The sequence below is a fragment of the Eublepharis macularius genome, chromosome 2 (genome assembly GCF_028583425.1).
Source record: "Eublepharis macularius isolate TG4126 chromosome 2, MPM_Emac_v1.0, whole genome shotgun sequence".
In the NCBI taxonomy this organism is placed as follows: Eukaryota; Metazoa; Chordata; class Lepidosauria; order Squamata; family Eublepharidae; genus Eublepharis; species Eublepharis macularius.
Window position 1 is genome coordinate 31,941,007 of NC_072791.1, and position 227,097 is coordinate 32,168,103.

A 227,097-nucleotide genomic window follows, 5' to 3' on the forward strand; every position below is an offset into this window, starting at 1 on the left:
GAGGTGCCATGCAAGAATCTGTCCACAGCATGCAACCTTTAGAAGGAGCAGAAGCTCAAGAGAGCAGCTCACCACTAGTGAAACAGGAATCTGAGCATGGTCATCAACCAAAAGAAGAGGCATCACAACACATTAGTCTGTACACAATTATGTCTCTGTCCCCACAGGACAGGAAGCTTTCCCAAGGGCAGCCCCCAAATGAAGCTACAACGGAGGGGGACATCAGGCTGATCAGCAAAAAAACAGGCAAAGAAATGAAATGCAGTTTTAATCAGACAAGCGTCATCTGGGAAAGAAAACCACTTGCACAGATTCTGCACCCTCCAAGTGCAAAGATCCCAAGCCCTGAAAAAGATACAATTTCTCCTGAGACAGCAGAAATCAAGCAGGGATCAGTAGAAAAAGTCTCCCCCAGCAGCCCACAGCTAGAAGAACAGGAATCACAAGATGGTCCCCAACTGCAAGAAACACAAGAATCCAAACAAGATGGTGAAAAGGAGGCACCAGTAGAGGCACTGGAGGCACAAGCAGAGTTGCCAGGAGCTCCGGAAGACATGCTGGGACCTCCAGAAGAGGCACGAGCAGAGTCGCCAGAAGCTTTGGAAATGGTGCAAACATTGTCGCTGGAAGTTCCAGAAGAGGTGCAAGCAGTGCTTCCAGAAGTTCCAGAAGAGGTGCAAGCAGTGCTTCCAGAAGCTCCAGAAGAGGTGCAAGCAGAGCTTCCAGAAGTTCTGGAAAAGGTGCGAGCAGAGCCACCAGAAGATCCAGTAGATGTACTGGGACCTCCGGAAGAGGAGCGAGCAGAGACGCCAGAAGCTGCAGCAGCTCTGGAAGAGGTTCCAGAAGAGGCCTCAGAATCCTGACATGATCGGCAATGGCTAGAGGGAGGGGAGGTTTGATATAGTCTTATCACAGAGAAAGGAGTTATCGGGGTAAAGCGGTAGTGAAACTCCAGCAAAATAGAAATCTCGATGTAGCAGTCAAACTCAAAAGAACAACTCGCTATGAAGGCAGCCATCAAGGTGCTGCTCTACCTGCTTCTGGAATACTAGAAAGCAGAAGCACCAGTTGATTCTGGAAACAATTTTAAAAAGATAAAATTCCAGCCACATTATTCTTGAAGAAATAACCCAACTCAATAGGAAAAGAACCAGCATATTTGCTACAGACGGTCAAAGGAAACCACACTTCACCCTGTAGGTGGGACACCATTGGAAGAGCACACTTTTGCAAGAGAAGCACTTCTGGATCCAGAAGTGACACAGCAGATACAGAGGTGAAATGGCCAAGGAAACAGAAACCTGATATCTGACCAGCTATCCTGCTTGAAGTCTGCGGAAGCAGAAGCCCAAGCACCTTTAGCGATACAAACATCCTGGTGGAACAGTCAGATACCTTCAGGTTAAGAATCACACAAAGGAAGCCCTCAGTGGGGTTCAGCACCTGCTCAACAGCACAATGTGGAATCTTGAAAACTGGAAGAATTATTGGGTGCCAGAGATGATGAAGCATTACTCAGCCGCTGTGTGAATAGGGATGTTTTGTGGAGGAGAATCTCCTGTAGCACTTGTGTTCTCGTACAATCTTTTTTCAGACACGCTGCTTCAATAGAGGAAGTAAGCTGAATCCAATTAGACTCTTGGCATCTCAGAAGATTTATTGTGTATAGCACTAGCCGCTCACTGGAAGTAGATAGAACTGATCTTCCTTGGCTGAGCTGAGAGGAAGGGTCAGCTGTTAAATAACATACAGCATTCTGGAAGGCAGAAAGATCTGTTTCAATGGACCTGTCGATGAAACTTGAGAATGAAGGTGCACAGCAAGTGGCAAGCCATTTATGGGATTGCAAACATTCAATGGACAACTCACTTCTGCACTTATGAGATTAATGACACCCCACACTGGCCTAGCTAATAACGGAGGAGACGAGTGGTGGAAATAGTGGTTGAAAAAAGCAAAAATAACATGCCAAGAACATGGTAGGCTTTCTTTAATAGAAAAACGTTTTGGTTAAATCTGTCTGATGATGGTCTTTTGTGTCAATTAATTCTTTTCAAAGGAGAAAAAAAAGATTTTGTTCTCATTGGACCAAAAATGTGATAATTCTGAAACAACATAAAAATGAACATTAGAATCATTGCATGGGCGAACCCTTAAAATAATACACAAGGTTACTGCAGATGCAATCCACCCCACCCTGTCCCCGTGCATGTCCCATTTACAGTGATGAGGGTTTGTGCTTGCTGGAATGGGGAAGGCATATAGTTCAATGATGCTTCAGATGTGAAAGGCGCCAAGTTCAGTCCCTGTTAAAGCCTCTCAAGTAGTAGGGCATGGAAAGTATCCTGTTTGCGAGATCTTCAGACTCAGTACAAAGTCTCTTTGCATAAATATATAAAAAAGCTAATGATGCCATAGATGCAAGGACTTTTGCCCATGGAGCAAGCACTGTATTTCCCCATCTTCCCTTTTCTGTGGCAGCCCAAAGTGGCCCCCTGAAATCCTGTTCCTGGGGTCAACAGAAAGCAACCCAGCATATTGATAAACCACAGGCAACCAAAGGAGACCACATTCCTTGCACCTGTAGAAACATCTAGTCTGGATCCAAATCATTGAGTTGAATCCAATGACTCTCTTCCACTAAGAGTCTCTCTACACAAGACACCTCGGCGTGTGTTCATCAAATGTAGGGAGAGGCAATGTTAGCCAGGAAGTGTAGTTTTAAAAGATCCAGTGGAGTGTTTGTTAATTTCATCTTCACCTCCTGGAAGGCTCTATCAATGTCACCTCTCCAATCCAAAACTGTGTGGGATGGCAACCAGAGGGCAGGAAGGAATGGAAATGGGCTGGAGCTGCCTTCCAGAGCCAGGCTTGGACCTGGAGAGGTTATAATGGGCTGAAGTTTCCCTTTTGGCATTTCACAGTCCCTTCGCACAGCTCCAGTGTATAGCAAAGTCTTTGCTCTGCCACTGGCTCTGTCTTTTTAAACTACCCTTCCCAGCTCCCATTGCATCTCCCTGACACATGTTCTTCACGAGTCAGATGTCTTGTGCAGAGAAACTCAGTCTTTTTTCACTAGAGAAGGGCCTTTCTACAATACAGAAAGCCTTCCATTGATGAAGAAAAGTCTTTCTTGAAAGAAGCCTTTCTCTGGTGTAGGAGTCACAGGATCCCAGCTATTGTCAGATTAAGGGATTGTTAGACTCCAGTGTACTTGACAGGAACTGGGCAGCTGGAAAAAAAGAACCTGCCGCGGTTACACAAAGCTAGTAAGAAAATCCAACAATTTAAAGAGAAAAATAAATTGTTGAATTTTCTGACTAGTTTTGTGTAACAGCAGCAGATTTTTTCCAACTCTCTGTATTACTCTGTGGCACCCCTTGTTTTTGTGCTAGAAACTGGGGAGTAGTTGTCCTTCCTGTAGGAGGTATGTGAGGACTTAGAATTAATATGACACAAAGTCAAATTTGTGTTATTTTTAAATGTAGAACTTTTCAACCTTGCTTTATCTCTAGCAACTACAGTAATCCCATGCTTGCTTAGAGTCAAAGTAGACTTTGCTTTCTAAACATCCACCCCCTCCAGGCACCAAGTCATTTTTGGCTGCTGAAAATGACGGGAGGGGTGAGCAGTCGAATCAGAATCAGGCCCATTTGTGCTTTTTACCCAGGAGTTGCCACCAGCACTGGCAGCTGCAGTATGGCTGTGAGTCCCCCTGGCAAACTAGTGTAAAAAGTATTGCCTATTTTGGCTCTGAGGAGTAAATCCCACACTGAGTGTTCAACTTGTGTTTAATAAATAACCACCCAAAACAATAACTATTAGCAACACTAAAAAATTCCAATTTGGAAATTGAAAGAACACCCAAAATCCCAGGTCAAACACCCTCATAAACCAGATGCTGCACCATATGCTGTGTGGAGCCAGTTTGGTGTAGCGGTTAAGAGCGCGGGACTCTAATCTGGAGAGCCGGGTTTGATTCCCCACTCCTCCACTTGAAGCCAGCTGGGTGATCTTGGGCGAGTCTCGGCTCTCTGGAGCTCTCTAAACCCCACCTACCTCACATGTGGTTTTGTTGTGGGGATAATGACATACTTTGTAAACCGCAGAGTGGGTGTTAAGTTATCCTGAAGGGCGGTATATAAATCAAATGTTATTATTATTATACCTCCCTGAGAGCTGTGCCACATGTTGTGACTAGTGTGGGAAGCCCTGGAGTGTTTCCTGCAGGAAGAGTTTAATGGGTGGACATTAAGCATGGGCACAAACATCTTCAAACCTCTGCATGTGCAGCTGGGAATCCTGAGTTATTTTTCCAAGATGTGTGTACAAGGGAGTTTAAAAATATTTTTTATTTATTTGAGATGTATTCCCCTCAATGGGGAGTGAAATTGGTTTACCGAAGTAAACGGGCTGATGTCACCCAAGGGACCCAAGCCTGGGTCTCCCAGAATGGAGTCTATTGCTGAAACCACTGCACCACACTGTCCCTGCTAAATTTTTGCTGTTGAATACACCAGTGTAAAACTGGTCCAACCGCAAGACTGAGAGCCATTTCTGATACTTGTTATATTTAGGAATCCAAATACAAAGCTTATGCCCATGTTGACTGGTGCGTACATGTTTAAAGCACCACCCCCCACCCCTGGAATATTTTGCATTTGCAGGAGCAGTAGCTGAAAAGCTCCCAGTCCCAGCTTCCTTACGTTTTGTCAAGATAAGTGAGAATTTATCATAAGGAGTGGCCCTCAGCATGGTAGTATTCAACATAAGCTCATCTTGCTGTGCAACAATCAGCCACATCAGAAAACCACTTGCAGCCAACGTTTTCCTAAGCTACATTGGTTGATCTCTTTTCCTCTCTATTCACCAAACAGCTAAGAAAGGCTACAGAGGTTGATGAAGAGAAAAGATTACTGCAAGAGTCATATAAAACACTTGAAGATTAAAAATGAACTCCACAAGATGGACACAAAACCATTTTTTGTGCCCTTATTGGAAAGGTTATGCCATGAATGTATGAGGAACTTGTTCTGTGCTGCTATTCCCTTTTCAGTGAAACAATGAACATTAAGCCGAGCTTAGTAGCCAGGGGTGACATTTCTGGAGCAAGCACCAGAGCTGCTACCAAACACCAAATGGCAGGTCAAGGAAGAAAATCCTATTTCCGTGTGAAACCAAACAGCGTCTATGTCTCAGCTACGGGGAGAAAACCATTGGGGATGCCAACAAGGATTCAAGGCCTGCTTATGTTGCAGGTCTGTAGCAGTAAGAGAACGATAAAGCCATTTCTGCAGTTGATGGGTGAGGAGGTTAGCGCTAGGCCATGTGGGAAAGCCAAGTTGGATAGAATGGTATTCTACAGGGTCAGTCCTCAGGAGAAGAAAGCCCAACATGCCCGAGCAGCCCGAATTCAAGGACATATCCACACTACAGGTTTAAACTACTTACCTAGGTTTGGATCCACACTCCGCCATGGAAGCTCACGGGATAACATTGAGCTAGTTACCCTTTCTCAACCTAACCTACCTCACAGGGATGTTGTTGTGAGGATAATGGAGGAAAGGCGTAGGCTGCTTTGGGCTTCCATTAGGAAGAAAAGGGAGTATAAACACAAAGAAATACAGCAATATTAAAAATGAACAAGACTGAGATTACATACTCGTTTTGGATCTTCCTCCGATTTCTACATCAACTTTCCAGTATGGCTATAAATCTCACAGCAAGAAACATTGGGAAGAAAGGAAAAGCCTTACACAATTTCATTTTTAATGAATAACACCCATTCCTACAACCTGGATGTTCTTATCCATATGCCACACTTTGATCCAACAGATTTTAATTCACAGTGATCATAATAATAGCTGGAACATATGGAATGTCATTAAATTGCAATTCATTCTGCTGAAAAGGCAGAATGGGAAACGACTGAACCTCCCCCTGCCTCCCCCAAATCAGCTATAACAGATTCCAGTTCTGGGAACAACGAAAAGCTTTGCTTCCTCACCCAGCCTGGCATCTTCTGGTTTTCAAACAAGGTATGAATGTGCTTATCAAACCTAATGGGCCATGTATGAGGTAGGGCATACGAGGCAAACAGCTCCGATGGGCATCAATAATAATTTTAAAAGGCTTTGAAAATGCCTGGCGGTGTTTTGCAATTAGGTTGCTGCTGATTTTTCATCAGGGAACCTTAAAGCAAACAACTCTGCCATGGAACAACAACAGCTGCTTCAGTTCTACTGATAAGCCACAAAATATTCTTATTTAAACACTGGCCTTTTGTCCATTCACCAAGCCGTCTGTGCAGCAGGACAATTTTTTTTTCCTCTGAAGGCTGGGGGTCAATAGCTATTTAGATAGTCTAGATTATCAGTTTAAAAAGCAAACTGTGTTTTTCAGAACTGTGGGGTTGGATCCCAGCATGGGATAGCAGAACAGACATCTTACTTAAGGCAGTTCCATTTCCAAGAGACATTGCCCAAGAACTATTGTAAAATCAATGTGTTGTCATTACAGTCCAATTTGACTGAAAGAGACCATTAGTGGCAGAGAGGTACTGCTGAAATAGATCCTGTGCTGTGTTGGCACAAATGCAGGCTAGGATACAGTTGACTGAGGGCAAGGACTACTTGCTATAACCTTCTTTCATTTCCTCTTACAAAAGTGCATTTGCATGAGCCAAAACATACCATGGATCCAACCTTGGGGAGGGAGTGAAATCTTGCTCAGATCCAAGATTTCAGAGAGCACAAACCTGCATTATGAAGCGTACACTTGCAACTCTACATGTTAGAGCTTTGCATTGATTGCTAGAGAAAGGCAGAGCCTAAACGTACATCCCTTCTTGAAAAGTGAGAACCGAGTCTTTCCAGATGCTGAGTTCCATGCTCAATATCCATTTCTTTGCTTGCATGGGATGACTGAGCCCTTGAGGCCCACACTCTGTTGCCCAAGTTCTCCTGACTGACTCATTGCTTCATTTCTCAGATACAAATGCCAGGGGCAAAAAAAAAAAAAGCAGCTGTCTTAATGAGAGAATGTGTCAAATGGCCATAGCAGACTCACATCAGCCAATCAGTAGTTCACTGATGAAAGATGCTACACAATTGCATGGAATCCACAGTTTTTTAAAAATAGTCTCCGATCAGTTTGCTGCTTTTGTCATCCTCTGGCAGCCTCTTTCAATAGGGAATTCCTTGACATGAAACCAAGCCTAGTTTGAATTTGCATATATTTCCTTAGATTAAAACGCCCACAATACTATGAATCTCTGAAGACAAGAAAGGTTTAATAAGGCAGCTCACGGGCACTGCAAAGAAGAAAGGCACTCCCAGTCTTTCAGTTCTATATGTACACACTTATACAGGATTATTAAAATATACAGTTAAATATACCACTTTTCTGCATTACTATGGAAGATACATTTCTTGCATGTCTAAGGACCAAAATTAAAGCAATATATATTTTTTTATTTCTCTTTTTAAAGCTATTTACAGAAAAGATAATGCCACCATGCAGCTGCCAGATCTGCTGGAAATGTACGTGTTACAGAAAAGCTAAATTTATATATTTACAGGGTTAAAAGGTGTAGAAACAGTCATAATTACAGAAGGAATAAGAGTTTATTCCGGCTTCTAAGCATAATTAGTTTCCCTGATTACAGCCTGTTTCCTATAGGATCAAGAATATGCCGTGTACATCTGCACCCTGCAGGTGCGTGTTTTGGTGTGCCTGTACCCTTAGGAGAATGGTGAAAAATGGAAAAGAGGCTACTGTTCACTCAAGCAGCCTTTTATCAAGGAAACTGCTTTTGGTTTATGGAAGCGAAAGGAACTCAGAATGTTTGCCAAGTAATTTAAGTCTGCAACAGCAGCAACAGAAGAGACGTGGTGTCTCCTAGTCTTCAAAGTGTTCCCTTCCAGAGGAATCAGTTGCTTTAAATAAACCAGCAGTAAAACTCCTATTAATCATCAGGGAAAGCGCTCATCCAGGATTGTGTTTTAGTTCCCGCTTGGATTGTCATGATGCATCTCTGGAGTATAGGTGAGCAGAACTACCATGACCCACAGGTGAAGCAACACCTAGCAAAAGAGAAAGGAGAGTCAATGAATGGCAAGGAAATCATAAGCTGCGAATACCCCGATTCAAAGCCTCACAGGGCTTCAAGGTTCATAAGGACACCACACAAGCAGGTGCAACTCCACCCCCAGATCACAGTACGGAGCATTGTGGTGAAGCCTCATATGCACAAATGGAGTTTTCCCAGTGATGGCAATAATGGGGAGGGAGGGCCAAAAGATCACATAATCTATCATGTTTGCATTCCATCTTCTCTATAAAAAAACGTCTGCAGAGATAGGATTGATCCATTGTATCCCCACATAGGGTGGAATCCAGTCTAAGTTCTCTGTTCAGGCAAGGCACTTTGGACAGTGGAACAGAACCTTCCTCTCCCACCCCACTGCAGCACTCTTGGTCTCCCTAAAATGATAATAGAGGACAGGGGACCCACAAGAAGAGCATGAGGAGACAATCAGGTATCTGCCGCAGAAAGGGAAAATTGGTAGAAGCTACCCCTCCACTTCCATTAGCAGAAAATTTAGTTTGGATCCATCCTGCAGTGATTGGCCCAAGACTACTCAGTATGTTTTATGGCTGAGTGAGGATACGAACTTTGCTCTCCCCCCTGAAGTCCAGCACTCCATCAACTGCACACCAGCTCTCTACCTACTTGCTGCAGTGGCCAGGGGGAAGTTGTATGCATGCAGGATCACTGCCAAAGGCTAAGAGAAAAACAAAGTTCTGACTTTTTATTTCTATCTAAACCAAGAGTGCGCACACTTAAATTTGTTGCAACAAAGGCTTTGCATGATAGCTCAGAAAAAGCGCTCTTCCTGACGTGCTCGGAAAAGCCTTTAAAAATGCACAGTGACCCTGGTGTGAGGCTCCTGGAAAAAGTGACAATGGCCACTGAAGAGACTGCAGATTATATCGGAGAAAAGCTGATGCCCTGCTGATTCACTCTGTACATGCTAACAGAGCTTGGGTACTAGTCTAAGAACTGTAACTCTTAAAAGCCGTTGATTGAGGGACAGGGGCTGCAAATCATTTTAACAGTAGAGAGAAATTTAAAGGGCTAATTTAACAGTCAGAGCTAACAGGGAGAAAAAGTGTAGGATAAAATGGTTAGCCTGAAGTGTTGTTCTGCCTCATGCAGCTCTTCACAATCCTGTAGCCCAGAAAAATGGCAACCTTAGGTCCTCAGCATGTTTCCTCAAGAAAGGTACTTCTACAGCCTGAGTATGATTTTAGCACTGGGAATATTTCAGCAGAGAAGCAGTGTAAAAGGGGTTTCTTATGTAACTAAAATTTACCTCAGCTAATCACAGACTTCTCTTCCCTCTAGTGGAAAATGGTGGGAATTTGCCATATGCTTTGGAATTTTTTTCTTCTTTCAAACAAAATAAGTACAAGCTTGAATCCTGCTGATGGAAGGACTTCTGTCAGCAGAGCATTATTTTATCACCTTCCCCCCTCCCACTGCAGCCCAAAATGCCTCCTGAAATACTGCTCCTGGGGAGGCGGGAGAACAGCCCCAAGAACAGTCTGAGGGAATAGTCAGTGGGCTGCTGCAGGGGAGGGGAATCAACTAAAATCACTGCACTTCCATCTGTTGAATTTCACCACAAGATCCAACCCACATTCTTTTCAGGCGACTATCTCAGCAAAACTGTGAGCCAAAAACTCTAGCTCTATAGAGAGCCAAAGTGGCTCTAGGAATATCAGATGTATAAAAAGCTACACTAGAGCCTTCCAGTCCTATACAGTTCATCTCCAGGCATTGCTGAAACTTTTAAAATCTTCCCCGTATTATGACAGTACCAAAAACCAGAAATACGAACTGACTTAGAGTGCTGGACTGGATTTTCTGGGACAACAGTGTATATGAAGTGAGACACTGGACAATGTGGCAGCAGCTCTGATCCCACAAGGTAGGAGGGGAGGACATGTGACTGCTTTTCCAACTGGACAGAGAACACTGATGGTAAAAGTCTAACATCTAGCAACACTAATGTCTAAGGAATTGGGGAATGTTTTGTCTAGAGGTGGGCACGAACAGGAAAAAACAAACATGATGTTCGTTGTTCGTTGCCATCCATGAACAGGGAATCACGAACCATGAACATGACCCTGTTCATGTACATGTTCGTGGTTGGCTGTTCGTGGGAGGGAGGAGGGAAACTTGGAAGGGAAGAAAGTTCTCTCCAGCTGGAGGGAGGGGAGACTCTGAAGAGAAGAAAGTTCTCTGCGCCGTTTGCAAATGGCATGGGGAACCTCCTTCCCTTCAAAGTATCCCTCCTTCCAGCTGGCTAGAGGGAGGGGGGGAGACTCTGAAGGGAAGAAGCTTCCCCACGCCATTTGCAAATGGCGTGGGGAACCTCCTTCCCTTAAAAGTCTCCTTCCTTCCAGCCGGCTGGAGGGAGTGTGTGTGTGTGTGTGGGGGGGAGACTCGGAAGGGAAGAAAGTTTCCTGCGCTGTTTGCAAACGGTGTGGGAAACCTCCTTCCCTTCAAAGTCTCCCTCCTTCCAGTGGGACACTTTGTCAGGAACCCCCTGACAAGAGGCTGAGTCAGGGGTGAAGTGCCCCTCTCCCTGCTGCTGTGCAGCAGCAGGGAGAAGGGCATTTCACCCCCGCAGGCTGCACTCAGCAGCTTGTCAGGGGTTTCCCTGACAAGCAGCTGAGTCGGGGATTTAAATGCCCCTCTTCGTGCGCTGCGCAGCAGCAGGGAGAGGGAAATTTAAACCGCGGTAGGCTGCAATCAGCCCTTGTCAGGGTTTCCCCTGACAAGCAGCTGAGTCAGGGGTGAAGTGTCCCTGGGCTTAGATTGGGGTTTCCAGGGCAACAGGAGTTCAGACAGAGTTCAGAAAGTCCGTGCCTACCGTTGCCAAGGGAATTGATTGAAAGGCACCAGACTGTCTGGCTTGACAAATAGCTGATGAACACCATGAACAGGGCTTGGAACGAACACATGTTCGTTGGGAACGGGGCCTCGTGAACAGCTTGCTCACGAACAGCTGATTGGGCTGTTCGTGGCTTTTTTTTTGTTCGTATTGCTGTTTGTGCCCACCTCTAGTTTTGTCCCCAACAGATCTTGTCAGACCAACCTGGTTTCCTTCTTTGATTGAGTGACGATCTTACTGGATCGTGGGAACTCTGTCAACGTGATTTACTTGGATTTCAGTAAAGCTTTTAATAAGGCTCCCCATGACATTCTAATGGGTAAATTGGAAGACTGCAGACTGGACTATAGGACAATTTGGTGGATAGGGAACTGGTTAGAGGACCACACCCAAAGAGTGGTGGTCAATGGCATTTCATCAGATTGGAGGGAGGTGTCCAGTGGGGTGCCACAGGGCTCGGTTTTGGGCCCAGTACTTTTCAGTACTTTTATCAATGATCTGGATGAAGGGGTAAATGGGCTACTCATTAAATTTGCTGATGATACCAAATTAAGAGTGGCAAACATCCAAGAAGATAGTTAAATTCAACAAGAACAGAATACTCTGGAGAAGTGGGCAGCTGTGAACAGGATGCAATTCAACATAGGTAAGTGCACAGTATTACATCTGGACTACAAAAATGTGAAGCACAAATACAGGATGGGGCATACACTTCTGGGTAGTAGAATATGCGAAAGAGATCTTGGAGTTAGAGTGGACTGTAAACTAAATATGAGCAGTCAGTGTGATGCGGTGGCAAAAAAGGAAAACTCAGTCTTGAGTTGTGTCAAAAGGGCCATTGCATCGAAATCGCAGGTCACAGTCCCTCTCTAGATTGCCTTGGTGAGGCCGCAGCTGGAGTACTGTGTGCAGTTCTGGAGGCGTCACTTCAAAAAGGATGTGGAAAAAATTGAGAGGGTACAGAAGAGAGCAACGAGAATGATCAGGGGTCTGGAGACTGAGCCCTATGAGGAAAGGCTGAGGGCCTTGGGAATGTTTAGTGGAGGAGATTGAGGGGGGACATGATTGCTCATGATTGTATAGTTTTAATTCTTGGAATTATTAATAATTTTGATACCTATTTTGTTCTTTGGCATTGGTTTTGGCACTTATATGTAAAAGGGTTTTTCTTTCTTTCAACATTGTCCTCCTTGGTCTTCACAACATTTAACAGCATGCCACTCACCTAACGGGTTTTGGTTGTTGAAGGATTGTACAATGTGAATGCCATTGGGTTTTATTAGCTGAAATTGTTTTTATTTATGATGTGATCTGCTGTGAGCCTGTTCTGCAGGGAGAATGGAATATAAGTGCAATAAAATAAATAAATAAATAAATAAATAAATAAATAAATAAATGTTTTGGCTAGCCATCTTCAGGACTTCCATAGGCAATTTCAACCTCTGACCTGGAAGTGTAATTTCTCACCCTTTGTATAGCAGCTGTAATTGGGATTGCATTTTGAAAACACTACTCTATTAAGAGCCCTGACCTGGGTAGCCCAGGTGAGCCTGATCTTGTCAGATCTCAGAAGCTAAGCAGGCTTAGCCTTGGTTAGTAATTGGATGGGAGACCAACAAAGACAAGGGTTGCAGAGGCAGGCAATGGCAAACCACCTCTGATAGTCTCTTGTCATGAAAACCACACTGGGGACACCATAAGTCAACACTGACTTGAGGGCATTCTCCACCACTGCAACTCTTTTAAAAGCGTTATTCAACAAAAAAACCATTGATGCAATAGCTGCTTGCCCCTCCTACCCTGTAACTTCATAGAAGCCAACGATGAAACTTTTAAATTCTTATGATTAGGAAATATGGTCACAAGTAAAACTGCACTGAGATAGAAAATCTTTTTTACAATAACATAAAATTACACTAACATCAGTCATGAGGCTTGACTCACAGATCAGGGCTTCGTAATCTCCTTAATAAATGTACTGAAATGCTAAACTTAATTATATCCCATTTCATTTTATTAATGCCACTCACAGCTTGTCAGATCAAGATTACATGTAAAAAAGAATCAAAATGTGGGACTTTGTTAGCAATAGCATCCAGAAAGAAAAAAGAAGTTGGGAGTTATGGATAATTTAATCCAAAAACTGAAGATACTGGAATAAGAACACAAAATAACAAGAAATATATGGAAAGAAATCAAGCAGTTAAAGAATCAAATTTACTGAAGGTAGAAGAAACTCATAAAAAATTGTAATATTTAAAACAAAAACATTTCAAAACTGCAAATGAACCTGGAAGATACTTGGCATACTGCTTGAGAAAAAAGAAAGAAAAAAGGATATCTGAAATTAGGAAAGGCAATCAAGTAATCTATAAAGAGCAAGAAATGAAGGATCAAATGAGAACTTTCTTCTATAACCTTTACAAAGAAGTAGCTGTAGAGGAAGAAAAGAAGGAGAAATTTGCTAGAGACACCAAAAGAGTTTACGACAGAGCGTAGAAATATTCTAAATCATGTAATAACAATACAAGAGATTAACTTTATCATTAAAAAATTAAAGGCAGCAAAGGCTCCAGGTCCAGATGGATTGACGGCTGCTTATTATAAATTTTTGAGAATATAATAGCTATACCCCTATGAAAAGTGATGAAGGAGATACAAGACAGGAAAAACCACAGACGTGGCAAGAGGTAAATATAACTTTAATACATAAAGAGGGGAATGATCTGTTATTACCACAATCGTATAGACCCATTTCTTTATTGAATGTGGATTTACAACAACAATGGTGGAAAGATTAAACAGATGTATCTCAGAAGTAATTTATAAAGTCCAAAACAGGATTTGTCCCAAAGAGATCTATGAAAGATAACATTAGATATCTCCTCAATGCAACTGAATATTCAAGAAGGAAGGGGGGGAAACTGCATTTATGTTTCTGGATGCTGAAAAAGCATCTGATAATGTGTCTTAGAAATTCCTTATGAAAGCATTGCAAAGAATGAACTGTGGGACTGAGTTTTTGAATTGGATGCAAAGTATTTATATTAACCAGCAAACCACAATCCTAGTTAATGGTTCATTTATGGAGAAAATTTAAGTAACAAAAGGAACACGACAGGGGTGTCCAATATCACCATTGCTGTTTATTATTGCTTTAGAAATTTTGGCAGTGGGAATCAGGCAAGACAGTAGAATCGATTGAATGAAAGAGGGGAAAGAGATATAAAATGAAAAGCTATGTGGATGATGTGGTTATATCAATTACAAAAACAAAACAATTCTCTGATCTAGGTAATGGAACAAATATTAAAATTTGGACAGGATTCTGGATATAAATTGAATAAAAATAAAACAAAGATAATGTTACTTTTGGCAATGACAGAAGAACAAGAAGAGATTGTAAAAATAATGGACAGTCCTATTACTACAAAGCCTGTAAAATACTTAGGAATAAATGTATCGGCACGAAATGAGAACCTATACAAGGACAATTATCAAAAAATGTGAACAAACATTACTGAAGATTTACAAAGATGGGAAAAACTGAATATTTCATGGTTAGGAAGAATTTCTGCTGCTAAAATGAATATACTACCAAAATTGAACTTTTTGTTTCAAATAGTGCCAATTCACATTGATCAAAAGATTTTAAATAAGTGGCAGAAAGTAATAAATGATTTTATATGGAAAGGGAAGAAACCAAGAATAAGATCTGAAGTATTAGAGGATGAAAAACCCCAAGGCGGATTGCAGTACCGAACATTAAATTGTACTGCATTGGTTTGGATAACCGATTGGCTTCTAAATCTGAATAGAAGACACATCAAATTGGAAACAACTGATGCTAAAGAGGGCATTCAAAACTATTTATGGCTTAAGAAATCAGAATAATCCATTCAAAAGCAAGATTGTGTTCAAGATTGTGTGGAAACCGCATAGGGAGAGAACTAAGCCTTGCACGGGCATAAATGGCACTTACGCCGACGTAAACCCCTTTCCGCTGGTGCCCGCCCGAGGTGCAGTACTGTAGACGGGTCTCTGGCGGCGGGCACATTGGCGGCTAAGCAGAGGTGAAATTCTGGTACAAGTCCCCATGCCGGCGCGGAAGGCGGGGCGTGAGTTAGTCTGCTTCCAAAGCCACTCCAGCCCTGGGAATGCCCCCTCCAGCAGCAGAAAGTTACACCAGGAAAAAAGGAGGCACAGCCCATAGGTGCTCATTGAACGGGAAAACACGAGCCCCTCTCTTGCTGTGCAGCCCTGCCCCCACAGCCCGAAGGAGCATAGGATGGAAACTGCCACGGCGCCAATCCGCGTCTGCTTCCAGGGTGGGCGAGCCCCCCTCCCCACACCCAATCACTTGCTCACGCACCCTACAAAACATCTGGTTGCGCTGCTCATGACCTCAGGTAAGTGAGTACACGGCCGAAAGCTCTGCCTGTCGGCCTTCTGCCATGGGTACTTTGAACACGAGACGGGAGAAAGGGTACTCATGGTGGTGGGCACTGAGTGCACTGGGGGGACTTAGCGAGAAAACTGGGAGAACTTTGCACTCACTCAAGGGAAGAAGGGAAAAGTCCAGAATGTCTGGCTAACAATAACCACTCAAGTTTCCTTGCAGGTTATCTGACTCTGAAGTTCCATCTCAGTAAGGAGCGAGGTAGCACTTACAGGTAAGAAGGAGATGGGGCGGTGCGGCTCGCTGATCTGTGCTGGCTGCCCCATCACCTGAACTCGCCTGACTGCTAGGCTTGGTGGGGGAGAGGACGGTGGCGGCAGCCCCTGCCTGCCCCAGAGGCAGTTGCCCAGAAAACTACTCTTGACCAGGTGTTTGTAACTACCTGTTAACTTTCTCCCTTAAAGGTAAAATCACCCTAAGGCAGGGCGCTTCCTCGCCAGAGGGTCTTGCATCAGCTGGTCGCTAGCTGCACCTGTGGAGCTGCTACTACTGCTCTCTACTATGTGCATCTTCTTAGATGTTTGAGTGTGGGCTTTGGCTTGGCCATGGACTGGGCTGGGTAACTTGCAACATGTGTGTCTTTCCCTTGCAGGCATGTCGTGACTAGTCCAGGAGACAACCGAGCATGTCTGCTTCAGCCCCCCCCCCAGCAGTAATCCTCTGCGAGTGCCATTCAGATCCAGCCCAGGAAGCAATATCTCAAGGCAGTCAGCATCTCAGCCTCGCCCCTGGGAGCACAGAACAAGGGCTGCACAAAATACCTTGGCTCCCTCACTTTTTCCAGTTTAATAAAACGTGTTGAAAAACAACAAACTTCTGTGTTTTCATGCCTGACTGACATTGCCATTAGCCCCTCTCTCAACTCCCTGTCACACATGTCCATTTACACATCCCTGCAAATGTATCAAGTGGCGCCCCATCCAGTCTCCCTGTCCCCTTCCTCCCCTCAATGTAACTTCAGGCAGTGGGGTGAGAATTGAAATGAGGCCCATGAATGTCTGTGGGGGTGGGGGAAGGCGCTGAGGACTTTCATTCTCTGATAGTCTGAGCTGCTGGCACCTGATAAGCCAGGAAGATGGTCGCTGTATGCGGAAAGCTGGTGCCAGGGGGTGGGGGACATGTTTGCAGAAGCAGGAATGGACATGGCCAATCTGGCGTGGGTGTACAAAATGGTATCTCTATATTCCATTCAATAAATGTGTACAATACATGCAATAAATATATATCATCAACAATATGAATTTTCAGTCCATTTATTTCTTCAATCCATTAGTTTATACAGTCTTCTTCCTACACGGTCCAGTAACCTATGAGAACTATATTTTTTAAAGCCCAATGGCTACTGTGGCACTCAGTCAGAAGGCCAATTCGTTGCTTCCTCCTGACTGCAAGTTAATCCAATGCGCAATGATGCCTCCGGCTGAAACTCACCCCGCAATTGGCCAACAAGTTGGCTGGGAGATTGGCAACGAGCCTGCCAGCTTCGTAATGTGCTCGTTTCGGCAATTCTTCTTCACAGTCAGTATCTAGTCCAGCCACGTCCAGCCACAATATTCATTTTACTGATCCAGGTCCGAAATAGCACCTGCCCCTTGCAAGTGCTACTGCTGTTTAGCGTGGGTCCCACGCTAAACAGCAGTAGCACTTGCTGGATTGCTCCAGCAAGTAGCACTTGCTGGATTGAAGAAATAAACGGACTGAAAATTCATATTGTTGATGATATATATTTATTGCATGTATTGTACACATTTATTGAATGGAATATAGAGATACCATTTTGTATACCTTGTAGTGTGTTTTGTTCGGGTTCTGGGATTTTTCTTGTTTAGGTTGGTTTGGACTGAACCCCTCCGCTCTTTTGTTGTTTCAATCTGGCGTGGGGCCTATTAGTCCACGCTGAGGTGGGGGATCTCCCCAGTACTGGGACATGGCTGTCAAGGTCCAGCCCTCATTCCCACATTGTAGAGATGCAATGATGTGTTCAAGTGGTGCCGCAACAAGTTTGTGTGCGCTTTTCATTTCCCTTGCTTCCAAACGGCCTCCCGGCCTCCCACATGGTTCCTAATGGGCGTTCCTGTCACTCACTGAAGACCCCACCTCCCCCCCAACCGCTTCTCTGGAACCTGGGGACTACTTAGGGTTGCCAGTCTCCAGGAGGTAGCTGGAGATCTCCCAGAATTACAACTGATCTCCAGGCAACAGAGATCAGCTCCCTACTATCTGGCCCTACTTTTCAGAGGGGGAACCTATTTCTTGTGGTGGTGCAGCAGCAGGTATTTGCAGGCACACCAAGCTGCAGCCACCGGCCTGGCCCTCATCAGAAATGGGGGCTGGATGGGCGAGAGGGTGGGTGTTCGATCTGGACCTTCACTGTCTCCTCTGCCTCCCTCCCTGGCAGGGATGCCTGCTCTCTGACGGGGGGGGGGGTGCCTATTGGAGGCAGCGGGGATCGCAGCCTCCCCATTGGCTGTGCTGCTGCTTGCTCCTCGCCTGGATGTCAGGGGAGGGGTGTGGCCATTGGCTGGTGTGAGCGGGGTTGTCAGGGTACAGTGGGCAGGTGCTCCTGGCAGCGGCTGCACCTCACTTTTTCACGCTCAGATGCCAGCGGGACTCTCCTGCAAACGCCCATAGGGAGCCATGTAGCGGTGCCCCATTTACGCTGACGCACAAGCGACAACGCTTCCTTGGCAGTTAGGCTTGGGCTGCCCAAGATGGATTACAAACAGAAATCGAATTCCTAATAAGCGGTGACTTGAAGCATTTACTAGGAAAAATTTATAAAATTCTACTGCAACACCACACAGAAATGAAACAAGTTAAAAACTGTATGTTAAAATGGATGAAAAAAATTGGAGAAACCATCTCCATGAATCAATGGGAAGATCTATGGACCAAAGATATTAAATGTACAGACTGCCAATTGTTAAGAGAGAACTGGCAGAAAATATTCTTTAGATGGTATATTACACCCAAAGATATCGCGAGAATCAGTAAGGACTATAGTGGACAGTGCTGGAAATGTAAATGTACGAATGCAACATTTTATCACATATGGTGGACATGCAAGGAAGCACGAAGATATTGGATAAAGATACATGATTCTTAAACTCAGGTTTGAGCTGAACCCGAAAAATATGCTATTAAATATTTTACTGAATAATGTTACAAACGAACAGGGAGATCTTTTCCGGTATATGGCAACAGCCGCAAGAGTACTATATGCAGCAAAATGGAAAACAGATTCGTGCCCTGACATGCCTGAGTGGACAGACAAGATGTATGAATATGCATCAAAGGATGCATCTAAATTAACTTCCTATGTGCACAATAGACCAAAATCAGAATTTGCTTCGATTATTTAGGTTAAGGTTAAAACTAAGAGAAATTAAGGTAATTATATTATAGAGATAAAATACAGAAGAGATAACTCATTAAAAATCATTGATATTAAAGTCTGGGTATAAGCAACTAAGGAGAAGGGAAGAGAGCTTTCATATAATTTAGTTGTGCTCTTATATACTTTGAATGTATTTTTCTGTTAGTTTAAATCTAATTCAAATGTAGTGCTTGTATAAGTTTCTATGCCTTTCTATTGTTATTCATATCTTTTCTTTTTAAATAAAACCGTTACTAAAAAAAAAATAATCAAAATGTAACAAGTAAAAAAATTGTGGCATTCTTAAGTACGAACTTACCATATAAATTATTACAAACACCCTTGCAATGGGATACCGTCGGAGAAAGATTCCTAATCGAATGCTGTAACCAAAATAAATATAGCCATTACAGAAAGAAATATATCTGTTCTTGTATTTTCTTTAATGACAGCAATGAATCTTTTAATCATTTTCTGGGTCCTATTTACATCCTCCAATAAAACCCCAAATTCCATTCTTCTTCTGGTAGCTCATCACGGGACTTTTGTTCAAACTAGAAGCACTGGGGCCTTTCCGATAACTTCAATGAGGCCACATGCTGCAAACTGAATTGATCCATTTCAAAATAAAAATTCAAAAAGTAGGATTCCACACAGTTATTCACAAAGTTAGAAAGCTTCAATATGCCACAATATGGAAGGGAGGGCAGGGGAAGAAGACAAGCACAGTCATGCCAGAAAGGCACAATCGTTTCAGTGCTTCAGTTCTGTGTCATACTGAGCATGGTACAAAACCACAATTTTTTCATAGCATGTGCGTTACGGAAGGCAATGCTTGAAGTTTAGTCCAGTCGCAAAGCTCGCAGAGTTGGTGGGGAAGATCTGGTGGGTGAAGAAAGATCGAGTTGGTGCCATCTGAAAGCTTGCTGCTAAGTCCAACCCAAGCCTTCAAGGATCTTACCTTTATTACCTAAGAAGCAATGTGACACTGCAAAACAAGTTTCTGCATAGTACCATTCATTTAAGTAATGCAAATTTTGGAGATGATTCTTTTTTCAAATTAAATAAAACTGACCCCTCCCCCACTAAACATCAATTGCCATGGTGTGAAAGAACCAGAAGGAGAAGGCAGGTGAAGATAGCTTTGTCACACCTGCTTCTGACAGGAGTAAAACAAAAGAAAATCTATAAAATGAAGTGTACTACTTATACTGAGTCATTCCATGGGTCTACCAAAGTAAGTATCATCTACTTTGACAGTCAGTAGCTCTCTAGCATCTCAGGTCAGGTCTGTCATGTCACCCACTATCTGATTATTTTAATTGGAGATGCTAAGGATTGAAGCTGGGGGTCTTCTGCATGCAAACTAGATGCTCTGCCACTGAGCCAGAGCCCCTCCCCATTTGCTCACAAGAGAAAAAAACTCCCCTCCCCCCCGCAATAGTACCATTTCCTCACCTGAATTGGTCTATACTGCTGGCAGCTTTGCGGACTCTGCCATACATCCCTGCCACATTAATGTCGATATCATTAAAAAGGACTGGAACATTTCGCATGCGAGTACCTAGATGAAATTTTTTTCAAAAACCTTTATTAGTAGCAGGTCTCAGGAGAAGCACCATACAAATCTGCTAAATAAAGAGCAACAGAAAAACCAACCTATCAGCAATCATGAACATTAATTACTTTTATATAGTTTTAAAAGTGGGAAGTCAGTTGGATAACATTACTTAAAACCAGGCCTGCAGCTACTTTCAATGTGGTAATTTTTTTGTGATGTTTTGTAAACAAGCTTGAGGATTATGTGATGCCAGGACAGAAATCACTAAATAAGCAATAACGACATGGCAACAAAGGAAACATGTGTTGAGTTCATGCACAATACTCTTGTTATCTTCTCAACCTCACAATCCATCCCTGTCTGAAAGAGGAGGTAAAATGGCAGGCCAAGAAGATTCTGATACAGTATATGGTATCGAAAGAACCAAACAGCCAAAAGCAATAACCCCAATTTCCGCCAGCTCATCTCAAGACCTTACTGAAATAAAAGTATTTTTTAACTTACTCCAGAAGCTGTGGGGGTGTTGGTCTCACCCTCCTAAGGGAGGGAGTTTCACAGCTTAGGGGCAGCTACTGAAAAGCAGCCACAAAGGCCCTCCTGAAAGTGTCTGGAAACAGAACCACAGGCAATGTGGGGCCCTGCACAAAGCGCCCCCCCCCAATCTCAAAGATCAGGCAGGGTGATATGAGTGGGGGAAGTCCTTCAGAACAGCTGGGGCTAAATACTAAATTTAAAACATGCTGGGAAGGTGGTGGGAGCACATAAGCCTGAGCCTTGCTCCCACTGCTGTTGTGGTTGACTGTACTCCGAGTACAGTAACTTCTTGTCTTTGTGGCACCTGCCGGTCTGGATCCATTTAACATCCAGTACTGTGCTATCTTAACTGTATCAAGACAGGAGAAGTCAGGAGACCAATGATTACAATAGCACAATACCAAGTTATGCATGGATCCCCATCTGGTATTTGACTGGAAAAGTGATCAAGAAAATAAAAGGTGGTTGTGATTGAACTAAATGTGTTTTAGCTAATTACTGTTTTAGCTAAATACTAAGATTAACAATTTGAACATATCTCAAGTCCATACTTGAACAGAGAAGCTATTTTGAAGACACCTCGTGAGCCATTTTGCTTAAGCCATCTTGGCTTGAGATCATGAATGTTCCTAAACTCTGTCTGGTTGTACACCAGCCCAGACGATAGGATCAAATTTTTCAAACTGAATTGTGTTTGGGGCAGACGTCACCTGGTATGTGCAGGTACAAGCCTTACAGAATGTTGGAGCAGATTATCTTGAAGATTCTTCTATAATTCTAAGGACATTAAAATGGCCCTTGGATTTAAAAAGATGATATTTGGAAGATCCTGTTAAACTCATTGTGCATCAAAAGAAGTACAATGGAACGGAATGAGTAACAAAGTGTTTTGCTGGGGACAACTCTTAACTAAAATCCAGTGTTATGTATAATTCAGGTTGTCACTCATTGATCACCCCAATTCAACGATGTATGCTGTCAGCCACACACAAAATAATATTCTGTCATCTTTAGTAGGTCCACACAGTAGAGATGGGATGAGGCTGAAGCAAGTTACTGACTGTACATAATTAAAGAGAGTATTTTTGTTAACATAAAATCAAATTATTAAATGTTTTAAAAGTCCCCCTGCCCAAAAAAATGGGAGCATAAAAACAGTTTAGGAGCTGCAAGCTAAGTAGCGCGAATAATTTCTTGGTTTAATAATTCTAAAGCAGCTGATTGCAATCAAAGTGAAATTTTCAAGATTTCTCAAAGACCGCTATTAAAATCTTCTATGATTAGAAATTAGAAACCTAGAAACAAGTAATCAAAGCTAAGAAGTTGCACTTTCATCCAAAAGTAAATGTTTCAGAAGCAGAGGAAAAGTTTGAGGCCCCAGAAAATCACTTTGGGCATGCTAACAATGTAAGTCACTAGAACAGCAGCAGAAATAAATAGCCCATTGATCTCCATTCTGCAACCAACAATTCCTTTCCTACAATCTTTACAGAAGATCAGATTATACAGCTGCAGTTCTGTACACAGCGTGCAGCATAATTAACTCTATGCAATAACAATTCTGATTTGACTAGTCAAGTTTCTGTAAAACTGGAAGTCCAGACAGGATTCAGAACCACATTGGCCACAGGCAGCAGATGACATGAACTTGGATTCTGCCACGTTTAATGCTTCCTCTTCCATTAAAACTTCCATTTGTACAAGGGCCCACTGAAGTCCAGTGATCTTGCACAAACTGAAGTTTAGGCAAAAGAGAAAGCATTCTCCATGGCAAAGACTATCTAGCACAGGAATCATCCACATAACCCAAGACATGGGCCTGCAGAAATATGTATGTAAATTCAACACAGAGGAGGGATAAACTGAACCCCCCCTTCCTTATTCTATAACATTTCCAGATGCATAAAGGAAGGAGGAGGCAACAATTTCCCCCGATTCCCCCTTCTCATGGTAAACAACCTCTAAAAACCTCCCCCCGTTACTCCTGGGGGGTCCCCTGTATCTCAGAAGCAGTATGTCAGGGGGCATTACAGGCTGCAGGCTGGGAGACACGGATATTGTACTCCAAAGATCCTTCTAGATTCCAAAATGCCTTGGGGGATTTTAGAATTCCAGACAAATGTCCTATGGAGGCTGCTGTAGGAGCTTGGAACATGAAGCACCTTGAACCTATTGACACCATTGCTCTTGTGACAGAAGCCAGCCCCTGTTGTTTACCACAGAGCTGGGTGGCCTAAAAAGGATTAGAAGATGTCTAGAAAGAAGCTGGAGGAAAACTTGCACTGAAACTGATAGAGCATGCTACAGAACCCATTGGAGGACCTATGAAGCAGAAATGAAAGCGGCTAAGAAACGTTATTTCTTGGCAACTATTGCACCAGCTAGTTCACGACCATCCCAATTGCTGAAGGTATCTCGACATCTTCTAACCCCTAAATCTGAACCTTTAGAGTCTCAAGAACAGACAATTAGCTGTGAGGCCTTTGCAAAGATTTTTGCAGATAAAACAGCATGAATACTCTCCGATCTGGACACAAGCTGCAACACAGATGAGATAGAAGAAATGCTTAATACACCATCTGGCTCTCACATGGACTGCTTTGAATCAGTTACAATGAGAGATCTTTACAGGATCCTGACATTTTTGAAAGGCACTACTTGTCCAATGGATCCTTGCCCATCTTGGCTGTTACAATCAAGTAAGGACCACATCAATGAACCACTGAGGTCTATTGTAAATCAATCACTAACTAGAGGACACCATCCCCTGGCTGCTCAAACAGGTGGTTATCCATCTGCTAATTAAAAAACTATCTCTAGACAAAAATGATGTGGCCAATTATCACCCAGTCTCGAACCTGCCCTTTCTGGACAAAGTGATCGAGAGAGCAGTAGCTGACCAACTCCAGATCTTCTTGGGTAACTCTAGTGCTCTGGACCCTTTTCAGTCTGGATTCAGACCAGGTCATAGGACAGAGACAGTTCTAGTAGCTTTAGTGGATGATCTACATCTGAATACAGACAAAGGTCATGCCTCTTTATTGTTCCTCCTGGATCTACTTGAAGCCTTTGACACAGTAGCCTATGCCATCCTATTGAGGCATCTGGAGACATAAGTGGGCATCAAAGGATGTGCCTTGGACTGGTTTAAATCGTTTCTCATGGACCAGACTCAAAGGGTTGCCTTTGGAGATCAGGTGTCTCCAGAATGCAAATTATTTTGCAGGGTTCCACAGGGCACAATCTTATCTCTCATATTACTCAATTTCTATGTCTTTAGAACTCATTCGCAGCTATGCCCAATGGAATGGCCTTCCTGAGGTCAGGAGAGCCCCCACTCACCTGGCTTTCTGCAAACAATGCAAAATTGAATTGTTTAAGAGACCCTCAGATAGAAGGGCTGTACTGTATGGAGACAGTATCAAAGAAATGCTGCACTAAAGAGATAGGGACCATAGACTTCACCACTATGTACTATCTGCTGTTTTAAGTATGATCCTACTGTATACTTCTATGTTGTTTAATGTCAGCTTATGCTCTGTTTCAACTCTGTATTGGTTTTTTTTGCTAATGTTATGTCTTTGTAGCATTTATTTACTCAATGCCATTGTTTACTGAAATGTCCTTGATGCTGACTGTACTAATCTCACACTATGTAATCTGCCTTGAGTCTCAGTGAGAAAGGTGGACAATAAATGTCATAAATCTTCCTCTCAGTAAAAATTTTAGGCAGGATTGCAGCCTATGGCTTCAGGCCATTTAGTTAAAATAATATATATTTATTTCATTTTTATGTAAGATGTTTCTAGCCTTCTTTACTCTGATAAAAGGGCTGCAAGGGGGCTGGCTGTTGTCCTTTCTCTGTCTTTACCTTCACTGCTGTCAATTCCTGCCATATTAATGGAGGGACCATTTGCGGAAGTGCCTTGGACAGTCTTCAACTGTTGTTCCATTCGCTCCAGCTGGTAGACCAAGGAGTTCTTTTCTGTGCTGAGACTCTCCAACATAGTTTGTTTCTGAATTAGTGTTTCTGTCAGCTGATGTAGCCGATTTTCCAGCTCAGACTGACTACTGCTGCTCAGAGTTTTGTTTGTCAGCTGGAACGGAAAAAAAAAGTAGAGATACTTTGACTTCTATACAGGGTGGAGTGATATAAATCAAGATGACTTAAATTTGTACAGCCCAGAACAAGTAGGCTTGAAAGTGATTGCTATAGCAATACATATGTAGATTTGCTTGCAACTAAGTTTGTGCCATCTTAGAGCGTACTTCACGAACTTTGGACAAACCCGGGTGCATCCAACCATCCTTCAAGGTGCCTTCCTTCAGTCTAAGAAGCCTTCCTCTAGCTTAAGTGACTTTTCCTCTAACTGAAATGTTGCTTAGTGGAATGGCGGGATAGCAGTAGAATCCATCCCATAAAGCTGGATGCAACTAGCTTTCCTCCTGTTGAAAAAGGAAGGAGGAATCCCCACTGACTACCAAAAAAGACATGCTAGGGATAATGGAATCTGCATGTTTTGTGTGGGATGGGGGCTGTAGTAAGAGGGGAACTGGGTGTGATTGACTGAAAAATCTAGCGGCATCCAACCCACAGACTGAATGCCTCAAGCGTTACAGAATTATCTGCAGAGATAAGGGATTATATTTTACCAACTGCCAGCACAACAAGCTCAGAGAGACAGCTCCTCCCCACAGCCCCCTTCCCTCGCCAGCCCTCTTCAAGCCCAGCCTATAAGCTGGATCCAAAGGCACCCTTTCCACAAGTGTTCCCTAAGCTCCCAAGGGTTCCCTAAGCTGCTTTTTCAGGGAAAAGGGGAGGAAAAGAAAGATGGGAACAATCTGTTCCGCAAGCTCGTGCCCTGCTTGCAGCAAACCGTTACCTGGTTTCTCAGCTTCTGAATTTCTTCTTCTCTGTCTGATATTCGGCTTTGCAATGTATTCTTTGTCCGGTACAACTCTTCTTCAGTGTAACGGAGCTCCTACAAAATATATATTTATCAGTGATTAAAAGAGAAGGGTCATGATTAAGTACACCACATGGCAATTGCTACTACTGAGTTTTAACACCAGATGGTCATTTCTTTGTCTGTAGTCACAAAGGGGTACCTGAACTTCTGTGGCTTGAGAAATCATGGGTAACTGAAGCAACAGGATGTTCAGATCCACTGCTGATCTCAGAAACTGGACAAAGGGGAGCCACGACATTTGTTTCTTTAAAGGGGGGATGCTCATGTTTTCACACCAAGATCTCTCAGCTATTTCACTACATTCCTTTCAGGTGGATCTGCGTGCAGGGATCTGCATGGCAAGGTAGACATCTATAGGCTCTGGCACTGTTGCTATCCTCTTCAGGGTATGAACATGGAAAGGAATAAATCACCCACTTGATTAGAAGCCTTTTTGGAATACCTCTCTCTTCTTGGAGAGTGGCAACATCACGTGAATAGGAGACCTTTAAAACAGCCCAGGAATCAGCTTCAAATAATTTCCCAACAGCTTTAATAGTAGGAGGTAGCGGGGAGGCGTTTCAGCACTTCTGGTCCCCAAGGCTGAGAGGCACTTCTGTGTGTGTTGGACTTTTCCTCGCCTGGCCCTGGCCTGTTCACTATGCTGTCCAGGAGCAGCACAGCCTATGCAGAACATCTCCCTGACTTTCCAATATTAAGGGAAACAGTGTAACTTTCTCCAGGGCATTTCTATAGTTGGGACAGTACATCATAGCACTGGGATAAATCAATGGAACAACGCTTTACAAAGTTAACATTGGAGCCTTAAACTTGTCTTTTGTGACCTTAGTTTTCCTGCAGCCCAATCTTAGGTATCATCAATGCTGCCTTCAGAAGAAGAAAATGTAAGTGCCAAATGGCACTAAAACCAGGCTGCCAGGCCAAGACTGAGCAACTTGTCCGGCACAGAGGCCAATTAAGAACGCGGATCGTGAATGGGAATGCCAGAGCTAACTGGAATTTTCCCTAGTGTGGGATTTAACAGGACTTAATACCCAACTTTCACAGCTGGGAGGATAATCATGGCTTTATTCTACAGTGGTCTTGCTCTGAAATTATCACATTCAAAGGTGAAAAACACAAATGAATACTTGGAGGGAGGGATCTAGAAATCATGAAAAAAAGATAATTCATCTGGATTTTTACTTGCTCATTAGAGTCTTATCCTTTTGTGGGAGCTTTTATCAGATATCCAAACCACTGTATTGTCGAAGGCTTTCACGGCCGGAGAACGATGGTTGTTGTGGGTTTTCCGGGCTGTATTGCCGTGGTCTTGGCATTGTAGTTCCTGACGTTTCACCAGCAGCTGTGGCTGGCATCTTTGGTGCTACACCTCTGAAGATGCCAACCACAGCTGCTGGTGAAACGTCAGGAACTACAATGCCAAGACCACGGCAATACAGCCCGGAAAACCCACAACAACCATCCAAACCATTCTTTCCATCCATGAGAACCTAAAAATATATTTGCAAAGGAATTGAGTTGAAGGTTCTCAGAATGACAGGTGCCTTGGAGGCTGGGATGTGTGTGCCAATGGACCATGTTCTGCCCACCCTTGCGGCTGGCACAGTGAGCACTTTTTACTGACTAGAGTAGGAATATTTAGTTGCCAGAGCTGCCATCATTTTCAAACCCAAGCAGTTAACTATCATTGCCAGCTAGCAAAAGAGGAGATTCAACGAAACCCGCTGGACAGTCTGTTATGTACATTAAGAGTCAAAATGGACCAGGGTTAGTTAGATTTAACATCATTTTTGGCTCACAAAGAACAGGCTTCAAACGGACTACCCGTCAAGAGGATAACAGTAATAGGACACCACCACATGGTTCACTATAGATATCAAACATTATACCAGCTCTCAAGAACAAATATGGAACTCTTGCCTTTTCATGAGGGCGGTTTTGCTGCCATCTAATTAATATGGAATCTCTGAAAGGAACAGATAATCCTGCGAGATAAATGGTTCCCACAGGGGAAAGGAAACTAAACATTTTCCCTCTCATGAGACCTTTGCCTCACAATAGCCATTCACTGTAAGGTTTTTTAAAATTCCAAATGAGTTAGTGGGAAACCAGTTGGTTTCTGAGTGCATATTGGTGGACCCTGCAAAGGGGGCTGGAGAACATATTGTGTAAGAAGGGATTTTCAGGGCCTTCATCAGGATTGTGTGTGCAAAAAATAACATTGCCCCACAGGCCCACTGCAGACCCGTTACAGTATCATTTAGTAATGTTCATATTTAAAGGACGTGATCCCGGTCCCTTACCACTAATCTGTATCAAAATGCAAAACAATAGCTTCCTCACAGGCTGCAGCTGTGGCGCATGCAGAACTGTTTGGGAAGGGACATGCGGCGCACACGGCAGCTTCCTCTGTACCTAAAAGGGTCTGCCACCATCTCCTTCAGGCTTTGAAGGCAGGAAGCTGAGCTGATCAATCACCAAAGCACAAGAATGAGCCACAGCTGGATTCCAGTTCGCATTAATGCTTTCCATACAACCCGTTTTCCTTCTATGCCTTGGGCTTGATTCCAGCATTTAGGATTGGAAGCTGGAGTCTTTTTCAGCTTAAGGAATTTACTGACCACTTTCTCTTGTGCAGCTCAAATGCTTACATTTCAAGAGTCAGTTTATTGAAAGTTATAATCCCAACCTGTTCCACAGTCCACTTTCTATAAAACCAATGATCACTCTGAATGTTTTCCTCAGCACCCACAGCACATCCTGTAGTGCTTAGTTAAAACAATATTATATACACCAGGGGGTATAAAATTGAATTTCACTTGTATAAATGCAAGGATGGCAAAACAATAGACATACCTGTTTCTGCCTCTCTAGTTCAGCTTCTACTTCCTGCTTGGCTGTTTTGTGAGTTGAGATTTGGTCCTGCAAATCTTGAATCTGGTCTCTGGTGGACTCCGCTTCACTTATCTGCTGTGCTTCCATATCCTGCAAATAATTACTAATTTGAGCAATTTCATTAAATAATCTGGGGCCCCAAGTCCAAGTTATAAGATTGGTCCTGTGGCCGAACAATCACCGAACAAACAGAGTCTGAACATACATCTATAACCTGCACTCACCCGCACACAAATTCTCCTTTGGATATTACAAAGAAGTGTCACCACACTGACTTGGATCCACTGGAGTGTTTCTGTGGATGGATGGGCTTCCTTCTCTCTCCTTCTGCAGTCTGAATCGCTGCCTGAAATGCTGCTCCCAGGCAGCAGCAGGAAGCGGGAGGCAAAAGAGTCCATCCATTGAAATGATTTGGTGGACCCAAGCCACTGACTGTGCATCTATCAGGTGTTACTTTTAAAAAAATCCAAAACGTCTGAATATCTGCCATTACCCCTCTCACTATCAATGCCTCAAACTTCTCTGCTGGTAAGTTGCTGGCAACCAGCATTTCCATTTTCAGTGCTGAGTCGGCTGTGGAAGCACACTCACTGCCTCTGCATACACAATATATCCTCCAAAGAGTTGGAGGGGAGGGGCTTACTTTCCTACTTTAAAAAGAGGCCGCCTGCTTTGCAGGTCTTTCCGCACCCAATCCTGGTGTTATTCATTAAACTGTTGCCTCCCCTACCCCCCTTAAAGCAGGACTGTGCACAGCAGCAATTGGCTGGGCCTCATGGCAGTCATGAAGCCACTCCTCTGCCAGGCTGGAAAGTGTAAAAAAAAAACAACAACCCAGAAAGGAAACTTTAAACATATAATAAAGCTCCAAGCAACCTTTTCGTTAGATAAACGTGCCAACAGTTTGAAATAAAAGAGAAAACCAAGCAGCCATCTTGTCTAAAGAGCTGGGGAGAGGGCAACAACCAAGTTTTACTCAAGTCCCAACAGCAGTGTCATTACAGCAGCAAAAGCAGGGGAAAGGGAAAGCTTGCCCACCAGCAAAAAACTCCACGCCTGTTCCTGTTTTTATGATCGTTGACTGAATCAACAAAGTGTGGGACTCCACAGAAAACCTCTCACTTTTACAACTGCGTTTGTGCCCCAATTTCCTCCAGGCTAGGCTAAGAATGTTCAACTAGTCCACAGCCAGGAGAAGATCTGAACCCGAGTCTGCCAAGTCCCAGTTCTCTGTTACGCCACACTGGTTCGACCTTTACAGGGCTTTTTTTCAGTAGGAACGCAGTGGAACCGAGTTCCAGAACCTCTTGAAAATGGTCACATGGCCGGTGGCCCCACCCCCTGATCTCCAGACAGAGGGGAGTTTAGATTGCCGCTCAGCGGTGCGGAGGGCAATGTAAACTCCCATCTGGAGATCAGGCGGCGGGGCCACCGGCCATGTGACCATTCTCTCCAAGGGCAACCCACTGAGTTCCACCACCTCTTTTCCCAGAAAAAAAGCCCTGGACCTTTCTGTATGGACAAGAGAGGGAGGAAAAACACCAGGATCTGTGCTGGATACTAGTCCAGAGAACTATTTGCTCATTTGTCCTTACCTGGAGCTCTGTCCTCAGCTGCTGCACCTGCCCCCGAAGCTTTTGCATTTCCTCCTTCTGCATGTCTCGCTCGTGCCTCAGTTCCTCCAGTTCCATGATGCTCACTGTTTGGCTGTCCAAGCCTTCAATACCGGAGCCTTCTTTCAAGCTGTTGATCAACTTTTCTTTAGACTGCAATTTAAGACATAAAGACCATTTATGTATATATGTATGCATGTATGTATGTCATTTATAGTCCGCCTTTCTCACTGAGACTCAAGGCGGATTACAGTGTGAGATTAGTACAATCAGTATCAAGGACATTTCCATACAATGTCAAGGACATTTCCATAAACAATGACATAGGGTAAATAAATACAAGTTTACAAAGAAATCGCATTAGCAAGGATCCAATATAGAGTTGAAGAAATGCTGAAACAGAACATAGACACTAGACAACATGAAGCACAGGTAGTACACAGGAGTACATATTTAAAGCAACAGATAATATGTAAGGCAACACAGTGCTGAAGTCTAAAGTTCTTATCTCATTAGCAAAGCATCTGAGATCCCCTACAATACAGCCCTCCTATCTGAGTAAAAAGCCTTTTTGAATAATTCAGTTAGTGCTCCTGCATAATTGTCCCAACAGACTACGCTTGATTACGTATGCTACCAAGGCAGAAAGGCTCTTTGAATCTGGGAACATCATCATGAACCCAAACATGGGCTTAAAGGTGATGGCTCTTCCCTGTGGTTTCTCTTTAGCATACTGGACTAAGGCATATTACTTTCATACATGGAGGTTCTACTGAGCTACCATGGCTAACAAGGGAGAGTGCTCCGGCATACATCTGATAAGGCCTAGATTATTCCACATGGAGTTACAGTAAATGGCTTAACCTGGAGAATACGTGTAGCTTTTTGTTTGTAGTCAACCAGTTCTTGTTTAGCGGACTCCAGGCTGGCTTTGGCTACTTTGACCTGCTGCTGAAATTCATCAGTTCTCCGCTTTTCTTCCACGCTCTTTCTCTCAGTTGCAGTCACGGCTTCCGCCAAGCTCTGACGTTCAACTTCCATTTTGCTGAGGCGAGCTGCAAACTCATTCTGTGAGGAGCAGGGTTTTAAACCATTTTTAACATCAAATTAGCAGGGAGAGAAGCTCTAAATATTGTCAATAATAATATATAATAACATCATTCGATTTATATTCCACCCTTCAGGGCAACTTAACGCCCACTCAGAGTGGTTTACAAAGTATGTTATTATTATCCCCACAACAAAACACCCTGTGAGGTGGGTGGGGCTGAGAGAGCTCCAGAGAGCTGTGACTAGCCCAGGGTCACCCAGCTGGCTTCAAGCGGAGGAGTGGGGAATCAAACCTGGCTCTCCAGATTAGAATCTTGCCACTCTTAATCACTACACCAAATTGGCTCTCCAGTAGTAAAGACAGAAGCCAGACACTGGAGGCTAACGAGAGGGGCATGTAATTTCTTTACTAGTCCACTGTACATCCTGCTATTCTGGTACATTACTCTAGAAGAGCTTTGTACATTGAGCTAAAGCTTTCATGTTAAACATAGTACTAGCAGGACAAAAATCCTATCTGTGCAACAGTGCACATGCTCAGAATCTTGTTTAAATCGGGTCCTAAACCACTGCACACGCAATCTTCATGTGCCAGAGATCTGTACCCTGATGGTGATAAGAAAACACAATGTTGCAGATGTACTGAACTTGTTGCACAAGTTATTTTGTTGTGCAATTCAGTTCTAGCTTACCTCACTTATTCCTTTAGTAATGGAAGTCAACCCAATCTCCCCAAACCTACTTTACATATTCTGAATCTCAGATGGGATGTGTAAGAGAAGCCACTGAAGCTGAAGGATACAGAAGACCCTCCCCACCTCCCGAAAGGGTCATTAGAGTACAGAATGGACAACCGTATTTGAAGGTGCCCTTCCACACTGAACAAGAGCATGCCCTCAAGCAGTGAAGCAAGCCAGCAATTCTGCTGATCTAACCTGCATCTGTTTGTAGCTGTCTTGCTCCCGTCTGAGGGCGGACTCTGCATCGTGCAACCTCTCCTGAAGAGTCTGAAGAGCTTGATTGTGCAAGCTGTTTCCTTCACAGTTATCCTGTATTATTCTGGACAGACACACAGACCTGGAATCAGTAAGCCTGACACAGGAGGGAGGGGACATCGCTTGCTTTCAGGATAAACCCACACTTTAGGGATAGCACCAGCAGCTGATCCCGTACAGCACATGCCGAAGGTCCCAGGCTCAACCCCCACCCATGTCCCACCAAAGGAGGGCAGGAGCTGAGCAAGATCTTTCTCCGCCTGAGACCCTGGAGAGCTTCTGCCAGTCAGAACAGACAGCTCTAGGCGCGACTAACAGTCAGACTCGGCATACAGTGGCTTTATATGCTCAGGACTTTTAAAAAAGCCATAAACATTAGGATTAATTCTATGCAGTTATTATTTAGCTCCTTTTCTCACAGTGCTTTCCCTCTTGATGGAAAAAAATTCCTAAACAATCGAGTTTGGCTCCAAGGGTGCCTTCCAACTAACAATGCAGTCTTCCGGGAACACAAGCAGCCCCTCATTGGTGCAAGGAGTTTCCGTAGGAGGCCCACTCCTGGCAACCAAAGAAGGTCTTTTGCCTTGGAAGAAGGATGCATGTGAAACGGAACCTTCGAATCCAATTCCAATGCTACCCTAAAACTAGATCAATATAGACACAAACACTGCAATTCTAATGCCATTAAAAAACGTAAGTGACTCTGCTTAAGGTTGCACTGTTGATCCACTAATCACATATTCTTTTTTTCTAAAGCTGTGAAGAGAAAGCAGATCTCCAAGGGAAAATAAGTATATGTCAGTCTGAACATTCAAAGCATAAACTGGAAACATTTAAAAAATTAAATTAGTTCTTCAACAAGGACGGTTTTTGTATTTAGGACCTTTTTTTCTTTTCCCTTTATCGAGAAGGAAAGGTAAAAGAAAAGGGCAAGAAAATGAGATGTTTGAAGATGAAAGACTTTGTGCTTTTGTAGGAGGCTTTTAAAAAACAGGATTTCTCCATGGCTCTGGCCCTTGGCCTCCTGGTGCTTATCGTGTTATTTACTTATGAGATTTTTATCTCTTGCCTCTCCCAAGTGCTGTTCTGGGCTGCTGCCTTTCCTGTACTGCTGCCTATGATCCAGGCCTTAAGTCCAACCAAATCCTAACTCTGGCTCCCCCTCTTCCTGTCACTTGTGGCCACAAATGACTCTGATGCCCTGTGACTGCCCAGGACATGCTTGTAGTTCAGTGGCTCCTGTGCTTAATGGGACTTGGTTCGTGAATGGTCGGAGACACTGCTTTAGAAACAGCAAGCATACTCAACCGTGAATCCTTCATTAATAAAGTGGCAAGGAGGCTTTTGCATACCGAGATTTTTCTGTCTTCAGGGCTTCCAGCGCTTCAGTCCGTGAATTCAAAAGCTGATCAGCTTCCTGTAACCTCACTTTCAGGACAGCCAGCTGGGAATCTTTGGCAGAGGCAGCTTCTGTCAGATCATCCACTTGAGCCTGAAGTTCGCGAACAAGCCTGTCGTTCTTGGAATTGTCGACATTCCACTTTTCAACCCTTGCTCGGGCATTGTTCAGTTCTGCATAATTCAAGCAAGCAAATGTTAGCATGATTGACAAGCATATTTATTTCTGGCACATTTACAGTCAACATTTCTCGCGCGCACAGCATGGATTCTCTCAGGGACTAGAAATAAGGCAACAACAAGTAATAAGCTTAGTGGGGAGTTTAATATTCCTGCACAGAAATAATGCTCCCAATTACCTAATCACAGTTAGGAATGACAGCCGGGGTGGAGGGGAGATGTGCCCCTTTTTAATGCACTCCCTTCTGACTCCCTTTCCCTTCCTCTTCCCCATTCAACTCCCCTCTCTTTCACAGTTTACTCTGATCATTGCACCAACCACAGCCAGTGTTACCACCAAAGAGAGCTTGCAAAACCCACTTTCAATATGCCTTGAAAGTGAATTAATTGCACAAGCTGAATTAATTGCGCAAGAGCAAGAGAGGGGGAAAAAAACCACAGGAAAAGTTTAAAGAACAAACAAGAAGTTATCCCAGTCAAGGCTAGATCAGGGATCTAGAATGCTGAGGTGGCCCACCTAAATTCTGTGCCCAGAATACTACAATGAAAATCAATTACAGGAGCAGAATATGGCAAGATTTGGTCAGGAAAGAAAATTATGAAACACAACATGTACCAGGATTAAACAGGTAAGACAGGTCAAAGACAAAGAGATCTTTGTGGTCTAAGGATGTATGTCCAAGCAACCCAAATTCTGCACCAAGGAAAAATAAATTCTGTGACCTTTATATAGCATGACAGTCAGGAACATTTGCATATTTTCTATTTTTTGCATAATTTATTCTACAATTTTTGCTGCTTCATGTTGGGGAGAACTTCAATTACCTCTGTTTGCCCGTTATGAGGTCCCCCTTTTCTCCTTGTCTGATTAATAAATCAAGGCTTTAAACTTGGTGATCTTAGAAGCAGAAAAGGTTTATTATGAGAAGTTCTCAAATAAGCCTGACGCATGCGCTATTACAGTAGGGTGCATGCCAACAAACAGGCGGCACCTACGTTTATACCATCACACAGGCTTGATGCAAGTTAACCACAATTGCTTATAGTACAGAGGATTATTACAAGAATATATAAATCAAGTGAATGTCTCATGATGTTTGGAACATGATAGATTGACAGATCAAGTTTATGTTTCCTGTCAGGTCATATAACATAAACTATCAGAAAGACTCTGTCGTTATCTCTGCTGCGGAAGTACAGGGCAGGAAGAAAACATATGTAGCCTTCATTTGCTCTCAAGAGTGCAAACTGAATGTACACAGCAAGGCCTTCATGTTATTACAACCAAAATACAGGATGGAATGAGGCGGTGATGAGCACACAGGGAGAAGAGTTTTATTCATAAGTTTTTTAGTTAATTTAGACAGCAAAAAGGTCACATATAGAAAACAATAGAGCACTCCAAAAATTCCCTAACAATTTGGTTCTTCTGGACATGGGAGAGACAAAGGCAGCAAGCCCCATCCCCAATCAACAGAAAACCTGTTCAGACAAGACATTTCCACAGCCACTGCCCAGGTACCTTAAAACATGGCCTTTACATACATAAGGAAACAACAATTCCTTTTTTCAAAATGAAAACCGAGATTCTCAGAACGCTGAATTCTGCATCCACTACTAGAGGCTACATTTCTTTTGAGCTCTAGCAAAGTAAAAGCAAATGCTGCCTATGGCAGTCAAGGAGCCAGAGAATTTTAGGACTGTAATTTGAAAGCTATCTTGTGTTTTTGTTTCAAAAAGATGCAAATAATACATCTGACTAATCAAACAAACAAAACACCCACTTATGTATAATACATAATCAACCCTTAGCATTTTTACTGTGCATTTCAGGTAATCAAAGTGATTCAAAGACATACCTGATATAAGTAATACACAAAACAGCTGTGTTAAAACACGCCAGTGTTACCATCTCAGTAATGCAAGAGAAAGGAGAGCAAGAAAACAGTGGCTCCCAAGGACAACTTAGTGAGTTCATGGCTGAGGTGAGACTTGAACAGGAAACTTTGCCTCCCTGAGCTTATATTCTTAAGCACTATGTTTGACTGAGTTATATCCAACAGCAGTTTACTTCCAGCATGAGGTTACTTTCATCAGCAAAGAGCTTCAAAGTGAACCCATCTGTCCTTACATCTTGGAGAGTGGAGTGATTACAGAAACTGAATGACAACAATGATTGAAAGAGTGGAGTATGCAGAGGGGGACACGCTTGCTACTGTCATTCACCGGCTGTTGTCATTTGGCTTCTGCAATCACTCCACTCTCCAAGATGTAAGGACAGATAGATTCATATTCCAGCTGTATCTGCAGAAGAGAGCTGTGACTCATGAAAGCTCATACCCTACCACAAATGTTGTTAGTCTTATAGATGCTACTGGACTCTTGCTCTCTTCTACTGCCACAGACAGACTAACACAGCTACCCATCTTGATCTATCAGCAAAGAGCTGATTTCCATCAAATTCCTCCTCTAATGGAAATCCCACCTTGCTGTTTGTGAGGATCTCCAATGCCCTCCCTCTCCAGAATTTTAGGGACAGGTGGTAGGGGAAGGCAGGAAAATCCTACATCACAAGCATTGCTCTGTTTGTGGTTCACTGGGAACAGTTCATTAACTTTATGTTGTTAACACCACGACATCTCAACATTTTCAGAAGTTTCCTTACCTTTTTGAGTTTCTGTGGATCGCTGAATTAGCAATGCCATTTCTTGGTTTAAAGACTGCACTTCATTCCGCAGGAGCTGATTCTCCAGTCGGAGATTGGAAAGCTCATGTGATTTGCTGTCACTTGGTGCTGGGCTTGGATTCGCTTCTGTGCTTGGTGGCAACTCTTTTTTGACATCCGCATCTGTTTCTAGGCTAGAACTGGAGCCATCTGGAGTATCTATGGAAAAAGATGTGCATTAAACTCAGTTGCATCGTGAGTATCTATGGAAAAATAGGTGCATTAAACTCAACTGAGAGCCAGTTTGGTGTAGTGGTTAGGAGCACGGGACTCTAATCTGGAGAGCTGGGTTTGATTCCCCACTCCTCTGCTTTAAGCCAGCTGGGTGACCTTGGGCGAGTCACGGTTCTCTGGAGCTCTCTCAGCCCCACCCACCTCACACAGGGTGTTTTGTTGTGGGGATAATAATGACATACTTTGTAAACCGCTCTGAGTGGGCATTAAGTTGTCCTGAAGGGTGATATATAAATCATATATTATTGTGTTATATATTATAGTGTATTCACTTGGTGCAGTAAACAGGATTACTAAACAACACTTTAAAAAATGCCCTTACTCCAGATGTCCCCAGTACTACACAAAAATTAGCTCCTCTGAATCCTTACCATACCATGAACAGACCTAAAAGCTTTGAGTTTATGCAATCCTGTGAAGAGTTTCTCCAGGCTATGACCATCAACATGTATGGGCTCATATTGGAGTAAACCTCTAAAGAATTGCAGCTAGTAGTCAGATGTAAGTCAAGGTTACACAAACTGCGAAACATCCCCTTCCTCTAAGCCAAAGGAAGCCAATCAAAAACGTAATAAACTTCTGATTTTTCCCATTTCCCTGCATGCAGGGATGTACACGAAAAATAAAATGCAGCACTTAGTAGGCCACAATACAAAATTGGTGGGTTTATTTCCTTACTTTATTTATACTTCACCTTCCTCCTCAACAGGGACCCAAAGCGGCTTACATCATTCTCCTCTCCTCCACTGTATCCTCACAAACATCCTGTAGAGTAGGTTATAGTAATAATAAAAATAATAACATTTGATTTATATACCTCCCTTCAGGACAACTTAATGCCCACTCAGAGCGGTCTACAAAGTATGTCATTATTATCCCCACAACAAAACACCCTGTGAGGTGGGAGGGGCTAAGAGAGCCCTGAGAGAGCTGTGACTGACCCAAGGTCACCCAGCTGGCTTCAAGTGGAGGAGTGGGGAATCAAACCCGGTTCTCCAGATTAGAGTCCCGCACTCTTAACCACTACACCAAACTGGCTGAGAGTGTGTGGCTAGCTCAAGGTCATCCAAGAAGTCTCTGTGGTAGAAATCCTCATCTGACAGACTAACCATTACACCACACTAGCATGCTAGACCGACAGTGTGGGGCAGTAGTCAGAATGCCAGACTATGGGGAACCCTGAGTTCCAAAGCCCACTTGGCCATGAAACTTACTGGGCGACCTTAGGCCTAACACTCTCTTCTAGCCTGACGAACCACACAGAGTTGTTGCAAGGCTAAAATGAAAGGCAGGAGAATCATGCGTGCCAGACTGAACTCCGACAGGAAAGGGCAGGATAAAAACATAACAGGCAGATAAACAGGTTAATAGGTGTGCCGACCAGGCGTAGGATGAGCAACACCAGGCAGGACAAGACTGGAATGTTTTAATGTAGCCAGAGGAGCAGTCCAGGCAGCTCCATTCTGCTCTGCTGCTTTTTTCCAGAGTGATGCTCCCCAGCATGCACAGAGACACTTGTGTCAAATGGGCTGTAATTAGAGATGGGCATGAACTGAAATACGAACCAAAGTTTGGAACGAACCGGGCTGTTTCCTGGTTTACGAACCGGTGGTTTGTCAGAGCCCATTTCACAAACTTTAGGCTGGTTCGTCACTGCAGACAGCCTAGCGCCAATTAGTTTCCTAGGCAACAGGGGATGGACTTCCTGCAAAACTTCTGACGACCTGGAATTGGCCTTCTGCTGGCCCGGAAGTGACGATTTGCTGACCCGGATGTGATGTTTTCATGAATCAAATGAACCGACTCGTGAACCAGGGCAGGTTTGTGAAAGTTCATGAAATGCGACGCGCCACGAACTGCGTGGTTCGTTTTTTCCCCAGTTTGTGCCCATCTCTAGTTATGATTGATATGGAAATACCAACAAAAGGAAGTCCCAAAGTTAGTTTTTTTCTGGATGTGATGGATATTATTAAAAAAAGTTATTTCTATTCAATGGTTAGAATGTGAGAGAAAACAGAGAGAAAATAAGCCCCCAAGCTGAATATGCAAAACTATTTATGCACAAGCGCAAAACGGGGTAGCCCCACCACGAGACAAAAGGCGGTGGATACCTCTAGGGTCTCATTTTGGCCACCATTAAAGGCTGCAAAATGGGAGCAACACAGAGGTGGCTCGCAGGGAAGTTTGGAGGGCATTCAAATAAAAGGAACAGGGATGTGGTAACATGGAATTGTTCAGGAGGGCAAAAAACTGTGTTTGCCACAGTTTTTTTGAACACATGAAGCTGCCCATCACAGCAAGTATTGTGTATTCAGGCAGAGGACTTTCACATCACCTACTATTTAATCCTTTTTTAAACAGGAGATGCCAGGGATTGAACCTGGGGCTTTCTACATGTCAAGCAGATGTTCTACCACTGAGCTATGGCCTCTCCCCTTTATCTTTACGAAAAAAGCAGCATTTCATCAGTTCAGCTTTAAAAAATTGGAAGTAATCAGAAGGGTGTATATAGATAGCTCTAAATTTTGAGAACAGATAATGGACACCACTGTGAAAGGGCTGCCATGGAGAAAAGGAATCAGTCATGAAACGGCCGTTCTGAGGGTTGAGTCCAATCACAGAACACTGGGAAGTTCCAAGTCAAGCAGGTGCCTACGATGGAGGCAGCTGTTTCCAAATGGGTGCTCCCTGCAAAGGTGATGTCTCTTGGGCTGTTCTGAACCATCATCTAATCCAATGAAGTGGAAGAAAGCCAGGAAAGGCTCCCTGCTTTGCAGAAAAATCAAGCAGACACCATGAAACACATCAACGGGCATCCTGGTGCCAGCAGGTACCCTGTTGGGGTACCCCTGATTTAAGCCTATCGATTCCCTAAATTATACATGGGCAAAATGCCTCAGCCCATACTCAGTTCTTACCAACCCGTACTATGCTAGGCTGTGCAAGAATCACGGCAGGCCTCCTGCAATAAACTGAGCGAATGTAGGTAGTTGGTATGTCTAGGGCAAAATGTACCTGCCTTTTTATTCCCAGTGACTCTTTCCCATGTTCAGTTGTACAGTACGGTGTTAGAACTAGATGCCCACAGGATACATAAAGAGGTGTACTGTAGCAGAGAGTGTTAAATCAGGGGAACAACGCAGGTTCAAATCCTCCACTCAGCCATGACCCTCACAGGGTATCCTTGGCCCGGACTGCCCCTCTCAACCCAATTACTTAACAGTGTTGTTATGAGGATAAAATGGGAAAGGAAAAACTAGGAGACAGAGAGGCTACAAAGCCAGCTCTATGATGTGATGCCACTGTCACTACTGAGGAACTGAAATCTCAAAGATACGACTCGTCAGTCAACAGGAAGCAATCCATCTGGGACCAGGTAGCAGCACTCAAGACATACTGTTTTAGATGCTACACACTTTAAACATCACAATGAGAATTTACTCAGATGCTAACCGTCGTCATCAGTATTAGGCTCTGAACCTCACCCCCACCCCAGTGTTCCTTAACATCTCTAGTTACACTTAGCTACCATTTTGACTCCGGAGGGAAACATCTTCCCCAGTTCTGACGCTCTGTGAACTTGCTGACACGGAGCTAATGCTCGAAGTCCGAGAGTGATTTTGAGCAGGGGCTGCTCTGCTTTTCTCCCTTTTGAGGTCCATTCTTCCATTCGGTTCCTTTTCAGAGCTATTGAGAAAGTCAAAGAGGAGTTCGTCATTCGGTTCAGATTTTTTCCTTCTCACAAACTGGGAAGATGCTCTGGGTGTGGAAACCATTTCTACGGAAGGTGATGGTTCTACAGATGTCCTGGACATCACTTTCACGTTTGCGGTCCCTGCGAGGATGGTTGCTTTCTGGTGTTTAATATTATCTGCTGCCGAAGAGATAAAGCTCGATTTGGATGAAGTCTGAAGCTGCTGCTGCTGCTGCAGGTTGGGGTACTCATTGACAGCATCTAAGTGGCTCTTGCTGTAGGATCCACCATCTGCAGCCTCTTTCTTGCTTAAAGCTGAAGCAGCTCCCTGATCTACTCTGTTGAGAAGATCCTCTGCCTTCCCAGCGAGCTCAGCAAACCAAGACATAATGGAAGTCAAAGACCAGGACTATATGGAATAAGATCATCAAATGTTCACCCTAGAGGAAAAAAGATACAACAGTAGAAACTTTAGATTATGCAAAACAAAAATGTCAAGGGACTAAAGAAAGTGGCAGCTCTTTCCTGTACGTTACTACCTTAAGTCTATTTATGATCGCTGTGTTGATGAGACTGTCCTATTGCTGCATATATTAGAGCATGTGCAATAATATTTCTTCTATTCACTATAAAATATACAGAATCAATGACAGCAGAATAAAATAGAATAATGCCATGTAATGTTGCACATTTATGAATCATTTCTCTTTATAAAATTATTTAGTCAAGGCAGCCCCTGCCAAGACATAAGGTGCATCATCGAAGCCAAATTAAATGTCTGTAGGTGGAAACCTTCACAGTGCTCAAAAGAAAACAGGTGGTATGTGGGAGGATCCAAATTGTGCAGCAAAAAGGACATGGAGAGGGAGGGAAGGGCCCACAGCAAACACCTGCTTTGCAGGCAGAAGGCCCCAGGTTTCATACCTGGATCAAGCAGTAGCTAGCGTGAAAGATTTCTACCTGAGCCCATGGAGAGAGCAGCCCAGAGAGCTGCTGTAGCATAGTGGTTAAGTGGCTAGGCTATGAATCAGCACTCTGCTGGTTAGAATTCCACTACTGCCATAAACTCTGCAGGTGGTCTTGGGTAAGCCACTCCACTGAGCCCCAGCTCCCCAGCTGTATTGTGGGGATAATAACAACACTGACTTTGTTTACCACTTTGTGGCACTAATCTATCCAGAAGGGGGAATATATGAGCACAGTGTTATTATTATCAGCAGCAGGAGCAGCATGGAGAGTTACTACCAGTTTGCCAGTGGTCCACCTACCTACCAGAGGGCAAGATGGACCAATGCAATAAATGCTGAAATAAATGTTGTTAGTCTTTAAGGTGCCACTGGACTTCTCTTTTATTTGGGTACAATAGACTGACACAAAACAAACAAAAAAAGTCCAGGGAAAGGTCTCACTGAGGTGTTAGATGCAGGGCAGAACTCAGTTCCCCTCAGCCACACAAACCCCTTGCATCTGACACTGGAGACCTCTCCCATTTTTTATGCTAGTCTTGCAGATCAAAGCTGAAACACTCAGACCTGCTCCTCTACTTTGATCTTAAGGAGGTGATTTGCGGTACAAGAGCAGCAAGAGATAGACAGATCAAATCCACAGGGCATAATCCACAGGCAAATTCTTCTGTTAAAGCCCCACTGAAATTAATTGGGAGTTGCACCGGATTCTAATTTGGACATAGGAACTCGTTTATGAATCTGTGCTGTGCTTTCCATGTAGTTCATCTACTGCATAACTGCCCTCTGAAGAAGAATGGGATGAAAGTCTACTGATTAAGTATTTATATCTGATAGATTTACCTACCCCACCACTTTAACATGTGGCCAGGAAAATCAAAACAACTCTGGCAAAGTACTGAAAAGCTGGAGCAGAAAAACTACTACATATGTAGTTAACATTTAGAATCACTCAGTTTCCCATATGCAGTTCTTTCTCAGAGACAGCAGCCTGTAGAGAAAAACAATCAGGGATAGTGTGAAGGCCAGTTGTAGCTCTGGGAATCTCCAGGGCCCACTAGAAGGCTGGTAACCCTATTCAGAACTGCAGCCTTCTCCCAGTGCCATTTTCCTAACCTGAAACAACTGGGGGGAAAGAGTGCCATTTACCCTGTATTCCCTTTTTATATGATTTTCTGTATACTAGTTTTCTAAACACTGAATCTGACTATATGAATAATCCATTCTCTAGATTGTTATGTCTTGCCTTAGACAGTTCACGTGCCTCTTCGCACCTGTGTTTTATCAAACTAATTATAACATGTATTATAGCTAGCTTCCTGCGCTCTTAACCACTACACCAAACTGGCTATCTAAATCAGCAAAACCCTAGAACACACAACCAGTTTTCCCATGGAAATTGCTGCCAGCCATAGCCATGATTACTGCATTCACATTTGCACATATAAATGCATACCCTGAAATTGTTATAACTGTTCATGTGAAGAAAAAAATATTATTTTGTAAAGCGGCCTTTGGATTGCTATTTTAATTGGCAGAGCCAAGTCATATTTAGACAGTCACCAACCCCTGCATTTGAAAAAGTCACACTGTTGGCAAACCGTGTGTGTGGGAGTGGTTTTTCTGGTGCATAGGAAGGCAAAGCCAACAGACAATAAACATATGGATATGTCAGAGGGCTGGTAGATGAAATGTAAACACTGGCACATGCACTTACATGCGCACAAAATGCTGACATCATCCAGGATACTCTTCTCTCATCCTTAACACTGATTATCCACCTTTACAAAACTCTTAACTCTTCTCTGGATACCTCGCTGCTAATGACTAGCCTTCCATCCCAGAAACATCCACTCCACCAAATTTCTGCCTTTTGCCTCCACTAAAGCCAGTTACTCCCACCAAACCTTCATTTCTCACTCATCCCTTGAATTATCTGCCTCTCACCTTCTGCACCTTCCTTAATGACTACCTCTGAACTCTGACATACTGAGAAAAGCTCTGCTTGCTCATTCTGTACCTGCACAAAACCAGCCAGGAAAAAAAAAATACATCACAGCCCTGCATGCTGGACGCTGTGCAGGATACTGGAGAGACTCAGCCCCTTCCAAAATACTCTCCAACACACGCGTAATAACAACATTCGATTTATATACCACCCTTCAGGATGACTTAACACCCACTCAGAGCGGTTTACAAAGTATGTTATTATTATCCCCACAACAAAACACCCTGCGAGGTGGGTGGGGCTGAGAGGGCTAGAAGTACATCAGCCTCCATCTGGAATGTTTCTATCCCACCTGATCAATAAATAAACACAGTTCCCCTCAGCCACACAGCCCCTTTGTGCACATATTGTGCATTTTTAACACACCTAAATCCACAAAACTCTTGCTCACCTCCCTCCCATTCCGCAGTCGTCCCCCATCTAGGGCTGCCAACCACCAGGTGAGGCCTGGAGTTCCCTGGAATTACAGCTGATCTCCAGACTAGAGATTAGATCCCTTGGAAGAAATGGCAGCTCTGCGGGGCAGAGCCTCACCCCCAACGAGCTCCCTCTCAGGCACCACCCACAGATCTCCAGGGCTTCTCCAGGCCAGAGTTGGCAACCTTATCCCCATCCTTGCTCCGTTCCCCTACCCGCCTCCTGGGCCTCTGCTTACCCTCAACCGCGCCCTGCAAGGGCCCCGACCTCTGAAGCACCGATCCAGGCTCAGCAACGACATAGAAGGGGGAAATCAGGCTCGGCAGCAACAAACCCCACCAGGCCTTGGCCTCCTCAGTGTTGCCCGGCTGGGTCTTCCGGGAGACGTGGCCACGCACGCTCGGGCGCAAGGACCCAGCGGCACCCACCACACGCCCTCCCAAAGAGCGCCTGCGCAGAGGAGACCCAGGGCGGAAGTGACGTCAGATCGCCCTCCAAGCCCTGCCCTTGGACGCGGAGCCTCCTCTATCACGTTTGCTGAACTCTAGAGTTACGTTCAGTGTTTACAACCACCATTTCCGGGTCTAAAAGGACCCATGCGAGGCATGTAAGGCCATAAGGTTGTCAACTCTGGGTTGGGAAATTCCTAGAGATTTGAGAGTGGAGCCTGGTGAGTGCAGAGTTTGGGGAGGGGCTTCAGTGAAGTCTAATGCTCGGTAGAGTTGCCGTTTTCTCCAGAGGAACCGATCCCTAAAATCGATCAGTTGTAATTCTGGGAGATCCCCAGGCCCCACCTGGAGGCTGGCAATCTTCCCCAGGCACCACCCCCTGATCTGCAGGTACCCATACAGAATCATGGCCAATGGCAGCGTTTTGTTTTTACAGGACTCTCAGGGAAAATAACCACGCTCTACTTCCGATGGGATTGGGGAGTTTTCATATGGCACGTGTCCACTTTGTATTGTTACAGGTGATTGAAGATGACCATTGAATTTTTTTTTTTTGCTGAAATCTGGTGTGTTTTTTGAGAAGGGTTTTTTTGGAACTGTTTTCAGCATGATTGTGCAATGATTGCAGACGATTTAAGTTGTCATCCTAGCCAAGTTCACTTGGGGGTAAGCTCCATTTAACACCCAGAGTCTTCTGAATAAACGTACATAGAATTAAACTGCTAAGCCTGATCTATACACGCAAGAGAATGCTGCAGTAGTAGAATGGACTAGAGTACTGCAGGTGGTGCATTTTGGCTTTGAAATGCTTCTTTTGTGTTTTTTAAAAAGGAAACCCTCTGCTCAGGAAGAAAACTAGCAGCACAGGGAGAAAGTTTCTACCTCTTTTTTTCTTGTAGGTCTGATTTTCTATTTGCAGGGAGAATCTAATATTAGGAATACGCTGCACTGTGCAATTTTCTGCTCATAGTCTGAAGATGGCACAGTCCCTTTTACCACCTCATTCTCTTGCGTGTGTGAACTGACACTTAGACTGGGTACAGAAACTGAGCACTCTTGAACCATGTGACAGATTTGACTCTGGTTCATGAAAACTCCCCCAATGAATCGATTTGCTTTTTAGTGCCATGGTGTGGTTTCAGTTGTTAACAGACTAACTGTGGAATTTATATCTTATAGAATAATGCATGTTGCAGTGGAGGGTGTGTTTTGGCAGTACTGTAAAGGTGAAATGATTTGGCAATAGAGTGAGATGGAGAGGAAAAGAGTAATGGGGAGTGTAGAAGAAGCGCAGAGTTTGCAGGGTGGCGGTAGGTGTCAGAGGTTCATAGTGTCATTCAGCATTTTATGTGAATGGAAAGTTATCCAGAAAGTCCCACATTACAATATTTGTTTTCAAATGAGGAATCTTTTCAAAAAACAAGAGATTTTGTCAAAAGGCATCTGAAAAGGAGGGTAAAGATAGTCAAGTTCCTTCAGGATGCTTGGAGATTATTTAAATCTAAATTAGGAAACGTGCCACCAAATCTAAGAGGATGCCTGCATGGTTAACAAGGAATGCCAAGGACGCCACAAAAGGCAAAACCCTTCTTTTAAAATGTGAGTGTTTTGTCAAAATGAGATGAACAAAAAAGAAAACAGGTTGAGGCAAAACAAATTTAAGATGGTGATAAGGCTGGAGAAAAAGTAATGCAAGGAACCTATTGCTCAAAACATCAACACAGACAAAAAGAATTTCTTTAAATACATCAGAGCAGGAAATATGCCAGGGAGGCTAATGGGCCCTTGGATGACCAATAGTGCAATCTTAAGCAGAGTTACTCCAGTCTAATCCCATTGATTTCAGTGGTTTTAGACTGGAGTAACTCTGCTTAGGACTGCACTGAAAAAGATGAAATCATGTCTTAAGGAAGACAAGGAAATTGTTGAAAAACTGAATTATTTAATCTGTTTTCACTATACAAAATTGTAGTTATCCATTCAGGAGCCTCTGTTATCAGGAAGGGTGTTAAAAAACTGAGGCAGATGAGATGACGTTCTAGGGCCAAAAGGTTAATCTGCTCTTACTCTAAAAGTTTGGGACCGAAAGGTTTCAGGGAATCTGGGTGGTATTCAGAGAGGAAAGTTGGGTCAAGAGATGGCTTTTTGAGAATAGATGCAGAGGAGTTAGCCGTGTTAGTCTGTGGTAGCAAAATCAAAAAGAGTCCAGTAGCACCTTTAAGACTAACCAATTTTATTGTAGCATAAGCTTTCGAGAATCAAGTTCTCTTCGTGATTCTCGAAAGCTTATGCTACAATAAAATTGGTTAGTCTTAAAGGTGCTACTGGACTCTTTTTGAGAATGTGTAACACAATGTTTTTGAATGTAGATGGGATCTGTGTGTAGGAATGCAGTATGGAAGGAGCGGAAGGAGAGGGAAAAGTTGGTTACGTGGTTGAGGATGGAGGAAGAATGGCAGAGAGGCAGGCAACCAGAAGGGAATAGGATCGAAGTAGGGTAACCAACCTCCAGATGGGGGCTGGAGTTCTCCTGTATTCACAACTGATCTTCAGACTTCAGAGATCATTTCCTCTGGAGGAAATAGCAGTTTCAGCTCTATGGCATCACATTCCTGTTGAGCACCCTTCCTTCCCCAGACTCTGCCCTTCCCAGGCACTGTTCTCAAATCTCCAGGAATTTCCCAAGCAGGAGCTGGTAACCCTATGACATCATCAAGGGCACGTGTGGAGAGTGAACCAAGTCAGTGATGATAGTCATCTTGGTGAGTGAGACCAGGGAAAAGAAGAAAGGAGTGAAGGAGGTGTAAGGAAGAGTTGGAAGAGATGATGGTAGAGAGAGATAGGAGGGTCAAAATGGATAGTTTCAATTTCATCACCGAAGGAGGAGGTAAAATCTTGAATGAGGAGGAGGGAGGTGGTGGGGCAGGCTTTGGTAGGGCACCAGAAGTAGAGCAGAACTGTTGACAATTCCTAGAGCTGGTGTGGCTCAAGGAGGTGTGATAGTGTTGTAATAGTAATCGCCGGCTAGATGGCAGACAGGGGTGGTAGTGGAAGAAGAGTAAGCCACTATCTGCAATATGGGGATTTTAACAGTGAACTAGGCTTGTAGGACATGTTATAAATGATAGCTCCGGGTTTCTATATTATGTCCTTCTGGACGAGCGACAGTTGTTTTAATAGTTCCAAGAATCACCAGGAATCACCAACAGAGAAAAGAACTCTTGACCTGGCGCTCCATTTTGTAAACACTTGAGACAACAGAGTGCCCTTTTAGTCTCTGTCCACAAGCCTGAATTGATTTGAGCCAAGATTTGCTATAGTTTAATCTAGGAACCTGTTTTCAGTTTCAAGACTCAATATTAGTAATAAAAGGAGAGTACTATTGACCATGTGTTTTCTCACTCCTGAGTAAATTCAACCAGCCCTCTTTGTGGATCTAGTGCAGTCCAGTTGCTAGAAAGTTAGCAGGAATGTCAGTGACCATCACATCTGTTGTGGATTTATTGCTCAGCCTTGGAAAAGCCAGTGCATTTCAGCCTCAGTTTCCCAACTGTTAAAGCAGTGTGCAAATTTAAAAGGTAGAGAAATTAGCAAATGGAACATTATGCAAACTGGATCTGCCCTGGAAAAAAAAAGCTTGTGGGGCAGAGCTGAGACCTATTTCAGATATAAAGCAAACTTTTATTTTAACTGTTATTCATTTGTGAAGCCAGGATTCAGCTCACAGATGATCATTCAAATCCTAGATTGCTTTGACAAATAAATGCTGGCTTTATCAGCTTTGCTGTTTCCCCTGCAGCAACCTAGCTGCTGTCCAAGCCTACCTTTGGCCATCATTTATGTAAACTCTGATTTTGAATGACCTGAAGTACTTATGCTATGTGATTTGGTCTATGGTTAAAATGGAAAATTGCTGGGAATTGTTAGGAAAAGAACAGAAACTGCAAGCATTATAGCTATAGAACTAGTGTACAGGCGGGTGTATGCAGCTATGTATGTCAACTGTTAGCAGAGTAGTTCACATTCAAATATAGAGGCTTAGGCAAACTTCCACCCTGCCTTACAGGTATGTTGTAAAGATGATTTATGTGGGGATGGGTTTGGATTGCTTGAAAAATACTGTACAAATGTTGCTGTTAATTTACATTTAATAAAGTGATTGAGTTTTTGGCTGATGAAGTAGGCCAGAGCTTCTGGGTTTGCATCAGTTGAGCAGAAGTAGGTGGGAAAATGTATGGTTGGATTCTTTGTTCTTAAATTATTATGTATATGTTAGGATTTAAGGACTGCTTGAATTATATGCCACGGAAGAATACATGTGTAAGCAATACAAAAACCATGGTTGTTGTGAGTTTTCCGGGCTGTATTGCCGTGGTCTTGGCATTGTAGTTCCTGACGTTTCGCCAGCAGCTGTGGCTGGCATCTTCAGAGGTGTAGCACCAAAAGATAGAGATCTCTCAGTGTCACAATACAAAAACCAGATTAATCTGTACAATAAACAGTACAGTAAACTATAATCCTTCATCCTTTATAAAGGAAGCCTCCTGAACAATTTATTTTTATTACAACCCTGTTCCAATTGTAAACATGCCCTCCCGAGAAGTTACACTTTCTGTGGAATGAGAGACATGTGGACTCCCCAAGGAGGCCATTCCTCCATAACAAGTACTGTTTGTAATTTAATAAGGGGAATGTTTGTTTATTGTATCCATCATTAAAGTAGCAGATTATTTATGTACTGTAACAAGACAGACAGTGTGATCTAGTGGCTAGAATGTCAGACTAGGATCTGAGAGACTCCAGTCTTGGTAGCTTGCTGGGTGACCTTGGGCCAGTCACACTCAGCCTAAACTACCTCACAGGGTTGTTGTGAGGATAAAAAGGAGGAGGGGGGAATATTGTAAACTACTTTGGGTCCCCATGGGGGTGAAAAGTGGGATATACATGTAATAAATGTTGCCCTAGTGAATGAATGGACTAGATCCCCATGCCCTGAGAGAGAATGTTTAGATACATTCTGACCCACTTTTCAAGCCTCTTGATGAAATTTCAGTTTTTAACCAGCAGGGGTCATTAAAACCTTTCAGCATAATTATTCAGGCCTCTAGTGGCATTTTAAAGACTAGCAAGGTTTAAATTCCAACATAAATTTGTTGTCAGATGTGGTGACAAAGTCCACAAAAGCATGCACTGGAATGAAACCTCGTTAAGTCTGTGAGGAGCCACTAAACTTCTGTTTATTTTTGCCACAGGAGGCTAAGGATTGTTAGTGGAGAAATGTTGGCCAGTGGCAACTGGAACTATAGACATCAAAAGGTAAAAGGTTTTCACAGAACCTGGAAGCTGCTCTTGCTTCCTAGATTTTATTTGGGCTTGTTACGCATCGACCCTTTCTTTCTCTTGGGTAGATTTGGTCTTTAAGCCTTTTTATTCTTGCCCCCTCTTGGTGGATTGCTGCTACAAGGAATTAAATTCCAGAATAACTTATTTCTCCTTTTAGTAACGTGCCCAAGGGTCAGGCTTTTTCGTGGTACTATGTGGCCCTGAGGAAAGGAATGGGATATAGAAATAACTCTGGGATTTAAAAAAAAAACAAAATAAACTTTTATTTATATAAGAAGCGTATCGGTTTCATGTTATTTCTAAAACTTGATGGTTTCCAAAGAGTAGTTCTCAATTCTTAAAGTTACTTTACTTAAACCCAGCAGGGTTGCCAGGTCCAGGTTCGGAAATTCCTGGAGATTTGGAGGGGGGGGGAGAGCCTGAAGAGGGTGGGGTTTGGGGAGGGGAGGGGCCTCAGTGGGGTATAATTCCACAGAGTTCACCTTTCAAAGCAGCCATTTTCTACAGGGGAACTGATCTCTGTTGCCTGGAGACCAGTTGGAATTCCGGGAGATCTCCAGCTATCACCTGGAGGTTGGCAAGCCTAAAACCCAGTCACACAGATCTCCTCTCAGGCTTCACAAACAGTTTGCCTGCTTTTGATATTAATTTCTCTCTCAATTACAAGTAAGACGTTTTCTCAGGCGCGCGCACACAGTTTGCCTGCTTTCTCCTGACTGTTCTTTCACAAACACACAGTTCAGGCTTCCACACAGGTTATATTTCTCTTAGACAACATACACAAGCTCAGGCTGCACACAGCTTGCCTGCTTTCTCCAGACTAAATATTCCTCTCAGAACTGCTTAAAAATACTCAGGCTGCACAAAGCTTGCCTCTCTTGCCCTGACTAAATATTTTATCTCCACTCTCAGTCTAAAACTGCATTTACTCCGCCCACATCAACCAATCATATCACTCACTCATCCCTCTCTTTCACCCCTCTTTGTCTAAAGCATTTAAAGACACACACACACACATTTACTTAAAATCATTACAGGGCTTGTGTACCTTAATATATTTAGTTTTAAGATCATCCCCCCCCCCCCCGCTTTCTGGAAGTCGTTCTCTTTTTCCCAGCAAGGATGATGGCAAGAAGGGGGAGCCATTGAGGGCTGGACTAGAACTTGAGAGACCAGGCTAAAATCCTTAGCCTGCCTCAAAGTTCACCAAGTGACCCCTTCCCAATTCATCCCAGAGGCTGTCATGGCATTGTAGCAACAAATGGGAGGGGGATAAACTATGTACATTCTGCTGAGTTCTCTCCTGAGGGAAGACAGAATAGACGTGTCCAGGTAAATTTTATTGTAGCAAGCTTAGAATTCCCACCCTTTTCCAACAGGGCTTCTGAGCTAGCAGCTGCAATAGTGGCAGAAATTCAGTATGAGAAGGTTGCTACCTTTTGATGGTTAACAGTCCAGCTGTTTTCTTCCTCAGTGGGATAAAAAGAGAAACTTCAAGGGATGTAATGCACCCACCTTCTTTCATTAAGTCAGCGTGCTGCTGAGGGGAATCTGGGTTAGACAGGCCTTTATATCCCTGCTAGTTTTTATTCCCCCTGCCTAACAAAAAAGTTCCTTTCCTTTTATATACAGTTGTGCTTTATTTTTCCTTCGTGGAGGGAAATTCCTATCTGGTATCAGGTTAATAGCCCTGTAGATTGCACCATACGAAGGATCAATTTTCTTTCTTATGGGGCAGTGTGGCTTTATCACGCTGCTCCTACACGTGGTTGGTGTTGCGCTATTGTTGTGCCCTTGCAGTCATTTGCAACTGGATTTTCCTGCATGTACAGGTCAATCTAGTTGAAAATGATTGCTACCTTGTAATACCCAACTATGTGTGGACAAACTCTTATGCACAACGATTCCAAAAAGGCGACAGGAGAATAGGACAGAGTAGGCGGCAAACCTATCAAGGGAGATGGGGTGTCTACTCCCAAGTAAGTATATGTTGGATTTAGGGTTGCCAGCTCCAAGTTGGGAAATTCCTGGAGATCTGGGGGGTGAAACCTGGAGAAAGTGGGGTTTGGGGAGGGAAAGGACCTTGGCATGGCATAATTCCATAGAGTCTGCCCACCCAAAGGTGAACTGATCTCTGTGGCCTGGAGACCAGTTGTAATTCTGGGAGATCTCTAGCCACTACCTGGAGGCTGGCAAACCTAGTTGGATTGCAACGTGGCAGCATAACCCTAGGCAAGTTTACTCGTTTATCTAACGTTCCAGGGGCTTTTATTTCCCTGCAACAGCCATATCTTTTGCAGCAGATTCTGGGTGGCCCTTATTCCAGAACAACGATGGCTGCGAGCCATGCTGCCAAATCATTCCCCCCGCCCGCCATCTCAAGCCTTTTACAGGCTTCAGGCGAGCCCGAAAGGGGCTCACCGGGTGCCTTTGCAGAGCGCGGCCTTCCATTCCCAACATGCCTCGCTAAGGCAAGCCGGCCAGCCCGCTCCGTCGGGATTGGCATCCCGTGCAAAGGGGCTGGCCGAGCGGCGACTGCGAGCTCCACCAATGAGGCCGCTGCCCCGCCTCTGACCTCGGCTGGCATATTGTTGCCCGGCCGCCGCACCGACCGCCGCCGCCTCGCCTCGCCTTTCGGGTTTCCGAAGAAGACGGATCCGGGCGGCCGTGGCTCTCTCCTCGCCCACTGGTAAGAGCCGGCAGGGTGGGAAGCGCGCAACAAGGTTGCTCGCGGGGAGAGAGGAAGGCGAGGGCTTGGCGTTGCAGTGTTTGTTTTCATGGGCAGCAGGATGGAGTCCAGGGGGGCGCCTTAGAGACCGACAACAGTTCTCAAGCTTTGGCGAGTCGGAGCGCCTCTTTCTGATGCACGGTGTCTGCGAAGAAGGGAGCTCTGTCTGACTCTGCAAAGCTTATTTATCCCCTTGAGAAATCTGGTGGGTCTCTGCGGTGCCCCTGCACTCCAGTCCCGCTGTTCTGCTGCAGACCTAACTGTTCTCATCATGGGTTTCTCTCAATAGAAAATCCCGCTGTGTTGAGCAGCCGGGCCTCCTCCCCAGTTGGTAGGTTTAAGGTTGCAGCCGGTGGGGCGAAATTGGGATTATTTGCCTCCAGCTTTTGAAGGAGACCCCAGGGGAAGATGGCTGTAAGACTTGCATTTGATGGATGAGACCTGAGGGCCCTTTAGCCCAGCGCTCCATTGCAGGGAATGCAGCATCTGAGGTGAAAAATGGAAAAAAAGCTCGGGGCGATTGAAACGGATGTGGGATGGGAAAATGTCGAAGGGTTGTCATAGTCTAAACTTTTGGGGGACTGGAATTCATGACAGCCAGCCGGTGTGATGTAGTGGTTAGATTGTCATACTAGGATGAGAGAGACCCAGGTTCAAATCTCTACTCTGCCTTGGAGGCTTGCTGGGTGACCTTGGAGCAGCCACTCATGCTCAGCCTAGCCTAACTCTCAGGGTTGTTGTGAGGATAAAATTGAGGAGAGGACAGTGAAATAGGCTGCTTTGGGTCCCCATTGAAGAGAAAAGTGGGGTATAAATGAAATAAGTAAATAAGTGATGGGATGAATCTGTGAGTCTGTAGGGGACTTGGATGCCATATGAGTCGACTGCCCTTCTGGGGTCCTAGAAGTGATATTGCAGTAAACTCTTCTGCTCAGATATGGGAACTTCTTAGGGTCGTAGGTGATATAAGAGATGGGCTAGTCACCTTCAGCCTATAACACAGGAGGAGAGAATGATGACGTAAGGCCCTTTGGGTCCTTGTTGGGGAGAAAAGTGGAGTATAAATATCTAAATATGCCCCCAAGTCTATAACTCAAGGCATGGAGTGGTTGCTATGGCAGTGTTGTTCTGTGCAAGACAGTGTGTGCTACAGGCATGGAGTGGGGAGGGGACTGATAACAGCAGATTATATTTCCGAGGTATGAGCTTTTGAGAGTCAAAGCTCCCTTCAGAAAAGGGAAGGAGTCTTTATAATCCAGGCAGAGCATGGGAGGGGTATTGTAAATTAGAGTATCCAAGTCACCACATAAGTGTATCATCTCTGTAGATTTTGTGGGGCAGAAAGATAATCCTTGTGAAACAACAGATTCCTCTGCCGGAGTGTGTTTTGAAAGGTTAACAATATTGCTGGAGGTGGTGTTGTTTTGGCCTGCAGCATACAAGAGTCCCGAAAGTTTCTTGCCTTATCCAGAAATCTATTTGGAGGTACTGTGGGACCCAGATCTTGCTCTTTGATGGCAAACCAACACAGCTACTCATCTGAAGCAGATTACATATATCTTTTCAAAGCTACCATGATGTAATATCCGATGTCTAACATACATGGAGGAAGAGTCTGTTTGGCACTTGGTGAAGTTCAGCTAGTGCTGTATTCCTGATCATGTTTGGCACTGGTTGAGAGAAGTGGATTCTTTGGGCGTGGAGTACTGAACTTGTTCTTTCTATACATTGTCTTTTATCACACGAAGAAGAGAATGCGACTGCCATAAAGTTTATTGCTTTCTCCAGATATAGGCACTTAGGAGCATATCTGCACATTAACAGCACCGACCTAAGCACAGTTACACTCTTCTGAGACATAAATGTTTCGAATGGTGCTGTTAAAGTACTGTATTGACATTTATGAGTTTTATAATGTTGGATCACTCACTGAAAAGGAGGGGCAACACTAGATTAGCCCAGCTGGCGCAATGTGTGGGGATCTCAATGAGAAGTTTGCATTATGTTGTTTCAAAGGGAACTCAGGAGGGGGTTTTTGGGGAAACTTAGCAGCGTTCATCAAGAGATAAAACGCAACAGCAGACTTCCCTGAAAAAGAGCTTTCTACCTTCTACAGTTCTTCTCCAGCGTTGCAGTACTGCAAGGGCTCTTGTGGATGTGTGTTAGAGGGTGCTCTTGGTTCACATAAGCTGATATAGAGTGATTCCACACACGTTGGATAATGCACTTTCAATGCACTTTATCAGTCGTTTGAGGTGGATTTTTTGTTCCGCACTTGAAAAAATCCATTCCAAATGAGCTATAAAGAGGATTGGAAGTGCATTATCCAACATGTGCGGAATCACTCATAATGTAGTTGAGCTATCTTGGATCTTGCACTGCATTAAGTACTTTGTGCTTCAAACTTTTCTGGAGCACATCGGCATCCTACACCTGTGTTCTGTGGCTGATAATTCAGGTCTTCATTAGATGGCCAGGCAATGTGGGAAGAGTTCTCTAGAGGCAGAAAGATTGGGAAATAATCACCCCTTTTAGTAGCACATACTGCAAGCTTTCACTTTAAAAGTCAGGAGAGCAGTTTCAGCTATTCAGCTTCTGTAGCTAGGTTCTTCGCCCTGCTTAGCTGATGGGAAGCAGAACAAAGTATGTAATCTATGTTGATTTGTGTGTGTTGTCGTTTTGGAGAAGAGCTGTGGCTTTTCCCAAATGCTTTTTAGATTTTAGACTGGGATCCAGCAATGTCCTACTGGGGGCATGGAAAACTGTCACTGGACAAGTTGCGGAAAGACCACATGTGTATATACCTGTCTCTTAAAGTGCATGGAAAGATTACATGGGAAAGATGTGTGGAAATAAAGGGTTGAATTATATGGAAACAGCTAACTTTCTGAAGGTGTACAAGATGTTTCGAGCCCCAAGCCCCTCTACGCCCTTAAATTTATTAACACTCATTTCTCTTCTGTCCACCAAAGGGGGAGGAAATCTGCTTTTCTCCCCCCTTTGCCTGTACAGAACTCTTCTTCAATGTAATTTGATTCTAATATCAAATTAGATCATAATCACTTCTGGCTCCAGCATACAGCAACAAGAGTTGAAGAACTAAGAAAATGAAAATAAATAAGTAAATAGGCAGCTGTTGTCCTGTGAGCAGTTACCTGAAGAACCAGCCTCCATAGCCATGACATTGGCCCGCTAGCCTACCACACCTCTGAGGGCCAAGCTACAAGTGACGAATGACACTTGAACGGCAAGTGGATCAAGTGGAGCGCAAGTGAACAGGGAGGAATACACTTGCCGTTCAAGTGTCATTCGTCACTTGTGGTTTGGCCCTTAGCAAAGTCTGAGGCCTTCTTCCAGCCTGGGGAACTTTCCTCTGCCTTAAGAAGCTGTTCTTCTGATGAAAGGGCCACTTAATTTGGGGAAGGCTTCCAGCCTAAATTGGATGCTGAGGTAAAATGAAGAGGATAGGTCCTACCACCTAACAAAGTCTTAGGTTTCAGTGTAAACAAGGGAGCAGGCCCTTGTGTTCCTGCACCACAGTTTTAAACTTCATTTGTCATTTTAAGCTTTAAACAAACATGAGTAAGATGGTGGCCAGCCATTTTTTTTTCTTTCAGCCTTAAGACAGAAGTTTGATGTTCCATGTGTTGAGTATGCAAGGAGTTGCCACTGGCATGGGATTCCTTGAGCCATTTTTGTTAAAAAAAAATTATACACTGCTTTTTTTCCCCAGTGGAGACCCAAAGCGGCTTACCATATTACTCTCTGCTCTCCACAATAACCCTGTTAGGTAAACTAGAACTGAGAGTTTAGGGTGGGCCCATAATCACCAAGCAAGTATCTGTGGTAGAGTGGGGGTTCAGATTTGGTTTTCCCAGATCCTGTTCTGACACTGTGCCATGTCGGGTATCTGATGGAAATCATGTAAAAGCAGATAAGCAACAAAACAGTTCTTCTCTGGTTTTGCTTCACAGTTTAGTCTAGTGTGCTTAATGGCTTTTTAATATACAGGGCTGTTTTTTCTGTTCCTCGAGGTATTCCTAAAATGGAATAAAATGTCCTCTTCAGACAAACAACATTTAGCCAAGCTAATTTAATAGGCTTGTCTCTGTAGATATAAAACCTTCAATTAATAACCTACTTATTCCTTAAGCAGTGCAACAAAATAGACTTCAGTTTGCTGGAGCAATGAGCTTGCAGATTCTTTGGTATTGAAGCTAGACAGTTCACAGTTCACAGCAAATATGTTTGAAGACTTGCGTCTGCAGTGGGAAGCTCTTTGAAAATGTTCTTCATAGATTCTTTGTGTCTTTATGGTAAGATGAGGACTGGAAATGAAGGAAATGAAAGTACTTATAAGTTTAGCTGGATAGGAGAGTTGTATGTTGCAAGTTTAGCTTTCATTGCTGTGGTGATGACGTAATTCTGGATATGATCCAGCCAAAATTAAGCACTTTGAGGTCCTGTTGATGGTGCTGTGTGCGCCTAAGCATGTTTACTCAGAAGTAAATCTTACTAATTTCATGGGCACTTGCTCCCTAGTAAGTTTACTTGGAGTTGTAGCTTTCAAAATACTTAATTTTTGCTAGATTATCAGATATAATCTTACCCAATATTCTATTTTACCCTATGGCACACTTGAATTTGTTGCATGTTTATGAATTAAGAGCATTTCTCTCCTACTTGTTTTGCCCACAGATAATCTGCCAAATGCTTAAACGCTTCTAGAATTGGAATTAGGGTAGAGGCCTTATGGTATGAGAACACATACCTAGAGTCTGTATATTAGCTAATTTTTACTTGAAGATCAGTTAGAGTGACGGGTTTTTTATGTGGATTTTTAAATTATTATAATTATTATTTTATTTACGTCATTTATAGTCCACCTTTCTCACTGAGACTCAAGGCGGATTACACAGTATGAGGTTAATACAATCAGTATCGAGTAAGTACATTTCAATACAATACCATAAGGTAAACATATACAAGTTTAAAGACATAGCATTAGCAAGGATCCAAGACGTAGAGATACTGAAGCAAAACATAATCAATTCTAGGACTAACGTTAGACAGCATGGAGCGAAGGTTGTACATAGGAGTACATATTTAAAGCAGCAGATAATATATGAGGCAAAAATGGTGATGAAGTTTTGTGATCCTCAACTTGTTAGTAAAGCACCTGAGACCCCATCCCTACAATACAGAATAAAAACGTTAAAATGCAATACATGTAAATATTAATATCAGAACTGCTATCTCCCAGATGGACCTGGATGTTTGTTGAGCGCATCATCTAAGGTTTGGTGTCAGATGTGTCGTCGTCCCCCGCCCCATTTTAAAAAATGAAGGAGGTGGCTTCTGGACTTATGCTATCGTGACTGATCTTTTGGCATCAGGTTTTTTAATTTTATTTTATTTTATTTATGTCATTTATATTCCGCTTTTCTCACTGAGACTCAAGGCAGATTACATAGTGTGACATTAGTATAATCAGTGGCAAGGACAAGGGCAGGTATTTCCATATAGTGTCAAGAACGTTTCCATAAACAATGTCTTGGGGTAAATGAATACAAGTTTACAAAGACATAGTATTAAGCAAGGATTCAATATGGGGTTGAAGAACTGCTGAAATAGAACGATCAATTCTAGGGCTTACATTAAACAACATGAAGCACAGTTAGTATACCTGTGCTTCATACTTAAAGTAACAGATAATATGTAAGGCGACATAAAGGTGAAATCTATGGTTCCTAACTCATTAGCGAAACATCTGGGACCCCTTTCGTACAATACTGCCCTCTTAGCTGAGAAAAAGGCATTGTTTGCGGAAAGCCAGGAGCATGGGGGTTCTCCTGACCTCCTCAGACAGATAGGGTAGGTTAAAGCAGTTCTGTTCTCTGGGCCCTCAAATGGCAAATATACCAACTTCTTTCTATCCTTTTATATGCTCATGTTTGTACTCAGTTTTATGTGTTATCTTTACATTGTTTTCAAATTGACCCATCTTTAAGTCCTCATGTGGTAGAAAAGAGGGGAGTGTGTGTGTGTGTTTGATCTATTATTTAAAAACGGAATCTTATACCAGTAGCTGTTATCTTACCGTATCTTATCTCCTTTCACACAGACAGGATGGAAGTCCTCAATTCTGCTGAGTCATAAAAAGCCAGTGTGGTGTGGTGGTATTTTGGACTAAATCTGGGGATCTTCAAATGCCTTTTCGACAATAAAAATCACTTGGGTCAGTCGCTGTTGCTCAGAATAACCTATCTCATGGGGTTTTCGAGTGTAAAATATGGTGAAGTGAGAATTTATATTGAGCTTTTTGAAAGCTGGATGGGATAAAAGCATATAGACAGAAGTTCTGAAGAGACCTAGTGCATTTCTTAGAGAATACAGTCGTATAGGTAGCACAACCTCAATTGATATGTAACAGACAGGCACTAAAGTGGTATCCTGTGCCAGGGAGGTGGAGCACAGACAACCAATTACCACTGTTCCATGATACCCCCCAACCCCTATATATTAATTCCAGTGGGGCATTAATATATAATTTAAAATGAAATCCTATGCATAGTTTGGAGTAATTTTGCATAGGTTTGCACTGTTAGTATTTCGCATGCGGATGATAAAGCTAGTTTGCAGTGCAAGGAGAATAGCAGAACATTTCCTTTTTATTTTCAAAGTGATGTACAAAAAATTAATAAAAATAATGTAGTATATTGTTAATAAAATCTTCCAGAAAATGATTAGTCATAAGCAGTTTTTTAAAAACCCTCAAGATAGCAGATAAATGTAATATTCTCAGTAAATATTGTTGAAATGATTAGTTACATGGATAGAAAAAGTAAGCAATACAGTTGCAGTTTGAAACACTTGGAAGAAAAATGTATTTGCCTTTTATGGGGTACTTGTGAGCTGTAGTTTGTAAGATCAGTGCATTTAGTTAGTGAAACTGGCTGGTCTTGTAATCTCTAGGTCAAGAAGAATTAAAAATACCTCTTTGGGCCTATCATTCAGGAGTTTCAGCCTACTTCAGCGGTGGCTACTCTACAGCAGTTCTTGAAGCTGTCTTTTGGGGAGCCCTGGGTTATCTCAGTAACAAGATTTGGCGCTGTGACTAACCTACAAAGTATGGCTTTTATCTTACCTACAAACCAAGATTAAAGCTTGTTTTGGAATCCTGGTTTGTATGCAAGAAGACAAACTATAATTTGTGGGTCACCAGATGCAGGAAGTCCTTGGTCCTTCAGCTGTGTGTTAGGGGGAACATGAAAGGTCAGGAGGGAGGGAGCTCATATACTGAAAGACTTCTAAGACTTAGAACTGTAAAGTGCATATGCATCTGAACTGAGCCGATGAGTGATGCTTGACAAGTTCCCCAGAAAGCCAGGTTGTCCTCAATCACAGAGCTTTTGTCTCGCAGTTGAAGAGAAACAGGGGGTGTGTGACAGGATGTGTACTCAGTTCTGTGTGAGGTAACAGTGTGACCAAACTGGCCCAGCCAGCAAGCTGAGTGCTTGCCCAAAACATTCCATAGAATCTTCTGTAATATGCAAAGGTTCTGTGGTGGAAACTCAGTTGCTCCTCTGCAAACAAAGCAATGTGGACAAATTTGGAAAACCTGGTTACAAGGTTTTATTAGCAAATTAATTTCAGCCCACATAAAACAGCTGAAAACTGACTGGAGAGTTCATAGAACCCTACCCGTCCCCATTTTAAATGTGTACCTCATGTTTCGCTGTGTTCTCTAAAAAGAGAACAATTGCCCAAACTAGTTTGTGATAAATCTGGAATGTTAAATCCTTGCGAGCACTTGATGGAGATGCTGAAATTCAAGCTCAGAGCAATTGCCTTGCCTTAATCTGTGCTGCAATTTGTCGAGGACTTCATAATGCTGCTATTCTTTGATCAAATCTGGGTGCTGATAATGCTGCTGTTATCACCAGATTGTGCACAAAGCAGAAAGATTAATGTGGAATGCAGAAGCCACCCTTCTTTCTTTTTTCAAAAAGGTGGAACTAGATTATTTTTCATTGCCCTTTGACCGCCTTCTTATGGGTGATGTTGCAGGAAAATTTAACTCTTAGGGGTTGCCTTTGTCTGCCACGGTTAGATATAAGCATGGTGTGAAGCAGTATTATTTAGTGGTTAGAACGTTAAAACTAGGCTCTGGAAGACGCAGGTTCAAATCCTATCTCTGCCATGCAGCTCACTGGATGAACCTGAGCCAGTCTGTCTCAGACCCACCTGCCTTACAGGGATGTTGTGAGGATAAAATGGAGCAGGGCGTAACAGTGTGCGAAGCCCTAAACTCATTGGTAGAAGAGTGGGTTAAAAAATTAAATAAAATAGTTACCTTTGTCTTCCTGACCAGGGTCAGCTCAACATTGCTGGTAAGCATATGAATCTTAGAAGAGTGACAAGAGATGTTGCCTATATTCATACATATTTGGATACAAGAAGGTAGTTTGAACAGTGTAACAGGCCAAGATGTTCTTGTTATTATTTTCCTTTTAGCGCAATCCTAAAAAGACTTACTCCAATCCAAGCCCATTGATTTGAATGGGCTTAAATTGGAGTAACTCTTCTTAGGATTGCACTGAGTGGATCTAGACTGTAAGTCGCCTTTGGGCACCTCGCACACCTAATGTGGCATCCGCAGTGTTTGCAGCAATCAGATGAGGAACCCAATTGCAGAAAGGGCTGCTGAGATGATCGTGGGGTTGCAAGTATCCTTTTTAGAAGGAAAGGCTGAAACATTTGGGACTTTTCATTTTAGCAAAGTTTAGGGAGTACTTTTAGTCCCTGCGGCATAATATTAAAATTCAGGGAGGGGTAGGACCCAGTGAAGTTGATGGGCAGTAGATTCAGAACAGAGAGCAAAAAAAGTATTCCGTCACTTAACGGATAATTAACTTGTAGAAATCTCTGCCACGTGATTAGCTTAGAGAATGTTTAAAAGGAGAAAGTCAGGAAGGATTGATCCATTGATGGCCCAGTCATGATAGTTAAATAGGACCTTCATGTTCAGGGGCAGCCTACCTCTGAATACCAGTTGCTGGGGGGAGGAGAGTGACAAATGGAGATTTTGGCCTCCCTGCTGTACTTGTGGGCATTCTGTTGGCCACTGAGGAAATATGGGGGTGGACTCGTTGGACCTTTGGTCTGATCCAGCAGGACTCTTCCTATGTTCTTATCTTTGCAATAGCTTGTGTGTTTCCATGATTTGTAGACAACCAGCATGATAGGTAAGCAGCCCCTTTAGATAAGATATGCAGCCTTAGGATGAATTACTGCTTCAGAAGTTGTGTTGAATCACATTTAAAAGTATTTCACAAAAGCAAATAGTCTGTTTGGAAAAGTCTTCTTTTTAGAACTCACCGGTGACAGGCCTCAGTTCACCAGGAAGCAATCCTGCACTGACTCCTTTGAAAATACCACAGATACGCCCAATTCCCATTCACTGAAATAGGTTGTGTGGAGAAGAATTTCCTGAGGGTTTGCAGGCCGTCATTGTCTAGATGTCAAACTAGATAAATTATTAACTGTTTTGGCACAGAGTTCATTTTTTCTATCTCTGTTGTCATCTGCTTATTGCAGATATGGGCCAGAGGTCCAAAGAACAGCTCACCTAGTTCAGGGCGCCTTCAGGCTTGGGTTTCCTGAACAGCAGCTGTCTTGGCAAAAAAAAAAAAAAACCCAAAAAACCACCCAACCCTCTGAAACCAAATAGCACATTTGTATATAATAGGGTGTAACAGTCTGCTGTTCAGAAGGGGAGAATGCTTTTCTTTTTCTTTTTAAATCCTACAAGCTTTTGTTCATTGTGCCCCAGCTACGGGATCCTTGCAGGGACATGCATACTTCCTTTGTTTAGAAAAAACACACTGTGCTATGTTTCTTTTGGCAGTCACGAAACTACATTTAAAGCTGCAGTTTACAAACTTCCGGATATATTTGCAGCATTGCATAATGTTATTTAATCAACCTCCTTCAGTGTTTCAGCCATTTATAAGTTCATTGACTCCGTGTCTTTTAACAGACCTTTTCGATTCAGCTTTGACTAACCCCGGGGAGGGAGTGGTCCTCCCAAGGGACTGATGCAGGCTGCAGTATCCATATGCAGAGCTCAGATTCTGCCGACATCTGTCTCTCTTTCTCTCTCTTCCCCCTTTTGTCATGACCTCTGCCAAGTCACGTTATGCCTGAGTCATCAGAAGGGAATGATGAGCAAGGGTTAGATGGCGGTTCAGGCTAAACACCTTCGAATGGATGTGATATCTTAACAGACCCAGCCCTCCCCCTGTCCCTCACTGGGCTTTGTAAAAGCATGTTGGAATCTGTGTTCTTGAATTAGGAACAATTGATAGGCATGGGTATTTATCAATTGAGTCCAAGTGGCTACAGTTAAGATTAGTGTTTAAAGTTAAAGGGTATCTACCACCTAGCCTTTGCCAAATACTCCTGGAGGTGGTTAGGGGGTGGTCGCTGGAGAAATCTGCTGCTATATGTCCTTAAAATCTGCTGCTGCGTTGTTTTCTTGTCTGTTTTTATATACTTAAGGAGTTCTATTGGTTTTAAAGTTATATGTATTTTATACTATTGTGTTAATTGTAATCCGCCCTGAGCCTGCTGATGTGGGGAGGGCGGAATATAAATTGAATAAAATACATAATTAATAAATAAATAACCTTTTAGTAGCAACAACGGTTTGCATAAGCACAAATGAGTGAGAGAATAAAATCCAGTTCCAGTTCATGGAGGAGAGGTCCATCAGTCGCTACTAACTACGTTGCCTAAAGGGACTGCCCATATTCAGAGGCAGTAAACCTCTGCATACCCAGTGCTAGGAGGCAACATCAGGGGAAGGCCTCGGCCTCCATGTGCTGTTTGTTGGCTTTCCATGGTGAGACAGGATGTGCGAGACAGGATGGCAGGCTAGATGGACCACCCTAGTCTGATCCAGCAGTGATCTTCTTATTTTCTTAAGGCAGAGATTTTTTGAGCTTGTGTAACTTCATTGGTTTGCCCCGTGTAGAGACTTTTACACATGGCAGTATTCAGTCTGGTAGAGGAGCCCTTGGGCTGATAGGTAACCTAAGGAAAAGACTCCTTACGAGCGGTTGCTGCCGCCTGAGCAGCTGTGCCAGCTGGCCTCTGCAGAGCTTGCGTCCATACCCCTAGTGTACACAGCTGTGGGGGCTGGATGGGAGGAAGGCCCTGTCACTGCTCTTTCGTTCCGCTGAGCACAGTTGGGGGGACGGGACAGGGAGGCAACCTCCTAACAGGCTAATACCAGAAGGAGAGCTGTGTTGAGCTGCTGCAGCTGAAATGGCAGCTGGTGTGTCCCAGGGCAAAGTATACCAAGTTGGCCAAACAGGACAATCTCTCCACAGCAATGCCAATGAAAATAGGGCGTTATTCAGAATCCAGTGGAGGAACACTTCGACCTCCCTGGACATTCAGTAACAGATTTAATGACTGCAGTCCTTCTGCTTTCAAAGAGAGGCTCTAGGGCAGATCTGATCCTGTTATACTTGGATTCAGCATGGGGTTGGACAGTTTGTGCCTCTTCAGAGACTTACAGGCGGTAATCAGCCTTGTCCTACTTTGCCAATTCGTCAATAGCATCCTCTCCAAGTAGATCATTTTGTTTTGATTGCTTCTTCTTTTCACCTGATCTGTGTGGTGCAATGCACCTTACCCTAGGAAACAGTGTTTTCATGCCCTTCCGCTGTTCATACCTATTCTGCTTTCATATTTATGCTTTCATAGCTACTCTGCTGTTTGTCGCTCTGGATGTAAATTTCTCTGTCAAGTTAGCATGACGCTTCATGTGCAAATTTATAGCATAATACATTTGCTGGTCTTTAGGGTACCAAGAGACTTTTTCTCTTTTCCTAACAGGCTGCACAATGCATTAGCTGAGCACAGCCTTCCTTTCTTTATGTGCATTTTGAAGCAGCATTGTTGAGCAGTGAGTGACAGGGCAGTCCTTTTTTTTTTTTTTTTTTGAAAATTTTTTATTGGGTTAGAATCCATTATTTCCACATTTACATTCAATTTTCCCCAATTTTTTCATCTCTAACCCCCTCCCTTTCCCCCCCCTTTTTGTTGACCTCCAACAGCTTTCCAACCCTTTGTCCCCTTTCCCTTACTTTTATTAGCTTCCTCTATCTAAAACAAATATATATTCTCCATTATTCTAAGCAGTACATCCTTAACTATTTTTAACATTATATGCCCAAACTGTAAGCCTTTGTTTCCATCTTAGATAAACAATTTATCCCAATTTTTCAATTTCAGGTATTTCTATATATCATAAACCATATAGATCATACGTTCGTTTATATCAAACAATTTGACTTATTCTCTATATATATTACTCATTCTATCTTTTTATAATAGTTCTATATATCTCTCCTCACGTAGTCAATCAATTTGACCCATCTATATCTTCAGACATTCAGTTTGGTACAAAACTTGTCAGAAAAAAAAGAAAATATTGTTAGTTAATCGCTCCTTATATTTAGTCCTTATAATTAATTATTTTCTCTATGTTCTGTTTGTTAACCTATATATATCTATATATATGTCAATCTATTAATCTGACTGCTTATTAATTCACATTTATCTCTTCTCCCCCCGGTAAAGTCTCCCCCCTCTACTTCAATACTTCAGTAGTTCTCAAACTGCCACAGTTTTCCTCCCACCTCCCATTTCTTCTCCAGGTATTGTTTCAGCTTCTCCCAGTCTGTGTTGAACTGCCCTGAGTCCAGATCTCTCAATTTTCTTGTCATCTTGTCCATTTCAGCCATATACAGCAATTTGTAAGTCCAATCTTCAATAGTTGGCACTTCTTGTACTTTCCATTTTTGCGCATACAAAAGTCTAGCTGCTGCTGTCATATAAAATATCAACGTCCTGTGTTGGGCTGGAATTCCCTCCATTCCCAAGTTCAGTAGCAGGAGTTCTGGGTTCTTATTAATTTGAAATTGTAAAATTTCACTCATTTCTCTTATTATTTCCCCCCAGTACTGCCTGGCTACCTCACACGAAGTGACAGGGCAGTCCTGAGAACCTTTTCCTTCTGGTCCCAGGTTCCGTCTCCAACATCTCCAGTGAGGGGATCGGGGTAGTAGATAGTGTGAAAGACCTCTACCTGGAACCCTGGAGAACTGTTGCCGGTCATGGTAAACAGTGCTGACCTCCACAGACCAACGGTCTGGCTCCTTATAAGGCAGCTTCATATGCTTATGTGACTAAGTCCTGCTGAATAGACCCGAGTAAGATTTTGGTTAAGCTTGCTTAGGATTGCATCGTTCACGAGGAACCTCCCCTGGTTATAACACAAGAACATCCCGTAAGAAGAGCCCCATTGGATAAGGCCAATGATCCATTTAGTCCCGCATCCTGTTTCCTTCAGTGGCCAACCAGAAGGCTCACAAGCAAGGGCCCATAAGGCAAAGCCTTCCTCAGTTGTTCACTCTCCCAGTAACAGATATTCACAGGTACAGAACCTCAGAATATGGAGGTTCCATTTAGCCATGCTATGTCCTAATGGTTTTTTTGCATGAACTTACCTCATCCCTCTTTAAAGGTATTTAAGCTGGTGACCGTCACTGCATCTTGTGTCCATGAGTTCCACAAGTTAATAATATGAAGAAGTAACTTATTTTGTTTGGCCTGTTGTTTTGTTTGGCATCTAGATGGTTCAACCCTCGACTACCGTTCCTAAGCGCTGATCACAGCCGCTCAGAACCCCTAGAAGCCCTCTGGAGCTTGTCTTAAGTTGTTTGAGACTTCCCAGTCTCCCGATTCATTTCTCTGGGTGAACTTGCCCACAAGTGGTCAGAAACTCCAGACACAGGCTTAAATATAAATGTTGTTTATTAATTTGGAAGTGTGAATGCAGACTGCAGGAACTACTTTATAAGGCACAAGCAAAAGGCAATAAAATAACAACTTATCTATTTCTAAACTTATCTAAAACTGACTAAACATGAAAGCTTGCTGACTTGCTTTTCTCTGAGTAGCTTCAAGTTGCTCATACTCACAAAGTCCCAAACCATGCCAGGCAGCTGTGGTCACTGTAAGGCCTGACATGGAGCAAAGTCTCTCCCATGCTGATGGCATAAAGGTAGCAAGAGAATGGTCAAACCAGGTGTCCAAGTGAGAGCGGGTCAGAGTTCAGTGAGGAGCCCGTCAGCCAATCAGGGCACACGTCGATATCAGTGTTGCTAGGCCTGAGAAAGCAGGGAGGCATCGGGAACCTTGAGACTCTCTTCCACCCAAGGACGTCTTCGCCTGGAACAACAGGCTGCAGGTGCAATTCATTAAGGAGCCTGTTCGTTCCATTCCCAGCGTGGCAAGCCAGAACTGGGCCTGTGAGAACTGACAAGCATGAACCAAAGTGCTCAGGCTAAGCATGTATATGCTTAGCCTGAGACAGTTGGGTATTCCTGAGTTCTAGCATTTTGGGCAGAAAAGGTTCTCTCTACCCTTTACCACACCATGTTTAATCTGGTAAACCTCATTGGTGTCCCCAGGCCTCTTTTCTCCCTTCCACAACTGAAAAAGCTTTCTTTATAGAGGAATTAGGCCATGAATTGCTTGACAGCATTTTCGTAATGTACTCATAGGTGCATATTTACTGTTTGGCAAGTACAATATCGAATGATGATCCCACATGTTTGAAACAGCCATTGCCAGTAACTAAGCATTGGATTGCTTCAAGTGCAGCATTTCCACCCCCACCCCCCAAATTAGTGTTCATGTGTTGAATGGTAAGCAAGGAATGCTGTAATTTTTAAACAGTGTAATGATGAACCCTGTTGTTGTTCAGTGATTGCTTGCATCAGTCACACTTTTATTGTACCCATCTTCCAAGGAACTGATGTTGACATGTGATCAAACACCCCCCCCCCCCCTTTTGTCTGTACAACAGCTAGGTGAGAGTAAGGCAGTGTGGCTCATGCAAGGGCGCTTTGTGAGCACAGTAAGAGGTCTATCTGGTCCAGCATCCTGATTTGCACAGGGGCCAGCCAGTTACCCTAGAGAGCTGACAAAAATGGCATAGGGGGCTAAAGCCTTCCTTTATGTTGCTTCTTAGAATTAATATTTGGAGATTACTGCCTTGGAATAGGGGAGGTTATAAGCTGAGTGGGATTTAAATTTAGGTCTCCAAAGCTCTAGTCCAGCACTCTTATCTTCGCTACCACACTGGCTGTCAATGAGAAGGCTGATAATGGCAGACTAAGTTCCCAGAAAGAGCTTTCCCGCTGCTACTGACCTTTCCCTCCATGGTTCAGCAACATGGTGGGGAGGGTTTTGAGTCTGAGAGCATTTTGTGGTCGTGACCTGAAGGCTGGGTCCCCAGAAGCCTGTTCCACATCCTGCATGATTTTAGAAGGCAATTCAGATTCCTTTGCAATAATCATCTCTTGACAGATGCGTCAATTGTGGAATGGGAGGAAAGTTTGAACGCTGCCGAAATAATGCAGATGGATGTGTGAATCAGATCCAGTGATTCAGTCGTTTGTGGCTCCAAGGGGAGGAGAATGCAGACTCCTGCATCACTTATTTAGAGCTTGACAGCGGTATCCAAACCCTTGGCTGTTTTTCTTCTAATGCTGGAGTAGTCCCAGAGCACGTGCCTTATCGGCCTTATCGCCTTGTGATCACAACAGCTGGTGAAAAGTAGTTCTCATTACACTACCTTTCTGGTTCAGCAGCATTGTGTACACCTACTTTCACAAGTGGCTGAACAAAATACAAGAACAGGTTCTTTCTCGGTGGTTTCCCTCCCATGCTGTCCAAGTCTCGTGTTCTCATTTCCTCCTCCCTAGGTGAGAACACTGCGCGTTTTGCTTCCGTGGCTTAGTTTTCTGCAGGATGAGTTGGCAAATGTAGAGAACCCTTTAGCAGTACAGTTTTCTGTTCTTTCTTTCAAGACCTGCATTGCTGTCTCAGCTTCCCATTAATCTCTGCTCTGGTGACCGAATGCAGACAGGGCAATGCACACACTAACAGAGAAGGAGCCTGAATTAAGGAAATGCAAACTATAACAAATGTAAGTCTCTCGGAATTCTCCAGGAGTGTTGACTGTCAATCATAGCCCTATCTAACTCTCAATAAGCATGTAGAAGAGTTGGCTGCCAGGGTGATGTATAATAGTTAGCGCTGGACTACACTTAGAGAGACACAGATTCAAAGCCTAAACCACCTCGTAGGGCTGTTGTAAAGAAAAATAGAAATAGGAAAGTATATTCTGTCCTGAGGTCCATGGGATAAAACTGATCTCAACAGATAGGGTGTTCAGTGGCCAGCCAGGACCCAACACTTCTGTTTTTCCCAAATTTAGAACAAGTGAAATAATAGAAATGCCTGCATGAAAGCACTTAAGTGGTTTGGCATTTTTGAAACGTATGGGAAACTATTGGGGTTTTTTTTATGGCTTGATTTTTCTGCCTGACACAACTTTATTTGTACCCTAGAGCTACTGAATAAAGTGCTTGATTGAAGATAGAAGAGAATGGCTTTGAAGATCGCTGTACTGCTGAGCTGTATCCTGGGAATCAGCACCCTTCCTCTGGAGGAACCCGAAGATGGCGGCAAGCATTGGGTTCTCATTGTAGCTGGCTCAAGTGGCTGGTATAACTACAGGCACCAGGTGTGTTCAGGGGATGGAGGGAGGTCTTCGAGGTCTTGCCTCATACATCCATGACCCTCCTTGGTATATTACATGGAGCAGTTCTGCTTTATGATGGGAAATGATATAAATTTTGAACATGAGACTTCAAAATGTATAGGCTCCTACAGAAGCAAATGGTGACTTCTCTAGGTCAGCTCATTACCTTTGCAATTTGACATTTGCTCAGTTTTTCCATGTAGCTGAATATGTATAGTCCATTGAAAAGCATCGCCTGATGGAAGTTCTTTGCAGCAGCTCCCTCGCGCACAAACGATGCTGCGGTACATTGGTGGTGGATATGCACTTGGGAATCGCACATAGCAGCTGGGGCTAGTTATCCAGCATCATCTGACTACAAGTAGATAAATTCATTACCTGGATAACATCTTTTCGGGTGCTTCTGGAACTGGAAGAAGTCATCTGTAGCCAGAAGCATTTTCTGACAGCCTATCTGGGCCAGCTGTGTCCTGTGGCAAAGTTGTGTGTGTGTGTGTATGCAAAGGAGATAAGAACGTTGATTGATTCTCCTTTTAGGATGACTTAAGCCACCCTCTGAACCAAGTGTTGGTCTCTTCTCCTTGAAAGTAGTCTTCTTGTGCCCATTTTCCAAAAAGTCTAGCAAAACTTAAGGATTAATATGTATGATCTCATGCCGTGGTCCTCTCCTATTAATCAGTATACACAGCAGGGATCATCTGTAGAAGAGGCTTTCCCTGCTTTGTTAGAGATAGGAGGGAATGTCTCTTCTAAGATGGCAGCTGTCATCTATGATTTTTGTAAATTTTTTACAAAATTTAAAAAAATGCTTCTTATTTTGAGGTCTTCTTACAGTTCATCAAAAATTTTGGATCAGTTAATCTAACCACTCAGATTTATTGACGGAGAAATTTATGCATGTTAGCTCAGAAGTAAGTCCATTGTGTTTACTGGGTCTTACTCCTGGGAAAGTGTGCATAAGACTGCAGATTTAACGTTGGAAGCATTTTGCTTTAGTTGCCAGTGCAGGTTTTTCTGATGGTGCAGTGGGATGCAGTATTGCAGAGGGAGGTCACTTCAGGTCTGTGCTGTAGTAACACTTCACAACCACCGTCTTGTTTTGCAGCAGTTTGCTACATGACTCATGAGATGTTTAGGTCTTACATTTCCATGTTATATGGACAGGTAGGGTGGACTGAAACGCCTGTGCAGCCTGCAAAAAGATGGTAGATTTGTTGCAAGCAGTTTGGGCCAAGGAGAGACAGATGTGCTTAGAAACAGATATCAGAGGATGAAAAGCACTGAGTGAAAGGAGGAGGAAGTGTAAACGTCACTAGGTAAGGTCTACTTGATTAAAGTCAGTCATGTGAAGGGAGCTTGCAACATCAGAGTTCAAACAGCATCCTGTCGCTCTGTGTTCTGAGGTATTTCACAACAACTGCACTTGAGCTGTTCTTGAATCTTGACCTGAGCCCTCAAAGTGGCATGTTTATCAGACAAGGATTCTCATTAAAATTAGGCTGGGTTCAAACAAATAGGCATAATGAGAGGCTTTTTATTCCGGTCCTGTTTCCCTTGTTCTTAATAAGTGAGGGTAATTTCACAACACAAACTGGAGTCATGAACTGAAGTGTGCTAGGACTTGTGCCAACATAAACAGCCAGACTCACGTCAGTAAGTGAGATATTCGTCGGAAGAAAGGTCATGTTCTTTCAAAACTGCAGCAAGAAAAGAAGAAAGAGACCCTCAGCCCATCTGTGATGTTAGGTTCTGAGAGGTGCCAGCACACTACTTTGTTTACTTGGGATACCAACCGAGTTTCATAAATTCTCTGTGGAGGGGCCTTTATCTCTTAGAGCCAGTTTGGTGTAGTGGTTAAGAGCACGGGACTCTAATTTGGAGAGCCGGGTTTGATTCCCCACTCCTCCACTTGAAGCCAGCTGGGTGACCTTGGGCGAGTCACAGTTCTCTGGAGCTCTCTCAGTCCCACCCACCTCACAGGGTGATTGTTGTGGGGTAATAATGGCATACTTTGTAAACCGCTCTGAGTGGGCATTAAGTTGTCCTGAAGGGCGGTATATAAATCGAATGTTATTATTATTATTATTAGGGCAGGGGTCTCCAACCCATGAGTGGGATCTTTCAGGAGGGACATGGAGCCCTGCCTGTTGGAGCTGCTCCTACTGAGCAACCCGTTTGGGATTGCTTTTGAGGAGTATGCACTGCTAAGGTGCATGTGTAAAAACATGGAGTATCATACCCTTTGCTTTTCTTTACACCCATGCTGAGAGGAGGAATTCCTTTTTAGGACAGGGAGGTTCAGATATCCTGGCTACTCCTCTTCCCATCACAGATTCTGATGTGTTAGTCTGTCTGTAGCAGTAGAAAAGAGCAAGAGTCCAGTAGCACCTATAAGACTTAACAAAATTTATAGTAGGGGATGAGCTTTCGTGAGTCACAGCTCACTTCTTCAGATACAGCTAGAATGTCACTGTTGATGTCACATGCTTGCAGCTCAGTGTATCCCTGCTGCTTCCTGGGGGGGGGGGGGTCCAAGGTGGGTACCACATTGGGAGAGGTTGCAGACCATCATTATAGAATATGGCTACTTATTGAGCACTTTCCCTATTTGTGGAGCTTTATAGCAAAACATGAAAATAGATTCCTGCCTCAAGAAGCCTACAGTCTGAATTTAGGCAGCTGATGGAATGATGGGCAAGGGGTGGCGATAGAGGCAAGAGTAACGGAGAGCCAGTTTACTCCAGTAGTTAGAATGATGAACCAGGACTGGGGAAACCTGGGTCCAAATCTCCGTTCAGCACCAGGTGACTTGGGGCTCATCAGGCTATCTCACCCTAACCTACCTCACAGGGCCATTGTACAGATACAGTGAAGAAGGTGCTAACCATATGCAGAGCCCTGAGTGCCTTAAAAGAAGAGCAGGGTAAAATGGTAGATGACATTGTCGAGCACTTCCACTAATTCGCCAGTGGTTCTTCTTTCCCCGTTTCCATGTGTAGATGACTCCTCTGCCTGTGTGTGATCTCTTGGAATGAAATTATTGCCAATTGAAGCAGGGTTGTTTACTACACAATGTAGTTGGCTCTATTGCACTGTGTTGCAATAGACTTCTTTGTTACAAACAGTTCCTTAGAACTGTGAAGCTAAATGTAGAGTTGTATTCCCCACCACCACACACACACTTTCCCCCCCAACTGGTCAAGGGAACGCAAAGGCTTTTCCAAGGCCAGTTGGCATTAATCAGTGAGAACTTGCTGAAGTCTGCCAGTTGCTCTCTTGGCATAATTTCAGGTCTCTGTGACTCAGAACTTCTGGGTAGAATGCTTGAACAATCCATTCAGCATATTCCCCTTTAGCAATGTAGGAAATGCCATTCACATAACGGTTTCCCTTCTGTATTCTTCCTCTCCCTGCACCCTTTTTGGAGCAACTTGCATTTGACCATCGCACCAAGATCTTTGGAGTGCGGATCTCCACTAAATGCTGCTCCTAAGGGAGGGGGTCCATGAGGAATGACATGGGGTGGTCTGTAACTGGAGGGGGGAATTGGTGGAAATTGCCACTTTAGTCTGGATCCAGCCCATTCTTTAAACATTCTGCTTCTCTCTCCCAAGGCAATGAGCAGTATCCATGAAACCAAACGTGCTTAAAGTTGTCTGGGTTGGGGGATGTTTTCGCCCAAACTAATGGCTTGTTGGCCTGCTCTGTGATCCCCATGCACATACTGTTTCCCCGTTGCCACCCACAGCTAGTCACTGACCACATGTCTGGGGTTTTTCCCTCGTTGCAGCCAAATGTTGTGCTGCTTTCAGGTGCACAAGGTGAAGAAACGGACACCTCTGGTGGTTATTTATGCTTTAGAATTTTGCTCCTTGGGTTGCTGTGCCAAAAGGTGGTTATGGTAGCTTAGAAGTAGTTCATTACCCATATGCAAGAATCTACCAGAGTCAGATGCTGGCTTGTGTGTTGGGAATGAGCAGGACCCAGTACTTATTAATACAGTCTTCATGCCATTATTGGAAGACGATGGCCTGCAGTACATTTGCTAGGGTTGCACGATTGCTTTGAGTTCTGTACATATGACAGCCAAAGAATTTGCTAATGAACTCATAAAAATTTGAATGAGAAATTGGGGTGGAGGGACAAATTGTCCTCTAATGTGTACAACAAGTTTAAAACCAAACCAGTAAAGAAAACTCCTATGTCTTTCAGGCTGATGTATGTCACGCATATCAGATCGTGCACCGAAATGGCATTCCTGATGAACAGATTATTGTTATGATGTACGATGACATTGCTTATGATGCAGAGTAAGTATCACAGTCATCTGGGAAACAGAATCCCTATGTTTTCTTAGTAACTTTGCTGTTCTCCATAGAGTCTCAAATCATAAGACATCTGAAGTGCTTCAGAGAATGCTGTGTCCAGAAACGTGATTTGCTGGTGTTAGATTTCAGGGCATATTTTGTAACTCAAAATCATAATCTTGGCTACTCACCATTGTGTTTATCCCCGAAGACGAGGATTCCTACAGCTTAGGACTGGAGGAAGGGAGAATTTGTAGCATAGCAGTAGAGCACCTCCTACATAAATGCAGTGTCCCAAATTCAGCCCCTGCCAACTCCAGTGATAAGATCTCAGCTATCCTGATAAAGCAGTGGTCTGTCAAGATCAGTGTTGTCTACTCTGATTGGCAAAGGCTTTCCAGGGTCTCAGGCAGGGGTCTTCTACATCATCTGCTACCCAGCCTTTAACTGGAGATGCTGGGGATCGAATCTGGGACCTTCTGCATGTAAAGCAAGTGCTCTGCCACTGAGCTGTGGCTCAGGTGATAAATGGTCTGATCAGGTTTAAGGCAGCTTCATACGTTCATATCAGGTATTGCTAGATGTATAAACCGGCACTTGTTTATTCCTGGCTATTGCTTACACCTGTCCTTGCATTGTAGAAGTCAGCTTTACACAGTGAGTAACCTCTGGTCATCTATCGGCCTACCTGAATTTGCACACTCAAAAGCCTGCGGCATGTACACTGAATGAGTGACATGTAGTTTTGAAATAGGTGTGCAGTTAATCCATATGTCCCCATTTCTCATGGGTCACTGTCGACTCTCATACGCAGATGACCTTTGTTTGTGTCCACAGAAAGTTATTTTGCATGTTTTTAACAGTCTTTGTTGAGCACCTGCAAAGACTGGAGCTGCAGGTCACCATTGGCACAAGCCACTTCTGTGTTCTGATCATTGTTAAGAGTTGCTTCTTCACCGTTTCCCATTGGAAGACCCCATCGTACCGCTCCACAGCAAGCGATTGGGTGGGTGGGGAGCCGGGGTGTGTGACAGGGAAAACGTTTCTTCTGCCTTTTATAGTGGGGTGGGGAGGGGCAAGACAATGGGGACAGGATATCACACACTTTTAAAAAATTAGCTTATTAGTAACCTATGGGAGAGGGTTATAGATCAAATGGGTCCTGTTTGATTGAATGCAAGTCAAGCAGTAATCTCCCCTAAATGGCAGGGAATAGAGCTTGTTGCAAGACACTTAGCCTAACTCTGACCCTTTTGAAAATTGTTCTTTCCTTCAAAGAATTGGTCATATATGTTGTGTAACCTTTGGTGGCAGCATGTTCAAGGGAACGAATGCAAACTTTAAAATATGGGGATAATCTTCCTTGAGCCTTGTTAAAGAAGTTGGGGTAGAAATCCAGTTGTATAAAGCTAATGGCATTTTAAATGCATAAAGGCCTTTGTGTGGTAGTTTAGCTTTCATTCTGGCTCTGATGTGCTCTTGGTCATATTTGTATGCTGAGTCCACTCACTTTAAATGTCATGATCTATATATGGCAGTGAAGTTAATAGATTTAGAACTTTAAAAGGAGTGAAGTTTTCTGGCATTGGTTTTTAATATTTCTGTCCTTACCTACTTCCAGGAATCCAACCCCAGGAATCATCATCAACAGACCCAATGGCACAGATGTTTACAAAGGAGTCCTAAAGGACTACACTGGGAAGGTAGAGTTGGTTTTCTTAAGGGGGGGATCCAAGAATGAGGCTCATTTCCCATATTCCAGTTCAGTGTCCAGCCAAAATAAGTTCTACCCATTTGTCACAGCAAGGCGCAAGACAAAACGCTATGCAGTGTAGAACAATACAACAATCAAAACTTCATACCACTCACCAGTTAGATGGTACATCGCATGGGTCTCTGTACATTCCCTCCCCAGTTTATGGGCTTGCACATTGAATGTAGCTACTCTAAGCATGCAACAATCAAGAAGTAAAGACTTGATCTTGCATATTAAGGCTCTGTTCCATTACCGTGTTACAAATTCCTTTGGAGAGTTAATTATCGAACTCTGAAGTATGCTCTCAGCTACCCAGTTGACTTTTCATTTCGTTTACAATGTTATAAGAGCGTGTTAACCTAGGACAGGGTGAGCAGTAAGCATTTTTATCCCTCCCCCCACCCCTGCTTTTTTTTTCTGTGAGAAAGTTACAGTGATCAGCTGGTTACAAAACAGAATCATTCTAGAGTGGTGATGTATTCTATGTGGTGCCCCAGTTCTTAGAAAAAAGGGCATGGATCAAGAACTAAAGTCTGGCACTATTACGTGTTCATGGGGACGGAAGATCTGCTTAGGCCTTCCCAAAGGATTCCTGGAATTCCTGTGGAATGTTTGACCTTTTACTTAAACAGCCAGTTGTCATGTCACAAACCTGCTTTTGAAACTCCCTTCATTTTTAAAAGTAGTTAACTGGGGTGGAGGCGGAAGAGCCACTGATCAAATTAAGACAAGCCTTGGAAACACCTTGGGCTCACCAGACTGGATCCTGGGATGTAGAGCTCGGTCTATATGAATCTCTGTTCCTTCTTGAAGACCTCTTGTCAGTGCTTGGTGGGATATTCCTCCCATCTTGACAGGCTTCAGTTGAGAGAGTGAGTTTAGGAGCTCATTTGAAGCTGCCTTACCCTGAATCCAGCCCCTTTGTGGGTCGCAGTCAGTATTGTCTACTCTGACTGGCAGTGGCTCTCCAGGGTCTCAGGCCGGAGTCTTCCACATCCCCTGCATTGTTTTAAACTGGAGACACCAGCAATTGAGTCTGGGACCTTCTGCATTCAGAGCAGATGCTCTCCCACTGAATCGTGACTCCTCTGATCAAATTAAAACAAACCTTGAAAGTGTCCCCAACTGGATGCTGGAAAGTGGAGCTCATTGACAAATCTAAAACAATGGTTCTTACCCTTTCATCCCCTGCACAATCAGGATATGAACACAGCACTCCAGGCAAGACGTCTTTATTTATATTGGCGTGTCTGTGATATGTGCATATGATCCCCGGGTCTCAGGTATGCCTTCAGTGAGACTCTTTGGCTTGATGGGCTTCAGTCAACTCCTTAATGTTATGTTTGATCCGTTTTTGCTGCGTACTGGGGGCCAAGGGCCAGCTTTACAATATCACTCAAAGCAACCATTAATCTTTTTGGAAAAAAATTAAGCAAGACTGCTTTATAAATGAACTGTTTCCTTGAATCCAACAAGAGGCTGCCATTCCAGAAACCTATGACTGTTTAATTTATTAAATGGGACTCAAAAACAAAGGCCTCTGAATTAAAGGGACACTTTATTCATTGACCTCAGTGATCTTGGGTGGGTTTCTGCTCACGCTTACACAGTTCTAGCAAAAAAGCTATGCAACAAACATGAGATTCAGCCCTGCCCAGAATCTAGATTTATACTGCATATAATAATACTTGTATTTTATTTGGTATCTCATGCAGCTAATAATATCATCATTTAATCACACATTTATCTAGAAGAATGCCTTTGAAACTTGCTACGGAACTGTTCTTCTCCTAAACTAAAAAGGTGTCCTTACTTTTCTTCAGTTTATTTATTTCAATTACTCTTACACTGTCCATGAAATGTGACAAAGACATCTTGCAAAAACATTAAACACAATGACCTAGACACCTTGGAGCGCACAGCCCCACCCTGTGGGTAGAAGGATATATTATCTCTCAAGATTGCAGTGGCCTTTGGCTATTAGCAGTAAATAAATCTTGATACCTCTCAAATATTATCATATACGTTATCCTGTTCAGTCTTTGGAACAAGATGCATGGCAGGCCAGAATTAACCCTTAGTATTGATGGGAAGCTATAGGTGAACAATTATGGCCTCCCTAAAGGTCTCCTGTGAATTCAGCACATGGCTACCTGAACCATAGAAATGGAGAGCTAGAAGATACTCCAGGGGTCATCTAGTCCAACCCCTTCACAATGTAGGAAATTCATAGCTACTCCCCTCACCCACCCACCCCACTGACTCCTGCTCTTTGCCCAGGGTGAAGGCAAAAAACCTCCAGGATCCCTTGCTAGTCTGGCCTGGAGGAAAGGTCCTTCCTGACCCCAAAGTAGCAATCAGCATTACCCTGGCTCTATAAGAAGGAGCTACGAGAGCTGAGCACCAACTCATCCCATCCTGCCCTCCCTCTTACAATACTGAATCATAGAATCAGCATTGCTGTCAGATGGCCATCCAGCCTCTGCTTGAAAGCCTCTAAAGAAGGAGAGCCCACTGCCTCCCAAAGAACCTGTTCCCTTGAGAAACTGCTCTGTCAGGAAGTTCTTCCTAATGTTTAGCTAAAAACTCATTTGATTTAATTTTAACCGATTGGTTTTGGTCCAACACTCTGGGGCAACAGAAAACAACTCTGCTTCATCCTCTATGTGACAGCCTTTCAAATACTTGAAGAGGGCTATCATATCCCCTCTCAGTTTCTTCCTCTCCAGTCTAAACATTCCAAGCTCCTTCACTCTGTTCTCATGGGGCTTGATTTCCAGATCTCTCTCAATCTTTGTTGCCCTCCTTGCAACATGTCCCGGCCTGTCAACATCCTCCTTAAACTGTCATGCCCAAAACTGAACATAGTACTCCAAGTGAGGTCTAGCCAAAGCAGAGTAAAGTGATACCATCACTTCATGTGATCTGGACACTATACTTCTGCTGATGGAGCCCAACATTTCATTTGCCTTTTTAGCTACAGCATCACACTGCTGATCTGGTAAGACCCCTAGATCCTTTTCACATGTGCTACTGCCAAGACAAGACTCTCCCATCCTATAGTTAAGCATTTGATTTTTCCTACCTAAATGCAGAACTTATCTCTGTTGAAATTTATTTTGTTAGTTTTAGCTCAGTTTTCCAGCCTATCAAGATCATCCTGAATCTTCATTGTGTCTTCTACTGTATTTGCTACCCTTCCCAACTTACTCTGCCAACTTACTATCACCTGCAAATTTGATGAGCATCACCTCTGTTCCTTCATCCATTTGGCAGAATCCTTTGATCCAACCCATTGACTCCTCTACCAAGGAACCCCATTGCTGCTTCTGCCAAAATTTGGTAGATTGCAAAGGATTTAAAAGCATGCCTGTATGCTTCTAAAGTTCAAGGAACCTGCTGGATGGACCTCTTTGGGCCCCAGTCTCAACATTATTACAAACTCCCAATGTTCTTCTCTTTCTGCACATTACCAAGGATTGTCTGTAGTGGTGATCAAGCTGCCTTCCCAGGAACGTTTCTGGCTCCCTCATTGAGGAGCCCTTAATAAGCTTCCAAGGGACATCGTGGTTCCCCAGGACAGATATTGTAAATTGTGGTTCTTTGTCTAGCCAATGGTCAGAATTCTTCAGATGAGAGGAGGATATGGTTTCTGCCATGTTTCAATTTTGACTCTCTCCCAACCTGTAGGATGTTACACCAGGAAATTTCCTTGCAGTTCTGAGAGGTGACGCTGAAGCAGTGAAGAAAGTAGGATCAGGAAAAGTAATAAAAAGGTAAATGGAAATGATGCACAGACAGAATAAATGTGAAGAAGACTTCTCTTTAGTATTAAAGCCTACGTAACACCACTGCTTAAATGGCAGGAGAGTCAGCAGACTTATTTTTTCTCTCTTTTGCAGTGGTCCTAAGGATCATATATTTGTGTTTTTCACTGACCACGGAGCGCCTGGACTTCTGGCTTTTCCATCTGATGATGTAAGCATGTGCACATGCACAAACACACACCGTTGCGTAAGATTTCAGAGCCAGATTTGTTCACAAGCATAGAAATAGGTATTCTTATATATAACTTAGTTAGCCTTTGGGAAAGTTAGCAATTACAACCATGGTCTATCTAGTTGAATATAGTCTGCCACTCCAGTATTATTACTATAATCCATGGAAGAGCCTATGTGGGCACAAATTGTGCACACTGAGCTCTGTTTGCACCATTGGGGTTCATGCTGTCTGCAGTTTTCCTGACAAAGAGACCCGGCTCAAGTACTGTTTGTATGTGTGTAGGCTTTCACTGGTTATGAGAAATGTGCATAAGGGGTATGGCCAGTGGGCTTGGTCCCATAATCCACCTGCGTATGCAGATGGTAAACAATGTATAATGTGTATATCGTCCGAGTGTGCATAACAGGCTACCTAAAGCAGACTAAGTTATTCTGCCTACAAATTCCCTGAATTCTGGATTCTTAGATTCTAGTCCAGAAACTATCTGCTATACAGAGATGATGACAATAGTACCCACCTGTTCTACAGAGCACTTGTAGGGATGCTGAACAATATATGGGAATCTCTTTGGGTGCTTGCTGTTTGCGCCGTCAATACTTACTATGTGTTTCTCCTGGCAGTCCTGGAATCAAATAAGTTATGAATGGAATTTTTCTTGTTTTGCAGCTCTATGCAAAAGACTTGAATAAGACCATTCGGTACATGAACCGTCATAAAAAGTACCAGAAGGTAAAATTGTTACTGTTTTTCCAAGAGTAAAGAAGAACTAAGTACCATTTACATAGGAAGTAGCTGGGTTAAGTCTTCAGCCATACCGACTACTTTAAGGGAAAGGAGAGCACATCAGAGCCATAGAATACTGGCTGTTTTCTACTTAAAGTAAATCACAAAAAGATAGAAGTGTATAATTAGTCCTGTTGAACTGAATCATAGTTTTAAGTAAGCCCGCATAGCATCAGACTATTTTGTGGTTATTGCTTGAGAACATGCGGTTGAATTCCAACAGTGTTGAGATTTTAAAACATACAAGAGAAGAATTTCCCCAAAAAATACAGTATTGAAGTTACAGTGGATGTTGTGGCTTCCAGAAACGGAGAATTTGCCTGATGAAATGAAGAAGCTAGTTTGAAAGATGAGTTTTCGATACTATAGTTACACAAATAAAAATATAGCCTGAGAGTATAACAGCTGCAAGCTGTGGGAGCTGTGGCCCTTGGGTAACAGGAAATGTGCTGACAGACATAAAGCTGTAGTCATCCCCTTTGGGGGGGATGGGAGGCTGGAGGAAAGAAAGGAATGGGAGAGGGTTTTGCAAGTATTGTTCCTAAGGAGAGCATTTGCAAAAGCATTCTCCCCTCCCCTGCTTTTGGTTTTTATTCCCAGAAGGATTAGCCTTACTTGGATTTTTATCTCTCTGTAAGATGTTGACTTTCTTAAGAAAACCTGGGACTATCTATCTATTATTTAGCGTAGTATAAGTAATGAAGGGGTGTCTCTGTATTTTTATTTGTTAGATTTGAATTTTAGAAAAATGCACTTAATGGTCCCTTGACCTAGGTGTTTTTTTCATAGCACATAAAATGTTTGCATAGTGTGGATCCACTCTTTGCATTTGAAGAAGTCGGCTCTAGCTCATGGCAATTTATGGCGCCATAACATTTCGTTAAAGGTGCCACAAAAATTCTGTATATTCTTACAAGGATTCCCAGAAGTAGGTAGGATACCTCGTATGGTTGGAACACTAATAGAATTGAACTTCTTGGTTTTTATATTTCTGCCTCTGTCCCAGTTGACCAAACTGGCTCCCCAAAGCAGCTTTCGTCATAAATAATCCAGTTCAAACACAATTAGAATTATAATTAAAATAGCACATTTGCCATGCAATGCTGTGTGTTTAAACCAGTTGGAAGTAGTGCAGCCATTTGTCATTATGGCAAAGCACAATTCTTGTCCGCAAGTCTAGAAGCGTGGCAGGTAATTGTAATGCAGAGTGTGCCGGAGAGGGGCACGAAAGGCTCAGTATAGTGTAGAGAAAGAGCTTGACAAGGTGGGCTGGCGAGGTCTGGGGGGGAGGGGGGGAAGAGCCGTGACAGGGTGAACAGAAACCCAGGGGAGTCCCAGATCCTGTCGATCCCTCTGGTGAAAATCTGCTTCATGCCTGTGAATGTAAATTGCAGATGGTGTTTTACATTGAAGCATGTGAATCTGGATCAATGATGGTCGATCTGCCGGATAATATCAACAGTAAGTAATCAGTTAGCTTATGAGCTCTGTTAGACCTAACCTGGTTATACTCGAACAAATCAAATGTTGGGAGAAATCAGAAACCTGGGTCAGAATTTATTTAGGGATTTTAATGTGCTACCCCCCACCCATGAAGCATACAGAAATATAATTTAAATAAAAGAGGAAAGAAAAACAAGAAACGGCAATAAGACATATGATAAAAATAATAAAGTCTATGTCCTAGGCTGAGCCTGGTTCCACAGGGCAGACTCAATCCAGGGCTGCAAGCCACAAATTGAGGCTTAAGTACATGCAGACAGGAAGGAAACAGAAGCTGAACCAAAATCCTGAAGGTTACTGCATATCTGATCAACGTTTTAGGTTCGTTTGCACACCTGCTACCAGCTTGATGCTTTCGCTTGTTTTTTTCTGTAACCGAGAGAATGTTTTCCATAGTTCTGATAACTGAATGCGTCATGGCAACCTTACACAAACAAACTGCACAGTGTGCAAAAAAAGGAGGAAACATTTTATTTTTTCATGTACTCAGAAGCAATTCTGCACATGCTAGCCCTCTAAGAGTTGCAAACTTCACCAAGTATTCTAGTACCCTGGGTCCCATTTGAAGCTTCATTGCCAATATTTTATGAAAATAATGATGGACTACATCCTTAGGGCTTAATTATAATGATTACACTAATGAACCTAGGGTGCAGTTGACCAACAGAAAAGGGTTTATTTAACAACACCAAGAAAATAAATATCTGAATCTGGAGCCCTATTTAAAAGTTTCACACTAAGATTCAAGTGGCCTTTCTGGATTTGGGCAACAGGTTTTAGTCCACAATGGCCCTGAATGTTCCAGTGGGGGTCCTCTGCCCCTCTACTTTCTTTTCTAGAGGGGCCTTTTGAATTTTAAATTGAACCGGGTTGTAGATCCAGCTGGTAAGTATGCATGAAAACATAAAGGAAGAAGAGCCAGGTGGATAAAACCAGTGGTCCCATCTATTCCAGCATCCTGTTTCACACAGTGGCCAATCAGTTGCTCTAGAAGAGGCCAAGGCCTCACCCTGATGTTGCTTCTCAGCACTGATGTTTAGAGGTTTACTGCCTGTGGACACATAGACATCTTGAGAAATAGCCATTGTGGGACCGATTCTCCATGAATCTGTCTAATGGCCTGTTAAAGCCATCTATGCTCAGGGATTCCTGGTAGTGAATCCCTGCTGACAGCGTACCTGACAACAGTGGACCAACCCCAGAGAGCAATTCCATTGTGCTTTTCTTTTTTCATCTTGCAGTTTATGCCACTACAGCTGCCAATCCTAAGGAGTCATCTTATGCGTGTTACTACGATGAGAAGAGGCAAACTTACCTTGGGGACTGGTACAGTGTCAATTGGATGGAAGATTCTGATGTCGTGAGTCACTGAGATCTAACAATAATGCTTTATTTTAACAAAACTTATATTCAAACCTTTTTTGAACAGGTAAACTTATTTTAGGGCAGATATGGGCAACTTTGTTCATTGCTCTGGGAGTTGAAGAATGGTTACCTCTTTGGCATGTTTGCTCTCTTGTTTTTAAAAAATAGCCTACTGTACATGCCTATGAACACTCATGGGTCTGCCTTATACTGAGTTACAGCACTGGCCTGCCATGGTCAGTATTCTCTACTCTGATTGGCATCAGCATTCCAGACTCATAGGCAGAAGTCTTGCATGTCACCTGTATCTGATCCTTTTGACTGGAGATGCTGGAGATTGAACCTGGGACCTTCTGCATGCAAAGCAGAGGCTCTGCTAATAAGCCACAGCCCTTGGCTTAGACAGGGTATTTGCAAGTTACCAGCATGCACCAGTGGTGCAGAGAGTTATCCCATCCACAGTTATGGAGCAAGAATTCTGATCTTCCTCGCCACTGTTGCCTCTGTCCCACTGGGGGTTTGCAGTACTCATTTGCTTTCATTCTCACAGGGGACAAACCATTAGTGACACTGAGTTGTGATTACTGCTGATCCAATCCTATTTTTGTGCTGTCCTTCTTCCAGATTGCTTAGGGCAGTATACATGCATCTCCCTTCTCCATTTTATGCTCACAACTACCTTGTGAGGTATGTTCGGTTGAGAGTGGCTGGTCCCAAGTTACCCAGCAAGCTTCATGGCAAAGAGGGGCTTGAACTCAAGTCTTCCAGTTGAAGTTCAGTGCTGTAACCACTACAGCACCCTGCCACACTGCAGGCTTACACCATCTGTGCAAGCTAAGTTCCCCACAACCACCACCCTTGGTTTGATTTGGTCGTGACCAATTGCTCCACCTATATACGTGCAGTGTTATCAGTTGGATTTCAGTCCAGTGGCACCTTAGAGACCAACAATGTTACCCAAATAGGCAGTCTCCTAATTAGCTTAAAGGAAACCAAGCGAGAGGGGGTAACAGATTCTCCACCTATGTTTACAGGGATTTCTCCCTTAAGAAAACTCTTGAAATAAATCAGCCAAATGTTCAACCTGAAAGGTTTTTTTTATTAAAAGAGAAATAAGAGGGCAACATACAAACACTCACAGCACACATACAAGGCTAGCTTAGAGAAAATCAGGGAGGAAAGGGGAGGAAGCAATTTCGGAGATGGCTATAATTACCAGTCTTAAGGACCAGTGAAATGACCAGCATTTCACAGAGAGCAGAAGAAGAGGCCGAACTGGATTTGGGGGTGTGTATATGGATCCAGAACACAAAACACACACACAAACACAAACACTGGTGGCTAGGGATTCTAGATATAGGGCAAAATGCTCCCTGGGGCAAGCTGATGTGTTCGCCCCCAAAAAATAACTGAATGAGTTTTCTGGAGGTGGATAATGAGTTGGGAGAGGCTTAATGGGTCCAAGGGAGACTATAGGTGTGAATGGTGCTTGATAACCCTGTGAGTACCGGATGGGAAAAGCTGCCAGGTTTGGGGAATAGCTTAATTAGAGTGAATCGGTGAGGAGGAGTAAGGCCGAGCATTGATGGGATTAGTCAGGAGTTTCTTGGGAGCTTCGTTGTCTTAAGTTATGCACCTCTCTGGGGCTTGGAGGGGGCCATTCATCAGCCAGATGCTCTGATTCTCCTTCTAAAATATTTTCCAGGCTTTTACCTTACTGGCATCCATTTTGTTTTATTTCAGGCCTGGCAGTGCCTTGCACTTACGCTATACGAGGAAGGGTGTTTATGATTTTATATCTGTAAACTGCCCCTCAGCAAGAGGAAGGGCCTGACTGCTAACAAGATTTACAGAGTCTCGAAAGCTTACACCCTGAAAATCTTGTTGGTCTCTAAGGTGCCACTGGACTCAAATCCTGCTATTCTGCTGCAGAACAACCTAAAACAAGTGTTATCAGTGTAGACTTAGGAATCTTCAAATTGGTGCTAGTGTTGTGGTGTGACTTCTGTACATATCTGTGATGTGGGAGGGTGCCAGGCAAAGAAAGGAACTCATGAGAAAGAAAAGGTCAGAGTATCCAACCTAAAGAACAGTTCAGTTCTTGGGATTATAAAGATTCTTCTGCTCTTCCGTTCCATAGTATTGACAAGGTTTTGTAACTTTGCCTGTGTGATGCTATTTACTTTCCCCAGAATAGCGGTGTAGTTCCTTGGACCTTTCTAGCTGTTATTTGTCCTCCTTGTAGCCCTTCCACATCTTCTCCTTCTCACACGCTGAAGTATATTCCTTTCTCTTTTCATACATTTATGAATCATCCGAGCATCCAGCCTTTCAGCCCAGATGCTTGGGGGTACATGGGACCTATCTCTGTCTTCAGAACAATGGCATGAGACAGGGTAGGCTTATAAGTAGTGACTGGTCCAATGTCACTTCAGAGCTGAGCAGAGATTATCAATTTATTTAGAAAATGTGTATGTTACCTCTCCAGAGACCTACTTGAGACAGCTCACAAGGTAAAAAAAATATAAAAACAAACATAAATATTATTACTATTAAAACAAGCCATGAAATAAGACAAGCTAAAAGCAGACCATAAAACCAACTTAAAAAGGTGGAACAATGCAATTTAAACCTGCATAAAGAGACATCTTTTGTCCTGGCATCTAAAGGACAATAAAGTAGGCACCAGTAGAGCTTGCTGGGGGAGGGAATTGCTGAGGCGAGGTGCCACCCCTGCAAAAGCCCTGTCTCTGTTTGCGACCTGCCTCGTCTCTCCAGGGCAGGACTAGAGAGCAGGACTTTAACAGGATTTGAATTGGCAAGCTGGACTGCACGGGAGCTAGATCTCTCTCTCTCTCATCATAGTCCCACACTCTGTATTTTGTACCGCACAGGAGTCATGAACTATGCCCTGCTTGTAAAACTGCAAGAGTTGTCATGGTTGTTGGAATATATGTTGCAAGGTCTGGCATTCAGTCAGTCATGGGGTTAAAGTGTGTTACCTAGTGTTTTTATTGTTTGTGTTGACCTGGAAGAAAACCTGGCACAGAGCCAATAGCCTTATCTGGGAAACGGGGGTGAGTTTGTAAACTGTTACTGGTCTGTAGGTCAGGTGGCCTCCTTCCCAAAGGGTCAGGAAGAAGAACAAGAAGAATCTCCATTATCCATGCTTTTTAAGTTTGTACTCCATAGTGTCAAGATGTCGCTTATAGAGTTTCTTATTTTGTAGGAACCCTGTGTACCTTTTTCCTTTAGAAGTAAATATTTTTTAAAAGCAAGGAGGTGACTGACTCTATTGATTCAAGATCCATTGCAAATCTGAATTTAAACTTATCCCAGCAATGGTAACTTCAGGTGTACTCTCCTCTTGATGTCTTTTCATCAGCTTGACAGGTGTGCTGGATTTGGGTGAAGCCCTTTCTTCCCCCTGAAGGATAGAGGGGAAACGAATGCAGTAGGCAGTGAGTCTTGGAACTCAGATACTAGCGATGATACGGGAACTTCCCAGTTACTCATTCTGACACCTCTTTGCAGCACAGCAGATAAAATAGGGAAGGGAGCATCTGCTTTGCAGGCAAAGGTGCCCAGTTTAGCCCCCAGCCCTTCCAGTTAAAAAGATCAGCTAAGAGATGATGTGAAAGAGTTCAGTCTGAGACCCTGGAGAACCACTGCCAGTCAGAGTAGAGAGTCTTGACTTTGATAGACCAAAGGTCCAGTTTAGTAACCCTAAACAGGTGACCCATCGGTGCAATGACTAACAGCGCACAAGCACTCTGGCTCTTGACTCCACATGATTGCCAGCTTGTGGGCATGCCTGTGCATGGAGGAAGTGTGCATGCTCTCCCTGTGATGTGGCACTGCTTTCTGAATGTTGCTGATCACGGGGGTGAAAGCATACATGCAGACATGTCCTTTGCGTGTAAGCGTCATGACCACAAGCTGGAGTGGGCGGGGCCAGCACATTATCCCTCCCTGCTGAGTCAGTCTATTACGAATGAGTTTTCCATGCAGGGCCAGTATAAGGCAGCTTCATGTGTTCAATGGGAAACTTCCGCTATACCAATTCCCAGGTGCTGTTGGTATATATATCCGGAAACCAAGAGCATAAGAGGGGCCCACTGGATCAACCTCCCCCATTTTGTTTTCCCTCCAAGTAACTTGTATTTGAAGGCACAAATACGCTGAACATGGAAGCTCTATTTAGCCATTGAGGCTAATAAGCATTTATGGACCTCTATGAACAAATCTAATCTCCTTTCAAAGCCATTTACTGTAGCTGCCCCACCCTATCCTGAAAGTTAATGATGTGCTATGTGAACAAGCACGTGCTCTTGCCTGTTCCGAATCCTGCCGACATTATTGGGAACCCCACAAGTTCTAGAATTTCGGGCGGGGGGCCCTCCCCATTTACTTGAAAAATAGCATACTTTTATAAATGGCTAACTCTCCTCACAGCATCAACTTCCCTTGGTCATCTTTTGCTCTAAACTGAAAAACCTCACATTCTTTAATCTTTTCTCATAAGAAAGCTGTTCCAACTCCTTGATCGTTTTAGTTGCCCTCTTCTGCACCTTGTTACCTCAGAAAGAATGTTGTAGAGAAGTACAAGGCTAGGCCGGTATGCAGTACTCCAAAATGTGGTTGCACCATGTCTCTGCACTAGGGCAGATACATGATACCATATTATTTTCAATCACTTTCTTAAGAAATGTTGTGCTGGAGGTTGGATGTAGGCCATGATTCCTGAAATAAGCACATCCTTGAGGTAACCATGAAACTTAGACATGCTTTAATGACTAATCATTGGCAACTTCTTCATCTTTCAATACTGAAGTACTGGTTCATTATAATCTTTATTGACGTGCCACTTCCTTTCCAGTGGTTCACTTCATTCTTTGGGTTGTGTGTTCGCAGTTAACTTTGACTGTTGCGTAGTTCCTGTCTGGGAGCGGAGGCTGTTTAGTTTTGCATTAGTGGGGTTTTTCTTGAGGGTTTGTAAGCTGATGACAAAAAAACTTTCCCCCCCCCCTCCACTTTCTCTCTCGCCTGCAGGAGGATCTGAAACGGGAAACTCTTCACAAGCAGTTCGAGTTGGTGAAGAAACGCACCAACACCAGCCATGTGATGCAGTATGGTAACAAAGTGAGTATTTGGTATCAAAGGGAGGTTTTTTTGCAGCCAGACTAAATTTGTCTTGTCCTTCCCCTGTGTGCAATAAAAAGAGGAAGCCCGGCTTGGAAAGCTAACAAGAGTTTCACAACACCTGGAGGGGACTTTCTTTATCTGTGTAGGTGACCAAGATCTGAAGTTTCTCCTACTAAAGCATATTTGTATTTAGAGCTGCAACTCTTTCCATTATCGTCTTAAGCCTTGACATTTGAAAAGTAGAAAAGAAAGGAAAGGAAAAACCTGTGTGTGGGGTGGGGGGGGTGAGTGGGTCGGTGAGTGAGTGAGAGAGAGAGAGAGAATGAATGAATGAATGAATGAATAAGTATCTCAGAGGGGGATGGGATATTCTTCCTGCAAGGAGTTTGTGGTCCCACCCCTATTTTAAAATCCTGTGCGCAGCCCAGTAGGCTAGGCTAGAGTGGGAATGACTGCTGAAGTCTGGGTTTCAACCCAGAGAGCTAGTATGGTGTAGTGATTAAAGTGTTGGATTGTCCCTGAAGAGCTGGGTTCAAATCCCAGCTTACCATGAAACTAATTCTGTTAACCAGACATCATATCTTAGCTGAACCTATCTCATAGGGCTATTGTGAGGATGAACGGAGGAAGAGAAAACAATCCATGCCGCCCCTAAGTTCCTCGGAGGAAGAATGACTGAAATTGTAATAAGTAAATATAATTTCTCCCAGTCTAAAGCCATGGCACCTCCTGGCTCTGGCTCTTCTATTACCTGCCTGTTTGGGTTCAGTCCTAGGCAGAGTTACCCCAGTATAAGCCCTCCTGGTTACAAAGGGCTTAGGCTAGAGTAACTCTGCATAGAATCGCCCCACTACACCACACAATCTCTCTGGGTTCCAACAGCTTCTCAGCCTACAACCTCATGGGGAGAGATCAGCAGCAGTCACTGCTAGGACTCTTTTATCCCCTGCTTGTTTTTAAAGAGCGCTCACAGGGCATCTCCTGCATTTCCCAGGCAGGCTCCTGTCCATCTTAGAGGGCAAGTCTTTGCTGATCTGCAGCAGTAGAACTGCGTTGTGTGTGTTCGGATCATTCTCCGGGCCATGGTTGCTTCCTTTCCCCCTCAATTCTGCTGTGTCCTCTGCTTGCAGAGCTGGAGAGTTTCTTCCCCCCCCCAGTCTCGCACTAGCCATGTGCTGGGCCCGATTTGTGCCACGTTAACCTGTTCCTTGAGGATGCCCACCATCTTATGAAGTGCAGTTTGGGTCCTCTCTTTAGAAGTATATGATGTTACTCTGGTGGAGCCATGGCCGGATACAGATGTGAAAGGACTGTCAGAGAGTGGCCGCGAGCAGGGCTTCTTCTGCTCGCCTTAACCTGGAGAGCCACCGCCTGTCAGAGGAGGTGATGCTGAGCTTTAGACGGACTGATAGGTTCACTCAGGATAAGGCGGCATTATAAATTCATAAACTTTACAGTGTGATTGCAGTGTTCAAATGAAAATGAAGACTGTAATGCACCCTGAATCCTTTACAGAGAACGGAAAAGTCTTAAGTAAGCATCAAGAAACATTAGGAAATGTGTATGCTAAACATACCCAATTCAGTCTAAGTTAAGTGGAGTGTTTTTCATCCCCCCCCCCCCGCCCCCGCTTCTCTGCAGACCATCTCTCACATGAAAGTGGTGCAGTTCCAGGGCACAGGCAAAGCCGACAGCGCCCCCATTTCCTTGCCACCTGTAAGCAGCTACGACCTCATTCCGAGTCCCGATGTGCCTCTTGCAATAATGAAGCGCAAGCTGATGGCCACCAATGATGCGTATCAAGCGAAGGCCATCATAGAAGATATCAAGAGACATCTGGAGGTGAGAAGGAGAGATTGTGCGATACGGATTTAGGGAGGAGCGAACTGCACTGATACCCTGGGTGTCTATTTACATCACTTCACTGATGTTCATCCCTGTTGAAATAGACAGTTTCAGACTCCAGGCTTTTGATGTACACAGAGCACATAAGAGAATCACCGTCTGCGAATCGCATTGGTTAATGTTTAGCAAGTGTCACTCCAATACTTGCTATTGACAGTGTTTACTTTATTTGCTTTTCTGTTTACACTCAAAATGGTTTACTTACATACACACACACAACTCATAAATATTAAAACCAGCAACAACAGATCATGAGACAAATAGCACAGCAGGCCAGTTTACAAAAGCCCTCTTACATAATTCAGTCTTGAGGGGGGCGGGGTTCTGTCTCAAAAATTGCTAGAGGGAACACCATATTCCTTGATACTTTGTATTTGGCGACTGTTGGCCAAACCTGAAACCCTTTTGAGAGTTGTCCACTTAAGACTTGCGAGATCTGTCACCTGACAAATACCAGCCCGATCAAAACTTCTCCGCATTCTGAAAGTATTTCAGCTCTGCAGTCTCTTCCCTCTTCTCCCCGCCCCCACCCATAAGATAATTGCTATGCTCTACTCTAAAAGTACCTTTTCTGGGATGATAATAAGAGATCTGAATTGACATAGTACCCATCCCTAACTTCTACTGCTGACCACATTGTCCATCTGTTTTGGGTTGCCTACAAGAACTAGAATCGCCACAGGTGAACAGTAATCACAGAGGTTTTTATTCCCTGCTGTGCCTTATTGCATGCGCAAGAGCAAGTCCTCCAAAGGACACAACATCTGCTTAGAGAAGTGGTTTCCAGGCATGTTTAACTTCTCATATAAAGCTCAGATTTCTGTAGTTCCAAATTCTGTGGCCAGAATTTTCTTACTGAAATGACTTGCAGAGCTTGGTAAATTTGCGTGCTGTTTGCAAAACCTCTGGTTTCACCAGGGTTATAATTTAACATTTGGGAAACGAAGTTAGAAGCTTGAGAGGTGTTTTCTGAGGTCATCAAATGTATGCATACTGGAGGCGAACAGTGAAATCCTTAGCAGAGTTACTCCAGTCTAAGCCCATCCTAAGAGTAATTGTGCCTAGGATTTCACTGTCAGTGCTGCCGAATCAAAGAAGTGATGTAGAGACGGGTGATCTTCCTACGTGTCTGGTTTCAGAGTCTTTAGCAGAAACTGCCCACCTACCTCGAAATCTCTTTTTCAAGAGTGTGTTAAAAATGAAAGCCTTTTATAGGAGCTAGCAGACTGTAGGTCAGAAATGTGGCTTTCTCCCTTGAACCATTGCTTCAATCCAAACTTGCAAAATTCTTTTTGAGTTCAGAAGAAGGGCAGCTTGTGGGCTGCTGCATCTGGGTGTGCAAGTGGACAGTTCACTGAAAATCAGAAGCAATGCTTGGAAAGCATCATGTGGTACAATATAAAAGCACTGGCGTTCATATAAGGAACCGATCTCTTTGTCATTTGTGGTGCGTTTCACTTGTACAGTTGGGGGAATAATGTTGAGCAAGAACCACATGATGGTCTCCACCCTTGTGATGATAATGTTTCCAGGTGCCTCCCTATACCATGAGCTGGCACCATGCTAAAGCAGCTCCCGCGTTGCTTGGCAGCTGGGTGAAGGGCACCTGTGTTGGGCTGTAAGGACTGACAAGTGTGAGCCTGATTCTTCCGCTGCCAAGCCAAAGGCAAGAGTGATATGGGCGGGGGGGGGGGGAGCTGATTGTGGCCAGGCCACTGCTATGAATGTGTATGAATGGTATGTGGTAGGCCTTGGGTACAGCCTGCTGTTTGTAGCCACCCCTTAACACTGCCAGAAAGGATCTGAAAGGACACCAATTCCTTTTAATTGCCTTTTGAATAGCCATTAACTGGCTTTAAGAACCACCTATAATTCAGATCCCAATAGGAAATCATAATCTCCATTGTTAATTGAATTATCCTTTATTCATTAAATTTTTTTTACAGGCCAGACAACAAATCCAGGACTATATGTACAAGACCGTGTACTTTATAACAAACTCCATAGAGCGCACAGAGCAAATTTTATCGGACAAGATGAGCCTCAGCAATTATGACTGCTACCAGTCTGCTGCCAATCATTTCAAAACCCATTGCTTTAACTGGCACAATCCTCAGGTAAGTCAGCTTGAAACTAAGGGTCATTTTAAGCATATTTTTATAGTGGCCCCCTGTCCTTAATGAAGCACCAGCATCATTCTTGGGCAAAATACACAGAACGGAAGGGCAGATTCTTCCTTGCTGCCTTTGTGTGTTGCCAGGCAGACTGTTCTCAACTGATGTGAGGTGCGCACGTTTTCTACGCCTTCGTCTTGACTAGATCCAGATCAGCTCAAAATCCCCTCTCCAAGGAACCTTAGCCTCTCCCCAAGACAGAACCTTTGTGTGGGGAAAAGCCTTGGGTTGCCTCAACCAGGGGAGCTATGGAGACATCAAAGAGGCCTGGTTGCAGTAGTCAAGGGCCCTTCCCTGTGTGCCTGCCTTATCAAAAGTGGTTACAGGAACAGGAAGTGAATCCCTGCCTGTGGAGCTCTCGGGAGCAGATCATTCCAAAGCCATAATCTTCCCCACAACGAGGGTCAGGGCTCATTTGACTTTGATTCCTATGAGCTGCTTTGGAAGCCAAATGTCAGGTGTAGAAAGGGATAAAAATATTGTTTATGGCATTGTTTATGGAAATGTCCTTAATACTGTATGGAAATGTCCTTGTTACGGATTGTACTAATCTCATACTGTGTAATCCGCCTTGAGTCTCAGTGAGAAAGGCAGATTATAAATGACATAAATAAATACTAAAATAAATATAATAAAATACCTGCATATCTGCAAACAAAAGCAAAATGCAGAGAGAGAAGCCAGTATCCTGATCTGCAGGGCTTGCATCTGGGGTCCGAAAGACTCATGTCCAGAGAATGTTTTCCTTTTTTTAAAAAAAAAGAAGAAGAAGAGGTTTCTGCCTTTTGGAATGGACAGAGTTTTCTTATGGCTGTTAGCATGTTCTATTGTTTAAGTCATTTGGGGACTGGTTAAATTTTTATTCTGTGTCATCCCTCCGGCGGAATGCCTTTAGGTCTCACGTGACATATGCTGTGTAGTCAGAATGGGGGTGGGGGCCACACATGTTGGATTCATCCTGGTATGACATTTGGGGTTCAAACGCAGGAAGTTGCTCTAACTTCCCAACAGGAAGAAATCATATTAATCAACATCTCCGAGATTCTCTTATGTTCTCTTAGAACAAAAGTGGGGGGACTTCAGTGTGTTTGTGGGGGAGGGGTCTATTTTAAACAGAAAAGGGGTAACGTTTCACCCGCTTTTTTCCTTTCAGTATGAATATGCTCTGAGACAACTGTATGCCTTGGTCAACGTCTGTGAAGTGGGATATCCCATTGACAGGTAATTATTGTGCTTGCATGTAAAAGGATTTATTTAAACGATAAACAGTAAACAAAAGATAAGAAAAGAGACAACGATCTAAGAACCAAACTAAATACATATAAACTTGAAAAAACAAACAGAGAAAGCAACTGTTAAGAAGATACAAAAAGGAAAGATAGGAGGGGAAAAACTAAACTACGTTGGGTTCTGATTTTCTCCACGACAAATATATATCGTTTTCAAAGTCTCACTTATTCTATGTTAAAACCTATCTTAAGAATTATTTTAGTGACTGGGGTTGAGGGTCAGGGTCATGGCTCAGTGGAATAGCATCTGCTTTGCATACGGAAGGTCCCAGGTTCAGTGCCCAGCATCACTAGCTCACAGTCTGGTGATAGAGGATGTGAAAATTCTCTGCCTGAGACCCTGGAGAGCTGCTGCCAGCCAGAGTAGGCAATACTGACCTTTATAGGTCAGCGTAAGGATGCCGGGCAACTCTCAAGAGACTTCACTTCATGAGTAAAAGTTCTTTAGTGATAAGATGCCAGTATCATACACTTACGCCATACTTGCTAAGACTGGTGGCTACAGACAAGAATCAAGCAGATATAGGTTCTCCAAGGCTACTCCTGATTTCCTCCCCCTTTCTCCTAACAGTCTTCTAACTCTGCAGACAGGAAAACAGGCTGTGTGATTCATGGACTGTTCAAGGTCAGGCAGGCTCCCAGGCTCGGGAGAGATTACAACAGGAACAAACACCTCCCGTTCTCAGTTTCCCACCCCAGGTTCAGAATCACCCCAAGAGCATCAGCTTCTGCTGCAGGGGGGTATTGAATATGACAGGTGATCCTGAGCACCTGACCGTCAGCTTCAGCATAAGGCAGCTTCATGTGTTCTGTTTCTCACAGCTGTTAATTTTCTTTTGCAGGATTCTGCTGGCCATGGATCAAGTGTGTGTTAAAAATTCAGCCTAGTGAGAAAAGGCAGCTGAGATGAAATGGAGCAGGAATTCCTGCAAAGCAAAGAGAGGTCGGCAAGTGCCTCCACAGGGGGAAAATACTACCATGGAAGCTCTCGTGGACACCTCTGATCAGATTCTGCACTTTAAAGCATTGAATGAATGAATGAAAATCGTGAAGATGCTCTTCAGGGATTTGCCTTGTTCCAGCAGCACCTTCTGAAGGCCCCTGAAGTTAACCGGTTTATCCGTATCTTTACAGTTGCAGTGTGTCATCACATTGCTTGATTTCCCCCCTGCCTTGTGATATGAATACTTTCACTACAGGAGTGTGTTCTGTTTTTACCTTGATTTCAGTCTTGTACTCAGGTTTTTTTGGTGGTAGCCTTCTGAGAATTAGCCTGGGAAGTTTAGGAATGGCCTGCAATGAACACTGTTTCCTGCTTCTTGTTTTCATAATTGAAAACGAATGCTTTAACGACTAGAAGAAAACAACGCACTGAATTATTTTGCCCGTTGACTCAAGAATAAAAAAGCCTTTGTTTGTCAACCTTTGCAAGCTGAAGTAATTTTTAAATTTTTTTTACTGACTTTTGTTTTCAAACGTTCAAGTTTATTAGAAAATAAATTAACAAAGTCCACTCACACATAGAGGTTATTCCTCCTCCCTTCCCTCTTCCGAGATTGTTTATTGCTGTTTGTGTTTTTGATTCTTATGTAATCGTATGTTTACACAATTTGTTGAGAGGCTGTGCAGTATTTTGAGGAACCTGTGAATAAAGTTGATGAGATACTTATGGATCATTTAAATTTGTCTCCAATGAGTGGGGTTTAAATTTTAAAAGTCCATAGCCTCGTTATGCTTCATATTTCAAGTTGTTTTGGAAGGGAGAGACTGGGTTTCCTCAGAGGTTCCTTGAAGATGTCAGTGGGGGCAAAAAAGCTTTCAAGAAAGGCAAAACTGCTTTATTCAGAATCAGACCATCTAGCTTAATATTGTCTACAATAAAGCCATTGTCCCTCCCCAATGACTTGTCTGTCATTACTTATGTTCCTGCACAGTGTCATGCCATAACATTTACTTGATGCCTGTGAATTCGTGTCACCTGTGGACACCTTTCCTGGCACCCACCAAATGTTTTTAGAAAGTGGGTAGGTCCAGGTGGGGATTTTGCCCAGTCAGGTTTCTGATTGGCCATTAGTGATTTGACTGGCTATGCAAAATTTTAAAAACACTGTATGACTGAAGGTAAGCTGTGGCAGCCATTTTGTGAGTGTGCCTACCATACTATGACAGAAATCCAAAGGTGCCTGCAGGCTCAAAAAAGTTGGGAACCCCTGATGTTGTGTATATTTATCCCACCCTTCCTCCATGGCATACCTTGCCCCCCCTCCCCATGGATTTTTTTTTCTTCAAAACAACCACATGAGGTAGGTTAGTCTAAGAAACAATGACCCAAGGTCAACCATGAACTTAGGCGTGGGAGAGCTGGGTCTGACATGGTGATCTATGCCTTGGTTACATCTAGATTGGACTATTGCAGTGCACTCGAGCATTTGGAAGCTGCAGCTAGACTACTGGTTGGGCCAGCTATGGAGAGCATGTGACCCCAATGTTACAGCAATTACATTGGCTAACAATCTACTCCCAAGCACAATTCAAGGTGTTGGTTTTGGCCTTGGAAGCCCTACATAGCTTGGGACTGGGATATCTGAAGGACCGTCTTCTCCCATATGTTTCTGCTCAGAAATTAAGATCACAGGGAGAGGCCCTTCTGACTGTCCCATCAGCTAAAGAAGCTCACTGAAGGGCGCATGAGAGAGTACCTTGCTGGCAACATTCAACAAACCAGGCCTTTGCTCTGCGTGAATCTAGAATGTGCCCCAGATTTCTCTGCAACATTCAAGAATGTTAAGGCACAAATGCATCATGGGGAGGAAGCTTGAAGATTTCTAAATTGGCTGTTTGGACAAAGGGTAACATTAGTAAGAGATGTTTGTTCTCCACTGCTTCAGGTGATACGAGATTTAAAAAAAAATCTTAAGAAGGCCCAACCACTGTAGTCATGAGATATGTGGTGTGCACATGGCACTTCAGTATTGTGCAGCTCTGCTTCAACATTTGTGAGTCTGTCTCTTTGCTACTTCTATCAAGCTGTTTTGTTCCAACGCGTTGTCCTAGTTGTAATCTATAATAATAAAAGGATGGGTGTGTCTGTCTGTCTGCCTTTTCTGAATGTAACTCATTAGAAAATCAAGCCTGGAACCTCAAAACTGGCCACCCACTTCAGGATGATCCTGGGAGTTTCTCGGCCAAAAATTAAGGGAATTGGAACATCCTGGCCCAGAATAACTCCGGAACAAACCTGGGCTACTTGGAATGGAAAGCACAATTTAGTTACTGAAAGCCAGGAAGGGAGGAGGCATGAGAAGCAGGAAGGGTGGAAAACAACTTTACAAAACAGGTGGGGTTAACAACATCAGAGTGAGTGTGGTGTAGTGGTTACTAGTCAGACTTGGGTCTGGATAACCCACGTTCGCATCTCCACTCTGCTATGGAAGCTTGCTTGGTGACTTTGGGCTTGTCACATATACGTACTCTAACCTACCTCAGAGGATTGTTGGGGTGATAAAATGGAGAAGAGGAGAACTATGTGAGCCACTTTGAGTCCCTGTTGGGGAGAAACACATGGTATAAATGAAGTACATACTTCTGCTATTTGCAATGGCAGTGAATGTTGTCTGTTTGTAGCAGGTACAACTCATCAGGAAATGAAGTTAGGCGTCTCAAAACTGGCCACCTCCAGGGTGACCGTGGGAGCTGCACTGACAAAAACGAAGGGAAATACAAAAATCCTGACCCAGGTTGTCTGCTAAATTCACCTACCCCCTTGTCATCTGCAATGGAAGCTAAGGTGGTCACACTTCAACAGAAAAATAAAGCTGCAAGTTAGCCACCAGCTTCAGGATGATTGTGGGACACAGATCTGACTTCTTAGAGCGGAACTACAAGTGACAAAAGGCACAGGTTGGACACTTGTCAGCTTCCCTCAAGTTTTGATGGGAAATGTAGGCATCCTAGTCTTGCAGCTTGGCTCTCTGACTGCTGTCCAATGGACTTTTCAACTGTCACTTGTCCAACATTCTGCCAAGCTGCCTACATTTCCCATCAAAACTTGAGGGAAGCTGACAAGTGTCCAACCTGTGCCTTTTGTCACTTGTAGTTCTGCTCTTAGTCTGCCTTGGAATCTTGCTGGGTGACTTGAGCTAGTCATTCTCTCACAGAGAAAGGGAGATGGCTATAAGCCTCTTTGGATCCCCACTGGGGAGAAAGGTGGGTTATAAATGAAGTAAATCTTTAATAACTGAAAGTAGCAAGGGGGTGGGTGTGTCTAAGATAGCCTGGCCTAGCAAGTAGGAAGCCATGAAGGCGAAGGCAGCACAGATAGTGAGGGTGGAGGCTGTCCCCTCCTTTACACAACAAACCTTCAGACAATTTGGAAATGAAGCAGATTTCTTGAGGATGATGCACATTGGAATACTTACCTAGAGGAGGGCCCCCCAATCTTACCTAGAGGAGGGCCCCCCAATCTTTTTGAGCCTGGAGGTACCTTTGGAATTCTGAGTGGTGGCTGCAACTACAAAATGGCTGCCACTGGAAGTAAAGCCAGCCACAGAAATGGCTGCAACAAGAGGTAGAGCCTACCACAAAATGGGGGCAGGGGGAAAACCAACCCCAAATAAATCAGATAACCAAAAAGTTTGAGAAAAACTAAAAAAAAATGGAAAAAAGTAAATAAACAATACAAAACAATACAATACAATGATAAAACTGGTTAAAACAATATCAATACAATTTTGTATGTAAGTACTCATCAGATCTCCAATAACCAGTCAGAAGCTTCTGCTGTGCAAATGCACCACCTGGCCACACCCACTTTCTACAGACTTGTGCAGGTCCCTTGAAAGGAGCTGGAAGGCACTGCTCTGGGGACCCCACACCATAGGGAGCAGATTTATTGAAAATACTAATTATGGGGGAAATATGGCCAAACACCACTTTTAAGGTTGGCCCACCAAGCATGCAGAGGCAAAGCCTCTATAAAACAATACTGGAAGCGCAGGAAGCTACAGGGTTGGCGAGCCGAGTGAGCAGATGGGGTCTAATAAAAAGTGTATGGCAGGGAGCTGGACATCTTGATTGGTTTGGCTGGAAGGAAATACAGCTGGTCCAGAAATAAGAGGGTGCTGCTACAGGTGGGTTCAGCCACGTCATAAAACACCACCCTGGCTGAGGAACGGCCTCAGTAGGAGCTGTGGAGATAACTGAGAAGGTAGCTGCAGCTCTGCTAGGAGAAGGTCTACACAGACGATGACCTGTGGAAGCTTCTTAGGATGCTGTAGCAGTCAGCTGATGGTTGCTGCCGCCACCTCCGGTTGCCATCCCATGTGTGACTCATGCATAAGGAATGGTAATACTGAAGACATTCCCATTAGAACATTGTTAAAAACAAAAAGCTGCCTTCAGACAATACTCTGTATCTAGGATCATATCTACAGTGTTACAGGAACTAGATCAAAACCGGTAGCCGTGTTAGTCTGTCTGTAGCAGTAGAAAAGAGCAAGAGTCCAGTAGCACCTATAAGACTAACAACATTTATGGTAGGGCCACAGCTCACTTCTTCAGATACAGCTAGAATGTGAGTCCATCTGTCCTTATATCTTGGAAAGTGGCGTGATTGCAGAAGCCGAATGATAATAGCTGGTGAATGACAATGGCAGGCGTGATTGAATAAGGTGGGGTATGCAGAGGGGTAGTAGGTGTGGAGAAATCAGCATTGGTAATGAGAAAGGAAGCCTAGGTCTCGATTCAGTCCAGGAGGATGCATTGTCTTGAGCTTCGTTATCAGTTGCAATTCAGCAGTCTCCCTTTCTAATCTCCATTTGAAATTCCTCTGCAGGATAATTGCTCCTTTTAGGTCAGCAACTGAATATCTTGGAAGGTTAATATGTTCCCCCACTGGTTTTTGAATATTTTGGTTTCTGATGTCAGACTTATGTCCATTAATTCTTTGTTGAAGGAACTGGCCAGTTTGTCCAATGTAGAGAGTGGAGGGGCATTTCTGACATGTGATGGTGTAAATCACATTAGAGGACGAGCAGGAGTATGAACCTGAGACAATATGGCTGATGTTGTTGGGTCCACTGATGGTGTTATTCGGATCTATATGAGAGCAAAGTTGACATCTTGGTTTGTTGCATGTCTTGGAACCAGAGTTCATGTTAGTGTTAAGTAGTTTATCATTGTGGGTGAGTAGTTGTTTCAGGTTAGCGGGCTGTAAGCAAGAAAAGGTCAGTCCCCCAGTGCCTGTTTGAGGATAGTGTCACAATCCAACATGGGATGTAGGTCATTAATAATGCGTTGGACTGGCTTGAGTTGTGGGCTGTAGGAGACCACCAATAATGTTCTGTTATGTTCTTTGGGCTTGTCTTGTAGCAAGTTGTTCCTGGGTGTCATTCTAGCCTTTTCAATCATCTTTCTTACGATGTCAGGGGGATACTGTAGTTGCAAAAATGTCTGTTGCAGATCCTTCAAGTGGCTATCTCTGTCTGTGGGGTTGGAGCAGATGCAACTATAGCATACGGCTGGGCTATACACAATAGATTTCTTGATGTGGCTGGGGTGGTGGTAGCTTGAGGCATGTAGATATATTTGGTGATCTGTTGGTTTCCGGTATAATGTGGTACTCATGTGTCCTTCGTGTATCCGTAGTGTGATGTCCAGGACGTTTGTTTCTTGTGTAGAGTGATTTATAGTTAGATTGATGGTGGGATGGAAGTTGTGGAAAGCCTGGTGAAGTCTCTCGTCTCAAGGGCTTCTTTACCATGGGTCCAGACAATGGGTACCGGAGCGGTTACAGATAATCGCTCTCCAATGCCTTTTCCTTGTATCAACAACAGAGGAAAATTCATAGCACTGTGGCCGGTGTCTGTAAGCAGGTTTCAGTTCCACTGTGATATCAACAACTATCAATCGCAGGTTAAGAAGCTGCTGCGCATTCTATGCTGCCGAATCTGAAGACTATCAAGAAACCATCACTTCAGTGGAAACTTGCAGCTTAGCACTAGAGCTCCTGCTCTGTAGGCAAACAAACCTACGTTCGATGGTTGTTGTGGGTTTTCCGGGCTGTATTGCCATGGTCTTGGCATTGTAGTTCCTGACGTTTCGCCAGCAGCTGTGGCTGGCATCTTCAGAGGTGTAGCACCAAAAGACAGAGATCTCTCAGTGTCCAAGACCACGGCAATACAGCCCGGAAAACCCACAACAACCATCGTTCTCCGGCCGTGAAAGCCTTCGACAATACATCAAACCTAGGTTCCATCCTTGGTCATTCCTGATACAGCATCTCAGGTGCTGGGCAGGACTTTTCTCTGCGTGGAATGTTAGAGAGCTGCTACCAGTGAGCATAGGCAATGCTGAGATAAACCTATGGATCCACCACGAGGGTGTCTCCTGTCTTTAGTATCCACTGATGAAAGATCTTCTCGAATGTTTGCTTAAGGAAGCAATGGTCAATCAGCATTCATAACAATATATTCAGACAAGTTTTCAGGTGAATTAAGTTTCTTTTAGAATGTGTGACTACTTGGTTAGGCAAGTGTTTTCTAGACACATTGAATAAAGGTTTATGAAGGCTCAGTCATGTAGTTCGTAGGCGAAGAAGGACTGACCCAAGTTCAGCCAATCAAGGTTGTTGTGAGGAGGATAAAGCTGCTGTGAGCTCCTTGGAAGTTAAAAATATGATAAGCAAGATGTTCAGAAGATGGTGGGTCAAAGATATATGTAGCTCCAGGCAGCATGAGTGGTTCCTGCCCTGCTTCACTTTATCTTCAAACAACCCTATCAAGTAAATAGATTATACTGCAAGAGACCAGTCCCAAGGTTACCCCGTGGGAATATGAAACTTAGTCTCCCCACTCATAGTCCAACTTCACAGGTCATACTAGCTAAGCTAGGGTAAGCTAAGGAGAAGTTGGTCTTGGGTCTAGGCCTCATGATCAGTTGCTTCACAGTTTTCACAAGGACATAGTTGCTCTTCAGTTTGCTGATATTGCATGTCTCTCTCCCCTCACCCTCCCGCCCCCCAGCCCCAAAAGTGAAGGGTTGACTCTTATTTTAGAGACAGTAAATATTTTTTCCTCAGGAAGGGTGACACCAACAATGTCTTTTGCTGTCAGGTGGTCAGGAAATGAGCTCTTGTGCTCAAAGTGTCAGTGAGTTCCTTCTTGCCACAAACAAGGAGAGCGATCTTCCTCCACTGCTTTGAAGTTTTTCTGTCATGAAGATGCTGCTTGCGAATCTTGCTGAGCCAAGCTGTTTTTCAGTGGTTCTGCCCACACCTCTTCCTACTGCTGGAGTGCAGTTTCCTCACATGATAAGGGCTGCCAAATGGTGTGAGAGGTAAATGAAAAAGAAGAGAAGGCTGCACAGTGGGGAAAATTTACTAATGAAAATTGGACCCAAGCAGGCTTATTTGTAAATATCAGACATCCTCTGAATTGGGAAAAAGAAAGAATTGTTTCTAACATTCAGGCTTTGCTAGCTGAGATGACAGAAAAATGCTGGGGTGCAGGGGACAGAGTTTAGGTCCTCTCCCCTTTTGTTTAAAAAAACACACACACACATATCCCACCATCTTAATTCTTAATTCTTCTTAACTTCTTAATTGCCTGGGTCTTCTCTGGAAGCAAGACATTTAATCTTCTATAGAATGCCTCCGCTCCAAATCTGACTTTTGTTTTTGCACACCACTGAAGTAAAAGGGTTTTTCTCCATGTGTTATACGTGCTCAGTTAGTGCACCTGTGCTGAATGCAGAAAGTCCCAGGTTCAATTCCTGACATTGCCAGTTGGAAGGATCAGGCACAGTGTGGTCTGAGCTCAGTCTAAGAGCTGCTGATGGCCTAGAGCCATCAATTCTGACCTTGATAGACCCACTATGAGGCAGCTTCATGTGTTCATGTGGAAAAAAATGTAAACGGGATTGACCTGTATTCACATTACAGATGCTGAAAACCCAGCAGCATCCTTAGAAGTCTTTGCAAGTTCTAATAAACCTTCTTCTCATTTGAAATCCTACAAGTGGCAGGACTTTTGAGGAATCATAGGAGAGAGGAAATCCTTTCCCCCCTCCCCTCCCCAGCTGCTGAACATCTTCCTGTAAAGCTCCCTTTCAAGCCCTGGCAGTTCTGTCAAGAAACAAAATGGCTGCCATCTGGCTAGGCCTTCTGATACCCTGGTCCCCCCTGCTAGCTCTGGTTTCTCCACTCTCATGGCCACTGGCTTCAGCAGTCCCCACCCTGCAATCTCCTGCTCACCATCAGCTCTGTTGCCTCTCACCACCATTTAATATTAGGGTTCCCATCCCCCCCGCTCGGGGCGGGGGATCCCCCGATCCCACCTTCCCATGCCCACTTACCTGGCCGGCAGAGGGGGTGCTCCCTCCCCGGGGGGCACGGTGCGCCCCTGGGTGCAGGGCACACTCTCGCGCTGCGAGAGCGGGTGGCAGCGGCAACGGCAGAGAGAAAGCAGGTGGCGGTTGCAAGAGCACGCCACTCTCACTGCCGCCGCTGCGGCCACTGCGGGCCACTCTCTCGCCGTGGCCACAGCTGCCCCTGTGCAGCTGGTGCAGCCAGGGACAAGGGGCATGGCGGGTGGCGGTGGTGAGAGAGCGAGCTGTGGTGGCCATGGCCTGCTCTCTCTCTCGCCACTGCCATTGCGCCCCTTCTCCCTGCCAGCGCTGGCTGCACAGGGGCAGCCACGGCGAGAGAGAGCAGGCCATGGCCACCATAGCTTGCTCTCTCACTGCGGCTGCCGCTGCCCCTATGCTGCCCGTGCCGGCAGGGACAAGGGGCGCTGCGGCGGCAGTAGCAGTGGCAGAGAGAGCTGCCCACTCTCTCTGCCCTCCCTGGCACACATGACGTTATCACACAGGCGCCTTTGACCCTGCATGATGATGTCACTCCCAGAAGTGATGTCATCACGTACACCAGGAGCACACACACACATGTGCTTTGTGCGCACACGTTCACAACAGCAACAGGAACAAGGAGGTAGGAGCCAGCATTCCGTGTTCCGCTGGGAGACTTGAGGGACCTGGCAACTCTATTTAATGTCCACTAGTCAATCTAAAAGGAACTTCTGTATCCAAAGAAGCCGGTAAACTCCTGAATGCTAGGGCTAAGAGGCAACATTAGGGTGAGGCCTTGTTTGTTTGGCCCTCCAGGACAACTGGTTGTCTACTGTCTGAAACAGGGTGCTGGACTAGATGAGCCAGCAGGGCACCTCTTACCCCTCCGCTTCTGCCTCAACGGCTGCCCAACACATAAATATTTCTCCACAGGCCACACTAACTCCCCCACTTAATTTTGGCCTGTCAATAAAGGTCCAAAAGCAGGTCAAGTAAAAGGAAATAAACAAAAGCCAGTAGGCACATCAGCATGTGCACAACCCACCTACTTCTGGATCCACCCCAACTTTGCTCTGACTTTGAAATTCTCCACAAAGGAGATTATTTTTCTTTTTAACATCTTTAGAGTAGGACTGCCACATTTTTACTGGTCTTTCTCCTGCAGCTTTGCCAGCAGACTGCCACATAGAAACCGGGCAGGTGAACATAATCCTGGCCAAAACAGGATGCAACTTTATTCCTGCATGTCAGATTGATGTTAAAGGGGCCCACAACAGGGCCAGCTGCCAACTTTGCTGAGAAGGGACATTGACTAACAGACTTTTACGGATGTTCAGGGTCTGACTCACTATCATGTTGGAACTGAGATAGGATTTTCCTTTAAGTCAGGTGGGCTAGTAGGCAAACAGATGACTGCTCCCCCACCCCCACAGACTTTGTACAAAGTTTTGCATTCAGCAAGGCGAGGCGGGTGTGTGTGTGTGTTTCTGTGCGTGCTAAAGAGATTTGCAAGGATATGGATGCTTGACAGAATTGCACAAGGTGGTTAATTCAGAGGGCAAAGTTCCCGGAAGGCCAGCATATTATTATCTGCTGGCCAGTCGTCATGTGATCCTCATGAGTCAACAAGCTAGCAAGGCTTTCATGTGATTGCAATGGCTCATCCCCAGAAAAGTGCCTGCTTCAGTGGAAAAAAGGCAGCCAGATGTTTGGCAGAAGGAAAGGGAGACTACGGAGCCTCTGACATTTCAAAGGGTCATAGGGGCGCTCTTGCACTCTCGCAACCAAGGCCCCAGTACCCACCGTGGAAAAACCGAACTGCTCTGTATGGCACTCATTTTTCATTTGTGACAGCCAGTCTTGCACTGATTTAAAACCAAGAGGGTGCCTGTTCTTGGGGCCACATATGCTCCCAAATTCTCTAATATTTTATCAGATACTTTAGTCCCTTAAGAGAGACCCAGCATTGCATAGAATTTAGAGTGTGCGCAAGGACTGGGGGACCTGGGTTCAGTTCTCATTTTGCTATGAATCTTATCAAGCAACATGGGGCCAATCTCTGTCTCCCTCTCACAGCTTAACCTCCTTGGCAGGGTTGTTTTGACAGAACAAAATGGGATTGCCCCATGCATGAACACCATCATGCACTCGCCAGAGCAAGGGCAAAGAATGGCCGAAGGAACATAAGCTGCAGCATATAAAATAGCAAGTCATACGCTATATGGCCCATATGTGCACACCAGAAATAAAGCACATCTGCCCCATGCTCAGAGGCTGAACATCTGGGGACTCAAGGAAAGGACTGGAAGCTGGTGAACTGCCTATCAAATGACAACACGTTTTTTGAAAAGGAATCCAGACAAACTCCTCCCAAGGACAAAAAGGGACAGTCATTGACCAAGAGCCAGGAAGAGAATACTGGGACTGTTCCTGAACAGAGCAAGTTGCAGCAGCATACTGGCTATGGCTGGTGTATGAGTGTGCACACATTAAGAGACAGCTCCCTTGGAAGGCAACACATTCCCCAAAGGAAAATTGCTCCACAATTGTAGGTATCGTTTTCAGCCTGCCTTCCTTGTACACTAGTTGAAAGAGAAAGCAGGTTCATTCTACAAGCTACATATTCAGAGGACAGTGTCATGGCTTAAGCATCTGCTTGACATGCAGAAGGTCCCAGGTTCTATCTCTGGCATCTCCAGTTTAAAAGATGAGGTCATAAGGGGTAAATATAATAACATTCAATTTATATACCGCCCTTCAGGACAACTTAACACCCTCTCAGAGCAGTTTACAAAGTATGTTGTTATTTGTATTGTCGAAGGCTTTCACGGCCGGAGAACGATGGTTGTTGTGGGTTTTCCGGGCGGTATTGCCGTGGTCTTGGCATTGTAGTTCCTGACGTTTCGCCAGCAGCTGTGGCTGGCATCTTCAGAGGTGTAGCACCAAAAGACAGAGATCTCTCACACTGAGAGATCTCTGTCTTTTGGTGCTACACCTCTGAAGATGCCAGCCACAGCTGCTTGCGAAACGTCAGGAACTACAATGCCAAGACCACGGCAATACAGCCCGGAAAACCCACAACAACCATATGTTGTTATTATCCCCACAACAATCACTCCAACCTTGGACAGCAGCTCCCAATCAGACTAGAGAATACCAACCTTGATAGACCAATGGTCTGGCTTGGTATAATGTAGCTTAGTGTGTCCAGATATCTGCTGTGCATGAGCTTGGCGGTCCTTAAGTGTCTTCCTGGTCATTCTCCATGTTTTCAGGAACAGGTGTTCTCACACTTTTATGAACTTAGGCAGATGGTGAGAGCGAGGGAGGGAAGGGAGGGATGAGCCAGTGCTCAACTCTTATGGCCTTTTCTTATGTGCCCAGGGTAATGCCAATCACCAATATGGGGCCAGGAAGGAATTTTCCTTCAAGCTAAGTTGTCCATTGTTCCGGGAGGTTTTCTGCCTTTCTGGGCAGGGTCATGGGGGGAGCAGTGAATTTCCTGCATTGTGCAGGTTGTACTAGATGACCCTTGGGATCCCTTCCAGCTCTGTGATTCTATCTGGCATTGCCACTTACAACCTACCTTCCTTAGCCCATGGCCGTCATCCTTTATTGCATTTTTTATGTAAGCTGGGGCAGGATTTAGAAGCCTTGCTAAATGAAGATGGGGTGAAGTGAAATATTCCCAGTTGGACAAAGCAGATGTTTAGCATCTTGGAGCCAGACCCACCATGATGGTGGAGGGGAAACTGACAGCAGCCCACTGTGGTAAAAGACATAGCAGCTGAAGGAGTAGGGGGGCCATCTCCTATCCTTCATCTGCAACGAGACACAAAGCAGCTTACCCGACTTTCTCTTCCTTTCTGCACTGACAAAGCAACATCCTCCATAGACTTATTTTCAGGGAGAAACTGATTATTTATATGGAACATTTAAGTTGGTTATATGAAATTTTAATACCATGGTCAAGAACAGAAGCAGATTTACTGGGAGGAACATTAACCATTCCCTGTGCAACAACATGGCTTCCTGTTATAACATTAAAAATAACGCAGCATCACAAGGAGGTCTCTATATACAGCAGACACTACGAGAAAAATCCCTTCCAAAGGCTGGTGCAAAAAGAAAGCAGATGGCTTAAAGGTCATCCTGTGACCCCGAGTTCTTTTATTCGAGCTATTCAGGACTCGTCTGAAGTTGTTGCACAGAGCATGTGTCCATTTGTGCTGCTTCCATGAGCTAGACATAACCAAATATATAATACAACACACAGAAATAAATACATTTAAAGATGAGCTCTTGCAGCACAGATTTGATAAAATCTTCTGGTATATCTAAGATGGAGATGACATATATTTAAAGCTTGAAGTGGGGGAAAATGCATTACCGGGAGATGTTTATCATCTCCAGTGAAAGAAAAGGCCCTTTACTCGAGACATCAACAAACTGGTCTAAATTAGGTATTATTATTCTAAATCTCGGGTAGATTTCAAGCTCTCTAAAAACACTTGTTCCTTGAACAAATGTGGAATATCTACAGGATTGACTATGAGTATATGTGTGTTCTGGGGCAGTTACTTAAGCTAGACTGAACGGCCACTGTTTGGAAGCAATGGATGCTTTCAAACACTTGAGAGAATCTCTTTGCTTAAGAAAGTTAGTATTACTTTTTTGTGTTTTATGAGAGATTTACCAATTACACTGGGCATTTTATTTGCTCCCCCCCTTCACATCAGTGAACAAACACCCACTGAGTTAAGCTGCTAAAAATTCCATGATTTTATTTTAGATTATTTATACCCTGCTTCTCTCCCCAATTGACAAAGTGACCATCATTCTTTCCTCCTCCATTTCATTCGCACAAAAACCGCCCTTCAAGGTAGGTCAGGCTGAAAGTGACTGGGTCACCCAGTAAGCTTTTGTGGAGCATGATCAGAAAAGCTGCATCACACATGCAGTGAACTGGGAGCCTTGTTGCCAATAAACACTCTGGGTTGCCTTTTGACAATCACAGGCAGAGAAGAGGGCAGGGAAGGACTGACAATTAAAAAAACACCAGCCAAATGTAATGCGCAAAATGGCTTTCAGGGGTCCTACTGCATGCCGCCAGGCTGTATGAACTGGAACTATAAGTACACATGGCAGCTGTCATTACATGCCAACCCACAAGGGCCTTTCTGTCACCCATCTGGCTGGGCTAACTGAGCTTTGTGCCACTGCCCAGAATGATTTTATGCAGACAGGCTGAGCTGCTGAGAAACCAAGTGCGGGAAGAACCGGCACCCTTTAACTCAGTGGTAACAACTCACAAACTCTAGGCCATATTCAACACCAAGGCATTTTCCTTTGCAATAATAAAACAACGCGTTTAGCTTCCACGGTTATGGAAATTTCTGGTACATACGGTACGTGGCTCTTCTGTTGGTAACCTTCTTGCCACCTTTCCTCTTACTCAACTTTTTTGGGTCATCTTTCTGTACCTTAGCATGCCTTCCTCCTTTCCTCTGTGCAGGAGAACAAGGGTGCCCGATGTTGTCAAATTCATGGGCACTTTTGGAATTTTAAGAACAGATAGTGGTGTGTGTGTGCCATAACCAAATATGATGGGGCAGAGTTGTGGCAGGGGGGGAGGACATGCAACATCACAGCAACATCACTTTTAGTGCAAACCTGGAAATGGCACCTCAGCATTGTCATGGCATTGTCCTGACACCTATTCTGGCTGCCATTTTCCCCTTCTTGCTCTACTTAGCAGCTGTAGACACTTGAGCAAAGCCAGGCCTGGCTCTTTGCTTTGGGGAAGCAGCACGGGTCCCCAGGAAACATCAGTGGGTGCCCAACGGCCCCATTCTCAGGACCACAGAAGCAGAGCATAGCTGTAAAACTGCCTCCCATTAAACTGGCAGGCATCACTCTTGTAAAGAAGGAAACGTTTGCACTTCGAATGAAAACGTTTTCTGTCACATCATGTAACCTGGCTCTGATTTCTGTATTCCAGACATGGCTTAAAAACTGGTGATCTGTTGTTGAGGGCACAGCTTGGTGCAGTACAATGAAACTGCATGTTGTCTTCAACTAGATCGGGGTAGGCAACTTTTTGACTCAAATGCTGAACAAAAAAATGCAGCTTCTATCTGAGAAGACACTGGAGTGTCAACAAATGGGGTGGGGAGAAGATATGAGGGTCGCAACTGCCTGGATATCACCGGCAACAGAGGGGCTTGCTTTGGACCCAGGAGGGAATGATGGACATTCCTGCTTCCTCTGCCCATGCTGCCGGGCCCAGCAGTGCTTCTGGCACTTCAGGACCTCGCCCTGGTCCACGTGTGCTGTGCAAAATGGCCTGGCGTGCTGCCGTTTGGCATATGTGCCAGGTTTTGTATACCCTGAGAGGCAAAGGACACAGACCAAGTGTTGTGTGTCCCTTTAGGTATCTTTTTGCCACATCTAATGGCATGCAATGTAGGATGACAACCTGCTGTGCACTGCTCTCATCCTACCAGCCAATTAAGTGAGGGAGGGGCAGGGAAATGCACAGCACAACGACATCATGTCACACCCTGTGCTCAATTAGACTTTGCAAAGGACAGGAGGAAAGAGGCACAACGCAGCATGAGAAGTCTGGCTGCGAATCAGGTCTTCCATAACATCCAGGCTCAACCTTACCATCAAAATGGGACAAGTCAGACCCGCCCTAGATGATGGATTAGGATGCATCATCAAAATCAGGTAGAAAATTGGCTGATTCCATTTATTATTTTGTTTTTACCACCCACAAAGAGCGCCATTCAGATCTTCCGCCTGTGAGATGCCAAACCATGAGATCCTAAGGAGAATTAGTCCAGTCTAAGCCCACTGAAATCACTGGACTTTGACTGCATAGAATTGCATTGCAAATCTCTTCAGCCCTCTCTGAGAATATTGTGGATTTGATGCTCTGTGGTTTGAGATGCTGCTGTCGTGCTGATACCTTTGAACCTATCTACTTAGTCCCAGCGCAAACTGGAACAACACTGAACTACCAGCGTACATCACAATAACAGCGTTAACAAGGCAACTGGCCAGAAGGGCTCCATCATCCACCTATGTGATGAGCTGGGCTGGACATCACAAGCAGGTTTCATGGTTCTAGCAGCACCATCCTAAACCAAGCTGCACCCTTCTAAACCCAATGGGCTAAGAAGGGTGTAATTCTGCCTAGGACTGCACTGTAAAATGATTCAAGTTTCCCCAAGAGTAACAGTTGATTGGAATATTCCATTTCCTGATGCAAAAGAATTCTGCCGACCAAAAATGTTCCAGTGGAAGACAGGTGTATGCTGTCCCCTCCCAATGTTCAGACTATTTCGATGTGCTTCTGACACCTACAGAGGTCAGAGTAAGGCAAAAACATTGCAATCTTTCAAGTGAGACTGCTATAACCATGCAACTTCACAATGATAGATCATCTGGTTCCTTGATAATGGGATCAGGTGTCTCTTGGCTGTCTATCTGCTTATAAATAAAGTGGAACGTTGCCTTGGGGTCTTTGTTCAGAAGGTGTGATTTGATACGGTGAGCGAGGGCATCTTTGGCAAGCCGCAGGCTCTTATTGTCCACTTGGACAAACAAGCCATAGTCCTGAGGCTCTGAGACCTCGAACTTCTCAGCACATTGTTGAGTCAGCTGTTCAACTGTTGCATCAGTCCGATAGGCCAGTGTCCGTGGTGTGGCATTTACTTCCGAAAGCGAGATTGTGATGAAGTCCTGGAAAACAGGAAAATAAGGGTATAATTGAGAATACTAACCCATAGTTCATTCTTTCTTTGCAACACTTGTAGCTCAACTTTCACCATTTACAGACTCAAGGTGAGTTTCAATGACAACCCAAATGATACCCATAAAATCCTCCCAACACATAAATAGACCACTCAATAAATCACACAGTCAATAGAGTCTGACAGTCAGGTATGGAAGACCTGCTGAATAATACAGCAGTAAAAATCTTTTGGAGGGTAGAAAAGTAGGGCAAACAAGCAAGCAAGCAAACAAACAGGAGTCTAGTGTCACCTTTAAAAGACCAGCCAGATTTTATCCTATCATAAACCTCTGGTGAGCTAGAACCACAACAAAGTTTATTGCTGAATTAAAATCTGGTTAATCTTTTAAAGTGCCACAGGACTTCTGTTTCTTCTTGCTGCAAGAGATTGACACGGCTGCCCCCCTGGAGAGCTTATGGGATTTCAGTAAGGTGCATGCTCTCCCATCATGATCAGGGCAACATTCTACAATGAAAGGGCTACAGCTGAAAATACCTTAAAACTGGCCATGGCTGTTCTTACCTACTTATTTACTTGCTTCACTTATAGTCTGCCTTTCTAGCAGAAACTCAAGGGAATGGCCAAGAAACAAATCCAACATATCCAGTTGCCACACAAGCATGTACCAGGATAATACAATGTATATATGTAACGTAGTGTACACAGTTATTCTTTTCTGGATATAGGCAGGGATTCTATGAATGAGTTCCATGAAGCCTAGACAGCCTCTGCCATGGAGCATGCTTACTGAAACTTGTTTATGGAAGGGCCCACTGAAAACCACTGATCTTGCGCAAATTAAAGTTTAGTGGAACACGTTCATAGGAGCCAAGCCATTGTCCTGTGTATAAGCCTTAGCATCTCCCTTCCTCTTCTCTTTCCTCACTCTGTTCTTATTCTCTCATTGCATCACACTTATGTGCTTTTGGCGACATCATATTCTGTACGGACACAACGGAGCCGCATCTGACTCTTGGAATCTGTGGCAGGGACACGCACACTATACGCGAGGTCAAAAAAAAGAAACCTGGCTCTCGTTTGTTCTCAAAGATAAGTGCATTACAGATATCTGCTAATTCCTGAAACTCGCAAAGCTGCCTAGTGATCAGTTTATGATGTTGGCTTGGATAAAGTTAAAAAACAATAGGAGAGGACTGAATGGTTATTGCTACGTATGACCAGGCAATGAACTGGGAGTGACTCTTGTGCCTCTGTGCTGCTCGTTTGTTTCCAGTGTCCCAGGAGCCTCCCAGTGTCAGTGATGATGCACTCCATTAAAGGAGACGATCTTCCTGCTGAACATCCTAAGGGTATTTTACCTTGGTTGAAAAATCTTTTTTAAAGGAAGAGAAGTGGTCTCTGCTGCCATCTTGTGGCTGCGTATAAGCATAGTTTAAATTTGCTTTTCAGTGCTAAGCTGATACGTGCTGTTTGGTGGTTGTGACAAAGAGTGCCCCCTTGCTTGCTCAAAACTGCATAATGCCCGACTTTCCTTCTGGGGGAATGGCATTTTGGATTGGGAAAATAACATGGCCTCAGTCCATATCACACACACACACCCTCCCACGGCTGCTTTGTAGGGCCAAATACCATGTTGGGAGATTTAGGATAAAGATGCAGTGATAGGAAAAGCTGGATTTGGTGAACTGGTCTTGTTTGGCAACTGCTAAGCACACTCTATCCAAGAGAAGACCCCAAGGTTTGTGTCATGGGAAGGAGCTCTTGCTGTACTTTCTAAGTCTCAACTCACTAAAATCCCCTTTCTGCACAGCTGCCTTCCTATCTGCCAGAACATAACAACTCTGCTAGTTTCTTTATGTATCATACTGAATTATTGTCAAAGGGTGCTCTCTTTCTCTCTCTCCGTTGGCTGTTTTTAGAGCAGCAATCACCTGAAGTGTGGCTTGTTGTTTTGGTTTTGCTGTGTTACTCTAACTGGGAATGAATTGTGTAGCTTTTCCCCTTTGCCCAACAAGGAGTGGGAGCTTTGCCTTATCGAATGGTTAAATGATCCTACGGTCCTGGGACCTCTGAGGAGAAAACAGGTAAGGCTATGAGGTCTCAGTGGAGTTAAGTGGGAAGAGGCGATATTTTGCCTACGCTTAGACCAAGCATCATACTGAACACACACACACACACACACACACACACACACACACACACACTCAGGGAGAGCTCCAACAGGCCCAGCTGCATAGTCCAGCCCACAATCCCCATTTTATAGCACATACTGCTAAGGGCAAGAGAAGCCCCAGAGCAGCTTTAGCATCTCACCTGCACAGATGACCGTGAGGCCCGGGCTTTGTTCAGAGTTCTCCGCCTTTCCCAGCGGTGGATGGAGTCTTGAACCTCAGTGCTCAGCTGCCGGGTGACTGTGATCTTATCGTAACTTTTGATCAGCTCCACTGCCCCATAAGTAGTGATTAAATAATAAGAGCCTGTTTGAAAATTAAGAAGCATCCATCAAATAAAGGTCTATTGGTTCTTCATGCAGGGCAGAAAGTCCAGCTCCTCATTGCTTATTCTCATGGTGCTGTACTTGACCCCTCAGGGCCCTTATCAGAGCTCTGTTACCGCGCTATCAGAGCTTAGCACTGTAATGGTTTAAGACAGTGTTGTGTAATGGTGAGAGCAGTTAAATGGGCCAGAATTGACTTGGGAATGGAGTCAAATGGAAACCAAATAGAGACCAATGGAACTGTATTGTGAAAGCACATGATGTTACCAGGCATTGCCACATGGTATCATCTGCCCTCACCCTGTGATTCTTGGGGTTTGTGATACTGTGGATTTGGTGTCACTTAAACATGGCTGTTTTGTCAACACTGTGCAAGAAAGCCATCATTATATTGCAGCCCAAAAGAGAGTGAGAAAGCAACAAAGATCAATCATTCCAAGACTAATGGGGGCTCTTGGCCCCCGCCCTGTGCCTCCCACCTCTTCCCACCCACCCCCACTGCCACCCTCCTCTCTACATGTGATATTCTGAGACTATCAAGACCCCTATTGCATGTCCACTGTGACTGGCAACTGCTTTCTAACATCTCAGATAAAGGTGTTTAACATCACCTGCTACCTGATATTTTTATGTGGAGATGCCGGGGATTGAACCAAGAACCTTGTGTATGCCAGGCAAGTGCTCTGCCACTGAGCCATGTTCCATCCCTAAGGTCGAATGCGTCGTTGTTGGACACCTCCCCAAACTCTTTATATAAACCGCAACAAGTCACACCTGCTCCATTAGAGCTACTGGGCTCCTAAAAATTGGAGCTCTTGTGGGAACCAGAGTTCTTGCCTCGTCCACCATCCCAAACTACTGTGCCTCTCGGCTGCTTGTCTGAGATGTTCCACCCATCTCTTGCAGTTCTGCTTCATCAGGCCTCGGTTGCTGTCAAACCACAGAGCAGGCCCTGCTTGCAAGTGCAGCCCGTAGGGGATATGGAGTTCAGAAACACCTGCACTGTTGCCAGAAGTGGCAGTGTGGACCGTGAGTCAGGAAACGTGAACTGGTAGGCTACATTTGGCCCCTGAGCTGTATGTTGTACACAGAGTTGCCAACTCTGGTTTGGGAAATTCCTGGAGATCTGGCAGCGGAGTCTGGGGAGAGCAGAGTTTAAGGAGGAGAGGGTGCTCAGTGGGGGTCTGGAGACACAGATACTGAAGCTGCCTTTTTCTTCAGGGGAAACTGATATCTGTAGACTGGAGATCAGTTGTAATTCTGGGAGAAAAGAGTCCAGTAGCACCTTTAAGACTAACCAATTTTATTGTAGCATAAGCTTTCGAGAATCAAGTTCTCTTCGTCAGAGGCATCTGACGAAGAGAACTTGATTCTCGAAAGCTTATGCTACAATAAAATTGGTTAGTCTTAAAGGTGCTACTGGACTCTTTTTGATTTTGCTACCACAGACTAACACGGCTAACTCCTCTGCATCTAATTCTGGGAGAAACACAGAAACCTAGAGCTGGAAGGTATCCCCAAGGGTCATCTAGTCCAACCCCTGTACAATGCAGAAAATTTACAGCTACCCCCCGACTCTAGTGGTGACCCCTGCTCTATTCCCAGAGGGATCCTTCAGGATCCTCAACCAATCTGGCATGGAGGAAAATTCCTTCCTGACCTCAGACTGGCAATTTGTAGTACCCTGGGCATATGACAAGGGGCCATGAGAACCTAGCATTGGCTGTCAGGTGGCCATTTAGCCTCTTCTTAAATACCTCCAAGGAAGGAGAACCCACCACCTCCAGAGGAAGCCTGCTCCACTGACTGTCAGGAAGGTCTTGCTAATGTTTAGCTGAAAACTTTTTTGATTTAATTTTTCCCCATTGGTTCTCGTCCAACCCCCTGGGGCAACAGAAAACAACTCCACTCCATCCTCTATGTGACAAACCCTTGCAGACTCGGTTAAGAGCCTAGGGGTTATACAGGATCCAGCATTATTACTAGAAAAACAAGTTAAGGCAGTGACAAAAAATGCTTACTACAACCTCACTGTAGCCTGGAGGATGGCTTCTTATCTTGACACGGCTGACCTGGCCACTTGGATCAAGGCTTGACTATTGTAATGCTCTATACATCGGTCTCCCATCTAGGAGGCTCCAATTACTGCAAAATGCTGCAGCTCAACTGTTATCAGGAGCGAGCAGGAGCATGAACATCACTCCCATCCTACAGTCGCTCCATTGGCTACACATCATTGGCTACCGTGCTCAGTTCTAGGTATTAGTTATTACATACAAAGTTCTTCACAGCTTTGGTCCAGCATACCTACGGGACCGCCTCCCTCCCTATGTTCCTCCACGGCGGCTTTGCTCATCTGAACAGGGTCTCCTGCAGGTGCCAGGCTACACATGGGTGAAGTCAGCAGCAGCCCGTACACGGGCTTTCTCTGTGGTGGCCCCTATCCTGTGGAATGACCTGCCTGAGGAAGTCAGAAGAGCCCCCACTCTCCTGGCTTTCCGTAAACGATGCAAAACCAAACTATTCAAAAAGGCTTTTTACTCAAATGGGAGGGCTGCATTGTAGGGATGGGGTCTCAGATGCTTCGCTAATGAGTTAGGGACCATAGACTTCATCACTATATTGCCTTACATATTATCTGCTGCTTTAAATATGTACTCCTATGTACCACCAGTGCTCTATGTTGTCTAATGTTAGTCCTAGAATTATGTTCTGCTTCAGTATTTTTTCTACTCTGTATGGATTCTTGCTAATACTATCTTTTATACTTGTATCTATTTACCCTATTGTATAGTTTATGAAATATTCTTGATACTGTATTGAAATGTACTTGATACTGATTGTACTAATCTCATACTTTGTAATCCGCCTTGAGTCTCAGTGAGAAAGGCAGACTATAAATGACATAAATAAATAAATAAATAAATAAATAAATAAATAAATAAATAAATAAATAAAATACTTGAAGAGGGCTATCATATCCCCTCTCAGCCATCTCCTCTCCAGGCTAAACATACCCAGCTCTTTCAACCTTTCCTCACAGGACTTGCAGTGCAATCCTAGGAAGAGTTACTCCAATCTAAGCCTATCAAAGTCAATGGGCTTAGACAGGAGTAACTGTGTTTAGGATTCCACTGTTGGTCTCCAGACCCTTCACCATCTTTGTTGCCCTCCTTTGGACATGTTTCAGCTTGTTAACATCCTTCTTAAACTATAGTGCCCAAAACTGAACACAGTACTCCAAGTGAGGTCTAGCCAGAGCAGAGTAAATTGATACCATCGCTTTGTGTGATCTGGACACTACTGCTTTGATACAGCCTAAAACCACATTACAATGCTGACTCACATTTGGTGTATGATCTACTAACACCCGTAGAACCTTTTCACCTGTTCTACAAGTCTCCCCCACCTGGAGGCTGGAAAATGGAGTTGTGCCCTCCAGGTCAGCCTGTTAGACTAAGATCTGGGAGCTCCAGCTCCTAATGCCCACTCTGCTGTAAAGCTTGCTGGGTGGCTTTGAGATGATCTCTCTTGTTCAGCCTTAAGCTACTTCACAGGTTGTTCTGAGGATAAAACAGGAAAGGGAGAACCACATATGCCACTTTGAACTCTTTAGAGGAAGGATAGAGTAAAAATAGATATGCAGATAGCTGATTCCTGTTGTAGCTTAGTTTGGGGCACGCACATTTGGTGTAGTGGTTAAGAGTGGCACAACTCTAAACCAGAGAAACGGGTTTGATTCCCCACTCCTCCGCTTGAAGCCAGCTGGGTAGCTTTGGGTCAGTCGATGCTCTCTCAGCCCCACCCACCTCACAGGGTGATTGTCTTGAGGATAATAATAGCACACTTTGTAAACCACTCTGAGTGGGTGTTAAGTTGTCCTGAAGGGCAGCATATAACTTGAGTGTTATTATTATTATTATAAGTTGTAAGGGATATGTTCTAAAACCTCATAACTGCCAGCACCGCAAACAGGAATAAAACGGTCTGCTGGGCAGTGAAAACACAGAGAGAAAAGTTTGGTTGGGAAATCATTTCACCTTAATCATGATGATGGTGGGCTTTTATCCTTGGTTTTGTGGGGTAGGAAAGAAACCAAAATCGCCAAAGGAAGACTTCATAAAGGTCTGGAAATCCTCTACAGGTGCCAGGCAATTTGCAGAATTTGAAAAAGTGAAAATCTAAATGTTGCAGTTAATGAGAATGGCCAGAAGAGGGCCCCTCTGAATCACTTGTCATTTGTTTGTTTTATAGCATGCCTTTCTCACTGAAACCCAAGGTAGACTACATAGTGGCCCTTTTCACACTGCTTACCGGGACTTGCAACGATGTGGACCATCGCGTTACAAACACGGAAAATTGTGTTTTTTCACGCGAGATTCGCACGAGAAAACGTGATTTTCCGCGTTTGTAGCATGATGTTCCACGTCGTTGCGAGTCCCGGTAAGCAGTGTGAAAAGGGCCAGTGCAAGTGGAGCAGAAAAGAGCAAGAGCCCAGTAGCACCTGTAGGACTAACAAAATTTGTGGAATGGTATGAGCTTTCGTAAGCCACAGCTCACTTCTTCAGATACCAAGTGCAAGTGAAGTACAATATACTCAACAGCTAGGTCATTCACTGAGCAAAATACAACAGTGTCCTGAAGGGAAGAGAGGCTATTTCTGCACCAGTGCATTTGTCTGTTACAGTTTTAACAACAAATAACAATCTTTATCACCCTGTTACTTTGGAAAAGGAGATAGACTTGTAACAGTGTTTTCCCATTTAAAATACATTTGCAAAAACAGTTGACCACATAAGGGCTGGGGAAAAACCCTAAGGCTCCTTAAGGATCTTCTCCCTTTAATCTTGCCTGTAGTGTTAACTAGCTTCTTCCACTGGGTGCCTAATTAATTCATTCCTCTTAAGTCCTGGTGTCAGGCCTGAAAGGATCCATAAACATTTACTTTTTTCTTGGGAGGAGGTTTTAATGACTCCTTTCCCCCCCTCTACAACAAAACATGCATTTTCTTTTCTTTTTGTAATTATCATAATTGCATAGTTACAAAATTAGTCAGGGGAAAATTAATGAGCAGACTTTGCACCCAAAGACAAAAGCTTTTTTGAAGTGGAGGAGCTCACTGAAGTGCTTGAAAATATCATTTAAACAACAAACCACAAAGCCTTGAATTGCAAATGGCAAAAACAAGGCAGAAATACGCACTTTGAAGACCCACTGAATTCAGAAGATAAAAGCTGAAGTAAATGCTTAATCCTCCCACTGAAGTCAAACATGTCACATTTTGCCTACATCGGGGTCCCCAACCTTTTCATTAATGAGAGTTTCTTCTGAGGAAGGAAAACTATCCTGAGCCACTACTAACACACATTTATATATAAATTCCCTGTTAAATTAAATTTGCTCCCTGTCCTGGGCACTTTACCAAGCTTTGTCCTGTCCAAGAGAAAGAAAAAGCAAAGAACACACACCATGATAAAAACAATGCTAAAACTCAAACAAAGGCCACTGCAAACACAGCCAAGACCAAGAAACACATTTCCAATAAGCAGTGATCTTATGAAAGAAGTAAAAGCAATGATTCCAAGGTTCATAAAACGCCAAACTACTGGCTCTCAGGACAATAACCTGATAGCCTCTCATTCCTAACTGTCCTTTCTATATTGCAAGCCACTGACATCTAGGGTTGCCAACTCTGAGTTGGAAAATTCCTGGAGATTTGGGGGCGGGGCCTGGAGAGGGGAGGGTTTGGGGAGGGAGGTCAACAGGGTGCAGCCATTTCCTCCAGGGGGGCTGATCTTTGTTGTTTGAAGATCAGTTGTAATTCCAGGAAATCTCCAGGCCCCACCAGGAGTTTGGCAGCCCTATGACATCTCTCCTGCAATTTCATACATTGAAGCAATGGAACCCCTCGGTCCTTGCTGGAGCTGATCAACTCCTCTCTCACACCCAGCTGAGGAAGGGCCCCCCTCCCCCCCATTCCTCACTTTGGCCACTCTTAGTACAAAAAGAAAGCTAATGGTAGCACCAGTTCCCTTCAGAGAGACACGTCAAGCCAACTGATGGAGCCTTACAGGTCTTTGAGTCCCATCAAAGCATTGTCTCTCTCATGGTCTTTTCCTGGATCTTTTAGGGGCTGCACGAGGGACGCTACGATAGATGGCAAGCTAGTGGTAGCTCTCTATCTGTTGGAGGTATTGCCTTCACCTGCACTCTACCAGTCTCCCCAAAGGGAATCAATCTGAAGTGGCTTATATCATTTCCTCTCCTCCATTTTATCCTAACAAAAGCCCTGTGAGGTAAGTTCCAGTGAGAGTGACTGGCCCAAAGTCACCCCCAAAAAGCTTCCATGGCAAAGTGGGGGTTCGAACCTCCCAGATATTATGAAATTCTACTCACTACATTACCAAAAGTTCAGATACCCACAGCCCACAGTTTCTCAAGATACCCACTAAAAAAATTGAACTGGTAGAATAGGACCCCTGTCCCCCACAAACACACACAGGCACACGCTTCCTGTGCTTCTCACACAAAAAAGATCCACTCCCCTTTTCATCACTGATGAACAAATGAACTCTTAGCTCTTTGGATCCACCAATTCTATCATTGTCATCGTCATCGACATCAATTCGGTCCTGGCAGAAGCCAGGTTTAAGTAGTTGGCTCAAGGTTGACTCAGCCTTCCACCCTTCCACGGTTGGTAAAATGAGTGCTCAGGATCCTGGGGGTAAAGTGTAGATGACTGGGGAAGGCAATGGCAAACCACCCCGTAAAAAGTCTGCCAAGAAAATGTGATGCGACATCCCCCATGGGTTGGTGCTTGGACCTTTATCTTACCTAATAAATTTATATACCACCCTTCAGGACAACTTAATACCCACTCAGAGCAGTTTATAAAGTATGTCATTATTATCCCCACAACAACAATCACCTTGTGAGGTGGGTGGGGCTGAGAGAGCTCTGGAAGAGCTGTGACTGACCCAAGATCACACAGCTGGCTTCAAGCAGAGGAGTAGGGAATCAACCTGGTTCTCCAGATTAGAGTCCTGCCACTCTTCACCACTACACCAAACTGGCTCCTGCCCGTGTGTGGTGAGAAGTTCCTCTGATTCCCACTGTTCCCCCCCCCCACACACATTTATATGAAACTGACTCTTGTCTCACTGTACATTTTGCTTACCAGCAACTCATAACTGTCAGCTAAATAAATATGTTGAACTGTTGATCAGACTGAGAGTGACCTGGGTGTTGGGAAGACTCACTTGGTGTTCCTGCTCCTTACTGACAGGGATCTCTTCCTTTTCAAATGCACGTGGCCACATGGCATTCTGCTCCCTTGAGGCCACTGCTAGGTATCTATTGCCTAGGCAGCCACATTGTCAAAGGGGCCAATTTGTTTGCACTAACACCTCGGGGATTCCTAGGACATGTGACCCAGATGCCAAGACGCAAAGGGAACTGCATGCTATATCAGCGTAGTAGTTAATAGGGATCCTTATTTTTCAAAGATACAGTCTCTAAAAAGTCTTGAAGAATGGAAAAAACAGGCACAAATGTAGTGTGTTTGTACTGCGGTGTGGTATTGAAGGTGCTTAGCACTGTTCTATCTTAACAACTACACAGATCTGAGATATGGTCAGACGTGTATGGAATGGGAACTCATGGTGTGGTGATCAGAGGCCTTTAGAAGAACAGCAGAAATCCTTTAGAAGAACAACAAAATCCTATATCTAATTCTGCATATGGCACTAGATGTAGATCCCTAAACATAGAGATTAGGGCCGTGGACAGAGATCCTCCAACGAACTTGGAGGGATGCTCAGATTTGCAGAAAATTCCAAACTTTTTTAAAAACAAAAAAATCAAGGGGGTTACAAAAAAAACCAAACGAAGAAGAGTTGTCTGCACCAGTATAGACAACCATCTCACCAACCACAGATTTACTGGTGTGTGGCCAGGCCAGCTGCTGACCTGAGGATTGCCTCCAGACACAGGCTTCCAGATGGGCTGGGGGATTGGCACCGCCTCGTCCACCCACCTGGTGGTGGAAGCTGCTGATGGACGGCCTGGATGGGTGGGAGAGGGGAGGGGAAATGGGATCCACCACCTCCATCCCTGCATGAGCCAGCTAGGCAGAAGAAGAGGTGCTGCCAGCTTGGGGGGAGGAGGGGGGGGAGGAGCCACTCCACCCTTTGCTGCCACTGCTGTGTGAGCCAGGCAGGAGAAGCAGTGCTCTGTAGGTGAGCAGGCAGCCTGGTAAATGTGCTGACCGGACAGTGAGAGTGGGTGGCAGGTTCTCCACTTGTATTGTATTACTGTATTTACATACCACTTTTCAACGCAAATGCTCTCAAACCAGGGTCCATAAAAAAGTAAAACAGTTATAGCTTACGTTTAGAAATAGAGCATCTGCTTTACATGCAGACGGTCCCAGGCTCAATCCCAAGTGTGTCCTGCAAACGTGAAGGGCTACTTACTGCCTTACGAACCTCCCCGACCACTACGGCCCTCTTCTGAATCCCTACTTTGGGTGCCCTCGCCTTCTGAGATAAGGCAGGTGGCAATCCAGGACAGGCCCTTTTTGGTCATGGCACCAAAATTCTGGAATTCTCTTCCCAGGGAGGCTTGCCTGTCCTGTTGCTGTCTTCTGCCAGCAAGTCAAGACTTTTTTTGCTTTGTTTGGCATTTCCTCAGTGACACTGCCATATTTTAATTGCTGTTTTTATGTGTGTATTTTTACTTTGGTTTGAGTTGCTTTAATGATGTGATTTTGTTTAGTTTTAATAGTTCTAAGGTATGTTTTCATTGGTGTATGTTTTTAACTTTGTTAGCTGCCTTGGTGGCCCTGATGAGGGCAGAAAGGCAAGGTATACTTTTTGTGAATAAATAATTAATAAAAAATAAAAGGTCCCAGTAGCAGATGATGTGCAGGACCTGGGAACCCAGGGAGACGCTGCCAGTCAAAGTAGACAATCCTGATAGACCAATGGCCCGACTCACCATAACACAGTTTCCCATGTTTATCACTAATTCCAGAGAAAAATGAGAGAGCTGGCATGGCATCACATTCAGAATCTCAGACGAGAACTGGGGAAAACCAGATTCTGATTCCTGTTCTGCCATAAGTAACTCTGTGGATGACCTGAAACCAGCCACTCACTCACGGCTTTACCTCCTCAACAGGCAGCTGTCAAGGTAAAAGGGGCAGAGGGAAGCCATATGCCACCCTGAGCTTCTTGGAGCAAGGGTGAGATGAAAACGGGACAGATAGCAGGCATGTGTGAAGCAGATCTGTTTTGCCTGTTGTGCCTCCTCAGAGCAGTGAACAAGTTAATGTTATTATTATCCCCGCAATACAGCTGGAGAGCTGGAGTTATAAGGACTGGCTTACCCAAGGCCACCTGCAGAGCTCATGGCAGTAGTGGGGTTCAAACCAGCAGAGTGCTGATTCACAGCCCAACTACTTAACCACTACACCAGCTCTCTGCATGTGGCAGAGTAGGCCCATTGATATGCTTCTTGAAAACAGTTTTATGAGAAATGGTTCTCATGTAGTAGCCTGAACCCAGTGTAACAAGGCAATCCTAAACAGTTTTATGTCTTTCCAAGCACATTGACTTCAGAGGAGTTAGGAAACTGTAACTATGTTTAGGATTGTACTGTTATACAACTAAAGTCTTAGGTGAGCTAAACCCACTCCCCTCTCTGCTACTTTGGGACCCTCCTTGGTCCCGTGAACCGAGTGAGCCCCCCCACCCCCACAACCATGTTTTCTTGTGACACTGCCTATGTGCCCATAGGAGTGTCAAAGAACATAGAGGCTGGGATGAAGTTATGTTACGGTAAAACTTGATTTCAACTTTGGGAAACAAACTAGTAAAGGCTTTCAGTTACTGCTATCAAACATGCTCCGTAATTTCTGAATATGGTCATTAGCACCCAGTTTCAAAATCTAACAGTTATGTATTTTTGTTGCTGTGCTGGCAGCCCTCGGGGGTGGGGTGGGGACTTAAAAAGGAAGAGGAGGAGGAAGAAATTTGGCAAGTGGAAAGGGAGGCAGAAGGACAAGTATGCTTGGTTCGTCAGAAAACTTAGCAGTCTCGCTGTAACCCATTGGCCTCAAATGAGAAGCACCGCCTTGAACAGAGATCAAATTTATAAACATGTCTAAAAATAGTTTCAGATCAACCAGCAAAAGCTCATTTCCATCAACGGCAGTCCATTTCATAAATATCAGCTTCATTTCTCCTTATTCTACAACAACGAACACTTAAGGACATAAGGAAAGAGACGCTTGATAATTCCGTTTTTCTCAGTGATCAACAAGATGCCTCCAGGAAGCCCACTGGGAAGGTATGCGTCCCAGTAATCAGAGGCATGCTATTATTTAGCTATCAGGACCAGACAGACACAGGTAAAGCTGTCTACCAAGGGCACTGTCTACTCTGAGTAACAGGGTCTCAGGCAGAGGTCCTTCACATCATCTCCTATCTGATCTTTTGAATTGGCAATTCTGGGGACTGAATCTTCTGCAGGCAGAGCAAAAGTTCCACCACCACTAAGTCATGGCCCACCCCAGTCCTACCCTCTATAAAGACTGGAGCATTAGAGAAGAACTTGATCTCTCTCATACCTTCACCAAGCTGCAGTGCAGGGTCCATGAGTTCCATCATATACTCCACATTCAGAAGCATCTCGGTCAGGTCACTGCGCGCCAGGACGTACATGAGCACTGGGAGGAAGTCATCTGCTCCATAAGGCTTTCCTGAAACCAAGAGGAGATCCATTTAGGTAGCAGCTGGCAAGCCAAGAGCTGCTTATTCAGACATACCAAAATCTGTGTGTGGGAGGAGAAGAAAGGACACGTGTCCAAGCCTTTGTGTGAACTAGCCCTTACCAGAGTAATTGTGGAGCAGCTGGGTTGCGTAGCTTTCAAAACACAGATTAGAAAATAGACTGATTAGGGAAATGTACAAATCGTTGTGTAGCTAAAACAAGTTTGGAGATTCTTCCCCTGGCTTCATAATTGCAACCCCCCCACACACCAAAAACAAAACACAATCTTATGGAATTAATTTTGTGTAAGTGAAGAAGAACATTTGCAGTTGTGGATTCTCAGACCATGGCCATTAAAGAGGTGTACTTCAAGCAGGTTCCAAGAGGAAATTGTTCAGTATTTCTGGGGGAAAGAGGCAGAATTGCAAGATGTTAAGTCCATGATATTGTGAGACTAAAAAAAACACAGGTATTTCCTTTAATGATTCCAATATTAACCTGCATATTAAAAAAGACTGAATACCTATTTAGAGTGAAATCTCTGTTCATTATTTACATTGCAGCCATGCTTTTAATTATGCGGCCAAACTTGAAGCTTCTTTTAAAAAAAATGAAAACATATATTTAAATTTCAAAAAAGATGTGCATGTAGTTTCCTGCCTGGGCTTTGTTATGTTATCCCTATTTATTGTATTTTTGTTATCATAAAAGGTACAACTGGATATACTTAATATTTTTATTGAAATATTTATTGTGCAGTCTCTACTTTATGGTATTAAGTAGATCAAGGCTTTTCTAAAGGGGTAAGATGCACAATGGATTGCCACAGTCAACAGTGTTATGAGTTGTTCCAAGATGCTTTCTTTCCCAGATCCTTCCTAGGCTGTTTCTACACAGAGGTTTTTCTCTGAGTTATTGTCTCAACTGGATTGCTTGGGTGTGTGTGTGTGTGCGTGTGTGTGTGTGGAAGTTATTGCAGGCGAGTGCTAAATGTGGGGAGGAGAGTGGGGAGGGGGCACGGCGACAAGAAACACTCAGACACAGTGCTGGAGGTAAAGAGGCCACAACTTTATTGAGATTACAGCTCAGGGAGCAAAGGCGCACATAGGGCACAGATCCGAGCATCGGCTGACCCGCCTGCCAAGCCGATGACCCACACGCCCCCTCAAACCCCTGCTGAGGGGGGGAACCATGAGATGACAGTCAGTGGGATGCCACGTGGGTATACACCCCTGAGTGAAACATCCCCTGCCACCTGGGAGTGAGGCGGACTGACAGCCCCCGACTGGGCACGCACCGGCCATTCCTCACTCCCCGGACCCCTTATGGGGATCCCCATAAGAGGGAAACTGAGCCTGAGGGCCCTGTTTCCCCCCAAACGGATCGGTGCCCAATGCCCCAATCCGCAGCCTGCTCAGTCCAAAGTTGTGACAAAAGGGAGGGCTGGGCAGGATGCCGCCACGGGCCAAGTGCCGAGGGGTGGGGATCAGCCATCCGACCAGGGGCCCACGCCGGATGTGCCCGGGCGGAGAAACCTGGCCCCTGGGCATTCCCCACCCCTCCCCAATATGGCGGCCACCATGCCGCCTCCCCGCTCGCCTCCCCCAGCGTCGCCCGTAACTCAGGCTCAGGTGAGTCTGAGAGCCAGGTGAGCTCTGAGAGCCATTATTTCACATGATGTCATGTACTAATCATGCACCTGTGGTCCCTTTCCTGCTCTCATTACACTTTTTCCAGAACCTGGGCTGCTTCTACATGGAGACAGTTCTCCGTGTAGCTTTCACTAGTGCTGTGAATGCAAATGCATTTGCAGTGGCAATGGGGCATTCTCACAGAAGATTTCCTTGCCTCAACCCTCTGCCACTTTCCACACCACTGGAAGGCTTTTTCCAGCTGTTAAAAAAAACAGTAATAGTTCAATCACTATAGTGTCATAATGTTATCATGCTGTTTTGCAACAATGTAATAATCCTGAGCTTTCTTTTTTTTTTAAAAAAAAAAGTTAGGTCTCCAGTACTTTTGGAAATGTGCAACCAGTACCTCTCCCCTTATAACTCTACAACCAAAAGGGCTAGTGACAAACGTTTTTTAATAAATGAAAAGCTAGTGCCTTGATGCAATAGATGATTTTAATGTAATTCTAATGTAGTAATGCTATAGCAATATAGCTATTGCCAATTTTCAAAGCCCTCAAATCTTCTCTGGTGTGTGGGAAGGACTGAGGTAAGGAAAATGGAACCAGTATGGAAGAGCCTGAAAAAATGTTCACCTTCCTATCTTTCCTTAAAGATCAGGTTTGGGAAAGACCATAGAAAAGCGGGGGGGGGGGGAACAGAATCAAGGCAAACAGATGAAGATGTCATATGGATGCTGCAATAAAGAAGCCAAGGTAGAACAAAACATATGCATGGGAACAGCACTGCTTTGCTATAATCTTTTTGGGAAGAGAACACCATCCTGCCATCTGGATGGGAAGGTGCATGATTTCATAGTTCCCACCCACACCAGCACCATTTTCCTTCCATCAGCCTCTCACAGCTGTCATTTCCACTGCCGCACCACCAGAGGGCTTTATAAGGGCTTTAAAAATGTCAATTGTTACAGCACTATAGCACTACAACATTATTTTAAAGCTCCCTGGTAGTGCATTAGGAAAAAATGCATGGGAAATGATCATTGACAGAGGAAAGTGCACAGAAAATTCCTGCGTGGCATCTTCATCGCCAATGCACAGGCCCCTGCATTTGCAGTAGTGATGAATGCAAGATGGAGAAATGTCGTTATGTGGATGCAGCCCCTCCCTCCTTAATACAGCCACTAGAGCCACCCCACCCAACAGAATGGTATCCATGGTCAACATACTTTACACATTCACACTGGCAAACAATCCAACAGAGACAAGCACACTTCTCTGTCCTTTAAAATCAACATTAAAAGAGTAAAGCAGGCTTAACTGTGCATTGGATTGCTCTCATTGACTTGTTCCAAGTGTTTCTCCTATGAATCAGCTACCTTTGTTTGCTGAGCAAAGTCAAAGGCTGAGAATTATGCTCAGCTGGAGCCTTAAATAAGTACTCTTCTGTTCTTTTGTCAGAAATATAGCTTTAAAGTATATCTGACAAATGGAAAATTAGCTCATTTTTTAAAGTGGTAGGGAACAGGAGTGTCCTTATTAACCAAACCTTATGTTATTATTATCATTACAGAGGGGATGTTTCCTGGTTGGCAAAAAGATATAGCCATCAACCATAAAAATATGCAGCCACAGACTAGAAAAAGGACTTCATTGTTCAATTAAGCTCCATTTAGATGACATGGTTAACCACAGTAAGTATAAACCACAGATCTCCAGGAATAGCCTTATGGGGACATTTTCGGCTGCAATGGGAAGGGGAGGTGAGAAAGTCATGCTCTAATGGCAGAAATCCTTGCGCCCATGAAAATGCTTGGCTGCATCCAAGCCACAGAATGTAATATTTCTGGATCCACAGATAAAGACTAAGAGAATAAGGAGGGGCTTAAAACAATATGAACAGCACCTACAAAACATCAGCTATAACAGTACCTGCACCTCTTTACTAGAACTAGGATCATATGATGTTAGGGTATGTCCACAGAACACCATTTCCTTAACACTGCTCAATATATGGGAGACAGCCAGTTTGGTGTAGTGGTTAAGAGCACAGGACTCTAATCTGGAGAGCCGGGTTTGATTCCCCACTCCTCCACTTGAAGTCAGCTGGGTGACCTTGGGCTAGTCAGCTCTCTGGGGCTCTCTCAGCCCCACCCACCTCACAGGGTGTTTTGTTGTGGGGATAATAATAGCATACTTTGTAAACCGCTCTGAGTGGGCATTAAGTTGTCCTGAAGGGCGGTATATAAATCGAATGTTGTTATGATAATATCTCTAAATTACAAATCCTATCACTCCAGAGTATGAGATTTCAGTGTCATCCATCTTGAGATCAAAGCACTAACAGGCTGGATATAAATTTTTAAACAAAAATATGATTGAAGCACTTTGAACCAGTGATCATACATCATGCCTCAAACCCTATCTATGCTTTGCAGAGAAAAGATGTCCTTTCATGAATCCTTAGAAAGCAGAAAGTCTTTCCCTATTTTACACAGAGACATTATGCTCAAGAAGATGGGGAAATTCAGGTTTCCATAACTCCTTCAATGGCCTCAAAAGGGTGTAACGCTGCTCAGAACTGCACTGCATATGTCCTAAAGTGGGATAGGAGGGTTCTGTGGTGTGTGTGTGGCTATCATCAATTTAATGCCAATGTGGAACTAATGAGAGCCATCATGGCAAACTCATATCAACATTTGCAGCCATCTTCCCATTTCATTGCATAAAGATCGCCCCCCCTCCCCGTCTGAAGAATGACATGAGGAAGTTGCCTTTGGAGAAACTTCAGCGAGGGGAGCTGCCCCCCACTGTGGAAACAGCAACGAGAGGACTGGAGGTGGGCAAGGAGGGCGTCCCAATACCCCTCCCCAGTGTTCTCTCTGCTGTCCCTCACTCTCCTCCTATTCTTCCATCACACTGGCACAGAAACATTGATGCAGAAAAGAAGCTTGGCTGCGCCCTCCGTGGCCTGGCAACCTCCCCCACTTCCCCTTTTACAGCTGAGCTCAGCTGTCAAATAAGAAAGCCTGTAAAATGATAAAAGGGGGTGAGCGAGAGGAAATCAGAACTAAGCTCTGGTGATTTGTAGGCAGCGCTTAGTTCTGGCTCCATATTTGGATCAGCTGAGGGCAGAACTTTACCTGGAGGCTCTGCCCATACCCACCCCACACCATTTCCCACTTGAGGGAGTTTTTCTTTTGTTCCAGCTTGTAGGGGAAAGTCCCAGAAGCCCCTGGAGCTGTACTTGTCAAGCTCTGAAAAAAGCAAGGGAGTTCCACATGAGATAAAGTTTTAAAGTGCAAATCCTCTTAATAAGTGATCAAAGCCATAACCATTCATTTTGCTGGATCTACATCAACTTCAGTGAAGCAAAGATGACCCAGGTAACTCGCTTGACTATTAACACAGTGGGCTTTTTGGTGTTTGCACCAAAATTATGGAATGCCTTACCCTGGCAAGTTCATTTGGCTTGCTCCATGGCAGGGTTCAGGAAAACAGTGAAGGGACATCTGTTTTATTTGGCTTTTGCTAAATTCGTAGTAGGGTTTTTTTGTCCTCCTGCAACTTTACCTATTGATGGGTTTTGGCTCCATTTAAACTTTTTTATGATTAAATCTTTGCTTATAACTAGAAAGATAGTAAGGAAACTAGCTTCAGTTGCAATGATTTAGTGACTTAGGAATTGTGCATGTTTCGGCATTTGGGGCTCTACTGAATGCTTTGCTTTTAATGGGCTGCAAACGTGGGGGGTTTGCTCAGATGTTTTAAGAGACAGGGCCACTTTTTCTTTTTATGACAACAACAACAACAACATTAGATTTATATACCTCCCTTCAGGACAACTTAATGCCCACTCAGAGTGGTTTACAAAGTATGTCATTATTATCCCCACAACAAAACACCCTGTGAGGTGGGTGGGGCTGAGAGAGCTCCAGAGAACTGTGACTCACCCAAGGGCACACAGCTGGCTTCAAGCGGAGGAGTGGGGAATCAAACCCAGCTCTCCAGATTAGAGTCCCATGCTCTTAACCACTACAGCAAACTGGATCTATGGTTTTATGGTTATTCTATATCATAATTTTATAAACTGCCTTGTGGACAGGCATCAAAAGGCAGGTCAGACACATTAAATAATAAAACAAAATCCAGAAAGATCCAGCAGACCAGCAGAAGTCCTGCGTGAGATGGTAAGAATGCATAACTAAATACAGTCAAATGTAGGACATTAACCAAGCATGTAAGCCAAATACTCCTCCCATTCAATATCAGGCTGCAATCTGGGGCTCAGGATCCAGGAATGGGGGCCAGAATCCGCTTATGAACTTGGCAAGGCATCCCCTCCCCCCCCTTTTATTTGTTTACTTAGAACATTTCTAGGTCACCTCTCCATCGAACATGGTGAACATTAAAACTGCATTTAAGATACAAATATATAAAAACATTTAAAAGAAATAAAACATCTAAACACACAAACACATGTAAACCACACAAAAGGGGAGGAGGGCTAATGACAGTTATTGAGGGTCTGCCAAACAAAACAAAAAAACGTCTTCACCTGCTGGTGGAAGACCATGATTGAGGGAGACAAATGAATCTCCCCCTGGGCAGGGAGTGCCAAAGTTTCAGAGGCCTTTCTCAGGTTGCCACTGGCCTGGCCTCAGATGATGAGGGAGCCTAAGGCCAGGTCTATAATGACCAGAGCGCACGTATCTTTAGAAGAATGTAAAAAGATTGGCCACATTTCCACTTCAGCAAGCCTATAGTGCCAGAAAATTAAATAATGGGATCATTTTAGGTCTGTATTTTAAAAAATATGACTCATGGAAAGTATTTCATTTTTTAAAATACTGAATGTTTATCATATTTTATATGGAAGTGTCTTAGATATTATTTAACGCTTCAATATTTTCTCTCTGTTTTTTGTTATTACCTGCCTTGAATCCTTGGGGGATCAGAAAAAGAGAAAGGAAGAAAGAAAATTTGATGCTGTCTTCACTGTAACCTCTGTATTTATTTCCTGCTTCTCTCAGAACATCTCATTAGCAACAGTGAGTCCTTCAGTGACTGCTTCAATCACACTGGAAATGGTCTCACTTGCTCAAGGTGGAATCGCCTTATTCCAAGTCCTTGCTTCCTTTCCGTTTCTCAATGACACGAAACATTTGTTTCATAAATATCAATAAGAGGCTTAAAATAAGCCCTCTCCTCCGCTACAAACCCCAATGCGATTACATCCTAGGCAAACTATCTGCCGCATCGGCCACCGGTTGGACTGCAGCACTTGAATGAAATTGGTATTTAATAATTGAACGAACAGTTTAAAGGAACTGGAGCCCTGCCCAGACATCCATAAAGAAATGAAGGCTCTGCCCTTACACATGCCCAGAGACACTTCTCCCTCAGGTCTCAGGCTCAACGGGGCAAATCGTCACTTGCTGATGAAGCAACTACCATCCCCACACAAGGATCTCAAAATTCATTACAAATCTCTAGCAAAGTATTAGCGTATCTTACTATATCTATACATGTTATCTTGCACTTCATCCAGGGAGATCAGGAAACCCCTCTCTTAATTTTATCCTCACAACAACCCCATGAGGAAGTTAAGCTGCGAGAGACTGACTGTCCCAAGGTCACCATGTAGGTTTAATGCAGGAATTTGAATCCCAGGTCTTCCAAGAGCTAGTCTAGCGTTCTAACCACCACACTATTAGCTTTAGAGAAATTCAGTTCTGTGGTGTTCTTAGAAATAGCAGTGGCTGGAAACAGATCTGGAAGCATTGCTTGCTGGGAGATCAGACATGAAACAGAGAAGTGTTTTGGCAGGACCTAGTCTATCTTACCAAGCAATCCAGCTCTAGTTGTGCCTGTTTAAGTTACACCTGGTTTAACCCATCTGCTTAACACAAGAAATGAAAGCTGGCTAGTCAAATGAAATCCAGAGACCAGTTCAGTAACTCTACCTTTTTCATTTGGTTTCTTTAAAAAACAACAACTCTAAGGGTATCTCTTTGATCATGGTCTCTCTGTTTGTACTTACATAAAACCATTCTTAAAGTCATGCTAAATTGTCTGACACTTGAGATTTCTGGAACATAGAAATCTTTTTTTAATAGGCAATATACCAGCATTTTAAATGTCTGTGCATTAAGAATATTGTTGCTCCTATACCACTGTCTTGTATTGCCATCAAGGGATCCTCTTCTCCTCTCTTGAGGTGATTTCATGTAACAATCTGAGAATAATTCAAAACAGACAAGAGTGCTTTAGTGGTTACAGAGTCAGTCTGGATATGGGAGATCCAGGTTCATAACACTACTCAACCTTGGAAGTTTGCTGGGTAACTCTGTGCCTAACCTACCTCACAGGATTGTTGTTGTGGGGAATGGAGGAGAATGTCGTCAGTTGCTTTGGGTCCCTACTGGAGTGAAAAGCAGGGTACAAATACCTAAATATATAAGTACAGATAAGAGCCACTTCAATTGGTGCAGGATCCACTTTTATGAAACACTACATTTGGGCAAAACATCTTCCTTGGGAACAATATTTTAGAATTCTGTTACAGCCCTTCCTCCTACCTCAGTGCAATTTATGGACCTCAGAACACAAAAGAATGAAGATATTGCAGGAAGTAGGTCAATGTTTGATGCTCTTTTCAGCGCAAGCACAAATGAAGAATTCTGAAATATTGTACCAAGGAAGTGTTGTATTTCACTGGGTGCCTGCACCTACTGGAATCTTTCTTTTTGTACCTCCATCTCCATGAACCACCATCAGAAGGTCTAGCTGCAGTCTCATGCTGGCCGCAACAGACTTTCTGTAGGTGATTCTAAATAAGTCACTACAGCAGTTTTTGTAACCAGTCAGATTCTCTGGAATCCAAAAGACTTTTTAAAAATGAAGGTTGCCCCATAGTACCTGGATTTCCCTGGGCCATGGATTCATAGATGAGTTTGCAAGACTTCAGGAGGATGGAAATCTTTTTCTCTGGTGAGTAAGCCTTGTGCATGTTGGTGAATTTTTGCAGAATTTTCTCCAACAATGGTGTTTCAGGTACACTAGTGGTGACTCCCAAGTCAGTAGTAGTTGTGTTCTGAATGACTTGCTGGTTCTCCTTCAGGAACTTAAAGGATCCGTCCTTGTTGTGGATTTCCCTTAAGTAGGTATCGATGGCCTCTTTTAAAGGTTTCAAGACGCACTTGTGCAGAGCGGATTCGATAATCACCTCTGGGAGATGGGGATTAAGATGGAAAAGGAATATGTGAAAAACAAGATGCAGGAAACTGGAAGAGCTAGTTCAGATACCCATACTACTTAAATACCAATTGGTGTCTTCTGACCAACTAGTCTCTTTCCCTTTCGAAAAGTATGTAAATATTCCATCCTGAATGCTGGACTAATCATGTAAGTAGGATTCCAGCACAGGTCTTTCTCTCTCATCCTGCATCCTTATTAAAATTTCTCAGGGGACTGATGATCAAATAAATGTGCATGATAAAATGACCCCTTTTGCACATAAAGGTGCTGTTCTCATTGGGAGGAGCTGAACTGTCATCTATTGTTTCAAGAACACAGCATGCTGGAGGGACTTAATTTTGATGGAAACAGATGCAAGGTCTTCATTCTCTAGAAGCTCTATGTTGAGTTAAAAGGACGACTGTTAGTGTTGGATCCAGCAGAAAAGTAATTGGTGGAGTGGATCTTTCCCCACCTCCCCCTCCTGTTTGTCTCCAAAATCCCTTCTGCAGTTTGGGAAATGGCTCTAGACTGGGAAAAAGGATCTTGCCCAAGTCCTCTTCCTCACTTCATCCCCCTACAGTGGTACTGAGGTAGTTTATAAGGGCCCCTGACTCTTGGAGAAGACTTTCAGGTAGCTGGAGATTCTCTCCCAAAACTCCTTCCACAAACTTCTCCACAGGATCTTGTATTTTTAAGTATTCATAATCTAAGCTAGCCTCAATGCATTGTATGTTTCAAGGTGTTGGTTTTGGACTATAAAGCCCTGAGTGGACTGGGCCCAGCATACCTGCGGGACTGCCTCTCGCCATATGTACCCAGGAGAGCACTTAGATCTGCGGATAAACATCTGCTGGTGGTCCCTGGCCCCAGGGAGGCTCGACTGGCCTCGATCAGAGTCACAGCTTTCTCATTCCTGGCTCCCACCTGGTAGAATTCTCTGTCTGCTGACACGTGGGCCTGCCAAGACCTTCTATCTTTTTGGCGGGCCTGTAAGATGGAGATGTTCAACCAGGCATATGGTTGAGGCCATTTCTATGCTATCTGTTGAGCCTCCCTTCCAGTCTCCTATCGGAATGTTGTCCCCCACTTCCCCTCCCTCCTCCCTGTGTAGGCAGGGGGACTGTTGTGTTAACGAAGGCCGTTTATCTTGGGGATTGAAATCTGTATTTTATGACTGCATGTTTTTAGCTGGATTTTAACCTGTATCTTATTTTTGAAGTAACCCGCCCTGAGCCCGCATGTGGAGAGGGCGGGATAAAAATCGATGATGATGATGATGATGATGATGATGATGATGATGCCTACTTTCATTTTTCTGAAACAAACTATTTCCTTATTTATGAACATTCTTCTGGTTTGTTTTTGGAACTCCTTGCCTTGACCCTCATAATCCTCAACATACTTGATTCTGTGCAACTTAGATAATATTTAATAGAAAGCCTCTCCTAATAAGACAAAGATGTTTAGCAGAGGCACACTGACAGAAAATTAACAGAAAACAAGAACCATGACAGGAAAGTAGGCCAGCTAGGAGCAGTTTCCTGTAATTTAGGTGAGAGATTTTCACAGCATGGACAAGTAGATAGCTGAGGACAGAAACGAATTCTGGAAATGTTATGGAATGAAAAGCAGCAGAACCTGACCTGGATGTGAAAGAGAAAGCAAGGGTGAAGATAATGCTAAAATGGCATGAGTAGGAGAGAAAGGAAAACAATCTGAACACATGAAGCTGCCTTACACAGCCAGACTATTAGTCTATCTGCAGGTCTGTATTACCTACTCTGATTAGCAGTACAGGGTCTCAAGCAGAGGTCTTTCCTATTATCTATTTCCTGACCCTTTTAACTGGGAAAGCCAGGGATTGAATCTTCTGTATGCCAATCATATGATGTACCGGTGAGCTACTGGCACATGGTAGGGGATATGGCTCTGGATATAAAGAGGGACAGCTCAGTCTTTGCCATGTTTGGTTTGAGAAGAACATCCAGGAGAAAAATGCTTACAATGTGACTGTGTAAAAAGACAACCCAAATGGGTGGATAGAAGGTGAAGCAACACTTCTCAATTCTCATTTCCCCCTGTGGCTGTTAGCTGCTTTGCTTCCTACAGTTTACTGAATGCAATCTTCTGCACTGCTGGCATTCTTCACATACATTCAGCCAGCATGAGGCTCCTTATTCTGCTCCCCAACTCACCTCTGTTTGTTTTCTACTGAGACCATTGCTTAATGCTTGCTTAATATCCAGCAAGGAAGCAAAACCACTCAGAAAACAAAACTTCCGTCAAATTTGCAAAAAGTGCAATGGGTTGCATCATGTCTCTCCTGTTGACAATTCTACAGGGGCACCAGCCCAACATATAAGCTTAATTCTGTGTTGCGCTATGCCCAGGCTATCTCCCGATATCAGGTGGAAATGGAACCACAGCACCTGAAGATCTGAAATGAGCCTATTTCAAAGGATCTTTCCTGCATGAGCAGGGGTGGCTGAAGACATTTCCTCTTCCCTCAGAGCTCTAGCCCAAACCCATCTTTCCTCACTGACTCTTGAACCATTATGTTCTTCATGAAGTCCCAAAGAACAATAAATTATCAAATACATCTAGGTCTGGGTATAGCGTATAAGGAAATAGTTTCTCTTAATGGCAGGATGCTTAACAACACATGAAGCTTATATCAAGTTAGACGACTGGTCTGTCAAGGTCTGTACTGTCTACTGGAGGAGAAAAGAACAAGAGTCCAGTAGCATCTATAAGGCGAACAACATTTGTGGTAGTTTTTGTGAGTCACACCGACTGGACTCTTGCTCTTTTCCACTGCTACAGCTAACCATCTTGTATTGTCTATTGGTAGCAGCTCTTCTAGGTCTCCCAAATCACCTGAGCATTTTAACCAGAGATTCCAGGGGCTGAACCTGAGAACTCCAGTATGCAAAGTCAGTGCTCTGCCACTGAGCCACGGCCCCATTCCTCTCTTTCCACTTAACATTCAGCTGTTATTTACAGTCAATTCAATAATCAGCAGGGTCATCAGGAACGAGAATTTGCTGGAATTTATGAAAGTAAAAAATTCTAGATCCAAACAGGATCACCAGATTTTTTCGCTGGCCTTTTCCCTCCGCCTTTTTCACAGCAAGAAAAGCTTTGCTTGCCAGATTTCTGCATGCCATGTTGCACAGGAGCAGTGCCATTACTTAAAAGAAGTAAGCAATACACAGGCGCAGCCATGCTTTGCCCCGTAGCACCAGGTTTGGGCTTAGCTTCCGGGATCTCAAGTTGCAAGGCTGGGGAAGATCTCTGCTTCAGAGATCCTCTACCAATTAGAAGCCATTGGGCTGACTCAGTGTAAGGCAACATCGAGGGTCCCTCTGCACAACCCATGACAGAAGATGGCCCAAGCCCTCTCCAGATGACAGATCTTGGGTGAAGAGAAGCACTGAGCAGGAGAGTAGAATACAAACCATAGGCACTTAGGGTCTCCACGAAATGTTAAAAAAAGCAACACTCTTGTTCATGGGGTTACAGCCCACACACCTTCAGCTTATGCTCATGGTCTGGTGATCTTGCAGGGGTGGGGCCGTTGCATTCATTCCCACGCCCCCTTTACATATGTTCTTTCCACCCAGAAGAGGGCTTCTGAATAAATGAACAGCTGGGATTTTAAATACAATGAGGAGGGGGAGTGATGCTGTTTTTCAAAAAAGGCAGCTTTTATTCCAGCTTCCTACCCAATCGAGCACACTTTCTGCATTCACACTGTGATCTTTTTAGTGTCTGTTTACAAAACACTACAGCATCACAGTGAAACAAGAAATGAAAGATCTTTGAGGAAGAAAACCATAACTGAAAAATGGAGATATCCCTGACTGGTGTCTTAACTTGGAGCCAAGCTACAAGTGACGGATTACACTTGCCTGGCAAGTGAACAGACTCACGTGTATTCCTCCCTGTTCACTTGTCATTCACTTGTGCTTCACTTGATCAAGTGGAGAGCAAGTGAATGGCAAGTGAACAGGGAGGAATACACGTGAGTCTGCTCACTTGCCGGGCAAGTGTAATTCGTCACTTGTAGCTTGGCTCAGGGCCAAACTACAAGTGACGAATGACACTTGAACGGCAAGTGTATTCCTCCCTGTTCACTTGCCCTCCACTTGATCCACTTGCATTTCAAGTGTCATTCGTCACTTGTAGCTTGGCCCTCAGAATCTCTGACTCTTCTCCACATCCTTCCTCATATGCTAGTGGAGACCCCCAAAATGATATTCAATTGATCTCTAAACACTGCATTTGATTAGAAGTAGTGGAGAGTCTGGGGACCATTTAGAATTCTAGTGTCAAAAGACCACACTTAAAACTCACTGGGCAGCCTTGGGCAGATCATCATCTCTCAGTCTGGCTCACCTCACAGGACTGTTGTGATGTCAAAATGAGATAACATCACATAGGCCAATCCGATTGTCTTGAAAATGTAAACACCATCTGTTAATTTAGCAAAGACTGGTGCCAGATCAGCATTTCTGTGACCTGCCTTCTAGACGTAATGACATTTTGTTTAAAAGTTGAAAATATCCATTTCAAACTCAGACTTAGGAAACACCAGTGGCTCAGTGGTAAAGCATATGCTTGACATGTAAAAGGTCCCAGGTTCAATCCCCAGCATCTCCAGTTAAAAGGATGGGATAGCAGGTGATGTGAAAAACCTCTACCGAAGACTCTGGAGAGCTTCTGTTAGCCTGAGCAGACAGGACTGACCCTGATGGACAAATGATCTCAGATAGTATACGGAAGCTTCATGTGATCATATCTTTCCGCAAACATGTAAGTACCCCTGGGCTTTGCAGACATAAATGTCTATGATTAGTAGCTTAAAAAAAGAAAAAAAGAAAAAAGGGCAACCTTTCTAAAGCAACCTGTAAAAAAGTATAACCACGCAAAAGGAAAAACAACATCCCAAACTATGAAAGATAAAATACAAATTCTATTTGAAAATGTGCACAAACATACACCTGCATATGAATAGTCAATGACTATTTGCAAGAAGACGAATAGAAAAAAATACATGAGACCTGAATGACATCATATTTATATTCTTGTATATGTCTGTACCCATTATCAAACAGAATTTTTTTTTCATTGGATGTGGGTGCTGTTTCCCCTCCCCTCCTTTTATGTGGTTATACTTTGAATGGTACACTTAGCAGCTGCTAGAAAGATAACAATTGCAGCAACCCAACACCAACAATAATATTTACATGGTGTTTTCAAATACCCTGCTTCACACACATTTTCTTCTTGTAATAATTACAACAACCTTGCATGATAGGTCATTATTGTTACAGATAGAAGGGTAGGACTGAGACAGAGAGAATGGCTTTACTTTGGGCTTAAACATATGAAACAAAGATCACATGTCTCTATCAGTCCAGAAAGAGCAACCTGAAGGCACATGCTGCTTCTGTTTGCCTCTGGACCATGAAGGAAAGAAAAAGAGGGTTTAACACTTCAACCTCCACTGGGCTCTCTATGCTTTGTTGTAACTTGTAAGCATTTTAAAGGGGAAAGTATACACTTTTAACAGATATACCTTCTTGTCTTTAAAATGCTAATAATCGAGCAGTGAACCCTGTTTCAACTAGTAAACCATCTGGAGGTTGAAGGATTAAACTCTGTGTCCCTTTCCCATGGCCCTGAGGCTAATTGAGGCTGCACTGGTCTGTAGTATTCTTTTTATGGACAAAACAAACATGTGATCTTTATCTGTTTGAGCCCTAAGGTCACAGAGCGGGGCTTGCAGCAGACGTTCAATCTGGTGACTTACTGATTCATTGTTTGGTCCCTTAACCACCAGGCTTCACCATAACTTAGTGTTATGATTCTCCTAATATCTTGCTCCTTTCTCATGTTTCCACCTTGTCTTGCCTTGTCCAGAAACCCATGGAATCCAAGGCCGAGCAGAACTGAACCACTCACCGAGTTGGTCATCAGTGTAAACCACCTGGTCCATCAGAGATTTCAGCTCCGTGCTTTGTATTAAGTAGCTCTTCAGCTGCGTCATCATTAAGCGGATCTCTTGCAGCATCTCCGTGCTGGAGCTCTGCCTTGCCATCATCTCCAGACTGTACACTTTGTAGTCCTGTACCAAATTGCCAAAGTATGAGTCCTTGTCCTGGGCCAACTCCACAATCTTCTTCTGCAGCTTTCGGTCAGCAGACAGAAAAGCTGTGAAGACATTACTCAAGCTGACCATGGACAGGCGGCGCCTGGCCCGGCCTAAGAGCAAGGAACGGGTCTTCTTGACAGAGGGACTGGTGACGTGCTCTAGTTCATCCTCTGTGCTGCTGGTGGAATAGGAATCTGGCTCAGAGGCAGAAGTTTGTGCTGATGCATTGCTTACTGGGCAGTCTAGAGAGTCACGCGAGCCTTCGCGATCTGATAAACGGACAAGCTTACAGTCAAACCTTGATTTCCTTTTTGCATCCAAGCAGTTTTTCTTTTCTGGCTGTGTGTCCTCTTGTGGCATAGGCACTTCTGACTCGTCAATGCTTATTTGTTTGGAATGGCAAGAGCTGGCCGACGATGGCAGTCTAGAGACCCTCTTCTTCCTCGGAGGAGGGACGGGGGGCACCAATGGCTTCTCTGAAGGCTTCCTCTGAAGTTCAGCCTGCTTTGTCTTGGGGTCTGTATCAGGTGTTGCTTCTTTACAGTCTGAGGGGCTTTTCTCTGTAGTCTCCTGTGGAGCTTCAGTACACGGAACATTATTAACATGTGCTTTAGTCCCATCACTCTGTTTTCCTGCCAGTTCCTTCCCTGGCATGGTACATTTTTCAGATTTATCAGCACAAGCTTTCCCCAAAGGTCTTTCAGACATGCACCTCCTTGGTGGAATGAATGGAGGGGGGCCACTTTTCTTGGTGGACAAATGGCCACTAGGAGAGAAGGGCCCTTCCCCATCACTTTCTTTTTCTTTACTGACCTCTGTTTTCATTTCCTTTTCTTCCTGAACTTGAAGGTGGTCCTCTTCAGAAATGGTCACAGGAGACTTCTCAGGTGGCTTTGGAGCATGTGAAGGTGGCAGCAGGGGCGGGGGTGGAGGGGGACGGCTGGGAGTCTTTTTGATGGGTCTTGTCACAATGTCTGGAGCCAAAGAAAGAGACTCCCTGCAGCTCTCTTGAGGAGGCACATTCAGGGGAAATGGATTGCTTCTCTCTTCTATAAAAATAGGATTCACAAACCACAGCCTGTCACTTCCGACTGACAGCTCAATTTCACATGAACAATTGTTCGTGTTGCTTGCAAAACACTGCTTGGATTTTTTAATTTTTTTCCCCTGGACAGTGGCAAAAGCAGAACCTTTCACGGAGTGGGAAAGCCTTCCCCCTCGCTTCTGATTTAAAGTGGAATCCCAGAAACCTGTCAAAAATAATACAATAGCTTAGTCCCAGAAAGGAAAAAAGACAGCAGGGTGTCAACTCCAAGTATTCTTTAGGCTTAGAAATGACAAAAACACAAATAGCCTCAATCATTTCACTTAGAACAATTAAGGGTGAAGATTTTAAGTCTGTTTGCAAAAACAAACCTATACATGTTAATGTCTTGAAGCAAGCTCTGGAAAAAAATATTGCAACCTTCCAGGTCATGACGGGAAAGGTGCCTTCGCAGGCATGTGTTGGTTAGCATTTGTGACATCACCAACTTACCACCATGAACATGTTCATAGGGTTTTGTTTTTGTGGGGGGATTTTTTGGATAAAGTAAAGGAGGAACAAATATGACACTTGAAATATATATTTTAAAAAACAGACTACCTACTTGAAGCATTGTAAGAGGGGCAAAACAGAACTGAATCAATATAGGAAAGTTAACTGGTTCAGTATGTGTGTAAAGCAAGTTACAAGTTCAGGACCTCATTGCAGATAAGGAACAGCCAGGAGCAAGTAAAATTGCTGATGGCTTCAGAACCCAGCCAAATTCTCATGGAAGCACTGTCAGTATGAAATGATGATTTCATGTGAGGGGTAGCCATGGGACTGCAGTGGTTTGTGTGATTGCAACAACAAGAAAAATGGACATTGGACATTTGTCTCTCTATGGAGGAGCCAGCTCATAAAATCTGTGTTTCTACCTGGTCACTGCTAGGCCATCTGAGAAACAATAGTTATATGTAAAGGTAAAGGCAAGTACCGAGTCATTACTGACCTATGGGGGGATGTCACATCATGACGTTTTCTTGCCAGACTTTTAATGGGGTGGTTTGCCATTGCCTTCCCCAGTCATCTACACTTTACCCCCAGGAAACTGGGTACACATTTTACCGACCTCAGAAGGATGGAAGGCTGAGTCAACCTTGAGCCAGCTACCTGAACCCAGCTTCCGCCGGGATTGAACTCAGAGCAGAACCACAAGTGACAAAAGGCACAGATTGGACACTTGTCAGCTTCCCTCAAGTTTTGATGGGAAATGTAGGCATCCTAGTCTTGAAGCTTGGCTCTCTGACTGCTGTCCAATGGACTTTTCAACTGTCACTTGTCCAACATTCCACGAAGCTGCCTACATTTCCCATCAAAACTTGAGGGAAGTTGACAAGTGTCCAATCTGTGCCTTTTGTCACTTGTGGTTCTGCTCTCAGGTCATGAGCAGAGCTTGGACTGTAGTTCTGCAGCTTACCACTCTGCGCCACGGGGCTCCTAGTTATATGTACCTCCCCTAAATTAACACTGAGCAGTGACCAGCAGTAGCCCACAAACAGTTTAGGTATCTCACATTAATTTGCATTTGTCATGCAAATTAATAGCAGTTTAATAGCTACATAACTGGTAGCTGACTTTAGGTCAGTGAAATCCAGGTGCTTGATAGGAATCAAGGAATCCTGAGGCCAGGAATTTGGGGTTACAGTCACCGGGTCTATATATATTGACAAGGTTGCCCATAAAGTATGGTTAAGTGACCTACCGATTTAAAACTTAGTTGCTTCACATTTTATGACATATGAAGCAAACCACAGCTGAAAAGCTGACACATGAATTGTATCATGTCTAACTAAGACATTTCATTTTCTGCTCACTGGGAACTGTATTTTAAAAGGACCACATCACTTGGTGTGAACTGGGCAGCATCAACATAGCATTTTCCCAGCAATATCTCCTGCCTCTCCAACTGCCTAAGCATCATAGTCCCATCATGAGCATTTTTGACAGACACCCCAGAGGAGGTTGGGAAGGCACCCTTTTGGTATCTTTTAGGAAGCAGTGATGCATAGGAGGGCTTTTGATGGAGGATGAAGTTTTGGCCTTATGGCTATTGTTTGTATTTTGGGTAGGGGACTGAGATCAATAAATTGACTGTCAAATCATCATCTTGCAGTACAATCTGAAAGAGATTTATACCCTTCTAAGCAACTCTGCTTTGGATTGCAATGTTACCATTTTATTTTTTATTGTTCTTGGGTTGTGCCTATTTTGGAATTTGCTGTTTTGTCTGCCACTTTGAGTACCCTTGATTGGAGGAAAAGGCGGGCTATAAATGTTTTTAATAATCAAACAATCAATAAGTAAATCATTTCATATATGTACTAGCATTTATTGTTGAGGTTTTATGTGCTCACATACTAGGAATGCATAGACCTTGAATACTTGAATTAAGTATGAGTTCCCTTATTTTCCCCCAAGCACTCTAGTATACTTTCTTTTAGTATTATTTTTCTCTTTTGGAGTTAGGGATGCTGGTACCCACTTTCTAGTGCCCTAGTCCCCTTCTCTCCAAACACCAGTGCTTTCCTTCAGTCCTTAATTGAATATGAAGGTCTCCACAGGCAGTTTCCAAACACATCTGACCAGGGATCTCTTCACTCTCCAGAGTTACCTCCCTGTTTGACTGGGTAGGGAAAATCTCCTCTCCTTAGAAGATCTATCCCCTTTCTTTGGCCCATCTGCCCCTACTTCCCAAACCTCCTTGCCAACTTTCCCCAGTTCTCCCGCCAGTGTTAAAACTGCTCTCTGTTAGGATTCCGTCTCCCAATTCTTCACACTCGATCTCTCTCTGCTAGGACTGAAAACAGAACGTCTTCTTTCCATCTCATGCTACCCAATCAGATCCCTTAGAGTAGCCTGTCACTCAACGCTCTCTCTGATTATGTGAGAGATTAACTCTTGACAGTCCTGCAGCTGTGTGCGCCCTTCCAGGCTTTTTAAAATGTACGGTCTGCAACAAATACACTTCCCAATTAGGCAAGGCAATAAAAGAAAAATCCCTTTTAAAGTTGTAAGTACAGCAATAATCATACAAAAAGGTAGCTATGTGCATTGAAACTAGAAGAGAGGAAGTTGTATGTACTCCCCAGTTGTGCAGTAAATTGGTATTTTCTCCCTCCCACAACTGCTCAGATATCCAGGGAAGCAGAGTTCATCACATGCTTAAAGATCTGTGGCATCTTTTAGCTTTTGCTGGAATAAATTTTGTTAGTCACTAAGGTACCACTGGACTTTTCTTTTATGGTTGAGCAGGAATATGAACCTGGGTCTCAGAATTCTAATCAAACAAACTAAGCACTACGCCATACTGGCTCATTAATTTTTCACTGTATAATGATGAGCTATTTCCATCTTAAGCATCTAAACCACTTCAAAACTAAAAGCCAGTGCAATTTACAGAATATTAAAAACAGGGCAATGATAGTATATACAATAATTAACAATCAACTATGGTCAAAGTAGTGTTTTAAAATCACAGACAGCTCCAATTCCAAAGCTTTCAGTTTACCTCACTTAATAGGCAAGTGAGGCGTCCAAAATACCTTCACAGGGAGGGAGTTCTACAGTTTTGAGGCAACCACTGACAAGCCCCTGGCGCTGGTAAACACCAATCTGCCATCCGTCTGTGAAGATTTCCTGAGCAGTTCCTTGCTAACAGATTTTAAGACACGGGATGGCCAATGAAGGAGGAAATATTCCCTCAGTTATTCCTGCCCCAGTCTTTTTTAGGGCTTTAAAGATCAAAATTAGGAAAGCAGCTATACAGGAACAGAACTACGGGAGTAAAAAAACCCACATTTACACTTCGGTGGTATTCCAACAGAATTCTGTTCAGACAAGAGAAACCTCCACCATAAATCTGTTGTTACAAAAGACTGTTGTAAAGAAAACATCCTTAGAGATCTATTGTAGAAAATAAATGTTTTAAATTCTACTCTTAAAATACTTGCACCTGACATTTCAAACATGTATTGAAGCTATTTTCTAATCACTTTCATACACAGATGTTTAAAAACAGGACTGAAGCAGCTATGCAACAGGAGGATATGGGCCAAAGTCAAAGGAAGTTGTTACATACTTAAAGAACTTCCTATCAGTAAGAAATAAGTTGGGCAACAACAAGCCGGTGCGGAACCTTTTTCACATCAGTTTGACAGAGCTTGGTAACAGGACTAAACTGGTAGATTTCAGACTCTCGCACAACTTGAATGCTCCTTTGTACATATATGAAATTGGTTGGGATTGCCTGTAAAGAGAATGAGAATCTGGCTTAGGATAAATGTTGGGCACAATACCAGCTGCTAGGAGGAAACAGCAGGGGGAAGCCATGCCCTTTATGTCCCTTTTTTGGGGTCTTCCTGGGCAACTGGTTGGCCACTGTGTGAAGCTGGACTAGATGGACCTCTGGTCTGATACAGCAGGGCACCTTTTATGTTCTGTTGTAAAGCAGCCAGCAAGAGCACCCGTTTATGTGCCTGAAGGTTATAGATATGGTGTGAAAACAAGGATATTCCCTTGCATGCTTTTATACCCTCCTCAGCTTCCTGGCTCACAGAAACCAAGTTCTGCCATGATGTTTAAATTGGGCACATTTCTGTAAACCATCATTTGCCTCTGCAAAATTATTCCCCTCCCCTTCTCTCTGGCTTCTTCTTTCTCCAGCCTTCCCTTCTCACTTTCTTTTCTTCAGTAGCCACAGTCACTCAGACTATGTCCTTCTTTTTTCTATCTGAAGCTTGAGGCAATGATAGGGCTGTGCGCATGTGTATGCATACTGCTTCATACACCCCTCTTCCTGGCCTGCTGCCTGTCTGTAGCCCAGTCAAGAGAACAAGAAATCAGGCACCCTGGGTGAGATCTTTGATCACAGTCTGAGGTCTTTACAAAGGAAAAGATCTTTATTTAATAAATATAACCTCAGTACTCTAGAATACAAGGCACTGAAAACTCTATCAAAACATTATAGTGTATTACAGAACTAAGAAAAGGGTGGAAACATGAAGCTAAATTGTACAGTTGTACTGTAAGTTGTACAGTCACTGCCAGGGGTCATTTTGTAGAAAAAGAGCTGGAGGAACTCATTAGCATAACTCATTAGCATATGTCATGCCTCTTCCCATCACTGGAAGTGTGTCATTGGCATAACTGATTTGCGTATGCCACACCCCCTGACATCACCTATCCTGGCTGTTTTGGACCCAATCCTGGCCATTCAAGGCCGAAATTGGGCCCAAGATGGCAAAAGGGGCTGAAAATGGCCAAAAAGGGGCTTTAACTTATCATGAAATTAGGAGTGGGTTCCACATGTACTTGCCTTGCACCTTTTTGCCAATCAAATTAGGGTGCACATCTTTTAGCATAGCAGTTAATTTGCAAATCAGCACTCTGCAGGTTGCAAATCAGCACTCTGCAGGTTTGAATCCCACTACTGCCATGAGCTCAGTAGGTGGCCTTGGGCAAGCCACTCCTCACAGCCCCTGCTCCCCAGCTGTATTGTGGGGATAATACTACACTGATTTCTATTCACCAATCTGAGTGGGGCACTAATCTATATAGAAGAGTAGTATATAAGTGCAGTTGTTGCTGTTGTTGTTACTATTAATGGCCTAATTCAAGATATCAAAATAGCCATCTCTCTTGCCCCTTCCTAGCAGGTGGACAATTGGACACCTCCATCCTGCCTATTTGCCGCCACAACTGAAACTCATCTCCTCTCAGCCTACAATCTGAGCACTTCATGGCTTCATTTAGTAGGAAAGAAATGTTTTATTACTGATCAGGGCAGCCTCATCAAGGAACCTGCAAGGTAAGTGAGAAGCAAAGGTGGTTTGCCATTGCCTTCCTCTGCAGTCTTCCTTCATAGTCTCCCATCCAAGTACTAACTCTGCTTAGCTTCCAAGATCTAACAAAATTGGGCTACACTATGCTGCCTTCCCCTCCCCACCATCCCATAGTAGGAAACCACTATCTGTAGTGCATTCCCAGTTTTGGTTTAGAGGCCATTATGATTTGTGGAAACCATCACTTGCTTGAGCCAGTCTGGTGTAATGGTTAAGAGCAGCAGGACTCTAATCTGAAGAACTGAGTTTGATGCCCCACTCCTCTGTTTGAAGCCAGCTAGGTAACCTTGGGTCAGTCACAGCTCTCTCAGAGCTCTTAGCCCCACCTACCTCACAGGGTGATTGTTGTGAGGATAATAATAGCACACTTTGTAAACTGCTCTGAATGAGGCATTGAATTGTCCTGAAGGGTGGTTTATAAATTGAATGTTATTATTATTATTGATTTAAACATCATGGCAAACCATCATTCCCAGATCTCATAGCGACTGTATCAAAGGCCACTAGGAAATCTAATAATAAACAGGCACCAAATGCCCCAATCAAAGACTAGGCATACCTTAACAAAAGTAAGTTCAAACTGCTGAAGCAATCTTAACTGAATTTAAATCCATCTCTGGACTCTCAGTAAATCAATCCAAATCGTAGCTTTACCCCTTGAATTTACAGCAAGACAATATCCAGCATATTAAAACTAACCATAAATATAAATGTGTCAAAAAAAACCCTGGAGCTATTTAGGTATTAAGATCCCTACTAACTTAAATGAGCTTTGGACCCAAAATTTCAAAAAATTATTTGCTACTATATCCAAAATATTAGCTGGATGGAAAAAATCCAATTAAATTGGCTGGAAAAAATTAATATGATCAAGTGTATAATTCTCAGCAAAATTTTATTTCTTTTCAGAGCCTTGCCACCACACATAAAACCTAAAACTTTGGACACGTGGCAAAAGATGCTAAACTCTTTTATTTGGGAAGAGAAAAAACCAAGAATCAAACACTATGTTATGCGCTACCCTGCCACTAAAGGGGGCTTGGGTGCTCCTCCTGACATCACAATGTATTACCATGCAACGCACTTAACATACTTATCACTAATGCTTGCCAACAATTTTCACTCAGACTGGAAAAAAATAGAACAGGCGTTCCCATTCCTCAAAACTCTATTAGAAACTATCTGGAATAAGATATCTGAACATTCAGTTTCTGTTAAGTACAATATTCTTCTACAAGCCACATTGGAAACATGAGATAGACACAGATCTTATTTGGCCCCTAATATCTCACCCATTTCCTGTCTTACAGGACAGGAATGGTTTCATCCTGCTATCCCCAGAGAATCTTTTAACCTCTGGAAGATGGGTAATATAACTAGGTTGGTTGATATTTCAAGCAAAGGGCTGCTTCTCTCTAAACAGAAAATAGAAAAAAAGCTGGGCAACAAACTCCCTTGGTTCCAATACTTCCAAGTTAACCATCTCTTAACCAACCTGGGATGAAAGATGCACTAAAACAACAGCTAACTGATTTTGAGAAATTTCTTTTAATTGATCGGAACAACTACAAGGGACTACTATCTAAAATCTATAGTATTTTACTTTCTAGTGCTAAATCTAAACCCTTCTCATATCAATCTGCCTGGGGAAAAGATTGTATTTTTAATATCTCTTGATACCCAGTGGTCTAAAATCTGGAACCCCCCAACCATCACATTAAGATCAATCAATATTAGGATACAACCGTTAAAGATCTTAACAAGATGATATATGACTGCCTTGAAGCTCAGCTAAGGTAACAAAAATATTTCTTTTTTATGTTGGAAACAGTGTGGTGAGGCTGACTCTTTCATTGCTGGTGGCTATGTAAAGTTATTAAAAATTTTGGGCTGAAGTGTTAAATAATATAAAGTTGATCACAGGCTATGAAATTCCTTTAAAACCTGAATTAGTTTTATTAAATCTTCGGTTGGAACGAGATTTGCCTTTAGCTCCGAGAGACCTTATAGCATCGCTACTATCTATAGCCAAGGTAACCATAGCTTCTATGTGCAAGAACCCGCTTGCTCCTAGCATCGAAATTTGGCAAGGCAAAATCTGGGACATGTTCCTTATGGAAAAAATATCCCACAGACTAAAGCAAGCAGATGTGACAAATAGTCAATCCACTTTCTGGGAAGACTGGCTACCAGTCTTGGACTATTTGACATCCTGTGGGACAAAAACAAGGACCATATATTCCTTTGACCCCTTAACTTATTAGCGAATATGGCTAACACAGTGGAGAAGACTCTACTTGCAGACAGCATATCTGCATAACCTTTGTTATGTTAAAACAAAATGAATCTTCTATGTATTGTCGAAGGCTTTCACGGCCGGAGAACGATGGTCGTTGTGGGTTTTCTGGGCTGTATTGCCGTGGTCTTGGCATTGTAGTTCCTGACGTTTCGCCAGCAGCTGTGGCTGGCATCTTCAGAGGTGTAGCACCAAAAGACAGAGATCTCTCAGTGTCACTGAGAGATCTCAGTGTCACTCTCAGGTGACACTAAGAGATCTCTGTCTTTTGGTGCTACACCTCTGAAGATGCCAGCCACAGCTGCTGGCAAAATGTCAGGAACTACAATGCCAAGACCACGGCAATACAGCCCGGAAAACCCACAACTACCAATCTTCTATGTACTCTGTGATAGTATAACAATCTGTATGGAATTCTGGTACTTGTGTTATCACTGTTAAAATTGTTTTAAAAAATTTAAAAATTAAACAAAAACAAAAACAAAAGTAAGTTCAAACATTCCCCACCCATACTTAAGCACAGATCTAGAAAACAGATATCATAATAGCTTGATTCAGACAATTTAATATCATGTAAACAGTGCATGAAGTAGGGAATAGAATCACACCTTCTGTCCCTATTCAAACTTGTCCAAAGCACAATCTTACTCTCCTATGTTAATTACCTACAATTCCTGAATATATAAAAAGGGTTTTGATACAAAACAGAATACCCACAAATACAAAGGAATAGATTTTAGGATTGTGCATATATTCTTGGAAAGTTTCATCTCAAACCGGGGAATTCCTCTTCCTAAAGTCTGCATGATTTTGGAGGAAGTGGAAATTGACAATAAATAAGCTTTGTAGATTATGAAATGTTTCCTTTCGGAAAAGGAAACATGGATGCACCACCTGCCACCCCCACTTCTTTCGAATTGGTTAAATTCTGTTAAGAAGCTAGAAACAACCCAAGAAATCTGAATCTTTAACCTGATCCTTTTAAAAAGTAAGGCTGTACACAACTGAGAAAGAATTTCCAAGAGATCGAGAATCTTTGTGGATGCTGCTTCAGTAATCCTCACAACAATCAGATATGGCAAAATAGTTTTATGAATCCCAAAACTATAGAAGGAAAGACATAAACTTCATGCTGGGCTATGGAAGTTCTTCCTTTACACAAAATGAAAAAGTTTTGGACTAGGAAAAAGCAGGTTGTTAGGGGCAGCCAGAACTCATTTATGCTTACAGAAGACAATATGAATAAATTAGAAACCTGCTGTGTAGGTAGGAAGTTGATCTAAGTCTGTGAGGCAATGTTCTAACATAACTTCTAACATAACTTACCTATCCCCAGGCTGGAGATAGCTTCCAGGTCTGTCAAAGTTTTGGCTTCCAATATTGCTTGAGGCAGTCTTAGCGTGAAGGGAAGCAAATCTCTGGGATGAGGAAAAGACAACAACATGCGGTTGGGCAGAACTGTACAGTTTCTTTTCCATAATCTTCTGTCTTTCGCTGTACAGAGCACTTCAAAGTAAGGGCCAAATTACATATTACATTTGAAGATCCATGATAAAACCTTTATGTAAAATATTTATATACCGCTTTTCTGATGCACATTCCAAAGGCCTTTCCAGATATTCCCTAAACATGAAAACCAATGACAACAGAGCCAAACGATCAGCATAACTGCCGCTCAGTTTTCAAAGGCCCCTTTAAATAGCCTTCCTTCATTCCCGCCCCCCCCCCCCCGGAAGATTGCCAGAGACGACCCCTCTTGCATGTCTCTATGCAATCCAGTCCAAAAGACTGCGGCTGCCACTGGAAAAAACCACATATGACCTGAAACAGAAAATCCATTTTGAGGGGCCCGATTCAGATCGGGGCTGGGATTTTTTCCTGATGGTGTTTTCCTCAAATAGGGTTGTCAACTGTATGAAGGGGGGGGGATCATTCTGTCCCTTTAATAGAGGCTTAATTGGATATTATTTGCCACATAGTATTATTTATCTCCACCTAGGGTTGCCAACCTCCAGGTTGGTGCCTGGAGATCTCCCCAAATTACAAATGATCTCCCAGATGACAGAGATCAGTTCCCCTGGAGAAAATGGCTGCTTTGCAGTATGAACCCCACTGAGCTCTCTCCCGTCCCCACACCGCACCCACCCCTGGCTCCACCTTCAAAATTTGTAGGAATTTCCCAACCCAGAGTTGGCAACCCTACCTCCATGGCATGAAAAGCTTCCACTGCCCATTTCCGCACATGGAGCCTCTCTTAAAGGGACAGGACATTTTTCTTCAGGCCTGATGGCCAGCCTAGCTCCGAGCTGCAGAATGGCCTCCCTGGAAATTCCCAGCAGGAAAAGAAAAAGACAAGAACTTTGTGGTATATTAAAGAAATATTTATAGAGCTTCCATGGACTACAGCCCACTTTATCAAATGTATGACATGCTGTACTCAAGTAAAAAGAAATATGTACACAGCAGAGGGGGGGATTATGAAGAGTGGGTTAAAAGGCTATGAAATGCAATAGCTATAGTTTGTGACATTTCTATGCACGAATAAGTATACAGGATAAGCAGAGTAATCACTCACAACACCTGTCATTGGTGACAACACAAGACGACCTAGTCCGTGCTTGCAATTTAACACCTGTAGAGGTTGAGCAAGGCGTCTAGCCTGTTTAAGCCTCAGATAACACAATTAAACCCTCCCCCAGATCTAAACAAGTATCTTCTCTTTGGGGCACCCCTTTGATGTTACTTTACAGTGGCTTTCAAGTCAGCAATAGAATGTCTTGGAAGACTGAAACAGTCTGGCACAGGTTTCCGAACGTTGCTCTTGTTTAATGTCAAATCACAGCACTGTTGACAAGAAAGTGGAAAGAAAGGGTGTCCCTATAGTTACAGTAATTTCAGTTCAATTTGCTTTGAAGGAAACACGCTCCTTAATGTTAAACACAGTTAAGATCACATTTATGTCATAAATGGAATATTTTGAACAGGGAGCAATCTGAACTCAAATTCCTGCTCAGTGATGAAGCAAGTTAGATAACCATGGACCAATCACATCCTCTCAGCCATACCTACCCAACCGAAAGCCAACTGACTTTCATGTTTTGTGCATCTGAAGAATTGGGCCTCAGCTTAGTAAAGTTGATGAATAAATGTACTGGCATTTAAGGTGCCATAAGACATTTTGTTGCATTGGCTACCTCACAAGTTGCTTTAAGGATCAAATGAAAAACACACACAGTACACCATCTCTGAGCTCTTTAGAGTAAGGCCAGGATGCAAATAAAACCAGGGAAGGTAAGCCTCCTTGATTCTAGTTTTAATCTGAGCTAGATCTCATGAGCCTCAGAAAATGTTTTCAGTTTTAGGGCCAAGCTCTGGAACAGTGAATCTTCCACAACAGCAGCAGGAGATGGAAGGGGAGAAATGGGATCATGGGAAGCTCGGTACGGGCATTTATGCATCCTCAGGATGTGGGGAGCACATGCTAGGCTAGGCTATTGCATTTTAAAAGCCACAAGTTAGGCGGGCTGTTTCTCTTTATCCCCAACGTAAGGCCTTTAGCAGGTCAACTAGGAACAAGCAGGTTTTAGTTAGCACTCCGGGTTAAGAAAACTGGGCTGTAGCTTCTCCGCACTATAGGAAGTCATTCGTTCACATGACTCGCATGAGTGTTGAAACAAACTGCCTGCCTCGGCAGATCTCAGAGCAGCTAACAGATGAACTCACTGTGGCCTCCCCCCACCCGCCTTAGCTAGCACTTTGCCTTATATAAACCAAAAATGTTCACATAGTCTTTTCTTTAGCCAATGTTCTCCTTCCAAGGCAGTTTTTGTTGCCTCAAGTTTCCCCAGGGCCAGTCAGAATGTTTGATTTCAGTAGAGACATAATTATTTGCAGAGCTTCTTTTAAAATCTATAAATAAATCTTTTTTTGCTGAGCGTATGGAAATTAAATGTGCCGGATACCTACAAGCACCATTTTCCCTGTTAAAAATATACCATCCACTCTTAAACACACAGAAGGACAAACACACATGGATCCTTCAGTCACGTTGAAACAAAATATATCTTTTTTATGTTCTAGAGTAACAGATAATCTTTAAAATCTGAAGCTCTGCTGGAAAATCTGTAATGAGAATTCAGAAGTATAAGGACCAAGGGATGCCTGGCTGTTGTTGCCTTTGAAGACGGTTTGGAAAGTGCAGCTGGTACAACATGTAGCAGCCAGATTGCTGACTCTGTATCCTACAGAGGACATATTTGATTGATTTAACACAGGCTGATTCCGCACACGTTGGATAATGCACTTTCAATGCACTTTATCAATCGTTTGAGTTGGATTTTTTGTTCAGCACACAAAAAATCCGTTCCAAATGATCTATAAAGAGGATTGGAAGTGCATTATCCAACGTGTGCAGAATCAGCCACAGTTGCACCAGCTACCAATTTGTTTCTGGGTGAAATTCCTGATCATCAGGTGAGGTCTGCATCACTGGCCTCACTTTGCTTGCTGCTGATACTAGAGGCAAGGCAGACCATTACTAGATCCCAGGCCTCTTCTGCGGTGGTACTCCAGTTACGGAATGCCCTCCTCCTACTAGCTGCTCACCCGATGCTGGACCTCATGAGCTTTCAGCACCGTGTGAAGCCGTATCTGTTCACCTAAGCATTTTGTTAAAGAATTGGCTCTTGCTTTGTTATTTGTTTGGGGTTTATGGTGTGTTATTTTTTTTTTGTGCTCTGCTGATTATTTATCTTACACTTGCTTTGTTTAATGAATGCCAATGAGGAATAAAAAATTAACCTCACTCTGCTGCTTAATTTATTTAACGTATTCTACTTTTTTGTCAGTCCCAACAAGAAGGAATCCTGTAATATTTACCTTTGGGGATCAGTTTGGATCAGGACCGTGGTGTGCAGGGACTAAAGGCTTCCCTGTGCCATTTTCCTAACTTGAAAAGACTGCATGGAACACCCAGATTCACAGAATCAGATCTGGAAATCAGCAGGCACTTGGAAGTCCAGTAGAAATTGGCCACTGGTCTGTCAGTGAAGTGCCATCTACCTTCTACCTATAATATAACCAAAGTTCTATGTATTCCACACAAGTACAACTATCATCTTGAAATTTCATAATGAAGGGTGTTGGCTGGACATCTTCAAGCTTTCCTGGATGAGGCAAATTGTTTAGCTCCTTTCCAATCTGGTTTTAGGCCTGGTTATAGGACTGAAACTGGTAATCTGGAGATCTGGGCTGGGTTTGGGACAAGAAGAATAAGATAGATATTTGGTGCAGAATACATAAATAATGTTATATAATGTTAAAATCCATTTCATTAATAAAAGGGGAAAGGTCTAGTTTGCTCCAAGTAGGGCTGGTATTGCAATATTTTCTTAGAAATTATTATTCCTTTAGGATTTCTTTTACTAAAGGACTGACATAGCTATGTTCAAGTTTTGCTGCATGAAGGTAATCTTAAGAATACTTTCACAACCTTACGGATACTTTCACAGGAGTAAGCACCATTCAGCAGACTTGAGTAAGATTCTGAGTAGACCTGCTTAGGATTGCTCAGTAAAAGAAGATTTTTTAAAATGTTTAGTTCCAATAGTGAACACTGTTCCTAAAGTTTTGCTGCCCAATTAACTATAGCATTGTGCCAGGCAGGCCCTTCAAGGCTCATATTTTCTCTTTTCAACCTTTACAAAATGTTACTGTGGCGAGGGAATTAAAACATACATTCAGATTCTATCCAGCTTTGGCAGCTACAGAAACTAAAGCAATGGCTTGCGTTGCTGCCACTACTTCAAATATTCTGGAGAGAGAGACACACATAGAGTGTGTGTTGTCCTTATTGTCAAGGAAACCTTCTTCTATACAAGACTATTTGCTCCTTGTGCATAACCGAGAGCCTACAAATGGGCCTTGCTATAATTAGAAGCAAGCAAGCAGAAGGGGAAATGAGGTGCTACCCATCCACCTAACTGCATTTTTATCCTGCTCTTGCTGCCAGGAACTCAGGGCATCACAAAGGGTTCTTCTCACCTCCATTTTTAAATCTGCGAGGAGGATAGGCAAAGAATAACAAGGTAGGGTTGCCAGCCAAACACACTGGTGGGGCAGGAGTTTTGGGGGGACAGTGATTAGGAGAATTCCTAGAGTGTCACATGGTGCTGTTTTGTCAGTTCCAGGAACTCCCCTGGAAGAGATGTCACAGCTTTATGCAACATCCCCCCCCCCGCTGTTTTGCTCCTGCCACTCCACTGAGTGAAGTAGGGGTCCAGAGCAGTGGGTAAGGAGGCTGCCATGGCACACAACCTGGTAGGTCTGGCGCAAGGTGAGCTTCACAGTAGAGTGAGCATTTTGAACATGGGCCTCCATGGTGCTAATCTGACAATCAGCCCCAAAGTAGGCAACCCTCTCCCAGCAGCATCTACTTTTGAGGATGTTGGTGTGCCAGCAAACCAAATGGTGGTCGTGGTAGGGAGTCAAGGGTTTTAGTTGGCCAGACATGCTTGGAACAAGACAGCTCCAGTGGCATTGCCAGTATTTCAGGGATTTGGCTTGGACTTGGTTAGTGACTGTGCAGGTCTGGGAGGAGATGACAGGCATAAGCCATACCAGTTGCCATCTCTTGGAGGCAGTTGTGCTGCCAGGGCCTCAACTGTTGGATGGAAATCTGGCCCTAAGGGACAAGCAAAATAGTGTGGCGTGCCTCTGTCAGCAAGTTTGCGAGTCAACACTCTGCTGGTTCGTATCCCACGATTGCCATGAGCTCAGCAGGTGGCCTTGGGTAAGCCACTCCTCTCAGCCCCAGCTCCCCAGCTGCATTGTAGCTGTAACAACACTGTCTTTGTTCACTGCTCTGTGTGGGCATTAATCTGCCTAGAAGGCATAAACACACTGTTATTATTATCACTACTACCACGCCCCAAGGGCTTTACAGTCATGGAGGACCGCCATTTTGGAGTGCTCCCTAGTTCAAAAATCCCTGCAAATTAGAAAAAAAACTCCAGCACAACAAGCAAAGAGACAGGAGAAGCATCTTCCTTCCCATTTTGTGACTTTAATCTTTGCATGGAGTTTTTAATGTGAAGGAACCTTTCAAGCCAAAATCTGCCATTTCAAGTCCATTTTACCACCCCAAGCATTCTACCACCTCATCCCCCCCCCACCTGTGACAAGGTTGCAGTGGGCAGTGGGCTGTTCTACAGCAAACTAACACAGTGGGTAGCATAAAGCATTCAGCAGTGATGGTGGTGAGGAATCCTTGTATCCTCGGATATAGGAACAGGGGTGTGAAGAACTGTGCCTTTATTTTTACTGGAAAAACATTGGCGGGAGTGATATTGGTGAGTCCTAGGAAGCCTGCTGGCATGCCATGAGAAATTAATCAGTGAAGAGTTCTCAAGGGCCCAGAACACGCCCCTACTGAGTAGGCCACCCACTGTGTGCTCTGTCCTTGCCTCTTCCCAGTCAACCTCTGAGAGCGAGCAGATAATCCTGCTGTTTCTATGTATCAGATATGACTCAACCAATCCCAATGCAGAGAGGCAGCAGACTGCAAAGAGGCTGCCCATTGGACCTCCATGTCCAGTCAGGTGGCACACTCAGGCCAGTGACTCACACAGAAATTGAGGCAGATGGGCTCCTCCAAGAGCAGGTGACTCGTACTGTTATGCATTGAGGGAGGCCTCCAATTTTAAATCTGAAAGAGGTATCAAAAATACACCAGCCGAGAAGTACTAAGATAAGCATTCTGAATCCCCTGGGAAAATGGATTAGATTTGGTGTAGTGGTTAAGAGAAGCTGGACTCTAACCTGGAGAACCAGGTTCGATTCCCCACTCCTCTGCTTGAAGCCAGCTGGTCACTGCTCTTCCAGAGCTCTCTCAGCTCCACACACCTCACAGAATAATTGTTGTGGGGATAATAACAACATGCTTTGTAATAATAACATGCTTTGTAAATCACTCTGTAAATTGCTCTGAGTGGGTGCTAAGTTGTCCTGAAGGGCAGTACAAAAATTGAATGTTATTATTATTATATTATTATTATAAACCAGTACAGAGAAGATAAACTGGTGATGGAAACAGAACCACTTGTTGCAGATATTTGCAATTAGGTAAGTGTGCACAATGCGTCTCCTCTGCGAGCTGTTTCTGCTTAAGTTTATAGTGAAAAATGCCTTCGGGCGAAGATACACAGAACAACTCATCAGGGAGAGCTGGAATCACTAACCACATCTGAAAAGACCATAAGAACAATCTTGTTCTCAGTGAATTAGGGAGCATTGGTGTCACTTTGTTAATGGAGTCACTTTATAATTCTCCCATGTAAGAATCATATAGCCATGTGCAACGCCTTTTCCCATTACTGAAAAGATTAATTCAGCTTACCTACTAACACAGTAGAAAGCAACCAGTTTGAAGACGTCTTCAAACACTAGAAGAGATCCTTCCAGGTGCAGTACTGATGAGAAACAAGAAAAGTATTCAGGGACAGGTGTCATGAAATTGGAGAAAATTACAGATGGGTTTGGGTTTTGCAATACTCACTGTGGGAATAAAATGTAAAAACAATTAGGTTTTTTTTCTTGCTAACAAGTAAGAAACAAATAAGAAAAAGGCAAATAATTCTTGATAGGACCTGACATCAATTTGTTCTGTATTTCTAAGATGCCAGAAATTAAAAACCAGAAGACACTGGGGCCTAACCATTTTCTTTTTCTGTTTTCCATAGATCAAAGAAGAATCCCTGGTAGTCAAATAAAGTCTAACAGTGCAGTCTTAAGCACTAGTTGGTCTTTAAGCTGCTTCTGGACCCAAACCTTGCTCTTCTACTACACACCAACTCAACTACCCATCCAAAACTATCCTAAGTACAGTTATACATTAAACCACTGATATCAGTGGACTGAGAAGGGTGCAGCAGGTCTATTTAGGATTGCACTGTATTGCATGTTTTAAAAAAATCCTCTGGATCATAGCATAATATTTTAGAAAATGTACAACATTGTGACCTGGAAGGAACAGTGTCACACACATCCCTGTCTGAATCCAACTTTCTTGCCTCAGCCTCTTGGAGAGGGCCTCAGTTCATTGCTCTATTCATGGTTCTGTATACTTGAGCCTAGAATATTGCAGCTCTCCAGTGGGGCTGCCAGTTCCAGCGTGAGAATACGCAATAAAGAAATATACTTCTTGATGGAGAGAGTAAGTAAATTTGAAAATATTATGCAGAAGTGTTCCATTATTCACATTTCAAGATTCTGATTTTGACCTACAAGTCCCTAAGACGCTTGGGCTCTCACTATCTCCTTTCCTATGCCACAGTTATCTTTAAACTCTCTCAACTGCCTCCTTTCTAGGATTCCAGGACCCTGGACTTGAGAGTAGAGGTGGGCACGATCCACATTACGATCGAAAAAACCCACAATAATGGCAATCGCGCAATCGGGGCCCGGCGGATCGTGCTCGTCCACAGCCAACGATCCAGCGATCGGGGGGGGGGGGGCTGGATCGGGGCTGGATTGGGGCGATCGTGCTCGGATCGGGAAGCCAGACACTCAGGCGCCAGCAATCTATTCCCCTGGCAACGGAGCCAGGGGAATGCCTGAGCTGTGTTTGCCCTCCTTCTGTCGCCCTGGAAACCCAAATGGAAGCCCAGCTTTCCTTGATCAGCAGGGCTTCCTTCCAACCACGGAGCAGCAAAGCACTCACCAGTTGGGAGAAGACAGCCAGAGGAGGGAGGGGGAATGGGGTGTTCTATAGTCATGGGCACTCCAATCTCATTCCTGCAAACCCTGATAGGCAGCTCTGATGGCCAAACACAGGCCAGACCCCCCGCCTCCTGAGGGGAGGCGGCTTGTCGCCATCTCCCCGTGCCCGCCAGGCCCGGCAGCCGCCACCAGCACCCACCTTCCCACATAGCTGGGAATAGCAGGGCGGACCGCTTTGGCCTCCACGATCCACGGATCGGGAACGGGAGATGATCGGTGTGGATCGTTTATTGGGGATTGTCGCTGGCGCCGATCCACGATCAGCTGGATCGTTAATTTATTTTGGATTGTGCCCATCTCTACCTGAGAGCACCAACTGCAGCCTGGGTTGAGACAGACTTCGTTCTTCCACTCAAGTCTTACCCAGAGTTATTTTCTTTCATGCACACACACTGTCCCAAAACAGTAATGTGAATTAGTATAAATATACACAAAAATGTACTGTTAACCTTTATATGTAGACTGCCCTTCTATGCAACGGTTTGCCTGGATACACAAAACCCCACACTTTGGGCAAGCCTCTTCCTTTTTCAAGGTCAATGTATGTCATTGAGACCTCTAGTGGTCAAACTACTCTAAACAGTCACATCTCTGTTTCGCTATGATTTCATCTGTAAATCCACCCACACCCTCCACCCAGTTCCTTAAGAAGTCAGCAAGTCCTTTGGAATATGTTTGCAGCCTGAGCCAGATTTATCAACTAGGATCACAATTTATATTTTCAAGTTCCTTTTTCATACAGTTCCTTTCTCTTCAGTTCTCCATCCACTCACATCTGTATCTCTTCAGTCTCACACTGTAAGGATCCTTCTATTCTCCAGTACAACACCCAAGTCGGAACCTGATTATCACATGTTACAAAGTCCTTGTGTTTTGTTGGTGAGTGATATAAAGACACTGCATCAGACATTTTGTGTTTCCCAGACTCATGCATTACTTCTTCAAACCAGCCCATGGAGCTGCTATTGGTTACACTGTGAAAGTTGTGTGCAGCCAGGTATGTAGTTTCACAAACAGAGCCAACAGTATATTAATACAACTATACAAAACTGTGCTTTCTGTGGATGAGCATGGTTGAGATCAAACTTGTTCCCACAAGCTCAGACTGCTTCAGTTTTAAGTACACCTTAAATAAAAGCAAACTGGAATAGGGTGCCTCCTGACTACAGGCATTATAGTGGCATTTGAGAGAAAAATAGAAAGCTACTTGGGAAAGAAATAAACTAAGTAAAAATTCAAATTAATTATCAGGAAAAGGTACGCTGCATTTTCTCCCTTTCTCTCTCTCCCTGCCTCCTTCTTCAAAATGAACTCAAGAGAAGAAACCAAACTATACACACGAATTTATTCACAACAGATGATGCCAATTTATGATTCCCAGTTGGATGTGGATATTTTGGTACCTTAGTTTAAAAAGAAAAAATGAATATATTTAAGTATCTGCTAAGAAGTGTTAATAAAATTAAACTACCAGGAGTTCTTTCTCCCACACTCACAGCAATTTCCCTTTATATTCATCAATTTATGTCGTCACTAGGATTTGATACATTAGTGCATTTCCCCCTCTCCTTTGATTATGTTAATTTATCTAAATTTTAAAGGTCACCTTTTCATAAGCACAGGAGCTTCAATAGAAACAAGCCCCCAGAATGACTTAAAACCAGCTAAACCGGCAGTAGCCCTACTAAGGGCATTTTTCACACATTAGGCTAAAAGTATGGTTTGCATTTCCAAGCCAGTAATGTGCTAGCATATTGGTCACAACGTATATTTAATATAAAGAAGGACTCTGTTCCACTTTCTGTCCTGCATTATTAATTCACACATGTATGTGCAGCGCATAGATTCTAATTAGCTCTTCTTTCCTGCCATCTCTCTGGCCGTGAGAGGGAGAAAAAAAAACTTAAAATTGCCATTGGCACAAAGACATCATGTCATTTCTGAGGGAAAACCAAGAAGTGATGTCAGTCCACTCTAGGAATCTACAGAAACCCTATTGGGGGGAGGTAGTTTTGAATTTCCTGCATTGTGCAGGTGGTTGGACTAGATGACCTTGGAGGCACGTTCCAATCCTATGATTCTATGACTATCATCTTAAGTTACCATAGAGTTTCCAGTGATTCCTAGAGGAGACTGACATAACTTCAAGGTTTTCCCCAGAAGTGACATGATGCCTTCATGCTGACAGCACCCCCTATTATCCCCCAAGACTCCCACCAGTTGTTGGTAACTCTAGTAGTGCAGGCAAAACTGAAAAGTAATTTGAGTTTCATGTGTGAAAATGCCTTTTGTATCTGATGGTAGATCCAAGGAATATTAATATTAAAAGGTAGAGATTTCAGCCTTTTTCAGACCAGCATAGTAGTAACAACAACATTAGATTTATATACTGCCCTTCAGGACAACTTAACACCCACTCAGAGCGGTTTACAAAGTATGCCATCATCACCCCAAAACAAACACCCTGTGAGGTGGGTGGGGCTGAGAGAGCTCTTAGAAGCTGTGATTGACCCAAGGTCACCCAGGCTTCAAGTGGAGGAGTGGGGAGTCAAACCTGGTTCTCCATATTAGAGTCCCATGCTCTTAACCTCTACACCAAACTGGCTCTACCTGGTTCATAGGTAGAATGAACAAGTGGAGCAGGATCACTGGGAAAATTCTGCTCCAATTTATGTGTATTCAGCAGAACATATGACATGGATTTCCACAAACAATTCTCTTTTCTTGCTAAAGACCTCCATCTCCCTATCAGGCTCTTCTGGGAGGGGTCTCCTGTCCTCCAAGAGAAGCATTTACAGGGTGCCTCTTCAGATGAAGCAGGATTTTTCGACCTATTCCTTTGATGAATGTAGATGCTAAGATATTAACTGCCATTCTTGCTGACCTACTTTGTAGAGCAGGTAGGATTTATTCAAAGCAGGCAAGGATTTTAGACTGGTCATTGATCTGATTGCATTAAATTGAAAGAGATATGATCAAGTTGCTATTCACAGAAACACAGAATCACAGAGTTGGAAGGGGACATACAGACCTTCTAGTCCAACCCCCTGCCCAATGCAGGATGAGAAAACTACCAGTGAATGGGGAGCTCACCACCTCCCTAGGCAGCTGATTCCACCTTTGAACTACTCTGACCTTGAAAAAGTTTTTCCTAATATCCAGCCGGTACCTTTCTGCATGTAATTTAAGCCCGTTGCTTCGATTCCTATCCCCTGCTGCCAACTGGAACAGCTCCTTGCCCTCCTCCAAATGACAGCATTTCAAATATTTACAGAGAGCAATCATGTGCCCCCTCAACCTCCTCTTCTCCAAACTAAACATTCCCAAGGCCCTCAGCCTTTCCTCGTAGGGCTCAGTCTCCAGACCCCTGATAATTCTCGTTGCTCGCTTCTGCACCCTCTCAATTTTGTCCACATCCTTTTTGAAGTGAGGCCTCCAGACCTGCACACAGCATTCCAGGTGCGGCCTGACCAAGGCAGTATAGAGAGGGACTATGACCTCCTGCAATTTCGATGCAATGACCCTTTTGACACAACCCAAGACTGGGTTTGCCTTTTTTGACACCGCATCACACTGGCTGCTCATAGTTTACAGTCCACTCTTACTCCAAGATCTCTTTCACATATACTACTGCCCAAAAGTGTATCCCCCATTCTGTATTTGTGCTTCACGTTTTTGTGGCCTAGATGTAATACTGTGCACTTATCTATGTTGAATTGCATCCTGTTCACAAAAAGCATTTGACCAAATATAATGGAAATTTATTTTTGCCAAAAATGGTATTTTTTCTGCACCATTCCCTCTTGAAAGAGGTACTAAACAAGGTTGTCCTTCCATTTTTGATTTATGTTTGGCACCTCTGGCTTGTGCTGTTAGACAAAGTAATAATATACAAGACTTTGTACATAACTCCTTTGAATTTAAAATTATTTTATATGCAGATGATCTTTTATTATTTATTTCAGAACCTCAGTCTTCCATTCCTGAATTAATGAATGCCATTAATAATTTTAGTGATCTGTCTGGTTATTCAATTAATTGAACAAAATCAGAATTAATGTCATTGGGAGACAATATACCATAGAGTACAATTACTGAGGGACATTTTCGATGTTGCCCAGATGCTATTACTTATCTTGGAATATTGATGCAAAAGAATATTTAGGACATGATTTCATTTAATTTTAATAAACTGCTTTTGGATATATCCTTGGATTTGGATAGATGAGCAACCCTAATCTTGTCATTATGGAGTAAAGTAAATACATTCAAAATGATTACACTTTAAATTATACATGTTATGCATGCAGTTCCTTTTCATATACCTTGTAGATATATTCATATAATTAATACTTTGTTTCAGAAATTTATGTGGGGTTCAATACCACAGAGGTATACCTTTAAAGAGGATGCAACTTTCAATTAATGAAGGAGGATTTGCTTTTTCAGACCTTAGTGGTTATCATCAGGCATATCTGATAACGTGTACAAACTATTGGGATCACTCCTCTCAATTGGGGTATCTATACTGGGCTCTCTTGGAGGCCTCTTTTTTGGAACTACTTTTGAAGTGGAATGCATTAGGGTTTACTTATGTTAAAATGGATTTTGTTCCTCAATAATATCTGCAGCTAGAGAAGTGTGGAGCATAATATCAATTTGATCCATTCTCACATACCAAACTAACATTATGGTCAAATCCACACTTAAAAATTGGGAAGAAGTCTTTCTTATGGAAGGCTTGGACAGATAAGGGATTTTTTTTACCTTAAATCAATTGATAGATAATGATGATGAGGTCTTGTCACTTTTTCAGCTAAATATGATTGGCAAACCTCTGCTGAATGCAATATTTGCAATTGCGTCATTTGTTGGTGTTCAAATACAGCCCGGCAGCTTTGAGTGCTTCAGAATCACCCCCACTTTTGGAGATTCTTACTGAATCAATACAGAAAACGGAACCTACAATATTTGTATATAAATATTTGAGGTTGGTTAATACATATGATACACAGAGTCTTAGAGATGAATGGAATAATGATCTGGAATGTCCAATTTTGCTAAAGCAATGGGATAAGGCTTTAGGTCATATACCTATTGCTGCTATGGATCTTAAGTTGCAACTTATTCAACAAAAATTATGTTTAGGGTATAGTGGATACCACAGGGCTTTTTAGTAAAGGTTTAAGCATAGTGTCTAACTATTGGTGGTGTGATACACAAGAGGCATCTCTTAAGCATATGGTTTGGACATGTTCAGTCATTCAGCTTTTTGGGGAGGAAGTTAGTAGTCATATTAATTTTTTATTGGAAACTCATTTATTTTTGAGGATGTTAATGTACTGTTAAACTATTTGCCTATCTCTTGGAATTTAACAGATGGTCAACAGAAATGGACCCTCCATGCCCTTACAATTGCTAAAAGACTTATAATTCAACACTGGAAAGACAAAAGTCCACTTCTTGTAATTCACTGGATTGAAGACTGCATAAACAGGGCTGGTGCCAGGGTTTCCGGCACCTGAGGCGAGATACCTACATGCACTCCTTGCCCCGTGCACTTTGCATATGTGCTCCAGCCCTGCACGATGTTACTTGTGACATCATCATGCAGGAGCGTCCCCCTCACCTGAGGCGGGCGGAGGCGGCGAAAGGGCAGGGAGGCAGTCTGCTTTCCTGCTCGCTGCCACACCACCTGGGTGCCAGGCTCGCCAAGAGCTGAGCCAAGGCAAGTGGCAGCAGTGAAGGGGTGGAGGGGTGAGTGGGGATGCGGCCCGCTTCTGGGTCGGGGGCTGGCACGGTGCCTCCTTCACAGTTTAGCACTTGAGGCGCCTGCTGGCACCGCCTCCATGGACACGCCGGGCCTGCTTATAAACATATAAACATTTGAACATATCACATATAGGAGGCAACTGCATATGGACTTATTTTTAGATATTTGGAAATCTTTTATAGATGCCTATGTATAGATTTGCTAATAGTGTTTTGTGGACACTATTTTAATTTTCTGTTTGCTTTTTAGTATTTTTCTGTTTTGCACTAATAAAATAATTTTAAAAAAATATATTTATTTATTTAAAAGCAGGCAAGGAAATCCTGCTCCACTAATAGAAAGCCCTTTTATCAGCAGAAGAGACAATCTCTCTATGAACATACTAGTGTACACGTGTAGGGTCAGGAACCCTTGAAGAAGCAGACCCTTGAAGAAGGGTCAGGAACCCTTGAAGAAGCAGAGGTCTTGACAGTACATACGTTCTATACCTAAATTCCAAAGATTGTGAGAATTTATGGACGGCGCTTGCCAGTGATCCCGTTTCTCACCTGGCATATACATTCATTCTACTACGTGGAAGTCTGAATAGGATTCTAAAACGAAGAGTTCCTTGTTGATTAATTAGAGGAGGGGCTGTGGTTTTTAAAAGTCTTGCGGTATCTCCCTGATATCATCTTAAACATTTGTAGAAAATGATTGGCATGAGTCATTTTCCATTTGCTGTTCTCACTAATCACAATACACTTATGGGGAACAAATTTCCATTTTGTGATTCCCTGTTGGACAACTATAAAGACTTGCAGAAAGGAGGAATGGCCCCATTTTCAAAACTTGGATCCCCCCCACTGCTGCACAGGGATTCCCAGCAATTCATTAGGTTTTAGAACACTGTATCTTTTTTAATAAAATAGATTAATTCTGCAAAACTCCCACACAGAGATTTTTTTTAAAGGTACTTTGTTCACAAAAAAACATAACAGAAAAAGGGAAATTGTGCCTACACAATTTGCTAGAGGCAGATCTTTTCAGGAAGTACAGCCTTAGGTGAAGGATGATTACGCTTTAATGTGCAACTCTTCATTCATGGAGTAAAAAATTGATAATTAATTTTGAAAAATTATGTCCTTCCTTATACAAAGTTTAGGGTGGCATATAATAGGAATATTAAAAATAGAATGAAACAATTCAGTAAGACAAAGGAGTATCAAGTCCAAATTTCCACCCACAGTGGCCAACATTCACCAAAAAAGGCCATGTGGCTTATGAAGGACTTGATGGTTAAGAAGCAGAGCTTTGAACTGAGCCCAGATGCAAATTCAGAAGGCAGTGAAGTTGTTTCAAACTAGGCAAAATACCCTAAAGGAAGACTAAGTTCATTTCCACAAGTGCCCACAAGATACAGAAGGGGACATTTTAAATTTGAATACAAATTACAGTTATATACAGCAATTGAAAAACATTTGTATATAAACTGTATTAAAGGCTATGTCTTAAATCTGGGATAAAATGCTGCAGAACAAACATTAGAACAAAGAAAGGGGAGCAAGGCCTACCAAAGTCCTCCATAGAAGCTTGCCCAATCCATCCTGTCTAGAACTAGAGGTAAAATCTAAAATGGAACTAGGCTTACTGGGACTCTATTGCCCCCTGTCGCTGGCTTCAGGAACTGCAATTGCAGGAACCTCACTTCTGACTGCGTAACTGGAAGTGACATCATGTTTTGCTCCAATGTTCTTCTAGTAATCCCTGAAATCTCTGTGGTAAAACTATAGAGATTTGGGCGGTTGCTAAAGTGTCACTACAAAGTGTGCTGTGGTATCATGTGATGCCTAGCTTCACCCCCTCTAAAGCTCCCAAAGCTGGTTCTACTCCAGATTATAGAACCCTGGAACTCTAATAAAACATGGAGTAGACTTCTGAGTGGCATGGTATAGCCCAATCTTGTCAGATCTTGGAAGCTAAGCAGGGTTGGCACTTGGATGGAAGACCACCAAGGAAGATTCTGCAGAAGAAGGCAATGGCAAACGATCTCTACTTCTCATTTGCCTTGGAACCCTTTGCGGGGGTTGCCGTAAGTCAGGTGCGATTTGAGGGCATTTTACACACACAGATTTCTGAGTATTGCAACATCCAGGTCCAACCAGTAAACAGGTGGCTGCATCTTGCAATCAAGTTGAAGCGTCTAACCTGTCTTCCAGGGCACTCCATCTCACAGTTCATTACAGTTGTTGGCAAGCAAATGGCAAGTCTAGGTCCAGTTCAGAATGAGATATGATGATGATATGTAGGAGAAAAGGCAAAGTGTGCCAACAGTGCTAACATCCTTCTCTAAAACTGAGGTTGGGTCTAAAGCATCCCTAAAACTTTTACTTGCTTTAAAATAGTAAACCAGCCCCTATCTAAAACCATTAAGTCAATCCATTCCAGCAGCTCAGACTTCCCCACCGCCATTGCCTCCATTTCATCTGGATTCAGTTTCAGGTTGTTCTCCTAGCAATTGAGGATGTAAAGTAAAATGCAGACTTATTTTACATCAATAACTGCCAGAAGCTGTGTTCAGGTTGCCAAGTAGGCTTGCTACTATCTCAGACATTTTCAGGACGGTGTGGAAAATCCCCGTTATATCTAGATCAGAAACCAATTCTTCTCAGAATGAGGAAAGACACTCATTTTCTTTCTGAGACAGAAATGGAACTACTCTAGGATGCATAAATCTCCCTCCCTCAACAACAAAATGAATTCTTTACAGTACTAATAGGAGAACAGACCCATGTGCACAAAGCAGAATATTCCTTGATGATTTAACTTTACTTTTCTAACTAAAAAACCCCCTGCAGCTAACAGAAAGTGGCTGGTCTCTGTGCCAATACTAAAAGCAGCCAGATAATGTATGGGACTGTACATACTAAGGGGGACACCCTAGGTATGCAGAAAAATATAACTTTATAAATTAATCAAAAGTTATATGAATGTAAAATGTATATGAATGAGAGCCAGTTTGATGTAGTGGTTAAGAGCGCAGGACTCTAATCTGGAAAACCGGGTTTGATTCCCTATTCCTCCGCATAAAGCCAGCTGGGTGACCTCGGGTCAGTCACAGCTTCTAGGAGCTCAAACAAACAAACAAACAAACAAACAAACAAACAAACAAACAAACAAACAAACAAACAAACAAACAAAAACAAGCAAGCAAGCAAGCAAGCAAGCAAGCAAGCAAGCAAGCAAAAAATTCAATTTATATACCACCCTTCAGGATGATTTAACACCCACTCAGAGCGGTTTACAAAGTATGTTATTATTATCCCCACAACAAAACACCTTGTGAGGTGGGTGGGGCTGAAAGAGCTAGAAGCTGTGACTGACCCAAGGTCACCCAGCTGGCTTCAAGTGGAGGATTGGAGAATCAAACCCAGTTCTCCAGAATAGAGTCCTGCACTCTTAATCACTACAACAAACTGGGTCTCTCAGCCCCACCCACCTCACAGGGTTGTGGGGATAATAACAGCATACTTTGTAAACCGCTCTGAGTGGGTGTTAACTGTTAAGTCATCCTGAAGGGTGGTATATACATTGAATGTTATTATTACTATTATTCCAGGAGGCGTAGAATTCACAGTCCAGTTGAGAGTCAGTAAAAGGGGATAGATGGGGAGGGATTTCTCCCCTCCCACATTTCCTCACATCACCAGCTTGGTCTCCCCAATTTCAAGTGGGTCCAAAACTTTGTACACATGCTGGGCAGGAAATGGGGGGGGGAGAGGCAAGAGGCAGTCCCTACAGACAAATGGGATGGGAGCCCTAAGATACACAGCAAAACTATGTGTATGTTTTTAAAAAATATGCTGCTCAGTCAAGTTCTGTAGGGGAAATGAGGTATGCACATGCATCAGTGAACATTGGCACAAAGGTGTGAGCTAGAGTGCAGAATGGTATACATGCACCATTCTATCTTGCCAGTTCTAGCCCCTCTCCCCTTTAGATCTTTTCAAGTGTTACAGGGGTTTGCCTCTTTAATAGACAGAGGCACGTCGGGGCAAACTGTGCTGGCTGAGGCTAAGTGCATCAAGAGTCACCATGAAGAAGCAGCCACATCCTGACTCTCAGGATGTGGCTACTGCCTGGCCCTGCACACTGCTTTCCTTTTGCTTTTCCATAGAGCTGCTGGTCAGAAGGGTCGACCAGACAGCTGCTGCACCCTACGTTTCAAGCCAGTTTGGTGAGAGCCAGTTTGGTGTAGTGGTTAAGAGCGTGGGACTCTAATCTGGAGAGCTGGGTTTGATTCCCCACTCCTCCACTTGAAGCCAGCTGGGTGACCTTGGGTCAGTCACAGCTTCTAGGAGCTCTCTCAGTCCCACCCACCTCACAGGGTGTTTTGTTGTGGGGATAATGATGGCATACTTTGTAAACCGCTCTGAGTGGGCATTAAGTTGTTCTGAAGGGCAGTATATAAATTGAATTCTGTTGTTGTTTTTGTTATTAAGCGACCCCTTGCATCTTCTTGCTGGCCAGCTTCAGGAGCTGTCTCTCAGAAGACCCATCTCTCAAGCCGCCCCCCCCCCCCGCAACAAAGAAGTGTTCCTTGAAGCTTTGTACACAGTCTGAACATTTTTATAACTGGGAGGTGAAGAGGGAGGGTAAAAGGAAGAAAACATATCCTTTTGCTCTCTCTCTCCTCACCCTTTGTGAATACTTTCCACAGATACAGGCTTCTGTGTTAGGACTGCCAACTCTGGATAGGGAAATTCCTGGAAATTTGGGGTGCAGCCTGGGAAGGGCAGAGTTTGGGTGGCGAGTGACATCAGTAGAGTATAATGCCAAAGCAGCCATTTCCTCCAGGGGCACTGATCTCTGTGGTCTGGAGGTCAGTTGTAATTCCAGGAGATCTCCAGGCCCCACCTGGAGGTTGGCAGCCCTACTCCATGTCATTTGTAGCCTATGCTTATGGCTGCAGAAAGGCAGCCCAGGACAAAACAATTTAGGTGAACTTCATCGTCCTGCATGCCACCCTACAAATGCTGTCAAGCTATAACTTATTTAAGTAGATGGAATAGCAATGTAATAAGTGCGTGATACACTTTAGTAACAGCATTTAATGAAGATAATTACCATGAATGCCAATTCACTAGAAAAGCAATAGGCTTCCTATTTGACTTTGTGAACCATTACTCTGAAGATCAAAGGCAGGTTCACACGACAACCTTGTAGTGTTACCAACAACCTGGAGCAAAAATGTCTTGTCCCTTTAATTTAGGCTTAATGTGTAGAAATGTGCACTATTTATGATGTTCGTGGTACAGAGGTAAATAACTTCACTTGGTAAATAGCATCTTCTTAAGCCTCTATTTAAGATGCAAGTCATTTTTTTCTTCAAATTGTTGGCAACTTTACATCCTTGTTTGGCTCCTAACTTCAGGCAATATGAACCTAGACATCATAGGCCCTCAGCCTTGCGGGACTCTAGTGCAATGTTCCAGCTCGCCCCTTCCCTGAACTCTTGCCTGACTTTCCACTAACGAGTTGAGAGATGCATACAAGAGATTACCCACCACTTGTAGTCTTACAGTCACTCTGGGACAGAGGAAAAAAATTACTCTCTCGTATCACCTAATGAGCTTTATGAGGGGAGCAGGGATTTCAACACAAGTATCCCCAATCAAAGTGCTATCCACCCCCTCTTGTGTGGTTTGTGTCCTTGCTTCTCAGAGTACAATACACATCCATGAATGTTTCTCTTGAAATACACTTCAGTGTCAAACAGCTATCCTTGGTTATAACAATGAGAATGGCTTCTTCATGTTTCTGTTAGTAAACAGTGCAAACCTTTCTGGTTTTACTTTTGTCAGAGAAAACAAAGGTCAACCAGTTCTTTAGCACAACCAAAATATTTTGTCCTCCATGGTTAATCTACATATACAGTACTCTGAAAAGAACAATCTTAGCTAAGCGAGCCTACACTTTTTTAAAAAATTCTTCAAGTACTAAAAAAATAATCAGTGGTCTGGCAGACAAGCATCAGCAGGTTGTTTTTCTTTTTTAGTTCCCGAGGAAAAAAAGGTTAAAAAAAAATAAAGCTGTATAGAGCAGTTACTTGCAGATTCAACAAGGTGGGCAACTTACCCTAAATGAGGACAGGAACCAAAACACGACCCTTAACTTGCTCTGATGTGCTGCAGTCAGAGTTACTAAATATGGAGAACCGAGAAAGCTCTCTCTCTCTCTGACACATTACTTGGAACTAAAAATAAAATGAGTCACCATGATTGGAATGCAACATCTCCAAGGCTCCCAAACTCATTCTGCATGTCCGAGGTGCCATTTCTTATGCATTGAATGGGATCAAATGTTGAAACCTATTACTGTCCTTGTGTTGCTTTTCCACACTGCTTAGCTCCTTCCTGTCACTGGCAGACGGTAATACTTCTGTGTCTTCTACATTTGTAATCCATTACATTGTAAGGGGAGAATTGATGTGAAGGTCATCCAGGACAACCTATTGCCCTGAGATAGCTTCCCATTAAGGAGCCAGCATATCAGCTTTGAGCCATGCCTCGTTTCCCATCCTGGGCTCCTTCGACACCAGAGTGTTTCTCTGTTGGGGGAATGGTTGCTGATGTGAGCCTGTTTAAATTGCCCTTGCAGTGGGGATGCTAGAGAGCAGAGGGTAATCTGTTTTCTCTCCGCCGGTAGCCATGGTTTCCCATTCACATCTGATGTGTAATGAAGGGCCCCACCACTACTGTGTCCCCACATGACTGTCAGGATTCTTCTGACACACCGTTTTATTTATTTATTTTCAGGAGTATGGGTAATGTTGCATAGAAATAACACAACATGAAAAAAAAACTTTTTAAAAGCCTCCAGATCTTTGCAGAGGCATCGACCCCTCCCCCTGTTTAAAAGGCAAGCTCAGGTGTGAGCAATTTTCTTCTTCTTTTAAATCTTCACTAGTATTTAATGCTGTGTAAGAATAACACAACGGCTTTTAAAAACCTCTTCTTTTTTACTTCATGTATTTGCAGACACCTGATGGTCTCCTCCCCCTCCCTAAACAAGCAGGCTGAGTCATGGGTGATTTAAAAAAAAACCTCCATGAGTACAAGCAATGCTGGACAGGAATAACATAAAACCTTTTAACAAACTGTTTAAAAAATCTCATCTTTACATAGCCCTCAATGAATCCCTCCTCCTTCTTAACCAAAGTCCTGTAATAATTACACTGTTTCCCCTTAAGACACAAAAACGTCTCCTGCTGACAGCAGCATCTTGCCCAGGAAATATCAGTTTTTTACAGGTTTAAAATAATGTAGGGTTTTTTTGTGGAATGAACAAGCTGTTAATGGCCTGTGCACAAATAGAAGACAACATTGTGTGGAAACATGAAACAAACAGCCCTTGTTAACAGATAGCCCCTAGTTCTAACCTCTGCCTCTGGGCTTCTGCTTCTGTCCTGGTTATCAGTCACTATCAGGTATAAATAAACTATAAACAGTTTAACAAATAAATAAACAAACTCTGCTCAGTGGAGTGGTGGGATAGAGATAGGACCTACCCCATTATTATCAAATGCTGCAGATTGTCTTCTGTACAAATCTTAATTCTATTCCTTCTGAGAGCCAAGCTACAAGTGACGCCTGACACAGGTTGGACACTTGTCAGCTTCCCTCAAGTTTTGATAGGAAATGTAGGCATCCTGGTTTTACAGCTTGGCTCTCCATTACAGCTGCAAGACCAGGATGCCTACATTTCCCATCAAAACTTGAGGGAAACTGACAAGTGTCCAACCTGTGTAAGGCGTCACTTGTAGCTTGGCTCTGAGTGACTAACAAGAGAATCCTCAGTAGATTTTCACTGTTCCAAGCCCACTGACTTCAATGAATTTAGAAGATAAGTGGAAACTCTCAAGGATTTATATCTCATCCCCTCCCCCTATTGTCTTTTCCCTTCAATGAATGACCTCATAAGCTTCTCTCTTTTTTCTGCCTCTTTCTCTGCTTTTATCTCCCACCCGTAGACTGGTCTTCAGTTTTCTTTTTTCTACCCCTGGTAGCCTCTACCCAGGAAAATTATGACCCAGTTGCACAACAGAGAATCTGCAAGGACTTAAGAGGGGCACTTTATTTCCTCCTTTATCTCCCTCCCCACACTATGTCCTCCTTCCGTCCTCCTGGCAACTCCCATAGCCTCACCTTTCCCAGATTCCTTCTCTATTTCCCACACATCGACCAATCTTTTATCTGCCCCCTTCTTCACCGATATTTATTTATTTCATTTATACCTCACCTTTCTCCACAATGAAAACTCAAAGCAGCTTATACCATCCTCTCCTCCATTTTACCTCACAACAACCCTGCCAGAAGAAGTGGACTGGGAGTGAAAAATGTGGGGAAAGGCCCCTCCCTAAAGGAGAAGGGGAGAGAGGAAGAGGAAGTCTGCACATGCTGCTTTCCTCCCCTTGCACAAGACTTAGACCGGCTGGTTTTACATAGGCCTTGTGGGGCAAGCAGCTGCCTCTCACACCTTGTGCAAGGCTCAGACAGGCTGAGCCAGGCACTGCTTCATAGGCTGCCTCCCTTCCCTTGCTTTATATACAGGGCTCGGGCAATCCAGGCACCACCTTGGGCAGCACAACCTTGCTGCCCAGATGGCACTCCTTGACCCTTGGTTTGAAAGTAAGGGGGTGGCAACCCTAGTCACTGGGCTGGCCTCTCCTAGGTTGGGGGGGGCATTAGCCCACTATGAGGTAGTGGGAGGAGAAGGCCACTGGTCCATGAGGCATCCTAGTGCTCTTAGTGGCCAATCCACCCCTCCCTGTGAGGTAAATTAGGCTGACAATGTGTAACTGGCCCAAGGTCACCCAGTGAGTGGCCACAGCAGAATGGGATTTGAAATCCTAGCCTGAAACTATAATCACTACACAACAGTGGCTTTTGTAGGATAGCTGCTGTTGAACACTAGAAAGCAGCTGGGTCTGGTAGGTTATGCAAGTCGGGTAGCAGCAAGTCACATAGCAGTTGCAAGCAGACCTGCCCTAATGAGTCCTCCCTCAAAGGCTAAACCAACCCTGGAAAGTGCCCTGCCCCCTGCCTTTTACCCCCCCCCCCACACACACACCTTTTACTGATAAACATCAAGCCTGGAACTCTGGCAAAACTATTGTGGTTGCCTAGCAATGTCCACTGAAGGCCTCCATTTCTTAGAGCTAGAGGCACTCCTTTTATCATTTGGGGTTTTTAAAAACTCCCTCAATGATGTAATTTTTTTTCTTTTAGATTTCAGATTTTTCTGCAAACTTGGGGAATTTTTCAGGTGTGTAGGAAGATCTGTCTTGTCCGTTTATCACTCCAATCTCCAGATTTAAGTATCCTCAGAGTAGGGCCACTTGGCTATTAGTATATAGGATACCAAATTAGATGGGCCAAACATTTGTACAAAGCAATTCCATATGCATGACTGATTAGTTGATTAGTTTCCTCTCAGAAGCTAAGCAGGCCTCCTGGAGTTGCGTTCTGGCTTCCTGTCCTGATGCTTCACACAGCTCTTTGCCTTCCCTGCCTGCATGAGCAGTGGAGCATCAGAGCAAAAGATATGAGTAGGTGCACCCTCTTGTGTTGACTGGGAGATATTAAAGGGGCAGGCAACTATCTCTCCACATGAAGATCCAGCAGTTTTTGACCAGCCTCTGGGTGGGAGCTTACCTGGGAACCCCTGGAACATTGTACCAAACTCCTCAGAAGAAAGATGGAATATATAAGAAATATAGTCCCAGGCAGGAAGAGGCAATTCTATTACATGTGTCCATTACAATTAGTTTGTGCAACATTTCATTAAACTGTTATTCATGGAATGAAAGACTTTAAAGCACGCTGTTATCTGTGAGCAGAATGATGCAGTCGAGAGCAATGCAGAATAATCCAGAGTTTCCAAGCCACTAATGAAGGAAGCTGAAGATAAAATGGTCTGTTCCCTTGGAAGAATAAAGCTGCCTATTGTCAACCTCTGCCTAGTTATCCCCTTCAATTTCCTCATTAGCTTCCCTATGAATAATACATAGATGTTACTACAGATAGTTTCATAACTCCTCAATTGTTCAAGCTAATTTAACCATCTCTGAATCATGATATGTCAGAGAGCCCATGAATATTCCTTAGCACTTACAGCACTTACATACTTCTTCTAAACTCTAGCAGTGTGCATGCAATGCCAGATATTCAAAGAAATATATGCACAATTTTGTTTAAGCTTTCCAAAAGCACCAGTGAGGCAAACACGATTTCTTGCAAGGACAATTATCAGAAAATGAGATTGAGCGCAGAGCACTTCAGGGCGCCTAAGAGCAAAAATATAACTCTCATTTTATTTGGAGTGGGGGCTTCCAAAGTACAGATTGTTAACTGCTGTGAAAATGACAAAGTGTGTGTGCGTGCGTTCGTGCATGTGTGTGTAAGTGTAAAACCTCTCTGGAACAACTCATTACCCCACCTGATGAAGTTGCTGCAGAAAATATAGAAGGAATTTTATCTGCAAGAGGTCTTTTGTGTGGCAGGCTGCACAGAGTATTGTGTGGTTAACCCTGGCGGCGCTCTTGTTACCCATTTAGCATTTGAATTCCCTTCATCTTCTTACCAGCAGGAACTGTGGATACCGGCATGAAGCTACATGGAAAGCTGCCAGATGTGTCGTTAAGGAGGGCCACATCCCCCTTTAAAAATGCAGAGGGGGAAATGGCTTCTTACCAAAATAAGCAAGTCTGGTCAAGAGATGAGGTGTATGAGGTCCCTAGTTCAAACCCTGCCTCTTCTCTAAACTTATTTTTAAAAAGTTGGATCCCAGACTGATCTAGCCAGGAACTTCTTCTATGGGATTCTCTGTCACCAGATGTGGCGATGTTCTAAGCAGAGAGAGAAAGAGAGAGAGCGCAAACTTCTGAATATATAATATTGGCAATCTCTGTATGAGGTTTCTGTCCCATTCTTCCTCCAAGAAGCTAATGTACAGCATTTCTTCTTTCTTTTTAGAAATAGATTAGGCTGGCAGAGATTGCTCAGCACTCAGATCCCCCCCCCCCCTGAACTCCGTAAGATTTCCCTCAGTCCATAAAAAGTACATTGCATGGGAATGCAAACCTAATTTAGATTGGGGGGTTGCATGGCAAGAGAGAGGAGACTCTGGTCAGGCCTGATTCAGATACACTTAAGAAGCCCAAAGTGTCTAGTTAGCTTTCCTATATCCAATCATTTAACTTCTCTGCTTCCATTTTAAGCCTTTATTATTATAACGTAATTATTCAACATTCTTAAAACCAACTTAATCAACAGAAGACCATCCATTATAACTACACAGAAGGGAAGCTCCTTGGCTGTGACTTTCTTATCTTTGGGTAAGAACTTTGGGGGGGCTCATATAATCGTTCTCCTTCAATGATCTAAGTGGACGTTCCCGCTCAGTTCAGCTTGTCATATTTATAGGGTTTCAGAACCATCTCCTTACAATAGCTGTCAGTTTGCCAACTGGGGCAAGTTCGTGTAGGTTCATAGTTCCTGGTTCGTGAAATGGGACGAACCACGAACCACACAGTTTTTTTCCTGGTTCGTGCCTACCTCTAATTAAAAACCCTTATGAATCTCACTGGGTGACCTCAGGCAGTTACTCTCTCCGAGTGTAAGGTAAGTCATGGTTTTGTTGTGAGGAACAGAGAATCTAGTACATCGCCTTGAGCTCGTTGGAGAAACGATAGGATGATAATGCAATAAATAAATTCCTGCAGGCATTCAAGCTATAGCATGGCCATCTGAGGCCAGTACATAGGAAGTTAGAAATTAAGAGGAACTTTGCACCCTGACTTTGCTTGCTAGTACTATTTGATCATCAGTTCTGAAGATCTTCTCTTGTTATGTCCCAGCATCCCATTTAGCGATCATTTCCCATGAAGATGGGGCCAGATGAGGCCAGAGCATGCTAGGATCAGATCTGGAAGACAGGGGCAGTCTTAGCCGCAGGGCAACCAGGGCAGCTGCCAAGGGCCCTTCACTGCAGGAAGGGAGAATGGAGCCCCCTCCCCTCAACTGCCCAGCTGCCACCATTCCCTGTCTCTCTAGAGTCACAGTAGGCACCTGTTACAGTTGCCAACCTTCAGATGAGGCCTGGAGATCTCCCAGAATTACAATTCATCTCCAGACTACAGAGATCAATCTCCCTTAAGAAAATGGCAGCTTTGGAGGGTGGACTCTATATCGTTATTCATGCATTTGCATTTATTTACTTATGTCCTGCTTTTCTCCCAGCTTGGAACTCAAAGCAGCTTAGAATATCATTCTCCCTCCTCCATTTTCTAACAACAATGACCCCGTGAGGCTGACCAGGCTGCATGTTTGTGATGGGCCCAAGGTCACCCACTGAACTTCTGTGGCAGAAGTGGGAATTCGAAGCTGGATCCTTGTCTAACATTCTCTCCACTATGCTATGCCGGCTCTCTTATACCCCACTGAGGTCCATCCTCTCAGCAACTCCCTCCTCCCTAGGCTCCACCCCCAAATCACCAGGAATTTCCTAACTTGAAGTGGGCAACACTAATGACAGTGGCAGCTGCAGACCAGCAGCTGGTTCAATAAGCTGCAGTAGAGTGGTGCCCCCTTGACTGCTATACAGTCAATTGCTTCCCCTAAAGCTGGCCCACCCCTGCACCCAGTCAAGGACAGACTGGAAGGTTCTGCTTCCTGGCCGATCTTCAGCCCTGCCATCCCCACTGTAGCGAGCACTCCATTCATTCAACTGCCTTGTGAGTAGCAAGTGCCCTGGCCCATGTCATGTTCAGAATACTTTCAGGTATGCTAGTGCCAAAGAGACTCCATTTTAATCCTTTCAGTATTGTGAGTGCTTTCTTCACAGGTGCCAGGATGTTCCCAGGCAGCTATCTCCCAGAGGAGGAATGTTTTGGCTACCGCTGTTCCAGCCTCGAAGGACTTTCGCTTTCCGAGCTTCAAAGGGATTGTTATGAGAACTATGGGGGGAGGTTGGGCCTGCTGGGATCTGTTACTTTGTACCTCATGCTTTGCCTGTCATTGGTAACAATTCACATGTACCATCCTGAATATTGTATTCAGGCTCGTGGACTATAATGCATTCTTTCTTCAGTAAACTTTTGAAAACAACGGGCTTTTGTCTGATTGCAGAAGGTAGTCTGGAGTAAGGACATTATCTAGCCACAGTTCTGACAGCCCAGAGTCCATGCCGCCTGCTTGCAGGGCCAGCTCACACCCACCAGCATGCGGACTCAGACTGCTACTTGCTGGGGGGCAGGGTAGCCCCGGCATGGGGTGGAGGTGCAGGGAGTCTGAGGGTTTTGACACGTTCTCCAGAACTACTAAGACCTTCCCTGAGTACAGATGACATGTTTCACTGCACTGTACAATAACTTGTGGTTCCAAATAACAAGGGATGTTCCTTTGTGGCAACTCTAGGTTTTTCCAGATGGGAGATCTACTTCCACTGCAGAAACTCTGCACATAGCAGGGCTGTACTCACATTCCCCACCTGCAATACTAGCATTACTTCCCAACAGTTTTGAAAGGGGTGGTGATTTAGACCTGACCTGTGGCCTGAAGTTACATCTTTTAAAGACATTAATTGTAGAAGTATGTTATTATATACTAATTGTATTAGTATGTTATTTTTTGTTATAGATAGATTATCCTAATCTTACAAACCACTCTTCTGCATATCCATTTAGCCCAATATCCAGTTTCGCACAATGACCAATCAGATGGTATCTGAAGAAATGAGCTGTGACTCATGAAAGCTCATATCCTACTCTTGCTCTTTTCAACAGATGCCTACAGGTAGCTAGCAAGGAAACATCCAAAGGCATACTGCTTCTGAACCTGGAGGTTCTATTAAGCAACCACAAGCAGACTGTGGTCAATTTATCTTTCATGGAATCGTCTAATTGCCTTTCAGGGGTAAGTCTTTGCTTGCTTTCTTAAAATCAGCAACGAACTGGCCCTGCAGACTTCTGGCAGGACAGCATCCCAAAGAGAAGGAGCTACAGAGGCAAAGGCCCCAGTCCATTCTGATAACAGTATCCCTGCTGACAAAGTAGGTATTCAAGGGCACCCATCTCAAGATGCAAAAACACATCTGTGTGTATTTTAATAGATACTGGTGCAGATATTTTCTAGATAGGAAAACAGTCTGGATGAGTTACACATTTAATAACTAGAGATCAACTTACATGATTTTTCTTCTTTAATCTTGTATTCCAGCACTTCAGAAGCCTCCGCCTGGGCTGGGAAACGAACCGAGAGAAAGAGGTTTTTCAGGTTCTCATCTTTCCTAACAATGAATATCTAAATAGAGAAAAGAGGAATTGTGACGTGATATAGTAATTATTTAAAAGGGCCATTTATAATACGATGAACAATAATTGTAAGAACCAAGTCAAGATTTCATAATGCAATTATTCTTTTATCCAGAATACTGCAGCAGCAAGTCTCTGCCTTATAAATGTTAACAACTCCTTTTAGGCAGCACAAGATTGGTATAGTTTTCCACGCACAGAGCTATTTGTCCCTTAGTTTTATATGTACAAACTGCCTTGCTTGCTTGTATGTTTCTCCCAACAGGGTAAATAATAGCTGGGGAGGGGGGATTTGAGTTCCAGAAAAGAGCATAGGGGGAGAGTTAAAAAACTCCTTTATACCATGATTTTGATCAGAATTGTCCTACCTTCCCAAAGCTGCTATTTAACAATAAAATGAACAACAAATAGCAAAGCATTAATTTCTTGATAACAGGGAGTGAAAGGGCACCTCTGGCAAATGAGAATGCAGTCTTACAGGAGATCTGAGAGAGGAAACAGGTGATTTCACACATGCTTGCAATTGGGTTAGAACATGACAATAAGAACAAAATAATTTAAGAAGAGCTCTGCTAGGTAAAACTGAGGGTCTAGGGGCCTCTGAGAAGCTAACCAGCAGGATATGAAAAGAACAGGTTTCATCCATCCTGCCTCATATTCTGTGGTATGCTGCCTCTGAGCACAGCTCTCTAATAGGCACTGAGGGATCTATCCATGAATTTCTCTATTCCCCTTTAAAGACATCTAAGCGTCAAGCCAGATGTGACACTGGGAACCTATGCTTAAGGTCTCCAGATGTGAGAACTGCCAAAAGTAGCCACCTGATCCTCCAATCTTGATCAGGGCTGCAGCACTGGGGGTTAACTTCCCCATGTACTAATCCCCTGCTTGGAAATGCTTCCCTTGGCTGCCTTAAGTGCTGGGAGAGATAAAGAAAGGCACAGTACATGTACCTGTATTTTTCCTGACTGCAACTGAATGTACTTAGGATAGGATTTACAAGGGAAACAACAGAGATGGGGGAAGGGGTCCCCATGGCAGCTCAGTTTCATACCTGGGGATCTGAAAATCACATCATCACATCTATTTTGGCCCTAAGCTAGAGGCCATCACCATGTCCTGTGGTAATGAATTTTTAAGTTCTCTATGCACTGTGTGAAATAATGCTTTCTTTCCTCTGATCTGAACCTACCCCTCATTGGATGACTCTGAGATCTAGTACTGCGAGAGGAGAAAAATCTCTTTGCTTTCTCCATTCCCTTCAAGTAGTCCTTTTCCTGTTAAAGCCCTTCCCACCCACCTACCCACCCCAAATTTAATCATTCCTCACAGGAAAGTTGCTCCACTGCCTTGTTCATAGAAATTCTAGTTGGCTATCGTATCAATTCTACCCCATGTATATTGAACATGCAGCTGCTTAAAGTGAGCCCGTCCATAGCTTTAGCAAAGTCATTATTGGCTATTCTGACAGGCAGTGGCTTTCCATGGCCTGGGGCAGAAGTTTTTCACATTACCTAATATCTGGAGATTTTTTGCAAAGTTGTATGCATCTTGTCTTCCATCTGTCTGTTTGTGACATCCTCCTCCCATTGATACAGGAAGCTGCCTTCTACTGAATCAGGCCGTTGGTCCATCAAGGCAGGATCATCTACTCCAACTGGCAGTAACTATCCAGGATCTCAGAGCCAGGCTACAAGTGACGCCTGACACAGGTTGGGCACTTGACAGCTTACCTCAAGTTTTGATGGGAAATGTAGGCGTCCTGGTTTTACAGCTTGGCTCTCCATTACAGCTGCAAGACCAGGATGCCTACATTTCCCATCAATACTTGAGGGAAGCTGACAAGTGCCCAACCTGTGTCAGGCGTCACTTGTAGCTTGGCTCTCAGGCAAAAATCTTTCACACCACCTCCTACCTGATCCTTTTAACTGGAGATGCCAGGAATTGAAACTGGGGACTTCTGCATGCCAAGCAGATACTCTTATCTCTGAGCCACGGCCCCTCACTTATGCCAGGCTCAGAGCAGACTGACCAGGAACATACATTAACAGTTTAAAAAGTATATGTACCAGGTTTATTATATCGTTACCAGGTTAATGATACTATTTCTGCTACTATGGGTGGTTTTTAAAATAAAATGTCATTAATATTATGTGATTCTGCTATTGTGTTTTTTATGAATACGGTTTTATTGATATTAGTGCTCTTTTCCATTTCAATGCAGGTTTTTAAAACTTGTCATTTTCTATGGTATACCATACTTTAATTATTCTTGGAAGCGGCTTCATGAGCAGATTGCAAAGAGGCTGGGTATAAACCCATGAGGGGAAAAATCAAATGCAGAATTATCTTTTCCTCCTTCTATAACCACACACTCACTCAACGTCCCACCAATGGTCCTATTAAAGCTTGAGGAAGTGAGGGCAACGGGAAGCGGGGGGAGGGGGACAAAAATAAAAGTCACATATTTCTTACGTTAAGAGTTTGATTTAATGTCAAGTCTTTAAGGGGGGGGGAAGCAATCCAGTCTTACAAATTATTTTTCCCCTAAGGAGCAGGAAACAGTGTTATTTGAGAGTTATAGACATACCCCCGATGGTTCCTTGCAGAGTAGCTCAGCAGCCCTTTCCTGAGAGATGTTCAGTGGAAGCCAAGCTGGGCATGTTTTGATGAGCTTCTCAAGGATACTGATGCCTGGAGGGGAGCAGCAGTTCCACAGAACACCAGCCTGGCCTAGCGGGGTCTTCGTCTCTTCTTCGCCAGTGTCTGCGACAGACCTGAAAAACCACACATGACCCCTTAAGAAACAGCCATAGCAGTTGATAGTGAGCAGAAAGATGTAGAAGGGCGGCCCTTATGTAGCTGCTACTAAGTTCAGATGTGCCCACTTTACATCCCTTAACAGCTGAGAGGAGTTTGTCAAAGAACCAACAGAAACAGGCCACTTTCCTATTCTGTGCCTGTTCTTAGCCAAGAGGTGTCAGTCTATAAGGAATAGTTGCAGGGCTATCTGTAATTCCTCCTCCTACCTTGGCAACAAAGGAAGAACAGAGTATATGAAAGGTCAAGCCAAGAGAAATAACAATCTTTTCTTCAAAGTGCTTCTTCATAGCCACATTCACTTAATATGTGGTTTCAGCTGCCAGATCAAATTGAGACTTAAGACTTAAGAATGATTGTCTTTCTGTGTGTGTGTATGCGTGCGTGTGCGTGTGTGTAAGAGAAGAAGAGGAAGAGGAAGTGATGTGAGGGCGTTTCCATTACCTCATGTGTTTTGTACTGAAGGACAGTTTGGGGAAATGCTGGGAGAGGCACAAGATGGGTCTGAGCAAGTGTAACTGAATAATGAGGAGAAGGCTGTGCTCAGCCACAAATCCTGTTTCCGCAACTGGTCTGCGTATAGTACATACATTAGAGGGGATTGGAGTTCACATTCAGGAAGCTGTGGGCTCAGAATAGATGCCCATTGCCCATACTTGGTGCTCATTGCTGCCTGTTGCCCAACAAAGATGAAGCTGCCTTACCCTGAATCAGGCCATTGGTCTGTAGTGAAGGAAGTGTGTTCTCTGCTCTTATTGGCACTGGCTCTCCAGTTAGGGATCCCAGGTGCCTGCCAGTGGCAGGCTATCTCCCAGTGGTTTGCCTGTTTGCTCACCAGATGCTGGTTACTGGAGGGAGGTTTCAGGCCATCCGGCGATCGCCGCCACCGGCAGGCACCTCAGGAGCATGTGCAGGGCGCAACGACACCTCTTCCAGAAGTGACGTCAATATGCAAACCATAGGAGTGCTCCTATGGTTCGCTTGGGGCTGATTTTGGCCTCAAAGGGGCCGATTATCAAAGAATTGGCCTCAGTGGACCACAGGAACACTCCCACAACCGGTGCAATGAAGTCCCTTCTAGAAGTGACATCATCACATCCACTAGAAGCGCACATGCGCAAAGGGTAAGTGTGAAGAGGCTCTTCCCGGTAAGTACCAGGACTCCACCCCCCCTCCTGCCAGGAGGGTATAGGGGCCTGGGAACCCTATCTCCAGTGTTTTCTCAGGCAGAGGCCTTTCATATCACCTATGACCTGATCCTTATTATTTATATATTTAGAAACTGTCTATGCTGCTTATCCAGGGAACCTGTTCACGGGAGCTTTAACTAGAGAAACTAAGGGTTGAACCTGGGAACTTCTGCACGCAAATCAGATGCTCTATTGATGAGCCACATTCCCTCACCACACAAGCTGGCAGCATGAACAGAACATGAACAGGAAGATATTTGGAATTTCCATACTGCCAACTGTATAGTCCCCCACCCTGTAAAGGTATGCATTTTTCTTTTTTAAATTTAATTTTCAATTTATTATTGCATTACATTTATCCTTTTTTGTTTCCCACTGGTTTCATTTATGGCTACAGCCGTTTTGTTTTGTTTTTCATTCAATTTTAAAGAAGATTTCTACGCCACTGAAGTGACCCTGCCAAATTTTAGGTCCACAGAGGAAACAGTCCCAGTTTTATTATTCTTTAACAGGCAAGATATATTTAACACCTTTGTTCCCCAAGTCTCTAAATGAGATATTTTTCAGAACGGTACCCTTCACTAAAATACCCATCCCTGCTAATTTCAAAAAAGCAGAACAAAGGGTTCCAGTTTAATAGGCAATTAAAATTCTAACTTGCAGGACAGGCAAGCTGCAGATGATTGGTGCTCCTAGAATTAGCTTGAACAAAAAGATATTTGGCACCCCAAGGAAGGAAGGCAGAACATCAGATGGGACAAGGGGAGCCATTTGGCCTCCCAAGAAGGGCACACAAAGTTTTAAATAAACAAATAAAACCTCCCCCTAGACTTTATTCCTCCCCACCCCAACTTCCTCTTTCACTAATTCCCTCCCCCTGGCAGCTTCTATGCGGGAAAACTATGTCCCAATTGTGCAGTGGCAGCCACTGCAGCTACTTGCACAGTGGGGAACTCACAAGAATTTGCAAGGATGCTTCACTTTCCCCTGTATCCCCACTCTATGTCCTCTTTCCCTCCTCCTGCCAACCCCCATATTATCACATTCCCCTGCTGCCTTCTCTCCTTCTCACTCACAAAGCAACATATCTGCCAACGTATCTTTAGCTAGGTTGATATTTATTTTTTTCTTTTATACTCTGATTTTCTCCATAATGGGGGCCCAAAGCAGCTTACATCATTCTCCTCTCCATTTTATCCTTGCAACAACCCTGTGAGGCAGGTTAGGCTAAGAACACGTGACTGGCAAGAAGTCGCTAACGGAGCTTTCATGGCTGAGTGGCATTTGAACCTGGATTCCCCAGATCCTGTTCTGAAACGTTAACTACTACACAACACTGCCTTTTGTGGAATGGCTGTTGTTGAATAGTAGCAAGCAGCCAGGCCTAGATGAATCATATAAATCTCATGGGAACAAGTCACCTGAGGCCTAGAAAGGGCCATGCCTCCTCTTCTCCCTGCCTTTTACTGACAGAAACCAAGATTTGAAGGCTGACAATACTGTTGTGGTTGCCTAGCAACAATCACTGAAGGCATTTGTTTTTAAAGCTATAAAATGGAGCTTCTATTATTTTAGGCTTTTTATTTTGTTGTTGAGGTTTTTTTTTTTTAAGATTTCATTTCCCCCCCCTGCAAACCTCCAGCTTTTCTCAGGTTTGTAATAAGATCTGTCTTGTCTGTTCATGATGACTCCAATCTATGGATTTAAGTATCCACAGATTTGGCCATGTTGAGAACTAGACAGGAGGAGGCAGTGTTCTGAATGAGTTAGAGACAGATTTCTGAGGGAGAATTGGCTGGTTGGCTGCATTTTGAAAGGAGTTACTGAATGACAACTTACATGTTCCACAGCTCACTAAAAGGCAGAAGAGAAGGAAATAGTGTAAAGGTCACTTAAAGGATGATAAATAACAGTCTCTCTGAAGAAGAACTTCCAGAAGGAGACACCTCCCTCCAGTTGCTACCAGATGGGATTTCATTTTCTTATCTTGGAATTCCATTGCCTGAAATCTAAATATAAACTCATTATTCCCTAAACAAAACAGTATTCTGAATAAAATCGTGTTGGTGTCTAACTGTATTTTCATAACACATCACAGAGGGCAGGTTATGGCAAGCCGGAACTGTACCAAACAAATTTGTTGTCGAGTCCCTATAGAGGTTCCATGGCAAGATCATTAACACTTTAAAAATAAACACTCAAATGGCTTTCTGTCCAAAGTTAATTTGTACATGTAAGGAGCAGGTGGAAGGGCATTTGGAAAGACTGGCATTTTAAATCTCATCCCAGCTTGTTAAAGCAAGAGAAATTGCTGACTAGATGGATGGCTAACTTTGCAGAGTGAGCACAAAGATATGCACGAGAGCTCCAGGCAGTATCAAGGGGCGGGGGGGGAATTTGGATCAGAGCAGCAGGGAGAGCAGATGATGAGCCTTTCCATGGCTACCATTTCCCTCTTCGGCTGTTGGACCCACTCATGAGGGAGAGGAAGCAACTGGGATGCAATATGGAGCAGATAACGGTGGTTGGCAGGGAGAGCAAGCCCTCTTCCTCCACCACTTTTCCTCCCACCCACCCCCCAATTTTTAAAATTTAAATATGCATTATAAACAGTTACAAAGTCAAGAAAAATAACTAGTGGTACAAAATAAGTTTTCCACTACATACATTTAGAGTAACTTAGATAATACTGACTCCAAAATATTTTTATATACAAATGTATCTTCATAGTTTATAAGTAAAGTACAATAATTTGGCGTCACTAAGACAGGTAATAACTTGTATCTTAACATTATTCCTAATGCTTATAATTCTTCTTTTTCCTTTTTACTATGGTAATAGTTAGAATATTAGTGAGAACCTCCACCACTTCTTCACTCCAAATTTCTTTTGAAGCTGCTTTATAGGAGTGGCAATCCATGTATTTTCATGTAAGGTACAGTAAGCCTCTCAGAGTGATTATTAAGTTGTGGTAGAGTGATTGTTGGCAGCTACGATATGTTTAAGACCATTAAAATGTGGGTATATAAAGTTTGGCAAAATATTCAAACTGTCATAATTAACAGAGCTTGTATTTTAAAGAGACGGTAGACGGTTTAAATCTACTTTTTATAAATGCTGGAAACTTTTTTAGATTGTTTCAGTCAGCTAGGTTAGTCTGCATTAGAACAGCAAGAAGATTTTCAGGGTATAAGATTTGGCCTTGAATCTTGCTTTTATAAATTTCATGGAACAAAAATATGGGTTTACAATTGCTCTGCATTGTTATAAAGAATGGTAACAATCAAGTTAATATATACTTGAGCACAGAGCTCTGTAGAGTGCTCCATGCATGTCTATTACTTGCTAGTGTTGCATTGTTTTTATAGAGCACAGTTATTTGTAATTTTTGTAAAAATCAAAACTAAACACAGGCAACAAATTGGAATGGGTTCAGAAGTAGGCAAGGGAAAAGATGGTCTAATTTTCTGGGCAAAAGGCTAAAGGAACGAGGTACGCTCAGCCTGGGGAAGTGAAGGCTGAGGGAGGTGTGATGACACTCTTCGCCTTCAGAAAGGCCGGTCACATGCAAGAGGGCAAGGCCTCTGCTGCTTAAGCGGACAAGGCAAAATCTAAAAGATATAAGTTACAGGAGGCTAAGTTTAAGTAGAACATTAGAGGAAAACTCTTAATGGCAATTTGACAATGGAACCAGTTACCAGACTCCCTCACTGGAGGTCTTCAAGGAAATACTGGACAGACAAACTAGGGTTGCCAGCCTCCAGGTGGTGGCTGGAGATCTCCGGGAATTACAACTGATCTTCAGGCCATAGAGATCAGTTCCCCTAGAGAAAATGGCTGTTTTGGAGGGTGCACAGTTTTCAAAGCTTTTGTGGACAACAACAACAAATGCTGGAAAAAACATCCACATTACTCATTCTAAGTCGCATGTTCCCCACATTCCCCATGCAATCCCAAGTGCCGGTCACATTACCTCATTAAACAGACGCATTTCATTTGCATTTCTCCCGAATATGTGGTCACAGGTTTTCAACGGGAGTTTCACGGTGGCCGTGAACGGGCCAATGCGCAATTTACGCGGTTTTTTTAAAAAACCACCCCCCTTCCTGTCTCTCCGGCCGTTCCGAGAGTTCCTATTGGCTGATTCAACTTGCAAGTGCTCCGTAGTCTGCAAAAGACTGTTTTTTACTTCATAGCATTGGATTTATTGATTATGCTGTTTCTGAATCAAATCTGGTAGTTTGAAAAATCATTTTGGGGTGAATCCATCCTCAGAACGGACTCGCGAAACTTCCTTTTTAACTGTTTTTTATTTTATATTACTGTAATATCGAAATTACGAAATATCGAAATAATGACATTCCAAGGAAGTGAAACTTCAGTAAAATTCAGATACTGAACTGTCCTGCATAGGAAATGCCCACGAAAGCTTCCCACATGCTTCCAAATTTCCAAAAAAGAAACAGGAGACAGCCATCAGTGCTGTCAGTGGTGGAAAGAGAGGCATCATTATCTTCAATGATGTTTCTTTATAAGGCAAGATTGAAATAACGGAAAAGTGCGCTCAAAAAAATAAAAAAAATGGGCGGGAAAAAAGGTCCCGCCCAAAAAAAACGGTTTTCAAGCGGCCATGTGACAGGAGGGACGCGCGAGAAAGACGGATTAGAAGCAGGAATGTGAACGAAGAGGGAAAAATCGTGGATTGGAGGCAAACGGAAGATATCCGATAAACATGCGGGTAATGGGTGAATGTGGATTTGACCATAGACAGTTCCAAATTATCTGTTACAATGGAGATCTGTGTCTGAATCAACGTTTTCTGTAAAATGAAAAAACAGTCATATCCAGGGAGATAACCTTGACTGTGAAAAAGACACACTCAAGTCATCTTGCATGTATCTTTATTTAATTATTTATTGGATATTATTGAATTATTGAATGGTATATTTATTATGAATTATTTATCAGTACTTTAGCACTTTGTATTATGCACTGAACTTTATAAAAATTACAATTTTAAAAAATAAAAATTCACAAAATTTACATATAATTATTTCTGTAGACCTTCAAGGTTTCTCCTTCTTTTGTGTAACTGTCATGTCTGCATGCCATTCATCCATGCCATTCATGTATTCTCTGCTCTCTGTATTGATCTGACCACTATATTGATATCCTGTGTGCTTTCATGTCATGCTTATATAATGTAACCATTATAATCATGCCATCCTCGGCCTGCCTAAAAACGAAAGTACTAATGCTGAGAGAAAGGCTGAATCCACACGCCCTTGGCACGTCCTGGCATTGCGCTAAATGTTCGCTAAACACCCGGAAGTATAGTGTCTTTCTAGAGCAATTTCTGAATCGCGCTAGAAAGACGCTATACTTCCCGGTGTTTAGTGAACATTTAGAGCAATGCCAGGATGCGTCAAAGGCATGTGGATTTACCCATTGTAGCCAGCCAGTTATCTCTGAAAGTATGCTTGTTGACCTTGCAGCTGTACCATAACTCATCACAGGGGAAAGAGGGAGTTTGATTCCTCTTAATCTTCTGCCTTTCTCTGTCCAGACAAAGCTATTATGTTCTCATGGAACTTTTTAGGATTTTCGTGCTTAAATACTAATTGCTTAAAGGGAAGGGGGAATTGTGCTCCATATATCAATAGTGTATATGCTTGTATAACCACTCCTGCCAACTTACTCCTCTCTGGATATACCTATGAACTTAATGGATCGCTAAATAAAAACCTTTTCAACCAATGCACTGGAGTGCTTGCTGTGAGGGGTTTAGGGGTCTATCTGCCACGGACTGCCATCCCTAGAACTGACAGTAACCTCCAACTTAAAGTCACATTTTTAAAAGACAAAAAAAGACATTTTTGTGTTGAAACTTATTACTTGGGCGTCTCTTTGTGCCTCACTCAGTAAACTTTCTCCCAATCTAATCCAAACCAAGCCACTATGCAGCTGCTATTTACAAAGAACAAACACTGAAAGTTCTGAACACAGAATTCCTCACAAATTAATTTAGTCTGTTCCTCAGAAACTTGATAGAGAAGAAAAAAGAAATAAGAACTAGAGAACAGGAACTTCAGATGCAAGCCTAAGTAGGAGAAGAAAGAACAGACAGAAGCTCTGCAGAGAATTCATGTAATTAATGTTGGAACAGCAAATATAAATAGTAATGGATGCGTTATGTGCCATTAGAAGGAATGCTGAATGAGAACATAATTGACTGGGAGCTTAGGCAAATTTGAAAGGCAGGGGAAGTGCATTGATGGGATGTGTGTAATAATGCCCTTATCTACAAGCATCAATGGACTATTGTTAAAACGAGAAAACCTCAATAGTATATATATAGACAATTTAATAACTCAAGAAACATATATTAAGTCTTGGACACAGACATCACTTGTTGCTCAGAGAGAACTAAGAAAATGTTCCCAAAAGGTAATATTTAAGGCTCCACTGAATGAGAAGCAGCCAGGAGTCCAGGACTCTCCAAATCCTTAAGAAAAAGTAAAGTGGGAAACTGGGCAATTCCTGATCTTGTTTTGTGTCTTAATACATCTTCAGCAGTTGCCTTGGGGCAGTTCTCAAGCAGTTTGCAACAGCCTGTGAGCCAGCAGAGACACAGACGACCTTTAATGGCAGTTTGCTACAATCTGTTTGCATACTCCTACTACTTAGGAGAGTGCTAGGCAGACTTCAGTTAGAGTTTGCTTTTCTCTACACATTCTGCATTGCGCTTGGACGTAGATAACGGATTGTATACACCAGTAGCAGCCACCAGTAGCCATGCATGTACATTCCCGCCCTACCCACCTTCTGTTTCTCCTTCCTCAGTGGTTCCTTTTGATTAATGAGAAGTTAATACGTGGAGTCTCAGGGCCTACATGAAAAAAAGGAGGTCAAGTGCTGCAGTGAGGAGGGGGAATCAAGTGAAAGGGCTCTCTCCTCCCTCTTGCCCTTTGTAAGCAGAAAGAGGAATGATTCTGTCTGCCAGATATACACAACACACACACACAGCTTTGCCAATTTTCTAGCTCCCATTTCCTACCACTGCTCCTGTGGATGGTGGGGAAAAATAATGTAAAAAAGAAAAAAAACTTCACTGGAAATCAGCATGATTATCACTTCTGAGAAAAATCATAAGAGTTTCTGGAGAGTCCTAGAGGTGTGATGTGACTTCCAGGTTTCCCCCAGAAGTGATGTCACATTGTCACCCTGCAGTACCCCTCCATTCCCTCTCCAGGGTTCCCTTAACACACACACATACTGGAAGTCTGTGAGGGTCTATATACTTCAGATAATATATTTCAAATAATGCATATAAGCCACATTTCCTCCAGGATATCAAACTCCAGGAGTTTTAGGAGGCCAATTCTTGCAGCTGCTAGTGCCCAGAGTTGCTGGTAGGGCCCACTGTCACTGACTCCCCCAACCCATGCTCCTCTGTCACCTACCTTGGGCCCTTCCCTATGCATTCATTTGCAAACGCTCTACCACCCATGCTTCCACTTCCCTGTGTTGTTGGTGGCACTCCTGGGGGCAACAACAGCAACATTACCAGTTGCGCACATCAGCCAATGCTGTCAGGAAAAGAGTATCACTATGGTGCAGGCCACTGAAAGCATGCCTGGTAGAAGGGCTTGTGAGCAGAGGAAGGACGCACAGTCAGATAGCAGGATGTGTGCGTGGGTGGGTGGGTGGAAAAGTCAGCATGAAGGGGGCCTAGTGGTGGACAGAAAGGGGCCCCTGGGCACTGTCTGCCCAGAGCCCCCCAAAACCTGGAACACGCATATTGCATCATTATACGCTACATTCCTATAGTGCAATCCTATGCAGAATATAACTTTGGCCATTTCCCATGTCTTTAAAATAGCACTTCACTCACAGAACACTCTGTGCGATTTCTGACGTCACCGTTTCCAAAACAGAGGTAGGCAGTTATGATTCCATTTTCATGGTGCCCCAAAAATGGAATCATAACTGCCTGCCTCCATTTTGGAAATGGTGATGTCAGAAATCGGACAAAGCATTCCATGAGTGGGGCACTATTTTAAAGGCGTCGGAAAATGTTAGGTTATGCCTGGAATAATTCTGTATGGGATGGCACCAGTAGAGATCAATGAACATGCTTAGATATGATTGAGCGAGAGGGGCTCTCCTCCTTTATTTAATATATAGAATGTCATATTTTTCTGCATAGGTGGGAAGTCCCCCAAATATGCAGAAATCCTGTCCTTACTTGTGGTTGCCCCTGTTTTGCTGTCCTACGGATAGGCATTTGACTACTACCTTCACTCCTAGATGGAATTTCCGTCAATAAAATGATTGGATTTGAAAACTGCACATAAAATAACAACAACAACAGAATACCTCTATTCTAGACAAATTAGTGCTACACTCAGAATGGTGAACAAAGTCAGTGTTATATCATTATCTCCACAATACAGCTGGAGAGCTGGGGCTGAGAGGAGCAGCTTACCCAAGGCTACCTGCTGAGCTCATGGCAGTCATGGGATTTAAACCAGTACAGAGTTGATTTGCAACCCAGCCACTTAACCACTATGCTACAGCAGCTCTCGACTTACAATATAGTTTTTTTTTTAAGTTTGTCATTTGGCATAGGGTTGTCAACTGACCAGAAAAAAACCTCCATGGCCTGCCCTTATACCTTTAACAGCACCTAGATTGGTACACACACACACGCGCGCGCTTAATGTCTACACAACAACAAACAGTTATTTAAGGCACAGGAGAGAACACCATAGTTTAATGTGAAGCTTTTCCTTCTAGTCCTTCCATCAACATCTGCTGGTTCCCCCTCTATACCACTTTTCCTTCCAGAAATTCAGAGTTAAACGTTGCCCAGGTTTTGTATAGCAACGATATTTTGTTCAAAAACAATGGCCACCATTGTCCCTCTAAGACGTTTAAAGAAAAGCACCTTAAATTGCAAACATCATGCAATCATCGGCTCTAAAGCTGATTTCTCTTTTTCTTTTCACAAAGAACCTGTCCTTAAAAAGAAAAGGAAGTTGGTTTGCAATGGAATGGGGCTTTGTGACATCCAACCTTTATTTTCTATCAATGTGATTATTTTCCTTCAGAAAGGCAACTTGCTTTGCAGTCTATTATTTCCTCCATGGATACAAAGAGATGTCTTTAAAAAGGTGCATAAATAAGTTTGTTTCATGTTTTAAAGGAGATCAACACGGAGATAGGCGCTCAACACAGAGATAGCAGCTTGCAAGTTTCCACTGGGGGAAAAAAAGTAAAAAAAAAAATGGGATCAAACACAATGTCCCAATTCAATATAGGAACTTCACAGGCAAAATGTTTATATAACCTCTTTGGAAGCTATACATCTATAATGTAAAACGTACTTACAATCTCTTCAGAGTCTTTCACAAGTAATGCTCAGATGTTTTTCATCTGAGAGGCATCCTTTACGCAAATGATTCATGCAGTATGGGAGGTGAGAAAGAACCATTTAAAAATAGAGCATATGCATTCCATCCTTCATCGATTTTGAATTTGAATTGCAAATACAGGAAATGCAAAAAGATGCTTTCAGTGACATTTGTGAAAATGGCCTTGTCCTTCCCACATCTCATTAATATTACTATTTCTTGGTTACCAATCCTTCAGTGTTTTACCATCCATGTAGGTCTTTTGTCCCACCTTCAGGCAATAATTAAAAAAAGAATTGCTGTTGTTTGAAAAGCTGGGGAAAAGAGACAGTTCTTTAAGATATAGGTGTATGCATGTGTATTTTCAATGCACAGCACATGCATGCACATTTACTATGTTCCATGACTGGAAAATGCAACTAACAGGTGTTTTTTGTGCTACGCATTCACTCATTGGTTTTGGTGCTAATCTGAGTTGGGGAATCTGAGTATTCCCTGACTGTAAAACAAAATGGAACAAGTAAGGCTTGTGGTGCTCTGGGAATTCTTCCCAGGGATTTACTCATTAGCCTTGGTACTCACCTGTCAATCTCAGTGTTCCCTAGCTGAAAAATGGAACTTTTTATTATGTCAGATGATCTGAACAAATCTAACTTGTTTTGGTCTGTTAAATGGAACAAATGGTATTTATTCAGCCATCCACAGACTTTACAGAGCAGGATGTTCCCACCTCCTGCTGCAACACACCAACCCCCCATTTTATTCTTGGGGGACAGAAGCAGTGTAAGTGACAAAGGGGGGGGTGTCCTGCAGTGGGAGAGAAAAATCAGCAGATATCACTGCCCCATCTTCTACAAATGGAAAGCTGTTCCTTCATAGGAACAGCATGGGTGAGTATGTGTCAATGTCTTCTACCATTTTTTCCTAAATGCTGCTTCAGATGAATCAAGATGGTTTGCCACCCCCCCGCCAGCTGTGCCTCCCCCACTGGAACAGGACCACTACTCATGGGGTGGTGGTGGTCCTTTTTAGATTTGTTAATGCATAATTCTTTGTAAACGTGCAAGGAGAGTAACTGTGAGCAGACAGATGTTGGAAACCAAAAAAAGGTTTTAGACGCGACTGTTGTCCCCAATGGCTGTTTCTTCCCTCTGAATGTCTAAGTTGTGAATCATACTGATAAACAGAGCCAGTGAAGCAACATCCAGCCGCATCTCAGCAGGCAGGCCAACCGGAGGCCAAGCTGTGCAAAAACGGCTTAATCAGCTATTTAATCTGATTCCATGGCAAACGCCACAGGTAGCTGCACAGAGAAAAGAAAAGGGTCTGCTTTTGAGCTCTGCCAAGTGTCAGGACATGCATCTAATGGTTTATATATCTGCACTGTGCCTTGAATTAGCACCCCAGTCTGGCAGCTCTAACCAGCCAGCAGACAGGGCTTCTTCCCCCTGATGATGTAAGGGCGAGGGGGAGATCTCTTGTTTTTCTGCACAATGAATAATGCAGTCCTAAAGCCAAGGATGTTCCTATTGGGCAGGGAGTCTGCTGCAGTCCCTGAAAATATACTGCAGACTCTTCTCCAAATTGCCAGTTTTCTTCTTTATTTACAAAGGTATTTTAAAAATCTAGAAGAGACTGTAGCTCAGTGGCAGATCATTTGCTTTGCATGCAAAAGGTCCCAAATTCAACGTCTTGCATCCCCTGTTAAAAACAGGATCTAGTAGTAAGACCTCTACAGGTAAACAGGATTCTACCCAGCTGCTCAGTAAAGTAGCAGACTCCATCCCAGACTACAGACTAACACGGCAAACTCCTTTGAACCTTTACACAAGCAAACTGATCCCCACATCAAAAGGAGCTGTTTGCATCTCCATATCAAAGGAGTTGTTTACATCCCTCCTCTCCTCCTCCCCTCCCCTCTCCTCCTCTATATTTGACCCGTTTCTTTCTGCCCTCCATGCATCTGATGAAGAGAACTGTGATTCTCAAAAGCTTAGGCTACAATAAAATTGGTTAGTCTTAAAGGTGCTGCTGGACTCTTTTTGATTTTTCATCCCAACTTTGAGTATTCTCCTCACCGTGTGAAGGTGACAAGCGCTTGGACACTTGGCAATACTTCTTTAAATATATATATATTATAAATGATTTCATAAATTGACACTGCAATCCTATGCAGAGTTTCAGCTCCATTCAAGTGGTGATATGTTCGTTTAAGCCCACTGACTTCAATGCACTTCGAAAGGTGCAGCTCTGCTTAGGATGGCACCGTAAATCTTCCTTTGCCTTTTGCAGAACAGCCTGCCTTTTGAAGAATAACTGGGGATATGGCTTAATTAATCATGTAGTAATTACACCAAATCATGGTACTTTATTTGACAAGAGTTGCCGACTAGCTCAGCTGGAAGCAAAGAGAAATAGCAGGGATAATTTGCCTTCAGGGTCTTGTGGTAGCGAGGCAATTAGTCGCATCAGTGCCATAACATATTTCCCTAGGAACAGGCTGCTAAATTACATGCTGATTTACAGCACCGCTAGGTCCAAGGGGTGCTGTGAACCAGCAAAGGAAAGTCTCCTCCCCTCCTTCCTGCTGGGCTCACTTAAACAACAGACGCCTCTGGAAGGTGTTCAGCAGTCAAACGCGACTGTGGCAATCAGATGTAAGCCAATCACTGGGTCGGTTTGATTCAGCAACAAATGACTCGAACACCTGCTCAATAGGTCGGCCTTGTTTTTCTTTTCAAAATGCTGCTGGTACAAACAGATCAGCAACTATTAATATGGCTAAGGCCTTCTTAGACAAACCACCAAATGGTAGGATATTTTTTAAAACGCAGCATTTATTATGTAGTGGTTGAAAGGTAACTTACTGCTGAGCTGAGCAGCGGCACAGTAAACACGGGGTGGGGGGAACTGGGCTGTGAAAGAACATGCATGCATGAAAAGCTGATTGCCACAGCTTAGGAAGCAGCAGGGTGAAACAACCTGCTGAACAGTCACCAAACAGATGAACGATTCATTAAAAAAAAAAACAACACCCAGTTTGTGGCTGGCAGACATGAGCCAAACCGGTGTTGTTCAAGCATCCCTAGATCTAATATGAGGCTCACTGAGTGAACTGGTGCCCATCTCAGCCTACCTAGCTTTTACCTCAGGATGTGAGGATAAAATGTGGAGAGAGAACCATGTATGCCGCCCTACGCTCCTTGGAGAAAGCATCACATAAAAATGTGATTAAGAGCTAATACAGGCACAAAACAGACCACAAGATTGTGGAAATATTGGCTGAAGGTGCCTGTCACGGCCCCTCTGACTGGCCCAGTGATTCTGACTCAGAGTCATCAGAGGAAGAGCCTGAGGAGCCAAAGGCCAGGGAACCAGGAAGACCAGAGGGGTTGGGGAGGGTGTGACGCTGCAGAGGCACCTGCCTCTGCACCTCCAGCAGCCCCAGAGGCCACCCTGCCAGGGAGACCTTGCTACCAGCCTCTGGGATAGCCAGTAGGCTTTCATCAGGCAGGATGCAAACCTGAGCTCATAGCCCCTCAAGACGCACTCCACAAGAGTGGTGTTGGCGGAAGGCCCAGAGATAGCGCAAAGGAGACGAACTGCCAGGTTGGCAGCACACACTCCCAGCCTGGAACCAGAACTTGGCTGTGGGAGCAGCACTTCTTTGCAGGGTCCTGGCCAAAGCACAGCCCAGTTGCAGGAGCCTCCATGCCTGCAAGCTGCAAGTGCAGCTGAGCCAGATCGACGTCCAGCCTATTTAGGCTGAGGGTTGGAAAGCCAGCATTGCTGGATCAACTAGTCCAGTAGGCTCAAGCCCTGCACTCCAAGTGCCAGTCTACGCTCCCAAGCCTAGCCAAACCTGAGGACGTACCCCAGAAGAGCCCAGATATGGCTCTTTACAAGGGGAGCTGGTAACAGCTGGGTCGAATCCACATTACTCATTCTAAGTCGCATGTTCCCCGCATTCCCCACGCAATCCTGAGTGCCGGTCACATTACCTCATCAAACAGACGCATTTCATTCGCATTTCTCCCGAATATGTGGTCACAGGTTTTCAACGGGAGTTTCACGGTGGCCATGAACGGGCCAATGCACAATTTACGTGGTTTTTTAAAAAACCACCCCCTTCCTGTCTCTCCGGCCGTTCCGAGAGTTCCTATTGGCTGATTCAACTTGCAAGTGCTCCGTAGTCTGCAAAAGACTGTTTTTGACTTCAAGCATTGGATTTATTGATTATGCTGTTTCTGAATCAAATCTGGTAGTTTGAAATATCATTTTGGGGTGAATCCATCCTCAGAACGGACTTGCGAAACTTCCTTTTTAACTGTTTTTTATTTTTTTTATTTTATATTACTGTAATATCAAAATTATGGTGAATCAATCATTCGAAATAAAGAAAACACAGAGCAGGACCTCCAACACTCCTCCATGTTTCCCCCAAGTTATAATCGGTCCCCAATGACATTTTACATTTCCTCGAAAACTGTCAGGGATGATGTTCTATAACCTCACACAAGGAAAATGAGGCGCGAGACATGCGGGCACATTGTTGGGTCTCCGTCAATGCATCAGAGAGACAAGACATCGTTATCTATATATCATGATATCGAAATAACGGAAAAGTAATTTTAAAACAATAAAAAAAATTTTTTAAAGGTCGGGAAGATTTGTTCCCACCCGCAAAAGTGGAAAATGCGGGTGTGGGGTGAATGCGGATTCGGCCAGTGACTATTGGGAACATAATGACACTCCAAGGAAGTGAAACTTCAGTAAAATTCAAGCACTGAACTGTCCTGCATAGGAAATGCCCACGAAAGCTTCCCACATGCTTCCAAATTTCCAAAAAAGAAACGGGAGAGAGCCATCAGTGCTGTCAGTGGGGGGAAGAGAGGCATCATTATCTTCAATGATGTTTCTTTATAAGGCAAGATCGAAATAACGGAAAAGTGTGCTAAAAATTTTTTTAAAAAATGGGCGGGGAAAAAAGGTCCCGCCCAAAAAAGCGGTTTTCGAGCGGCCGTGTGACCAGAGGGACGCGCGAGAAAGACGGATTGGAAGCAGGAATGTGAACGAAGAGGAAAAAATCGCGGATTGGAGGCAAACGGAAGATATCCAATAAACATGCGGGTAATGGGTGAATGTGGATTCGACCCTGGTGTGTCTGTTGCCATCTTGGAAGCACACAGATCACTAGTTATAGTGGAAGAGCCACCAACAGTGGCCTGGCCCTTGTAAAGACAAGGACAGATTAACCTTCAGACTCAAAACACAGTATTCAGTGGACAAGTGAGCTGATGCCAAGAGCACATGGGTCAGTGTGGAATCTCAGATGGCCCTAATACCCTTGCAAACTGCCCGATCGAAGCAATTGATAACAGCACCTTATGGGACCCCCATTACAGCTCTTTTGGAATGAGATGGAAAATACTAGTAAGTACGGAAAGTTCTGTCGTGAACATATGGCAACTAAATATGCAGGAAGGGAAAGTGGTGCCCTGTCTGCAGCCACTGCAAAGGATTCTTGGGAAAAGGAGGGGACATCCATTTGCCCAGGATGAATGACAAGCAACAACATTTTATCTGATGCTGATTTAGATTTTTGTACTGCACACCATAGAACAATGCACAAAAGATTCATATCCTGTTTTATCACATTGTTTCTTGTATATATTAATACCTTGTTTTTGCATGCTCCAGTTTTGTAATCCAGTTTTTATATATTGATTTGTATGTATGAAATTGTTTGGTTGCATTGTTTTTTTTAAAAAATAATGTAATCCTCCTTGAGCCCCTGTGAGAAAGGTAGACTATAAATGAAGTAAGTAATAAGTAAATAAATGATGCGGTCAGTTAAAGAGGCATGCAACAATTGGAGACTGTCACATAGAATGCCCATTAGGGCTTTTGGGTCTCAATGATTTCAATCTTAAGCCCTCACTTAGTTCTCCCATTGAAATCAAAAGTGCTTAACAATATTTGGACTGTGCTCCCCATTTGAGGCGCTCCCTCTCCCATACTTCTCTCCCTCCTCCATTTCTATTGTTCTCTGCCTTTTTGAAATTCATCACAAGATACCTGCAATGAAATACAGGATTCCAAAGACCCCATTAACATTACTCATGGGCTGTACAAGCTCTGGAAAGCTGCCTGTGGCAATAACTGATCAGCACATCATTAAGAAGTCATAATTTTTTTTCCCCTCAGTCAATCCAGACAGCATGTGACAATTAAAGCTGGTGGTTGAGAAAAGGTCATCATCTCTAAAGTGGCAGAAATTGGGAATGTACAATTTCCCCCTTAGGGCATCTGATAATTCATCCCATCAGAGAAGTGCTTGAAAGCCAAGTGAAGTTGGTCTGCAGGGTTCTATAAACTGCACTCTCCACCATTAGGGCACATACCATTTCGAGGCATAACTTTAAAATAAGCCAAACTCTCACCACTTTCCCCTTCCGTTAAGTAAATCCAGTGCAGTAGACTATTTCTGTTTTCCTTGAGCATGAGGGATGCATTTTTTGTACATGACGGGTGTGGAAACGTCATCCTTAAAGAACGTGTCCCCTGCAATCAAGGAAAACAGAAAACTGCTCACCGCCTAAACAGATGGGAAATGGTTTGGATTTCTTGCCAGACAGTAAAGTGTAAGGCTGGGGTGGCTCCCAGACTTGTAGTTAGCCAAATGGGTGTGGTGTAGTGCTGAAGACAGCATGACTGGATCTGAAAACTCTGCAGATTTGGAAACCAACAGTTTGCTGCACCAGCACCCCGGGACTCATTCAAACACCCAACATTCCTAAAAGGAAGCATGCAGTGGTGAAGATAGTGTGGGGAGGGGAATTCCTCAGCCCCTGATTCTCCAGAGTTCGTATGACTATTGACTCCTTCTAGGAAATTATGTGTACGAAACATTTTGTGCAGCTGTGAGTTTTAGCATCATGTCAGATGCAATTGGTAGGAGGAGCCAAGTCAGCTTCAGCTGCCAAGAAAGGCAGCGGATCAGAAAAGGATGGATATCCAGAGAGAACTGCATTCTCGTTCCTGGGGCTAGATCAAGATGGGTAGCTGTGTTAGTCTATCTGTAGCAGTAGAAAAGAGCAAGAGTCACTACCAACATTTGTGGTAGGAAATGTGCTTTCAAGAGTCACTCATACCTTGCCACAAATTTTGTTAGTCTTATAGTTCATGGGGCTGTCAAACTGCAACCCTTCCTTGGAATTCAAACTGAATTCCAGAATCCCCTTTGGTCCTTCTGTAACTCTTTATTCCTTCCTTGGGGTGTCAAATATCTTCGTCAGCCCAGTATGCAAATAAGAAATTTACCACGGAAGCCTAAGCACAGTTACACCCTTCTGAGCCCACTGACTTCAATGTCAATGCTAGAAGGGCGTAAACTGTGTTTAAGATCGCAACAAAACTGGTTCCTTTTCTTCTATATGAGTGGAACTTAACAGGGGATATGTAAATACATTCCTTGAGAACTTCATTCCAACTGGACAAGGAACAAAGAAGGTACAGCCTAGCCGTATTCATTTCCCATGAAATATTTTCCACTGAGACAAATGGAAAACTAAAATAAATAAGAATGAATGAAAACAAATGACATTTTTGAAAATTAAAAATCACAACCTTGCGTACTTCTCATCTTTGGGGTGGATCCTAGGAACTGTGAGCCGATCTCAAATGAGACAGATTTCTCGACCTTCCTTTTCTCCCCAGCAGTCCCTTATAGTCACAGAAAACATGATGCTGGGAGTTGGGGGATTCTTGTCAAGAAATGCATTATTGCTGTTTACCTTTATTTTTCCATGTCTTATGATATATTGGTTTATATTGTTGTTACTCATGAGTCCCTGTTTGTCAGAGAAAAGCAGGTTTATAAGTGCTTTAAATATTAATTTACTACATATTGTAGTCTCCCTTTCTTACTGAGTCTCAAAGTAGATTACATGGTGTAAATATAAGCAATAAATATGAGGAGACATCTAATAAGAAATGTACTAGGATTACTGAAATCTGAACAAGCATAGAATATCTACATGATACAGAGCACAACTATAATGTAGAGAATAGTATTATATCTGCAAGAAGTAATACAGTCACAGCAGGGTAATATGTGCAGCAAACAGACATGCCCAATACACAGTGGTACAGTCCACAGTCCCTTTCTCTTTACAAAGCAGCTCCTTTCTGAACCAGTCTCTTTATAATATAGCTTTATCACCTTTATAGAAAGGCCCTCCTGATTCCTCAACAATTCTATTATATAAAGTTTGTGGAATGACAGCAGCATGGCTAAATAAAATGCCATATCACATAGGGAAAGGTGGGAGAAATGGGGCAAAACTGGTCCCTCCCTCTTACGCCAGGGAGGGAATCAGCAGAGAAAGCTGTACGCTGCTCAGGGGGAAGAGTACTTTGGACCCAAACTCTTTGGGGCTCTAAAGGTCAAAACTCACCTGGGTTTTATCCTGGCTTCACACAAGAAGCTTGTAGTTAAAGGTTGGCAACCCAGGAGATATGACAGAATCTTCATTGCCCATATTATACACACTCATTCCACCACTGTCCCTCGCTGTCCATTGGTTCAGCAGGGTTTTTCATGCTGCTTCGAAAACCTGACAAACCTATTTAACTGGGGGGGGGGAAGGGGGAGGGCTTGAGCTTTCTTAAAAATTCCAGCCACCCATTCAGACACTGAGCATGACAGCTGCTTCAGAAACAACAAAGGAGTCTTGTTCTCACAATTATTTGCACAGAGAGTTTACCCTTTTTGTAGAAGATGGACAAAGGAAATGTGCCTGTTGCTGTGGTGATCATTACCACACCAGAGGGGAAGAGTTTTCAGCTACCTAACACAACTTGCACTGTGCTATGCACTTGACCACAGCAGCTTCCCTTGCTGCTGTATCATTAACACACAAGCCACATTTGATGTCAGAGTGGAAAAAGATAGCATGTTTACTTCAGTGGGATTATTTATCTTATGTTATACTTGCATTAAATTCCAGTCCATAATAATGATCAGGCATAGAAATATTTGACTTAGTCAGAGTTTACATAAAGCTAGATCTTGGACCCTTAGCCTCAGCAGGGACAACCACCTTTATTTAAATCAGCTGGAGAGAATTGTAGCATCTTAAAGACTGGCAGTGAAAAGTGCCATCAAGTTGCAGGTGACTTAAGAGTGACCCTATAATGGTTTCAAGGCAAGAGGCAGTCAGAGGTGGTTTGCCATTGCCTGCCTCTGCCTAGCAACCTTGGATTTCCCTGGTGGTCTCTCAAGTACCAATCAAGGCCAATGATGCGTAGTGTCCAAAATCTGACAAGACTGGGCTAGCCGAGGCCATCCAGCATGTTTTTATTCTACCATAAACTTTTATGGCTTTTTATGGCCTACAAGTGTGCTCTAGCCCACGAAAGTTTATGCTAGAATAAAAAGTCTTTAAGGTGCCACAAGGCTCCTGTTTATTTGAAAATGCAACATACTAACATGGCTACTCTCTGGAATTAAAAATCTTAATTTGTATCTTTGTTAATAGGTTTTTATCTGAAAGAGGAAACTGTTTTCATTCAGGGCTCAGGTATCTTTGGGCCAGACTAGATGTCCCTTTTTTCCCTTTTCAAGCAGAACTACTGCAAAGTTTGCAAATGGATACAAATGTATCCAACCTGTATAATTTATTCAGGATGCATAATTCTGCATGCTGAATTTGCTTAGGAACTGTGTGTCTAAATATAAGCTGCAGAGCTAATTTTTATTTTACAGCTGACAGAAATGGTAAACAAACAAAAAATTGCTAGCTTTTAAATAGCCAAATGGGAAGACTTCAATATAACAGTATACTCGAATATTTCTTCTGAATGGGACTTGGATCGACAACTCCAGATTGGGAAATACCTGGAGATTCCTGGAGATTTGGGTAGATCCTTAGGAGGAGAGGGTGTGGGGAGGGAAGGAAATTCAGGAGAGCATAATGTCATGAATTCCACCCTCTGAAGGAATTATTTTCTCTAGGGTAACTGATCTCCAGATCAGTTATAATTCCAGGAGATTTCCAAGCCCCACCTGGAGGTCAGCAGCCCCAGAAATGGATTATAAACGAGCCACGTGTCCTATGATGTGACCCTGTTTAATTCAGCTAATGGATTAACTAAGTAGGGAATGAAATAAAGGCCCTTAGCCATTAATCTGGTCCTTTGGAAGAACTATTCCTTCACCCTTCAAGTCAAACATCTGCTTTGCATGAGGAAAGTCAATCCCCAATATTTCCACTTAAAAGAATGTGAAAAAAAATCTGTTTTAGGACACAGAGCCACAGCCTATCAGAGCAGACAAACAGTGACCTTGACTGACCAATGGTTTGACTCGGCATAAAGGAGCTTCACTTGCATTCATGGAGTTGGCTTATTGGAACAGAGGCCGCAACTGCTGTTCTTGGATGATTATCTCAGATTTCCCCTAGTCTAGATCACTCCTTAGGCTTTGATCTCCTGTAATGAGAAAAGGCAGCAGAAGCCTTAAACGGTCTGTGTCTGATTCCGCACACATTGGATAATGCAGTTTAAATGCACTTTATCAATCGTTTGAGGTGGATTTTTTGTTCTGCACACAAAAAAATCCGTTCCAAATGATCTATAAAGAGGACTGGAAGTGCATTATCCAACGTGTGCAGAATCACTCTATGTTGAAGCCTGACAGCCAGTCAAGAGTTCTAGGCATGCCCATATGGCTTAGAGAACCCCTCACGTTAGCTATGAAAGCAAGATGTCTATGGCACATGCCATACGTGGAGTCCACGCTTTGACTAAGTCCATAGTACAGCAAAGTGTCCTGCTCTACAATTCAGTCTTTGTCTTTCCCACAGTCACTAGAACAATGTTCTTCAGTGGGTTTTTCACTTTCCCAAAGCCCCTTCCTGGCGTTGCTGCTCTGAACAATTTATCAGTAAAATCAACAGGCACCTCCCCAGTTCTCCAGTATCCGATGCACTAGTCGTCATCATCCCCCCACCCCAAGTTACAGGATTCGACTTGAATGAGAACTTGTGACACAGGACTCCTATTTTAGGTTTTTGGATCGTCTATCACCATTGGCCATGCAAGGGAACACAGAGCTTCTGTATATTTTCTTCAAATTCAGAGCAAGAGGAAAGTCTGGCAGATGACACTTGTCCTGCTGGAATGAGAAAAGCTGCATCTGACAAAGTGCCCTTTTTCTATGCAACTATGAACGGTACAAGAATTGTGTGTTCTTCTTTGCATCGTCCAGTCCTGTTTTTCCCTTTTAAAAAAATCCCTAAACAAAACCAAAAAGACAAGGATACCATTGCTGTGACCCACCCAATCTACTATATTGGATTCTGCATTTACGTTTCTTTTTGTCAGTAGACTAAACCTCATTTTTCCACCTGCTTGGTTCAAGACTGATTCACATGTGTATATTCATCACTTGCACGATGCAGCAGAGATGAACACAGGAAATGAATCCACGGGAAAAAATCATTAGATGACAGTTTGGTCTGGTGTCCCATTCATACATGCAAGTCATCACTTGATGAATGTGTACATGTGAAGGAGCTCCACATGTAATTAACTTTGAGATCGCAGAAAAGCATGAAATCCTTTCACCAAATATAGTATCATCCATTCCACCTTGCATCTACCATTACGAGAGCAACAAAAACAACTGCTCCTCTTCAGATTCTTCTACATCATGGCCACATTTACGTGCTTCAGGACACAAGCTCTGGGACCAGGGCCTGCAATAAACCCAGATGCCAACTCTGTGCCCATACACGATCACTGGACTTAAGAGCCCCAGCTATAGCACCTCAGGCTCATTCACTTGTTCATCTTTGAACTTGTATATGCCATCAAGTGTCAGCAATACCCGTCATCTCTCTATATTGGACCAACAGGTCATTCCCTTTGCAAAAGTATGAACAGACATAAATCTGATATCAAAACCCACAATGTTCAAAAACCAGCGGGAGAACATTTAAATCTGCCAGGACATTCCATCGCTGACCCCAGAGTAGCAGTTCTCAAGCAGAGAAACTTCAAAGGAACATGACAATGCAAGATTACTGAAATCGAGTTTATTTGCAAATTTGGAACAATGGAACCCCCAGGGTTGAATCAGGACACAGAGTTTTTCTCACATTACTGATGCTAACTTTATGCACTTCATATCTATGTTCCATCAACCTAATTACAACATGTATTATAGCTAGCTTCCTGACAATCTAATTTGCAATACCCCTCCTACCCTCTACCTGGATTTTAAAGACTCCTACCTTTTCCACTTCATGTGTCTGATGAAGGGAGCTTTGACTCTTGAAGCTCACACTCTGGAAATCTAGTTGGTCACTAAGGTGCTACTGGACCTGAATCTTGCTCTTCTACTACAGACCAACATGGCTACCAAACTTATCTTAATTAAACATGGTTCTTGTTGCTCTGGACCTCTCCTTGTTGTTAACAAACATTATTTCCTAGCTGTCCTTCCTAATGAACGCCAAAGTACAGAGTGGAGAGGAACTGTTTTTAATTCTTAAAAACAAACACATTGGGGCTGAAATCCTCTTAGAAGTCCTACTTCAGTCCTATAGGTGTGCCTGTGGAATGGCAGAGTAACTTACTGGCAGGGGAAGTCCTTTTGCACGTACTGATCTTTATTCTTAGTTTAGCTAGTTCTAGAACTGACAAGCCTCATAGAGAGGTGTGAAAAAGCTCCACTGTACTTTTTTTACACTGAAGTGGGATACATTAGGTAAGTACAGGGCTTTTTTCTGGGAAAAGAGGTGGTGGAACTCAGGACTGCACAATAATGTCACTTTGGGTCAGCTGGAACAAGGGGGGAGTTTTTTAAACTTTAAATTGCCCTCGGTGTAAATGGTCACATGGCCGGCGGCCCTGCCCCCTGATCTCCAGACAGAGGGGAGCGGCACAGAGGAACTCCCCTCTGTCTGGAAATCAGGGGGTAGGGCTCCGGCCATGTGACCATTTTCAAGAGGTGCCGGAACTCCGTCCCACCACGTTCTAGCTGAAAAGCAGCCCTGGGTAAGTATATGTGGAAGAATTCCTGAAGTGATCACCATTTCTGTCAAAATGAATATCTCTCCAAATACATGTACAATCTGGGGGGGAAAACTGCAAATCGGAAGATCTGATACACAGCTTCTCCTCATCAAACAATATAAAGCCAAAGAAAAAAAACAACTTGTCTCGCAGTGCTCAGATTACTCATGATAAATTTGGTACATATCTAAAATATACAACATGGGGTTAATCTGAATTAACACCTGAATATTACAAAAGGTAAGATTCAGGCCTTGGGAAAATGGCCTCTCTCTCCAGCAAACAGGTGTTTTGGATACCACTGAATGAAAAGTACTCATTCTCCCCCCCCCCCCACACACACACACTCCGTTCTTTTGCTTAATACAGGCAGTGATGGTTTACGGCACTACTATCCAGCTCTTTTGAATAAAGTGGAGAAAAATTAGATTTTCAGACAGGGAGGGTGTACATTCTCACTACATTTGGCAACCTTTCAGTAACTAAGGAATACATACACGACTTTTATTATTGAAATTTAATCTTGAATTTATCAAAAAGCTGGCCTTTGAATCTAGCTGTCAATGTTATCCTCCCCTCCTGTTTCTGCTGAAATCTCTTGCTCCTTTACCCTTTTCTGAAATGGGTTCCAGCCAGTTCTGTTGTTTGCAAGAATTTGGGTTTGGAATTGCAAAATGAACCTGTGGAAGACAGCACAACAGGTATCTCTAGTCTGTATTTGTTCCATTCCTTCTCAGTCACCTCAACACTTCTCTGCTGCATGCTGCATTGTGATATCTGGACACCTTTAGCCTAAGAAAAAAGTGGTCCTCAGAGTGAGGGAGACACTTAAGAGATCCTTGGCAGGGCTTGGCATGCTGTTTTTTCCTGCTTGGTTAACAAAGGTTTTAGATGGTGATATCATCTTCCTCCAATTGTTTTCAGTAGGAAACAGGAACACTTTTAGTTTCAAGGGCGGGGAAGAGAGGACTCGATAGCTCAAACTCGGCTTGTTATACTGTATGACCCCAAAGCCCCAAGGGTGGTTTTCCATCATTTTTTCATGAGTCATTTCCTCCCACCACCACCTTCTAGCATGCAGCCCTGCACTTATGTATGACCAAACTCATCAGTTAAATGCCTTCAACCTGTGCATTAACCTCAATGAAAACACATAGTTGCAAAATCCTAGGTCAAGATCTCTACAATTTTTTTTTTAAATCACAAGATCTGCTTTAAAAATCTTGTAGCTTTTAAAAGCTATTCTAATACTTTTTTTAAAAAAAACTCTGAATGCACTTGGTGGGTTTTTGATTTCCTTACTCATTCTGATACCAGTTTTACAGTTTTATAAACCAGATTGTGATTATTGAACTTCTTATATTATTTAATTCCCTAGTTTTCATGTGGATCTCACATTGCTGCGTGCAGAGGGAAATCCTGTCATCTACATCAGTTTAGTCATTACCCTCCAAGCACCACCCCCCTTGTAATATCTATGATTATTAGAGCCAGTTTGGTATAATGGTTAAGAGCAGCAGGACTCTAATCTGGAGAACTGGGTTTGATTCCCTACTCCTCCACTTGTAGCCAGCTGGGTAACCTTGGGTCAGTCACAGCTTTTAGGAGCTCTCTCAGCCCCACCCACCTCACAGGGTGATTGTTGTGGGGATAATAATGACACCTTGTAAACCGCTCTGAATGGGCGTTAAGTTGTCTTGAAGGGTGGTATATAAATTGAATGTTGTTGTTGTTGTTGTTGTTACCACAGCTACTGCTTGAAGTTATATGGGCAGAGTATTTAGGAATGTAGATGCCGCCTTGCCATTAAAAAAAATGCTTAAAGCAACTTAAAATGAAAGACAGCACTAATCAGTACATTAAAAAATCTTTAAAAACCTATCCTTCAAACAAAATTTAGCCCACCAAAGAGTCCGTGTTATAAGGCTTTGATTGGAACCTAAACAGTAATAGGTTTGGATCCTATTACTGTTAGGTGGATCTGTAATTGCTTGACACATCGCAACCAAAGAATTCTTGTTAATGGTACCTCATCCTCTTGGAGAAAAGTGACAAGTGGAGTGCCTCAGGGATTGGTCCTGGGACCTGTTCTGTTCATCATTTTTATAAATGATTTGGATGAAGGAATAGAGAGAATGCTTATTAAATCTGCAGATGATACTAAATTGGGAGTGGTAGCAAATACAGTCGAAGACAGAGTCAAGATACAGGATGATCTTGACAGGCTACAAAACTGGGCTAAAACAAATAAAATGAATTTCAACAGAGATAAATGTAAAGTTCTGCATTTAGGTAAGAAAAAATAAAGGCATAATTATAGGATGGGGAAGTAGTATGTGCAAAAAGGATCTAAGGGTCTTAGCAGACCATACACTCAATAGGAGACAGCCATGCGAAGTGGTAGCTAAAAAGGCAAATGTGATTTTGGGCTGTATCAACAGAAGCATAGTGCCAGATCATGCGAAGTCATGGTATAGCTCTACTCTGCTCTGTTCTGGTTAGACCTCACCTAGAGTACTGAGTTCAGTTTTGGGTACAATTTCAGAAGGGTATAGACAAGCTGGAACGTGTCCAGAGGTGGACAACAAAGATGGTGAGGGGACTGGAGACCGAGTCCTATGAGGAAAGGTTGAAGGAGCTTGGAATGTTTAGCCTGGGGAGGAGACGACTGAGAGGTGATATGATAACCATCTTCAGGTACTTGAAGGGCTGTCATATTGAGGATGGTGTGGAGTTGTTTTCTGCTGCCCCAGTAGGTCAGACTAAAACCAACAGGCATAATAATGGCATACTTTGTAAACCGCTCTGTGTGGGTATTAAGTTGTCCTGAAGGGCAGTATATAAATCAAATGTTGTTATTATTATTATATAAAATTACTATATTAAAACCCAGCCATTCGTTATTAAAAAACAAACTTTCCATAAAACAGACCTCAGAAGCAGACTGGGAAAGGTGATTGAGTGGGCAGTGGTGGATCAGCTAGAGGTGTTTCTGGAAGAGACCTCTGTCCTGGACCAGTACCAGTCTGGGTTCCGTTCGGGCTATGGGACGGAGACAGTGTTGGTTGCCCTCGTGAATGATCTCCGTAGGCACCTGGATCAGGGTGGGTCGGCGCTGCTCATCTTGTTAGACCTTTCAGCAGCATTCAACACGGTCGACCATGAGTTGTTGGCCCACCACCTCACTGAAGTGGGGATTTGTGGGATGGTCTTGCAGTGGCTTGTCTCTTTTCTCCACAGTTGGGGACAGAGGGTGGTACTGGGGGAGAGACTGTCCGCACCCCATCCTTTGGAGTGCGGCGTCCCACAGGGGGCAATACTCTCTCCCCTGTAGTTCAATCTTTATATACGCCCCCTCACCCAGTTGGTGCAGAGTTTTGGACTGTGTTGTCAGCAGTATGCAGATGACACCCAGCTGTATCTGTTGATGGGTGGCCAACCTGACTCTGTCCCTGACACCCTGTTGAAAGCTCTGGAGGCCGTGTCTGGGTGGGTAGAACAGAGCAGGCTGAAGATGAATCCTGTGAAGACAGAGGTCCTGTACTTGGGCTGTGGGCTGTCGGAGGCAGGGATCCTTCTCCTGACCTTTGGGGGGGGGTACCACTTGTGCCCGTACCATCGGTTAGGAGTTTAGGTGTGATTCTGGACTCCTCTTTGTCTATGGAGGGCCAGATCGCAGCTGTGGCTCAGGAAGCCTTTTTCCACCTTCAGCAGGCCCAGCAACTGGCGCCCTACCTCTCAGCCCAGGACCTAACGACAGTGATCCATGCAACGGTCACCTCCAGGCTGGACTACTGTAGCTCGCTCTGCACAGGGCTGCCCTTGGGCTTCATCCAGAGACTTCAACGGGTCCAGAATGCTGCTGCGTGTGTCCTAACTGGAGCTTCGTGTAGAACACACATTACACCTATCTTGCAGCAGCTTCACTGGCTCCCAGTAGAATTCCGGATCCGGTTCAAGGTGTTGGTTCTGACCTATAAAGCCCTAAATGGACTGGGACCAGCATACCTAAGGGACCATCTCTCCCTGTATATGCCCCAGAGAGTGCTTCATTCAACTGGAAAACATCTACTGGTGGTCCCTGGCCCTAGGGAGGCTCAGCTGGCCTCTACCAGGGCCAGGGCCTTTTCGGTCCTGGCCCCAACCTGGTGGAACTCTGTCTGAGGACACTTGGGTCCACCAGGATCTTGTATCATTTAGGTGGGCCTGTAAGACAGAGATGTTTCACCTGGCATATGGTGGAGGTTAATTTTAGTCCATCACTGCCGAGCCTTTCACTGGTATCCCTCTATGAGGGGTTATGGAGAGTTCACTGCTGGCTGCCCTGAAAAGGGGTACAGTATTCTATCTGTCTGCTACTACCTCCCCTTTTGGTATGCTGATGGGCAGGAGTGCAGGACTGCCCCGCCTTAGAATGGTTTTATTGATTGAAGTTTTTATGCTGTGATTATTGTTTTTATGCTGTATTTTAATCAATGTTGTACCTCGCCCTGAGCCTACTTCTAGGGAGGGTGGGTAAAAAATATAATAAATAAATAAATAAATAAATAAATAAATAAATAAATAAATAAATAAAACAGTTGGAAAGATAAATAAACACACACACAAACACTACAATTAAAAGTGTGGATAAAGAGGTATGTTTCAGCTTGGTGTCTAAAAGCTAGTAAAATAGGCACCAAGTAGGCCTCAAGGAGAGAACATTCCAAAGGTGAGGTGCCACCACAGAAAAGGAACTGTCTCTAGTTGTTACCTACCTCACCTCTCAAGGCAGGGGCACTAATAACAGTTCCTGAGAGGTAGATTTGCCGGAGGGACAATATGAGAAGAGTCCAACCTTTAGGTACCCTGCCTTCAAGCTGTTTAGGGCCTTAAATGTAAGACCCAGCACTTTGAATTGTGCCTGGAAACAGATGGGTGCAGATCTTTCAGCATTCACCCCATCATCTTTAGCTACTGTATGGTATAGCAAGGAGCTTTTGGGAGGCCAGGCCTAATATAAGGAATAATGGTTTACGGAAGATGTTAATTAAAAGACATGAAAAGTTTATGAGCTTAAAAATACCCCTCGTTAGTTCTTACTCAAGGCAGGTATTAGCAATTCCTAGACCTGAACTAAACATAGAAAGTTGGCCTTGGTAAGGAGGTACTAGAAGTATATTAGGAGAAAATAAATAAAATTTCTATTAATGTCTTTGAAGACTGACTTGGGAAGATAGCAACTCCCCCCACCCCCGTCCCATGGCAAACAAGTCCTGGATGTAGATGAAAGGCTCATCCTCCAATGTGATATATGCCCTCATGTGCCAACAATGTCCATCTGCTCTGTACACTGGACAAACCAGACCACCTCTGCGCAAAAGAATAAATGGACACAAATCTGACATTAACAATGGCAACATCCAGAAACCAGTGGGAGAACACTTCAATCTACCAGGACATTCCATCAAGGACTTAAAGGTCACTGTAGTTCAACAGAAACCTTTCAAAAACAGAATCCAACGGGAAGCTGCTGAGCTGGAATTCATATGTAAATTTGACACCGTCAGGCTTGTATTGAATAGGGACTATGAATGGTTATCTCATTATCAGAAGTAACTGACTTCCTTAACAGAAGCAAACTGATCTCCATATCAGAAGCTACTGTTTGCATCTACTCCTCCCTCCTCTCTCCACCTATATATTTGACCAGTTTCTTCTTGCCCTCCATGCATCTGATGAAGAGAACTGTGATTCTCGAAAGCTTATGCTACAATAAAGTTGGTTAGTCTTAAAGGTGCTACTGGACTCTTTTTGATTTTGCTACTACAGACTAACACAGCTAACTCCTCTGGATCTTTCCTTTTGGGGCACTTTTCTATCAAGCCCCCCCCCCCCCCAAATTAGCTGTGCAAATAGTGTTTTTGAGCTAGGATTAAAACAAAATGAAATGCATGCACACACCAGATACTAGTAGTATGGAAATGACAGGAATTTCACCGCAGCACGACTCTTCTCTCATGGCATAAACCTGGTGTTCCACCAAGTCAAACAGGAGCCCTCAGTCTTCTTCTCCTATTCAGCATCCATCATCCTATCCACTTCCCCTCCCCTCGAAGTGGCACATGTATATTGTTCATTCGTAAAAATGCATATGAATTTTTTTAAAAATTGTAAAATACTGCTCCAGAGACTGACTGCATGTGTGCTGGTGATGTTACAGCTATTAGCCAATAGGCACTCACATACTTTGCTTCCCCTGCTCCAATTCATGCTTAATTGCTCCACTAACTTGCAGAGCTTGTTTTTCCAAAACGCACCTCATGTAGGGGAGGGGGAAGTACTTTTGCTCAGAGTCCTGTAAAAACGTTACACGTGCTTTCTTGCCCCAACGCTTCAATATTCCCGAAACATCGATCCATTGCCAATATTTTCTTACTGACATGATCTTCGGGCCTTTACCAGCAGCTGAGATGCAGACACGTAACAGGTGAAGCTGCAAGGCTAAAACGCTGGAGCCAGCCTCGCCTCCTTAATGTATAGACGACAAGCGGGTAGCAAAGGCAGAGTCAATAAAGGGAGGAAGGAAATCCTAACCTTTCAGCCACATCTATATAATTGGGGGGGGGGGAGAGAGAATCACCCCCAGCCTCCCTCAGGAGGCATGGAAAAGCTTTGCTCGTTCTCAGAAACACACACACACACACACAACTTGGAAACAGAACTCTCTTTCTGCTCAGCATCCCCTCCCTTTCCTGCCCTGCTTTCCTGGCCCTGGCCGTGAGCTTTCCGCCTTTCCCCCCAAAACTCCTGCTGCTTTAAAGTGGCATTTATTAGCACTAGGCTGAAGGAAAGGCAGTGAAAGGCACTTGCGGTTGCTCAGCTGACACCTCGGCGAAAGCCTGCCTGAGTGAACTTTTCCCTAGTGAGCAGAGCGGAGGAAAAAGACTACCTTTTACTTCAGGGGAGAGAGTTGCTACCGTTTCAGGACTCACCCGTTGCCCTCCTTTCTTTCTGATGTTTTCATCATCACAGCAAGAGGTGGCGCGTCTCTCTTCAGACTCTTTTTAGGTTTCCCATGTGGAGAAACTCATACCTTGGCATTTCCTGGCAAAAGCTTCCACACCCTTTTGTTCTTTCCTTTTTAAAAATGTGCAGATTCCACACGGCTGAAACCCGAGCGCTTTTCACTCCCGCCTTGCAGAAGACCGCGGGCTCCTCAGCAGCAAGAGTAAACTTCCAAGTATATGTGCTTTTAGCCTCTCTCTTTTTCTACTTCCTGTATTTATACGAACGGGGGCTTTCAGGAAGAGGCAGTCCTTGGTGGTCAAGGGTGTTTTTTTTTTTTTAAATCAGCCCATTTTTAGTCAAGAACCTTTGCTCAGATTGGTAGAAAGAAGGGCTTGGTCTGCCATACTCTGCTATTGTACCTGGCTTACCCTTAAAGCTGGGTTTGGGGAGGGGGGGATTTATATCATTAGCCCTACAGGTACATCTGGAGAAGAAGCAGTTGCAATACAGGGAAGTTCAGAAGGGGATTTCTATGACTACATACTGTCCATCTACGAATTCCTGAGGCGTGTGTATTTGTGTTTGAGTAACTGGAACCAGATGGAGACTGGAAGCCTTCACACTGTTTACACAGGACCTGCGAGAACGGAGCGTGTGAAACACAGATTCTTAACAACATCACCTTGATATTCCTTGGCTTGCTACTGTGTGAACTACTGTCCCCCTACACAACATTCCTCAATGTGTACAGTGTCCATTTAAAATGACTGCATGTACCAGCTGCCACTTTTGGCCAGCTGCTCAAGTGCAAATGTCATCAAAGTTAGCATTCATGTTTGGAAACGCGTGAAACTACTTCTTGTAGGGAATGATTTAAAGCATAGTGCAATCCAGCCATCCAAGTCCAACCGTGTTCTCAGGTGCCTAAAAGCTTTATTGGACTAGATAAAGATCTTCTGTTGGCCTACAAGTAGTTTGATACAGTAATGTTTCTTATTTTCTAAGTATTTGCTTCCGAAAGTGTGTCTGTTGTGTCCCTCAAAAATGTATGTTGCTAGCAGTTTTTAGACAAAACTGACATGTACATAAAGCAAAGCCTAAAAAACATACTCGCTAACCACCCCGTAACAAAAAGTCTGCCAAGAAAACATCGTGATGCGACATCCTCCCTTGGGTCAGTAATAATGACTCGGTACTTGCACAGGGGACTACCTTTACCTTTTTTACCTCTTACTTATTCCATAAGTAAAGTTCCATAATCTAAGGTCCTTTTGTGGCCTAACTTATGTGAGACACATAGGATAGGATTGCTTCTGCATCGAATAGGGTCCACTTGAGTTAAGCAGGTCTCCCAGTCCTCTTTTGAGATCAGCCAATTGCAAAGCAACAGTCATTCATCTCACAGGGTACTGTGTTATCTTTTTTCCTAACATAGCACATATTTTTTAACAGGATTGGAGTTTTAACAGGAGTCCCATTGGGCTGCATCATAAGCAGGTTGAGGTCTGAACTGGCAGTGATTGGCTAGGAAGGAAATCTTGAGTTTGGGATGGATGGATCACTAGTAGCCCCATCTGATGATGGAGTATTACCAAAACCAGCACAGTGCTCGTGTCAGTAGTTGGTATTCCGTGCTTACTCCTCAGAGGTGATTCAAGTGAATTAAAAGAGCTGATGCCAAGGTTTAAAGAATGTAGCACTTCCCCATTACGCTGGGAATGATGTCATTGCTGGTACAATGTTGGGGGCTTATTTTTATCAAATTGTCCCTTGGCGCAACTCTGTGCTTCTGAGTCACTCACTACGGGAATGATATCGTGCCCAGTGCAACGCAAAAGCATTCCAGAGCACACAGGAGTACACTCGGGGGAAAGGGGGGGGGGTCTTGCTGCATTCCTATGCCTTTCCTCCTTCCACTGGCAAGTGAGAGGGGAAAGGGGGAAGAGGAATCCTAAGTCCGCCCTCACCCACCCAGCTGATGCCACATCACAAACTACATTAGGAAGCCTCCTCAGTGTCAAAAGGGAGTTAGCATGACAGGGCCAAGAAGCATAAGCCCATTGCCCCTTGGGGTGTACAATGCTACATGGTACAACCCTTCAGATTCTGAGCTAGGCAAGTGTGCATATATTTCCCTGTGTGCATAATTGTCCATAAACATTCTTTGCAAAACCCTGATGAGCTACCCCTTGTGCATCAGAAGTCATTTCTGTTCTGGTCTCAGGAGACTGCAGCAGGCAATGTCCATATTTCCTAAGTTATCTCTACAAGAATAAAGGTCAGAATTTATATACACTGCAGCAGGACAGCTCCACCGAGCCATGAATACTGTCCCTTCTTGCCCTCTGGAGTGTCTGGGGTTCACCAGTGGCAGTCCAAGTGTCAACCTGGCAAGTGCTACCCACATGGTGTACCTTCAACTCTCTGAGGAGCTTTTTGCTCCTTCTCATGCCGACTGCCACCACGGAGCAGGCTTGCTACTTTGAGCCCTCCCTTGTGCCAGTCTCCTGCTACTGAGCACTGCAAAGACTGCTCATTGCACTTGTGCACTACTGATGGATCAGCATATTGCCCGCAGACCACCCCCTTCCTATGGCACTCATTTTTAGTAGTATGGTTGAGCAGTGAAAGTCTGTGTGGTACAGAGAACAACGACCAGCATTTAAATTAAAAAGAAAAAGAAAAAAAATGTCCTCACCACCAAAGCAAACGAACTCAAAAAGAAATGAGTAAAGCCACAATTCCTGTATTCTCTGTCCCTCCCTCTGTACATGTTTAGGCAGGCTCTTTCTCTTAGAAAATTCCAGCTGGAGAAGTCCTCATACCTTCCATGGTTTAGGCTCGCAGCTCCCACGTGGACAATGGCTACCGCCTGCAAAGAGCCAGCTCTCTGCTCCTTCAGCTTCAGCTCAAATCAGCCAAAGAAATCTCCTCCCTGTGCCAGGAGGTTTTATTCTCTCCCTTTGCCCACCCCCTGGGCAGGCCAAAGGGGCAGCTCATAGAGGCTTTTCTTGGAGATTCCAGGAAGAAATCTTTTGAGTATTTTACTCCTTCATCTCCCCCCCCCCAATACACACACCTAGAAGGTAAGCTTTTAGCAGAAAGTCTTCTGGCCACATATGCATGACTAAGATTGGGTGCAGCTGAGAAAGCACCTGGCTTCCCCCCACACACACACCTGTTCTCAACTAAGAGACATTTTTTAAACTGGGGATGAAAGTTATGATACAGTCCACATCAGCACATAAAAAACATTTCTCAACACACAGAGACATATATATGCTCACACACACAGGATAGCATGAATTGCCTGGAGTATGTGTGCCCATAGATGATTCACACATTCACGTAGACATATGGACATAAATGAACATCTGCACAAGCATAACAGTGTTTTGCATATTTCCCAGCCAAAATGATCATCTTGGACAAAATTCTCTACATTTTAGCACATTCTTCAGAATGTTCAGTTGGATCCAACCAGCACTGGTGAAAATGGAGGGAGGGATTCACTTTGGCCACCCAGACATGGGCATGGACCGGGGAAAAGCCACAGACAGTTGGTCCGTAGCCCATCACATTTCACGGACCATGGACCATTCACGGACCCACCCCAGTTTGTGGACCAGTTCATCATTCTGTGGTCTGTCACTTCCTGGGGCTCTAGCACTGCCCCCTTTGCACTCAGAGATGCCAAGCTCGCAGTATGTCTTCAGCAGGCTGTCCTCCAGCTACCAAGTTTGGCCAAGATTGCATTTCGGATGTCTGAGTTACAGACCCTCAAAGCGGCTCCCCCCAGGAAATGTCCAGTACATAGAATAGGAGCCGTAAATGCCAATTGACTTGCATTGGCTTGCAGCAATTGGCAGAGCCCTAGGCTAGCCCAACACCCCACAATTAAACAAGAATTGAAAGGGGGGGAAATGAAACAGAAGAGTGAGCCCTCAAGACCAATAAGCTTGCACCCAGAGCCTGACTGCAGCTCTGAGACTGGGTTAGGGTACAGGCCTAGGCTAGCCTACTACCCCACAAACAAATAAGAATTGAAAGGGGAAAAAGGAGAAACAAGAATGAGCCCTCAGCCAAGGAAACCCAGAGCCTTGCTGCAACACAAGCCCCAAGCCTCCCTCTGGTGCAATCTGAAAAAACTCCCGGAACAAGCAGTTCCACTGAGCTGGTAACCAGCTGGAAAGTGAAACTGTGGCTCCACATTGTGTCTTATATACTAAATGCTCACATAGAGAATAATGGGAGCTCTCTGGTTGGCAGCCAGAGCTGCCTATCAAGGTTTTCAGGGTAAGATTGGTGTTTCAAGGGCGGAAGAAGGTCTGCAGGTGGCTTCTACGTTGCCTAGGGAATTGATTGTTCAGCGCCGGGATATCTGTGTTCACAGACCAACAAACTGATGGACCAGCCAAAGTTTGTCATGTCTGTGAAAAAAGGCATGTCCATGTAAAATTTTGGTCTGTTTTTTGGTCCGTGCCCACCTCTACCCAAAAGGCTACTCTGGGAATCAGGGACAAAAGGTCTGCAATACAAAAGGGAACTGGGCAAGATGGAGTGAAAAAGCTGGCTGCATCCAACCTATTATGCGAATGTGCTCAGTTATGGCTGTTTACACACACTGAAATCACATTAACTTCCTGCTATACATAAAAATGCTGGAGTCATACCAGATTCTTCACTGGCACTGGGTGATGGTTGGGGCATTTCCTGCAGTGGAAATATTCCACCCGGTCTCTTTCCAAAACAGAATTGTTGCAGTGTTAATGGACTTTAATAGTTGCCAGTGGGAAATGACCAGAAGTCCTTTTACTGAGTTAATATGCTGATTGCATAACAATATCCCCCCCCACCCCGTGTGAATTGCTGTATCATCTACATGTTATACAAGGACATTGAACGAGCTGTTGTGGGCTCCTGTGCAGCTAATCCAGAGATTACAAACCCTTTATAGCACAATCTCTTATTACATAACTGACCCTCAGAGCCTGCTGAGTCAAACGGTTGGCTGAGACTGCATCCTGAAATGGGGTTGCTTCCTAATACTGAGCCTTTTTATGAACTGTGTATATATAAATGCTATTTTTTTCTAGGCAGGAGCAAAATAGAAACACAAAAATGCTGCTGTACTGAGAGTGGTTTACACAACACAAGATCCAGCCAGCATAACATTTCAAGGGCCACCACAGAGGGCAGCCTCGTCCATGCAGTATTGGTAGAGCACACAAAACCACATGTGATGCTGGGAGTGGCAGGGAAACGTACTTCTGTTATGCCTGCTCATCTTTTTTTTCCCCTTTGGGGGCTTAAAGCAGCCTGAGAAGACCACTTATTATTAGGAAATGGCGCAAGAGTAGAGTTAAACCATTCTTTCTGACAACTGTGGTACTTTGTGACAAAGTGCTTTGATGTGAATACAGTCATAGCTACGCTGAAACACATATAGGTGATTTTTCTGTGTAGATATCAGCTCCTTTTAAAGGCATCGGTAGTTAAGGGGTGAGACTCAGTAGGTGGAAGAAGCTCAGCCTAAACGGTAAACTCTCCCCAGGGCAAAAGGTACAGAGGGAAGCAAGACTGTACCTGCTGGCCCCAAACCCCATACAGGCAGTCAGAGTTTGCAGAGAGCCCCACACTCATAAAAACACATGGATGTTAGTTTTGTATATGTGATCAAGCCCCTTCTTTTTGCAGCATTTCTAATTGTGTGGGAAAGCTTATGAATATAGATTTCTACATACACTGGGCTTTTTGGAGATGGTTGAATGATTGAATGTAAGCAGTTGGGTCAGCCGGTACTTTACACGAAGAACCCATCTATATGCACACAACGTATGAATTTCTTGTCTATCAGCACAGTCCTAAAAATGGAAGATCCTCTTCCAAATCCTCTATTAATGTTTTTGTTTTCCTCCAAATCAATTCTAGCTTGTGCAAAATTTTATGAAGCACAATGCTTATTTTTAATTTTTTTTTTTTTAGTATTAAAGAACAAATGCTGGTCTCACTCAAAATATCACATTCTTCTTTCCAAACTTGCAGATATGCTTTTCCCAAGTAAGGCTTCATCACTGCATCCTCTAGTTGTCCCTATATATTTTATTAAGAGAGTACATATTTGATATATAGTGCTTTACAATACTGACTGCTAGGTTTATTTTAAATATAAATCTTAACTATTTTTTTCTTTTCCACAACAAAAATAAATCAAAAGTCATGCCAATAGTCTGTAACAAATTCTCACATTTGGATTCTTTAAAATGACAGACAGATCTGTACAAAGACCCCCATATCACAAAAGCATTCACAGTGCATAAGGTCACAGTCATTGAAAAAAATAAATAACATGATAAATAGATCAGTGTAAATGTACAGTTTACAAAGTTCTCACTTTCCAATCTCTGAGCAGCACTTAAAAAGCATATCGTCATTTTTTGGAAGAGGTACCGCCACATCCCATTGTGCGGGATGCATATCACATACACCCAAGAGAGTACGGATCAAAAGGAAACCAACATAGATCAGCAATTAGTTCTGTGCTCATAATATCCCTGAATCACCTTCTCCAACAAAGTAGAGCTTCGCTGGAGAGTTTTAGCCACTGGGAACATAACTGCTGCTTTCTGAAGAGGTTTTTTTTTTCACACATGGCTGATGAATAAAAGGCTATAATCTTGCTGCAACAAAACAATTCCCAGCAGGCACTGGTCTCCTCTCATTTGGAGACCTTGCCTATCCAGTTATGTCAGCTTCTGATGTTTTGAGTTTTCATCTAAATTCAAAGTTACCAACCATCAAAAGCCAAACATCTTTCAAGCATATTGCATCGACATACCTAAGAGAGCTACATTCTTTCAGTGGAAGTAAAGGGGGAGGGGAAGAGCAGTATGCCAGCAATTGCCTTGAAGGGGATAGAAAGCTGTCACTGGCTCTCTGTTACAATCAAATTTCTTTCAGAAAGTGCTTTGTATTTGAGAAGCGCAACAGCCCAGAGAATATGCAGTATACAATAATAGTTAAGTGCACCAAAGGATTCTTTATAACACCAGTAACCCAAACATACACGGTCTTGTTACTTCCTGTAGTGAATCAGACTCCCACTCATTGGTGCTTTTTAGGGCAGTGGTTTCAAACAAAAGACCCCCCCCCCCAAAGCCTGTCAGGGGGTTTTCATTCAGACCAGTTATGGCACCCATTAAAGAGAAATTTCCCACCATTATCCATCTTTCCCTTCAATGTGCAACCACGGGAGAGTGTTGGCTATGGTTTAACTCAGTAGTCTTCAACGTTTCTTGATTTGGAACTCACCTTTGACCTCAGACGGTAGCATGGGACCTGCTAAGCTGCAAGTGTGTCAGGAAGTCACATGGGATTGCAGTCGCGACAAGGAGGAGGAGAAGCCAGAGGGGCAGTGCCATCTTAAGCAGAGTTGCTCCCTTCAAAGTCCATTGCAGTTAATGGATTTAGAAGGGTGCAACTCTGCTTAGGGTGGCACTGCCAATTTGTCTGCTAAAAAGGAGTCCTCTCTGCTGCTCAGTGACCTTACCTCATTATCCAGATGCTCCTCTTGGTATGCATGCAAAGAGACGTCGGAGGCATGGAAGCCTTGCTCTGTTCACATGCACACTAGAAGCAGAAAAGCAAGATTCAAGAACAGTAGCATTAGCAGCATGCTCCTCCATAAAGCAGGGAAAAATGGCAGCTCTGAGGGGGCTCATGTCCCAGCAGGTGGGGCTCTACAATGACCTAAGAGTCCTCCTGACCCTTGGGCTGAAGACCACTAATTTAGGCCACACTCTTCATTCAAGTGTGGCCAACAGGGAAGCTTAGCAGGCCTACCTGATACACCCAGTCACTTGACAACATTCTCATCCCCAGAACTCTCTGGAGTATGCTGGAGTTCATTGGCAGGCAAACTGATGAGGGAAAAAAGAGGTCCTCTTGATAGAAAGTTTAACAATCTTTGCTTTAGGGGAGTGTACATTCAAAGAAGCTAGGAGGGAGCTGTAGAGTTGCCATGCACATAATTCCTAACATGGCCCTTTTGGTGCTACCTATGTGCACACAGTCAATGGCTTTTTAAAGTGACAAGAGCTTGCTTTCAAGTTAAACTACACATATAGCCAGCCAGCAGGCTGATTCTGGTGTAGGGCATTGGCAGGATACATTTCTAAACCCTACAAAGCACCATGTATATCAAGCACAACGAAAAAGGTGATAAAAGAAAGCTGGGACTGTACAGTAGGTACCATGCAGCAAGGAAAGTTTGCCTCGGCAGAACCGGAGACTTTTAAGGTGCTGTAATATGAACTAGAAAAAGTCTTTGGTTTCACATGGGTACAAACTTTATTGTTTGCTTGAAAATGACCTTGGGATTTTACTTTTTCTTTTCTGTATTAGCACAAACATTCAGGTAGTATTTATGATAAAACTCAGTCAAAACTCGATCAAAGCAACCTAATCTTTAATGATCCGATATACAATTTCAATCAATCAAGGAAGAATCTTCAAATGGAAAATGTCCCAAAGGCTTGGAGAACTAAATGATGGGGGGGGGGGGAGAAGAGAGTGCTACAAATATTCACAACAGAATCTGGAGATGAATGCAACTTTCTGTACAACTGCATATGTAAAAATTAAGAAAAAAGTGGGGCTCTCGTCTTTTTTGCCACCTTAAGCATGGCCAAACAATAATAAAATTCAATAGCGGAGAAAGTATTTAATGTTCACAACTGTGTTGGACATAAGAAATCATATAAAAAATAAACTTGGCACAATGATGATGAGTGAGGAAGTGAGCAAGCGGGGGCTGATCAAAAGGGTAGATGTAGGAAGGCAGCCTTTCAGGCTAGCTCTCCAGAGCTCAGATTACCACAGTCATAGGAAGGAAAACCAAACCAGCTGTTCCGTACAGATTTTAAAGTCACACAGCTGGTCCAGTAGCATTTATGCAGTGACAACTCCCTGTAAGTTAAATACATTCTAATAATAACCATTCATTTGTATACTACTCTTCTGGACAGATTAGTGCCCACTCAAAAGCGGTGAACAAAGTCAATGTTATTATCCCCACAATACAGGTGGAGAGCTGAGAGGAGCAGCTTACTCAAGTCCACCTGGTAACTTCGTGGCAGTAGTGAGATTCAAACCACCAAAGTGCTGCACCCCTGCCCAACTACTTCACCACTATGCAACACCACTAGCATCCACGCAGCGCTCACTCCCTGTGAGTTAAATATGAAGTGCACGTTCCCACTATAGGATCAGGAACAATGTGCAAGGCTACCATGGGCTACAGCAGTGCTATTTGAGGGAAGGTCTGCAGAAAGCTGGAGACAATAATTTTTTTAAAAGACTGGCTTGAGAACAGTATTGCCTATCAGGGCCTAAGAGCACAAAATTTGCGAGCCCTGTCAAGCAGAGAGATGCTGGAGGTTCCCTGCTGAAAGATTCTCAGGTGTGTAGGGGCGCAAGACAGATCATGAGTGCAAAACACAAGAAGAGGGGCTTAAACCTCTCCCTCGTGTCATTTTCCAGACTTCAAATGGTCCCAAGGAGCTGCTATTTGCCTCGCTAGGGAAGCTTCTGTGTACTGACAGGCAGTACAGAGCAACATAAACAGTGTATCATGTAGTTAGGACCTCAGAAGGTACATAGGTGTGTTTTTTTTCTTTGTCCCACTCTTGGTGTGCAAGGTTTTTTTAAAATCTAAAACCTGCAACATCTGCCCCCCCCCTTCTGTTGAACCACATTAGGGATATCAGGAGTCCCCACATTTTTCAAACTTGCAGGCACTTTTGGAATTTTGACATAGGGTGGTGGGCACAACAACAAAATAGCAACTGTGGGAGGCGGAAGCAACCACAAAATGTCAAGGAGTGAGGTTATGCACATCTGATAGTAGCTGTTAAACCTTTCAAACAGATGCTCTGCCTTTTAATATTAGTGTAGCGCTTAAAATATTTTCTTGTATACATTCAAAATAAGTATAAAATATTGAGCTAGAAAAGAAAGCCTCACCTGGCAGTATTTGTCTTCATTTTGCAGGCATCTAACATACTTATGCAAAAGAAAAAGGGAAAGAAGTTTCTTCTCCTAGCTAGCCCCTTAATATGTGCCCTTCTCGCAAGAGCCCAACCATTTTTAACCTGCATTATTATTTATAACAATGTTGGAGCAGAAGTGCTTGTGATAGCTTCTTGCATACGTGTGTAGTAAAAGAGATTCTGGCTAGATTTTGCTAGGGACATAAATGATTTTTGAGAAGTGAACAAAAATTGATGTAGTGATGCTATTGTCAACTTCCACCAGAATTATAAAAATACATAAAAATTGAGAAGAGTTGATAACTTCGATTGAAGTTCCACTTAAGTTCATTAAGCATTTTAGCCATGCAGCCTAATCACATTTAATCAGAATCAAGTTTTCGAATATTGGTCTGCAATTTGCACAGGTAAAGTACTTCACATAAAGCTACTGCCAGCATTATACCATAAACATAAAAAAAATTCAAAAAGACCCACTCACTTTCTAAAAATACTCTGCAGTTGCCAGGAAAGGTGTGCCATACAGGGACCCCAGATTTACATTTGAAGAACAAAAGGAGATCTTTTCTTTGCTCACCTAGTTCACAGCCTTGGCATTTACTTTCCCACTACAATGCCCTTTCCTTTTGTTTTTGTTATCCTTATAACAAGCATGGATCACATTATGAAAAAGAGGGTATTAAGAGGCTACTGAAGATGCTTCTTAGCCAAACACATTTGGCTATGCTTATGAAGTTGCATTTATCTGCTAGTTTGGAGCCTTACAGGTTTGGTCTTTAAGTGGACATAAATGCAAAGTACTGCAAGTTTATTGATTTGTAAACCAGTATTTTTGAGGATTTCAGTGCCATATGCTTAAACCCATCTTACACCCCTCCCCATCTTAAATAAAGTGAATGTCAACGTTATTCTGCTGACCACTTTGGTATCTCAGTAGAAAGCCTTCGCTCTCATTCTGTTAAAGTACTTAACTGACTTGGCTAATTTCTCCTAAGAAACATACTGTTTACATCATGGATTTACTGTATATGAACATCTTTCCTGTTTGCAAAGTTAAGTGTACATAAGTCCCTGGAAGTAAAATTTAATTGGACCCCCTGCCCCTGGTTGTATTCCCCACCCCAGATAACAGGAACAAGCTTTTCACAAGCAAAGACAAGGCACAAGTTTGATATCAACTTAGAGATTCTTGGCAAAACATTGCAAAATTATAGGAACTCCTGGGACTGACAACAATGTGGCATTCAGTTAAATTATAACTAGGGTTACCATACTCCAGGTGGAGCCTGGAGAACTCCCAGAATTATGACAACAGAGATCAGTTCCCAGGAGAAAATGGCTGCTCTGTGGCACTATACCTTGGTGTGGTCCCTAGCCATGGTTCAACCCCCAAATCACCAGGAATTTCCCAACCCAAAGTTGGCAACCCTATAAGGGGATTTTTGTCTGGTAGCTTGCTTTGTCTACATTGCTTGGATACTGTGGGTTTTTGCATACAGATTAAGCATTATGGGAATTTTCAGCATAATTATATGATTGCTCATCATTGCCCTCTTATAAAGTGTATACCTTCTTTGGCAAGTCATTCATTTTTCTGTGTGTGTGCAAGGCAGACAGACAGACCTGCTTACCAGACCAGTTGTTTCAGCATCTGCCCAAAAAGTAACCAGCAATAAACAAGCAAGTCCAGATTTCTGTTTCTGATACTGAAATCCAGACTCCTTTAAAGTGCAAGCAATGTGCATTGTATTTTGTCATGAGAATGATGACAAAACGACCATTATGTCCGCAGAGTTTGGATCATGAATTATTGGCCCTGAAGCAAAGGAAGAGCAGGGACAGGAGTTCTGATACAATTTTCCTTCTGTGGGAAAATGAAAAAAAGGTGCATGGACACAATGCTTCTTCTAATGGCTTGAATCTTTGCAGCCCAATCTTAGTCTAAATGGTGGTGTTCTCAGAATATAAGAGAAGTGTTTTTTAATCCCACCAGGATATAGATCACCCAGGAGTTCTCTCTAATGTCATGATACAAAGATACCTGCATTATAGCTAACAAATAAGCAAACCTTCCTTGGTACTACTGGCATTGTTTACTATCCTTATGATTGGCTCATTCTGTCAAAGAAATGGGTGGAGACTTACCTAATCTCTCTCTGCACTAAGGCAATCGCTTGTACAAGCCACACAGGGCATGTCTGTGATCATGCGCTCTGGCAAAGGTACACATTTCCAGCTCCAGTGCTGACACTGCAGCTTCCATCTCCACTGCTTCACCAAACTCTTCTACTTCGTTTTTGCAATGGCAGGATTAGGCCAGAGCAGGAAGGGCTGACAAACCATCTTTATCTGGAACCCCAGAGCCAGGGAGAGGGACACAATCCATCACTCTATTTCAGAAAGAGCACGACATTTCTGCCCACCCTTCCCTCCCTGTGTGCCAAGTGTCGGACAAGGGTGGTGTCAGCTTTTATGACACAAACCACCATTTGTGATAAGGCAGCTAATGCTGATTGGTGGGGTTAGGTTTCCAGCTTAATTAATACTGATATTTGTTACAAAGAGCAAAAGTAGATCAACGAGTGTGTTTCTCCCTTTGCATAAAACTCTTGTTGAAATAGAGTTAAATTCCTCACAGTAACAGCGAAGCAAACTGTGAAAAAATAAGATTTACAGTACACTGTCTAATATCGTCTGTGTACCATTTTGCTTTGAAAGGGGATCAGCATTTCTGTGCAATTTAAAATGAATCATGCATTGCTAGAACATAGGCTGCAAGGATGTTTACACAAGCAATTCTAAAAATTTGGTTACTCATCTCTTGTATCTAAATATAAACCATTTTTTACATTATATCTGTAGGTACACACCTAAGCCGCTGCCGTGACTAGACAATAATGTTTATCATAGAAGTGCACCCAGTACTCATCAGGGAGCGACAGTGAGTTGTGGCTTCCCATTGAGTGTACCCATGCTCATTAGCAAATCGGGTTTGCCACCATGTAATGCGTGAATAGTCAGTCTGGAGTCTAGACCTGTTAGGATTCCCTTGAGAAGACATGATTGAAACAAGGGGATACTGAAGTTCTGTCTGAAATGGTTCACTTGGACTGGATGGTGTGAAGTGACAAAACACTTATTTATTAGCCAGTCATTACGCAGCTCTGTAAGTTGAGGCATCCCCAGGGCAATGCAAGAGGGAGGGTTTAAATTTGTATCTCAGCCCAGATGTACTTTGTATATCCCTTGTGTGCAGAAATGCTCTATCTGAAGCATGTTCATCATTTTAATCACAGGGGTGTGTGTGTGTGTGAGAAAGAGAGAGAGAGAGAGAGAGAGAGAGAGAGAGTGAGAGAGTGAGAGTGAGTGAGTGAGAGAGAGAGAGAGAGAGAGAGAGAGAAACTTTTGGTGACCCTTTAGGGTTTTCAAGGCAAGATACATTCAGAGATGGTTTGCCTTTGCCTGCCTGTGCATAGCGATCATGGACTTCCTTAGTGGTCTTCCATCCAAGTACTAACCAGGCTCAACCCTGCTTAGCTTCTGAGATCTGAGAAGATCGGGCTAGCCTAGGCCATCTAGCTGAGGTGGTTCTTTTCATCTTCTCACCTCTCCTCATCTATGAGGAGCAGGACCAGGCGCTTCTGTGGGCATGGTGAAAAGGATGTTCTAAAAGAGATCTGGCGGAGGGATGGAATGCTCTCTTCTGCTCTAGCTTGAGTGGAGGGGGGCAACTTTTGCAGCAGAAGATGAATTTGAGAGCGGTATTGCTAATCTGCTGGAGTGTGAACATCGTCATAAAAGTTGTGCAGGTGAAAATTAAAGTGATTTTCAAGTTGTTTGTGAAAGGGCTGGTTGGTTTCTGTAGAGAATTCTGTTGTTGATGTGTTTATTATGGGAATTCTGCCAAATAGTTTTGTGCGCAAAAATATATTTAACATCTTCTAAAATCCACCCAATATATTTTCTCTTCTTATATACGTTAAAAAATCTTTTAAAAGATATTTATAGCATCACTTGTGCTTTTGTAAAAAAACCTCTGTGTTCATAAGCATCTTTACAATACATTGTTTTGGAATTAAGGGGAAACTATTGAAAAGTGCTAATGCATGCAGATCACCATCTGAGACTGTCATGTGACAGCAGCCACCCTGGAGTTTACAATGTGCTGAAGGACAAGACAGACCAGTGACTTGAGCTCTCTGATTCCCACCTTGCTAAAAGAAAGTCTCTTGTGCTTTCCTTACACTAGAGACTCATGTGGGTATAGCTTAAACATCTCAAAGCATGGGAGATGCGCAAGTCCTTGCTTCAAAAATTAAACAAGAAAAGCGAGCACAGGTGAGGCACTGACACTTCCTCTCTCCCATCTGGAATCTCCAAAGCCACTCAGAAATTTTTAGACGTCAGGTTCGACCCCTGTCATCCATGGTGCATGCTGGTGAAATGGAAACCAAACTGTGGCACTAGGAGGGTTAAGAGCTCAGGGCTGCAATCCTACTTACTAGGGAGTAAACCTCAATGAGCTCGATAGAACTTACTTCTGAGTAAACAAGCTGAGGATGGTAACTCAGCTACAAAGTCGCAAAAATATCTCGCATGTCAATTAAGTTACAAATCATTCTCAATGTACACTTACAGCATAAAAATCTATCCTGCAAAATGTTACGCTATCTAGAGCAGCAAAGACCTTGTTCTCCTCCAGGTAACTGTCTATAGGCTTCTTAACTGCTTTACTGAGAACAGGACGGAGAACTTCAGAGTCTTACAGACCTCCATTGATAATGATCTTCAGTGCTGACCTAGCTTTTGGCCAAAAGTAGGCTCAAATGTGTTACATAGTAACAATGTGCACCTGCATACATCATGCAGTTTTATATGATTAATTTGATATATGTGGAGGTTCAGGTATTGTAAAACAGGTTAACTGTGCGACTTCTCATCAACTCACAAAAACCTTTTGCTAAAATGTGAGCCTGCTTTGAAAAGAGAGAGCGAGGGTACACGATAATGTAATTTCACAACTATTTCACCATCATCTCAAGGTCAGCACACATCCTCTTTGGGAACTGGACTGACTGGCTCCCATACTGGAATGATAACCGACTTGGGACTATGCAGCAATTTTTCAAGCAGATCTATCAATTATGAAAATTAACCCCTCCGCCCCAGTCATAGTAAACCTACTAAGGCCTGGAAGGCGACTGGATTGAAGACTCACATTTTTTTTTCAGATGATAACTCACACCTAATTACTGAGTACCCAGGATTTCAGTCTTTCAGTTTTTCTCTAAAATTACAAAGTATGCTTATTGGTGCTGGCACAAATTTTGACTTGCAAGCTTAATATTTCATATATAATCATGCTTGATATTTGCAATTGTTCCTTATCAGCAGTGAAACAATATTTTTTTCTTCAAGTATGGATATCCAGTTTGCATTATTTCAGGTTCCATAATGTACATGATAGCATACATCCTCCGAAATGCTGTGTTATCCATTTCCCTCGGTCTTGGTGGAATTGTTCTTGTGTCTTTCA

General features: G+C 43.5%; 3 protein-coding genes across 7 annotated transcripts; 1 reads left to right on the forward strand and 2 right to left on the reverse strand.

Moving 5' to 3' along the window:
• Positions 1-7,270: 7,270 nt before the first annotated feature.
• On the reverse strand, positions 7,271-44,424 carry GOLGA5 (golgin A5). Of its 2 annotated transcripts, XM_054972352.1 has the most exons (13): positions 44,280-44,424; positions 40,487-41,091; positions 36,664-36,882; positions 33,773-33,992; positions 32,361-32,484; positions 31,240-31,443; positions 30,358-30,528; positions 28,724-28,852; positions 25,778-25,876; positions 24,766-24,991; positions 20,258-20,363; positions 19,119-19,182; positions 7,271-8,084 (listed from the first exon to the last, which is right to left on the reverse strand). In XM_054972352.1, exons 2-13 carry the CDS (start codon positions 41,037-41,039, stop codon positions 8,004-8,006), a joined length of 2,196 nt encoding a protein of 731 aa, XP_054828327.1. In that variant the 5' UTR covers positions 41,040-41,091; positions 44,280-44,424; the 3' UTR covers positions 7,271-8,003. The 2 variants fall into 2 exon arrangements, with proteins under 2 accessions (XP_054828327.1, XP_054828328.1); XM_054972353.1 differs by lacking the exons at positions 7,271-8,084; positions 19,119-19,182 and adding an exon at positions 19,220-19,769.
• Positions 44,425-44,788: 364 nt separating this feature from the next.
• On the forward strand, positions 44,789-95,149 carry LGMN (legumain). 3 transcript variants are annotated; one of them, XM_054970977.1, is made up of 15 exons: positions 52,409-52,522; positions 68,515-68,633; positions 69,058-69,233; positions 73,464-73,561; positions 75,180-75,261; positions 79,005-79,090; positions 79,217-79,292; positions 79,983-80,045; positions 81,494-81,560; positions 82,844-82,962; positions 88,020-88,109; positions 89,754-89,954; positions 91,964-92,134; positions 93,345-93,412; positions 94,323-95,149. In XM_054970977.1, the coding sequence occupies exons 3-15, from the start codon at positions 69,096-69,098 to the stop codon at positions 94,366-94,368; spliced, it is 1,305 nt and encodes a 434-aa protein (XP_054826952.1). In that variant the 5' UTR covers positions 52,409-52,522; positions 68,515-68,633; positions 69,058-69,095; the 3' UTR covers positions 94,369-95,149. The 3 variants fall into 3 exon arrangements, with proteins under 3 accessions (XP_054826953.1, XP_054826952.1, XP_054826951.1); XM_054970978.1 differs by lacking the exons at positions 52,409-52,522; positions 68,515-68,633 and adding an exon at positions 44,789-44,880; XM_054970976.1 differs by lacking the exon at positions 68,515-68,633 and having other exon boundaries at positions 52,410-52,522.
• Positions 95,150-106,790: 11,641 nt separating this feature from the next.
• Positions 106,791-211,734, reverse strand: RIN3 (Ras and Rab interactor 3). Of its 2 annotated transcripts, XM_054972123.1 has the most exons (10): positions 211,497-211,734; positions 180,604-180,790; positions 177,888-178,002; positions 156,506-156,578; positions 149,437-149,528; positions 138,698-140,137; positions 132,410-132,718; positions 123,713-123,844; positions 112,899-113,062; positions 106,791-110,571 (listed from the first exon to the last, which is right to left on the reverse strand). In XM_054972123.1, exons 1-10 carry the CDS (start codon positions 211,529-211,531, stop codon positions 110,257-110,259), a joined length of 2,862 nt encoding a protein of 953 aa, XP_054828098.1. In that variant the 5' UTR covers positions 211,532-211,734; the 3' UTR covers positions 106,791-110,256. The 2 variants fall into 2 exon arrangements, with proteins under 2 accessions (XP_054828098.1, XP_054828099.1); XM_054972124.1 differs by lacking the exons at positions 156,506-156,578; positions 177,888-178,002; positions 180,604-180,790; positions 211,497-211,734 and adding an exon at positions 150,314-150,383.
• Between the last annotated feature and the right edge of the window lie 15,363 nt (positions 211,735-227,097).

Coding starts and splice junctions, on each gene's coding strand:
- GOLGA5 (XM_054972352.1), bottom strand. CDS start 41,039: ATGTCTTGGTTTGCTGAGCTCGCTGGGAAGGCAGAGGATCTTCTCAAC. Junction 30,529..31,239: donor AAGCTACACGTATTCTCCAG/GTTAAGCCATTT, acceptor CTTAAATTGCAG/TCTAAAGAAAAGTTGATCAA. Junction 25,877..28,723: donor AACTAGAGAGGCAGAAACAG/GTATGTCTATTG, acceptor TATATTTTGTAG/GAGCTCCGTTACACTGAAGA.
- LGMN (XM_054970978.1), top strand. CDS start 69,096: ATGGCTTTGAAGATCGCTGTACTGCTGAGCTGTATCCTGGGAATCAGC. Junction 79,091..79,216: donor TCAGGAAAAGTAATAAAAAG/GTAAATGGAAAT, acceptor TCTCTTTTGCAG/TGGTCCTAAGGATCATATAT. Junction 93,413..94,322: donor GTGGGATATCCCATTGACAG/GTAATTATTGTG, acceptor TTTCTTTTGCAG/GATTCTGCTGGCCATGGATC.
- RIN3 (XM_054972123.1), bottom strand. CDS start 211,531: ATGATGAAAACATCAGAAAGAAAGGAGGGCAACGG. Junction 140,138..149,436: donor TATCTCCAGCCTGGGGATAG/GTAAGTTATGTT, acceptor TATTTTTGACAG/GTTTCTGGGATTCCACTTTA. Junction 110,572..112,898: donor CCTCACGGTCATCTGTGCAG/GTGAGATGCTAA, acceptor CCTGTTTTCCAG/GACTTCATCACAATCTCGCT.